This window comes from Mus musculus, chromosome 13 (assembly GCF_000001635.26).
Source record: "Mus musculus strain C57BL/6J chromosome 13, GRCm38.p6 C57BL/6J".
Classification (NCBI taxonomy): domain Eukaryota; kingdom Metazoa; phylum Chordata; class Mammalia; order Rodentia; family Muridae; genus Mus; species Mus musculus.
Window position 1 is genome coordinate 51,153,164 of NC_000079.6, and position 219,262 is coordinate 51,372,425.

Genomic DNA, 219,262 nt, shown 5'->3' on the forward strand with positions numbered 1-219,262 from the left:
CTATCTAGCACATGAGTCACTGTGCTATGTACAGTAGATACTGCTCAGTAAATATTTTCTGGAAAAAGTAATAAAATGTAGTCTGAAGGTTGGGCACTCCTAGCCAATGAATCGGGTATGTATTTAAATAAGCTGTGGCTCTGTGGAAGACTGGGAAGCTAAACTGATGACAAAAGCGTTTAATACTAATGAGGCTTGAGGAGATGTTTTCTTTGTAAGGGCTTTGCTGACAACCCTTTTGGAGTGTTTCGTCATTTTATTACTAATAACCCTTTTCTCCCTCCTTTGAAGAGCAAGGCAGAGCAAGGCATGGAGACTCTATCCGGTATTTTAGAGGAGTGTGGACTTTACCCTGTATTGTCTAGGTCTCTTGAGGCCTTAGGCTTAATCATTAATTACTTCAGTAATCAGTACTTTAATGCCTCCTGGATCTTTTTTTTTTTTTTTTTTTTTTTAAAGGACTTAGGAGTTGATGGTTAGAAAGATAATGCATGCTTATATGCCTGTATTTTGAGGTAAAGATTCATGTTACCCCAGGCTGGCCTCAAATCCGTAATTTTCCTGAATGCCAAGGTTACAGGTGTGAGTCACCGCCACCCCTTGCACGGAAGTGTGTTGAACTTGATCCACAGTTTTCTTGGCCTCTAGGATTCAGGCCTTTTGTTTCTCTGTGACTTTAAGAACTGGTTCCAGAGTTGCTCTCAATTTATTTGCTCATTCGGTGGCTTTGTGTGTATTCTCTGTGTGTACTTGTTAGTGTGGGTAACTCCAGTAGGGCCTGGAAGTAGAAGGCAGGTGGGTTTGTCTTGATTTCTCCCTGTTGTATTTGACAGTCTCCTACTGAAGCTTCAAGTCACCAGTTCATCTAGGCTGACCGGCCAGCCAGTGAGCATCAGGGATCCTAGCCCGCTCGTCTCAACTCCCTCACTTTGGGGTTACAGATTTGTGCAGCCACCGCTGACTTTTTACATATGTCCTGGAAATCCTGACTCGGGTCCTTCTCTTGTAGAAGATACTTTCTAGACCATATTCTTTCCCTATCCTATTTTGGATTTTGGACACCAGATTTCACAGCCCAGGCTGATTTCAAACTCCTGATCCTCCTGAGTGCTACAATTGCAGGCATGCACCATCATGCCTAGTCCAGTGTTATTTTATTTTATTTTTTGGGGGGTTTTTCGAGACAGGGTTTCTCTGTGTAGCCCTGGCTATCCTGGAACTCACTCTGTAGACTAGGCTGGCCTCAAACTCAGAAATCCACCTGCCTCTGCCTCCCAAGTGCTGGGATTAAAGGCGTGCGCCACCACCGCCTGATTCCAGTGTTATTTTTAAAGAGTTATGTCGTGAAGGGAATTTCTTAGGTCCAGCGCATGCCTTCTCTAATGTTTATGCTGTGCCCACACCGGTTTTCAGCTACAATGTTTCAGAGAACCAGTCATTCCTGATCGACAGCTGTCTTTAGATTGGTTAAGACTGGAGCCAATAAGCCACAGCAGGTGGGTCTGCTCTGGGCCGCATGCTTCATTAGGTGAGATCACAGTTCCTGCCCACCAGCACGGAGGATCTTCTACCTGCATGGCCCCACATGGCATTTGCTGGCCCAGTGGTTGAATAGGCTCATCCTGATTCTTGCAGTGTCGTGGCTCCTTTGACTTAGTCCATCATAAGTTGACTTCAGAGTTTGGTTTCTGCGCCAGAACTGTGGAAGCTGACTGAAGAGAAAGGATTCAAGGCCAATTTATATACGCGTCATTTTACTCAGTCAAAATACCTTAATGGAGCGAAATAAATAGGTATGTGGCTAATCTTGCTATTTCTCTGTTTAGTTGTGTTTTTGCAAATAATGTGAACTGATAAAAGTATGACATCATCTAACCTCAGAGACAGAAGAAATGGCTTCTAAGATTGTTTCTGTTACATGTTTTGGGAGGATTTGGTTGGTTTGTCTTATAAGACAGTCTGTTGTGTTCCAGGCTGGCTTTGAACTCACTACCTTGGTCCTTCTGTCTCCACCTCCTAAATGCAAAGATTATAAGTGTGTACCAACATGCCAGATTTATGTTAAGACTCAAACTTAGGACGTCATGCTTGCTGGGCAAGCACTGTCCTCACTGAACCACAGTCTCTGTGACATGTTTAGAAGTTGTCAGCGGAGTTCCCTGATGTTATGCTGAGCGACTTGGAAGCCATGATGGGCAGCTGCTGGACTTCACAGATAAATAAATGAACAGGGCTTTGTAAGGACTAGCCTTTGGCAGGGATTTGGCACACTGGGCTCTGCTCTTTAAAACATTTCTGAGCCTCTTACAGGATTTTCTTGATCATCTCTGAACACTTAGTTCTTTTATATGTAAATAATAGGACTGTCTGTTTGTGAGAGAATAAACTTATTTTTGCTAAATTTCAGAAACAGAGTAAAGCTATCCAGAGGTCAGTGCGTCATGGTGCCTGCTCTGAGTGCTGCTACGTGAACAGACTTGCTAGGCGGCTCTGCCGGGACTGTCACTGCTAGAGTGGATGGTGATGTGTGACATTTGTGACATCCAGGGTTCTTTCCCGTGTTGCACGGAGGAGCCAGTACCAACAGGCATCCCAGTCCTTGTGAGAGAGCAGCTCTGGAGTGTGGCTCTTAGAAAGGGAAAGTAAAACACAAATGGCTTGCAGTTGCTGCCTTAGTAGACGCTGCGGTAGTACTTCAAAAGCTTAAAAGGGTTGGCAGTCTGTACAACAGAGTGCTGGCTGGCTAGCAGCCACAGTGTTCCTCCAGATCCTCAGAACCCTGGTCAGGCCGATTGCTGGCTAGGCGGTCCCAGTGGCGACTCCTCTGGTGCCCCACGTGCACTGTCCTTCACTCTCGTCATGCATGAAACATGGGCGCTTCCAGTCCATCCCATGACTATCAGAAAAACCCCCAAATTCTCATTTCTGTCTATAGGATGTGGAAGTTTCTTTTTTAAAGTGTATGGGGGAGGGCCTCAGTGGCTCTCTGATACTGTGGAGGAGGACTGCACAACCCCTTTGTGTGTCCTTCATGAAGGACATGGGTAGAAAGAAGCCACAGTCTTTGCCAAAATACCACAAGAATGGCGTCAGCCTCGTTGCTGATGTTGCTCCCCTCCGAAACCTTCGGATCCTCAGGACTACTGATGTCCAGGCTTTGGTTAGGATATTCCCCATTGAACTCTGCCTACAGCCTTCAGCCATTTTTCTAGTGCAAAGTGCCAGACAGAGTCTTCCACATTTCACCCAGAAGCCAGCATGGTGAGGGCTTTCCCACAAGTACTCTGACTTGGTACCAGTTTCTGTCTTAGTTACTTTTCTCTTGCTATGATAAAGCACCATGACCAAGGCAAATTCTAGAAGGAAGGGGTGGGTTTGGGGTTAGGGTTCCAGGGTGTCAAGAGTTCATCACATGGCAGGGTCACTGTGTGGTGCCTGGAGCAGCAAGCAATGAGGAATAGAGTGTGGTCTTAAACTTCCAAGCCCATCCTCCAGCAAGGCCACACCTCCTAAACCTACCCACATACCCACTCTAATATAGTGCCACTAACCAGAGAGCATGTATTCAAATGTTAGAGTCCATGGGGGAATCTCACTTGGCCCACCTCACGTCTGGCTTTGGGTTTTGATACATTAACTTGCTGAATGGGATTTACTGTTGCAACAGGCTTCTGGGACCTACCTTTTGGCATCTCCCAGCACAGCGGTTATATTGCTGTACCCAGTGTTCGTTCTTTCGTTCGTTCACTCATTCATTCACTCATTCATTCATTCACTCATAGGTTCTAGAAGTCCAAGCTCAGGTCCATGCTTGTGTGGGGAGCACTTTCACCCACCACAACAGCTTGCTGGCCCACAATTCCTCATCCCTTAAACCGCTCTGGCTTTATAGTATCCAAGTGGGGCCGAAGAGTAAGGTGCTGGGTTTTTTTGTTTTTTTTTTTTCTGGGTGCCATATTCAGGGTGACTGGACAAACTATCTTTTTTTTTTTTTTTTTTTTTTTTTTTTTTTTTTTGGATACAGGTTCTCACTGTGTATCCCAATCTGATTTGAGACTCTTCCCCCTGCCTCAGCCTCTCTGTACTAGGATTGCAGGTACACTACTTAATCCTTGTCCCTCCTCCTCCCCCCTACCTGTGAGGAAATGCTAGCTTGATGGTGTCGATGGGGATACTGTGAGATTTCATCCAACTCGTTGTGGAAAGGTTAATATATCTTGAGGAAGGAAGCTGTTAACGTGGGGCTTCAGTGAGCCAGGGCTGTGTTGATGTTTTCTTTACACTGTAAAAAGAAGAGTAGCTTTGATTTCATCTATATGGTGGCTTAGTTCTGAACTGAGTTAAATTTTCTTTTCACAGTTAATATTAGGGGCCTTCAATAAACACATGATTTGTTCATCTGAGACAATTATTTCCCCCCAAGAAAAGAGATTCCTTTGTAACAAGAGTTTTTAAGTTGAAAATGATGTCTGTACAACTTCCTCTTTTTTTTTTTTTTTTTTTTTGTTTTGTTTTGTTTTGTTTGTTTTTCGAGACGGGGTTTCTCTGTGTAGCCCTGGCTGTCCTGGAACTCACTTTGTAGACCAGGCTGGCCTTGAACTCAGAAATCCGCCTGCCTCTGCCTCCCAAGCGCTGGGATTAAAGGAGTGTGGCACCATGCCCCGCTTTTTTTTTTGGTTTTTGTTGTTGTTGTTTTTTTCTGTACAACTTTGTTAACACTAAGAATTCTTAGTTAAGAATCACTTAAGCAGGGCTGGAGAGATGGCTCAGAGGCTAAGAGCACTGATTACTCTTCAGAGGTCCTGAGTTCAATTCCCAGTAACCACATGGTGCCTCACAACCATCTGTAATGGGATCTGATACCCTCTTCTGGTCTGTCTGAAGACAGCTACAGTATACTCATACATAAAATAAAAAAAAAATCACTTAAGCATAATTTTGTGCTTTTTTTTTTTAAGGGGTGTGTGTGAGTGAGTGTGCAAGAGAGTGTACTTGTGTGCTCATAAGTGCTCAAGGAAGCCAGTGGGAATCCCTTGAAGCTAGAGTTATGGGAATTGTGAACTGCCTGATGTGAGTGCTCAAAACAGAACTGCAGTCCTCTAAGAGCAGCAGGCATTCTTAAAGCTGAGCTATCGAGAACCCCTTTGATGGTCTTTAATGGCAATACTGTAAGGGTTCATGATTCGCCAAAGAATGATACCTTGGGCTCAAGTAGTATACAAAAGCAAAGAATGTTTTATTCTGGAGAAGTCCAGCATGCTGGGGTCTACCATCTTCCAAGATAGGGGCACCCGAGTGAGCTCACAGGCCCGATTTAAAGCACATTAGGGGAATTCCAGGGAGGGGATAGGTGACCTCTATCTTAATCTGCTGGCTCTGTCTCTAGGGACATTCCAGAACCATTGCTGAGGCGTGGAGTGCTGGAAACTATTGCTGGGGCCGTCTGGAAACCGCTGTTGACCCATTGGCCTTGCCTCAGAACAGGTGGCTGGGCAGCTTGAGGCCTGGACTTGCCCAGTCCTTGGAAACAGATTTTAGGCCTAGTCTCCAGAACCGCCAATTTGAAGCCTGTCATGGAGTCAGCCTGTCTCAATACTGAGGAAGAATCCTGTGTTATAAAACAGTCTTGTTTGGATTCTGAGGATAACTTGTGTTCTTGTGTGCAACCACTTTCTCTGCTGAGCCTTTTTTCAGGCATCTGGGCTATAGTTGTGACCAGCTCACTCGCTCTAAACAGCCTGAGCCACATGAGTGAGTCCCCATGCTGGGTCATAGGATCCCAGGGCCCAGTGTTCCCTAGGAAAACACTACCAGCTACATCCCAGTCCCACTTAATGTCTTATGTTAAACTCCTTGGTTTTTTTTTTGGGGGGGGGGTGCTCTTATTACAGACTGTAATAAGTAATCATGAAAAGATTCCTGTATGGGGCTGGCGAGGTGGCTCAGCAAGTAAGAGCACTGACTGTTCTTCCGAAGGTCCTGAGTTCAAATCCCAGCAACCACATGGTGGCTCACAACCATCTGTAATGAGATCTGATGCCCTCTTCTGGCACATCTGAAGACAGCTACAGTGTACTTATGTATAATAATAATAAATTTTTTTTAAAGATGCCTTTAACTATGAGCCTGAAGAGAAGGCTTAGAGTGGTTAAGAGCTCTGGCTCTTCTAGAGGACTCAGGTTCGATTCCCAGCGTTCACATGGTAACTCAAACCCCTCTGCAGTTCAGTCTGGGAGAGAGCTGTCGTCTGTAGGTACTGTACACTCATGGTACATGCAGACAAACACCCATACACACAATTTAAAAGTGGAAGAAAAGGGATTCCTGTAATAAGAATTTGGACTTGACTCATGACGGTTTTACTGATGAGTTGTGGATACAGAAAAGGAGGGTGTGCTGCCTTATAGGAGACCAGTAAGCCGGGCTTCTTGGTCCTGAAGCCTCCAGACTGATAGGCAGAATAAAGGACTAAAAGTTAATTACCTCAAATGTTTCATTAATAAGGAAACAGAGTACACTTACTGAGTCTTATGAAGCCAGTGTTACCCCAGTTATACCATATCCAGACAAAATATTGTATGAAAACTGCAGGTCACTATCCCCAGGAATAGTGGCAGTAATGTCATGAACATTGATCTACAGGAAGGCACGGTACACAGTTAAGTGAGGCGAATCTAACATTAGAAAATCGGGTAGTGCATACTAGATAACATAAGGGAACAGAAGGCTTAGCTCATCTGGAAAGGGAGAAAGCACTTTTGGTGAGATCTAGCATCTGGGATAAACCCTGGAAAAGGTTAGAAAGGAGTTCTCTCCAGCTGACCAGAGTCTTAAAAAGCTGGCTGGTGGCTGAGGCTCTTGCCGTGTAATCCTGACAGCAGGTTGGTCCATGTGGAAGGAGAGAACAGACTCCTGCAAGTTGGCCTCTGACCTCCACAAGAAGGCAGTAGACGAGTGTCCTGTCATCAAACTGGTGGAACCAAGCTGTTTATTTTTCTTCTTCATAGCACAGAAGGTTCAGAGCAGCCAACCCAAAAGGGTCAGTTGTCATGCCATGGACTCTCATGTCCTTCACGCTTCATGCCTGTTAACAGCCATCCAAAAAGTGACCCAACCTTTACAATTCAGCTTTTTGAAAGTTTGTTCTTTGAAAGGCTGATAAAAGAAAAACAATCACAAAAGCTGCAAAATACCTTAAATCCAGCAAATATTTTCATCACAGTAGGAACACAAGGTCTTATGTAAGCCCAAAAGAGCAGAAAGACACTTGGGGCTGACACAGGTTTTAACTAAAAACTAAAGGAGAGCCAACAGGGTGATTTGACAAGGCACAGCCAGGCTAGGTTGGTTGGGGAGGCTGAAACAGGAAGATCTAGGAGTCAAGGCCAGCCTAAGCTACATAGTAAGACTTGTCTCAGTAGCCCAAGCGTGAGTGATCTAGGTTCAGTGCCCAGCTCCTGCAGTGGGGAACAAGAGAGTGACTGAAGAAGTGGCTCTAGATAAGGGTGCGTAGTACGTACTGTTGCTGAGTAACAGTGTTCTGTTCCCAGCCCCCTGCATCCGGTGTCTACAGTACTTGTAGTCCAGTTCCAAGGAGGCCTCTAAGAGCCCTCTGGCCTCCTCTGGCACCTACAGTCATGTAGGTACATAATTCTAAAAAGGAATACAGAAACCATTTAAGGAGGGTCCCATTGTGGATAAAATATTTAGTAGTTATGAGAAGGTTATCAACAAACAGTTTTATGCTTTTGAGCAAAATAGGCAACTTTCTAGAAAAAGTGGGAATGAAAACTCACAGTATAAAATATAATTTTAAAATCCCTCACACAGGCCTGTAGCTGTTAGAGGAAAAAAAAAAAAACACACACAAAAAAGCAAAACAAAAACCATCCATAGAGATGGAAGTAAACAAAGGGCCAGGAGAGGTGTGAACTAGGGACTGTTCTCATAAACAGTGTTTGGATGCTCAGCAAGGTGCAGACTAATAACAAGAACAAATGCCACAAATCCCAGTTTACACTTAATTAGTAGTTTTAGTAGTGAGACTCGGGAACATACCTTGAAAAAAGCAAGGCAGAGCTTTCAGTTGGGGGGTGGGGGTGGGGACCACAAGAAGTCACACAGAAGACCAGCCTTCTAAAATGTTTGATGACCCTGAAGTTTCAGATCTGAAAGAATTTTAGATACTTTAGGTTTTGAAATGATAAATATCAAAATACATGGAAAAAAACCCTTGTTTTTCTCTTTGTATTCTTTTAAGCCTTGACTGTAAAATTACTTAGGAAAAAAAAAGGATAACTCTAGCAGTGAGCAGCACTTTAATAAATATCAAAATACATGGAAAAAAACCCTTGTTTTTCTCTTTGTATTCTTTTAAGCCTTGACTGTAAAATTACTTAGGAAAAAAAAAAAAGGATAACTTTAGCAGTGAGCAGCACTTTAAAAAGAAAGACGATGTAGCCCAGGATAGCCTTAGATGTAATGCATAACCAAGGATGATCTTAAACTTTTGGTCCTCTTGCTTTCACTGTCAAGTACTCAGTAAGAACTCCATCAACAGATGTACATCATTCTGCAGCCCTTTGTTTATGAAGTTTGTGTGTATACATCAGGAGTCTAAGAAGGCCAGTGGTATTTCCTCTATTTCAGTATTGTGGCTGTTGATGACTTTCGGTTCCTAATTCTGTCCTGATCCCTGGTCTCCGGCATGGTTGGGAGGCACAGCAGGGAAGGGGTTGGTACCTTAGAAGGAGTTTCCAGGAGCACAGAGAATGCCCTTCAGGTTATAAGGCCTAAGCCTGGGAGGCAGGTATTGAGACATTTTTAGCCTCAAAACAACCTGGGGCTGGGGTGTGGCTCTGTGGTCAAGGCTTGCTTGGCATTCACTGGGGCTCTGCTTTTGAGCCCCCTCAACACCGCAAAGACAAAAGCAAGAATTCTCCAGCTCATGAAGGGACCCAGCTTCCCTTCCACAGTACTCCCATCGGAGTGTTTGATGTTATTTTTACTTTTTCCCCACTAGGGAAAACCTTTTTCTCCTTAGAGAGTCAATTACTGGCAAGCTGGTGTGTTTGGCAGAGCAGAACTATTTCATGTGTTTGTGTTAGTGGGGTTGGGGGTGGGGAGAGGGAAAAGAGGGCAGTGGGGCGAGGAAATAGCTTCCTGCAGTGGTTTCTGGGGTAGAGGGAGATGACAATGTCGGGTATGGTATCAGGATGCTGGTCTTGCTTTTTGTACTGTGCTTTTTGTACGCTGCTCCATAGCTGTTGGCTGAGTCTCAGTACTCCCACGAGACTGCCATCTACGCTTAGAAACTGGTTTTAGGCCTGCAAACTTCAAGTGTGATGGGGCTGGAGTGAAGTCCCCAGGCAGAGCTTAGTGGTTGACTGGCTGGTGGCTATGGTAGTTCCCTCCCCCCCTCAGTACATGATCTCCTTATAACTGTGGCTGTGGCACGGAGCACATCCTTCCAGTGTAAGCAGTTGTTGCTTTTCTTGTTGATGTGTAGCAAGGTTATCTGACAAGCAAATGAAGGAGGACTTTAGTTGGCTTACAGTTTGAGGACACACCCCTGCTCTGAATTACAGTCTAGAGGCAGAGAGGGATGCTGCTGCCCGAGTTCTCAGTGGGTCTTCCTACCTCAGTTAACTCAGGTCCTGCCCCACTTTGCTTTCGAGTCAGGGTTGCCATTTAACCACTTCCAGAGCAGTATCTGTCATCCTGGGTTGGAAGATGAAGACAGTGACTCTAGGAGAGCCTGGAAGATAAACATCGGTACAGCTGTCTGGGACCAGAAGAAAAGGGATTGTTCAGGGAGGATGGGTCCCCTGGGCTAAGCAGGACCCCTAGAGCCTGAGAAGATTGTTATTAACACACAGTAAGCCACCACCAGTCCCCTGCACTGGGAAGATGTTGAGCTCTTGGATCTGTATAAAAGTGTATCCAAACTGTTTTGTTTGAAGGATGCTGAGGGATCACAGACAACAAATAACAGCACTTGTTTTTCTTGAATGAGCCCAGTGTATTTCATCCCTGAGATAATGTCCTAAGACTAGATATGCATACTTCACATACCAGTTGTGTATTCAAGATAAGATGTTGCCTCAAATGGTGGCTAGTCTAGCTGGTAACTCAACAGCACACGTGTGTTTCATGGAGAAAGCCACCAAACAGTCACTGACTAACTACACAGTCATACTGCAGAGCACAGAGTATTCGTGTGTCCGTGGCCTGCCGTTTGTGGTATCACAGCCATGAAAACGGCTCCATGGAAACATTGCCATGGAAATGTGGTGGCGCAGTGCATCTGTCTGTGCTGTGGTTTGTCCGAGAAACGTGCAGTAATTAGTAGCAGCAGTTCAGTGCCGCTGACTTGGTTTAGGTCCTATCAGCTCTTTCTCCAGCACGGCTTCTGTTATCGAGGTGAACCTAAGCAGGGGAAAGGAGCCAAATATGTTGGTAGTGTCTTCTGCCCTTGAAAACCCACCTCTGTGGGATAATAAAACATCAACAAAGACTTATAAAAACCCAGTTTTCCCTCACAGCTCTAGGCTCCTGGAATAATGGCTCTGAGACTCAAGATAAATACAAACGCCTTGGCCATAAGCTTTGTCTGGTTCCCCAATCAGATCATAACTTAATATCCTGTTTATTCTAATCTATTTTCTACCACGTGGTTGGTTACCTCTGCTCAGCTCCCATCTTCTGTCCTCCCTGTTCCCCGGCCTCCTTCTCCTTGCTTGGTTCTCTGCCAGAATCCAGTCTCCCTCCTGGATGGCCCACCTTCTAGTCCCTGCTTAAGCTTATAGGCCAATCAGCTTTATATGACAGGTGAAGCTTCCAAACACACATAAGAGATTCCTTCTACAAAGACTGGGTAGAACACATTTGAAGACTGTCTGTCTGAGTTGATCATTAGAGGACAAATCACCACTTACTTGGATTTTGAGGCTTAGCAGTGCTACGTTCAGGCAGATATTTTGGAAAAACCTTTGTGGCTTTTTCCTGTACTGATACAGCAGAAGCAGCTCCAGCATCCCATCCTCGCACAGCACTCAGAGTCAGCGAGTGGGGGCCCTATTGTCACACCCGATGGCCTGAGTTAATCCTGGGACCCACACGGTAGGCGAGAACTGACTCCTGCCAGTTGTCCTTTGACATTCACCTCCCCCCAAATAAATAAAAATCGAGAGGACTGCACCAGGCAAGGGATTCTTTTTAATGTTTTTATTAGCATGCATTAATTACACATAATAATGGGCTTATTATGGCATTTCCATACCTGTATATTATTTCAATCCTATTCTTCTTTCTCATGAAGCTTTCTTGTTTACCCTCCACTCCATTTCTTCCCAACTAGCCCCCAGAGCATTGTTACTCTCTCTCTCTCTTTTTTTTTTTATTGGATATTTTCTTTATTTACATTTCAAGTGTTGTTCCCTTTCCCGGTTCATCCCATCCCTTCCCATCCCCCCTCCACTTCTATGAGGGTGTTCCTCCACCCACCCACCCACTCCTACCTCCCCACCCTCAATTCCCCTACACTAGGGCATCTATCGAGCCTTCATAGGACCAATTGATGCTGGATAAGGCCGTTCTCTGCTGCATATACAGCTGGAGCCATGTGTCTAGAAGTGCAGCCCCTTCATCTATCATATGTCTGTCTGTCTGTCTGTCTGCCTGACTGCCTGACTGCCTGACTGCCTGCCTGACTGTGTTTCTAATGTTGGGAACCCAACTTGTGTCCTCTAGAAGAGCAGTCCCCTCATTCATTCATTATTTATTTGTTTATTTATTCGTTATTCTTGTGGTTTAGGAATGGAGCCCAGGGCATTGTGCATGTTAGGCAAGCACTCTACCACTGAGCAGTGCTTCAGCAGCCTGTTTCTCATTTTCAGTTAAGGCCAAAGTCTCCCTGTCTGACTTTGTAATTTCTGTTTTCAAAGACAGGAGTTATACCTATATTATCATTTGTTTTAAACAAGGTCTTGCTATGTAGCCTCAATCTTTTAGCAATCTTCCTGTCTTCCCCTCTTCAGGATTGCAACTAAGTACCACCATGCCCAGCCACACATGTGTGTGCATGAACACACACACATGTGCGTGCACGCGCTTTTAATGAAACTCCTCGTGATTTTAAAACAGAGTCCATGTGTCCCAGGCTGGTCTTGAACTCACAATGTAGCCAAAAATGATCTTGAAGTTCTGATCCTCTCCTCTACCTCCCATGTGCTAGGAATGCAGGATTGTACCAGCACACCTAGTTTGCATGGTGCTGGAAGTTGAACCCAGGGCCTCATGCATACTAGGCAAGCACTCCACCGGTCTACTAACTGAGCCACACACCCCAGGCCACGAAGAACATAGTCTGTGTTGCAGCTAGAAGGATGCCAAGGTGTCGTGGCCTTTGATAAATGCTAAAGAGGAACAGAACTGGAATCTGAAGGTGGCATTGACAGACTCTTCAGGACCCAGCATCAGTGAGGGAGAAGAGCTAAGTCTGACTATTAGGACAAATAGGACTTCTGACCATAGCTGCTAGGTGGAAAGTGACTGGGACACCAATGGTGTGTGTGTGTGCGTGTGCGTGTGTGTGTGTATGCAGTGTACCAGGATTCTTCTCTGAGACAAGCTTCTGGGTGAATCTGTGAAAGAGTACAGTAATGGCTGTAAATGAAAATGACATTTTTCATTTTATGTGCATTCTGTACTTTGGCCATATCTACCCTCTCTCTCTTATGCAACCTCTTGAATTCATCATGAGCCTACATTCTAATGGCATTCTTCATTTTAAGTCACCCTTCTGTCCCCTCCCCAGCAATGACCTGATTAAGTTTCTGTCCTCTTAATATCTCACTATAGGCACTAACTTCTCAGCATAGTATGTGGTATTCATGTCTGTATTCCAGTCATGAAGACCTAATATTGTCAACTCCTGGGCACACACACCATATCCATACAGGAAAATAATGCAAACATGAATATTTAAAGCCAGGAAATTCAGCGTGGTGTGTGTACTCTCATGTCTAATTTGTTTGCTAATCAGATAAAAATCCCATAATTATATTTGTGTATTCGTAAATAGGCCGCTAGAAATCATTGGGTCACTGTTATGTGCACACACATATTCTAGGGGGATGGTTCTTGCTGAGCCCACTTAATGGCATTCTTGCTGAAAGCAGGTCAAGGAAATCAGATAGCAATGGGGGATGAGTGACTTAGCAGGATTCTTCTCGGAGTCTGATTTAGGCAGGCCCAGTATGGACTCAAGGAGGCCTACTTGAAAAGAAGATTAGGAAGGACTTGTAAAGCTCGGAGCAATATTTTTCACAGTCCTGGGGATGGTCCCCAGACCCCTGCACGTGCTGAGCAGTCACTCTAGCTGTGAGCATCCATTGCCCTGAGTCTCAATGTGATTGTTTTATAAACACAATGGATAGGTTAAATCACTCCTTAAACTCAAGTCTGTTTTCACTGCTTCTGTTTTACCTCATTTCCCAAACGAAGATAGTTGCTCCTGACAAGAATGCGGGGAAGAGCAAGCTCCCAAACAAGCCCCGTGGCTTCCTATCAGAAATCTGAGAAGTTTATGCTCACACCCAGTGACCTTCGGGCTGCATCCCTGTTCCTGCAACAACTTGGGCTTTAGGTGTCTCCCTGGTAACTTGTGTCTGTGCCCTCCGTTGCTGGCTCCAGCTTCACCAGCTGCTTGTGGAACTGAACCTCCCATGGCCTTCGTGGCAGGATGGGAGGAGAGGATGCTAGAGAGGGAAACTGCTCACGCCATCGTTAAAGCCCATTTCCTGCGATCCTGCAGGGCAGGCTGAGACTAGCCAAAGTCTGGTGGGAACCGATTTGTCCTTACTCTTGCTCCCACCTTAGGTGAGAGGGCAGGATTCGGGGCAGATGGCTGTAGTGTGTAGCGGGAGGGGGGGGGGCGGGGCCTCAGGGAGGTTTTTGGGGACCAGCTGCTTTGGGGTGGTCGGCAATGACCTTAAGAAGTGGGACTCCATCGTCCAGCTCTCTGGGCACACTTGAAGGAGCTCCTTATAACTTCCCCCACACAAGTTCACACCAGCCCCAGGCCAAGGCACATGTCCTGCGGGGTGGGATGGGGTGAGTCTGTCCCTTTAGGACCCCAGCACTCCAAAGGACTCCTTTGTTTGGAGTACCTGGCTTTCCACAGCACCTGAGGATGTGAGGAGCAAGTTCCTGAGCTGAGCCATACGCTCTCTCCCTTGCAAGGGGCGCTTCTGCTTTGGTTTGTGTCTAGTCCCCTCTCTCCTGCCCACCCTCTCATTCTGGAGTTTTAGCTTAAGTCTGGCCTCTGCACGCAAAATAGAAACTGCTGACGGACTCCTCTCAGCTCCTCCCAGTTGTCTATGCCTTTCCTCTTCCCAAAAGGGTCACGAACCATCACGGAACAGCACCTCCATTCGATCATCTTCCCTGGCCAAGCCCACTTGACCCACACATCAGACAGACTGAGCCAGCAGGAGGAGGCCTCCAGCTATTTCTGGCTTATTCAGTGCTGAGATGTGAAGGCTCTGTTACCTAGGAGTCTCTCACCTCACGCACCTGGACCCCTCTGGCCACTGAACATTAAGCACATTCCCCCTCCCCCAGGCTCTTTCATACAATGTTCAAAATATACGTTTCCCCCCCCCCCTTCTTCCTTCATTATTTAAAAAATGATCTTAAGTAGCCCAGGCTGGCCCCAGACTCATACAAAGTGGAGGATGACTTTAAATTGATTCTCCTGCCTCCCCCTCCCAAGTGCTGGGACCGCAAGGTACACCTGGTTTATAAGGAGCTGGGATGAAGCCCAGGGCCTTGTGCATGTTAGACCAGCACTCTATCAACTGAGCAATCTTCGCAGGCCCGCTTCATTTTCCTTCTCTGGATCAGAAGGCCATCTGGAGATTAGTCCAGATAGAAAGACGGGGAAACAGCTAAGCAGGCGTGGGGAAGGACAAGCCCCATACTCTGACCACCTGTGTCTGGCTGAGCCAAGAGTTTTGACACAGCACACTGGAGGCTCACCCACACAGAGACTACACACAAACAGAACGCTCGCTCCCTCACTGAAAATATCACAGGATTAAGCCATCCAGTGAGCCATGCTCAAGATCAAAACAGGTCTGGATCTTTCTGTGACCTTGAAAAGCAAAATTGTCACTTCTGTCTCCGACCAGCAGAAAAGAGCGATGACACAGCGTTCTTCTCAAAGCAGTTTATTCAGGAATCTTTCAACATGCAAGCAGGACTCTCCTCTAGCCCCCAATCGCAATCCCTTATATAACCCCTCAACCACACCCCATCAGCCCAGTCCGCGTAATCTCAGTTCATTGGCCTTCGTCAAATGGCCTGATCTTGCGTCATGGTGAACCTGAGCAGCTCTCACGATGGACGTGGCTTATTTTCAGGTGTATGAGGAAGTCAGGTGCAAGGCATAAGACTTGGCTGCAGTCCTGGGTGCCATGTTGGGACTACCGTCACACCCGCTCCCCACACAAAATTACTTTGATTTTTAAAAAGTTTTTTTTTTTTTTTTGATTAACCGAATCTTCTGCTCAGATACAATCCTGTCTGTGAATCAGCTTATAATTTTACCTACAGGGGAAAAAAACCCAAAAGCAAACAAACAAAAAACTTGTGGACTCAGCCTGTGTTAAGAGGCCTTTCTATTCGTGTAGAGGATTAGAGATCCAAGAGCCCAAAGCACGTGGCTCACAACTGCTTCTAACTCCAGCGTCAGGGGAGCCGATGCTCGCTTCTGGCTTCTACGGGCACCCGTACAACCGAAAGACACATCAATAGTTCTAAAATAAACCTTTTAACAAAAACCTCACATCTTACAACAAGGAAATAAGACCAAGGACACTTTTTTTCTTTTTAGTTTCCCTCAGCTTTGGTAAATGGAGAACATATTAAAATTGGAACACCGAATGCTAAATCACATTGACAACAGTTAGCTCCTGTTCTGATGCCGCACTTGACTTGGCTCAAGTGTGTCCGTCCTTCTTCATCAATAAACTTGAAGCTTTGCTTGAAGCTCTGACTCTTTGAAGTGCTGTGGTTTGCATAGAGAGGCAGGAGGCAGGAGGATAACCTTTGGGAGTAAGATTGCTCCTTCCACTGAGATCAGGGGACAAACTCAGGTGGTCAGGCTTAGAACTTAACCACAAATATCTAAAGCCACAGAGCCAGCTTGCTGGCCCCTGAAGTTCTACATCGAAAGTCACGATCCCTCCAAGTCTCTACAGAGTCCACTGAAGCTCTGAGAGGGGACCAGTCAAGTTGGGCACCCAGGCAATGTAGAGTCCCATCACCCCTGCAGATGATAGGCTGCCTCTGCGGGAGGGCAGCTGAAGGCTTCCAAAATCAGGCTGGACAGACATTCCATGGTGTCTGTTGAATAAGCTGACACTTGGCAGGTGCATAGGGGAAAACCACTCTTTAGCAGTTGATATGGGGATAGAAAAGTGACTACCGGTGAATGTGACAGGGTCGAGGGATTTAGTCCACCCCCACAGGGGAAAGGCAGGCGTAGCTCACTTACTGGAGATGAACAGGTCCTTGGAGGAATACACATGAGATAGAGGAGGCTCAGGCAGTTTGTCTGGGAATTGTGAAAGTCTCTGTCGATGGCAGTTCAGTTCTCTCGGCAAACCTGCCTTGAGGGCACAACGGGGAAGCACAGAGAAACCTCTCCTCGGTTTGCTGTTTTCAGAGTGCTTAGAACTCCAAACAACCAGCGCACCAAAGTGGCATGATCTGGGATCCTATATGCTGGTTTCCGTCACCGCCTCTAAGTTTCAATAATTTCCTACAACCTTTTTGCAATATGTTTTATTTATTCTTACTTTATGTGTATGAATGCGTTGCCCGCATTGTACCATATGTGTGCCTGGTGCCCTTAGAAGCCAGAAGAGGGTGTGTGATCCCTTAGAACTGGAGTTTCAGAAGTTTTGTAAGCCACCTTGAGGGTGCTGACAAAAGAACACGCGTCCTCGGCAAGAGCCACCAGCCAGCGCTCTTAATGACTCAGCCATCTTTCCAGATCCTACTCTTTAATTTTTAAAATACTGCTCTTGAGGGTTAGTTATCTAGATCCCTAAGGTTTTGGGTGTGCCGGTACACGCTGACCCACAAGAGTGCCTCCTCCAGCTTGGCAGGGAGCTGAAACTTTCTTACTGTAAAAACTTCTGGACCGTCACAGCGCCTGCGTATCTTTAGCACTCTGGCTCTCCTCCGTCAACGTTGAGATCTGCCCTCAATTTTCTTCCAGAACTCCAGGATATGGGCGGTGGAGGTATACATCCGGAACACAAGAGCCCAGGCTCCCCATAGCCTGCCTATTTCGATTAGAGGTAGAAGAACCCTTTAGCTTCCTCAACCCTTTTCAGAGGCCCTAAGCAGACACAACAGCTTCGGGGGTGGGGGGTGGGGGTGGGGGCTCCAGGCTCAATGAGGGAATGCTTTTCTGGATTGGGAGGGCGGATTGGAGATGGCCAGCTGGAGCCAGGAAAGCTGTAAGGCTTATCTAGGGCTGGAAGATTCTCCAAGGGAGGGTGAGGGGCGTGGCGTGGATGGAGGAGTAGGGGCAGTGGGCGGGGCAGAACCCTGGTGAGTCTAGGCTCTTTTGGGTGAGGTGGGGAGGGGCTGGTGGGCGGAACAGAACTCCGGTCCGCAGAACAGAGCAGGAGTGGATTAGGTGGTGTGGAACTGGGCCCGTGGGGTGGGATGGGGGCGTGGACCCGAACAAGCCTCGGATGTCCGGACTAGTTGTGGGTGAGCGAGACAGGATGCCGGTGGGCGGGGCGCAGGTGGAGCGGGGCAGGGCTCTGGTGGATGTTAAGGACTCTGGTGGGTAGAGAGGGTTTGCAAGGCAGGATAAAATAGAGGGTGGGAGAGGTTGATGGCGTGGCTCTGCTTTTTGGTGCGGGGCACCCAGCTGTCATCGCTGCTGTCGCAGCTTCTGGAGTGGCCACTGTGCTCTCTCCTCCCTTCGGCTCAAGGTGAGCTGTTCCAGCAGAAGGCGGGGCTGAGAGGCGCCTAGTGCTGCGGGAGGCTCAGTGTCATCTTCCAGCTAACAGGTGGCCGTGCAGCCCAGGGCTCGTCTCTCCACTGTGTCCTCTTCACGCCGAGCTCGTGGCGATGGTGGACGTGCTGGGCGGGCGGCGCCTGGTGACCCGGGAGGGCACGGTGGTGGAGGCCGAGGTGGCGCTGCAGAACAAGGTGGTAGCTTTGTACTTTGCGGCGGGCCGGTGCTCGCCCAGCCGCGACTTCACGCCGCTGCTCTGCGACTTCTACACGGAGCTGGTGAGCGAGGCGCGGCGGCCCGCTCCCTTCGAGGTGGTTTTCGTGTCGGCAGACGGCAGTGCGGAGGAGATGTTGGACTTCATGCGCGAGCTGCACGGCTCCTGGCTGGCATTGCCCTTCCACGACCCCTACCGGCAGTGAGTGGGGACCCAGGGGTCATGGGGCTGGCGCTCTGGCTCCCCCAGGACTGCACCTGTACCGTGCTATTGTTTCAGAGCCCTTAACTTTCTATCTGGCCTTTTTTGCTGTTCAGATCTCAATGTGGGCCAATTCCCCCGAATCTTGGTTTCAGCATCCACGGGGCTCCGGTCTGCCAGCGTTTTCTGCCTTTTACGATTGGAGTGTCAGGAATTCACATGTCTCAGGAGCCCCAGGACTGGTACTGATGCTGGCTGGCATCCCTTAGCTAGGCTCCTTGATCAGTGGGCAGAAGGAAGGGTGGGAAGCCACCCTCCTGACGCTGTGGATCCCCGCCTTATCCACAGAGCTGAGTTGGGGGGAGCGGATGTACCCCGGGAGAAGTGGGGAGGGCCTCATAGCGCTCATAGCGGGAAGAGCTAGGTCAAATATTAGCTAGCCATCTCTGCGACTTATTTTTACCTACAGCAATGGAGTTCCCTAACTACAGATGTTAGAGCAGGCAGGGCTTGAGAGTTTCAGGAGAAGAAGCAATAAAGGGTGAGAGGTGGGTATGGAAGAGTCCAGATGGAGATCTCATAACACACGTCCCCCAGACCTGCCCGCTTCTAGGACAGATGTCAGTTCCTGGGTATCCTTTAACTCTGGGTCCTGGCTTTGTTATCCAAGTTGCGATGCTACCGGTGAATCCTTTCTGGAAAACGAAGCAAAGCCAACTTTGAGATGTCCCATGGATTCATAATAACTAGAAGCCCCCTTATTCTCTCTCTGTGTGTATGTGTCCGTGTGTGCACGTTCACAAGTGTGCACTTGTGCATGCATGTCAGTAGACAACCTCTGCTATTATTTCGCAGATGTCACCACCTTGCTTTTTTGAGACAGGGCCTTGCACTCTCCTGTAATTCACTTAGCTGGCTAGGCTAGCGGGCCAGTGAGCCCTAGGACATCAGTCTCTGCCTTCTCAGCTCTGGGATTATGAGTGTTTTATATGTGGTTTTTCGGGACCGAATTTATGCCCTCATGCTCGCAAAGCTCTTTACTGTCGGAACCACCTCCCTGGGGGTTTCCTAAACTCATTCTCTTTGGTGATTCCCTGGGAGGTGGAGAACCCTGGGGAAGCTGCTTAGCCTTGGGGCAGGCTTGAGGCCTTACTCATGCTGGTACCATGAAAATCCCATTGATAGTAAGTCTAAGTGACAGCTGATCGCCTTTGCGTAAGGACTCCCTTGAGAACTGCTTCAAGGGCTGTGCTTTAAAATGTGACTTGACTCAGTGGCACACTCAATTACATGTAGCTTTAAGGGACACACTTGTTTTGCAGTTGAGATGGTGCTGGTGGCACTAATTAGGCGGAGAACTCTGCCCCTCTGGAGACTAGGGCGCTGGGTTGCTGGCGAGGATGGTAGGAAAGACGTTTTATGACTAAGTAAAAAGATGCTCGGAGAATGAGCTTGACCTAGTCTGTGAAAGGGCTCGGTATATATTACTTTTCTTATTGCTGTGACAAAATATTTGACAAAAGCAACGTAAGGGAGAATGGGGCGCTGGCTCAGCGAGTAAGCGTGCAAGTGTGAAGACCTAAGTTCAAATCCCCAGCACATAAGTTAAACAAAAACAAACACAGGGCTGCATGTAACCCTAGTAATGAAGGGATGGAGTCAGCCAGAAGGGGTGGAGTCAGCCAGATCCTGGGAGCTCACTGGTCAGCCAGCCAGGCCAGCTGAAACAGCCAGCTTTAGCTTAGGTGAGAGAACTGTCTTAAGAGAATAACTACGACATCTGTCGCATCCTTCTGGCCTTCGTCTTATCCCCTTCTCTGTGACTGAGTTTATCTGCCTAGAAAGAGACCTTCCTGCCTCAGCCTCCTGAGTACTAACTTTATAGACATGCATTACCATACACAGTGGAACCAGGTCTCTAAGCAACTGCAGATGTTCATGCTACAGGTTGCCACTCCCACGAGAACCTTTGAAGAGCTTAGAGTGACATCACTGCAATGCTGGTCCTCATAGGCTGGGATGTGGGCAGTGTCCATGGTGCCTAGCAGGCACCTTCCCATCCTCCTACTGGCCTAGCCTCTGATCTGCCTTTTGGGACCTTGCTAGGTGTTAGGGTACCCCTCCCTGATATGTTTGGAGTTGTAGAAAAGTAGACCAACGGGTCGGAGAGATGGCTCAGCGGTTAAGAGCACTGACTGTTTTTCTGAAAGTCCTGGGTTCAAATTCCAGCAACCACATGGTGGCTCACAACCATCCGTAATGAGATCTGATGCCCTCTTCTGGGATGTCTGAAGACAGCTACAGTGTACTCACATATAATACATAAATAAATCTGAAAGAAAGAAAGAAAGAAAGAAAGAAAGAAAGAAAGAAAGGAAGAAAGAAAGGAAGAAAGAAAGAGAGAAAGAAAGAGAGAAAGAAAGAAAGAGAGAAAGAGTGAGAGAAAGGAAGGAAGGAAGGAAGGAAGGAAGGAAGGAAGGAAGGAAGGAAGGAAGGAAGGAAGGAAAGTAGATCAGCCTGGACTTCATTTCTTGGGTAGACAGTGGCTTAGGGCTCTCTGATTCAGATTTCTAGTTCTTCTTGATCTCCTCAGGCTCCTGGCACCAAGGCAGCTCTTTTCTGGCCCTGCCTTGTTCGAAGTCCTTTCTAGAGGACATCTTACAGTCTCCCTATGTTGCTCAAGCTGGTCTCAAATGCACTAGCTAAAGTAATCCCTCTGCCTCAGCCCCTTGAGAGGCTGGAACTACAGGCTACTTGAGTTTTGGATAATTGTATTTTTAGCTCCATAAGCGTTTTTGATCATATCTTCAGCTTGAGATTTATATAGCATGGTTGTCCCTTGGTATCTGAAAGGAGTTGGATCCTGGATTCCCTGTGGCTGCTGAAACCAAAGGACATTCACATCCCTATATAAAGGGGCAGCTCCTGCACAGAGCCTACAAATAGCCCCCTTCCTTTCAGACCTGCAGCACCCCTAACCCTCTGCCCCTCTGTCCTCAGTGAACTGAAGAAGAGGTACGAAATCACCGCCATCCCCAAGCTGGTGGTCATCAAGCAGAACGGAGCTGTCATCACCAACAAAGGGCGGAAGCAGATCCGAGAGCGCGGGCTAGCTTGCTTTCAGAACTGGGTGGAAGCAGCCGATGTTTTCCAAAACTTCTCGGGGTGACCAGGGCAGTTGCTGGAAGTTCAGGGCAACTATCTTCAAAAAGGGCTTAGCTGGTTCCCTTCTCTGCTGAGGAATGTCATTGTAGAGTCACCATGCTGTGACAGAGAGCATAAACTGCTCAGGAAAGAACTACGTCTGCCCCCTGTGGGTCCTAGAGCTCCGTTGAATGTTTATTTCTTACACCTTTCTCCACCGGTGCCTAGGATCCAGGACACATCAGCCACGAGTTAACAGAACTCTATGCAAGATGCTCTTTCCTACAGGAAATTTCTTTGATAAATTGACCTATGGAGGTGATACATTTTCTGATGACATTTTTGTGATGCTTTGGTAAACGTATTTATTACTCAGGTTTGTAGACTGTGTAATTTAATAAACCAACACTCACACTTTGAGCAGCTCTGATGTCCTTCTTTCTCCTTTCAAACCAAGTACTAACAGAAGGTCAAGTCCGTAAATACTGTGCTTAAGCCGGTCTTTTATCTGAGGGGGTTTGCTGTCTGTGTGCCTCATCTTGGAAGATTTTTCTAACCTTTGTCTTTTCTCACACTTTTCTTTCTCTCTCCCCCCTTCATTTCCTCCTCCCCATTTTTCTTCCTTTTTCTTCTTCAAATACTATTTATTTTCTTTCCCTCCCATTTCCTTCTTCCCTCCCTCCCTCCCTCCCCCTTCCCTCTGTTCTTTTGGAATTGGGACTTGAGTCCACATCCTTACCCCTGTTAGGCAAGCACTCTATCTGTTCCCGTGTATGTGTGTGTTTTATAAGTGGACACAGTTGTGTGTGGGAGACATGCACATGCACATGTGGGCATGTGCACAGAGGCCAGAGGTTGATGTCCAGTGTCTTCCTTGATGATTCTTTGCCTTTTTACATTTTTATGATTTTTCTCTTTAATTATGTGTATTGTGTGTCTATGTGTGTGCAGGTGCCTGTGGAGGCTAAAAGAGGGTATCGGGTCCTCTGCAGCTGGAGTTAGAGGCAACTGTGAGCTGACAGATGAGTGCTCGGAGCTGAACGCTGGTCTTCGGAAAGAGCACTGAGCCACTTCTCTAGCCTCCTCAGCGTTTTATGTTTGGATAACAATGAGGATTAAATCCATGGCCCTGTGGATGCCAGACAAGCACACTACTAATGAGCTATACCCCAAGTCCTGTTTTTTTTTTTGTTTGTTTGTTTTTATTTTTTGAGAGGCCCCTCACTTAGAGCTTACTGACCTGCTAGTAAGCTCCAGATATCCCCTTGACTCTACCTCCCAATGTGACGCTACAGATGACATGTCACATCTGGCTTTTACATGGTCCAGGGATCTGAACTCAAGTCTTCACCCCTGTGTGGCAGCCACGATACTGATGGAGCCATCACCCCTAGCCCTTTACCAGCTAACCTCTTTTATTTTCAATGGTAGTACAATAACCTAGACAGAATTTAATTAGCGTTTCAAGGCTAGAAAGTCATGCTGTGCATACAGGCATGTCACTCAGTGACAGTCTATATTTTCATCAGTGGCCTCATAAGATTATAATGAAACTAAGCAATTCCTGTTGCCTGGTTAATTCTATGATATTCTAAAATTACACAGTACTTTCCAATGTGTGTCTGTGGTTAATACTGGCAGCTGGGCAGGATCTAGAAACACACAAAAGACAAACCTCTGGGCATGTCAGTGTGACAGTTCCTAGGTTAGGTTAACTGAGGTGTGAAGACTCACCCTGAATGTGGGTGTCACTGTTCCATGGGATGGGGTCTGCCTGAGTCACTGCTCTGCTGTTCTATTGCTGCAAAGAGACACCAAGGCCAAAGCAACCCTTATGAAAGAAACCATTTAATTAGGGCCTGACTTCAGAGGTTTAGTCCATTATCATCAAGGCAGGTAGCATGCTGGCACTCAGGCAGATGCTGGAGCAGTAGGTGAGAGATCTGTAGGCAGAGAGAGGGACTCTGGGCTATCAATAAGCTTTTGAAACCTAACAACCCATGCTCAGTGAAACTTTTCCTCCATCAATGCCATACCTCCAAATCCTTTTAATCCTTTCAAATGGTGTCACTTCCTGGTGACTAAGTATTCACATATATAAGCTTATGGAGGTTGAGATGAATAGTCTTATATGTCAACTTGACATGAGATAAAGTCATTTGAGAAGAAAGAACTTTGATTTAGAAAATACCTCCATAAGGTCAGGCTGTAGGCAAACCTGTAGGACATTTTCTTAATTAGTGGTTGATGGGGAGGGCCCAGCCACTGTGGGTGGTGCTATTCCTTAGACTAGTGGTCCTGTATTCTATAAGAAATCAGGCTGAGCATGCTGCATGGAGCAAGCGAGTAAGCAGCACCCCTCCATGGCCTCTGCTCCTGCCTTCAGGTTCCTGCCCTGCTTGAGTTCCTATTCTGACTTCCTTCAGTGATGGACTACAATGTGCAAGTGTGAGACAAAAACACCCTTTCCTTCCAAACTGACTTTTTGGTCATCATGTTTTATCACAGCAATAGTGACCCAAACTAAGATAGGGGCCATTCCTATTAAGACCACCACAGGATCTCAGAATGAATAAAGAGGGGGAAAAAAAAAAGAACTGGAGAGTCAGTTCACTGGATAAGGAGTTCTCTGTGCAAGTGTAAGGACCTGAATTCAGAACCCCAGGACTCACATAAGGCTGAGTGTGGCAATGAGCAGCTATAATGTAGTGAGACAGATGGCAGAGACAGGGGAGTCCCTAGAAGCTTGCAGGCCAATTAACCTAGGGTATGTAGTAGCTAAACAAGTCCTTTGTCCAGGTAGAAAGTGAAGACCAACACCCAAGCTTGTCCTCTGACTTCTTCATGCACCCACGTGAACGTGTACCGGTACAAACGGCCGTACACATGAAGCTTAAGACAGAGAAAGAGAGAGTGGGCTGAGCACAGCATTCTCTTTGCCAACAGTAAGAGAAGGCTGCCTACAGTTCAAGCATCCAGCCCCTCCCATTGGGCGCTGGCCTGCCTCGGGACTGTGAGTCTCATGCATCTGTACTGCCATTCTTGCACAATCTGATACACGCATAGAAACTTCATGACCCACCATAAGCCCGGCTTTCACTTTTGGATCTTGTCAGCCTGCTGGGTCCTTCAGCTGGAAATTAGGAGCGAGGCACAGAAATACTGTCATTAGGCTATGCTAGCTAGTTATCTCTTGGTTTTGGAAGAAAATGGTGTTCCTGTGTGATGTCTTTTGAGGCAAATACAGTGATCAGAGCAGCTCCACCTAACAGTCTTTAGTTGATCCAGAGGTGCAAGGACTGTCATGCAGTGCTCCCAACATTTTTGAACACGTGTTCTTGAAAGGTAAGCATTCCTCGTATGTGGATTTTCTAGATGTTCATCTATATGTGAGCCATACCGTGGATTTCTTCTAAAGGGTGGAGAGGGCTCAGTGAATGAGATGTTTCCCATGCAAGCATGAGGGGCTGAGTTCAATCCCATGTGAAAAGCAGGGTGTGGTGGCACAAGTTTATAATCCCAACACTGGGGAAGTAGAGACAAATGGATTCCCGGAGCTCACCGACTCTGTGGTAGCCTACCTGGTGAGTTCCAGGCCAATGAGAGACACTCTTAAGAATAAAAAGATTGAATTGGCTTTAGCTCAGTGGGTCCTTCAGTTTTGTATAAACTCAAAAAAAGTAAGGTAATTCCCCAGGACAGCTCCTGGGGAGTGTCTGAGGTTAACACGCAGGCACACAGGCAGGCAGGCAGGCAGGCAGGCACACAGGCAGGCAGGCAGAAAGTCTCTCTCTCTCTCTCTCTCTCTCTCTCTCACACACACACACACACACACACACACATAGAGGAATGTGCACACAGAGAAGGTTCCAAGGCAGAGAAGGTGACCTCCCCCCACTGGAATGGTTTGAGCTGCAGGAGTGATGATGGATCATTTACAATACTGATGGGCTTGGGCTAGCTTTTAGCGTAGAGCCCTAGCCTAGCATGGTCGGGGGGTCCATTTCAAGCATTTCTAAGAAGAAGAATCCTAGTTCACTGAGACACATTCTTTAATATTACATGTCTCTGACAACTAGTTTCCCGAATGTCTGCTTCCTTGCAGAGAACTATTGTATCTGTATCATGACTTCTGTTACAAAAGCAATAAGCGCTCCCTATGAAGAGGGAACAATTTCTAGAACAATTTCATCTCATGACAGCAATGCCTGTCTTCTCTCCGAACAGAACATCAATTTCCACCTTTATCACCCTGCTCCACACAGAGTGTCCCCGCCCAGCAGCATCATGTACGCACGTACGGCAGGGGGTGCACATGTGCGGCAGGAGTCAAGCTGAGATGATCACAGACGCTCCTCTAGGCAGATCTCCTGGTGGTGAATCATGCACCCTCGAGCCTGCGCATTAAGGACCCATCAAGTGTCATGTCTATGTTTTTGGAAGTCAAGCCATGGGACCATAAGTGTCTCACATTTAATAACAAGCCAGGCTGCTCTGGTCACTGCAGACCTGGGGTGGGTTGGGCTTCTTCCCCTCTGCCCGAGATTTCTTCCTTCAGATTACATGCATACCCCAACAAGGACCTGGAATCTATGTTGTCAGGACATTCTTCATAGGTTAAAGAGTGTCTTATCACTCAGCAGTCACTAGTATTATTTGTTTGTCTTAACAAATCTCAATCATTCAATTTTACCAATGACGACTCAGGAGCCAGATGCTGTGATAAAAGCCTGCTAGCTAAGAGGCAGAGAAAGCACCCAGCTGGCCTTGGTCCCTAGCCAACGTCTTGCAAGGAATGCTTCTCTGTCAATCCATCTCACAAAACCTCCTTTAAACTGAACGTCCCTTCCTTCTACTTCCTGTGTGTCTCTCTATCCATCCTCCTGACTTCCTCTTACTCTGTGTGTGTGTGTTTTTTTTAATACTCCTATGCTCACTTTCTATCAACTGGTTGCTTGTTCCACCTTTTGACCTGTGATTGACTTTATTTAATCCTGTTTACAATATTCAAGCAGAAAGCTTTTGGGTAGCCGGGCGGTGGTGGCGCACGCCTTTAATCCCAGCACTTGGGAGGCTGAGGCAGGTGGATTTCTGAGTTCGAGACCAGCCTGGACTACAGAGTGAGTTCCAGGACAGCCAGGGCTACACAGAGAAACCCTGTCTTGAAAAAAACAAAAAACAAACAACAACAACAACAACAACAAAACACAAAAAAACAAAAACAAAGAAAGAAAGCTTTTGGATTAAAGGTGTGTGCTAAGACTGGGCCACACCAAAACAGGTTTTTCCCGTAACTAACACAGTCTCAGGGTTAACAGAATGATCACATATCCCGCAACACTTTATCGCCTATATGACATAAGGGAAGGAGAGGCCTTGTGCCTCTGGCAAGTTTCAGGGACTTTCTGAGTCTTCCGTTGTTCACTTCCTGAATCTTAACAAGCCTCCATTTACAATTTCCCGGGTCATCACCAGCCTTGCCTCAGAACTTCTGAGTCTGTAGAATTGATTGCATCTGAACAAACCTCCCCACTGAATGGAGGTTTTTAACTTGTAGGAAATTGCTACACAACAATCACACACTGTGTTGCATACACACTCCACATAACACACCATATGCCTGCCCCATCACCACATATACACACAACACAAACACACATCTCTGGTGGGAGGAAGAAGATGGAAGAGACAGGCTTGCCAGGCAGGAGCAAGGTGGCTCTTCTGGGCTGCACACACTTGGGCTGACTTTCAAAGCACAGAGGCATGCCAAGCAAGTACACACCGCTCACTCAACACCCTGCCTGCACCCTTTCCTACAATCCCAGTGCTGAGACGGTGGAGACAGGAGAAACCCTAGAGCTCGCTGGCTAGCCAGCCAGGCTAAACTGGTAAGCTCCAGGTTCAATGAGAGACCTTGTCTCAAACACTAAGAGGGATAGTGGTTAGGGAGACACATAAGGTCCTGTACACACCCACCCACCCACATGAATGCATACACATAGATCCTTTATCATGCTAAGTATAAATTCTAGGGATTAAGGCTTCATGACTTGTAGTCATTTGCAGTGAATGTACTGGCTGAATGAAATTGTACTGTCTGGTTTTATATTTCAACTTGACACAAGCTGGAGTTATCACAGAGAAAGGAGCCTCCCTTGAGGAAATGCCTCCATGAGATCCAGCTGTAAGGCATTTTCTCAATTAGTGATCAAGGGGGGAGGGCCCCTTGTGGGTGGTGCCATCTCTGGGCTGGTGCTCCTGGGTTCTATAAGAGAGCAAGCTGAGCAAGGCAGGGGAAGCAAGCCAGTAAGTAACATCCCTCCATGGCCTCTGCGTCAGCTCCTGCTTCCTGACCTGCTTGAGTTCCTGTCCTGACTTCCTTTGGTGAACAGCAGTGTGGAAGTATAAGCTGAATAAACCCTTTCCTCCCCAACTTGTTTCTTGGTCATGATGTTGTGCAGGAATAGAAAGCCTGATTAAGACAGACATGCCTTGTTTCTTCTTCACAAGTGTTCCATTTCCATATTAATTTTTGATTCAATTTTAAGTGCTGTTCTCGCAATCATTTTTATTTATGTGTATGTGTGTTCCTGCATGAGCTTATATGTACCATATGTGTGCAGTGCCTGCTGGGGTCTGAAGAAGATGTCAGATCTGGAGTTAGTGTTATAAGCAATTATAGGGTGAGCTACAAACCTGGGTCCTCTGCACGAACAGCAAGTGCTCTTAATTACTGAGCCATCTTTCCATTCCCGTCAACCTTTATATCTACCTGCATCTAATCTTTCTCTTTGATTCATTAGAGCGAAACCTCTTCCAGATCAGAAATTGCATCTGGTCCATATAACTCATGCATGATAGAAACTCTAATTCTTTCTGAATTCCTTTTCAAGTCTGTACAATCTTCCAGTCTATGAACACTGCAACCCATATTACTAAAGTGTCAGTAGCTCTGATGCCTGCCTTTATTAGTGCATCAAATGTCTGTGTATATATGCATTTAGGACTTTCTTGGGAAATAGATTCAAGGTACCAGAATTACAACAGGACCTAGGGTTATAGCTCAGTCTGTAAAGTGTGTTCTACAAGCATCAGGACCTGAGTTAGATCTCTCAGAACCAATTAAAAATACAAAAAGAGTTGGGCGTGGTGATCCATGCTTTTAATCTCAGCACTGGGAATGTCAAGGGGGCAGACCCCAATGCTTATTGGCCAGCCAACTTAGCATAAGTGAGAAACCCTATCTTAAAATAGTAAGGTGGGGGGCTGGAGAAATGGCTCAGCAGTTAAGAGCACTGACTTCCAGAGGTCCCCAGTTCAATTCCCAGCAACCACATGGTGGCTCACAACCATCTGTAACGGGATCTGACGCCCTTTTCTGGTGTGTCTGATGACAGCTACAGTGTACTCATATACATAACATAAACAAGTAAATCTTTTTTAAAAATAGCAAGGTGGATGGTACTTGAAAAAAAAAAGACAGCTGAAGTTGTTCTCCTGTTTCCAAATCATAATCCACTCGCATGTTCTCCAGCACACATATGAACACACACACACACACACACACACACACACACACACACACGAGTATAAATAGGGACCTGTGTTTATCTTTCTGGATGTCGGATCAGCTGTGTCTACCGACTTATGGGGTAATCCTTCTCCCACTCCACTAATACAGTCTGACACTCACACAGTGAGACACTAATCTCCCACCAAAATAGTGAGGACACTGTAACTTTCCATCAGTACAGGAGTCCCTAGACTTCTCTTCAGGGTGTGGCTGGACGGTGTCTGCTAGACGGTTCCATGAGTCTATAGCTAGTGGGCCGGCAGGCAGGCAGGCAGCTGGGCATCTTGGTCCCTCTGCATCTTGTTTTCTGGCAGGCTTGACTGGGTTATTCTTATGGTGGCTTCAGAATCCCAAGCAAACGGAGCCCTGTTCTTGCCTCTTCTGGGCCACTTTGGCTCTCATTGCATAGGTGACCTGGCCAGTGTGTGTTGGAAGCAGAGCTTGCGTAGACAGGTGATTTATCTGCCCTTTTCTCAGCTTGATTTTGGGCTGATCACTTTTATTATGGATGGAGAACCAGGGGAGAGAAAGGAAAGCATGCTAAAGGGAGAAAGACTTATTTGTTGTGTGTGTACAGGCACATATTGTATATGTGTATTGTGTCTGTGTGCACATAGTTGTGTGCCCATGTTGTGTGTGAGTGTGCACTTGTGATGCTGGAAGTAGATGTCAGATGTCTTTCTTAATTGCTCTCCACTTTATCTATAGAGGCAGGATCATCCCATTTAATCCAGAGCTCACAATTAGGGTAATCTGGCTAGCCATCTTACACAGGGTTCCTGTGTCTTTCCCTCCCTAGTGCTGGGAATCACAGCTGGCTGCCATGTCTACCAAACTTTTTTTATGTGGGTTATGAGAACCTGAACTCTGATCATCATCCTTGTACAAATGTTTTATCCACTGAGCCATATGTCTAGACCTGATTTTTTAATAACTTTTTGAGACAGGGTCTTATGTATCCCAGGCTAATGCCAGCCTTGCTGAACATCCAAGGGTGACTTGGACCCTCTGCTTCTTCTGCCTCTACTTACCAATACTGGGGTTACAGGCATGTGCCTCTGTGATCTGTTTATATAGGGCTGAGATCAAAACTGGCACTTTGTGTGTGCCAGGCAAGCACCCTTCCTCCCTACTGGACTGTGTGTCTCCAGCCCAACATGCAACGCTTCGGTGCCTCTGTCTCACTCTGGAGCTTCAAAGTATGAATTTAGGGACACCCAAATACTGTCTCCCTGCAGTCCTGCTGTTGTCTGTAGCAGTTATAAATACCCCAGATAGTGCCTGGCTCACAGTGTCCCTCAGGAGATGGTAACCGCTTTTGGTATTAACAGTGGCAATGTTCCTTTGGCTCTGGGGACCTTCAGGCTGTGTTAGCCTTCTAGGAAGAGTGTGTGGCTGCCAGGATGCCTTGTGAATGCTGGGCTCTCCCTCCTTGGCCTTTAAAGAAGCTGAGCCTGCACAGTTGTTCTGTGGCCATGAAGATGCCGGGCATGCTCTGTGCTCAGGCATTCAGAACTCCCACCAGGCTCCATGGCAGAGGTGACACTAGCTTTTGTGCCCTAGGGTGCTTTCCTTTCCCAAGTGTCCTGCCTGTCAATCAGAGCCCATCCTACAAGGGAGCCAGTGTTCTTCAGCGTGGTTGTCCTACTTTTCTGTGTATACTTTTTGGTTCACCTCGTTTCTTTAGCACCTACTAGGAGATAGTGAGATAAGTGAATGGAAAGGTTAGGATTGCTATCAATGGTGAAGCTGGATCATTTCGATTGAATTCCTTGTATTTGAAGAGGGTACCATCAGTAACCGCCTGAATGCCTGGCATATCATTTTCTTGGAGCAACTACCAAAGTTCCAGAGAAGATCCTCTTCTTTCCCCTTGTTGGGTTTGGGGTGGAAGCCGAGAAAACTCACATCAGATATGGAAGCTTAAAATGAAAGCTTTATTTTCTGAGTGCTCATCAAGTCAGCAGGCTCAGCATCTAAACTGTGCCCTCCAAGGGAGATTGACCTTTTTGGGGGGGGGGAGGTGTTTCAAGACAGGGTTTCTCTGTATAGCCCTGGCTGTCCTGGAACTCACTTTGTACACCAGGCTGGCCTTGAACTCAGAAATCTGCCTGCCTCGGCCTCCCAAGTGCTGAGATTAAAGGCATGCACCACCAAGCCCAGCTCTTTTTTTTTTTTTTTTAAATGTATATGAGTACACTGTAGTTGTCTTCAGACACACCAGAAGAGGGCATCAGATCCCATTTAAGGTGGTTGTAAGCCAGTACGTGATTGTTGGGAATTGAACTTAGGACCTCTGGAAGAGCAGCCAGTGTTCTTAACCACTGAGCCCCTGTACAATATTTTAAGGATGGGAACATAAAGTGAGGGCACCTGGCTTCAAGGTCCTTAGTTCATTCTCCTAGACATTGGGTTTGGAGCTCACAGTGATAAGGGGACAAAGGAGCGGGTCAGCTGCATGTAGTTATTTAGGGCATAGCAGGTGATTGGTTACATATTTTTTTATCACTTATGGATCTTGGTTTAGATAACAGAAATTTCTATATTCTTCATGGATTAACAGAGAAGAAAACTTTTGGAGAAGTGGAATAGGAGTTCATTCCTTTGCCTGGGAACCTGAACTTGTGTGACCCTGCCAGCAAGATGGAGAAGCTGTCCTTGAGATGACTGGACTCAAACAACTGTCTCCTTACAAGTTGTCCCTGACATGTCTAGACTCAGACAACTGTTTACACAACAGAAGCTGCTCTGCTATAGAAAAGGCCCCAGCTCCCTTAGGGCCTGGGACCTTGAATTTAGTTTCTCCCTCTGATTAAGTGGAGTCTGAAAAACGAAATGGTAGTATTTAGAATACGTTTCTTTTGCTTCCCAATGCTCTGTAGTGTGGATTGTATTGGTGAATTTCTATGTGCTGTTTTAGCTCACCGAGAAACTGGCTCTGAAAGCAGGGTTGGTCCCTGACCCTATTTCAGATCCAAGCATGTTTGTCTCAAAGTAACCTCTAAGGTCCCTTGTCTAGGGATGGCCTTCCTCCCCCCACCCCCAACTCCATGACAGGGAGGAAAGAATGGCAAAAGAGCCCAACAGTGAAAACACTGTGCTCTCGTGACTCATTGTTATGTTTATCCTGTGATGGAGAAGGGCCTGAAGTGGGAAGGGGAAGCTGGAAGCTCAGGCATGGAGAGGACTCTCCCTGGGAGCTGACCGCCTCGACCTCCCAGTTGAGTCCTGTTGGATGTCATAAGCACCAACAGGCACGCCATGATGCGTGCATCCCCAGATAAATACAAGCAAACCCGATGGTGTCTTGCACTTGAACTCATACTTTCTAGAATGTTCCTAAATAAGTCCCGGTTGCTGAAGCTCTCGAGGAATTTCTGGCGTAATGCCGTGACAGTGTGAGCAAGTTGATCCAATCCTCTAACATCCAGCAAGCAACACAACCCAAGTTTGGGGCAAAGAGAGCACCGTCAACCCTCTCCTCAGACCCAGTCATCTGAGTACCAGCTCTGTTTCCAGAGCCTCCAGGAATCCGAGACTCTGCCTCTGGCTGGCCTGCACCACAAGATGGGGCATCTATGAGCTGGCCCGATGGAAAACCTCTCCGTCGGTTTTCTCCCATTTCATTTGGTTTTCTGTTTGAGAAAGGTCCCATGTAGCCCAGGCTGGCCTTGAACTCAATAGATAGCTGAGGATGACCTTGCACCTCAGTTTCTCCTCCTTTACCTCCCGAGTCCTGGGGTTACAGGTATGCACCACTATGCTCTTTTTATGTGGTGATGAGACTCTCACCCAGAGCAAGCTCAGGACTAATGGAGCTACATCCCTGTTTCATTTCTTAAGGGGTTCAGAGGTGGATCCTGCTGAAGGAAGTTGTCTTAGGGTTTTACTGCTGTGAACAGATACCATGACCAAGGCAACTCTTACAAGGACAACCTTTAATTGGGGCTGACTTATAGTTCAGAGGTTCAGTCCATTATCATCAAGGCAGGATGCATGACAACATCCAGGCAGGCATGGTGCAGGAGGAGCTTAGACTTCTACATCTTGTTGAAGGCAAACAGGAGAAGACCTACTTCTAGGCAGCTAGGATGAGGATCTTAAAGTCCATGCCCACAGTGACACACTTCCTCCAACAAGGCCACACCTCTAATATTGCCACTACAAACCATCACAGAAGCGAGCCACTCCCAGTGAAAACTCCAATTTTATTCACTCTGTTAAGTGAACTCATTACGTCCCATTTCCAGATGTTGAGACAAAAGTCACCACACACAGGCTCTTAAGCATCAAACCTGTTAATAAAGAGAGCAAAAGTACATTCCTGCTGATAACCTTTCCCTCAAGTTATTGAGCCACACACACCACACAGACACACAGACACACACACACGCACACACAAAATATGTATATATGTTTTTAGTCTGGTCAATTTTAGCGTGTGATGGTTTTTGTTTATAAGTTTTTAAATAATAACTTAAAAAAAGTTGTGTGTGTGTGTGTGTGTATAGGTATTTGTCTATGAGAATGTATGCCACATGTGTTTATATGTCCCTAGAGGCAAGAAGGTGTTGATTTCCTGGAGCTAGAGATCTGGGCCATTGTGAGCCAGCAGATGTAGGTGCTGGGATCTGAACTCTAGTCCTCTTGAAGAGCAGCAAGTACTGTAAATAATGAGCCTCTGTCTAGCCCCAGAGATGGTCACTTTTTTTTAAAAGATTTATTTATTTATTTTATGTATATGAATACACTGTAGCTGTCTTCAGACACACCAGAAGAGGGCATCAGATCCTATTACAGATGGTTGTGAGCCGCCATGTGGTTGCTGGGAATTGAACTCAGGACCTCTGGAAGAGCAGTCAGTGCTCTTTACCACTGAGCCATCTATCCAGCCCCCGAGATGGTCACTTTTAATCTTCCCTATCTTAGCCAAGGTTTCTATTGTTGCAATGAAACACCATGACCAAAAAGCAAGTCGGGAGGAAAGGTTTTATTCAGTTTACACTTCCATGTTGCTATTCATAACTGAAGGAAGTCAGGACAGGAACTCAAGCAGACTGGAATGTGGAGGCAGAGATTGTTGCAGAGGCCGTGGAGGGATGCTGCATACTGACTTGCTCCCCATGGCTTGCTCAGCTTGCTTTCTTATAGAACCCAGGACTACCAGCCCAGGGATGGCACCACCCACAATGGGCTGGCTAAGCCCCTCCCCATTGATTACTAATTGAGAAAATGTCTCTCAGCTGGATCTTATGAAGGGATTTCCTCCATGGAGGCTCTTTCCTCTCTGAAGACTCTAACTTGTGTCAAATTGACACAGAAAACCAGCCAGCACATCCCTTTTGGCTGTTTTGTTTGTGAGTGATTTGCATGCTTCCAGTCAGTGGGCTTATATTATTATTGTTTGATCAGTGTCAGACATTGTGAGCTAGATCTCCACAATGACAGATTTTTTTTTAATCTCACGCATCTATACTTTTGATCACACATTCAAATACAGTTACATCAACACGCTATACAAGATTAGGGAAGTGATATGAACATTGTTTTTTGAGGCCCCGTGGAGTAAATGCATATATAATGTGGACATTTCTGCCTTGCTATTCCCCTTGTTTTTTTTTTTTTTTTTTTAAAGATTTATTTATTTATTATATGTAAGTACACTGTAGCTGTCTTCAAACACTCCAGAAGAGGGAGTCAGATCTTGTTACGGATGGTTGTGAGCCACCATGTGGTTGCTGGGATTTGAACTCTGGACCTTCGGAAGAGCAGTCGGGTGCTCTTACCCACTGAGCCATCTCACCAGCCCACCCCTTGTTTTCCACTTGTATAATTTTCTAGCTACATTTTGTTATATTGTCTCAAAATGTTTGATTTCAATTATTTGCTTTTTTTAGTTTCTCTCTTTCCCCAGATACCTTCACTTCTGGAAACTTCTATAAACCCATCAAATCCAGACTGTTTGATCTCTATGCCCGTGGCATCTTTTTTACTTGCTGCGGCTTCCCCTCAACTCTCCCAGGTTAGAGTCAATATTTCTTTGCTTTCGTGTTTTCTCAGTTTTGCCCAGGATCTCCTTCAGTAGTTATTTAGGGAAGGTGCAGGAAGGATCAGTTATGTGAAGTACTGAAGTACGAGGAGAGGCATGGAAACGTCTTTAATGCTTTGTACGCTGGACAAATGTGTTGTCGAGCCTAGAACCCCAAGTTGAAAGGAATTTTTCCTCAGAATTATCTAGGGATTCGACTCTTCACAGGGATTCAAGGCAATCAACACCTTCACTGATCCCAAGGTGCAAAGTTTAAGAGTCTAACATGGTTCTTTGCACATTCCCACCCCACAGGCCACTCATCAGCTCACCTGACAAGGATCCAGGACCTGGTGTGCGAGAACAGTCACTCTGTGTTTATGACAAGTTTGTCTGGAGGGCTGCTGGGCCCCATTCTATACAAATAGTATTTGCCTGTATCATGGTGCCTAGTGGCTGAGGAGATGCTGAGGCAATAAACTGTGTGCCACCCAAGCATAAGGACCTCAGTTGGGTCCCCAGAACCAAAAAAAAAAAAAAAAAAGCTGGGCATGGGGCGGACACACACATACACAGTGCCAGAGAAAGAGAGAGACAGAGACAAAGACAGAGAGTCCTGACTGGCTGACAGGCCTGGAACTCACTGTGTAGACTAGGCTAGCTTCAAACTCAGAGATCCTCTTCCCTGAGACTGGTTTCTAAGCGTCTGTTCGCCTCTGGTCCCTTACTGCACCACACTGATCCCAGAGCAGGTGGGGTGGGGCTGGGGTCAAAGCAGCTGAGCAACCGTGTTCCCCACTGAATGCCCTTCCCGTCCCTTCTCGCCTAAACTCTTCCAGGCCAGAGTGCCACAGGCTATGGTGTCTAAAGCCCTTGTAAGAGACTGGTTCTCTAAGGTGACAACCCCTACCCACACCTGGTGGTTATCCTCCACCCACCTAGGAAAGACCAAAGAGCATATGGAGAGAGTAAGAAAGGGGACCCCTCCCATTGAGAGCTCCAAAACCTTGGGATTGAAAACATTTTCTCTGGGAAGTAAACTGGGTCCTCAGAGGAAGCCTCTGGCCAAGGGTTGCTGATCAGTGACAACCCTGACTTAGGAAGGAGAAGTCTGGAGCTGAGCCAGCTCCTGGGACACCTGGCTGCAGGAGCTAACAAGGCCAGAATGGAGCTGGTTTCTGAAATTACCAAGGCCTTACCAAATATAGAGAAACTAACAGAGTAGCCAATCAGAATTGTACTAACATCACTGCTCTGCCTCTACCAATCATATTAGAGGTTACCTAACCCTTCTGGGAGATTCCCCTAGCCCTGCATAAAAGGACCTGTGAGTTCCTCGAGTCTTCACCATTTTGATGAACGATTGACCCCCAGATGCTGGCAATTTCTGCAGAGTAAACGCTCTTTGCCTTTGCATACTATTTGAGTCTGGACTCTTCCTTAACCACTCTTGGACCCTAATACCACCAACCCTCCTGGGTTGTTCATTTCCACCTGCATACCATGTCACATGTGTACCAATGGACACATGTACGCATGCACGTGTGCACACGCACGCACGCATGCGAGCGTGTGCACGCACACACACACAAGTAAATAAGGTGATAATAAATTAAAAGAATAAATAAAACAAAACAAAACCTTGCCTTTGCCAAGTGGCCATTAGTGAGAGGCTCTTCTGCTTTTCACTATAGCAGAATTCTAGCTTTAAAGAAATCGCTTAAAGGAGCCAGAGTAGAAGTTCTAAGAGTGAATGTTTGTCACTTGTCATAGTGGCAAAGTCAGAGCACGTCCCTAGGTGTTCAAACTCAAGGTGTCTGGTCTTCACTCGAGGAAGGAAGTCTTTACCCTGCTATGGGGGTCTCTGAGAAAGAAGACAGTGTGCCAACAAGAGGAGACTGGGGGCTCCTCAGGGAGTAAACTGAGCAAACAGATTAAGAGGGATGTTGTTAAATGCACTGTATCTGGCACAGTCCCTGAAAGACTGACAGAGGCAGGACTGGAAGCTCCGAGCTTCCCTAGCTCAGCTGAGGACACCAAGGACACTGGGAGACCAGCCCTGTCACTTGCTGCCCCAAGCCAATGCCAATTCATCTCAACACCTGCTCACTCCCTGATTTTGGACAGAGTTTGGCTTCCTGAGAGTCACTGTAACAGGCTTCTGAGGGCCACTGTGACAGGCTGCTGCTGCTGCTGCTTCTTCTCCTCCTCCTCCTCCTCCACCTTCTCCTCCTCCTCCTCCTCCTCCTCCTCCTTCTCCTTCTCCTATGCCTGCACGCCAGAAGAGGGCGCCAGATCTCATTGTAGATGGTTGTGAGCCACCCTGTGATTGCTGGGAATTGAACTCAGGACCTCTGGGAAGAACATTCAGTGCTCTCAACCATTGAGCCATCTATCCAGTTCCCTGTGACAGGTTTCTGAGGGTCACTGTGACAGGCGTCTGAGGGCATTCTGAGCAGCGAGTGGGGAGAACGGGGGCCCAGGGCAGCACAGCCCTGTGCAACTTCTTTCCAACCAGCCCTACGATTTCACAAGAAGGGAATATGCTCACAGTACATAAGGCTCAGGTGTTCTGGGACTAAAACCCTGGAATTCTAGATCAAAGTCGTCTGTCTGTCCAGGCGTCTTTCCAGGGCCAGCAGAAGACTGCAACTGTGTCCCCAGTGCCTGTATCTGTTGTTTTGGTAGTTTAGTTCTAGATGAGAGGAATGAGTGGGGCTGGGGAGCATTTCACGGTCAGGGTCTAGGGCAAGAGGGAAGAAATCGCTTATGCCTTTGTTCTTGTGATTCTACGAAAAGGAAAAACAGTTGTGTAGGAACAGGCTCCAAGTAAATGTCCCCTAGAGCAGCAGGCACATAGATGTCCCCACTTCTTCCTCTCCTGTCCTTCAGCTAGACAAGGCCAGTGTGCTAGGACATTCTCACCTCCTTGACAGATGCAAGACAAAGAACCAGGCCTTGTGTCAGATTTTACATGAGTCTCTAGACAGCTTGAGGGAGCAGGGTCTTGGGGTTGACACTCCTGGGAGCCAAATGTTTTCCCTTGCCACTAGAAAGGGAATTTGAACCTCGTTCTCCTCCCTCCTTCCCTCCTCCCCTTTCTCTTTCCCTCCTCTCCCCCCATTTTCCCTTCCCTCCTCAGCTTCTATTCCTGCTTCCTGTTTTGCGCCCCCCCCTTTTCTTTGACAACCTATTGTGGCCCAGGATGACCTCAAACTCAACTCGATATACAGCTGAGAGTGACCTTGAACTTCTGACCCTCCGGCCTTCAGTCCCCAAGTGCTGTTCTTACAGATGTGTGCCAGCACCTCTGTTTATAACATGCTAGGGATGGAACTCAGGGTTTTGTGCAAGCTAGCTGAACACTTTACCAACTGAACCACACCCTTCAGCCCCCCTCTTGCTCTCTTATTTAAAATGCACCCGCATACTGTCAAACAAATAACCAGTCTTCTATCTCTTGGGTTGGTAGATAGGGCTCTAGTATCTCATGAGTTTGTTCCCTAAGAGGAGACTGCATTCACATGTCATAAAGTTTTGAGGGTTTTTAAGAGAACACTCTACCAGCAGGGGGCCCATCACTCCAAGCTAAAAAGAATTCCCCAGGAGGAAAAAAAAATGCAAAATGCTGGAAATACAATAAAGCCAAGAGGTCCCACAGCTGCCCAGTCTCCACAGGCACATGGCATGTGCTGAAAAGTTCTTTCAGCTTACAGGTCTCCCTGGACTCTTTTAATGACTACGTAGTACTCCACCTTGAGAGCCTCAGTTTACTCTCAGATGGTTGAGCATCGGTTGCTGTGCTTTTGAACATCAGATGCAAAATTCTTGTAATATCCTTGTTGCTAATCCCTGCTGATAGACATTTTACCTTTATCTTGTAATTTCCCTTGTGTCTATTCCCAGAAGTGGAATTAGTAGGCCAGAAGATTTTTAAAATACTTATTTTTTTCATGAATTTATTTATTTATTCACTTTATATCCCGATTGCAGCCCCCTCCCTCCTCTCTTTCTGGTCCCACCCTTACAAATCCCTTCTCCCATTACTCTCTCCCCTTCCCAGAGAAGGGAAGGCCCCCACTGGTACCACCCCACCTGGACACATCAAGTCAAAGCAGGACTAAGTGCATCCTCTCCCACTGAGGATGGACCAGACAGTCCAGCCAAGAGGAAGGGAATCTAATGGCAGGCAACAGAGCCAGAGACAGCCCCCACTCCAGCTGTTAGAGGATCCACATAAAGACCAAGCTGCATACCTGCTATGGATGTGTAGGGGGCCTATGTCCAGCCCCTGCATGCCCTTTGGTTGGTGCTTCAGCCTCTGTGAGCCCCCGTGGGTCCAGGTCAGTAGACTATGTAGGTCTTCTTGTGGTGTCTTTGACCACTCCTGCTCCCTTAATCCTTACCCCACCTCTTCCACAAGACTCCCTGAGCTCTGCCTGATGTTTGGCTATGGGTCTCTGCATCTGTTTCCATCTGCTGCTGGATGAAGCCTCCCAGGAGACAATTATGCTAGGTTCCTGTTTGTAGGTATAGCAGAGTATCGTTAATAATGTCAATAAATGACCCTCAACTGAAGAGTGGATAAAAAAAATGTGGTACATATATACAATGGAATGTTAGTCAGCTACTAAAAACAAAGACATCATGAAATTTGCAGGCAAATGGATGGAACTTGAAAATATCATCCTGAGTGAAGTTGCCCCGATCCAGAAAGACACATGGTATATACTCACTTATAAGTGGACATTAGCCATAAAGTACAGGACAACCACACTACAATCCACAGACCCAAAGAAACTAAGTAACAAGGAGGGCCCAAGGGAGGATGCTCGAATCTCACTCAGAAGGGGAAATAAAACAGAGATCGGAGGTGGATGGAGGGAGGGAACTGGGTGAGAAAGGGGGTGAGGAGAGGAACAGGGAATATTTTTATGTTTAAGGATTAATATTTTGTGTGTGTGGCATCTGTACATGAGTGCACACCTGTGTCGAGATCAAAGGTTCATGATGAGTGTTTATCTTAAACACTTCTCCATTTTATTTGTTTTTGTTTGTTTATTTTGAAACAGGGTCTGTCTACACAGCCCTGTCCATCATGGAACTCACAGAGATCCAAGTGCTTGGATTAAAGGTGTATGTCACCATGCCTGGCATTTACTTATTTAGTGTGCATGTGTTTGTGTGAGTGTGTCTGAGTGTGTGTGTTGTGTGTATGCATGTGTCTACCCAAGCCATAGCACTCATGCAGAAGACATAAGACAATGACAAGGAGTTAGTTCTCTCCTCCTGTGTGTTTCCTGTGATAAAACTCAGGTTGACACCACCCCCAGGCCCCCACCCTCCCCCGTAGCAAGCACCAACACCCCTTGAGCCATCACACCAGGCCACTTCTCTTTTTTTTTTTTTTTTTTTTTTTTTGAGGCAGGGTCTCGCGTTGGACCCAGAGTTCAGCATTTTGGCCAGACTGGCTTGCCAGCTCCAGGGATCTGCATGTCTCTTCCCGTGGGGTTACAGGTGCTTGCCGTCCCAGCCTGATTGTCTATGGTTGCCCGGGGTCTGAACTCAGGTGCTCACGCTTGCAAAACAAGTGCTTTGACCACCGAGACATCTCCCCAGCCCTGGAAGATTTTCAAAATATTTATTTTTATTACTTATATATGCGCGTAAGTCTTGCGAGTATGTGTGTAACCGCAGAGACAGGAAGAGGGAGTCGAATCCTTCCCACAAGCTGGAGTTACAGGCAGTTGAGAGTCACGTGATGCCGGTGCCCAGAACTGAACGTAGGTTCTCTGAAAGAGCAGCGGGTACTCTTAAGGACTGAGCTATTTCTGTAGTCTCAATGTGTAAAGATTTTAAGAATTAATCTTTCCTTCCTCTTTCCCTTCCTTCTTTTCTCCTTCCTCATCCTCTACACCCGTCGCCTTCTGTGGTGCTAGGGGCCAAGCTCAGGGCCTCATGCCCCATTCATGTGGGGCACGTGCTCTACTGCGGACACACACACAAACTCCCAGATATTTTTCAAACTTAAAACATGAATGGTTACATTCTAACTATCAAACACGTTGCTCTCATTTGTAATTCCGCTGGTGGCAGAATGTGTGTGCAGGAGTGACTTTCCTGGGGTGTTCTTTCTCTCACAAAGTCTTGGCACGTACGATGCTTTACAACTTAGAGGGTTTAGACCATTCTAAGTTCAGCATGAGAAGCCTCGTCTAACCAGCCCAAGGCCCTGGGTTCCATCTCAGAAACTGGAGGGAGATAAAAGCCACCCCAGAGAGGATCACGTCTCTAACTCTGTCCTTATTTAACGCAGGGGAAAGTAATTGCTTACATGTTCCATTTGCTCTGTTTTCATGGTATCAGTTTTATATTTAAGTCTCCAATATCATCAGTGTTTACTTTGATGTACATCATAAAAGGCTCCAACGTGATTTGTTTTCCAAAAGGGATTGATGTTTTCCCAGCTGCGTGTATTGGCTAGTTTCCATTGGTTTATGAGTCTTAAAAATGTGTTATATTCAGGGCTGGAAAGATGGCTCGGGGGCTAATACGAATTCCTGTTCTTCTAGAAGAACTGAGTTCAGTTCCCAGCGCCCGTGTCAGGCAGCTCACAAACACCTATGATTCCAGCTCCAGGGGATCAGATGCCCTCTTCTACCCTCTGTGGCAACCCTTCATATGTACCATGCATCCATATGCATATAAATAGAAGTAAATAAACCACATACCTAGCATACATTCATATACATGTAAATAGAAGTAAATACGGTTAAATGAAAGCGGTTTATGTTCTTATCTATAGACTGTTGTAGTGGCAGAATCAGAAGACGTCATGAAGACTGTCCTCCTTGGGTCTGTAAACATGATGCATTTTCCTTGTGTGACTGTGTTACCTGGCACAGTTGACCGTGGGTCAGGGAGACGATTTGGTGGACTACCCTTGTCACATGGGACCGTCTTTGGCTATACTGGCCCTGAGAGAAAGCAAGGCATGGAAGGGGACAGATGAGATCAGTCAATCTGGACATGAATCCACTTAGTGCTGCATGCTAGAGTGTTCACTGGTCTCTTTTTAAGGACTTTATTTATTCTTATTTCACATGTGTGAGAACTTTGCTCGTGTGCATGTCAGCATGCCACAATGTATTCAGTGCCTGCGGACACCAGGAGAGGGTGTCTGTCTCCTGCAGCTGGAATCACAGGCCGATGAATTTGTGAGCGTGAGGACCATATGTTCAGAAGACAACATTACAAGACAACCTCCTCATCCTCCAGCTTTTGTCCTCTCTGCCTCCTCTCCATGATGTCTCTTGAGCTTTGGGTTGCAGCTTTATATAGATGTCCCCTTCAGGGCTGAGCCCTAAGCTACATTTTACCCATAGCAACATTTAGTCTAGGGTTAGTTATTCCCCACCACACAAGCATGATTTCTGCAGGGAGCCTGCCTTCGAATCTAAGATGTGTGAGGTTCCTCACTCACTGGCTGGTGAAGACACATGGTAATCTTGGCCCTGGGCAAGTGATGAGTAATTTTCTAAACCAGTTGGCCTAGGCTAGAGTCCTCCTGAAGAAGGGGTAGCTATTCAGCTGAGCTGTCAGAGACAGCTCTCCACAGAGTTTGGGAATTCTCTTTGAAGCTCTTTGTCTGTCTGTCTGTCTGTCTGTCTGTCTGTCTGTCTGTCTGTTTATGGGCCTAGCTGCCTTATCTCCAGCACTACTGTATTCTCAACTTGAGGAACCCACTGGTTTCTACATGGTTCTGCCAAGCTTTAGGCCCTGGTGGGTTTGCATAACTGACTGCTCACTATAATCCTTCACTATCTGTGTTCAGGGCAGTGAGTCCGTGTATATGTATATATGAGTATGTGTGTGTGTGTGTGTGTGTGTGTGTAGAATCTTGGGTGCTATTCCTCACCATCACTATACACCTTTTTCTGTTTGTTAGGTTTTTTGTTTGTTTGTTTGTTTGGTTGGTTTTAAAGATTTATTTATACACTGTAGCTGTCTTCAGTCACACCAGAAGAGGGCATCAGATCTCATTACAGACGGTTGTGAGCCACCATGTGGTTGCTGGGATTTGAACTCAGAGCCTCTGGGAAGAGCATTCAGTGCTCTTAACCTCTGAGCCATCTATCCAGTTCCTGTTTGTTAGGGTGGCTAGTCAGTGAGTCCCAGGGATCTGTCTGTCAGCTTCCTCAGGTCTTGGATTTTAAGTGAGCGCCATTCCACCCCTATTTTAAATGTGTCTTCTAGGGCTCAAACTCAGTTCCTTATGCCTGTGAGGCAAGAGTTTTCCTAACTGAGCACCCCTAACCACCTCTTCTGAGAAGTCATGGCTTGTAAGGTAGACAGCATCGCCAGGAGGAAATCGGTCTGCTCTGAGGACCTGCGCTCGTGATCTCCACACCACACAGCCAATGACAACATGCATTTCCAAAAAGAAAAATGGTTTATGCACATTTCTATAAATGCATGGTCGAACACACTGGTGGTTCTCAACCTGTGGGTCGAGACCTCTTTGGGGTCAAATGACATTTTCACAGGGGTTGCCTAAGACCATCAGAAAACACAGATATTTCCATTACAACTCATAATAGTAGCAGAATGACAGTTAAGAAGTAGCAATGGAAATAATTTTATGGTTGGGGTCACCACAGCATGAGGAACTGAATTAAAGGGTCAAAGTTTGAGAAGTGCTGGTCTAAAGTTTCTACCTAACTGGGCACATGGTGGGAGTATACAGGTAGATGGAGGATCTTCTGCTACACCTGGGAAGAAATAATCTGGATCGATAGACATAAACCCGTGAGCTCCGTGAACTTGACAGAATGGGTTGGCTTGTGTCGGGTACGGTGCCATGTTCTGTATTCTCAGAACTTGTGAGGCAGAGGCAGGTAGATACAGAGTTCAAGGCCAGCCTGGGCTTCACAGTGAGCTCAAAGCCAGCCTGGATTACATAGTAAGACCCTGTTTTAATTACCTTTCTTGCTGCTGTAATAAAACACCCTGTCAAAGCAACTTAAGGGAGGAAAAGCTTCTCTTGATTCATCGTTTGAGGGTTTGTTCATCATGATGTGGAAAGCAAAGGTGGAGGTGGCTGGCACCATTGCATCTACATCCAGGAAGGTGACAAATTAATGCTGGTGCCCAGCTAGCTCCCTCCTTCACAGGGGATTCAGAGCCCAAGCCCAGAGAATGATGCTTTTAGGGTGTGTCCTCCTACCTCGATCCCTACTTAATCAAGAGCATCTCTCGCAGGTGTGCCTGCAGGCTCCCCTCCTAGGTGACTCCAAATGCTGTCAAGTGGACAATGAACACAGACACAGTCTTCAAAAAGAGTTGTATTATCCAGGTTTGGCTAGACATGCTGTTCTCTTACCTAGCCAGACCTCACTTGCTTGGTGGGGACGTTCCCCTGGGCTAGCAAAGGACCCAAGCTGGTCATCCAGGAATAGCCCTGAAATGTGAACACTGAATTCTGTGCTTTGGTGTGCCTACACTGCCAGCCCCACTCCCGCACAAATTCAATCCCCATACATGGACACGGAGCCAGTTCCACTGGCTTCACCCCAAGGTCACCATGTTCCTAAAGTCTAGCTTGGCTCAAATATCTTTACCTACTATGGTCTTTTTTTCCCCTGTGTGGTAAACCTACCATTTTCAGTAGCTGGTAGATATGCAGGATTTATTTTTCCCAGTAGAAAATCCACAACAGGGTGAGTGTGGCTGAAGCTGCCTTTTTTTTTTCTTCTTCTTCTGTTGGCTCACTGTCAGTGCCCTCGAATAAATGACCATAATTAATAATGGGATTTAAAGGCATTCATCTTGTTCAACAACCAGTGGAGCAAACAGATACAATTACAGACAGAGAGACAATATAAACAGGGCTGCCTCTTGTCCAGTCTAATTCTACATATTTACAGCTGTGGGGTGTAAGGAAAATGAGCCCATCCAGTAGCAACCGGATGAGATTCCAACTGGGAGATTTATAACTGCTACTGGCCACAAATCACAGCTGATGTTCTGGGCCGAGTTTAGCCCAGCGTGTGTTTCTTACTCAGATCATGCTAAATATAGACTTGGAGCAGCCACAGGGAGGAACATCCAGGAAGACAAGGATCTGCCATCTGGATTCGCTATGTCTTTTTCCAACACAAGTGAATTCTTCCCAGAGTGTGGTTTCCTTCAAATCAAGCAAGAGATCCTGCGGATTCCTGGAGGGGAGCTCAGGCTGATGGGAAAATAGAACCCCACTTACATTTGACTTTCTAGCACTCTCGGACAAAATTCTGCTCTGTTGTACCAAAAAGTGACATCTGGCAAAATATAATAACCCTTCACAAGGTGATTACTCATGATTCCTCTTATGAAGAGACTCATTAGTGAAAGTTAGAAATGGTGGTGAGTGTTTATAGTACTGGCAATGGGGAGGCTGAGGCAGGAGGGTTGAAAGTTTGAAGCCAACTAGCCTCTACAACAAAATGTAAACAAAATTACCAATAAGGATGGGTCTTGTGCACTTTCTCTTCATGCTCAGCAGCACTGCAAAGAAAGACCTCAGAGCTGTAGAGTTTACCAAAACGTCAGAGAGGTTCTGTATAATGGTCCGAGTTTTTTTTTTTTTAAGTGCCTTATGGGGCTGGAGAAATGGCTCAGTGGTTAAGAGCACTGACTGCTCTTCCAAAGGTCCTGAGTTCAAATCCCAGCAACTACGTGGTGGCTCACAACCATCTGTAATGAGATCCAATGTCCTCTTCTAGTGTGTCTGAAAACAGCTACAGTGTACTCGTATATAACCATATATAGCAAACAAACAAACAAAGAAATAAATAAAATGTCCCTCATGGGCTCAGATACTTGAACACTTGGTCCTCAGTTGGTGATGCTCTTTGTGGAGATTGTGGAACCTTACTGGAGGAACCTTACTGGAGGGAGTATGTCACTGGGAGGGATCGGATTTTGAGGATGAAATCAAGCCCACCCAGCTCCTAAAGCCATTCTTTGCCCACCACTATGGACTGTATTCCTGCAGAACCATAAGCCAAAATAAATCCTCACTTCCGTAAGTTGCTTTTTGTCTGTATATTTCACCATAGCATCAGGAAAGAAAGTAATACATCCTGGATTGAGTTCTGTGATTCCCATAGCCCTCCAGCCCATTGGTTATCTTCGGGAAGCGATTTTAAGTTTTTAAAAACTTGGCAGCAAAGCTCTAGTCACAACAGGGAAGGAAGTTTCAAGCTTCCTTAACAGGAACGGAGGCTCGGGCTTAAGGTTTTGAGTTCTATAGTTAATTAGGAGCAGAGGAAGGCATGGACTTCTGGAACCCGAGATCCTCTCTTCTCTGGCATAGTGGCATTGGTTGAGTATAGATTTAAACCTCTCCTTTAGCCTCCTGTTCTCACACTGAGCTAATCCTTTGCACCTTTCCCACTTGGGAATGGAAAGACCATTTGGCTGCAAAGGGGTGAAGGGGGTAAAATTAGCTGAAGGAGCCAAAGGAGAATCCATATATGACCTGAAAGAGCAGTCTGGGAAATCTAGGGGAGAAGTGGGCAGAGCTGTGTTTGAGGGACAACCCACAGGGTTTGCTGACCGTCGGATGCTGAATGGTGACGGGGAGAGGCCAGTCGTGACACCCAGGACTGTCAGGTTGTGTACTATTGGGCATGCAGTTAAAACAGTCAAGGAATCTCTGTAGAGATTATGAACTATCAGAACCAAGCCAAAAGTAGTGGCCTAGACATTTTATTCATAGGTAAGAAATCTCAGAGTCATTATTTTGGGGAGCTTATTCATGAGTGGGAAAGCCTGCAGTTACAAGTCCCCACAGGGTCGAAGGTTTAGGGTAGAAAATGAGTCTGATATTAACCACACTGAACCTGAGAAATTCGTCATATTCAGTTTGTATTGTTGAATGGGAAGAAAGACGCATGGCTCTGGAGTGGAAGGAGAGGAAGGCTCTGGAATGGAAACATAACACAGTTGCTGGCCACACAGAGAAGAGATGGCTGGATATTGTTGTTTTCCCTTCTGTGATTAAAAACACCCTGACCAAAAGCAACTTGTGTGTGTGTGTGTGGGGTGGCTGTTATTTGGCTTACACTTCCAGGTCACAGTCCATTCTTGAGGGAAGTCAGGGCAAGGATTTAAACAGGCTTCTGGAACAGAAACCACGGAGGGATAAATCAACCAGTTAGCACGAAACATTTCTGAGATATCAGCCTTCTGCTTGTTGTCTGACTTCTGGATTGCTCAATGGCTTGTGCTTAGCTACCTTTCTTACATATGGCTCAGAGCCTCTTGCCCAGGAATGGCATCACCTGCAGTGGGCTGGACCTTCCTACCTAAATCAACACTCAGGACACTCTCCCACAGACCTGTTCCCAGGCCAATCTGATCTGGATGGTTCCTCAAATGAGGCTCTCCTCTCAGATGATTCCAAGCAGTGCTAACTTAAAGCTAACTAGACTAACTAAGAACATGAAGAGAAGGCTCCTTCTCCAAAGGGACCCAGGGAGACACATGAAAAAAGACATTAAAGGAAGGCTTTGGCAGTCTGAGGAGAACCAGACACACATGGTCAGTGGGCCCACGTCTCAAGCTGAATGAAGCCAGTCCAAAGCCGATTAGACTCTCAACTGGAGGTGAAATGACAGCCTTCAGTGTGGAGAACTGAGTTCCAGAGGCAACACCCTGATGATGAGTTTCTGATTTCCGTTGGCTGACACAGTGCCACGCTTGAGTTTTGTGAATTGAACTATCCTTGGACTCCTGACAACAACGTAACCGTGTACCTGGATCCAGTTTGCTAGTAGAGCTGGTTCACCGTATACTGGGACTCAGACTCTTAGTCCAACTATCTGCCGATCAACAATATTTGAAAAAACTAAGCTTGCGTGAAACATGCAGCCCTTTCTGCTTGTCCCTACTTCCTGAAGGATATCGTCTGACACTTATTTGCAAAGCAAACACCTCTTGTTTCATATTAGTGTTACGAATCAGGAGGATCGAAAGCCTATGTGAAGATGTATATGAACTATATACACGGGTATCATCGTCTTTGTCCTGAGCGCCTGTGGGTCTTGGTTCTTACTGGGAATCTGACATCCCATGGAAATGCAACGAGTGGGTTGATTCTGGGACACTTTTGCACTTGTGTTCCTAGGGAACCTGGCTTGTGATTCTTCTCTCTACGATGCTGTCTTGGTGTGGTTTTAAGGTAATGCTGACCCCATGGAGTTAGGAAGTTCTCTCCCCTTCCCCTAAGATTCTGGTTGAAACTTCTAGTCATTCTTCTTAAAATTAAAAAAAAAAAGCGTGTGCATGTGAGAGTGTGCATGTGTGTGCACAAGTGCATACTTATCATAGTGTGTGTGTGGAGGTGGGATGACATTTTGGGAGTCAGTTCCCTCCTTCCACCTTCATCTGAGGTAGGGCTTCTCTTCTCTCGTTTCTAGTGCTGTGCTGTGTACTCCAAACTAGCCGACCTGCAAGCCTCTGGCTAGTTTCCTGTCGATGGATTCTCCCATCTCACCATTGGAATGCTGGGATTGCAGATGTGTGCCACGAACATGGGTCCTGTGTGCTAAGATCAAGTTATCAGTTATCTTTACCTGCTGAACCATCTTCATGGATGTGGCAGTAGTTGATTAATTTGCTCTAATCTCCCCGGTGGCTGCGGTGCTCCCAAACTTCCATGTTGCTAATGCCTCCCCTCTGATACTCCTTCTTTCCCACCCTAGACCCAATTCGGAGCAGTGGCCCTGGGGCCGCTCTTCCCCTGCTCTTACATGATTGGGGTGCTCTCTCTTCTGCCACTCTCAAGACATTTTGACACAGATATAAGCCAATCTGATCTGCACAACCCCTCAGTTAGGATGTCGCCTTTCCAAATACCTTTGATGGCGCCTGGGACTGCAGCTAAGTCTTATGACTTGCACCTGAAAATAAGCCACGACCATCGTGAGAGCTGCACAGGTGCACCATGATGCTGGTGGTTTAAACAAGTCCATATTTGGTGGAGACATGCCCCTGCCGCCCTGATTGGCTGAAGCTGTGTGCCTGGTGAGGTGACGTGGCCTGCTGTGAGTGGATAGGGACTGAGAATGTATAAGAGTGAGAGGCCCGGGGTTTGGGGAAGAGAGAAAGAGAGATAAAGTTGAAGCGAGAGAGATGAAGACGGAAGTTTGCTGAATAAACTGCTGTTAGAAGGACTGGTGGTCGTGTCGTTCTTGCTGGTCAAGAGTGGACGTGACAATTGGGAGCTCGCGGGGGTTATATCACAGAGACGCGGGCCGACGCGAGCAGTGGCCTCACTTGCCCTTCGCCTTATGGTGGCTCTCCGTCTTCTTGGGCAGCAGCACGGCCTGGATGTTGGGCAGGACGCCGCCCTGCGCGATCGTCACTTTGCCCAGCAGCTTGTTGAGCTCCTCGTCGTTGCGGATGGCCAGCTGCAGGTGGCGCGGGATGATGCGAGTCTTCTTGTTGTCGCGGGCCGCGTTGCCCGCCAGCTCCAGGATCTCGGCCGTTAGGTACTCCAGCACCGCCGCCATGTATACCGGCGCGCCGGCGCCCACACGCTCCGCGTAGTTGCCCTTGCGCAGCAGCCGGTGCACACGCCCCACCGGGAACTGTAGCCCGGCCCGGGAAGACCGCGACTTGGCCTTGGCGCGGGCCTTGCCTCCTTGCTTGTGTCAAGATGACTAACCAAGACAACTATATAGTCCAGGCTGCTCTGGAACCTGTAATCCTCCTTCCTCAGCCTCTTTAGTACTGGAATTTCAGGTCTCTGACATTGGTCATGCCCTTTTTTTTTTTTTTTTTTTTTTTTTTTTAGTGCTGAGGATAGACTCCAAAGTCCCACATACACTAGGTAACTACAGAAGGTTCCAGAAAGCTTTTCTCACTGAGCAAACCCCCAGTGACCATTACTTCTGCTCAGTCACCAGATTAAATAATGACAGTTTCTTTCTTCCTTCCTTCCTTCCTTCCTTCCTTCCTTCCTTCCTTCCTTCCTTCCTCTCTCTCTCTCTCTCTCTCTCTCTCTCTCTCTCTTTCTTTCTCAAGACAGGGTTTCTCTATGTAGTCCTGGCTGTCTTGGAGCTCAGTTTGTAGACCAGGCTGGCCTCGAACTCAGAAATCCACCTGCCTCTGCCTCCCGAGTGCTGGGATTAAAGGCGTGCGCCACCACGCCTGGCTATAATGACAGTTTCTAACAAAGGTGGCCCATTAAAATTCCTCTGAGGCAACTGGGCAGGGTGGGGTAAATCGCTGTCAGGTTCATTGTTCATGAGAGCCCAGATTTTCTTTTGCACATGGGCCGCACAGCTTGATTGTTGTCCGAGATTTCCTGGCTTTTATGGAGAGAAGCACTTTAGGAGTCCTTAGGCCACCTCCTTTTCCTGTCACCTTTTGTCAGGGAGGCACTGAGTTTCCTGAGGGTCCTTGTTTCCTGTGTTTTTATGCAGGCCCTGAACAAACTTCTGGTCACCTGATGGATTTTTGTTTTGTTTTTCTACCTGAAATGAATACGTTAGCCAATGGCAATTGAAAAGCTTTGCTGTACACAGGGTAGGCACTCGGAATCCAGAGCATGTGTCGATTTAAAGGAGAAATTGATCATAGTCATAAAATATGGCAAGAAAACCATTGACAAGAGAAGACTTTTTTTTATTCTGAATATTTAATTAAAAAATTCCATACCTATGATATGTGCTACAGAATTCCAGATGATAATTCATATAGAAAACCCAACCTAACAACGGAAAGGCAAGGATTCTGCAGGAAAGCACACGGGGAGAAAACGGGCATCGATCCTCATGTATCTCAGAGGCGGGGACCCGTCTACAAGGACATACTGTTTGCCTGACTGTGCATAACGAGAGTGGCCCAGCCTCCTCGTGTCTCATACACTTGAAAGCATCTTAGGGACAGTTGCTCAAGGAAGCCGTGGAGGCACCCAGGTGGGAGCATCAGTTCACTCGGTCCTGTTTTCAGCCACATCAATATATCAGCTGACTATAACTGAACATATTTGGCAAAAAGAACACAGCTCCCCATAGGGAGCGTGCTTCTGGAAGCTTGCAGGAAAAAGCTATCTATCTCCCTGCCCAGCCAAGTGGCTGGGCACACACAAATCATTGCAGGCTGTTCAGGGGTCATGAGCAGGTCCAAGACCCCCGCCCCAAGCCTCCCATGTTGCAGGCCAAGGCCAGGATAAGCCACTAGCACATCTCTGAGATGCACTTTGTGCTAAAGGCCTTGAATGCAATGGGAGACGGTAACACTTCAGGGCAAGGCAGGAGAAAGGGCCAACCAGGACTGGGGTGTCAGGGGAGGTACAGAGATGAGGAGACAGAGTAAAGGAAGCATGGGGTCCTGGCTTAAGTGGTCAGGACTGACAGGACTTCCCTCAGTGTCAATGCCCTGGGACCTCACTTCCCTTTGGTCCTCTTCTTCCAAACACTGGACCCCAGAGAGCCTCCTCACTGAGTGGCCACTCCAGGAGCACTGTCTCCATCCTGGGAACCTGACTACAATGGGGGTGGGGGTGGGCACAAGACCACATGTACCACCAACCTCAGGAGAAGCGCAACCCCTGAAGTGGCTACATACCACAGTCAGCATGGCAAAACTAAAACACATGGGATGGCTGCAAGTAATCACCCATGTTCTCTGTGAACATGATCATCAGACATTAGCAAATCCTGTGGCAGGACATGCCCCGAAGCATCAGCAGACATATTAAATATAAAGTCAATATGAATATTCCCCTCCCCACCTTTGGAAAAAGAACAAAAACAGAAACGGAAGCAGAAACCAACTCAAACACACGCAGATGCTCTGCAGTGTGAACCTTGTGCTGGTAGGCTCTGGGTGGCAGCCCTACTGCCGCAGCTCCACATAGTTAGCTGGGAAGAGTCCGTATCTGCCCTTGCACACCCCACGCCACCAGCCATCCTCAATCATTTCTATGTTGATGATGATGTCATCAGGGTCAAAGGGAGAGCTCACCATTGCCCGCAACCTGGTAGTCATACAGGGCGATGGCTGTGATGCCCAGGTCACTCTCATACCCATCGTAGGTGTCATCCTCTGCTTGGTAGTGGCCAGGAGCCTCTGTGGTCTCGTACACGGGCTCCGATGTATAGGTCAGGCCTTGCTGGCTGCCAGCCTCAGGAACACCTGCGGCCTCGATGCTGTACTCGGGCTCAGGTTCGCTACCTCGGTAGCTCGGCTCGGCCTTGAACAGAGCTGCATCCTCATAGATGGGGCTGGAGGGTGGTCTGTCTTCAATTGGTTGAGGACTAGGGGGATGCAGGGGGCGTCTGCTTCTTGGCTCTGGCCTGCTCTTCCAGCCTCCTGTGCGCCTCCTCCTGCTTCTGTCTTTCATTGGCCATCCTCTGAGCTCTCTCGGCTTCTGCCTTCCGCCTGTCCTCCTGCTCTCTCTCCTTTGCCAGGTTTTCCAAGTTAGCACGGATATTACTGGTTTTGCTGGTTATGGCCTCAATGGGGACAGTCTTCTGATAGGCAGACGGCACCTGGACCACTTCTTCAAAGGTGGATGCATTCTTGTCCATCCGATCCTTCTGCACCCCATACTTCCCGCCGAATCCTTTGGCATAGTCTTTTTGGGATTAATGCAGCTGCAGCTTCTCCTGATGGTCCCAGCCAAGGGCACACTTGTCCTGTCTGTCTGTCTGTCTGCACACCAAACTTTCCTCCAAAGCTACTGGCTTTTACCTGTCTCTGCTTTCCTGACTGGGATATCATGCTCATACCTACAACCTAGCTTCTTGGTTTTTTTTTACCCGTGGTTTCTAGGGATCCAAAGTCAGATCCCTGTGTTCATGCAGCAGACATGTCACAGACTGAGCGTGCCAAGTCCCACACCATATTTATTGTTAACGGCTGTCGTCTTTGCTGACTAAACGCGAGGAAGCGTTTTAGCGAAGACCCTTCCCTTCCCTTCCCAGTCCTTTATTAGCTTGTACAGTAGATGCTTATGGCTAATTAGATGCTTTTCTGTATATAGTGTACATCATAAATATTCAATATTTCAAAGAACCTGGGGATTTCTGTCTGTCTCCTCAGCGCTGGGATTGCAGGCAGGCTACTCACCTGCTCAGCAAACATTTGTATGAGTATTAGGGATTTGAACTCTGGTCCTCAGGATTGTGTGGCAAGCTTTAAATTCCCTGAGCCGGTAATAAGAACACATGCTCCACTATGTTCATAGCAGCCTTATTTATAATAGCCAGAAGCTGGAAAGAACCCAGATGTCCCTCAACAGAGGAATGGATACAGAAAATGTGGTACATTTACACAATGGAGTATACTCAGCTATTAAAAACAATGAAATTTTGAAATTCTTGGACAAATGGATGTATCAGGAGGATATCATCCTGAGTGAGGTAACCCAGTCACAAAAGAACACACTTGATATGCACTCACTGATAAGTGGATATTAGCCCAGAAACTTAGAATACTCAAGATACAATTTGCAAAACACAAGAAAATCAAGAAGAGGGAAGACCAACATGTGGATACTTCATTCCTCCTTAGAATAGGGAACAAAATGCCCATGAAAGGAGTTACAGAGACAAAGTTTGGAGCTGAGACGAAAGGATGGACTATCCAGAGACTACTCCACCCGGGGATCCATCCCATAATCAGCCACCAAACCCAGACACTATTGCACATGCCAGAAAGATTATGCTGAAGGGACCCTGGTATAGTTGTCTCATGTGAGGCTGTACCAGTGCCTGGCAAATACAGAAGTGGATGCTCATAGTCATCTCTAAGATGGAACACAGGGCCCCCGATGGAGAAGCTGGAGAGAGCACCCAAGGAGTTGAAGGGGTCTGCAACCCTATAGGTGGAACAACAATATGAACTAACCAGTACCCCCAGAGCTGGTGTCTCTAGCTGCATATGTAGCAGAAGATGGCCTGGTCGGCCATCATTGGGAAGAGATGTTCCTTGGTATTGCAGACTTTGTATGCCCCAGTACAGGGGAATGCCAGGGCCAGGAAGTGGGAGTGGGTGGGTAGGGGAGCAGGGTGGGGGGAGGGTATAGGGAACTATTTGGGATAGCATTTGAAATATAAATAAAGAAAATATCTAATAAAAAAATTCCCTGAGCCATCTTACAGACACTTTTTGACAATTTCTTGACTGGGTTTTGTTGTCCAGCTTTAAGATTTCTTTTGGTGTTTCTGGTTCCCAATTGGGTTTCAAATGATCCACTGCCTTCAATAAGCCGTAGGGCTAAAGGGTAGACAGAAGTCTAGGTGCCAAGTCCCTGTTAAATACCTCCTTGGCAAATATGGTCTCCCATTCTTCAGCTTTCTTCTCATTTTCTCCATAATCTACCTTGATGCACAAAATTAAAATCTTAACCAACTCTAACTTGGGTATTTTTTCTTTTCTTGCTGATGCTTTTGGGATATTGCTGAATCTACTGGCAGGTCCCTCAACCAAATCAAGAACCCTCAAAATTCACACTTAGGTTTCATTATGAACAACGCATTATTAAAGTTGTCAGCTAGAGTTTTCGGACGTATGAGGCAATAGGTTTGAGTGCCTTGCGGTAACAAACTATGAATTCTCTCGCAGTGAATTAACACGACAGAAGCCAGATGCCATTTACCACACAGCGCAGCAAGCCCTGAGTGCTCTTCCCACATCTCACAGCTGCAGAGAAGAAGAAAAACCTGGGAGGTGTATTGAGAAATCAGCTCTCAAAATGTCTATTTTTTACTTGCTTTCCATTGGCCAGCAGCACTCAGTCACCGGGTCTTCAGCTAACTACAAGGAAAGCTGGGAAATGTAGTTTTCTTTGTGAAGGAACGTCAATAGGCGTCTGCACTGGCTCACCTGCTTGCTTTCTAGTCAGTCGCTAGCTTCGCGTGTTGAGCAGTACACAAAATAAACGAAACTATATATTTTAACTGAAGACATTAGAAAGTATCGTTCAGAAATTTTAGGGCTCATTCTTTTGCCTCCTTTATACTATGATAGATAGTTTATGCTGTAAATACAAACGGTTTTAGTATTTTAAAATTTCTGTGAGTTGCTTGTCTAGGGGTAGTAGCCTGGAGTTCCTGGACAGCTATTTGCTAATTGAGACTCTGGCGATGCCTGACCCAAGGCAGTGTCTGTGAAGTGTCTGCGACGCCCTTGAGATGGCAGCCTGCTACCGAATAAAGAATGTGAACAGAGCAGCCTTGTTCTGTGGGGCTCCCAGGATGTGTGGTCAGGGATTGGAGGATGGGTCGGGGCAAAGCAAAGGATGGAGACAGAGTGAAGATAGGCGAAGAACAGAGAAGCAAGGCAGGAGGGAAGCAAAACAAAGGAGAGGACGGGGAGAAAAGAGGAGACTCCCAAGACAGCGAGAGGGGCTTCTCCCGTATGCCTTGATCCACACACAGAAGGGAGAGCAGCGCCGAGCTGGGTCATTATTGGACATGTTGCCAGAGAGCTGGGACCAGACCTTGAGAATCTGTGTGCTCACATGTGTTCACACATGTTCTCCCGTGTGTTCACATGTCTGCACGTGCCTGCAAAGGCCTGTGACCAACCTCAGCACTGCTCCTCAGGAGCCACCACCTCGTTCTCTGAGATTACTGACCAGGGGCTCGCTGTCGTGGCTAGGCCCGCTGGCCCTCAAGCCTCTTGGATCCACTCCAAACACATGGCAACACACCCAGCTATTTTACACAGGGGGACGGGGATTGAACGCAGGCTGTCACGCTAACATGGCAAATGCTTTTCTCCTACAGATTTCCGAACTGTTCGGTGCTTCTGATTCGGTTCATCTGAAGAGAAGCACAGAGCCATAAGAAGCCTGAAAGTTTTCATCCCCAGCCGCTCCTACCTAGTGTGGCCAGCGTAGGGACCAAGATGCCAGGTTGGTAGTTAATTAGAAGTGGCCTAGCCTGGGGGGGGGGGAGGGGTAGCTTCTTGGATTTAACACAAAGCTCTGTCCTTCTAGTGATGTGACAGTTGTAAATTGGTCCCTTCTCTGTACCAATCCTCCTCTGGGGAAGGCAGGCAGGAGGCTTATATAAAAAGCATATTCAATTTTTTACAAATGAGAAACGTTCTGGAGGCTGGAGTGATGTCTCAGTCCGTAAAGGACTTGTCCTGCACGCCCGAGGACCTGCGTCTGATATCCAGAACTCATACCGAGTGTGGTAGTTTGTGCTTGTAATTTTAGGGGTGAGAGTGGCTTAGGCCACTCACTCGGTGAGTTCCAGTTCACTGAGACATTGTGACTCAGAGTGGATGCCACCTGAAGATAGTACTTAAGGTTGACTCTGGCCTCTATGTGCACTGGCGGGCACATACATGTGCACCCTCACGCACCCATGCACATAAACACACACAACTCACTGTTGGGGGTCTGGTGCTGTTGTGTATACAAATGCTAAGTTCTGAACCCCAAGACCTGATTGTCCCCAGATGAGTGAATTCTTACGTACATTGGCCTTTGTTGTGTAAAACTTGCTCCCCAATTTTAAGCTACTGGTTAAATAAAAATGCCTACAGTCAATTAATGGGGAGAATAGAGGTAGGCAGGGTTTTGAATCCGGGCTGGGGTTGCAGGTATGGACATCAAGGTGGGGAAAGAGAAGGAGAGAGAGAAGAAGAATGGAGACTGAGAAAGAGGAGGAGGCCACCATGGGGCCAGGTGGATCATGAGTGCATGGCCAAGAGAAGTGGATCCTAAAGTCAGGCTGATGGAGCAACCCGGGCAAGACTTAAACATCAAGTAACATGGGACCTATGAGTTGGATATAAGAATAGTTCAGAACCTGCCCAACCTTGGCTTACAGCTTATCAAATAAAATATCAAGGTTTGTGTGTGTGTGCCATTTATATGGGCTAGCTGCTTGAATATATAATTCAACTACAGCACACAAAAGAAATTCTGGGTGCTTAGAATATGCTACAGTTTTAAAAAAGCACAGTGGGAGAATAAGGCTTTCAGTTCATTCTTGGAGAACATCAGTCATTCTTCACTGTTTTGTAGTGCTACGGTTTGAGCCCAAGGGCTCATACATGCTAGGCAAGGTCTATACCAATGAGCTATATCCTAGCCCAAGAGAGCATGAATAGAAGTCCAATGCAATGTCTCAATCAAAAGCTTTAGTCTGTAACCTTGCAGAGGACCTAAGCTCCTTTATCTCCTTAGCTCCCATCACCCTATCTGCCCCTAAGCAGGGAGTCACCCTGACAGCTGATAAAGAGCTGACTTATCCATAGCTGTGGGCACTCTCTCCCAGGCTGCCCAAATTACAGATGAACTGTACACCCCTGCTGGCTCTTGGCTGACCTCAGAGCAGCGATGGTGCATAAATAAGACGTATGGGGAGGAAGTGACCCATTGGAGACCCCATTGTCCCAGTTTTAGAGTCCCTAGATGCCATGGCAGTAAAAAAAGACTTGGCTCACCAGCGCCCCCTACATTTCTGAAATCTCCATGGAATTCTAGTGCATAAGCACTATCTGTCTACCTGTGTCTCTGTCTGTCTGTCTGTCTGTCTGTCTGTCTGTCTGTCTCTTTCTCTCTCTGTGTGTGCGCATGTGAGTGTGTAAGTATATGTACCTGTGTGTGCGCATGTGGGGACCAGAAGTTAATGTTGAGTCTTCCTCTGTTGCTCTCCGATTTATGAAACAAGGTCTTTCATGGATCTCACTGATTGGCTAGATTGATTTAGCCAGTGTGCCCCTGAGATCCTCCTGTGTATAACTTTCCAATGTTGGGACTACAGGTGTGTTTTATCATGCCAAGCTTTCAAAAGATTTATTTTATTCATTATTTATTCCCCCTACAGTGTGTGTGTGTGTAGTGCGCATGCACAGTGTGGAGGCCAGAAGGGATGTCAGGTGGGTTCCTTGATCACTTTTCACCTATTCCTTTGAGGTAGGCTCTCTCTGCACCTGGGACTCAAGTGTTCTTGGGTAGGCTGTAAGCTAGTTAGTCCCGGTGATTCTCTTGTTTCTGCTTCTTTTTGAAGCTGAGGTTACAAGTGTAAGCAGGATGGCTGAGTTGTTACTTGGCTCCTTGTTCTAAATTCTGGCCCTTATAATTGCACAATAATTGCTTTTAATTGCTGAGCCATTTCTCCAGTCCCTCTAGTTCTATATTACAGGACAGGGAGGGACCTTGGAATCACATGTTCCCCACATAATCCAAGGGATGGGAATTGGGAGAAGGCAGAACCAGAAGAGAAGCCAGTTTCTTTGGAAATCATTCATTAGTCAATCGGCTTGCCCAATCATGGCTCTGGATCTAGACCAGACAAGCGAACCATCCTTCAAAAATCACATCTACAAGGAAAAAGTGGGCCCCATGCAAGCAATGGTTCTTACATTAAAACAAAACATGTCAGCGATTATCTAAACTTTTTCCAAGCTGGTATCATTAATATCAAACAGAACATATTTAATCTTTTTAAGATATGATGAGAAAGACAGGGAAGCTTTCCCCTCGTTGGCTAACTTTTGTGGTATTAGAAGGTGCTATGTAGGCTGATGGGGGAGAAAAAAACATTTCCCCAGTTGTGAACCCTGGGAGCTACAATAATGACCAGCATGGTAAGGTATACCCATGGGGTGACATTGTCATGGATGTTATGTGAGTAGCCAACTGCTTTCTGCTTGACTGTTAAGACCCACTCCACAGAAGGAATCACATGTCTGGTACTGCAGGTCTGACCATGAGCCCACAGTTGCGGGCTCTCAAGCCCTACGGGTGAACCTATTCCTGTTACTTTGCTAAATGAACACAGTATCAAAGTGCCCTCTGGATTTGTATCTTTCTATTCATAATTTAATGTCGCTCTCAACAGAGAAGTTTCTTTGTGCAATGGATGGTGATTAATTTAGAAACGCACAGCTGGTCAAAGTAGAGAGACTAAGTATCCATGGAATGCCTAGCTACAGATGGGAGAGTGATATCACGTCACCTCCCACAAGGCCCAGGGAACGGCACAGAAAAGTGGGCAGAAAGATCTCAAGAGGCAGAGGTTAGGGAAAACAGGGGCAAAGCAGTGTCTTCTGGAAATGACAGGAGCCTACAGTCACGAATGAACGCACAGCAGTTGTGGTTTAACAAGATCAAACCAGTCAGTATTTCAGTATGGAGCGGGAGGGCTCATGCATGGAGGGGGAGGAATCATGCATGGAGGGGGAGGGCTCATGCATGGAGGGGGAGGAATCATGCATGGAGGGGGAGGGCTCATGCATGGAGGGGGAGGAATCATGCATGGAGGGGGAGGGCTCATGCATGGAGGGGGAGGGCTCATGCATGGAGGGGTGGGCTCATGCATGGAGGGGAGGGCTCATGCATGGAGTGGGAGGAATCATGCATGGAGTGGGAGGGCTCATGCATGGATGGGGAGGGATCATAAATAGAGGGGGAGGGCTCATGCATGGAAGGGAAGGGCTCATACGTGGATTGGGGATCATGAGTCTTCAGTTCTAACTGAGGAGTATTGACAGCTGATACCTTCTAGGGGAGGGAGAATCCATTTTCTTCAGGAGTCTGGCTCCTGCTACATTGACCACACTCCATTCAATGGTCCCATGTTTGTGAGTATACATGGGCAGCACATATGGGACTCAGTGTGCTATTGAAAAACAAAAACAAAAACAAAGCCAGACACAAGAGGACTTGAAGTTGGGAGAGGAGAGGAGAGGAGAGGAGAGGAGAGGAGAGGAGAGGAGAGGAGAGGAGAGGAGAGGAGAGGAGAGGAGAAAAGAGAGAGAGAGAGAGAGAGAGAGAGAGAGAGAGAGAGAGAGAGAGAGAATGTGTGTGTGTGTGTGTATCTGGGAGGACTTAGGAGGAGGGGGAGGAGTAAATATGATCAAAACACATGCTTGCACATATGAAATTCTAAATTTTATATTAAAATATGGTAGAGATTGATCGTTAAGTGGACGAAGTGTCTGCTGCACAGGCACATGGACCGGATTGTGAATCCCTAGCATTCCTATAAAGAGTCAGTACCATGGTGTGGGCCTATAAGCCCACACCACCTCTGGGAGTGCTCGGAGACAGAAGTCGGAGGATCGGGGCTTGCTGGCCAGCCTATCTTGCTGACTTGGTAAGCTTCAGGTTCAATGAGAAATCCTGCCTCAAAAATAATGTGGAGAGCAATTGATGAAGCCACCCTGATGTCAGCCTCTGGCCTCCGCATGCTTGTGGACACATGTATATGTGCACATGTATATGTGCACTGACCATCCCGCCATCACACACACACACACACACACACACACACACACACGAGAGAGAGAGAGAGAGAGAGAGAACTAAAGAGTTTGTCTCAAGCTTTTGAAATAATTTTGAAAGAAAGTCAAAATCAGAAGGTGCAAGAAAAGATCTTAATTGAAAAAGTCTGACAGAGCAAGGCCATGGTGGCCCTGAACAAATATTTCACCACCAGGGCTGGTAAAGGTAGAGGGGGTGTATGAGCAGTAAGGAGCAGTGGAAAAAAACACAGACTGGAAAAGACAGTTTTCATTTCCTTTAAAAAAAAAGTGTAGGGGGGGTGGGGGTGGGGGCTGGAGAGATGGCTCAGTGGTTAAGAGCATTAACTGCTCTTCCAAAGGTCCTGAGTTCAAATCCCAGCAACCACATGGTGGCTCACAACCACCCGTAATGAGATCTGACGCCCCCTTCTGGTGCATCTGAAGATAGCTACAGTGTACTTATGTATAATAATAAATACATCTTAAAAAACAAAAAGTGGGCTGGGCAGCGGTGGCTGCCTTTAATCCCAGCACTTGGGAGGCAGAGGCAGGTGGATTTCTGAGTTTGAGATCAGCCTTGTCTACAGAGTGAGTTCCAGGACAGCCAGGGCTACACAGAGAAACCCTATCTTGAAAAAACAAAAGCAAACAAAACAAAACAAAACAAAAAGTGTGTGTGTGTGTGTGTGTATTAATGCCTGTAAGTGTGGGTTACCTGTGTCAGTGTGTGTGTGTATTCATGCCTGTGAGTGTGAGTTACCTGTGTCAGTGTGTGTGTGTGTGTATTCATGCCTGTGAGTGTGGGTTACCTGTGTCAGTGTGTGTGTGTGAGTGTGTTACCTGTGTCAGTGTGTGTGTGAGTGTGTTACCTGTGTCAGTGTGTTTTGTTTGAGACAGGGAGGATTTGCTCATTCTCCGTGTTAGGTGGGCTGTGAGCTGCTGGGCATCCTCCTTGTCTCCTTTCCCATCTTTCTGTAGGCACGCTGACATCACAGACTTGAGCTACTGTGACCAGCTTTACATGGGTTCTGGGGATTTGAACTCAGGTCCTCATACTTGCATGGCAAGTGCTTTATCCTCGGAGCCATCTCCCCATCTCCCCATTTCTCTTTGCAACTATGTCACCTCTTCTTGTTCATGGCCTGGCCAATACAATGTGAACAGAAAAAAAAATTAGTTTCCATCTGGGGTTTGTTTTCAGAGGGTATTGATTTTTAACTTCCCAGAGACGATTTTCTATGCAGCAATATTTTACTCAGCGGGAAGAGTGCCAGTTTTTAAATGTTTATAGATCTGTTTCTCTGAAGGGAAAAAAAAAATCACAAGCTAGAAAGAAAAAAAGAAAGAAAAAACACACAATGCCTTACAGAGTTCCAAATGGCAATTGGGGGTTTGAATGGAAAAGATTGTTTTCTTACCAGAAAGCCACTAGAAGTCAATTTCTGAAATTATATCTGGCAATTTCTGGCTCTGTTTTGGAGACAGGACATTTTCTGAACATTCAAAACAAGTAAGAATTTGCCAAGGTCCTCTAAGCCCTTTGTAAGAGACAAGAGAGAAGGAATATTGTACAGAGGTTTCCTGGTATACACGTAAATGTACATGTTTTATAATCAGTGTGTGATGGCTTTTTTCCTATGACTTTCTGTATGTGTGTGTCTCATGGGCATGCATGTGCACGTGTGTGGAGCCCAGAGGTGGGTGATGCCTTCTTCAATTGCTCTCCACCTTATTTTTTGAGAAAGTCTTTCACTGAACTTGGAATGCTCCAATTCCGCTAGAGTAGTTGGCCAGTGGACCCCAGGGTGCCTCCTGCTTCTGCCTCCTCTGCCGCAGGCTTGCTAACACATGCCATCAGGCCCAACATTTTATGTAGCTTCTGGGAATTTAAACGCAGGTCTTCCTGCTTGTACAGCAAGCAAGCACTTTGTCGAGAGAGGCATCTCTTCAGCCCTGGAATGTTGCTTCTTCAAAAACATTATTTCAAGGGACTGGAGAGATGATTCGGTGGTTAAAAGCACTTGTTGCTCTTGCAGAGGACCAGGGTTCAAATTTTCAGCACCCATAACTCCAGTTCCAGGGGATCTGATGCCCTCTTCTGGCCTTTGCCAGCATCACATACATACATACATACATACATACATACATACATACGTACATGCAGGCAAAACACTCATATACATGAAATACATAGAAAAAAGAGAAGAGGCTGGTGTGATGGCTCAGAGATTAAAAGCACTAACTGCTCTTCCGGAGGTCATAAGTTCAAATCCCAGCAATCACATGGTAGCTCACTACCATCTGTAATGAGAAACAAATAAAAAACCTATGGGCTGGAGCGAGTGGGGCCGGCCAGGGGCTGGGAGCAAGATGGAGAAGGGAAGGAGGCGGTGGGGGGGGGCGTAGAGAAGTAAAAAAATAAATAAATCTAACACTCTCCCCCCCATACTTCCTTCTCACTTCCTGAAGGCATTGCATGTATAACTGTGTAGCCACAGTATTTATGTATTTGCATACAAGTGACTTCTTTTCACTGTTTTAAAATGGAATTATAAGATACATGACATGTCTGTCTGGCTTTACAGAACTCCCCCTCATTCATAAATATGACTTTCATACTCTTCCCCCCCCCCTCACCCACCCATTCTGATGTGTGTCTAAGAGGCTGTGGTGTGGTGATTTAAACCTCATATCGTCTTCCATTTGACAGTGGGCATTCATTTGAATCGCCATGTTTCATCGCTAGGGTGTAAGCTCTGGTGCATCCATTTTGATATGGTAGATGGAGGCAGATATAAAAATTTGGGTTTGCCGGGTGGTGGTGGTGCACGCCTTTAATCCCAGCACTTGGGAGGCAGAGGCAGGTGGATTTCTGAGTTCGAGGCCAGCCTGGTCTACAAAGTGAGTGCCAGGACAGCCAGGGCTACACAGAGAAACCCTGTCTCAAAAAAACAAAAAACAAAAAAAAATTAGGGTTTGGTTATACTCTCTTTTGGGTCACCTTTACTTTTCCACTAGGGTTGGCGGGGGTGGGGTGGGGTGAGTTTACAGAGCCCTCTTAGCTTCCAAGGACTGTGGGGCTAAGAGCAAGGAAAGAAATCAACCTTACCTGAGCCCTTCCACTCTCATCTGTCCGGCTTAGAGCACGAAAATGGTTTATAGAAGCGCTGGAGACACGCCAGTGTCTGTGCATATGTCTATGGGAGTGTCAGTGAATTCAATAGCAAGGTGGATATAAGCTTAGAGAAAAGTTGGTACTTTTGAAAAGATGTGCGTGTGTGCATGTATGTGCGCACGCCTGTGTGCTTGCCTTGACAAAAGCAGTTTAAATGAGAGAGGGTCTGTATTTTCCACCAGAGAAGGCATGGCAGTCGGAGCCTGAGGCTCTGGGTCAGTTGCCACCCTCAACCAGGAATCAGAGAGTAATGAATGCTTGTGCTTAGTGGCCCACATCCTTTGGTGCAGGTCAGAACACCAGCCCAGGGGATGGTGAAGTCCAGCTTTAGGGTGGTCTTTCCTACCTCGGTTAACTTCTTCTAGGACCCCGCCCCCCCCCCCCCCCCCACTCACACACATATGCCCAGAGGCTGCTCTCCTAGCTGATTCTTGACCCTGTGAAGATGGTAATCAAATTAGGTGGCATCTCTGGCCACCTTTGAAAACAGTCAGTGTTTGGAAACGTGACCCTGCTCCAGTGTGGTGGGTGACAGCAGCCTAACTACTTTCTAGTCATTGTCATGAACAGGCAGGTCACAGCCATGAGAATTTAACTGTTCAGGTTAGCTTTTGTCAACTTGACCCAAATATAGACACCTGAGAAGTGACCGTGGGCGGTACCACCCCTGAGCAGGGGGTTCTGGATGCTATACAAAAGCAAGCCGGTAAGCAGCGTTCCTCCGCGGCGTCTCCTTCAGTTCCAGCATCCAGGTTTCTGCCTTGACCTCCTGCCCTGACTTGCTTCTGTGGTAGACTGACCTGGAAGTGTAAACGGAAATGAAGCCTTTCCTTTCCAAGTCGCTCTTGGTCACGGTGTTTATGACGGCCACAGAAACCAGACAAGGGCAAAAACCAATATGGAGTCTCTTCATGAGTAACCTAGGGAAGACTTTCCAGGCTTGGAGGTAATAAGTTATTTTAGCGCGTGCTCCAAGGACTTAGTGACTGCCTCACACTTGGGTCTTGCCGACATCACAGCTCACAAGAGGAAGAACTGCTTGTGACTGATCCCCAGAGCGGTGAAGGCTTACTCTTCTCTTGTTTCCAGTGAGTAGACAGAGCAGAGTGTCATACCGGTGAGATCAATGTTCCACAGTGTGCTCCCAGACCAGACAGTGTGGCATTTCATACCAGAAAGGGGGATCTTTCTGTGGGCAGAGGATAGTGGTGTGGGCCTTGGTGGCTTTCATGTCAGGCACTGACATGTGACAGTGTTAAAGGTGAAAATGAATGCTGGAGTTAAAACAGAGGGCAAGAACACTGAGGAAAGCCAAGTCCTGCTGTGGGAAGACTTGCAAGGGTGGAGACAGCCAAGCTGACCAGGTAGGAGGCAAGACAGGGCTCTGGGAAAACCAATAAAGCCAGTCTCAGCAGGAACAGCCAACTCCCATGAACTCCACTCAACAAAACAAAACAAAACAAACCCCAAAAACCCCCACAAACAAGACTCCATTGCTTACTCAATGATGTGTATGTTAGATTGGAAACATAGCTTCATGGGTAAGAGCACTTGCTGGGCAGGCATGAAGGCCTAAGTTCAAGTCCCCAGCACACATGTGAAAAGCTTTGCTTGCACCTGTAATCCAGAGCAGAAGAAACAGCAAACTTCCATCTTGGTGCAATGTCTTTTTCTGACTTATGTTTGGGTGCATAAACACACACATTCAGATAAATACATTTTCACTTAAAAAAAAAAAAGAAAACCCAGTAGAAATAAGTGGGAAGGAACCACCCCTCAGAATTAGAGCCTCACACCAGTTCTAGAGAACACAGGGATATCTTCCTCTTATAGGCTTCCAAGGGGAACAGTGGTGGTTCCAAGGCCATGTGACCAAGCCCATGTGCTAGGAGTCAGGCAAGAGGGTACCAAGTAAGAAAGTAGAGTCATTATTCAAAGTTGCCTTGGGTCTGGCCATCAAGGGGGCTGGGCTTGCCCTCAGAGGCAAGGTAGAGGGAGGGAGACTCTGGCCACAGTAGCATGTTAGTTCTTTGCCAGGTTGTCCCTAAAGAGAGAGGAGGGGCCTATGAGGAGACACAGTTAGATCTCTTCAAGGCTGCAGCACCTGCTTTTCTCAAAGTCTTCAACCTAGCAGAGGCTAGCTATGGTTGTGTACATATTGCTCTCTTTAGTGCATCTAACTGTAACAGACTGCGCTATTGGTTAAGAGTGCCTCCTAAGCAAGCCTCCACCTTTCTAGAAAGGTAGTCACTTCAGATCACCACAGAGGCTCAAGTGAACTAGAGGCAGCTCACTGCTGTTGCATTCTGGGGGATACTTAGTTTCCTTTCTTGCCAGTTGAAATACAGCTTGATTATCTGCTTGTTTGATGAATGCCCGGGTGTGGATCCTTCTCCTTTGGAAGCGGGAGAACGGAGATTTCTACCTTGGTGGGGGTCAGAGGGAGACTCCCAGTATCAGCCTTGAACCTCCATATTCACAAACACGCATGTGTCTTCCTCCCAAGCAAACATGCACGTACAACACACATCCATACCTATGCACAAAACAATACAGAGACAGCTCCTCTTCCCTCCATGAGGACTCTTTCAACAGCGGACCCTAAAGGGATGATCTCACACACACACACACACACACACGCACACACACACACACACACACACACACACGCACACGCACACGCACACACATACACCAGCACAGAACAGCCTAGGGAAACATGACTGAGAAACCAATGGGCAGAGGTCCCCATCCATTTCTCTTTTTCTTTGCTCTGGACTCCTCCAGATGTCTCGGCTATGTTCTCTCTTTTACCCACAATAAAACCCTTAATGGAGTGGTTACTTCAGCAGCTGTTTCTTCACCATGTCCCCTCCCAAATATCCTATGGTCCTCACCCTTGAGTGACAAGCACTTCACCCATCTGACCCTCTCCTCCGTGTCTTGTTCTTCTGTTTGCTGTTCATGGCTTTGAGATTCTGGGGAAATATTTCTGAACTATAGATTCCCAGAGGCACATCACTTGGAGATTACATCTAAAAGGTTGGTGCGGTTTATGTTCCAACTTCTTCCCTACCTCGGTCAGCACAGACTCCTGAAAGCCTTCTACTTTCCCGTTACTCTTTCTGAAGAAAGCAATCTGAGCTCTTCCCATGCTCTCTGATCATAATCATAATCTGATGCGTTTCTTCTGTGTGCTGTCCCTGGCTTTTAGGATGATTGTTGAAATCTATTTTCTGAGAACATTCCTCACTAAATTGAGGTTGTTTTCAGGTACCTGGGAGGGTTTCTGCTCACTGTGTGGCCATTTTCTGAAAATTTCCCAAGCTTACCTACCCTATGTGCCAGGCGAAAGCACAGCATCTTCCCTGTACCACTGTAATCGGCTCTTATTGTAAATCTGGAGTGAACTCAAATCGGAAACTGGGGTCTGGGGAGCTTAACCCATGGTTAACGCAGCAATCGAATGAGCAGCTGGGCTTGCTGATGCAAACTTGAAAGAGGAAGGATGCAGTGCAGGGGGAACAGCTAGTAGCATCAAACTTCTGGCATAGGTTTTTCATCCTCTGAAAGGTTTTGCCTCAGGTCATTCTCAAGAAAGATGTGAGCTGAACTTTCCAGTGCATATTATGTTGTATCTCTGTGTGATATATGGTGTGCATGTGTGTGTGCATGTGTGTGTGTGTGTGCGTGCACACATGTGTGCGTGCTGCTGCATGGGTGTACATGCATGTGGATATGTGAATGAGATGTATGTGGTGTATTGTAGAAATATGGAAATAGCATGTATGTGTATGTGTGGCATGTAGTGCTGTGTGTATCTATACAATATGTGGGGTGTGTGTGCCTGTGATGTATAAATATTGGTATGCAGGGTATCTGTGAGGATGGTGTGTATGTGTAATATATATATGGTATGTAGTATGTGTTGTGCTATACATACAATATATGTACCTGTGGTGGGGTGTGATGTGTGAGCATAATGTATATAATATATGGTATACGGTATGTATGGCATGCAGTGTTTGTAGCGTGTGTACTTGTGGTGGGGTGAGTAATTGGTGTCTGTGGCCGTGAGTAGAGCTGTGATACATGAATGGTGTATATAGTCTTTGTGTGCTGTGTGTACATTGTGTGTCGGATACTACACTTGTTGATGGGATGCTCTGAGAGGCAGGCTTGTGCACACCAGGGAAAGCGAGTGCAGGGCCAGCCCCCCCTCCCACACACTTGGGAGAAGGATACTGGTAACTCTTAGCCTATGCCTGACTGGGAAGCGCCAAGCAAACAGCGGAGCTGTTGGGGTGTTCTGCTGGGGTCAAGGCTCCAGCTCCATGGATCATGAAGAGGAGGCTCCCAGAGGCCAGGCTTGAATCTGCCTCTAGGCAAGAGGGGTTCACTCATTCTTGGAGAATACAGAGCTGCTTCCTGTATCCCATGTTAGCACTTGCAGATTCATTTTCAGCACACAGGGCCTATCTCAGACAGAACATACCAGTTTATCAAAGGTATTAGTGAATAAAGCATGCATATAAATCATATTTTTAGTTCATTGAGCAAATTCATAAATGAGTACCAGACCTCTAGAAAAGGAAACTTTGGGGTAAGTCTTGCATCTGGTTCTTATTAACCACATTGGAGACAAACGAGGCACTCAAACCTTCCTGTTGCTTAATTTAAAAAGCAATTTGGCTCTCACGGGCCTCTGCTGAAGTTCGGTCTCAAGCAATCACACAGGCACAAAACCAGGAGGAACAGCAATGAGCAAGGCAGGCTCTTGATTTCCTTTTCATGCTCAAAAGCAATAAAATCTGCTTCTTGGCTTATTTGGAAAATTGGCAATAGTTACTCAAAACCCCCTCCCACAAGTGAGTTCCAGCGTTTAATTGCACATTCTCCCAGGGTTCTTCCTGGACGGCTGCAAGGTCGCTGTGTTGTTTTATGTGTGCTTGCCTCTCTTCCTATTAGCTTGAAAATAGTCTCACACTAGAAGGAAGGTGGTGTGCATGCCCTTGGAAAATCCCTTCAGAGTCTTCTGTGCACATTTGTGTGTGTGAGTGCTCGTGGACACGTGTCACAGTCTTTGTGTGTAGCTCAGAGGGTCAGTTTTCACAGTTCACCTTGGTCTCTACAGTGCTTGTGGCTAGATACTCCAGGCTGGCTGCTTCTGGGAGTGAGTCCTTGACTCCACCTCCCACCTCACTGTAAAGGCCAAGAGATGACAGATGCATGCTGACCAAGCACTTTTCCAGCTGAGCTATGTCCTCAGCTCTTGTTAAGGGTTCCCGTAAAAAAATGATCAGGGGCTGCCAGTAGAGTCTCCTAGATGATCCGGGTCGGCGTGGTTGAAGGGCTTTAAAATCTGAGCAGAGGTTTCCCAGGGAAAGAAGAAACTCCATTCACAGATGATAGCCCCAGACTATTCCCCCCAGAGTCCTCATCTACCCTTCCTACAGCCTGCCTGGTGGATTCTGGGATTTCCTAGGCAGCCCCAGAGATCATACAGGTCTGATGCCCGTTATGCATATTAGATCTCTCTTCACCATGACCCAAACACCAGATGATGCCACACAAAGGAGGAGAGATTTGTTTTTATGTCCAATTTCAGGGGGTTTAGTCTATTGTGGCAGGGAAGTTCTTTTTTGGGGAAGGGTGGTGTGTCAGGAGAGGCATAGCTGGGAAAACGTGGCAGGGGGGAGGCATGGCAAGGGAGGTGTGGAAGAGCAGATCTGTGTGGATGCTGGCCAGGAAGCAGAGGGTCTCATTCATCTTTCAGTTCCTTTTCTCCTCTTCCCATTGTGTCCCAGGGCTCCCACCCAGAGCGCCTACATTCAGAGTGGGTCTTCCCCTGCAAAGAGATGAATTCTCCCTGGCTTCCCTTTATAGATCACTCAGAGATCTGCCTCAGTTTCTTTGGTTCAGACTCAGTCAAGTTGACAACAAAGACTGACCACTATCTTCCAGAGTTCTGCCTCTCTGACAGAGCCCTGACAGACACACCCCTCAGCCATCAACCTCCTGGGGGCCTTCCTCCCTCCTCATCCTTCCACATCCTTCTCCTTGCCATTCCCAGTCACGCCTGCATTCCTTATATCATATTCTCTTGTGTCCTGAAGCCACATGTGGGGGAGAGTGTAGAGGAAATTGAGCCGCTAACAAGAAACATAGACCAGGAGGTATTTAAAACTTCCCACACGTGTTCTGTTCCGTTCAACAGTCCATTTTAAAAAAAATGTTAAACTACCAAAACTTTGAAAGATTTAAAGAAAACAATCACATGAGCTCTATCCCACCATTAAATTTTTATGATTCTTGCTTCATCCACCCACACATCCACTGCTCACCATTGACCCCTCTTCTGTTTCTTTCTATTTAAAGCACATTGTAGACACTGATGCCCGGCTTTCTCAAGAACTGCACCGTCTCATTTGTTAATTACAATTTCATATTTACTTTTAGCTTTTGTTGGAGGAAAATTTCCCATGCAGAAGTGTCCCAATCGAAAGTATCCCGTTCAATAAGTTTGGACAAATGTTATGCATTCACTGGGCCAGATTACTCCACCCACAGGACACTTTTGCCATCCAGTCCCCTTGTGTCCCTTTCCAGTCTGTTTTGTTCCAGCAGAAGCAGCTGATCCTGTGCTTCTCTCTTTGTTTGAAAAATTCATTAAAATGCAATCATAGGTCACGTGATCCTTTGTCTGGCTTCTTTCACTCATCGAAGAGTTTTCAAGAATCTGCCATGGTGAAGCTGCAGCCCTACACAACCAAAACTGTTGGCTGTGAACAGTGGAGAAAAGGAGGCTCATGACTGCTCAAGATGTTGAGAGCAAGTGATGGTTGAGTGTCCGGTCCTAACAAGATGTTTACACCGTCCTTTCTAGGGCTCATGGAACATTGCAGAGGAGGGGATAGGAAGTATGAAAGAGCCAAGAGATGGTGTAAAGGGCTGTGAATGGCATCCTCTAGACTTGAAACAATCATTATAATCACAAACTTATAACCATGGCATCTGCACAAGACTGGTCCTGTAAGTCACGATAAAGGGGAGAACTCATGGGGCATTACCCCTTACTGCTGAACTATTGGCCATTGATAGCTTATGGGAGAGGGACAGTCATTGTCTTCAGTTGTGTATCTACTGCTGAACCCACCAGGGTCCAATGGATGGGTCTACACCCATGATCATACGTTATGCTTTGGTTAGACTTAGTGGGTCACACAACATGAATAGACGTGAACACGAGAAAGAGATTTATAGGGAAAGAGGGTATTTAGATGGAGATACTAGAGAGATCTGAGATTGTGGGAGAGTATGCATTACATGCATGTATAAAATTGTAAGAACAAGTTTAATTAATACTAATAATTTAGCCGAGCAGTGGTGGCACACACCTTTAATCCCAGCACTTACACAGAGGCAGGCGGATTTCTGAGTTCGAGGCCAGCCTGGTCTACAGAGTGAGTTCCAGGACAGCCAGGGCTATACAGAGAAACCCTGTCTCGAAAAACCGAAAACTAATCATTTAAAATTTCAAAAACAACTGTGGTAGTCTGAATATGCTTGGCCCAGGGAGTGTCACTATTTGGAGATATGTCCTTTTTGGAGGAAGTGTGTCACTGTGGGCATGGCCTTTAAGACCCTCATCCTAGCTGCCTGGAAGCCACTCTTCTCCTATCAGCCTTCAGATGAAGATGTAAAACTGTCAGCTCCTCCTGTACCATGCCTACCTGGATGCTGCCATGATTCTGCCTTCATGATAATGAATTGACCTCTGAACCTGTAAGCCAGCCCCAATTAAATGTTGTCCCTATAAGAGTTGTCTTGGTCATGGTGTCTGTTCACAGCAGTCAAACCCTAAGACAACAGCTCTCTTATATTTATCAGTTATTTGTTCCATTTTTTTTTTTTTGAAACAGAGACATAGTTCACTGAGTGGATATGCTACATTGTGAGCCTTTCCTTACTGCTGGATACTTTTCAGATATTGCTATATTAATATTTTATGAGCATGCTCTTATCTCTCGAGTGAATAACCAAGGTTAAAATGTCAGTGTTTCACATAGGTTTGAGTTCTTTGCTTTGTTTTGTGAGGTGTTTTTAAAGTGAGTCTTATGTAGCCTCAAACCTTCTTTGTAGTTGAGGATGGTGGCCTTCTGTCTCCCTTTCTTGAATTATGGGATTACAGGCATGCATCCCCATCCTTGGTTTTTATGTGGTACAGGACATCTTCATGAACTTTGATGAGGGTCACGAGGTCAGTGATGGGCGTTAGGCAAAGTGTAAATCAAGCTTGACAATCACTCTACTCACTGACGTCAGATCTGCCTTCAGGTGCTTCCATTTCGAATTCCACTCAGCAGTTTCTGAGGGCTCTGATTGCTGCAATCCTTAAGATACTTGGGCTCAATTAGGAGCCATTCTCGGGAGTGTTCGATGATATCTCACTGTGGTTTAAACTTGCACTTTCTAGATGTCTGATGATGAGGCACTCTATCCCTTGGCAACGCCACCCTTTGATGATCTTTATAGGTTTCTAACTTGTCCTCTACTCCCAGGTCTGTTGGGGGCCGGGAGGGGGGTGGGATCAAGGAGACACAATCATTATCTTCTAAGACTTCAAGTGGCATTCATGAAGTCAAGTTGGAAGCCTTGACTCCAGTAGTCGATGTGTGGCCAGGAAGTCCTTATTGAAATGACAAGTTTCCAGAAGAAATTAAACACTGCAAGGGAGGTGGAGACTGTATCTAGGATCTGGGTAGGAAGCAAGTGAGTAAGAGAGCCAAGGAAGAGCATGAAGTCAAAGAGGAATCTGAGGTCAAAGATGATCATAGGCTCAACGGGGGTCCTCAATGGGACAATGAGGACCACAAGGTCACGTGTGGATCAGGTGGTCAATGAGCATCAAGGAATCCATGAGGATTATGGGGTTGGTGAAGACTAGACATCCAAGAATTATAAGGACAATGAGGACTGCCGAGACCATTGGCCCTGTTTGTAGACATCTTGTCGACCCTCATGTATTCGCAGTGGGCTGAGTTAACTGGGAAAATTTCCAGCCAAGGGATTAGATATGTTTAAAGAATTGTTATATAATTATTATATTATAATTGTTATATAATGCTCACCCTGAACATTTTCCTACTGTCCTTACTGCCAACAATCCCCTCATATCATATATATTTAATATATCCTATGGCTTCATCTTGTGAGATGACTCCCAGGTGGGTGCTTGCTATGCGTGTGGGGATGAGATTATGATTGTCCTGGTTTTGCATGATGTAACGAGTAGCCATTAATGGATCCGTCATCCTTCCCTTACAGAAAGCTATCTTGCTATGCAAGCCAAATGAGATGGCAATCTATGACCCAGGCACTCAGAAATACAGACAGGTTTGATGGTAAACACTTATCAAAGCAGGGCTTTAGGGTATATTAGAACAAGCAGTTGGAGCGCCAATGGCCTTCCTTCCACCTACTAGAATCACTCACCTGCAGATGAACAACTGCATAGGAGCTGTTGGCTGATGCTCTAAGAGAGGACTACTGTATGAAGCTGGTTGGGTCTTTACATAAATACAGAAGCAAGGGGTGCCTTCAAATTATCAATTCTTTTTGTTCAGGAAGAATTTCTTACATAACTCATTCAATTCTCCGGTTAAAACAGGTTTTGTCAAACATTCATCTTGGACAGCTGGTTCCACAGGAGATCCACAGTTTCTGTGTGAGATCCAGGCTCTCAGACTTTGTGCAGCTACCTCCTCCCTTGGAAGCAGATGGCAGGAGCCAGCCATCATATCAAGGCATACCCTGTTTGTGCTAGCCCCATGTGTGGTTCACTCTGTAGTATTTAGGCTATATTGCAGTGAATGAGATGGTCTGGTAGAGAATATGTGATCATCTGACAGAGTGAATGAACAATGCTGAGGACCTCACCAGGGTTAGAAACAGAAAAATATGGAGGTGCAGGATCATAGGGAGCTGCTAATTACAAATCTGAGGTCTTCAAGTGGATTATGATGATTATTTATAGTGTCCCTAAATTCTTATAGCAGGGCATCTCTGCTTTACAGGTGAGGGGGTAAAGAAGAGAGGGCAGGCACTGGGCTCTGCTCCCAACTTGAAATTGTTTTCATCTGACTTGGTCTTTAGGCAGGAGCTGTGTACTAACTTGTGTCCACCAGTTTGAATGTTTTGCTATAATAGGACAAAAATACAGCAAGCTAAAATTGTCACAGAACACCCTCCACACACCACAATTTGAGGCAAAGTTTTGGGGGAGGGTGCATCACCCTGGACTGAGGCTTGTCTCCAGCCTGAGAATCAGCTCACAGCATCTCAACTCAGCCCTCATCTGACCACCACCCCAAAGCCATCAGCTTGATCTTGACAAGTAACTGTATGCGGTTAACGAAGAGAAAGATTAACTCACTCACTGCCACAGAGTAAGACACTTCAGCTCCTGCAGGAACAGCTCCCCAGATACAAGAGGACCAGGACTCTGTAGTGAAGACATAAGGGGAATGGAACCAGCGGGTGGAAAATGGCTAAGATGAAGCACTTTGGGGCAGTGGGTTCTGGTTAAATTGGTCTAATGAATTCTTACATAAGACTGAAATCTGATGTCATTTTGCTGTGGTAGAAGATGAAGAACCTGGTCAGACCAATGTTGAGGGTGGGGGACTTGATAAAGATAGACAACGGAGAGACAAAAACAAGTTCAAATGTGAGATCTAGTCAGAGAAGTGTTCGGGGGAGACTGGAAGCAAGAGAAGGGGGAAGAGGGACAAGGAAGAAAAGATGGGGAGAAGAAGGAAGAGGAGGGGGCTGGGAGGAAATGTGGGGAGAGGAGGAGGAGAGAGAAAGGAAAAGGAGAAAGATGAAGAGGGGAGGGAACAGGGCAGGAGCATGGGGGGTGGGGAGTATGAGGCTAGCAGAGGAGGAAGGGTAGTCCCTGCAGAGACACTATGTCTCATAAGGAGAATGAGTTCTGTGATCTTTTTCTCCTTCTTTTAAGCAGTGGTTCTCAACCTTCCCAATGCTGCGACTCTCTAACACAGTTGTTCATTTTGCAGTGACCCCTAACCACAAAACTACGTCATTGACACTCCGTAACTATAATGTTGATACTTTTGTGAATCATAATGTAAATATCTGATAGTCAGAATATTTTATATAGGAAATCCCCAAAGGGGTCGCGACCCACAGGTTGAGAACCACTGCGTTAAGGCTTCCTTTGAGCATTTATCAGTCAGAAATGCAGTCTTCTGAGCATAAGGCAGGAGCTCTGGCTCACAGTTTACAGCCACAGGCAGGCAGGCACGAGCCCTTCGAGCACACTCCTCCCTTGGCTTTTCCTGGATCTGGACACACTGTGGATCCCCATCAACGCAAATGCTGGGATGGCAAGGTTTCATCAACAATAAGAAATGTGTGCATGTGTGTGTGTGTGTGTTTGTGCATGCGCACATGTGTATGCAAATGTACGTGGAGGTCAGAGGTCAACATTGGGTATCTTCCTCTATTGCTTCTCTCATTTTTTAACGTGGGGGGTTCACTGGTTCAGGTAGACTAGTTGACTAATGGACCCTAGGAATCCTCCTGTCTCTGCCTCCCTGTGTCTGGGACTTCAGGCTCATAACCTTGGTTTTTTTACGTAGGTGCCAGAGATCTGAACTCTGGATCTTATAAAGCCAAATACAGGCATCTAGCCCAGGGAATAAAATTTGTTATTCATTAATCAATCCATCGATTTATTTTCCTGTGTTGCATGTCTTTCCATGTATGGTTGTACATGCGTGTGTTCCTCACAGCTCCCCGCTTTCCTTCTGCGTGTCTGTTCTGGCTCCTTCTGTGGTGTCCACTGGAGGAGGTGACACCGCTGTTCCAATCATGACTGGATATTCTACAGTGAAAAACCTTTGCTCCTCATGATTGATTTAAGACAGCAGTTTACATATTTACTTGTTAGGCTGACAGCTATGTCATTCGAGCGCAGACCCTGCTTTCACTGGATTTTATTTTGTATATGCATGTGTTGTGTGTGCTTCTGTGTGTGGAGGCCAGAGGCTGACACCGCATGTCTCTCTGACTACGGGTACCTGTCACTACCATGTCCTGGAGATCATGTGCTGGAGATCTGACCTCCGCTCGTCATGCTCATGTGGCGAGTGTCTTACTGACCCGGCCCTTTGCCAGCTTTTGTTAAGCGTTTCCCAGCAGAGCAAGACAGCTTCTTGTTAGGAATGCTGACTCTGCCCCTTTTGGGCCCATCCAGCCTTATTTGCTGGGGGATTTGGGGGAACATTCCAAATCCGGGCTCCATTCATGTTGAGCACCAGGAGGGCCTTTCACCTCTCCAAGTGCCTCTGACTCACTCAGCTTTGGGAAAGACAACAGGGCTTTGTCAGAGCTGCGTTTCATCCACCTCTTCAGTGTCTGGCTGCTAACACTGCAGAAGGGCAGCCACATTCCACGAGAGGCCTTTCAGAATGCTCCCCGTGAATGGACAAAGACCCGTCTAAGTAGGTCGGCAGCTGCCCTGCTGAGTTTTCCGAGCGAGGCATCAGAATCCATTCACTTGGTCTTCCCAGGACCTCCACTGTGCCCACCTCTGTCGGCCACTCGGCTCGTTCAACTGGACAAAGGCTACGAGTGACCCCTGCAGCTCAGGCTCGCGCTTTGGTGGCCATTGCGTGGGAGGCTTTGCCGGCGTGGCCTCTGACACCTTCCCTCCCCTTGGCATTTAGAACAGAGCTCCCTGGTCAGCCATCGCCATAGCGAGCGGGCCTTGCGCCAGATCAGCCTCAGAGTGCAAGAGTCTCTGGATCACACTGGCAGCTTGTGAGCATCTGGTAGGGCTTCCACAGAGGGTTGGAGGCATGGAGAACAGGCGGGCCACTGCAGGGCTGGTATTCACACTACAGGGTAGGGACGGTTCATTTGCCCATCACCAGGAGATGCAGGGGGGAGGAGCTGAATACTCAGCACCACGTGAAAATGTTACTGGAGCTGCTCCGTTTGAACTTGCATTGGGCTCAGTCGCTAGCCGGTCCCCAAGATGCCAGTAACCCCTCTCCAGAGATGAGTAAAGAAGAGAGAGGCAACTTACTCGGTGTGGCCACAACATGCAGAGGAACAAATAAGGTGGATCCCCAAGTCCATCCCCACAATCTTGTTTTGGAATCTAGGGTTCAATAGAAGACAAGAGGTCTGCATAGCTAAGCAGTCCTGGTCAAAGTGTGGTTCCACCCCATCACTAACCTGTTATTTGTTGGTCCCAGCCTCTCCTGCAAGGTTGTCTAACAAGCTGTCCAAGTGGTGAGAGATCTCTTTAGGAAGACATGCTTGCTTTCTGGCTGGTACCAGGCTTTCCCTTCAAGCCTGAAATTCTCAGGGAGAGTCTAACTTCTGAGGACCGTTGGTTCCGTAGTCTGATAGCCAAAGCAAAAGGGTCTCTCTAGGAGGTCTTCATTCCTGTCAGGAGAGTTGAGAGAAGGAGGAGGTCAGCTGAAGGAACCATGGCTCAGACACAGGTGGGTGCTGGTGCTGTTGGTGGTGGGTGACTTTGACCTCCTACTCAAGCAGTGTGTCTAAGGCCAGTTGCTTCTGAGAAAGAAAGGACTTAAAATGATTAGTAAGAGGCAGAAGAGTTGGCTCAGTAAAGTGCTTTTCCAGCAAGCATGAGAAACTGAGCCTGAATTCCCAGTACCCACACATAAAAGGTGTGGCTGCATGTGCTCGGGTGGCTGAGATAGAAACCCTGACCAGCTAATCTTGCCAAATTGATTAGCTCGTTTCAGTGAGAGAGCCCATCTCAACAATGTAAGGTAGGCAGGCGTAGAGGAAGACCTCCACGGTCAAACTCTGGCCACTAAATGCACATGAGCACACATGCGTGTAGTGTATACTTGGCTGCACACTTACACATATCTAATACACAAGCATGCACGTGCAAATTACTTGTTCTACCAACATGTAAGTACATGAAGAACAGAAACAAAAAGGAAGGGACATGACTGCTCCTAGGTACAGGGGAGGAGGAGGTTTATTGCAGATATGAGGGAGAGCATAGTCAGAGGCATTCTGGGAGAGACCAGAATGGACATGACCCTCAGCTGAGCCATGTGAGAAGACAGTGGGGGGAGGGGGAGAGAGGAGAGATCCAGGAGATCAGGAGACTGAGAATCTAGGAGGGTAAGGATAGACCAAAGGGGTGGGTATCCAAAATGGCTGGAAGGGCAGCTGAGGGAAGGGCAGCCCAACTCCTAGGCTAGGGAGTTCAGGGTAGGGGCAGGGTATGCCAGCCGTACCCTGTAACAGGTAGAGACTGAGGGATTCTGGGAGAATTCCTCCTGGGTCCACTTTGATATGTTAAATAGGCACCCCAGGTATCTATTTGTCTCAGGTTTAAGACCTAGTAATAAAGGTGGTGGAATAAATATGCAAATGTCCAAAAATAAAAAGCCAATATGAGAAGATTCATGAGATTTGGGATCTAAGCCTGTGGGGGAAACTCATTATAGTTCAAAGTTCAGTGTGTTTGTGGTTCACATTAGAAGATGTGAAGTCTGCAGTCATCCTGTTTCTATAATTCAGTCAATAGGACTACACAGCACATGCTCATGTGTAGTGCTTGTGTGTGTCATATGTATGTAATGCATGTGTTATGTGCAATGTATGGTGGGGATACATGCATACACACCTATGCATCTTTGGGACTCTTTCCTCTTATGTACATCCTCCTGGGTAGTTCAGTCAGAAACCCCACAGTTCCTTGTTGTGTATGGTCCTCCTTTCCAGGATTGGACAACGCATTCAGAGTGAAGGATTCTGGGAGGAACTCTTCTAGTACATTGGCTACAGGTCAGACTGGTGGCAAGGCAGTAGGGGCTTTTCTTTCTTGGGCATTTTTCATTTTAGATTAAACAAATATTTAGATTTGGATCTGATTCAGTTTTGCAAGAGGAAGAAAGCTTCCTGGGCCACATCCTGCCTCGCTTCTGTGTTGTTTCCCCCAGTGGGATCCAGCCAACATGGGAACAGGAGCACTGACGGAAAACAAAACAAAACAAAGCAACAACAAAAAACTACCAAACTAACACAAACCAGAACAGCTCAAGCAGAACAAAGGCAGAAAAGGTGGACTGCGAGAGGAAGGGTGGAGGAATAGAAACCTGAGAAAGTGGGATTCGGGGGCTTTGGGGAGCGCAAAACTGAAAGGATGAGATCACTATGAAAAGCCAGATATGAAGAGACATTTTAAATTAGGTACAAGTTTTGGAATTATTGGTGTGTGTGCTCGCGTGTGCGTGCTCTCCCACATGCGTGTCCATCTGTCCATCTAGTTTTCTCTTTTTGGAAATCTCAGTAGGTTGTAGTAAAATGTTAAACTTCTTTAACTTGCAGCAGATTGAGTTAATTTTTAAAATCTTCCTTCCCTCTGGGAGGTAGCTACAGGGTAGCTAACTTTAATTTGAACTGTCAGCATTAATTGATCTTTTAGAAGGAGGAACTGGGTGCTGAACAGCTGTGCAAACTTTTGTTTTTTTTTTTTTTTTTTTAATCAATATTATTCATTTAGCTGGGAGACAAGAGCTCGGTAAGTAGCCCAGGTTGGCCTTGTCTCTTCCTGCCAGAGTGCTGGGATTACAGGTAACATCCTGCAAGCCTGGGTCAAGCCTTTCTTTTAAATGCTAGTTGGAGCAGACAACCCTTGAGTCCCGTCTGCCCCTCAGCAATGTAATCTAGGCATCTGGTCTGGTTACCCTGGAACCAAAACATCCTTTGGCCTGGCCCACATTTCTGGACCCTCCTTTCCCTCACTGAGATGCCGAGGGCTGGTAAACACCATTCCTCTTAGACTAGAGCCTCTACCCCCTGCCTGCATGCACCCTGAAGGCTAACTATGTGCCTTTTCACACTCTTCTAAATACTCCTCCAAGTTGGAAACTTAGCCCTTGGATCTATTTTAATGAAATTGAAGGTGGAGCTTGGAAGAAGGCTGTAATGAGTTTAAATTAGGTCATGGGGATGGAGTTCTGTGATGAAGTTGGTGTCTTTATAAGAGAAATCCAGCTAGCATGCTTACTCTGTCTGTCTTATACTGGGCAATGCCCTTCAACATATTATGAAATAGCAAGATGGCCTTCATTAACACCAGGACTGTGTCCTTGGATTTTCTGGGCTCTAAATGACCTGATCTCTGGTGTTTTGTTTTGACAATAGACATACTAGGATACCGCTTCTTCCTGATGTGTCTGTATAAGGACTAATAACAAGTACTGGTGATGTTGGTCCCTGAAGTGAGGATGCTATGCAGAGACCTGTGAGCAGGAGACGCCCTAGAGCAGGTACTATTATTTCCCTTCTCAAGTAGAAGAGTAAAGCAAGCTGTGGTGAGATAGCTCATCTGGTAACTCACCTGGGTTAAGGAGGAGGAGCTAGGCACCATGGCTCCCCAGCCCACTATCCTTAATGTCTTTCTTTTCTTTTTCATTTCAAGATTCATTTATCTTATTCATATGGGTACACTGTAGCTGTCTTCAGACACACCAGAAGAGGACAACCATCACAGATGGTTGTGAGCTGCTGTGTGGTTGCTGGGAACTGAACTCAAGACCTCTGGAAGAGCAGTCAGTGCTCTTAACCACTGAGCCATCTCTCCAACCCCTCAATGACATGGTTGATTCCATTGTTTCACCTCCTAGGTCTCCTTTCTCCTGAAACTCTTCAGTGTTTTTATTTGTGGCAAAAAGACACCATAAATGTCTATTCACCTTTTGTTTTATTTATATATATTTGGATGCATGTGCACGTGGGTCTTCTTGCTTATATGTGTGTGTGTGTGTGTGTGTGTGTGTGTGTGTGTGTGTGTGTGTGTGTGTGAAGGCATGCGGAGGGCGGAGGTTGGTATGCGTCATTCTCTGTGATGCCTCTCTTCATTTTGTTTATTGAAGCAGGGTCTCCTTAATTGAACCCAGAGCTTGCAGATTCTGCTAGTCTAGCTAATTTTGGGGATCCTCTCTATTTCTCTCTGTGTCTCTGTCTCTCTGTCTGTGTCTTTGTCTGTCTGTCTGTCTGTCTGTCTGTCTGTCTCTCCCTCTAGAGTGCTGGAATTATAGGTAGGCTACCTGTCAGGCTCTTCTTGTGTGGAGTCTGAGGGGTCTGAAATCTGGTCCTCAGGTCTGTACGGCAAACCATTTGTCTGGTACACTTTAATTTTTAACTTTTAAAATTTTACCTTTTTGTTGCTGTTGCTATTAAGATGCTCACACTTTTCTCACAGTCGACACAGCTGAGGTCAGTTTCAAGCTTTGCTGACTCAGTCATCTAAAGCCCAATGCCCAGGTGAGTGACACCCAGATCCCTGAGCCAGTGAGACAGATGTCTGTACTTCAGCCAATAAGTAGACACCGTGATACAACTCGGAAACAACTGGGTCATAACTGACATAATTGAGCATGTTATGAGATGTCTCTAAACATACTTCTGCCATTGTGTACTCTGAGTTTATGTGATGCCCTGTTCTTGCATTGATGATCATAAAATAATAATGATGATTATAAAATAACATATCAGTTTTGGAAAAGTTGAAGAAGACTATATCCTGCAGTATCAAATATCCTGCTATGATTTGTTCTTAGGAATTACACTTACGTATTTATTGTACATGCATGTCGTCGCACTCTCAGGCAGCCGTTAGTGGAAAACTTATGGGAGTTGGCTCTCACCTCCCACCGTGCGGGTCTCAGGGATCAAACTTAAGTCTTCAGGCTTGAAGGTAGGTGCTCTTACCCACTGAGCCTGCTCACCAGCTCCAATATTTAATTCTTTATGTAAAAATGAAAAAGCATCTCATCAGGATACAAGTTTGCTTTCCTCTTTAATAACTGATGACATTATAATTCCACCAAAAAGTTGTTTTAGCCTTCCTTATGACCTATTACCAGTTAGGAAGAGATTTCTCATTATACCTGAAGACCATCCATCTACGTGTGAGGACCAATGAGACCAAGGATCACCAGTTAGGTATTCGATTCCATGTGGGTAGCCTCTGGTTGTATAAATTGATGTAGCAGATTTCACGTTTTTGTTTGATAAGTTACTATTTTCTACTACATTGAAGTTTTAATATAAACCTCTTTCTTTTCTAATTTTAACTCGATCTTTCTTCTTTTTTTAAAAAAAATCTCTATACCACATGAAACCTTTTATGCCACAAATTGAACTAAATAAAATATTGGCTTATCTGGAACTTACTTTTGAGGCCTGCTTTTGACTCAACGTTCTTCCCTGTCCAAAGCCGGAACAGTTTTTTGACAGAACTTAAAGTCAGGGCAGAGTTCTGAGAAGGACTTGGTCATATTGTGGTCATCTGCATTCTGTCCACTTCTGATGTTGTCCTGAGCAAGTACCACAGCTGTGACAAGTGCCACAAGCAGAGAGCTTCCTGCGCTCTCCTTCCTGTCAGAGTAGACTGTCTGCTCTTCCTACTGCTCAGAGACATGACAAAGGACAGGGAGCTGATTACATTATTGTCATCGCATGCACATCTCATGCTCAGCTCAGGGAAGATGTATCGAATAAGTACTTCTTGCCAAGGGCTCTGCTGTGCATTGTGGGATATTTGAGGCCTACCTGGCTTCTCCCTTCTGGTTGTTAATTGCACCCCAGGACAGGACAATCAGGGTCTGAGAGGAGTTCAGTGGATAAAAGCACTTTCTGCTCTTGCAGAGGCCCTGGATTCATCCACAGTCAGCAGCAATGGGGGTAAAGAACAGATAAAACACCCAAACGTGATTTTTCAGACGGCTTACTCAAAGGCTTTTCAGAATTTATATTTCTATTTTAGAGGCAAGAGTGGTCCTTCGGTTCTCCCCCTGCCTCTCCTCCACCTCCATAAGACTTCTGAACCATACAGACAGGAGCAGACAGGAGCATGTTGTCCTCTGTGAGGTTCCACCCAGCAGCTGACTCAGACATAGACACCCACAGCCAAACAGTGGATGGAGCTTGGGGACTCTTATGGAAGAATAGGAGGAAGGATTGTGGCTCCCAAAGGGGATAGGAACTCCACAGGAAGACCAACAGAGCCAACTAACCTGGACCCGTGGGGCTCTCAGAGACTGAACTACCAACCAAAGAGCATACACTGGCTGGACCTAGGCTTTCCCACACATGTAGCAGATACACAGCCTGGTCTTCATCTGGGTCCTGAACAACTGGAACAGGGGCTATCCCAAAAGCTGTTGCCTGTACGTGGGATGTATTCTACTAGCTGGGCTGTCTTGTCTGGCCTCAGTGGGAGAGGAAGCTCCTAGCCTTGAAGAGTCTTGAAGTGCCAGGGTTGGGGGGGTACCCATGGGGACCCCCACCTGCTCAGAGAAGAAGGGGTGAGGGATGGGGGAAGGATTGTGGGAGAGGGTGACCAGGAGCAGAGCAGTGAGAGGGATGTAAAGTGAATAAGTAAAATAAATAAATGAATGAATAAAAATGTTAAAAAAGAATGATACTTCTCTGGCATACAGGATTCAATTAGTGTATTTATTTCTTCCTTTTAAAAGACTTATTCACGCTTTAGTTATTTTAGTATGTGTGCATAGTTGAGTGCACATGTGAACACAGCTGCATAAAGAGGCCAGAAGAGCTCCCTTGGAGCTGGAGTTACAAGTAGTGGTGAGTCCTGTGGTACCGGTGCTGGGCATCAGACTCAGTCCCTTGCAAGAGCACTAAGCACCCTCCAGCTCCTACTACCCCATTTCAAACAGAACTGTAGTCAACAAAAATTCAAACACTGCTTTAGGAGAGAAGGCATCTATGGATCTCCTTATTCTGCGATCGGTTAGACTTTTAAAGGTGTCTGAGAACCTGGCATTCTGCCACCTGCTGAGAAAGCCAGCAGTTGTGTGCTTGACTCTCTGTTCCTGTTGGATGCGTTCAAGGAAGGCGTCCTGGGAAAAAAATCTCCATTTAGGAAATGGGCTCCATTTGATTGAAATCATGTTTGACCATGACTTCACATTACAGCTTAAAAACTCATATTTTATTTAATAAAAATCCAGTCATTTCCATAATCTTTTCGTAATTTTATAAATGTACGAGAAAAAAATCATCTCTTAGGACTTTAAAAACTTTACTTTGGAAACAGGATCTTACCGTGCAGCTCAGGCTGACCTTGAACTCGAGGTCCTTCTGTTTCCACTTTCTGAGTGCTAGGACCACAGCTAGGCTTCCCTTGCTTGGTTTATGATGTATTTTGTTTCATTTTTTAAAAGAATACATTTGGAGGCAGCAATCAGGATGTCTTATTTCTGTTTATGCCCCCCGTGTACATGATTGGTATTCACAAAGAATGTTGCGTGCTTGATGAGTTGAACTGATACATAATTTAATAGAGGAATATGAATGAGAAGTCTTCATAGAGGAGGCCCTCCAAAATTAAATTTGCTTCTGTACATGCGGGTCATGACGAGAAGAGTGTTACCCATACAATAGATGAAACTATGCCCCTGCTGCGTATACCAAGAGTAACTATAATCTCGGTACTCAGGAGGGAGGCTGAGGCCAGAGGATCATGAGTCTGAGCTCAGCCTGGGGTACACAGTGAGACTCTGTCTCAAAGTACACAAAACTCCCAAACTAAATTAAAATGGAAGTACATTTTCTCATCTGTTGAGAGTCTAAATGCTCAGCTGTGGCCCCTGGAATGCGAGCGGCTCAGGATAGCTGCGAATGCAAGCCAACGCAAACTCACACATTTAATTGGACACTATGAGATCCAGGATGCTTTTTTTATGAACCTTCATTGTCTACTGCTTGGATGTGAACCTTGAGGATGACTGTGTTGTGTCTCCTTCTCAAGAGGTTGGGTGTGTCTGATTAGGAGAATCTCCCGGGGCTGGGCGTGGTGGCGCATGCCTTTAATCCCAGCACTCGGGAGGCAGAGGCAGGCGGATTTCTGAGTTCGAGGCCAGCCTGGTCTACAGAGTGAGTTCCAGGACAACCAGGGCTATACAGAGAAACCCTGTCTCGAAAAACAAAAAAACAAAACAAAAACCCAAACAAAAAAAAAAACAAACAAATAAACAAAACAAAACAAAAAAGGAGAATCTCCCGTGTTCAAGTACTTTTCCACAATAGGATCACACGTTTTGATTTAGAAAGCATTTTAGATGTGTGATCGGAGCCTTTCCTCAAAGCATTCCATAGCTAGTAAACAGGGAACAAATGGTTACACGATAGTAGTAGAAGAAAGCCATGGGCTCAGCTGGGATCTTGCATTTGAGGAAACACTTGCTCCTTCTTAGCCGTTTTTTTCTCATACCCACATTTCCCCCCAGTTAAGACAGAGAGTCTATGTCTATTCACGCATCTATCCATTCTCGCTGAATTACTCAGGACGTTCCATGGCTTTCCTGGGCCTCTATACAAGTTAATTATCAGTGGATACGAGGCACATCTGAACGTGTTTGAGAGGGCCCATGCTAATGATTGACAGCTCATGTGAAATTCCCCTGATAGGGAACTGAAGTCCCCTTTGAGAATAATGTGTAGCTCATCTCCAGAGCCTGCATTTGAGGAAGGGAAGGCCGCACACACCCCATGCTTTTCTCTGCCTTGTCTCCATCTGGTTGTCTCCTGTAACGTGGCACTGGTCAGCGTGCCATCTGGTACTCTGCTCCTCTGGTATGTATGTCAAATGTCTTGGCATGTCCTGAATTAGCTGTGGCTTCTGACCTATGTAATTAAAGGCCTTTAGCACTGGTCCCTACCTGACCAGAGGCATGCCACAAAGAGACACTCTCTGAAAATTACAACCTTCGGCTCTGCTGGGCTCCTTCGCTGGTGGCGAGGAGTCCCTGCAGAAGGTGGCCATGGGTGGCCCCTGTGAAATCAGGGCTTGCAAATTCTATAGCCAAGGGGATCTCCGTGATGTACAGGCTACATGTATGGGGTTCCTTCCCCTGCCGCTCCTCCTCAGCTCAGACTGGAGAATGCAGTGTGATTCCCAGAGCTCAGGAAAGCACCAGGGCTCCACTCACTATTGTATTACAGAGAACTAAGTCCAGGAACGGCAGAGGGAAGAGATGCATAGGGCAGGGTGTGGGAGGGACTTTCTGGAAGCTTCTTCCTACCCTGGAGCTGTCCAGGGTCCGAATCACCACGTGTCTCATTATTATACGAGAGACACTGTCACTCGGAAGATCCCAAGGCTCTAGGAGCTATGAGTCAGGAACCAGGGACAAAAGCTAGATCTTTATTTTCTGTTGTGTCACAGAAATGAGAGAGTATCTTATGACGCCTGCCCCGGATGAGAACTGAGCAATACAGTTTCCTCTTTATACAGGGAGAACCAGGCATACAGATGACCCCTTGTTTTGTCCCAGGGCAAAGTTTTCCATCACGGGAAGGGCAAGATAGAAAAGTTCCCCTCTTCCCAGGCTCTTGAGTTTTGAGTCCAGAACTCCATTCTTCATAGGTGGTGAATACAGTGATCAAATCGGCAAGAGCAAAGATGGAGGGCAGAGCACCAAGTAAGATTTCATAGTTGTGATTTTTTACTTCCTTGGGATGGGAAAGGCTATGTAAAACCTCTCAGGGATGCCCAGACTAAATCTGGCTGCAAGCTTTGTCTCGCGTACCCTTATCTATTTTTCTCCAACCAATAAACATTCATTAGGCACCAACTGTCTACTATGCCTTCATGACATCAGGTTCTAAATAAGCACCCAACAGGGCATATTTCATGTGGCTTGCTCAGTGTGGAAGGAATGTAGAAGGTTCACTATGCACATGTGAGGATACACAGTGCTGCTTCTCAATGCTAGGTGACTTGGGGTGCTCATTTTCCTGGTCTTTTGCATGATACTTAAGAAGAAAGGCTGAACCATTTGGATTGATCAGGGAGGATGTATTCTTGGTTTTCTGGCACTTACTCCAGCATCATGAAAGAAGCAAATGGGAAAATGAATTCTATGTACAAAAACAATAAAAAAACACCACCATTGGTCCACTGTTCAGCCCTTGACCCAAGTCTACTCTTTGAAATTTTTAGTTATACAAATCAATAACTATCTTTGCTAATTTGCTTAAATTGGTTCATCTGTTCTCTGCCTACCCCCATGTATGTGTGTGTGTGTCTGTATGTCTCTGTGTGTCTATACATATGTGTATATATGTGTGTGTCTGTATGTGTCTATGTTTATGTGTGTGTATATGTCTCTGTGTGTCTATATGTCTGTGTGTATATGTGTCTTTCTGTGTGTCTATATGTTTATGTGTGTGTGTGTGTGTATATGTCTCTGTGTGTCTCTATGTCTGCATGTGTTTGTATGTCTCTGTGTGTGTTTGTGTATGTCTATACATCTCTGTGTGTGTCTCTATGTCTGTGTGTGTGTGTATGCACGGGAGGGCTGTTCCTCAGAAATTATTCTTGTTTTTTGAGAAAGACTCTGGGGCTCTTCAGGATCTAGGCTCATTGATTGGGCTAGGCTGGCTGTCCAGGAAGTCACAGGGACCCCCATGTCTGTATGCCCCCAGCAAGGGGATTGCAAGCCTGTGCTACCATGCCTAGATGCTGGAGCGCTGGGTTTCCATGTTCCCCTGCTTACAAGGCAGTCACTGATTGAACTCCAGTCTCAGTTTGTCTGTCCTTAGTGACATCATGCCAACTGACTCATTAGAATGGTGACAGATGGAAAGACCAATCTAGGAATGGAGAGCAATCTACAAACAAGCCAATGGAGGAAAGATCATGGGACTCCCATGTATGTCTGGAGGGGGGAGCTGGAGGGAAGGAAGCTGTAAGACTGTGACCCATGCTGCCTGCCATCTTGCCCACGGCAGGAGGATTTTACCCAGGAGAGATGGACACAATGTTGTTGCCGCTGAGGCAAGAGGGTGGGTCTGGGACTTTAGAGAAGGACAGACTGCAGAGATGATTATCAGACTGTTTTGGCAAATCAAAGGTTTTTAAACAATTGGTCTCAGACTCCCTGCCCATTAAAAAATTATTGAGGACTCCAATAAGAGCTTTGAGAAATTAGACAATAAAACAAATTTTAAGACGTTATGTAATTCCCTTAAAATAACATTAGAGGATCCACTAGTATAAAGGGGGGGGGGGCTTTTTTTGGACATTTTTGGAAAACTCTTTAAAGTCTAACTCTTCCAAAGCCAGATGGTAACCTCTGCTTTCAGTTGTGAGAGGTTTTGGTTACAGTATATGAAGACATCCGGACCTACCCAGATAGGCAGCTGGGTCAGGAAGGTGTTACCTGAGTCACCGGGGTCCTTAACAATGGGATTCAGCCCTCCATCCTCACTAAGCTAATTAAACAGACAAGTAACAGCACAGGTAGAGAACAGAAGTTTATTCAGTGTCTCTGCGATGGGATGGGGAACAAGTACAGAGGTGTAGAGGCCTCCGAGTTCATCTTCCGAGTCCTGACAGGAGGTTTAGGTTTGGATGGAGGGAAGAGCTGTGCATATGAGCAGTCCTGGTCAAGTGTGGCTCCGGTCTCTCTCCTACAGGCTTTCTGACAAGTCCTACCAAATCCCCTCATGGGAGATCAACTCCCCTGCAGTTGGCAGGATGGAGAGGGAGGAGCTGCAAGGTTGACATCCAAGCCCAAGCCAGCAGCCATCTTGTCCAGGGCTAAGGGTCAGGCAGTGGGACTTTTTTCAGGAGCGTTTCAGCCTTTTCCATCTCTCATCCCAAGATTCCCAGGGGGAAATTCCAATTACTTAGGAACCATTGTTTCACTAGTTTGATAGTCAAAGATAGCACAAATGTCTCCCTTCATCTTCACTCCTGACAAAATGGAGGCAGAGGAACAGGTTCAGAGGCTTTTCAGGTAATTAGTAGTTTTTGATCCTGCCCCACATCTGACAGGCAGGAGTTTCTTCAAGGTTGATTCAAAGAGGAATCTGCAAGCGTGTGTATGGACTTACATTCTGTTTTACTCAGAGCCATCGTCTCTTCCACGCTCTATGACATGACTTTGAACTTTCAGATACCTTGAACGCATCCTGGAGATCTCTTGGGTCTTTGGACTGCCCCATTAGCTGTTATAAATCAAAGAGGTTTGGCAGGAACCCCAAAGAGGCCAATGAAAGTGGCCTATTTTAGTCGTTTGGATGCTGTACTCTCTGAAAAAATGATGGGAGGAATGGAATTGTGTCTCTGTTTTGTGTCTCAGGCGTGGGATGGATCCGACCATCACTAATGGGTTTTAGATGGGAGCCTTCAAAGGTTTGTGGGAAGGTTTTTAAGACAGGAAGGAAGGAAGAAAGAAAGAAAAAAGGAGAGGGAGAGGGAGAGGGAGAGGGAGAGGGAGAGGGAGAGGGAGAGGGAGAGGGAGAGGGAGAGGGAGAGGGAAGAAACAAAAGGCACGCCTTAAGAAAAAAATCTCATTACAGAAAAATCACCCTCAAAGAGAGAGAAAGGAAAATACAAACCCAACACAGCTAAGCATGTTTTCTTGTCTTTGTTGAGAGGCCTGTCGAGGTGGTAGGCATAAGAAACACAGAGCTGGGGACATGATCCCAAGGTGTGCGCACACGCGTGCGCCAGCCAGCGTGCGAGCGAGCCAGCCGAGCGAGTGAATGGCAGGGCGTCTCAAGAGCCGGGCAGAGGGCGGGAACCGCCTGGGAAGCACCCTTGCCACTTCTGGGAACTGAGGTTGAATCATGTGTGTGACCCGGAACCGAAACTTGGGGCAGCGGAGGCCTGGATGGAGTGCTGTGCTTTGAACTTGATCTGCTAATAACTCCCCCAGTCCAGCAGGACTGGCTGACCAGCAGGCCTGGGATCCACCTGACTCAGCCTTCAGAGGGCTGAGATGACAACACATTCCACTGTGCCCAGCTTTTTGACATGCACACTGGATATCCGAATCCAGGTCCTCAGGCTCTCACTGCAGATGCTCTGCTAACTGAACCATCTCCCCAAACTGGTTCATCTCCATTTTCTTATGACAAAACAACCTGGCCTCAGGGTGAGGTTTTGTTAAAACATTCTGGCTTTCTGCTTCGGGCAGCACAAGTTCCCCTCTCTCCAAGTAAAAATCTGGGACCTAACCACAGCCCCCCCCCCCCAACACACACACACACATAGAAATCTTCCAAGTATGTAAGTGCAAGGGCGGAGTTGCGCATGATGGAGATGGGGGTGGGCAGGTCCCAGCCCCACCCAGTTTTCCCCACCTCAGGTTGCTAGTTTATGGAATTGTGTGGGAATTTCACTGTGAAGACAACCAAGAAAGTCTCTTCTGTGTGCCCACATTCATGATTCATGTGTTTTTCTATGTTCTATATCATGCTCCCATAAAGATAGCAATATCTTACACACGAAGGCAGTAAGGACAGGGGTTTATCTGAACAAATTAGAGTCTGGGCTTTTAGTACTACACTGAAGATCACATCCCCAGACAAACCATCAGAAAGTTATGTGCTGTCTGTGTACAGGTTGTTTCCAAGGATGAAATCACAGGTTTAGAGAGATGTTCGGAGGTTAGGAGCACTCTCCCTCTTACAGAGGACCTGGGTTTGGATCCCCGCACCAATGCTAGATGGCTCACAGCTGCCTAGAACTCCAGGGGATCCAATGCCCTCTTTGAGCCTCTGAGGACACACACACAGACACACACACAGACACACACACACACACACACTGTAAAAATACTGTTTTTTCAGAAAGACAAAAGTTACAACAAATTTCTCAGTAGTCTTACTGTTGTTTACCTGTGTTTTCTGACGCAGGGCAGCCTCATCCTGCAGAACAGAGCAAGGGCTCCCACGGGGTGTGCAGACGGGAACCGGAAACAGTGTGAAGGACCAAGTCTGATTGGTCAGCACCAAACTCCATTATTACTATTGTTATTTTATGTTTTGTCAAGGGCTAAAGCAGATGCCTCCCTTTGGACTCTGCCTCAGGCCACCCGGAATCTTCTTTTTCCTGCCTGGGGTCTGTCAGCTTCCTTATAATTTCCATGTGGCAAGGTGTAACACTCAGTACAAGTGCCCTCAAACTGGGTTGGTCTAGCCTGGGCTGCTGCATGGCTCAAACCAAACACAGACCCTTCTGGGCTCTTGTTTAACAGCTGCCTGTCAGTTTCTGGAGGGGAAAAAAAATTCTTTTCAAAAACCACATTGGGTTTCTGTCAGCTCTGTGACGATTCCAACGAGTGAAGATGAACTTTGGAGATGCTCTGTGGACTCTTGGAAGCGTTGAGAGGATTGATTAGAGAGCGCTCCTTCCCATCTCCAGATTCCCTGGCAGAGAGAAGAGGTAGTAGAGCTTCGTGGGAGAGAAAAAGCCAGTACCGGCCTAGGGAGATGGCTCAGCCAGGAACAGGCTTGTCGTGCAAGCCTGAGGACCTGAGTTCAGTCTCCATAACCCACACTAAAAGTAAATGAGAGAGAGAGAGAGAGAGAGAGAGAGAGAGAGAGAGAGAGGCAGACCCCTGGGACTTATTGGTTGGCTAGTCTAGCCTTCTTGATAAGCAGCTCCAGGCCAATGAGAAACCCTGCCTCAAAAACAGATGGGTGGCTACTAAATAACAACACCCAAGGCTTCCTCTGACTTTCATACATCTGTGTGAGTTCTCTCTCTCTCTCTCTCTCTCTCTCTCTCTATCTCTCTCTCTCTCTCTCTCTCAGAGTCAGTCATTAAAAAGACACCACAACAGTGGTTCTTAACATAATGGGTCACAGCCTTTTTGGGGGTTGAATGATCCTTTCACAGGGGTCTCCTAAGACCATCTGGGAAATACGGATTCACAACAGTAGCAAAATCACAGTTATGAAGTAGCAACAAAGTAATTTTATGGTTGGGGAGGGGATCGCCATGACAGGAGGAATTGTATTAAAGGGCTGTAGCACAGGAAGGTTTGAGATTCACTGCTCTACACTAAATTGCTATAGAGTAGAGAGCTCAGGGGAGGGATGCGTTCACACTTTGTTGGGAGATGCTGCATTCAAGACCCAGCACACAGCGCACAGCTGTCCTACAAGGTGTGAGTGCTCAGATCGCCTGTGACTCCTCAGTTTTTAATCGTTTTACTTGGTGATGGTGGTATTGGGCTTTGAAGCTACACATTTTTGTATTCCACCAAGCTAGGAAAAAAACATTAGGGTTTAGCCGAACACTCCTGACTTGGAGTCTATCCCAAGGATACAGTGAAGGTTCTTGACGGGTCTGAAACGTCTTAAGGGTCAACTGGGAGTGGACCTACATGCTAGCTCACTTATATAACTGTTGAGGCCTCTGATATTAGATGATAATTATCTGGATACATCAGCTCATTGGTACAGCAGGCACCCCACCTTCCATGTTGGTCACTAGGTACAGTCTTCATTGAGAAGTAGAGGATCACATGAGTGCCAAGGTGCCTGGACCCTTGTGGAGACTGCCTACCATAGCTCCTAAGTATGTGAGGCTGAGAACTCTCCTCAGCAGCTTCTTCGAGCTCTTCAAAGGAAGTCCAAATTCCGCAGCAAGACTGCCCACAATGCCGACTCTCTACTTAGGTTTTGAGAAGCCTCCTTCTTAGACTCCTGTTTATTTTTAGGAAAAACAAATTGGTCTCATCAGTGTTCATCTTCTCTCTGTGTCCCAGATGACACTCTTAAAAAGTCATAACTTAGGGCTGGAGAGACGGTGCAGTGGTTAAAAGCACTTGCTGCCTTTCCAGAGGACCCAGGTTCAGAACTCAGCTGTGATGGTTTGAATAAAAACGGCCCCTATAGGTCCCTGTTAGGGAGTGGCACTATAAGGAAATATGGCCTTGTTAGAGGAAGCACTAAGGGGCGGGCTTTGAGGTTTCATAAGCTTCTGCCAGGCCTAGTGGCTCACAGTCCCTTCCTGCTGCCTGCCTATTCAGATGTAGAGCTCTCAGCTCCTTCTCCAACACCACCTCTGCCTGTGTGCCTCCATGCTTCCCACCATGATGCTAATGGACTAAACCTCTGAACTGTAAGCTAGCCCCAGTGAAATGATTTTTATGAGAGTTTCTGTGGTCATGGTGTCTCTTCACAGCAATGGAAACCCTAAAGATACCAGCATACACATGGTGACTCATAAATGTCCAGTTCCAGGGAATCGGACTCTACAGCCATCAGGAACACACATAGTGCAAAAACATACAAGTAGGAAAAACATTCATTTACATTCATGCATGCGTATATAAATAATTTCAAAGGTGATAAAATTATGCACAAAGTATATATTGAAATGTTGAAATGTTACCAGCCTAATATGCAAAACAGGGAGAATTCCCAAGTATCTTGCAGTTGCTACATTGTAACAGAATAGATGTTAATGAAGGGGGGGGGCAGGTAGCACTGTCACCAGGATTATCATTATTACTCTTGTTCCCTGAGAGAAGTCTACGCACTACTCACTCTCTGACAGCCAAGGAAGCAGACAGATCCAAAGGACCAGGCCCAAAGCCCCTCTTAACACCAGCGCTGCCATGGCTTGCCTATGTAGACATGTGCAAAAGTCCTGTTTGGGACCTACACTCATCCTGGAATTCAAGAAATGACTTGATACATCACAGTCGTGTCTCTGACTTACGTCTCAGTCTAACATTTTGTCAGCAAGGCAAGAACAGCTTTCTATGACATTTGTAAACATTTGTTGAGGTTTCATGGATTTGACAGCATGAAGAAGTTTTGTTGTTGTTATCAACATTGTTTGCTTTTCATAAATGACCCTCAGACCCAGGACAATTTCTAAAATATTTAAAAAAAAATTCTTTGGCCAGGAGATTACAGTTCCCGTAGAATTTTCCAGAAAGTTCTCACACTGATTTCATGATAAAGAGATAAACAAGTCACCGGGACAGGGACTGTGTTACAAGGTTCCATCCGTCGTGGGTGGTCAGACCAGCGTGGTTTTTAACTTTCTTGTCTGGTTTCTTCCGTTCATCCTCCAGCAATTGTGGTTTTATTTAGGGATCAAATGAGAGGGATTTCCCATCCATAGCAGAGACATGGAGATGGAGCCAATTAGGGTATGGCTTCCCTGCAATCTAAGAGATGTCTGCTCCTGGGCAACACTCACACAGAGAGGCTGCTCTCTTCTGGGGGTCCCCAAGATGGTATGCCACACTTGGGTGGGAAGTTGGGTAGATGGATGTCCCTGCTGTGAGCTCCAAGTGTCTATGATCGGTAACTGATTTCCTTCCCAGCCTTACTGTGGAGGAGACTGGCTTGAAATGGAGCTCATGGTGATGTCGGCAGACATCCGAGTAGAGAACTTCGAGGTTCCTGTGCAAGTATTAGCTTGTGCTGGACTTATAAGGGAAGAGAGTGAAAGATCTGTGTCTCTGATAACCGTGCCCAGTCGTCGAAGAAACCACTTTTGAATATGTGGTCAGGAACACTGGGACTTCCCAGCATCTCCAGCTGTATGACCGACCTCTCACCAAGATAACTTAACCACTGCTACACAAGGGGAGCACACTTCCCCCTCACCCCGTGCTATTTCCAGGTCCCCCAAATTCCAGACACTCTTTTCCCTCGTTTCTTCTTCTCTTCCTCCTTGTTTTTTTTTTGTCTCCAAAAGTCCCAGGAGTGAACTTGAACTTCTGAACTTCTGATCCTCCTGCCTCTGCCTCTGCCTCCACCTCCTGAGTGCTGGAATTACAGATGTGTTCACCACGCCCAGCTTGTGCAGGACTGAGGACTGCATTCAGGCATCCACTCATCCTTCTTGTTTCTTAGTCACTGAGTGGATCTGTATCTGAGGCTGGTCTGGAGCTTGCTCTATAGCCCACACTGACCTCAAACTTACAATCCTTCTGCCACCACTTCCTGAGCGCTGGGATTGCAGATGTGTGCCACCATCCTGGCCCGAATGTCTTTTCTTAAAGCCTGTTCATTTTGATGGACAGGTAACTGTTGCATGTGTTTGGGGTCTGGTGGGACACTTTGATTCACACATCCATGGTGCAATGCTCTAACATGAGCATCTTAACAGCAAAATGACTTCTGCGAACTACCCAGCATTCTGCAGTTCTCTGCTTTAGAAGGGGACAGTAGTCTTATCTGTTCTGGGCAGCATGAGTTCAAAGTGACCCTGCCAGAACAGAACTCCTCCATTTGCCAGCCGAGAGTCTCACTTCTTGTCTTGTCTGACTGAAGAGGAGGGAGTTTGTTTTCCAGCTGAACACACTTTTAAAAGGACTTTGAAGAAGTAAATCATATCAGGCATCAGGCAGTCACTGCTGCCTGGGGCACCACAAGGGCTATCCAGACTTGTGTCTGGTGACTGCCCCACAGGCATAGAGCCTTATCTCTTGTCACCCCAGCTTGTCTTCTAGAGCCCTGCCTTTGTCTTATGCTACCTCCACCATGTAAATGCCATATTCCAGTTCTGATCACTACTTTGGGAAGAACTGGTGAGAGCAGGTGGACCCCGATGCACAGCTCATCAGCTTCACTGTGGTCCTGCCTTGGAAGTGGGTAGTGATGGCTCAGGAAGTCACACTGGACCCAGTTCGGATGTAAGGGACACTTGTGCCCCTCCCAAAAATCATACACCAACATCCCACCAGGTCAAGGAGACAAAGCCTTTAAGGAGATGCCATGATTTGCATATAAAATGTCCCACCATTTAAATACTTGGTGGCACAGTTCAGGGAGAAAATGGATTCTTAGGAGGTGGAACCTGCTAGAGGAAGTCTGCTAGGGGGCGGAATTTTATTGGCTGGCCTCACTGGCGGCTCTCCCTCCCTGCTTCCTGCTCTTGCTGTCACCAAGATGAACTCTCTGCCCTCCGTACTGTAAGGCAAAATAAACCCTTCCTCCCTGACGTCAGCTATCAGGTTATTTTATCACAACCACAGAGAAGACACTATTACAAAAGCCAAAGGTAAAATGAAGCTATCGGGTGTCCTCAGGAGAAGAGAGAACATGGACAAGCAAAGATGGATGAACACAGGAAGACCAGGGCAGGAAGGCATCAGCCAGGCAGAAAGGCTCCACAGTCAGTTCTCAGGCTTCCTATCTCCAGAACCATTTGAGAACAATCTCTGCTTTTTAAAAATATTTATTTATTTATTTATTTATTATAAATACACTGTTGCAGTCTTCAGACACACCAGAAGAGGGCATCAGATCCCATTATGGATGGTTGTGAGCCACCATGTGGTTGCTGGGAATTGAACTCAGGAAGAGCAGTCAGTGCTCTTGACCGCTGAGCCATCTCTCCAGCCCCCAATCTCTGCTTTTTAACATGCCCAGAGTGGAATGTCACTGAGACCAAAGGAACTCCCAGGTCAGGTTCCAGGGATGCAACTGTGGGCCCTTAGGTGGTAGTGGACATTTAGCTAAGTTCCTTTATTTTCTTTTCAAAAGTATTTTGTATGTGTACTAAAGGCACAAGCAAGAAAAAAAATCTGACTCTCTTTAACTTACGGTCTGGTGGGAGGACAGATAAACCCATAAATAATTATGATTATCTCAAATAAAATCTGCATACAACAACAAAAACACGCTATGGCCTCTTGTGGGGTGAGAGTCTTCTGATTTTTTGATCTCTGAGCAGAACCATGAGCAGTTGGAAGGAGACCAACACAGAAGCCTCTGGGAGCGCCATTTCAGCGAAGTGGACCTTTGGGCAGCTGTCCTGGAGTGGAAACTCCCTGTCTGAGACAAAGGCATGTGACATCAGGACAGTGGTGACCAGGAGAGTGTGTGGTGAGGGTGGCATGAGAACCCTGCAGGAGACCCTTTCAGTCGGCGTGAAGAGATTGAAGTTCCGGAATTCTAGTGACAAGGGCTCACACTGGAGGGAGGACTTTGGCAGGGAACTGATGTGATCGAATCTGCCCTTGGAGGGCATCTCCTCTAGTCTCCCTCGGAGCTTGACTGGGAGGCAAGATGATATGAGGAGAGCTGCTTGCAACCATGAGGCTTCCACAGAGATGGGGAAAACCCTGGGCTCACTCAGGGAGCATAATAGAGAGAAAGAGGTTGTGTCTGGGGTCTGTCCTGGAATTAGAGTCCTCAAGCCGGCCAAAACGTAAGGACCTAAGATCAAATCCCCACCACCCATGTAAGAAGCCAGGAAGGTCACATACAACAACATACACAACAACATACAACCTGTAACCCTCAGAGTTGTGTGGGGTGGAGGCAGGAGGATGTCTTGGACTTATTGGTTACCAACCTAGCTCCAGGATCAGTGAGAGACCCTGTCTCAAAGGAATAGGCAGAGAGCAATGGAGCGGGACACCCAGCATCTTCTAGTGGTGCCTTCAGTGAGGTGGGCTTGGTGCTAAAAGATCAGCTCCTGTGATGTACAGGGGAGGAGCTGCAAAAGATGTCAAGGCTTAGGAGGGCACAAGATGTCAGTGATCCATGCTAGGATCTAAGAAGATATGCCACCCGCATGAACTGCCAGTCAGGACAGATGAACACACAATGAGAAATCCCATAATTGCCAGATATGGCCCAGACAGGCCAGATATGAAGTAGCACATATCAGAACCCAAGAGTCTTAAAGGGTGTGTGTGTGTGTGTGTGTGTGTGTGTGTGTGTGTGCACCCATGTGGACATAGGTACCATCAGGGGCCAGGAGAGGGCACTGGATTCCCTGGAGCTGGAGTTACAAGTGACTGTGAGCCATGTAATGTGGGTAGTAGAATCTAACTTAGGTCCTCTACAAGGGCAGCAAGCACACGCTTATCCACCAAGTCATTGCTCCAGCACCATGCTAATAAATCTCTTATTACTAAAAGACTCATATAAAAAAAAAAAACCCAGTCTCTTTCCTCGGAATTCTGTGCCTCCAGTCTGTCATCCCAGCCCCACCGCAGGGACAGCCTCTTGTTTTTGTGACTCTGGGGTTGCCACCCACAATTCGTTTCCAAGGGCTGCTGTTGGCTTTGTCTTTATTTCTCTGTGTTGCTAACTTACTGTCCATTGCCAATTAGGGCCATTTTCTTGTTTTAGATTTCACTTTCCTCTTGCTTTTCTTCCTCCTTCAAGACAGTAATTCTATTAGCTTTTGTTATTTTATCGACCGCTGTAGTTGATGCACTTAAATTTCCATTTCCTGTTCTAAGAACTTTATTCAGCGTCTCTGACTCTGCTCAATATGAAACAAAAATATATCCTTGTCTGCCCTCTGCCTACCACTCCCTTCACCCTCCCCTCTCCTCCCTTCGTCCTCCCCCCTCCTCTCTTCACCCTCCCACCTCCTCCCTGGCACACTTGAGGACATTTTGTTTGTAAAAGTTGGTTACATTTATGTTCTGTTTTGCTCAGACTTCTGTGCTCAGCTTGATGCTAAGAACTGAACACAAAACAGCTTTGACATGATCCTATTTATTCTTACTCATGATTTAGGCCAACGGCTGGGCCTAGGTCACATGTGTATCTGTGTGATGCTAAAAGGAAAAATGACCTCCGAATCAAGTTCATTCTCTTTTATTATTTCTCCAAATTGGCTGCACATTTGGGTCACAACTACATGCAGAAAATTTGTTTTTCCGGAAAAGTATTTGTTTGCTTATTTATTTAGGCAGGTCTGTTACCTTTCTTATTCTTTCCCCCCTAAAATAGAGTTAGAGAGTAGGCTCTGAGGATAAAAGTGCTTGCTATTCTTGCAAAGGACTTGGGCTTAGTTCCTGACGTTCACACAATTGTAACAGTTAGTAACTTCAGTTCCAGGGGATCCAATGGCCTAATTTTATTTTGTTCTTGTGTACCAGGCTCACAGAGAGTGCACACATATATGCTCAGGCAAGTGCTCTTACACATAAAATAAAAACGAAATTAAAAAAAAAAAAAAAAAAAGGCCGGGCGGTGATGGCACATGCCTTTAATCCCAGCACTTGGGAGGCAGAGGCAAGTGGATTTCTGAGTTCGAGGCTAGCCTGGTCTACAAAGTGAGTTGCAGGACAGCCAGAGCTATACAGAGAAACCCTGTCTCAAACAAAAAAAAAAAAAAAAAAAAAAAAAAAGAAGTTCTTTGGCTTTTATTTATTGAGGCTTTCCTCAAGTCTTTATTGATACCTATTCTTTTCTAGGTGGCATTCTTGATTTTGAGAATAACGATGGGAATGAAGCAGGCCTCAATCTCTGTACTTCTTGAAACATCCATTCCTTCTGCCAGAGGTGAAGGTAGCAGGCAAACACAGAGGTAAGCACACGTGGAGGAGGAGGTGGTAGTGGTGCTGTTCGGAAGGTGGACTGGGCCACTAAGGAAGTGGTGTGCAAATGGGAGTCGCAGGTTTGAACACAGAGATTTGTGCAGCCTTTCTTGGAATGACATATTAGTTAGTTACTTGTGTTGCTACTGCAACAAAGTATCTGGCAAACGTAACTGATGGATGGAAGAGCTTATTATGGCTTATGGATTCAGAATGTGCAAACCAGCCTGGTGGGAAGCCATGGTTGTAGGGGCTTGACACTGTGGGTCACATTGTATCCACATCTTACACGCGTTCTCACGACCGGCCAGGAAAGACACAACAAACCAGAATCTTCTGCGGCAAAACTTTATTGCTTACATCTTCAGGAGCAAGAGTGCAAAACTCAAAACCCCTTGCTTACATCTTTAGGAGCCAGAGCGCCAGAGCGCAGAGCAAGCCCCAAGCCCCAAGCCCCAAGCCCCAAGCCCCAAGCGAAAGCGAAAGCGAAACCCCCTCCCTCTTAAGGAGAGTTATCCTTCGCCTAGGACGCCTAGGACGTATCACTCCCTGATTGGCTGCAGCCCATGGCCGAGTTGTAGTCACGGGGAAGGCAGAGTACATGGGGTGGAGAACTACCTTTGGCACATGCGCAGATTATTTGTTTACCACTTAGAACACAGCTGTCAGCGCCATCTTGTAACGGCGAATGTGGGGGCGGCTTCCCACATCCACAGTCAAGAAGCCCACAGTCAAGAAGCAGAGAGGAAGGGGAGGGGGAGGGACAAACAGAAATGGAGACAGAGACACAGAGAGATACAGAGAGGCACAGAGAGACAGAAACAGGAGAGAGAGAAAGACAGAAACAGAGACATAGAGATGAATGAATGATGTTGCTCAATGACTTTCTTTCAGTTCCAGACACATGAGTGGGTCTTCTCAATCAACCTAACTCAGAAAATCCCTCACAGAGATGCCCAAGAATTAGTTTCCATCATGATGCCAGTCCTATCATTTGGCAAGGGAAATCAGCCACCACAGCACCTTGGGCTTTATTCAGGTTCATGCTACTCAGTGCTCTTGACTTCTGTAGGAAAGGGAACCCAGGGAAGTCGGTACATTTGAGCCTGGAAGCCTGGAAGCCTGGTTGGGGTGCAAGTCTCTCTTCTTGTGCTGTTCCCCAACTCTCCTGTCTAACGGCTGAGGTGAAGTCAGGGGCCTTAGTTCTTCTGGTCACACCATCCACGTTTGTCTCAGGCTTTTCTTTCAGTCTGGTGTTGGCGTCTTCATCCATAGAGTGGGGGATACAGAGTGGTTTCTGTGCTTAGTGTCACATCCCAGTGAAGCTTTTACTAAAATAGGCTCCACCACGGCCAAACTGGTAGTTTTCTGAGTGAGGGCAGGATGAGGCTAGCAATTTTAGTGTGGCATCAAATTCCTACAAAACTCTGTTCATGTTTCCTTCTATGCTCAGAAGCTGAGCCCCCATGCCACGGAGGATTCAGAATGCCAGTCTCAGGGGTATCCCAGAGGGCAGGGACTGTGTGCTCCAGCCTGCTTTTTCAGACAGTAATGACTTCTTTAGGGAAGAGAAAATGGGATGAGATCATCACAAGTGACTGCCAGGTTTTGCTTTGCACATTCTTCAGCCTCCACATTTCACCTAATGAACATGACTTATTAAACACACATACTAGACTGGATTAAAGGAAAATACTTGATTTGGACTCTAGATTTGGACAAATAAGAGACACATGCTTTATTTATTTGTTTATTTATTTAAGATCTATTTATTTATTTATTTTATGTATATGAGTACACTGTAGCTGTACAGATGGTTGTGAGCCATCATGTGGTTGCTGGGAATTGAATTCAGGACCTCTGCTTGCTCTGGCCCCGCTCGATACACTGTAGCTGTCTTTAGACACACCAGAAAAGGGTGCCAGATCTCATTACAGATGGTTGTGAGCCACCATGTGCTTGCTGGGATTTGAACTCAGGACCTTTGGAAGAGCAGTCAGTGCTCTTACCCACTGAACCATCTCACCAGCCCAAGATGCATGCCTTAAAGGTCTATCAGATGGAGTTTGACTTTAGCATCATGCTGAGAGCAATCTGCCTTTACCCACTTCCCAAGAAAACTATAGAGAGCATGAAATGAAAGGGAGGTAGCTCTTCTTCCGTCTCCCTCCCTCCTCTCTCCCATCCTTCCTCCTCCTCCTGCTCTTCCCCCTTTCCAGTATCTCCCTCCACCACCCCTCCCCACTTCATGAGACAGGTCTCCTGTACTCCAGCCTGGGGCTCAAACTCACTTTGTAGCTAAGGCTGACCTTGAACTCCTAATCCTCTTGCCTCCTGCCTCCTCTACCTCCAGAGTGCTGGAATTATAAGTGCGTGCCCCCATGTGTGGCTTACAAAAAACAGAATTCTTATGGCTAAGGAGAAAGGCCACTGGTGCATTTGAATTTAGTTTAAAGCTTTAATGACATTTCTATATTTATTTTAATTTTGTTTCGTTTTGTTTTTTTACGAGACAGGGTTTCTCTGTGTAGCCCTGGCTGTCCTGGAACTCACTCTGTAGACCAGGCTGGCCTCGAACTCAGAAATCCACCTGCCTCTGCCTCCCAAGTTCTGGGACTAAAGGCATGTGCCACCACCGCCCTTATTTTAATTTTTTTAAATTTTTATTAAAACGTGCTCACTGTACATATTGGTCACGTTTATTGTTACATTTCCACAGGCGCCCGATGAGTTGCCCACAGGAGCGAGGGTCGATGTGACTGTTCCATACGAGCCTGCATCGTGCTCTCATCCAATCCAATCTCGCTTTGTCCACCCCGCCGCCATCTCTAGGGAGCACCGTGCTGAATTTGGGTCTATTGGTTTCTCTTTCTGCATATGTTTGAGAGCACGTTGAGAGCAGTTGTCTTTCTGTGTTAGGATTGTTTGATTCCACATGCTCTCCAGTCTACTTAGCTGCAAATGATAGATCCTCTCTCCTCCTCTTCCTCCTCCTCCCCTTCCTTCTCTTCCTCCTGCTCCTCCTCTTCCTCCCACCTCCCTCATCTTGTTACTTCTTCTCTTCCTTCTTCTCCTCCTCCCTTCCTTTGCTCCTCCAGCTTCTCCTCCTCCTCCTCCCCTTCCTCTTCCTGCTTTCTCTTCTTCTCCTTCTCTCTCATCTCCCTCCTCCTTTTACATGGTTTTTGCCTTCTGAGATCTCCAACTGTCCGAAACTACAAGATCTTTCATCTTCATACAGACTACAGACATGCACACAGGCAAAATACCAATGCACATAAAATGGAAATAAACAAATTATAAAAAAAAGAAATAAGTATGAGCCACTAGCGTGCTTGCCCAGATTGAGGCTTGGGCTGGCTAGTTTCATGTCAACTGAACACAAGCTAAAGTCATCTTAGAGGAGACTTCCATTAACAAAACACCTCCATACGATCAGGCTGGAGGCAAGCCTTAGGGCATTTTCTTAATTAGTGATTGATGAGGGAGGGCTCATCCCTCTGCAGGTGGTGCCATTCCCGGGCTGGTGGTCCTGGGTTCAATAAGAAAGCAGGCCGGGCAAGCCATGAGGTGCAAACCAGTAAGTTACACCCCTCCATGGCCTCTGAATCAGCTCCTGCCTCCAGGTTCCTGCCCTGCTTGAGCTCCTGTCCTGACTCAATGATGAAGAACAGTGCTGTGGAAGTGTAAGCTGAATAAACCCTTTGGTGTTTCATCCCAGCAATAGAACCTCTGACTAGGACAGGACACAAACCGATCCCACTGAGCGCAGATACTGCGCCTTCTTTGTTTATCCATCTGTTTAGGACAAAGACATGTAAGAAGAAATGCTTGTCATCGTCAGCCACCGGAGGCATGCAAATCAAAGCTACAGTGAGATACCATCTCACCCTAGTGAGAACAGCCATTAGCAAAAAAAAAAAAAAAAAAAAAAAAAAAAAAAAAAAAAGCAAACTAGAACCAAAATCAAACCTCTAGGATTGCTGACAAGAATTGAGAAAGGCTGCCTCTCCATGTTCCTGGGAGGGGCACTGTATAAACTGACTATCACATCTCTAGGTATAAGGAAACTTACTTATTCACTGAGAAAGCACAGGAAGAGTAACGGTCTCTAGGAGTCCCTTCAAGAGCACAGAGGCCAGGGTGGCACTTCTGTTGCTTGTCAGCCTCCAGCTGCAGAGCTATGCTACATGTACCACGTCCAGGTCCTTACTCTGTCCCCTGAAGGGCTGTCTGCATTCTCAGAGGTCAGACACAAGGCAAAAGGTACTCTCTAGCTTCAGTTTCCAAACTCCTGTGTGTTTTAGGAAAAGGGCAGGGCAGGGCAGTACACGTGGCCCTTGTTGCTGAGGACCAGATGACACAGCCATCCCTTACAGAGATGGATGATAAGCTAGGTTGCAGGGATGTGTTCCAAGATCTGAAGGACATACGCTGTTTTAGCTACTTGATTTCGGTATCTCCCAACTAATTTTAAAAGAAAGCATTTAATTGGCAGCTTACAGTTTCAGAGGGTTAGTCCCTGATCATCATGGCGGGGATGGGGGTGGGGGTGGGGGTGTATTACAACAGGCAGTCAGGCAAGGTGCTGGGGCAGTAGCTGAGAGCTCATATGCTCCAAAAATTGCAGGCAAAGAGAGAGCAAGACTGGGTCTGATGTGGATTTTGAAATGTCAAAGGCCACCTTGAGTGACAGGGCTCCTCTAACAAGGCCACACCTCCTAATCCTTCCCAAACAGTTCCATAAACTAGGGACCAAGCATTCAAATATATGAGCCCATAGAAGCCATTCTTGTTCAAACTACCACATACCCACCTGAGATGTTGTCCACTGGCCTGGCCGGGGCATTTTGATTCAATGCCACAAGCCTGAACTAGATTGTGACAGTCTGTGTGGGTGGCATGGACATCTATCCAGTGTGCTGTGCCCTCATTTGCAAGGCTTCTCTCTTGTTGTCATGTGTGACCAGGTCTACTTTAGTGGAACATGGCCTTCAGCCAGTGTTCTCACAGTAGCTGTCCTAAGAGGGAACCCCACGGGAACCAAAACAGAAATGAAGCTTTGCTGGAGCTTGTGGCTGAGGGTTAGAGCTGGGCCTGTCACAACCCACATCACGAGTTTCTGGAACCATAGAAGAAAGCGGAGGTGGCCAGAGGAACAAGGGACTGTTAAGCTCTGAGGTGCTTCAGGCCAGGATTTGCCTGCTGTTTGGGAGTCTTTGTGACGTCTTTGTGATTTGACCGTTTTCTTGAAAGCTTGTTGTAAAGCCATCAGCCATGTTTTCTACATGTCCTCCTGTTCCATGGAGAAATCTCACTTGGTAAATGCTGTTCAGAGTGACAGGTGAGAATGCATATGCAAGACCATCAGGAAAGAATGGCAGTCCAGAGGACCCAAGTTCACTTCCCAGCCCCTATATGGTGGCTCACAACTCCTTGTACCTCCAGTTCCAGAGGGCCTAACACCCTCTTCTGGTCTCCATGAATGCTGCACTCAAGTATAAACAGGCAGACATAATTAAAACTAAAATAAACTCTTTTAAAGCTTGCCACTCAGGATCCAGTGGTTCCTGGCTATGCTCCCCCACCCCCGATGGAATCCACCCTACTCACCTTCACCCCAGCATATGGAGGAGTGGTTGGGATCTTTTCCCTGCAGCAGTGGGATGGAGTACTAGAAGTGTCTGTACTGGTAGTCTATCTGTGGAGTGAGAAGACAGAGCTCTGCAGAGCAGGACACCAGACGGGCTGGATCATACCTGGGTCGGTAGAGTGGATACTCTTCAAATGCAGCGTGGAGGCCATAGGACTCAGTAAACATTGTGTGTGTGTGTGTGTGTGGGTTTTATAGGCATGTGTGTATGTGTGTGTGTGTTTTACAGGTATGTGTGTATGTGTGTGGGTTTTATAGGCATGTGTGTATGTGTGTGTGTGTTTTACAGGTATGTGTGTATGTGTGTGTATGTATGTGTGTGTTTTATAGTGTGTTTTATAGGTGTGTGTGTATGTGTGTGTTTTATAGATGTGGTGTGTGTTATAGGTGTACATGTGTTTTATAGGTATATATATGTGTGTGTGTATTTTATAGGTGTGGTGGTGTAAGTGTGTATTTTATAGGTGTGTGTATGTTCTTGTGTGTGCACATGTGCAGCTGTGGAAGCCAGAGGTTGACATCAGGTGTTTCCTTTCACTCTTCTCCATGTTATTTTTTGAAGCAAAGTGGACCTGAAACTCCCCAGTTCTGCTAGGCTAGCTGGTCAGAGGATCGCAGAGGTCATCCTGTCTCTGCCTCTTAGTACTAGCTATGTGCCTATGTACCCAGGCTTTTCTGGAGGTGCTGAAAATTCAAACTCAGGTCCCCATGTTGATGTAGCAAACACTTTACCAACTGTGCCATCCCCCTAGCCCCTCAACAAACATTGTGTGCCAAGTTCTGTCTGAAATTGTCAAGGTACCAAGAAGACTTTCATGGGACCATGCTATTTTTGAGATCCAGGGATAAGCAGGGATCTTGTCCCGAGTCTCCCTAGACCCTGGGATGTTCTGATGGGTGCCCAAGATCTTCCTTAGAGAACACTTGATTGCCAAAGAGGGATCAGCAGACAGGAGCATGCAAAGAACACCCACGTGGGAAAGCAACTCAGCTGAGCTTCCTTACTTTAAAGATGGGAAGAGCCCTTTCCACATTCACAGAATTGGTGACACTTCAGAGTCAGAAAAGTGAGGCTGGGGTCTTATCTCCCTCCCCGTAAAACACCGCTGCAGTAGAAGGCAGCTTTGTGCGGCCATTTGCCCATCTGGGAAAGAGAATGGTTGTGGTGGAGATCTGCAATTACGACTCAGCATGAGGCCCAGTGACTAGAATAATGGAAGCTGTCAGTAAACGACAACTCTTAAGATCGTTATTAGAAAACTCTGCTCTGGGTAGAACCAGTGTGTCACCCAAGTGAGGGGCAGCAGGGCATAGCACAAGTCACTTCTCTTCTCTGCCCCCTCCCCCACCTCTCCAGTGTTCCCTTTCTTGTATTGTGCTAGGCTGACTGATAATGAAAGTTTTTACATGGATGGATTTCTTTCATAATCATAACAAATCCAATAGAAGCTGCCAGATGTTTCTGCTCGGCCAAAGAATGAAGTTAATGGATGCGTATCAGCGCTCAAAGCTAAGATTTAAAGACTGATTGCTAAGGACAAGCATCCGTTAAAGAAAAAAAAATGTATAGGTTGGCATTTCAGCATTCCCAGGCAGCACAAACTAGTGTTTGATCACATCTGGTCCCCATCAAGCCTGAAGTGTTACATAAATACACGCACAGTTTATAGGGTGAGGCGGCCATATGGAGACAGGCTAAGCTTTGTTCTGTTTAAGCTCTTGCAGATGAGGCCCAGGAGGCTGCCTGACAGCCATGGGCTTCTCAAGGGATGAAGCTCTTTGCTCTACTCAGCGCATCTGGAGCAGAGATTCCATTGCCTACCTCTCCATACCAGCAGTCCTTACTCATATCCACACTGGGCGGAGGTCAGTTTATAAGTTAGGGACCTGTGAGTTCCACCCACCTCTCTACATCCATCCATTTCCTAGCCAAGCATCCATCTGCTGAGGTTTGAATGAGTCATGTCCCCCGTAGACTTGGGGATTTGAACACTTGGTCCCCAGCTGATGGTGCTGTTTGGAGAGGTGGTGAACCTTGCTGGAGGAAGCACATTACAGGAGAAGGCTTTGAGGTGACACAGCCTCCTCCTAGTTCCCATTTGCTAGGTCTGCTTTGTACTCGTGTTTGAAGATGTAAACTTGCGGCTTCTGGCTCCTCCTGCCTTTCTTGCTGCCCGTGCTGTCGTGCTACACGGCCTCAATGGATTTTTACCCTTCTGGAACCTCAGGCCAAGATAAACTCCTTCCATAACTTGCTTTTTGGTCATTATTGTCTTCTCACTACAGCAGAGTAGTCAGCAGTGCGTCAGCCACCCTTCTGTCTGTCTGTCCTTTATATCTCCGTTTGTCTCGCGCTAATATCGATTAATTTATATCCCCATCTCTTTATCCAGCCCTTTATAAACCCCTCCTTTAATCTTTTGTACGTACACACATCCTCCCATTCACCCAACAATGTCGCTGAGTACCCATCTCCTTTTGTCCATTTGCTCAGTGAGTATATCTCCTAATGTGTGCAAAGCCCTGCTCCAGGCACATAGAATCTGGTAGCAATCAAGTCGCCTAGTGTCCCTTGTGCATTTCTGGAGGGAGAGATGAACATTAAGCACAGCGATTCAATGGGAGGGTGCTAAGTGTTCCAAGGGTATGCTATAGGAGAATCCTCCTGACCAAAGGTCCAGAAAAGGCTCTCAGAGTGCTCAAGGTGGGCAGGGGGCCCTTCAGGCCCTGGCCCTGCTGTAGATGCTGCTCCTGGTGGCTTCATGGTTGGTGATTCCTGATGACACAGTTTCCAAAGCCAGGCGATCCCTCCTCCAAGCCAAAGCATTCCGAGTTTCTCAGTAGCAGGTCTAACATAAGGAACGAAGCCGAGAAAGATGTATCCCTTTAACCATAGTGAAGGATGAGAAGGAGAACCGGCTTTTAAAATTCTTCCTGCCCAAGGCATGGTGACATGAGATGTCACAGGCGGGTCCCACCCTGTGTCCAGAGCTGACCACACCATTGTATGTGGTTTGCTTTGCAGAAGGAACAAGCCACTGTGAGCCATCTCTCTTCTTAAGCCCAGCACACTTATTTGCAATGGGCATCTCATCTCTCCATGCCCTTGTGTGGTCAACCTGACCCAGATAAGAAACAAGAAGCAGAAAACACCTTATTCTGGCCCCTGGGGGAAAGAGTCATTTTACAAAAAGCCCCCTCCATCTAGGGCCATCTATTTTCTGAGGAGCCTAACTGTTGGCAGGCAGGCTGGGGGACTGTAAGGCTGGGTCTTAGCAGTGATTACACATTAGAAGTAATTACACTGGTCTTGTTTTTGTTGTCCATAGCCATGCCTAGATCTCAGGCACGGGGACTCTGGTTTTGCCCTAGGGTATAATTTGTTTGTAGGGACATCATTTTTATGCCACTCCCAAGCTGGCTACCTGTGCTGTGGCCATTCATTTCCTGTGGTATAGGGTAGCAGTTATACAACCCAGAGGGCTTTGTTCTCTGTGACCTATACTTTGGGAAGCAGGAGAGGCCCTCTGTTTCTGAAAGCAACTCGCAAGATAATTACACCAGGCTCCTCCAAGGATCGTCTGCTTGGGGAGAGCTGCTGCCAGCCTAGGCGATGTAGCTCAGTCTTCAGGGCAGGGTGCTTGCCTGGCGCGCATAAAACTTCAGCACTGCATAACCCCAATGTAGAGGCACACCATCTGAGTTATCCCGGCACTCAGGAGGCAGAGGCAGGGGAACCAGGCATTTCCGGTTATCCTTAGCTACATAGACAGGTAATGAGTCTGACTAGGCACCCTGCTTTTTTTTTTTTTTTTTGTTGTTGTTATAAAATAAGCTCATGTGTACTTCTGAGGGCTAGTCAGTCACGAACAGGAGAGTTACGAAGGACAAAGGCCCTTCCACTCCACAGTGGAGCTTTGTCGTGGGAAAATAAGCACCAGGTTCCACAATCTGGGACTGAGGCAACCACTAATAGGTTTCTGGAGCAATTCCCCCGTACACGTGTGCTTTCCTCTATAAAAACATGAACGTATTGTTAGATTACTTAAAGCAGCTGTGGAGAGACGGAAGGTGGGAAGAAAGAGAGTCTTGGGCGAACCATATTTATCCACAATAAGAGAGCATTATTGTCAGTCATGTGTGCAGATCGCCAAAATCCTTACCGAAGAAAGTCATGTGGCCCCCTGTGGGGGCAGACATGGCTTATGCAGTCCACAAGGGAAGCTGGGAAGTGTAGTTTTTCAGTGGGAAACTATCACCCTTAACTCTGAGCGGACATAATTCATGCAGGGCAGGAGTGTTTATAGCTGTTTTCTGCTGAGGAGGGTCTGTGTCAGTGGGGTTAGTTGAGGAGGGGGTCCTCTGGTCCTCTAGTGGGGAGGAGAGGGTCTTAACTTGATCGGCCGGAAGTGGATGAGGCAGTTGCCATCCTGCATTCCTGAAGAGTCGTGGGAAATCACTATTAAAGGGCTGTAAGCACAGGTTTCAGTTACAGAGTAGAACTGAGAGATTTTCTGGGCAGGCTGGGGGATAGAAAGGGGCAGAGGTGAGAGACACTGGAATGGGCGTGAGAGAGACATCGAATTGATTCAGGGTGACAGTGATTCGTCCCATTGCCAGAATTGCTGGCTCAAAAAAAAAAAAAAAAGCCAGCAGAAGTCAGGGAGCAACAGAGCATCAAAGGAGGGGAACGGGGAGGAAACAGGACTAATGGAAAGAACTGGCCCCAGGTGAAAGGGTTGAAGGTCCCTTTTAGCCAGAGATTCTCCACAGTAAAATGTCTTACTGTAGATGTGTCGGGAACACGTGGAGCTGTTCTGGGGGAGAGCTACGGCAGAATGTAGGATGTAGGAGGAGGAGGGTCAGTAAGTAAGACATATAAAAGACAGGGTGAAAGCAGAAAGTATGGCGATAATAAGAGGGAAGAAGTGATCCAGGGGAGGAGCGGGGAAAGTAGGGAACCGGAAGCCTGCACACAGGAGAAGGCTTGGGGTTGATTTTTTTCTGGTCCCTATCTTTGTCGCGTTGGGCTTGTTGGCCTGGAAGTATGCAGAGGAGGGCACCAGTCTCATTCCAGGAGCCAGACCTATTTCTTTTTAGGTTGGGGATGCTGCAGCAGTCAAGGAATCGAGCTGGTCCTGAAAGATGTTAAGGAGATCCAAGCTGGTGAGAGAGGATGACTGATGCACAGAAAGTTCCAGTCCACCGGTGTCAGTTGCACATCCCAAAATAACGTGCACAGTGGCAAGAAGAAGGATGAGTCAGATGGCCCTTGGCCTCTTAGTCCCCTTTCCAGAGGTTACCCGAACTTCTTTTTGAAAAACAAAAAAACAAAACAGATTGGCTGCTTAGAGGAGCAACTTGTAAAGCAAGATAACCAAATTAAATGAGCGATAAGAAATAGTCTTCAGAATTTCTTGGAAAACATCCACAAACATCACTGTCTAAGCCTGTGTACTCTTTGCAGGCTTCAAGGAGGGAGTGCAGGCGAGGGCTCCTCTCTATCTAGGTAGAGAGGAGATTCTATTATCAAACACCACGGGGGAGTGCAGGTTGGAGAGAAGCCCCCTCTTCTAAGCCACCTCCCCCTGAAGAATCTGAAGGCTTGGCCTATGAGGAATTAGGCTCATCACTGACTCTACAGACTACAAACAAGCAGACACTCGAAATGCTGTCAAAAGATGCTGCTCGGATAACTCTGAATAATTTTCCAAAGCTGTGAGTTTGATGACAGAGTATCTAGCACCTTCCTTTAACGAGGGAACATGGTGGCTTGGGTATGCACTCTGAAATTAGCTTTTGCTAAGAGCAAGAATTGAATGCCAGGGTAAAGCGCATGGCCCATGAACTAGCCCATCGGTCCCATCTCAGTGAGGTAATGGGCTTAGGTACAAGGCTCTTCTGTTCCCAACGTCCTTATATGTCAATTCAGGACTCATTGAAGGCAGAGTAATTATTATTCCCATCTCTGTTGTTTGAGACATTTAGGATGTGAGACAGGACTCTGAGATCCCCCATCGGACAAGGACATCCATTCTCTGTCATGTGAGGCATGAAGAGTCATTGATTTTTTAGATGAAGACAGTATATATATTTTCTTCTTCTATTGTTTTTGGTCCCATGGGACCAGAGAAGTTCGGACCTACAAAGCCAGAGGTAGTGAGGCCTAATCAGCTGGAGGCAGAAGAGGCACATTTATTGCAGGTCTTATTTCCACGTATCCTTGTCCTAGAATGAGGCTAGCATTCAACTTACTCTGGTGGGATGGTGCTCCATCCAAGGGACCCTGTGCTGCATCTATGGAGATGACCTGAACCTGGGGGTTCCTGCCATGCAATAGTAGTATTGTAAATGTAGCCCATTTTACTCAAGCATCCAATTCTTCATAACTGTCTTTCCTATCCCCGGCGTTGAGTATTTTTTTTTTTTACATTAGGAAACTTTAAATTGACTTAAGCTTGTTCACTTACTTTAGGCTTCACTGGTGACAACATAGACAGTACACTGCACTATGGGAGATAAGAGAAGGCCATACTTTGGGAGGAAAATTGGCCTCTCTCTCTGAGTTTGTCTCTGTAGATAAATTACATACTTCTGATCATGTTACCTAGTTCAATCATTTATAAGATCATTAACTTGTATATCTTAATTACATTCTAACAATTTGCAATAAGTTAGTAACTAATTTATAAGATTGGGGTTTTATTTTATTATTTACTTAAAGCAGTCGTGTTTGGTTTTACCCTAGGTCTTTGGGCTATCTAGACTCTGGTTTTTCCTTACCCAAGCAGTGCTAGATATTGGTTTCTTCTTGTGGGGTGGGCCTTAAGTCACATCAGACATTGCTTGGCTACTCTCACAAGTCCTGTGTCACCATTGCCCTGGCCTGTGTTGCAGGCAGGACAGCTTGTAAGTCAAAGGTTTTGTGGCTGGGTCAGTGTCCACCTTGCTTTTTTTGGTGGCCTGCAGAGTACCTTCCCGCAACAAAGAGACTAGAACATAGGGGTGAGTGTTCCATGTAGGCACCGGCTCCACTTCATGGTCAATGAGCTGTGTGGATGCTGTTCTCGGCAATGGGGCCCCACTGTCAGTTTGCAGAGGGCAACTGTCTATCTTAGCAACAGCCTGGGTTGTTTGGGGATTTCCATGGGGCCCTCTTGACCAGTAACTCAATTGATGTGACCCAGTCCTGCCCCTGGAAGCCTTGCCTGGCAACAAGAGACTCCATTACGAGGAGTCCCCATCAGAATCTCCTTCATTGACTCCGGGAAGTTTCCACTGCACTAGGCTTCCATACCAGGTCCCTAAATGCCCAGCAATTCCAGCCATCTCCACACTCTCTTCCTCCATTCCACATACCCCAGGCCCCCCTGATTTCTCCTGTTCCCATCTTCTCCCACCCCTAGTCCACTTGTAAAATCTGTTCTATGACCACTTCCCATGCATTTCCCTCTAGACCCCTCCTCTTTACCTAACCTCTCTGGGTCTATGGATTGTAGCTTGGTTACCATTTACTTAATGGCTAATATACACTTATATATGTGTACATGTCATATTAGTCTCTCTGGTTTGGGTTACCTCACTCAGGGTAATTTTTTTTCTAGTTGCATTCACTTGCCTGAAAATTTCATGATGTTTTTAAACTGATGAATAATACTCTATTGTGTAAAAGTACCACTTTTTTTTAAATCCATTCTTCTGTTGAGGGACGTCTAGGTTGTTTCCAGTTTCTGTTTTTCATGAATAAAGCTGAATTGAACATGGCTGAGAAGGTGTCCTTGTGGTAGGCTGGAGTGGCCTTTGGATACATGCCCAAGAGTGGGACAGCTGAGAGGCTAGTGTGTTGATTTCCACAGTGGCTGTACGAGTTTGCACTCCCACAAGCAATGGAAGAGTGCTCTTCCTCCACATCCTTGCCATGATGTCATGAGTTGTCCATCGTGTTATTGATCTTAGCCCTTCTGATGGGTGTCAGACTGGAATTTCAGAGTAGTTTTGATTTGCTTTTCCCTGATGATTAAAGATATAGAACATTTCTTTAAGTGTTCCTCAGCCGTTTAAGATTCTCCTATTGAAACTTTGTTATTAGACGCGTTCTCACGACCGGCCAGGAAGAACACCACAGACCAGAATCTTCTGCGGCAAAGCTTTATTCTTACATCTTCAGGAGCAGAGTGCAAGAAGCAAGAGAGCAAGAAGCAAGAGAGCAAGAAGCAAGAGAGAGAGAAAAGCAAGAGAGAGAGAAAAGCAAGAGAGAGAGAGAACGAAACCCCGTCCCTCTTAAGGAGCATTCTCCTTCGCCTCGGACGTGTCACTCCCTGATTGGCTGCAGCCCATCGGCCGAGTTGACGTCACGGGGAAGGCAGAGCACAAGTAGTCATAAGATACCCTTGGCACATGCGCAGATTATTTGTTTACCACTTAGAACACAGCTGTCAGCGCCATCTTGTAACGGCGAATGTGGGCGCGGCTCCCAACATCTCCCCCTATCCTTTTAATAAGAGCAAATAGGCCACCCATATTAATGAGAGTGGAGATAGAGGTCAAATCCCCAGTGTGTAGGTAAAGGAGCCATGTACAGGATTAGCTCTTAGGCTCACAGGCTTTTACCCAGAGCTACCCTGACCTGCTCCCGTGTCGTTTTGCCTGGGGGAAGGGAACTAGGACACTGAACCTTCATGAAAGATGACATGTCTCCCTAGAATAGGCTCATATATGCCGCAGAGCCTTTCCATTGCAGTGCTTAGCCGTGCAACTCTCTCGGGCTGCTGAAGCACACTCACTCTATCCCGTGCAATGAGTCTAGCCTCGTGAGATGTAAGAGCTGAGTGGCCAGCGACCTATTGCCTAAGCATAGATAACCATATATCAGGGGGAGCACCATGTTCTAGAGCTGCAAGCGCCTGGGCAATAACCACCTTGTCTCTCCTAGTTTAGGCCTTAAGCTTACAGACCAATCAAAGAAGCAACACTAATCCACAGCAAAGTGTATCTCCAAATAATATTAATCCCACCCATTTTTTAAAGAAGGAAAATGCTGAGGAGATCCAATTGGGTAATCCTTTGGTCAGCGACAGGTCCAAGCGCGTGGAGTTGACCTGAAGTCTCAATTCCCGAAGGATCTGTTCAAATTTAGCCATCCAATTCTGTAACATATACTGAAAAAGACTTTTTGACAAATTAGCTGTCCTAGTAAATTTAACATACTGAATGGAAATAACACACAATCCCGGAAACTTTTGTTCACATCCCAGCTGAGTTATTTGTCATAATACATCTAGTTGTATCTGGACAAGATCTATGAGTTGATTAACCAGCATGAGACCTCTCTGTATCTTGACATTAGCTGAGGCCTGTTCATCTATGACTGTAGTCACTGAGGCTGACAAAGTGTTAATGGTGTCAGTCGTCTGGACCTGTCCAGACAGAGCCAAGGCTGTCTGAATTAAGGCTAAACCCAGTTCCCAGTTAGTGGTAAAAAAGCAGGAGAATACTTGAGCATTATACATCACCGTCATTGGGAGTGGAAATGTCGACATTATCCCCCAACGCTGCTCTCTCTTTATTATTGACGCCCTGGACATCACCAAGACGAGGGACATTAGTATTCCCTTGGTCAGTCTGGATTTTTCGGGTGAGTCTTTCTGGTACCCAAAATGGGTTGTCTTCATTCTGTGGGAAAACACAGATAGCTCCCCTGGATCTTATCAAAATAGGATCCGGGCCATACCATTTATTATCAAGGACATTTTTCCATTTAACCATCTCATTGGGCCTATCTGGCTCTGTACAATGACGTTCAGCCGCAGTATGGCCATGAACATCAATATTTAAAAAATTGAGTGTAAAGAGTGCCATAGACACCGACACTCTTGGTGCTCGGGGTACAGTCTCCTCAAAAGTTCCCCTCTTCTGTTTTATAAGATAGGCTTTGAGGGTGCGATGCGCACGCTCAACAATACCCTGTCCTTGAGGGTTGTATGGAAGTCCAGTCAGGTGGGTCACGTCCATCTGACGGCAGAACTGTTGGAATTTTTGAGACGTATAAGCTGGTCCATTATCAGTCTTAAGGAGTCTGGGTTTCCCCCAAGCACTCCATGCCTCAAGGCAATGTTGAATCACATGTGAGGCTTTTTCTCCGGTTAACGGAGAAGCAAACATGATGCCAGAACATGTGTCAATGGACACATGGAGATATTGAAGTTTTCCAAAGGAAGAAACATGTGTAACATCCATTTGCCAGACCTGTAGAGGTCGAATACCGCGTGGGTTAATTCCCACATGAGGAACTGGCAAGAACTCACAGCAGCTTTGACATTGAGTAACAATGTCACGGGCTTCTTTTCTTGTCAAGGAGAAACGACTGCGTAATGTTTCAGCCGTCACATGAAAATTGTTATGAAAATTTCTTGCAGCCTCTACCGGGGATGATAGGGCAGCAGCCATCACTTTAGTGGCCTTATCTGCCAAATCATTTCCCAGAGCCATGGGGCCAGGTAGGCCTGAATGGGCTCTAACATGAGTAATATAAACAGGAAACCTTCTAGATAACAAAACTAATTGTATCTGCTGAAAAATATTGGCAACTCTACTGGAAGGCTTAATCACTCCAGCCACTTCTAAAAGATTTACTGCATTAACCACATAACAGGAATCTGACACAATATTAAGGGGTTCTAAAAAGGTTTTTAAAACTTCTAAGACCACTAAACATTCTACCACTTGAGGTGAATTTTCATTATATTGTTTGGATACCACTTTACCATTAGCCACATAGGCACCTATGCCAGTTTTTGATCCATCAGTATATACCACAATCCCATTTTTAAGTGGGTTTCTTACTGTTATTTGTGGAAACACAACAGATTGATTTTGGGCAAACTGTAAGATTGGATGTTTTGGATAATGGTTATCTATTTTTCCTGAAAAGGAGGTAACTAAAACTGCCCAATCATTAGATGTGGCTGCCAAGGTTTGAACCTGTGCAGCGGTATAAGGTACAATCAAAAGATATGGACTTTGCCCAAAGTGGGTGATTGCTGCTTTTAGACCTTTAAGGGCAAGCTGTGCAATTGCATCAGGATACCAATCTATTATTTTAGCTGGGGATACGTTTGGATGGATCCACAACAATGGCCCATTCTGCCACAAAACTGCAGTTGGCAATTGTGCTGTCTTAAAGACACACAAACTGAAAGGTTGCGAATCCTCAATACGTTGTAATTGTGCATTCTGTAAGGCTTTTTCCACCTTTTGTAAGGCCTGGTTAGCAGCTAGAGTAAGAGTCCTAGGGGAGGAGATATGAGGATCTCCTTCTAAAATACCAAACAAAGGCCTTAACTCAGCGGAAGGAATCTTTAAAGAAGGTCTGAGCCAATTAATATCTCCCAACAGCTTTTGAAAATCATTTAAGGTATGGAGGTGATCTCTTCTTATCTCTACCTTTTGGGGCACAATCTTATCTGGGGACACCACAGAGCCCAAGAATTGTCCTGTATCAGAAATTTGGACCTTTTCTGTGGCTATCTGTAAACCCCACTGACTTAAAGTTTTAAGTAGAAAAGGATATGCCTTTTGTAGCATGGTAAGGTCTTTATGGCACAGGAGGATGTCATCCATGTAAAGGAGCAAAATTAAAGAGGGGAATTGTTCCCTCATTGGCAAAAGAGCTTTTTGCACATAAAGCTGGCACATTGTAGGACTATTGGACATCCCCTGTGGTAAGACCTTCCATTGATACCTCTTATCAGGTTTAGCAGAATAAGCTCTCTGACCCGTTAACAAGTCAAAAGTCCAATCTCTCTGCTCTGGAGTTAAAGCAGCAGCGTTTGCTCGGTCCTGCGCCTGTGCAGCCTCTCGCCACAGAGATCTCCATTTCACATATTTGCCCATACTAGGGAGAGCGGCTTTTGCAATCATTTGCCAGTCGGCAGGAGTTAGTGCCATGCTGGCAAGCCTGTCTAACTGCACCAAGGTAAAATTAGCATTGATTCCGTATTTACGAACCGACTCGGCAATTTCTTTAATTTGTAAGTATTCTACCGGAGCGTGGACACGCCCACCCTCGGCTCCTTCAAAGACTGGAAATGCCTGTTCTATTTTCCTTTGTTCCTCTCGGGGAATGAATGAGTCTGCGCACTGCCTCTCTGCGCACTGCCTCTCTGCGCATTGCTGACGCACTACGCAGGGCGGGGACTCCGCATAGGGCGGGAGTGCACCTGGTAGCCGATTGCCCTGAGGCCAATCAGCAAACTGGCCTTCGCCAGCCGCTTTTGGCTTTTTTCTTAAATGACTAGTTAGCACTTTACTTGGCGGCTGGTATCCTTTTCTTTCATAATGAGCCGCTTTTTTCTCCCAGTCTGTTTCTTCAGAGCACAGGCTCCTTCTCCTAGAGACCTCCGCTAATTGATCTTTTTTCTTTTCTTTTTTCTTTTCCTTCTTTCTAATCTCTCCCCAGGTATTCCTACCTGACCTTAACTTTTCCTCGGGTTCAAGACCCTTGGAAAGGCCTGTATACTTATTTTGTGTACCATATTTCCTTTTTGTTCCTACTCTCTCTCCCCGCTTTACTTCTGATAGCTTGTCCTGAATTTCCTCTAGAATTTTCAGCCCTATCTTAATCACTTGATAACATGTGAAAAGGAACAAAAGGGCTCCTAACACCAGAAAAAATTCAAGGCCAAACATATTCCACTTTACTTCTGATAGACTGTCTTGAATTTCGTTAGAAAGTTCAAGGCCAGGCTTACCTCGTAAAGCTGTACTCACTGGTACTCTCGTTCCCCAGCTGAAAAGTTCTGAATTCATACAGTTGAATCCTTCTTAACAGTCTGCTTTACGGGAACCTTTATTACCGCGACCCGCAGTTCTGGTTCTGGAATGAGGGATCTTCCTTGCGCCAGTCCCGAGTTTTTTTCTCGTCCCGGGTTTCGGCACCAATTGTTATTAGACGCGTTCTCACGACCGGCCAGGAAGAACACCACAGACCAGAATCTTCTGCGGCAAAGCTTTATTCTTACATCTTCAGGAGCAGAGTGCAAGAAGCAAGAGAGCAAGAAGCAAGAGAGCAAGAAGCAAGAGAGAGAGAAAAGCAAGAGAGAGAGAAAAGCAAGAGAGAGAGAGAACGAAACCCCGTCCCTCTTAAGGAGCATTCTCCTTCGCCTCGGACGTGTCACTCCCTGATTGGCTGCAGCCCATCGGCCGAGTTGACGTCACGGGGAAGGCAGAGCACAAGTAGTCATAAGATACCCTTGGCACATGCGCAGATTATTTGTTTACCACTTAGAACACAGCTGTCAGCGCCATCTTGTAACGGCGAATGTGGGCGCGGCTCCCAACAAAACTTCTCTGTTAGATCTGTACTCCTATTTTAAAAAATGATTTATTTATTTTATGTGTGTGAGTATACTGTCATTGTCTTCAGATACTCCAGAAGAAGGCATCAGATCCTGTTACAGATGGTTGTGAGCCACTATGTGGTTGCTGGGAATTGAACTCAGAACCTCTGGAAGAACTGTCAGTGTTCTTAACTGCTGAGCTATCTCTCCAGCTCCCTGTACCCCATTTTTAATCGGATCATTTGCTTTGTTGATATCTAGTTTCTTAAGCTCCTTATTTATTTTGGATATTAGTCCTCTATCAAATGTGGAGTTGGTAGAAATCTATTCCCATTCTATAGGCTGCCATTTTGTCCTTTAGACAGGTTTTGTTGTTGTTTGTTTTGGGGGGGTTGTTTTGTTTTTGTTTTTTTGCCTTACAGAAGCTTTTCAGTTTCATGAGCCCCTAATTATTCATTGTTGATCTCAGTGCCTATGCTATTTGTGTTCTGTTCAGAAAGTCTTTTTAAGTTAGCCAATGAGTTTAAGGCCATCCCCCACTTTCTCTCCTATCACATTCAGTGTATATGATTTTATGTTGAAGTCTTTGATACACTTGGAGTTGAGTTTTGTGCAGCATGATAGATATGGACCCATTTGCAGTTTTCTACATGCAGGCAGCCAGTTAGACCATTACCATTTCTTGAAGATGCTGTCTTTCTCCCAATGTGTAATTTTGGCTTCTTTATAAAAAATAAGGTGTCAACATGTGTTTGGGTTTTTGTCTGGGTCTTCAATAGTTAATCCCCCACAATGAGCCTAGAGGCCTGTCTCCTAGGTGATTTCAAACCAGTCTTGTCAAGTTGACAATTGACACTAATCATCACAAGGCAGATCCAGGGGAGTATTAGGATCCTTATCATAGAGAGGCCCCTTCTTCTCTTGCTTTCCGACTGCTGTGAAGTGAGCACTCTCCTTTGTCACAAGGTGAGCAGAACCAGGAGGTCATTTCTCTGCCATGGGTTGGACAGACTCCTAGGCTATGAACTCCCACAATAGTGTGCTATCCCAGCACAGACCCAAAGCAAAAGGATCAAGTGGCAGTGGACTGGGACTTCTGAAACCATGAGCCAAGTGACCTCCTGATAAGGTGATAATCTCAAGCCTTCCGTCATAGCAGCAGACAGTGTACACGTGACTTGGGTCCTCATCATAAGAAAGGCTTGGAACAATTGATGCCTCCCCAGAAATCCAGAGCCATCAGCAGGAAGAGAGGCAAGCTGGACTCTGGGCAAGGAGCACAGAAATGTGCCGGCTTTGGTGTCTAACTACTCTCTCATGCACCAAAGTTCTACTGAAAATCTCATCTTTCAGGAACAGAGCTCTGTCTTGGATTCCAGGGTGTCGGTATCAGTTCTGCTGCAAGGTGTCTGGCAGCTGGGACTTGCTGCTCTTGCAGAGGACCTGGGTTCAATGTCAGCACCTCCTTGGCAACTTGGATTGGAGTCTACAACTCCAATCCCAAAATATCTGATGCCCCCTTCTGGCTTCTGGTAGGCACTGTACGTATGCGGTACACAGACATATTCAGACAAAGCACCCATACATATAAATATTTTTTAAAAGAATGTCTAAAAAAAAAAGATGTTCAGTATCTTAAAATAGTATTTGTTGCAAAGTAGAGAAGAAATGTATTGGGGGGGAAAAGGTCATTTCTGTATCAAATATGTTTCCTATGGGTCCAACTTTCCACATAAAAGACGAAATGGGAATGAAAAGGTTCAAGCAAAAATTTAATATTAAAAATTGTAAGCTTATCTTTTAGAAATATGTAAGAGCTAAATGTGGAACTGGCTTCCTTTGAATTGAGAATAAAAAAACTCCTTATAAGTTTATTATTTTCATATTCAATCTGTGTTCCCGTGACCCAGCATCCTGTCCTGCATTTATTTTTCTAAAGCAAGACATCATCGCATCTGGGAATGAAAGCAGAGTCACTGACCCAGGCGGGGAGTGGCGGGCTGAGGCTGGGTTCACTACTCCTGTTATGAGAACCCAAATAAGACAAATGCAGAGGGGGCTGGGAGGAGGGGCATGGGCAGAGGAGCCTGCTCCCCAGGTGATAGCTGCTGTTTGTCACCCTGTTCAGTTCAGAGTGCCTGCTCTCAGATTTAGACTTGGTGTGTGTGTGTGTGTGTGTGTGTGTGTGTGTGTGTTGGTGAGTGAGTGCCTGCACATGCATGCATGTGGACTCAAGACTGGAGACTGGAGTTTCCAGGTGCTTTCTTGATCACACTCTGTGATATTTTTTGAGAGGGATTTCTCACTGAACCTGCACTTCACCAGTTGACTAAACTGGCTGACCAATGAGCCCCTGGGATCTTCCTGTCTCTGCCTTCCAGGAGCTGGGGTTACAAGGGCATTGCCATGCCCAGCTTCTCACATGGGTGCTAGGGATTTGAACTCAGGACCCTGCACTTGCACAACACTTTGTCTGTTGAGCTCCCCACAGCCCAGTGTTGGGTTTTGCAGGGAAGAGTATGCCAGAGATTGAAATCTATTGCTAAAAGCAGAGACCTGGGATTAACTGAGGACAGGGATTGTTCTTTCTGTAGGAGACATTTTGCTTCCAGAAAAAGTGAGCTCACAACTCAGGCAAGCATTCCATCAAAATCTCAAACTACACCTGAAATGAAAAAAACGTCTCCAACCTAGCAGCCCACCTGCCAGCAATACTCTCATGTACGCTGGCTCCACATGACCCTTAACTAGGACCCCAGTAAGAGGGAGTCTTGGCATGAGTTCCTCTTGCGCGCGCTCAACTGGCCAGGAAGAACGACGCGACCACCAGTCCTTCTAACAGCAGTTTATTCAGTCCTCATCTCTCTTCTTTCTCTTCATCAGTACCGTTCCCCAGCTGAATAGTTCTGAATCCACGCCAGATCCTTCTCAACAGTCTGTTTTACAGGAACCTTTATTAACCCCTTCTTCCCCGTTATGCAGTTCTGAATCCTCCCTGTAGCAGGGGGTCTTCACTCATGCCTGAAGATGTTTCTTGTCCCGGGTTTCAGCACCAACTCTCGAGCGCGCCCCCAACTCGCCAGCAAGAACGACGCTGCTACAGGATCCTTCTGCACACATTTATTCAGTCCTGTTTCTTCTTTCTCCATATAACTCTCGAGCGCGCCCCCAACTCGCCAGCAAGAACGACGCTGCTACAGGATCCTTCTGCACACATTTATTCAGTCCTGTTTCTTCTTTCTCCATATATCTCCCTTGTTTATATCTCCCCTGTTTATATCTCCCCTGTTTATATCTCCCCCGAACCCTGGGCCTCTCACTCTTTTATACTCTCTCTCAGTTCCCATCCACGCACAGCAGGCCACGCCACCTCACCAGGCACGCAGCTTCAGCTAATCAGGGCAGCAGGGGCAAATCTCCATCAAATTGGATTCACCTGTATCCTGGTACACCTGCGCAGCACTCAAGATGTTTGTGTCTTATATGAGGAAGTCAGGTGCAAGTCATATGACTTAGCTGCAGTCTCTGGCGCCTTTGGGACTGCCGCCACACCCGCTCCTAACAAGTTCCCAGCACCCATACCTCTGGGCTTAAACAGCTTGTGAAAGATCAGAGGCTCAAAGTCCCCAGGATCCTGAAACATAAACACGAACAATAAGAATGAGTTAAAAAGAAAAAAAAAATAGGAGAAAGAGAGAAAGAGAGAGAGAAAGGAAGAAAGAAAAGAAAAAGATGGTTTCTATCATTTCCCAGCTGTCTGAGTTAATGGGCTGCCTCTCTGAGAACTGAGGAGATTAGCCTGAAGAGGAGACCCAGATGGCCAGGCGTGAGCCCCAGGGGACCCAGCCCTGGGCTCTTTGCACAGCTGTTTCCGGTTCCCTATTCCTCTTTAGCAAATCCTGTCCTGAGCAGGGTGTTTTGGAAGCATGGTGGGGGCAGCTGAGACCTTTGAAGTTGAGAGTGTGAGACTGGATGGAGACTCCAGTGAGTGAGAAGAGCTGTACTGGCGGAGCGTTTGGAACCTTCTGGAACTCGAGGACTGATACTGCTTGGGACAACAAGGCTTCTTTGGTACACAGGAGCGTGTGAGCTCCTGTGGGAAGACTGAGATGCTGTGCTCAGCCCACCTGGGTCATTTGCCAGTGGTGTTTTTACTTCAAGAGTTGGTGGCCTCCGTGGGGAACCAGTGTTAACAGACATTTGCATTCTTGGTTTCCATAATTACAGGTCAAGCTTTCTCCGAAGGCTTTGTTGAAATGTTCCCACACTGAGATGGAGATTGAAACACGAAGAAGTGGCCTTAGAGGTGCCTGGGAACCAGGATTTGTCACAAAGGGGGGGGGGCTGGATGTGTATCCATCCAAGCCTCTGGAACCTTGGCGACAAAGCGACAGGCTCCAGATGAGTAGTACATGTCTGACGTGACTGTCTTCCAGACTGGAAAAGATCAGTGCTCCACAGCCTGATCTATGTGAAGTCATGTTGCCTGCTGTGGAGAGCAATAGGGTTTGAGACAGGGTACATCTGAGTATCCAGGCTGGGCAGGCCAGGAGGCAGCTCAGCGTGTGTGTATATCTGACTCATCGTTCTGCATATCTGATCCATGTGTGCACGCTCATGTGAGAGCTCTTCTGTGTGTTCACACTGATGTGAGAGATCCTTCTGTGTGTGCACACACTGGTGTGTGTGTGTGTCCTTCTGTATGTACACACACTTGTACACACACTGGTATGTGGGGTCCTGTGTGCACACACTGGTATGGGGGATCCTTCTGTGTGTGTACATTGGTGTAGGATATCCTTCTATTTGTGAACACTGGTTGTAAACACTGGTGTGTAGGATCCTTCTGTGTGTGCACACTGGTGTGAGGGATCTTTCTGTGTGTGCACACAGATATTCCTGAAGATGTGTGGAAGATATTCCCTGATAGACTATGAAAAGGTTATGTACACACACACACACACACACACACACACACATACACACACACACACAACGTCACAGTGTTTAGTGTAATAGAAAGCTATCAGCCAGTATTGGTTCCCTCTGACTCACGCTCTCTGACCTTGGGTACCAGATACAAGTTGGCTTAAACATATAGAAAGCCTACTACAACTTCCTGATATCTATTGTATCGTATTTCTGGAAGCCTGGAGAGAGGGCTTGCTGTGGAAGAATGAGAACCTGACTTTAGCAGCCAGAACCCATATAAAAAGGCTGGACGTAGTGGTGTATGTTTGCAGTCTTGATGCTGGCAGAGACAGGAGGGTCCCTGGAGTGTTTGCTGGCTACCCAGACTGGGCAAAGCACTTCCATGTGCATGCATACACACATACACAAAATAAATAAGTCATGGAGGAAGTTGTCACCATATCTAGGAAACACTGGGAGCCATAGGGAATTATCCTGCCTTTTGTAATTATGGAGTTCAAGACCTGAGTCCTCTTCCTACAAGCCAGCCTGAAGTCTGAGCTAGGAGATAGGTGGAGAGTTATCCTGTCTCACCGCCTGCCTTCTAAGCAAAAGGAAAGCTCTGACCCATGGGATCCTGGTCAGCTCCATGGAAGGCTGGTGAACTAACACATTAAACACTGTGTCTCATGGTCTTTGGTATCAGTGGGGGTAGGAGCTGCCCTAAGGAATCTGGTGCCAGAATGTGGGCAGTCCTTAGTTGACCAACAAAGTGGATGGCTGGGGCTCGTGTGGCCAGCTTGTTGACTGCCTGAGAACCAGGCCACTGTGAGCCCCTGTCTCAGGGGAAAAGCAGACATTGAGGAACAACATTCAACATTGTTCTTTGACTTCTACACGCTCAAATGCACACATGTGGGCACACATACAGCATAAATAAAGATATTAAAATAAAAACCGCAACAGGCCGCCGTTGTTGAGAAAGATGAGGCCAAGGGGCACAATGCCTGTGTGTGTCGGCAACAGAGCTGAGACAAGTAGAGACACAGGTCTCACCTGCGGTGCTGACCCCTGGGTAGGACCAACAGAGGAGCTGACCTTGATATCTTGCCTGGGCAGGATAAGAAAACACAGGAGACAACAACACAAGATGACTGGAGACCAGGTTCCCTGCAACTGACAGAACTCTACCATCACCCAAATATCAGCCCAGCATGATGGTGCTGACCCTTCCATGAAGGTAGCTTTCAGCTCAGCAAATCTCCTGGAGCTGGGCGATGCAGGTCTCTGCTGTCTGCACTTCCCACTGTTGTGCAGACCTGCTGTGAGGTCTGATGTCGACATCTCACTGAGTGAACACCCGTCATTTGGATAAATGGGGAAATCTGGGTCAGTGTCCCCACACGTGAACTTAAGCTTAGGGTCCTTTTAGCAGAACACTAAAAGAAGCCTAAATCAGTAATTTATCATCACTTTGCAACAGATGAAATTCCATTGTCATAAAACTCAAGGGATATCACACACACACACAAACACACACACACACACACACACACACACACACACACACACACATTTTTAAAGACAAATAGGTTTATGGGAAGTTTCAGGAACACGCTGCCTTCATCAAGCCTTGATGTACCAATCTCTTTTTCACCACCTTAATTAAATGTCCGACACGATCAGTTTCCAAAGAGCAACGCTTCGGAGGCTCCGGACCAAGCTCTGACGGCCCCACTGTTTAGTCCTGCGAGAACCTGACACCTCCTGCCTGTTCTCTCGCTCTCATTTTATTACTTTGAGACATTCCATGAATGGAGCCGTACAGTCTGTGATTTTTTTTTTTTTTGGACGTTGGCCCTCTTCCCTCACATACACTCTTGAGAGCCATCCATAGTTCATTTCTCTCTGCAAAGCCATGCTCTGTGGTATGATGTACCTTGCTTTTTTTTTTTTTTTTTTTTTTTTTACCATCTGTCTAGTGAGCTGCTTCTATGCTTCTAGACCTCAGCTATTACAGATGAAACCTTTCTGAACATTCTGACGGAGGCATTAGGGGGGAGATGAACATCTACCTCCCTGGGGTGCAGGCCCAGGAATGCTTGCTGCTGTGTGTAAGTGGGCATGTGAACACTAACAAAACCGCTGTGCTGTTCTCTAACCAAACCGCTGTGCAACTGTTCTCCTGGGGCTCAACCAATTCACGTGCATGGCATTAGATAGGAATTACACATCTGTACATGGCCGCTGCTTGAAATGAAGTTGCTCCTCATGGTCAAGAGAACAGGATCTCTGGCCACCATAGAGATTCAACATCCCAGTGTCAGGGACTACCCCCTAAGGAGGTGGGCCTACCATAAGCCACGCTAAAGAGATAGGTGAGTCCATCAGAGTATTGAATCCCAGCAATCAAAAGCTCCCTTTGGCTCACCTAATTAGCATATCCAATTGAAGTTAAACACCTTGTTCTAACTCAGAGTTCTCCCTTTACCTTTATAAACTGCAATTTACCTATGGATCGGGTCTGTCTCCTCTCTATCCAGAGGCAGTTCTTTGTCTACTCTAGGACAAATATCCATTTGTCCCCTTCTTGGTCTCTTCTCCCCACCCCCCACCCCCAACTCTCTCTCATCTTTGATTCTTATTTCCTGCTCTCTGTCCCTCTGGAGCAAATAAGTCTTCTTTGTGCTGAGAATTTGGCTTTGGGGGTCCTGAGCCAACACACATCACTTACAGTCGGAAGCTGGGCCTCGTCCCCTGGTGGACAGGAAACCTCTAGGAGGCATGTTAGCGAGATGAGAATGTTGAGTGAAAGCTTGCCCTGTGTAATGTTCCCCGATCCCAGCTTCTCAATAGCTGAGGGACAGTCTGGAACCTAAGGTGTTCATCCTAGGAGCAGGGAGGTCAACTGTTAGTCAACTAAAAACCACTCACACTTCAGAACCAGGAGCCCTCTCATCTGCCACCTGCCTTCAGTGACTCAGGGCCAACACCCCCTCAGTCCTCCACTGTCATCACTAAAGACCAAGGAGACACATCACCGCTTTTGCCACATTTTCTGTTTGGTTTTGGACCCAGGAACAAGGGACTAAGGTACAGACCTGACCTTCAAGTTCTCCCAGCATTGCTTAGTCCCTATCTGGCAGACCCTGTCTCGAACCCTGAACTTTGCAGTTCTGGGGCTGAGCTGTCCTTCCCCTAGAGGCTCTTCCTTATGTAGTCCAGACATTTTGTGCGCTTCTCTCTCTCTCTCTCTCTCTCTCTCTCTCTCCCTCTCTCTCTCTCTCTCTCTCCCTCCCTCTTTCTCCCCCTCTCTCTCTCTCTCCTCCTCCTCCTCCTCCTTCTTCTTCTCTCTTCTCTTCACTCTCTTCCTCTCTTTTCTCTTTTCTTCTTCCTCTCTCCTTTCTTCTCTCTCTCCCTCCCGCCCCCTCTCTCTCCTTTTTCTGCACACGTGCCCTTTCTCTCTTTCTCTTCCCCCTCCTGCCCTCCCCATGGTGACTTCCCTGGGCTCAGTCATTGTGAACTCACCTGACAGCATCTTCCCAACAAACCTGCCTTTACCATATTCTAATCTGCCTTGAGTTGGTTCATTTCTCCCTACATGCATGCTCCACATCCCCTCTCCCCACCATCCCCACCTGGTCTGACTCTCTCTGTCTCTGTCCCATTTTGTGCCCCCCCCCAATAAATCACTTGTGTTGAGGTCTGTTGTGGGGTGTGAATTTTGCGTATCTGATCGCCAAAATACTCTTTTACGACAAAAAAAAAAAAAAAAAAAAAACCTCTGAAGGCCTATTGGGCAAAGTGCTTGCTGTGCAGGCATGGGGAACTCAGTTTGCATCCCTAGAGCACTAGCAATGCCAGATGTGGCAGTAAATGTCTGTAGTCCCAGCTTTCACCCAGTAAAATGAGAGGCGGAGACAGAATCCCCAGAGGCTGAGGAGCAACTAGCAACGAACTAAGTGGACAGTGAGCACAGACATCGAGTTTACCCTCTGACCTGCACTGCACGCCTGGCCTGTAGTGATTAGGGAGGCTGGGGTCAGCCCTCCAGGACTGTGGAGCCCACTGGCTGCTGGTATGAAGTGGGTTGTGGGGAGAGGCTGGTGGGCAAGTGTTCATACATCAGGGGTGCTGTTCCATGGGAAAACAAAGAGGAAAAGGTGAGTTTCATTTAGATGGGGCTGCTGGACGCCTCCTCAGAGGGGGCCAGGGTGTGGGGGATGGAAGATGGGGGTTGGAGGGCAGCCAGGAATCTGACACCCTGACATTTCCCTTGCGTTGCAAATACAGAGCAGATGGAGAGGCTATATTATTGCCTTTCTGAGCTGGATTATAAATGGTGCTAATCAGCAGTGGTAGCCAAAGAATTTCCTGAAAACTCCAGGCAGCCTCTTTGGGGTGGGGTTTGGGGGGGAGATGTTCAGCATTCCACTGCAGAGCCACAGCAAAGCTGTTCGAGAGACACTGACATCGAGGGCAGATGTGAGACCAAGGGTAGAGTTGATGAACCTTGGGAAAGCATCAGTTGAAAGTAAAGGAAGGGAGCGACATGATGGGAGAACCACCATGAAAAACCAGGTCCCAAGAGGCTGGAAGAAAATCCAGTCATGCAGACTCCAGCACAGCACAAAGACCGAAGGAGAAAAGTGAAACGGCACAGCATGAGGTCAATCCATCAAAGACAAAATGATTCCACATGCAACAGACCGTGTAGACATGACGCTTGAGGCAATGATAACCGAGGGCTGAGGAGACTGCTCAGTCTATAGTACCAGCACGCAGGCGGGCACAGTGTTTGCTTTTGGACCCAGGGACTAGGGATTGAGGTGTATGTTTTACATATCAAAGCAGACCTGGCCTCCATGTTCTCCCAGCATCCTTCAGTCCCTACCTGCCACACCTGGCCCTCAATCTTGAACTTTCCAGCCCAGGGGCTGAGCTGCCCTTCCCCCAAAGGCTCTTTCCTATATAATCCCAGAGGTCTGCTGCTCTCTTTTTCTTCTCTTTTCTTTCTGCATGAGTGTTCGTGCCCTTTGTCTCTTTCTCTTCTACCCCCGCCCCCCACCTCCTAGCCCCAATAGTGACTCCCCTGACCTCAGTCCTTGGGGCCAGTGAACTTGCCAGAGAGCATCTTCCCAATAAACCTGCCTTTAATATATTCTACTCTGCCTTGAATTGGCTCATTTTGCTGACAGAGAAATAACCTATCAATGAGGACCTGAATTCTGACCCCCGGGCCCATTCCCTAAGAACCCAGGTACAACAGCGTGTGACCAGGGAGATGGAGACAGGATGGTTCTTAGAGCACATTGGTCAGCCAGTCGAGCTGAATTGAAGAACTTCAGTGCCATAGTCAGGGTTTGTATTCCTGCACAAACATCATGACCAAGAAGCAAGTTGAGGGGGAAAGGGTTTATTCAGCTTACACTTCCACATTGCTGTTCACCACCAAAGGAAGTCAGGCCTGGAACTCAAGCAAGTCAGGAAGCAGGAGCTGATGCAGAGGCCATGGAGGGATGTTACTTACTGGCTTGCTTCCCCTGGCTTGCTTTCTTATAGAGCCCAAGACTACCAGACCAGGGATGGCACCACCCACAATGGTGGTGCCTCCTACCCTTAATCACTAATTGAGAAAATGCCTTACAGCTGGATCTCATGGAGGCATTTCCTCAAGAGAGGCTCCTTTCTCTGTGATAACTCCAGCTTGTGTCAAGCTGACACACAAAACTAGCTAGTACATTCAGATTTGAGGAATGAGGAGACAGATTCCTGGATAGACAGACACATAGAGAGAGGGACCGTGACTAAGTAAAGATGGTGAACTTCCAAGATGGTTGGCTTCTTTCTGACTCTTCTTACTTGAGACAAAGGCCTGGACAACTTTTTCTCCTGCCAGTAGGAGCCGCCTCTGCCTGTGGAGCAGTCCAATGAGTTCAGAGCATTATCAGGACATGTTTATTCCAAAGCCCAGCAGACTCCCTGTATTTGTTCAAACTGATCAATCTCAAATTAGGGGAGAAGTCCTTCAAGAAGAGATGGGGGCATGCGTTGGGTTCCAAGTACTTCTGCTGCTCTGCATAGGGTCGTTCTCTGTGTGTCTTGCTGGGGCCAACAAGATGGCTCATGGGTTAGGAGCTTGCTGCCAAGCCTGACGACCTGAGTTCAATGCCCAGAATGGACATGGTGAAAGGTGAAAACTGACTCCTGCAAGTTGTCCTCTGACCTGCGCACACAAACCCTGGCATGTGTGCGCATGCCCTCTGAAGGCGTTTCACTGTGAAAGAGCAATCAGGGCCAAAGAATACCACAAAAATCACATCACACAATAAGCCTCACACAAGAGATTTATTGGGCAAGGGGTGGGGGTGGGCACAAAATGGCTGCCTTTGAGCAGAGATGCAGACAGGGACAGGCCAGGATGAAATGGCCGGCTTTAAAGGGGGTATAGAAGATGCACACAGGGAAGATACAACAGCAGTCGTGATGTGACCCGTTGGCCATTAGTGATGACAGGGTGTCACACTGAGTCATTGAAGGTAGGGATGGGGGAGCTCCAAGAAACCTGGTCCTGGAGTGTGGGCAAAGGACTTTTGGTGGTTCTTAGTGTTAGCTTACAGGTGATTCCACTAGTGTCTACTCAGGGACCTAACAATAGTTCACAGCTGACACCATCACTAGCCAACCCCCAGGTGTGCTAGGTGTGGGCTATAAAAGGGCTTCCTGCAGCAACCTCAGCTCTCTCTCTCCCTCCCTCTCCCTCCCCCTCTCTCTCCTGCTCTCCCTCTTTCCCTCCCCCTCTCCCTTTCTGTTCTTGATGCCCCCTTTCTCTCCTCCTTGTCATGGGCACACCCCCCCCCCCACTGCATTATATTTCATAACACTTAGTATGCCCAACACCCAAATAAATGAGTAATTATTTTCCAGAAAATAAAGGTAGAGAGCTTTCAAGACAAGATACACTACATCAACCTCTAGCCTCTACAAACATGCCTGCCTGCACCCACATGCACACACATATATACCCACAATTACAGGTGCATATATCACAGACACGCTCATGGGCTGAATTGAAGAATTAAGAAATAGGCATGTGTCACAATTTCTGCTGGGAACTTCAACACAAAGTGACAGAACCCCTGAAGGGCAAATTAGCATGAGGGGGAGCTCAGAACCCACCTCACAAACTTCATATAAAGTAACTAAAAATGAGGGGCGTGAAAGCCTGGCAGTTGTAGGCATTTGTCTTATACTTGGCTGTCTCAGATCCTAAGAACCCACAAGGTAGAAAGAGAATGGACTCGGGTAAGTTGTTCTCTGTCGCACGGGGGCAGTGGTACACTTGTCCCCCATAAGTAAATACAATAGAAATATTATTAAAGCCACAACTCATAATGATTGGTTTGTTTTTTTTTTTTTTTTTTGAGGCATTGTTTTCTCACCACATAGCTCAAGGTAGGTTGGAACTCACTATGTAGCCTAGGCTATCTTCAAAGTTAGAGTTCTCCTACTTCAGCTGTAATCTTTGCTGTTAGGATTACAAATTTGCACCACCAAACCCAGGATTGTTTTGTTCTAGGATCCTGAATACTTAACCCATAAAGAACAAAGTCGGAGCCTCTTGATTTTAAATCATGTGCATTTTTTTAAATGCACAATATCATGCTTCTTGATTTTAAAACTTAATGCAAAGTTATAGTAATTGGAACTGTGTGGTATTCAATAAAGAAAAAATATTGATCATGGATCAAACTAGGAAGCTTCAATATAAACATAATGCATGTGGTCAGATGGCCTTTGACAATGGTATCTGATAAAATAAAATGTGGTGAGGGGAACCTTCAGTGGCTGCATGCCAAAGTGTGCCCTTGAGGAATTATACCATGCAACAGATCCAGTGTAAGTGGTTTGTTGGGGGAGGGAAGACTGCAAGGCCATCTTGGAGTGGGGAACATAACGGAGAGATAGAGACAGGCAGACAGGGAGACAGAGAGACACAAGAAGGGGGGGCAGAGGGAAAGGAATGGGAAGGCAAGACAGACAGAGAGAGAGAGAGAGAGAGAGAGAGAAAGAGAGAGAGAGAGAGAGAGAGAGGTTGGGAGATTGATTGATCTGGGTAGCTGGGGGCCCTTTCACGTGCAGCACCTAGCATGCTGGTAATGGCAGGTAATTCCACAAGCTGTTGCTAGGTCCCTGAGAGCAGGCCAGTGGGAGCACCTGTGTACTAATGTTATCAAAACCACACAGAAGGGAAAATAGTTTTTCTAACAACTGACTTTATGTGTACCATGTGGGTGCAGGTGCCCACAGAGGCCAGAAGAGGGCATTTGATCCCCTGCAGATGGATTTAACAGGTGGTTGTCAGCTGCCTGATGTGGGTGCTAGGAAGTGACCTTGGGTGCTCTGTAAGAGCAGGGTGAGCTCTTCTAACTGCTGAGCTATGCTCCAACTCTAATACCTAAAGGTTTTATATTCCTAGAAGGAGGCACAGGGGAAACATTTTATGGCATGCATTGAATTTGTACGAGTTCCTTGCACAAAATATCAAAAACATAGACAAAAAAGGAGGTAAACTGTACTACATAACATTTTCTTCATATAAGGCAGGCACATCAAATGGCACACACATTCAATTGAGGGAAAAGACAGCCCACAGGAGAAGAGGCAGTATTTGCTAGTCATATGGATGAGACACATAAATGTCAAAGGGATATAATGAGTTCCTCTAATAGCAACAACACCAGGTACAGCTCACTTAAAATGGGGCAAATAGAGGCAATGGAGGTACCTCAGTCACAAGGACCTGAGTTCAGATACTTACCATCCATGCAAAAAGCTAGGCATGATCTAGTCTTAAAGCAACAGTAGGAAAGAAAGAAGTAGACTCTATGGATGACTAAGCAATTAAGGGGAATGACTAAGCTATTAGGAAGGATGACTAAGCCATTAGGAGGGATGACTAAGCAATTAGGAGGGATGACTGAGCAGTTAGGAGGGATGACTAAGCAATTAGGAGGGAATGACTGAGCAGTTAGGAGGGATGACTAAGCAATTAGGAGGGATGACTGAGCAGTTAGGAGGGATGACTAAGCAATTAAGAGCCCTGGCTGCTCTTGCACAGGTTCCAAGTTTGATTCCCAGCACCTACAACCACACATTCCTCTAGTTCTAGGGGATCTAATGCCCTCTCCTGGCCTTTGAGGGCAACAGAACATATAGGGTGCACGAACTCATGCAGGCACATGCACATTTGCCTAAATGAAAGAATAAATCAGCAAAAACATGAAAAAAGATAACAAACCAAAATAAGAACAAGTCAATGAGGTCATGAATAGAAAGCAAGATCTAATTCTTCATCAAACAAAGCACATGGCTAGCAAACGGATGGAAAGAAAGTCGGCTGTGGGTATTGAAAAAATATAAACTAAACCATAATAAGTATAAATTAAGCTATTGAAGGGATGTAATCCAGACACTGTGAAACATAACTACATGCTTTCTGAATCGGTAAAGCCGTGAACAGCAATGATATTTAGCACCACTGGGGCAGCAGGGATTGGCTGCCAGCTCTGGTACAGCTCTCCACTGCTGTACAGGGGAAGTGGGGTGGTTCCTTAGAAAAGGAAATAGTTAAATGGCTAAAAGGAGGTGGCATAGTCAAGCTCTGGAATGCTACTTGGAAATGGAAAATAGCAAATGATTGACCCCTATAACAACCTGGGAGAATCTCTAAAGGATTGCGCTGAGTCAAAGAACCAGGCTCAGAAGCTGGGGTTCAAGCCCTGGGACCTATGCATGCCGGACAGGTGTTCTACCACAAAGTCTTTATCTTTTCTTTTCTTTTTTCTTTTTTGGAAAGTCCTAAACTTTCCAAACTCTTGTCCTCATTTGCAAGCACTTGAACTGCTGAGCCTTCTTCCCGACCGGTGATGTCATTACCGCAGTGTGACAGAGTGGATGTACTTTGCATCTGAGAGAATAGTGGACCATAGGAGGAGCAGAGGGTAGACTGTAGTGGGCAGGATTTAAGATCCTGTAAACATTTGCTGATGTTAAATCAGTTGCATCCTGTGGTCAAATAAACTTACCAGATGAAGTGGGGGGTCACTGACCAGTTGACATGAAGATGCCAGATAGCCTGGATTACCCTTGTGAGCCCACCGTAATCTCGGCTCACTGGAAGCAGAGAGAGGCTGCGAAAGGGGGAAGTCAGAGACATCTGTAGACTGAGAGGGACCTGGTTCAATAGTGGCTTGAAGTCAGAAGAGGCAATGTGGAAGAGTGGGAAGGAGTTGAGCCAATCTGTAAAACACTTGATGCACACATGTGAGGATCTGAGGTCAGAGCTCCAGCACCCCAGAGTGCCAGGGGCGAATCCAGCATCCAGTTCCCCAAGGAAGGTCGTGAAAGGGGTATGGAGTCAGGGATTGGGCCCAAAAGCTGCTGGCTTCTGGCAATTTAACTCTTGCTGATAGAAGCAGGAGATAAAAAAAAAAAAAAGCTTAGTTACTTGGACTCTTTTCTCTTCAGCTCAAGGGCCCCTCACTGGCCAGGCAAGAAGCTTGGAATTTCTCAATCTCTCTCTCTCTCTCTCTCTCTCTCTCTCTCTCTCTCTCTCTCAGCCCAGCCACCTATTTTATCAATTTCACACGTGCACATGCATACTTAGATAGAGATATGTATATCTACATATGCATGTAAGTATATACATATAGACAAACAGACAGACATACATATACACATTGGTGGATGGAGCAGAGCCCCAAAAGCCACACTTTATTTCTTCTCTCAGACTATACATTCTTATGCAATAATATCTTTTTTTTTTTTTTTTTTTTTTTTGGTTTTTTTGGTTTTCGAGTCGGGGTTTCTCTGTATAGCCCTGGCTGTCCTGGAACTCACTTTGTAGACCAGGCTGTCCTCGAACTCAGAAATCCGCCTGTCTCTGCCTCCCTAGTGCTGGGATTAAAGGCATGCGCCACCACCCCGGCGCAAAATATCTTTATAAATCACCTCATAGATAAATGCCCATAGGAAGTTTAAAGCAGTGTTTCATTTTATAAGCTCATTATAAGTTCAAAGCAACAGTTTCACAGGACCTGGCTTTATCATAGTGCACACCTGTGGCCTCATCCTTGGACCTGACCTAGAATGAACATTTTCCTTGATCACAGACTTGTCCCAAGCCTGTCTCTCTTCTTATTACAATTTATGAAAGTTCACCATATTCCATATTATGCAGCCTTTGCTTACTATTCTGAGTCAGGGACACATTGTATGTTTGATTCTAACTACGTTCACCTTTCTGGAAAAAAACAACTAAAACCATCCCCTTAACCTTTCTGCCTAAAATTATTTGAATCAAACTGGGAATTCCATAAAGTCATTAATTCATCTAAACAGCATTAACTTATGAAAGTTCATCTTCATGTTGATCTGCAAGAAACTTGCCCATAGGGTGGGCCGATGCCCAGGCATCATCAGGCTATGTGATAGTGACAGGAAAGGCATGTCAGCAGTGAGAAGCAATCCTGGGACAGAGTCTCTGGGACTGTGCCTCTCCAGAGTACTTCTGCTCCTGCAGAACCCATAACACAATGACTTCCGGTCTCTGTTTGCTCTGTTTATGACCAAAGCACAACGAATACCCCGAGGCATTCGTTCTTATCACCATCCAAGAAAAAGATATCTACAGGCTGCAGGCACTCAGACAAGAGTGACCATAGATGGGAACAGGGAAGGAAGGCCTCCTACTGTTTTGTGGGATAGAAATAACATAATTTTTTATTTGCTTGGGTTTTTTTTTTTGAAATCTAGACACTCTCCATCTAAATTTTCCTTCTGTATCTATAATCTTTTAAAAATTTATTTTTGCTTTTAAGTATGAGTAGGTATGTGTCTCTCTGTGTGAACAGGAGCCCAAAGAGGACAGGCAGGTTGTTAGAATCCCTGTAGCTGGATTACAAGCGTTGTGAGGCACACATTTGGCTACTGGCAACAGAACTGGGGTCCTCTGGAAGAGCAACAGGCACTTTTAGTTGCAGAGCCGTCTCTTCAGCCTTTACCATCTTTTTTGTAAAACTATTACATAAGAATATAGCTATTACAACTTACAGAATTTAAATTTTTAGTAAGCTGTTAGACTACCATATCAAAAACCAGGAGGAATATTATAAAAACATTCATTGTGTCTTTGTCACGCATATTGATTGCTTAACTGTGCATGATCTTAGCCAAAAAAAGAAGAAAAAACCCAAGAGGTAATTATTTAATTAATTCTATCATAAGTACTGCCACTGCTTATCTTAACAGCTCTATCGCTGTTTTGTTTAAATAATATAAACAATAGCACTTATGCAGCAGGGAAATAAGAAATTCATATAATACATAATTCCAAATAACACATCTACTACACAGACAAACACATAAAACCCATGTACAATATAAAATACATATATATCACGTGAGAACTATTTTAAAAGATGTGTTGCAATTTTAATTTTATGTTTCTGTGTGTGTGTGTGTGTGTGTGTGTGTGTGTGCGCCACATATGTGAGGGTAGCTGGGAAGGCCATTGAGAGCATTGGGTCTCCTGGATCTGGAGTCACAAGCAATTATGAGCTGCCTAACAAAGGTGTTAGAGGTCAAACCTGGTCCTCTTGAAGATCAGCAAGATCAGACAAGTGCTCTTAACCACTGAGCTGTGTTTCCAGTTCTATAACAATTATTGCACATTATGTTTCTTAATGCCATAAAAATATCTTCAGCTCTCAGCTTAATCCAGCCTAGAGCCTTCTGTGAAGAGAAGCCTCAAGTAAGAAACTGCCTAGATTGGATTGGTCTAGCAGCACGTCTGTAGGAGATCGTCCTGATTGTTAATTGATGTGGGAGGGCTCAGCCCACTGTGGGCAGCACCATTCCCTGGACAGGTGTTCCTGGGTTATCTAGGAGAAGTAGCTAAGTATAAGTCAGTGAGCCAGTCAGCAAGCAGTGTTCCCTCATGGTTTCTACTTCAAGCTCCTGGTTGAGAGTTCTTGCCCAGATTTCCCTCAATGTTGGACTGTGACCTAGAAGTGTAAGCCAAATAAATCCTTTCTTCCCCTAAACTGTCTCTGGTGGCAACAGAAAGCAATCTCAAACTTGTTCTAAAACAATAGTCATCTTAGCAAGAATTCAGATGTCTGAAAGCACAGGGCTGCCTGATTCAGAGAATTGAAGTCCAGGGGGATTGAGCCAGGGAGAAGAAGCAGTTGAGAGGCTGTCTTCTAGATAAATAATCAGGAGTATGAACTTGAACCTGCACATTTGCACACATCTCAGAGAGGACAAAGGAGAATACTGCATAGACTTGTTGGGGGATCTAGTGAGCTACTTTAAATTTGCTTCCTCTCAAGGTCAAAGGGTTAGATGAAGAGTGTATTAGTCTGGCTTCATTGCTGTCACAAAACACCTGATGCAGACAATTTATGAAGAAGAGGTTTCTTCAGTTTGTAGTGTTAGAACCTGGAAGGTCTTATTGGCTCAATCTCTGGCTGGGAACTCAACAGTGGAAGACAGGCAGCTGAGGGAGTCAGAGATCATGCTTTGAAAGAGAAATCAGAAAAAGACTTTGGCGAGAACTCAGGAGACAAGAACTTCCTTCCACAGGCAAGTCTCAACAGCTCAAGGACTTACCATTAGACTCCATTTCTATAAGTATCACCACCTCTCACGTTGTCAGGATGATGGCCAAGTTCCCAACATACACCCCTGGGAAACAAACCACATCTGAACCATAGCAGTCAGAATGCAGGTGGGGTCCTTTCCCTGTGGGGATATCAAGTCTCTCTAAGAGCAGAACGTGTGTTAGGCTGTGGTGTGTGTCCAAGACAGCTTTGTATCTTTGAAAAGAAAGAAATGAGATATGAGGAAGTCAGAACATCTTGGAAGAATGAAAGGACATGGCGAGGCTGATGAATAGAAGGTTAAAGAAATACTGCTCTTCTGTTTGTGCAACTGGGGCAGACTAGGAACCTTGGCTCCTATGGGAAGACAGGAAGAAATTGAGCCTTGCTAAAGAAGACAGGATTGGAATTCTTTTTTTTCTTTTTTTTTTTTGAAGTATAAATAGATCTTGAGGATCGCTAAAGGGAACATCTGCTTTCTCTAGTGACAGAATTCTATATTGCAGAGAGTAGCCATGCAAGGAGGAGATATAAAAAAATAAATAAGAAGAAAATTCGGAATGGAGACAAGAAGAATGGGTACCGTTGCCTAGCAACTCATGAGCAAGAAATAGCAGTAGCCGCTGATGGAAGACAAGCGATGTAGCCCTTCACACTCAGCCATGAAGAGAGAACAGCCCTGCTAATAACCACTGATGAAGGAGAGGGATAGCCTGCAGAGAAGCCCAGAGAGCTAGCGATGGAGGCAGATCACTCATAGCCTCTGTCGAACTGTACAGTTGTGGTTAGCAAGGGCGGGGCCTATGCCTTGTACATGCAGAACCTGAGTTCTATCCTTGAGCTGTAGCCCCAGCCTGGGAGAGAGCCAGAGTTAGTAGCAGTGTTGACAGCTTCCTTCCTTCCTTCCTTCCTTCCTTCCTTCCTTCCTTCCTTCCCTCCTTCCTTCCTTCTTTCCTTCCTTCCTTCCTCTCCTTCCTTCCTTCCTCTCCTTTCTTTCTTTCTTTCTTTCTTTCTTTCTTTCTTTCTTTCTTTCTTTCTTTCTTTCTTTTTCTTTCTTTCTTGCTGTTGTTTGCTTGATTAAAATTTTTTTTACATTTATTTATTTATATTATGGTGTGTGTGTGTGTGTGTGTGTGTGTGTGTGTGTGTGTTGGTGTACACATGGAAGTCAGAAGACAACCTTCTGAGATAGTTCTCCCCTTATACCCTGTGAGCTTTGGGTATGAAACTCAGGTGTCAGGCCTGGTGGTAAGGGCTGAACCACCTCTCTACACCAGTTTGTTTGTTTTAGGCAGGTTCTTACGGAGCTCAGGCTGGCCTCAAACTCTTGATGTAGTCCAGCATGACCTTGAATTTCTGTTCCTCCTGTCTCCATCACTTGAACGCTGGGGTTGAAGGATGGACCGCCATGCCTGGTTTATGTGGTACTGGGGATGGAACCCAGGGCTTTGGAAATCCCTCTGCACAGAATCCAGGAAGAAGCAGCCAAGCTGGGGAGAGGGAGCCGGGCTACCCTTTGCAAGTCTCCCATCATGCAAGCCACACGGTTGCCATGGAATCCTGGGCAGGCAGATGGCTGCATCCTCCTGCTCTGTAGTCAAGGAAGTCCCCGTGAGACTGGGTGTCACCTGCAGTACAGTCCATCCTGCTGAGTCTTGTCTTGTGTGGGCTGAAAGAGGCCAAGATCTGCGAGGTCCTGGCTTTGGAAGCAGGACTGTGTGTGTCTTACTTTATTTATTAAGTGGTGTGTGGTTCATGCATGTGCTGATGGTGGTGGTGAGGGGGATGAGTGGAGCATTAGGTGTCCTGCCTGTTCACTCTCACCTATTCCAGAGAGGATCTCCCTGAGCCCCAATGATCTCCTGTCTGTGACACCCTCAACCCAAGCACTGGGTTATAGGAACACTCATAGCCACACCCAGCTTTTTTGTGGTTGCTGGGGATTCAAATTCAGACCTTCTTTGAGGCTTTTTAATTCTCTGTGCCATCCCTTCAGTCTCCCGTGTGTGCTACTTTACCAAAGTTCTCTACTGTGGAATGCGTAGATGGCCACCCACTCGACAGTGGCTCATCTGACAATTTCCTGACACCGCAGAAACATAGGCATACAACCTCTGTTAGCTTTCATGGTAGTTGTCAATGAATTACAGGACTTCTCTACTACTCTACTGTAAAGCAAGCTTTCTTCCAGATGATTTTGGCCAACTGTGTTCTAACCAAAGTAGGCAAGGCTTGGTTGTATGAATCATTTCAAAGTTGATTTGTTAGATTTATTTGTGGTGCTGGAGATGGAACTCAGGGCCTTAGAGTGTATGGTACAGTTGAAGTACACCAGCCTGACATACGTACATGCGTGCGAGGCCCGACACACTACTCTGTGCGTTCGTGCGTGCATGTGTGCATGCGTGTGTGTGCGTGTGTGTGTGTGTGTGTGTTTATATATACAGCACAGCTGTGGAGTAGCTGGAAATGTTAACCTTGACCACTCACACACAGTTTCTTCAGGGGATCACGTGCAGATTGCACAGGTGAGCTACATGCCCGTTCTACCCTGCTCTATATCGGATTCAGTTTGTTTGCCATTCAGTGCCAGCCATCCTCAAGGGTAGACACCCTCAGGGTTCAACGAAAGAGAAAATGCAGTTTTCTGAGGTGGCAGAGTAGAAGGACCAAAGGGTGCCTGCCAGGTTAGGTGAGAGCAAAGGTGAGCCCGAGGTTTAAACTCAGAAGCATCTGTTCGGAAAACATCGAGGGGACAGCTGAGAAGATATGAACATCTGAACGGAAGGAAACATCTATCTGTCTATCTATCTATCTATCTATCTATCTATCTATCTATCTATCTATCTATCTATCATCTACCTATCTGTCTATCTATCTATCTGTCTATCTTTGTCGGCCAGAGTCTTACTGTATAGCCCTGGCTGGCTTGGAACTTGTTATGTAAACCAGAAAAGCACCTTGCTTTTATAAAGCTGTTTGTTTTCCCTGTTAGAAAACAAACCCAAGACTTCATGTTTTCCAGACAAGCGCTCTATCAGTGAGCTACATCCTATCCCTACGACACATTCTTAGGGTCTGCTTTTGCTTCTATTTGAAAGCATGTTTGTGTACCTGTGTGCATTGAGTGGAGGTCAGAGGTTGGCGTCCTGCCCCAGCCAGTCTCTATGTGCTTATAGAGGTAGATCTGAACCCAGAGCTCTGATAGTCATGCTTAAGCAAATGAGTCTGATCCTATTGCAGGAGAGAGAGAGAGAGAGAGAGAGAGAGAGAGAGAGAGAGAGAGAGAGAGAGAGCATTCCATGGCTTTGCAGCTCTTCCCGGTCTGCAGAACTTAAACCACCAAGTTTCTCTTCTCACCAGACTGCTCCCAGCACAATGGTCATTCACCTTCTGAGGTGGCATCACCAAAGCCATGTCCTCACTCCCTGGCTCTCTTTCTCCCACAGTTTAAAGACTGTCCTAACTAACATTTCCAGCAAAGCATGGACTCCTTGTTTGTCTTTTTTTTTTCTGAGCCCTCCCTCCTTCACCAGCTGAGGAGTGGGAGCTCTCTGAGACTCCTGTAACAGAATCCAGGTCATTATGCAGAAAATATTGAGCATAACCCCCAAGAGGCAAAGCCTTAGGCCGGAAGGTAGGATTAAGAGCAGCCAAGAACTAGAGAGCAGGCAAGTTCAACGGGAAGGACAGCCATTTCCTGTTCTTACAATTCCCTGAGTGGGTCTGGTTAGAAGAGGTGGTGAGAGGCTGGGGAGGAAGAGTCCCAGGCTTCAGGCTGGTCAGGGCAAGTCCCAGAATGGTCAGGGGGACCTACTTGGCCTCATCCTCACAGCACTTGAGGGCTTCTTCACTTCCGGGCCTCCTCGCTGCAGGCCTATTCACTTCAGGTCCTTCTCACTACAGGGCCTCCTCACTACAGGGCCTCCTCACTGCAGGGCCTCCTCACTACAGGGCCTCCTCACTGCAGGCCTCTTCACTTCAAGTCCTCCTCACTGCAGGCCTCCTCACTGCAGGACCTCCTCACTGCAGGCCTCCTCACTACAGGGCCTCCTCACTGCAGGCCTCTTCACTGCAGGCCTCCTCACTACAGGGCCTCCTCACTGCAGGACTCCTCACTGCAGGCCTCTTCACTTCAAGTCCTCCTCACTGCAGGCCTCCTCACTGCAGGCCTCTTCACTACAGGGCCTCCTCACTGCAGGACTCCTCACTGCAGGACCTCCTCACTGCAGGCCTCTTCACTACAGGGCCTCCTCACTGCAGGACTCCTCACTGCAGGCCTCTTCACTTCAGGGCTTCCTCACTACAGGACCTCCTCACTGCAGGCCTCCTCACTACAGGGCCTCCTCACTGCAGAGCCTCCTCACTGCAGAGCCTCCTCACTGCAGAGCCTCCTCACTGCAGAGCCTCCTCACTGCAGAGCCTCCTCACTGCAGAGCCTCCTCACTGCAGGGCCCTGCTCTGTTGCTTTGCCTTTGAGGAAAGGGGATGGATGGGCAGAGGATGGAGTGGTATGTGAGGTGTTGTATGTAAATGTGAGGGTGTGGATGTGTGTAGTTAATAAGATGCAGAAGGAGGGTGAGTGGAATGGCTCAGTGAGAGCCTGCTGAGAGCTTGGTGACCTGGGTGCAACTCCAGGTCAGAATCGACAGAGAAAGGAGAGGACTGGCTTCATAAAGTTGACATTTGGCCTCTACATACTCATACTACACATGCCCACACACCATCACCATCATCATCACCACCATCATCACCACCATCATCCCCACCATCATTACTACATAAAACAGTATGTTTTAAAGTGAAATTAAGCCTTGCGCCAGCATTCCCCCCTTGACTGTAGATATGATGTCACCCACCACTACAACTTCTACCCTTGAGCTGTGGACCAGAATAAACCAGAGCCAGTGGCTTTGGTCAGTGTATTTATTACATGGGGGGGGGGGTTGGGAAGAGGGGGGATAACAAATGCACCATCCACAAACATTCAGTGTGCGTGGGTTTTAAAAATGCAAGGACAAGGACGGGCATGGTAGTGCACGCCTTTAATCCCAGCACTCGGGAGTCAGAGGCAGGTGGATCTCTGAGTTCAAGGCCAGCCTGTCCTACAAAGTGAGTTCCAGGACAGCCAAGGCTATACAGAGAAACCCTGTCTCAAAAAAACAAAAACAAAAAAAAGAAAAAGAAAAAAGAGAAGAGAAGAGAAGAGAAGAGGAGAGGAGAGGAAAGGAAAGGAAAGGAAAGGAAAGGAAAGGAAAGGAAAGAAAAGAAAAGAAAAGAAAAGAAAAGAAAAGAAAAGAAAAAAGAAATGTAAGGACAGATCTTAAAATCAGCACAGCTATGATCTGCTCACCGTGCAGGTCTCCAAGCCATGTCTCTTTCTTTGCCCCTAATGACCAGAGTCAACCTTGGGTGTCTCCATCAAACACTTGCCACAGTTTTTTGAGACAGGGTCTCTCACTGAACCTGGAGCTTGCCCATGCAGCTGGAGTGGCTATGGAGCCCAAGGGTTCCGCGGTCTCCAGTCTCTGTCCCCACCCCCACCCCCATGCTAATGTTACAGGCACACACTGCTACTATAGTACTTCCTTTTGCTTTGTCTTAAGAGCATGGGTGCCAGGGATCTGAACACGCCTGTAGGGCAAATGCTTTGCCTACTGGTTCAGCTATTAATGGGCATCTGGGTTGTAGCACATTGTGGCGTCTATGAACAATGTTGCCGTGAGCATGGACATGCAGGTACCTCCATGTTACGTGGACTTAGATTCCTTTGAGTATAGCAGGGTGTGTTCTAGCCAGAGCACATGGAAGTTCTATTTTTAAGTTTCTAAGGAGCCTCTACACTGGTTTCTGTGGTCACTGGGCTGTTACATCTCCACCCCGTTGTAAGGGTTCTTTCATGCACTCAGTGTGAAATGCAATCAGTTATTGTTTCCTGGATCACTGACGGGGTGAAGAAGAGATCGCAACACAGGTTTGGTTTGCTTTTCTCTCATGGCTAAAGACGATGAACTTTTTTTGCCTCTCTGTGTTTGGATGCTTGTGTTTCATCTTCTTGAGTGCTGTCCGTTCATTTCTTTATCTATTCCACACACTAATCCCTCAGGCTTCTGTAGGATAGGCCTTGTCTACATTGATGGCTTCACATTGCTTTAATGTGCAACTTCTGTGCAAGGAGGAACTGTGCCCCCTCCACACCTCACAGAGCTGGGCCATGGCGTGGAGGGAGGGTCGGCTCTGTCTGACCTGTTGTTGCTCCAGCCTCACCTTCCTCCTGGTAGAGCTGCCCTGTTAGTTGATAATCTGACATCACGTCTTCAGATGGACTCCTCCTCCTCCTCCTCCTCCTCCTCCTCCTCCTCCTCCTCCTCCTCCTCCTTCTCCCCCCTCAAGGAATCAGGGTTGGATGGCTTAGTCCTCCAGGGAGCACAACTTCCTTCCATCACAGCCTCTGCCCATGTAAACACTCAGTCATGCCAGCAAACCCGTGGTGAAATCGAAGATGCAATCGCTCTGTAGCTGTGGAGGAAGGACAGAACCCAGGGGCTGGCTTGGCTCAAGGGAACAGTTACTAAGCAGATCACAGAGAGACCTGTTCTTGGCTTTGTCCCAGGAAAAAAGAAAGGAGGACAGGCAGAAACTCTGGGAGAATGGACAGAGGGACAGCTGACAGGCAAGCAAGGTGTGGGTGTGAGTGTATGAGAGACAAAGAGACAGAGAGAGTCAGAGACAGAGACAGTGAAAGGCAGAGAGACAGGGACAAAGAGACAGCTGTCGGGCAAGCAAGGTGTATGTGTGTGATGTGTGTGTTTGTGTGTGATGTGTGTGTTTATGTGTGAATGTATGTGTGTGAGAGAGAGAGAAAGAGAGAGAGGCAGAGAGACAGAGATAGAGATCAGAGAGACACACAGAGACACAGAGACAGCTGACAAGCAAGTAAGGGGTGTGTGTATGTGTGTGTGTGCACAAGAGAGAGAGACACACACATACAAACACACAGGGGAGAGAGAGAGAGAGAGAGAGAGAGAGAGAGAGAGAGAGAGAGAGAGAGAGAAAAGCCTGTGAGTCTGAGTTTACATGTGGGAACACGGCAAATAAAGTCTAAAGCTAACATTGCCAACATTGCAGCTGCCCGCCTGTGAGCAATGGCACAGTGGAAGTCACCCTCCTCCCAGCAGTGAGACCCCTTCACCTAACTCCCGAAATGTCTTCACTATGAGCCACGCTCTTTCAATGTGCTTTGTGGGAAGAGGGGCACACCCTAGGGGGCCTGTTCAACTGCATGCCTGAGCTCTGTCTGACTGTGGAGGGTCTGCTTTGTTGGAATCACTGCTAACCAGCTGAGGACCACGGAGGAGACCCTGTATGAAAGGAGAAACCCAGAGAGGGAGCTGCTGTGGCCAGGGAAGAGGGGAGCAGCCCAGAGCTGGCCACCATGTGAACTCTGTTTCCTTTGCTGGGTGGTGTTCCAGGCACACCCTCTTTGCTCCCTCCCAACCTACTGCAGGATCCATCACCTGCTGTTGCAGGAGGGTGGCTTGGCCTCGTCTGAGGTAGAGACATGTGTGACATCAGGATTCCCAGAGCTTGGGAAGGGAGAAGAGACCATCTGTGTGGTCTCAAGGTCTCCATGAGCAATGACATTTCTAGGACTTTCCATTCTCAACAAAAGCTGGGGGACTCATTCAGGCCTGGCTGTACTTTTCCACTTCCATGTCTTCCCAGCTAGACTCAGACAGACGAGGAGGAAGCTCAGCTGGCTGCCTTGTGGGGACAACAGATAGCAATATGAGGATGAAAATTCTGAGCCGGGCTCAAGGGCTGGAGCACAGCTTCTTAGGGGTAGCTGATATCCTGAGGGAGGAAGCTGGCACAGGGTCACAGGGGGCTGGCTGGTGGGGTGTTAGGTAGACTGTGTGGTGACAAGGTTGAAGGCTGGTTCCTGTGGGAGAGTGTGACGGGCTTGCTTAGTGTCCCTTCTGGCTCTAGAGACTGATCCCCATCAGGCAGAAGTAAGCGGTACGGTCATGGGCACACTGTGAGAACACTGTCCACTTACAAAGCTTGGGAGCAAAGAGATCCACACTGAAGTTAGGCTGCATGTGTCTCTCGCGATGCTGCCGTCTCAAGTGTGATGGTCGACTGGACTGGACTTGGAGTCACCTAGGAGACAGGTGACTAGCCAGACTCACTAGGCTCCTTTCTGCCAAAGGACAGCACAGGTGGACAGGTCTGTGAAGGTGTTTACAGAAAGGTTTAACTAAGGGAAACCCACGCCCGAGGTGGGCAGCACCGTGCCAAGGACTGGTTCCACGCTGAATCAAGAGGAAATGGAGGAAGCTGACTGAGCACCCATCTCTCTCTGCTTCCTAGATTTCACTTTGTTTTACATTTTTAATTATATATATTGTATATGTAATATGTAATGTATAATATAACATATAATATTCAACATATAATATATTATATAACATATAATATATTATATAACATATTATATAACATATAATATATTATATAACATAATATACATAATATAACATAATATACATAATATATTATATATATTATTACACACACACACACATATTTGTGTATGTGTCAGTATGGCATGTGCACATTCACACAGGTGCCTATGGAGTCAGAAGAGGGTATTGGATCTCCTGGAACTTGAGTTAGAGGCAGTTGTGTGCTGGGAACCAACCCAGGTCCTCTGCAAGTACAGTATGCTCTCTTACCTGCTGAATCATCTCTCCAAACTCTTCTCTCTGATCCCTGACTACAGCTAAGCATGACCAGCTGCTCATGCGTCCACTGCTGTGTCTTCCACGCTGTGATGGTCTATACCCCCAAACTGTGAGCAAAAATAAGTACTTCATTCCTGAATATAAGTTGTTGGGTATTTGGTCACAGTAATGAGAAAAGCATCTACTAAATTAAGGCTGTCCTACTTGTAAACCCTATAGCAGGGAAGTCAACTAAAAAGAGTGGCTTCAAGAAGCCGCTGGTCATCATGGAAGTGCCTGTCACTGGGGAAATCAGACACCCTCCTGATGATCTGAGTGTTTGTGGCTGTGTTTCTGGGGTCTGTCTGAGCTGCCATCGTCGGGGTATACAGACAGGTGCCTGGATACCATTACAACTTACTCTGTTCAGGTCACGGCCTCTGTGACTCCACACAAAAGGGACCAAGGAGGCAGTAGAGACTTCTGTTCTAGGAGGCATCCCAGGTGGTGTGATTGATAGTCCAACCAATTCAGAACAGGTCTGAAAGGGACATACATGGGTTGTGTGACAAAACTTTTCCTGGGGAAACATAACATACATGTATACTCACTCCAGATAAGAAAGTCACAACAGATCAAAGTGCAATTATTTAAACCACTGATCTTTTATATGCTTTCTCTGCACACATAGTGAAATCTAAGGATGGACTAAGGTCAGAAGGGATAAGAGATGCTGAGATGGCAGCAGGCTTTCCACCCAGGGTGGGGAGACTCTGTTGAAGATGCTCAAAGGAACAGGATGCAGATCAGGACAGCTCTTTGCTCCAACCACCCTGAAGGTGGCCCTGGATCACAGGATCAGGAAGAGATGGATCCTCAAAGGAATTGTGGGATTGGCTTCTGTCCCAGATGGGAAGAGGAAATGATGGCCTTCTGAGAACATCTCCTTCTCTGTGGCCTTGAGAGTGACTCATCACGCAAAGCAGAGACTGACGAACAACTTGATAAGGAGTTTGGCAGCTTGTATGCCCCACCCATGGGTCTTTTGGACTCCAGGGACAACGGCCCCACATGACCTTAAAAGCTAGTGCACAGATGTATAGAAAGGGATGGTTTTCATGTTAACACCATGGAAAGACAAGCCAAGAGCTACTGTCATGTGAGAGAAATATAAGGTGCTAGTCACATACCACCAGATACCTCTGTCCCCTGCCCCCTGAGGATAAAGGGAGAGAGTTTTGCCTGCCGAATACAACCTGTGGTGCCCAGTGTTGATTGACAGCTATGCTCAGAATGCTGTGTGAGATATGGCATAGCTATTCTGTTCAGTGTCAGAATAGAACTCTTTGGCATGGCAGCTGTAAATAGTTTACACACTTCTAGGAATAGCATAGTTGAAACTGAAGAGAAAAACATGATCTGGATATATTTCATGAAAATAGTTACTGAGGATGGGGGTGGTGAGAGATGACTCAGAGGTTAAGAGCCCCGATGTTCTTCCAGAAGATCTGGGTTCAATTCCCGGCACCCAGTTGTCAGTTCACAGTTGTCTGTAGCTCCAGTCTCAGGGGTTCTGACACCCTCTTCTGGCCCCTGTGGGCACCAAATACAAATGTATCTGTATGTAAAGTGTACATGGTACACAGACATGCAGATCAAACATCTATTCACATAATGTCTTAGTCAGGGTTTGTATTCTTGCAAAAAAACATCATGACCAAGAAGTAAGTTGGGGAGGAAAGGGTTTATTCAGCTTACATTTCCACATTACTGTTCATTACCAAAGGAAGTCAGGACAGGAACGCAAGCAGGTCAGGAAGCAGGAGCTGATGCAGAGGGCATGGAGGGATGTTCCTTACTGGCTTGCTTCCCCTGCCTTGCTCAGCTTGCTTTCTTATAGAACTCAGGACTACCAGCCCAGGGATGGCACCACCCATAAGGGGCCCTCTCACCTTTGGGTACTAATTGGGAAAATGCCTAACAGATGGATCTCATGGAGGCATTTCCTCAAGGGAGGCTCCTTTCTCTGTGATAACTCCAGCTTGTGTCAAGTTGACACACAAAATCAGTCAGTACACATAATAATGAGTTCTTTTTTTGAAAAGAAAGAAAATAGCTACTGGAGAGATATCTTGAAATTTGAGAGATTGAGGTTGTTACAGGATGAATTCAACAACTCCTGGTACCCAATGTCTGAGTGTGGCATAGCCAGGATTGTGACAGCACCGAGAGTTCATCACTTCACATCCACCTGTGAAGAGCCAAAATATTACAGTCAAGATGAGTTATGAATGGGAAGCGATGGTGAAGCAAAGTCCCTTAGAGATGGAGCAACTGGATAACAAAGGCACAGAGTGGCTGGTTCTCTCTTCACCCCATCTTTCTAAAGAGGCGAATGGAAGAAAAGGCATAGCACATGCTCACACATCACACTCAGAATAAAATGTAATAAAAGGTTTAAAAGAAAAAAAAAAAAAAAAAAAAAAAAAAAAAAAAAACATGGGCTGGGTGCATCCCAGAACTTGGGAATCAGAGGCAGGTGGATTTCTGTGAGTTTGAGGCCAGCCTCTGAAGTGAGTCCAGGATAGCCAGGGCTCTGTTACACAGAGAAACCCTGTCTCAAAAAAACCAACCAATCAACTAACCAGCAACAAAAGGAAACATGGAAGTCTTCAGTAGAAGGATGCCATCTAGGTTCAGCAGAGCCAATGAGGGCGGAAGTGTTAATTTTGGAAGCTTGGCATTTTGAGATAGTTCCTAGTTTTTCTCCCCAGACTCAGGTAGAGCTCAGACCCAATGGCAGTTACCTTAAAGTGATGGAATGTGCAAATCCTAGGTGTAGGCTGTGGTCGGTTGAATAACAATGTCATCCCCCAGAGTCTCAGGAATTGGCACACTCGGTCACCAGTAGGTGGCGCTGTTGGGGGGGGGTTTAGGGGGTGTGGCATTGGAGGAGGTATATCACTGGGTGTGGAGTTTGGTATTAAAAGTGTCTTATCACTTCCAGGCTGCTTTCTTAGCTTTTTGCTCACGATTGAGATATATAGTCTCTGCTTCTGGTCCTGTTGCTATGTCTGTTGCTTGCTGCTGTGTTTTCTGGACATAGGCCCCTAGGACCATAGTCCTAAATAAACTCTTTCTTCCATAAATTGCCTTGGTCCTAGTATTTTATTATAGCAACAGAAGAGTAACTAATATACAGGGTGAACCTCGGAACCACAGGGGAGGTGACAGCGGTAGTAACCAGTGGAGACACTGTTTATCAAACATTCATTTTCAAAACCATGAGGGATTGTGCATGTCACCAGCTAGTACGAGCATGTCGGGACTTACTGTGGCTTTCCTAATAACTATAGTCATGCATCAGGGACATAGTCCGAGTGATGTGTCAGTAGGAAGCCCTGTCACTGTGCCAACATCAGAGAGTTCTTTCAAAACCCAAGACGGTGCAGCCTAACACACATCCTAAACTATTCACGTATTCTGTGTCCCCTAAGGCCATAGGAACAAAATCAGCCCAGATGAAATCAAGCTCAAGAGAGTGATGTCATTGAAAGCTGCAGTATACCCAGGAGGCATGGTGTGGGAGCCAGTGGGATCAGTCTAATGTGAACTTTTATCAATAGAAAGCAGACACTGTAAATTAATAATAAAATGCAGCTCAGTGAAAATACAAACCAGGAGCAGAGCTGTTTGCTCTCTAGTGTTAAGGTTCTTACAAACTCTCATGGGCTCTGCTAGTCCTCCCGGTGGGCACCAAGGGACAAGGAGGACCTGGCTCTCCTATGTACGGTTCCCAGTGATGACACCTTCCCTGTACCCATGCAGAGTGCTCACGTGGTCTGTTATGGGCTTCAGAGACATGTAGACCGCACTTGACAGGAAGCCTATGAAAGGGCAACTGGTCTACCATGGGTGTCACTAGTAAGCATGCCACATTTCAGATTTCTGGTTCTCTTTACTTATTATTAACAAGAAGGAACTTTTTGGTGGCCAAGGTCTTGAAAGCATAAATTACAAAATCTACCAGCTCATTGGCTCCAACTCCCATTTCAACCAAAATCTGTAAACGCATGACCAGTAAACAACTCAGTGGGTAATGGCACATGGTGATCAGGTGACACGTGACATGTGAGTCGGGTGTTTATGTGATGGAAAGAGAGGACGTCTCTTGCAGGTTGTCCTCTGTCTGTCCACACAAGTGGCCTGACACAGGCACCCACACATGAAATTAAAAAACAAAAAAACAAAAACAAAAAACAAAAACAAAAACAAGCAATCAATTTAATTTTCATAAGAGAATGTTAAAGTCAGGAAAGGGGGAATACACCTGCAAATCTCAGTCATGGGGAAGCTGAAGCAGGAGGATTATTAATTAGTTCAGGGACACCTGGGACAGACCACAAGACCCTATCTTAAAAACATGAATAAACAGAGAAATAAAACAGAGAAGCAAAAGGCTCTAACACATAATAAGCACTATAGGTAGTATTGGGAAAAATGTGCCCAGTATGTGGCACACGCATTTAATCCCAGCTCTCGGGAGGCAGGAAGGTGGGACTCTGAGTTCAAGGCCAGCCTGGTCTAAGAGCAAGTTCTAACACAGCCAGGGTTACACAGAGAAACCCTGTCTTGAAAAACAAATGAATTGTAAATAAGTAATGCGAGAGTATTGATCAGCTATGATGTTAGAGTGCTTTTTGAAATAACAAGAATAAACCTGCTGAGGGTTTTCTTTTTCTTATCCCTGCCCCTCCCCTCCCCCTTCTTCTCTCCTCCCCTCCTCTTTCCTCCTCTCTTTTTTCTTCTCTTCCTCCTCTCCCCACAGCTCCCCTCCCCTTCTCTCCTTCCCCCTATCTTCCCTCCCATCCCTTTTCTCTTTCTCCAGACCCCCCACCCTCTGCTGCCCCTAGCCTTTTCAATGATATAGTTATAAGGGCTGGGGAGATGGCCCCGTTAGTAAAATCCTTGCTGTGAATGCATGTGGACCTTCATTTGGATCCAGCATCTGTGAAAACAGCTGGGCATGGCAGGCAGTGCTCACCTATGACCCTGGAGCTGTGGGGGGTGGAGGCAGGAGGATCATTTGGCTTTGTTGACCACCAGTCTAGCTCCAGGTTCAGTGAGAGGCCCTATCTCAAAATAAATAAACCAAAATAAGGGGGAAAGCAATTGAGGAAGAGATACAATGTGGGCTCCTCCCACAAGTGCACACGCAAGAGCATGAGCACGTACACATATACCACACACACACAAATCAAATGAAAAGGGATGATGTGTTGACTTTGATGAGGCCTCTACTATCTATATCCTGAAATACTTATTTATTTTTCACACACACACACACACACACACACACACACACACACACACACACACACACTGGTGAGCCTCTGGACTTTGGAAGACAACTCACAAGAGTCAAGTCTCTCCTTTCACCAACCGGAGGTCTGGGGCTTGGTGACAAGCAGTTTTACCCATGAGTCATCTCGATAGTCCTGGTGTTGATTCTTGATTTAAAGAGTTGGACAGTACTTAGCTAGGTGTGGTGGCACACATGGGAGGCAGAGGCAGGCTGATCTCTGAGTTCGAAGCTAGCCTGGTCTACAGAGTGAGTTCTGGGACAGTCAGGACTACACAGAGAAACTGTCCCGAGGAAGGAAAGAAAGGAAGGAAGGAAGGAGGGAGGGAGGGAGGGAGGGAGGGAAAAGAAATAAGGAAGGAAGGAAGGAAGGAAAGAGGGAGGGAGGGAGGGAGGGAGGGTGAGAGAGGGGGAAAGGAAATAAGGAAGGAAGGAAGGAAAGAGGGAGGGAGGCAGGGAGGGAGGGAGGGAGGGTGAGAGGGGGGAAAGGAAATAAGGAAGGAAGGAAGGAGGGAGAGAGGGAGGGAGGGAGGGTGAGAGAGAGGGTGAAAGGAAATAAAGAAGGAAGGAAGGAAGGAAGGAGGGAGGGAGGGAGGGAGGGAAAAGAAATAAGGAAGGAAGGAAGGAAGGAAGGAAGGAGGGAGGGAGGGAGGGAGGGAGGGTGAGAGAGGGGGAAAGGAAATAAGGAAGGAAGGAAGGAAAGAGGGAGGGAGGCAGGGAGGGAGGGAGGGAGGGTGAGAGGGGGGAAAGGAAATAAGGAAGGAAGGAAGGAGGGAGAGAGGGAGGGAGGGAGGGTGAGAGAGAGGGTGAAAGGAAATAAAGAAGGAAGGAAGGAAGGAAGGAGGGAGGGAGGGAGGGTGAGAGAGGGGGAAAAGGAAATAAGGAAGGAAGGAAGGAAGGAAGAAAAGCAAATTCAGGGGTGGTTGCTGCTTGCTCACAATGGTTGCAAAAGGACGAGAGACTTAGTTCGCATCCTGGGTAGCAAGCGAGCCAGAGAAGGGTAAAATCTGAGCAGGGGGCATGGGATCCTTTGACATTGCCCTGGCAGTTTTCCCTGTAGATTTTATTTATTTAAAATAGGTCCTTAAAAAGCAATTGGAAGAATTCCGGGATGAATAGCGTCTAGTGGTGTGAATTAAGTCTTCCTAGTCGTATTAGCCAAACATTTAATTCATGGTTAGTGTAAATCTGCTCTCTGGGTTAGTTAGAGTGGGAAACTGGACAGATGGCAGGGAAGTTATTTGGTTTTCAATCAGGGTCACAGCCTGCCCTTGCTTCCTCCCTGTGGAGTTCCCAGGGAAAGTGGGAGACCCAAACCTTCTTCCGTTGCTTTATTTCTTTCAAACATTTAAACAAGTTTCCTTTATTTTTCAAATCCTTACAGAAAAGGCCCCAATACTGTAAAAAGGAAGAAAAAGAAATACAAAGAAAACCTAACAGTCGTGTGGTCATTCCTTTCCCCACCCCTCCCCCTCTTCCTCCTTCTCTTCCTCCCCCTCCTTCTTCTCTTCTTCCTCCTTTTCCTTCTTCCTCCCCTTCTTCCTCCTCTTTCTCCTCCTCCTCCTCTTTCTCCTCCTCCTCTTTCTCCTCCTCCTCCTCTTTCTCCTCCTCCTCCTCTTTCTCCTCCTCCTCTCCTTCTGCTTTCTCCCTCTGTAGTACTGAGAACTGAACCCAGAGCTTTACATGTATTCTACCTCTGAGCTACATCCCCAGCTCTTTATAAATTTCTTTTCATATGGTTTAATCTCCAAGAGAGGGTTTCTCTGAGTCACTTAGGCTGCCCTTAAACACACTGTGAGGCCCAAGTGGGCCTCAAACTTGCAACTCTGCTGCCATAAAAAGGGACAACATTAATAGTATTTAGGTACACCTTTCTCCTCAGATCGTCCTCAGTTCCAATTACTACCAAATTCTAGCCCAGCAGCTTGGAGGGCAGAGCAGGAAGATGGGAGGCCCTCCTGGATTGATAAAAGGAATTGGAATCTTAGGATTCTGGCAAGGTGGCCGTCCATGTCACGAAGGGTAACTGGTAACTATTGTCTAGGGGTAATCAGGAGGCACACTGTGTGCGAGGGAACTGGCAGCTTGAGGTGAATTAGAAAGGCACCGAGTGTGCGCTTGCTACTTGAAAAAGCTCTTACAAGAATGAGATAAGCCAGGTGTCAACGACCTGCAGGCTTGGTCCTGGAACCCTGACTAGAGGAGGCAAGAGAAGAAAGAAAGGACAGACATGCAGACACACAGACAGAGAAGCTCGGGTCAGGGGCCATGCTTCCAAGACACTGCTTCTTTCAGTATCAGCTCTGAATGAAACTGAATGTCCTCTGTCTGATGAAGACGTCTACGTTTCCTTTTTAAAACATTTTTCTTGTTATCAAATGGGTTTGTTGTGTGGGTAAAAGCATGAGCCTGTGCACACTACAGAGTCCATTGTTCCTGACTGTTTTCTTCCTTCCATCTCTTAAGAAAGGATGAATCGCTGGTCAGGGAGAACCGCAGCTGAGGGTGAACACATCCCTCTCTACCCTTTGCTTCCTGCTCATGGAGATAGAAAGAGTCGCAGCCACACACCTCTGCTAGCGTGAACCCTACCTAGCCTTTCTAGCTGGGATGAATGGCTCCCTCTCAAACAATAAGCCATAAAAGATCCTCCTCCCAGTAAAGTTTCTTCTATCAAATATTTTGTCACAGCAATAAAGAAGGTAACTGATATTTCACTACTGAGGTCATGGGTCACGGAAAGCAAAGGAACTGGTTGCATCCAGTGGGAACCCTTAGCATCTTTGAACCACTGTCTGTGTCTTCTCTCCTTCCCTTTCCCAGGAGGCTTTGCTCTGCAGGTCCACCATTGTCTGCGGGGGTCCATCGGGAAGAGGGACACATGACTGCACCTTTTAGCATGTATTGATTTCCCAATGAGTCCTGATACATTTTTCTGAGTGATCTGAACTTTGACCTGAATAGAGAGAGACTTGTTGGTATTTCATGCCATGTCCTTAGGGGTATGAGAATATTCCATGCATGGGAAGAGGAGGGGGACACCCTGCCCAGTAAGTAAAGCAGGGGTGACAGAGATCACCAGTGCTCTCCTGGCCAGGTGAGTTATTACATTCTCGGACTCTTGAAGGTGGGTTGGTTATGTAACTGCCCTCTGGCCATTGGAATATGGACAGCCCTTCCTTTCCGAGGCCTGGCTCCTAGACTGCCTTACAACATTTTCACATTTTCTTTCTCTCCCCCGTCCCTGAGGCTGAAGACACCTCCTACCCCAAGATATACAAGTCCCCTGAGGGCAGAGGCCCAGCTCAGAGAGAGGCCCCATAGAGAGGTGATTCTCACAGATAAGCAAGAAGTAAAAAAAAATCAGCCAGCATCATGTTATGCCACTATGATTTGGGGTCATTTATTACTGTGTAGGGAATAATCAGCTTATACAATAACAAGCAAGGCACGTGAAAGATACAGTCAAGAGGGAAAAACAAAATGACCTATAAAAATGATACAAAGCAGATCAAATAAATCAGCCCTTAAGTACCTCTTGCCCCTCTATCAGATTGGCAAAAGCCGTCTGTTAATACCAAAGAAAATTAGAAACCTTTCAGCAGTGTGTAGAGGTCAGAGGTCAGAATAGGAGCCAGAAATCAATAAAAATATTTCAAGCAGAGAGAGAGAGATTCCTTACAGATATAGTGTGCTGGCCAGAGCAGGGACACATCACTGTGTCTCAGTGATGTTCTCTGAGCATGGAGAGCTCCCTTGGGTGTGGTGGGGGTGGGGTGAGGATGACCACTCTGCCATACCTTAAGTCTGAAACCCAGTAGCTCCTGTCTGCACCTTGGCCCAGAGGTTAAGTGAGCTGGGTAGCTATGATCCATTGAAGACAAACTTGTGAAGTGGGTGGAGCTGCCCCAAGCTGCAGAGAGATGGTCCTCTTGTAGTTCTATGACTACCCAGGGAACAGCTGGATGGTGGTCTTACACGGGAAGACTCAGGAGCCCATGACCAGGAACCCCAGTTTCTTGTGAGCACTAGACAGTGAGGGCCACTCAGTATCATTTGCAACACTGAAAAATCTGCGGCTGCCCGACAGTCTCCCAGGACAGAAATGGGTAAATAAGATGTGGGTTGTGTAATGATGGGGAAGTGTTCTGAGAAATACATCATTGGGTGATTTAGTCATTGTAAAAACACCACAGAGTGTTCTTTGTGTGCAGATACGTGTGCATATATCTGTATTTGAATGTAGAACCCAGAAGTCCACCTTGGGTGTTATTCCTCAAGTGGATATATCTTCTTTTATGAGAGGGTATCTCATGGAACCCAGAGCTTGCTGATTTGGTTAGGTTACTGGGCCAGCAACCCCAAGGATCCTGCTATCGCCACCCTCCCCAGCACAGGGATCACTCGCTTCAACCACCACATCTGGTTTTTTTTTTTATGCAGATACTCGGGATTGAACTCAGAACCTGATGTTTGCATGGTAAACATGTTGTTGACTGAAAACCTCTCCCAATTTTAATCACAGACTATTCCTGCACAGACCCAGTCAGCTATGGGTGTCACTAAGTCCTATAAACATGAGAGGCCAGCCTTCCACGGGCTGCCTCTGACTGCCTAAAGCACCGTCCTATGCGACACCATTTCCAAAGTGGTTAAAATGATGAACAAGAGCTACATTTGTCCACGTTGTTCAAGACAGAGCCTCTTGTTTGCTGCTGTATACTGACCAGGCTAGCTGACCTGTGTGCTTTAAGGATTCTCCTGCCTCTGCCTCCCATCTCACAGTAGGGCACTGGGATTTCAGATGTATACTGCTGTGCCTGGCTCTACTTGGGTGTGGGGGATTTGAACTCAGAATCTCACAAATGCTTTACCCACCCACCCATTTCTGGCTTATATGAACTTTTCTTTTGGGACACAGTTGAGGGACACTGCAGACAAGAGTCACCGGTGGGGCAGAGTGGATGATCATGAATTCGGTTCATTCCTGGGGAAGGCTTTTAAGAACACGAACCCTCATGCGTTTCTGCTTTCCCCAGGGTCAAGTATGGGATCATGGTCTTTACATAACAGAATTGTAGAAAACCTTTCTCTTTGTACCTTGCTAGTGGTCCTTTTTAATAGCTCACTGCCTGGATGTTTTAATAGATGTACTAGCTGTTGCTTAGAGTTCTACTTCTAGCTTCTCCTGTGTGTGTGTGTGTGTGTGTGTGTGTGTGTGTGTGTGTGTGTGTGAGAGAGAGAGAGAGAGAGAGAGAGAGAGATTCCCTATGTGCATTTGCAGGTCCACATGTACATGTGTGTGCATGTGTGTATCTGTAGACATGCGTATAAAGCCTGGGGGACAACTTTAGGTTCTGTGCTCCTCAGGTATCATCTACCTTTCCTTTCCCTTGAAATAGGGTCTCTCACTGGCCTGCAGCTCAACAAGTAGGCTAGGCTAACCGGCCAGTGAACCCCAGGGATCTATCTCCCCGTCTCTGTCTCTCCAGCGCTGGCATTACAAACAAGTGCCACCATGACATGGTCTTCCCCCCACGGCTCCTGAGGATTGAACTCAGGTCTTTGTGCTTGCATGATGTGATGGTTCTTCCTGTGGTCAACTCGATTACATTTGGGATGAACTAAAACCCCCAGAACGGAGGGGCACACTTGTGAGATATTTTTGCCTAGTTTAGAATGGGAAGATCTACCTCTAAGCTGGATCTTTGAAGTAGGAAGGCACACCTTTTATCTGAGTCATTTGGGGTTCTGAAAACTCACCTCTAGGATTATAGAAGGACACGGAAGAAGGAAGCTTTTATTCTTTGTCTGCTTGCTCTCACTTCTATAGCAAGTCTGTTCCCTCACTGGCATTAGAGCCTACTCCTTCAGGATCCCTGTGCATGCTGAAGACCAGCTGAGACATCCAGCCTCATGGATTGAAGAACTACTGGATGCTTAGACCTTCCATTCATAGTCTGCCATGCCATGGTTGGATTAGCTGGACCATAGCCTGTGAGTCATTCCTATCAATTCTGAGAGAGAGAGAGAGAGAAAGAGAGAGAGAGAGAGAGAGAGAGAGAGAGAGAGAGAGATTCATTTGTTATTCCAGAGAACTCTGACTAATACAGTTAGTGAGCCTTCTATCAACTTAGTCATCTCCCAGACCCTAGTTTTTCTTTTCAACTAGTCATTGAGTGGGAAAGGCACCATTTCTCCTTGCTTCCACTCATTTTGGGAAAGCCTTCCTCCTGGAGACAGGCTGAATACCCCCTCAGGGAAACACTCTGAGAGCTTCTGGGAACCAGAGGCAAAAAGCCAAGAGTCGGGCACCATGTTCCGGAACTGAAGGAGGCAGCCTGGGAGACAGAGTGCGTGAGGCAATGCCCAGACTACAGTGACTCTGCAGGACGAGGTCCTCTTCCCACCACCTGTGCACTCCCAGGCTGTGTGACAAAAGGAAACTGCAGCAGTTTGACGTTGATGCTTTGAGTCCTCAGAGAGAGAGCATATGGTCTGCCAGGCCACTGCCAGGATTTGAGGATAACCATGAACTAAGTGGAAAGCCCACAGGAGAGAATTTCTTCTGTGCCATGAGTAAGGAGCTGATAAGGTCTCTTGCAAGCCCCACCATGAACCCATGCTGTCTTCCCAAGAGGCCAGCTATTCTTTTTGAGAAGGAACGAAATGCTCTAAGCTTGTAGCAGCTGGAGACAAGCCACTAAATGAGCAACACAGGAGTTCCTGACCTTGCATCTAGATGTCTCTGCCTGCTGCTGAGGCTGCAGTGGCCATACCATTGTCCATAAAAACAATTCTTCTTGCCAACCTAACTTCAGGCCCCTGGGAAGGGGAGCTAGATAGGAGAGACAGGTCTTTGTGTTCTGACCAGGCCTGAAGGCACCACATTATCTTCCAATAAACAGTCCCACACAGTGGCTTTCCCACTGGACTTGAGGCAGGTTGCACTAATGATGCTTTGGCTATCTTTAACTTTCAGATTCACTGACTCTGGAGGGATGGCTTCTCCCAGGGCCGGCCAATGCCTGCAGGCATTATACAAACCAAAAGAGCATACTTTTTGAATACGAACCGATCAATTCTGAATCCACACCCGCCTCACTGACCAGACTCTAGCTACCTGCCTTCATACCCTGGGAACAGGCTTTGGGCAGCATGGGGCGGGGAGCTTGTGTTCATTATTTTTCTGTCGCTGTGATAAAAATACAATGACCAGAGCAACTTATAGAAGGGAATAGTTTATTTTGGCTTATGGTTCCAGAGAGACAGGAGTCCGGCATAGTGGGAAAACAATGAGTCCCCCAATCCCCCCCCCCACCCACTTGCAGCAGACATGACATGACAGTAGGAGCAGGAATCTGAGAGGTCACACAGGAAGTAGCACCAGGTTTTAAACTATCTAAGCCCATTTCTAGCGATACACTTCCAGCAACACCACACCTCCTAAACCTCCCCATATTCAACCATTACCTGGGGACCAAGAGTTCAAATACTGGGGATGTTTCTCACTCAGACTACACAGAGTCTGTCCCTGTACCCCAGAGTTTGTTGATGTTAGGATGGCTGCCAGGCAATCCCTAGAGTGCTTGATCTGCCTTAACCATTCCCTACAGCAGAAAGCTCAGTCAAGACTCCTCCTGCGTAGGTTTTCCTCAGACCGCCGGCTTGCTACTCCAAACCTTTCCTCCTCTTGGAATCTGAGCAACAAAACTTTTCTCTGGCAGCCTCCTTTTGATCTGTCACTATAGCATCTTTGAGTTTCTGTTCATGCACTGAATTTTGCAGCACAGGGCTTGGTGACTTCAGTCCTCGCCAGGCCTTGGAGTTTCAGGCATAGGTCCTAGGCAGGACTCAACAGGCTTCATCTTTCGCCTTTCAGATGCCAGTCCGTTGCTTTAAGCCTCTTATTTCCCCAGAGTGGGAAGCTGTTGTTTTTGCTGTCCCGTCCTTGCCCGCACAGTCCCAGCGATAAATACCAGCTGTGGGTTTGGATAGGGGTTATTTATGATTTTTGGAAAAATAGGAAAAAAAATGAATGCAAGTCTCACATCAGCATGCCCGTCCCAGAGAGCCATTATGGAGATGCTGGCCACTGACAGGTCACTTATAAAGTGACTCCATCGTGTTGTGGACAGATCATTTCAGAGATGGAAGACAGACAGACATCAGAGCAGGGATGAAGAGTGACCTCAGCTGTGGAGAGCCAGGCCTAACTGTCACTCAGTGCTCCTGGCCTGGGAGGGAGGGGCACTCAGTGCTCCTGGCCTGGGAGGGAGGGGCACTCAGTGCTCCTGGCCTGGGAGGGAGGGGTTTTGCTTCATTTTTTCCACCTCAGAGAGACAAGCTTTAAATGGATGAAGCTGAAGTGGGAGCCAGCCTGGCTTGTGGTCCTCATCATTGTAGATAACTAAAGTCAACAACAGCCACGAACTTGCATGAACTGCTCGGAACAGAGCCCAGATGAAGTTCCCCTTCATCCATCACAGTTGTTCGTCTTTGTTAATGATCCAGCCAGCGTAAGACGTTTTTTTTTTCCCCAAGCTCCAAAGGACACCAAGTTCAAGCACAACAGACTTCCTCAGTTCTCTGAGTGAGCGTGTGGTTCAGGGGCAGATCAAAAGGCGGCAAATTAAGTCAGGATAAGTTGCCCTGACTTCTTTGCTTGCTTCTATGAACTGGAAGAATAAATGAAGAATGGATTTTATGGGTTGTGAAGATTAATCCTGTGGTCTTTTAATTAGCTAGAGTATGCTGTTGAAAACACGGGCGTGAAGTGGGGCTTTTCCACTCCTGGCCTCCCTGGAAGTTCAGTAGGAAGGGCCATCAGCCAGTTCTGTGGGACATGGGGTCACACTATCCTCTCTACAACCTCTCAGGAAAAAAAAAAATCCAAAGAACAAATAATGCTGGGTCGGAGAGACAGCTTGGTCAGTAAAAGGACACAAGGACCCAAGGTTGGTCCCCAGAACTTACTTAGAACAAATCAATAAAAGTTGGGTATGGTAGCCTGCCCTTGTAATGCCAGGACTGAGGACATAATTGACAGGTCTCTGCAGTTGGCTGGTCAGCCAGCCTTTGTCTGCTTGGTGAATCCCAGGCCACTGAGAGACCAGGCTTTCCACCCCACCAAAGGGTATGGCATCTGAAAAGTGACACCTGAGGATGTTCTCTAACCTCCACACATATGCACGCGCGCGTGCACACACACACACACACACACACACACACACACGCGTGCACACACACACGCATACACACATACGTGCACACACATATGTACACACATATACATGCAAATACATACATATAACACATACACATATACTCACAAATGCACGCACACACATACATGTACACACACACACATACACACTGAGAGAAGTCTGAGCAAGGTCTGTCTATTACCTTGTTCCAATGTTTATTGCAATATTTCAGAGCAGAGACTTGATGCAGTATCAAAGGTTTACATCCACTCTTTTGGAATGCTCACAAAAGCACGTTCGGGTTGTCTCCTGAATGAAGGAATAGGAAAAGGGCAAGGGGAAAACACACACACACACACACACACACACACACACACACACATCAGCCTAATAAATCAATGCAAGATAGAGCAGCTGCAGCAATGCTGAGTTATTTTGAATAATCCTCTGGCTCCCAGGACTCTCTTCTGCTCATCTAGCTTGAGATCCATCTGCATCCCACTAGAGATGGTGTTTGTATTTTCAGACTGTCCCTTGACTTAGAGCCATCAGGCCAGAGCCTCAGCCTGCTCTTAGGAACCTTATGAACCCTTGGTGGGAGTATTAAAGTTATTTAAGTCCCCATGTCTCACTCTGAAGGCTCAGTTTGTGTTTTGTTTGTCCTCAGTCTATCTGAGTCAGAGGTGAGATGTGGTGCCCTCTCCCCCAGGACTTGTGTGGGTGGCTGGCTGGTCAATCTTGAGTTGGGCAGGCCGTCCTGGGAACCTTCTCCCACCCGCTGAGCTCAGAAGCTAAAGCAGGGACAGCTGGCTTCAGAGGGCCTCCAGCTGGCCCTTCTCATAGAGTGCAGCTCATCTGGCCTTTGATGCCACTGAGCTGTGCCAGGTACAGGGAACACACTCAGCCTGCACAGGGTGTGTCTGATTCCCTCGCCACCATTACAGCAGTGTCCTGCTTGGGCTCCTGCCACCCAGGAGAACAGCCAGGGCCAGCTCTCTATGCCTCTTTTGGAGCAGCCTTGCCTTGAGGTCACAGGGGCAACAGCACCCCCTCCCTACACACACACACACACACACACACACACACACACACACACACACTGAATGAATGACTGACTGACTGAGAAAGAACATCCCAAAGACTCTGCCTCACTTCTGGTCTTACACCTCTCTACAAGGCTGGCTTATGTGCCAACCAGTTCTCTCCAAATGACAGGACCATTTTAAACCAATTCCTGTAAGGCACCCTACTGTACCTTAATTTTTTTTAAAACATCTTTTCATCTCCGGAATTATTTTTGACTGAAAGACATACACAGCAATAGGACCTATAATTTTCTTTAGTTAACAAGATAACAAACTCCATGAAAACACTAGGCGATGGTCACGTAGGGCTTTTCCTACCTGAAGCCCCCTGGTTCCCCCACACACACAGAGCATTGTCTCCTCACTAGCTCTGAGGACAGAGCTTCTAGGTCCACCAAATGACTCAGTCATCCTATTTAAACAGTCCCCCATTCTGATGACACTCTCTGGGGTCCCCATGAGCACATTCCCCTACAATATGGGTCAGGTTTTTATATTTGGATGGAAATGGGCAGTGTCCTGTTTGCAGCAGGGAGTTTGCAGATAGGCAGCCCCTACCCCTTTCCAAGTTGATTCATTTTCCAAGCTACAAGGAAATCCCACTGCATGCTCCCCGCCCCTACGGTTTGTTCTCTGTAAATGCGGTTTTAATTAGGAGCAATGAATTCTGCAGACTCATGTCTCAGGCCTTTCCCCCAGGCATCCACTGTCTTCCCGCCCCCATGCTGGCCACAGAATGCACCAGGTCCCAAGGCAAGCTGCCTGTCAGGCCTCCTCAGGCAGCAGCTGCAACTGATTAGAGCTCTGCTGTGGGCCCTGTTTTATTTATGACCCACCTCTCCCTTCTCAAAAATCCATCAGGGCACACTCATGGAAGTAAAATTAGAGGCCCGGTCAGGGCTGGAGTTGGGAAATGCACTTTACCCTTCTTTTCAGGACATTAGTGGCTATGGCAGCGTGCTGCAGAGGGGACAGGCTGGGGGAGTGGCCCTGCTGTAGTCCCTGTGATCCTCTTGTGTGCTAAGCAGGGTTGCTTTTAGACTTCCATTGTCTGCTCCGTGCCTCCTTGAAAGTCACACTCTTCCCCCAACCTCCTTATGACGCTGGCTGTACCTTAATTGTCAGAAGATATCTCAGCTCTGCTTTCTGCCTTCCAACTGGGCTTATCTGCGCTTGGGGATATCTGTTGTTAATAAGCCAGTTAAAAGCCTTTGCTCATAGCCATATTCTGACATTTTTTTTTTCTAATGGATGAGACTTTTTCTCAGTCATACTGAAACACACCACCCCCACCCCAGCACACTCCTCAGAACTTTAGCAATCCTGGCCTGTCACCCCAGAGAAGGGGGTGTCTAAATCCTTTCATTTCTCAGTGGTCTGGCCCAGAGCTATCCCCCACCCCCAGTCTCTCTGATTCTTAGATAATGTGTCGCCTTGATTCCCAGTATGATGGCATATAAGATGAAACCTCATTTTTTTTTTTATTCCTCTCAGGAGAACCACATTTGTCTTTGAGAGTTTTTGGCTAGCAATTAAAACAGAAAGAGCTGCCTGGTCAAGGGCTTTGTGGGAAAGACTGTCTTAGCTAGAGTGCTCTTTCCCATGGTGACTGGGAACGCGGTTTCTAATCAGGACTCCCTCTCAGACACGAGTGGTCCTCACTCACATTCAAGAGGCTTGTGTGTGCACACATTCAAACAGAAAGACAGGAAGATTTGCTGCAGCTTAGAGAAATCGTGAGGGAGGAAACTTAGGAGGAACTGAGAATGTTTGGGTGAGCCACGAGGAGACAGAAGAGAGAAGCGGAGAAATGAGGTGGCCTTGTTCTCCAGCATTGCTGCGTCATCTCCAAAGAACACGGGGCAGTTGCTACCTGCTCTGAGGAACGTGGGTAACTGGAATTATGATCACTCAAATGCGACCTTTCTGAAGTCCTCAGTTCGCTCAGGGAAGAAGGGGGCTGTGCACTCCACACAGCCAATCCTCACGGGGCAGGTGTCCCAGCTGGAAGAGAAAGAGGCTCAGGCCTCCACCTCAGGAGGGCAACAGCTAAACCTGACACATCACCTACAGCACCAAGGCAGGGAAATGCCAGCAGGGTCTCTCTCTCTCCTCTCTCTCTCTCTCTCTCTCTCTCTCTCTCTCTCTCTCTCCCTCCCTCCCTCTCCCTCCCTCCCTCTCTCTCTCTCTCTCTCTCTCTCTCTCTCTCTCCTTCCTCTGTTTTTTATATCCCAGTTTTTCTGTGCATGCTGTTCCCTAGACACACTACAGGAAGTTAACCACCAACATCGAGGCATGATGGTTAGTGTTAACCTGACAGCATCTAGAATCACCTGGGCATGGCTCATGGGATTATCTCCATCACTGACTGAGGTAGGGACATCCAGCCACTGAGGGTGGCGTCATTCCCTAGTCAGGGGCATCCTGGACTGTGTAAATGGAGAAAGGCAGCTGAGCAGCAGCATGCGTGCATCTTAAATGTCCCCACTGGTGGACTGTATCTTGGAACTGTGAGCCAGGACAAACCCTTCCCCTTAAGTTGTATCTGACAGTGTTTTGTCATAGCAACAGCTAAAGAGACTAAGGTGGGGGCTGGGGAGGAAGAGCAGTGTGGAAACCAGTTCTGCCCAAGGCTTGTGTGGCAGTGGGCCTGGGTGGGGCCTTCCCAGAGGCTGACAAAGGGCTTGACTGACCTCCTGTCTGCTCTGCCTTCCCAGCCCTTATCTCCTTGACTAACTTCTATGCACTTACTGACGACTGACCTCCCTGGAGGCTCCTGAGGGTCAGTGCTTGGGTCAGGTTAGGGCAGATACGAAGATTCATCTTCACAGAGCATGGTCTAGAATCTCCCTCTGTGGCAGTGTCTGGGTGGGGAGCCGTGGCCACTGGCTGGGAGCCATTTTTATATACAACCTCTGTGTAGGAAGAAGCAAGGGCGAATGGAACCACATCCAGGTCAAGGTTGCCCTTGTTGGGGAGAGGTGGCTGGGACATGTGAAGTGGGTCTTAAGATTAAGGTTTAGAAGCTAATGGTGCAGATGACTATGGTCTTCTGACCCTGTCTCCTGAGTCCATGTGGTCCTGGGGTAGACAAAATGCCTTCTTACATTCTGAGCAGGCAATTCCCTGGGACAACTCTCACGTTCCAGGTTGCCCAGCTGTGCCTGGTGGACAGTGCCTGGTGGACAGTTCTAGTCTCCTGCTGTTGTTGTGATAAAACCCTCTTCCCAAAAGCAACTTAAAAGATGAAAGAACTTCTTTGGCATCACAGCCCATTGCTAAGAGAAGTCAGAGCAGGAACTCAAGGAAACAGATGTGTCATACCCACAGTGAAACATGGAGAGAAATGAATGAGTGTGTCCAGGCAGCCTGCTTGTGAGATGGCTTGATTCTGTCTGTTCTCTGACTCATTTAGCTCTTGACCCCTGCCGTAGGGAATGGTGCCGCCCACCATGGACTGGGTCCTTCTGTACTGATTAACAATCAAAACAATTCCCAACAAATGTGCTTACATCTGATGCTCTGTTCCCAGGCTATTGCAGGCTGTGTCAAATTGAGAGTTAAAGCTAACTGGGACACATTAGGTGTGCTAGGCATGCCAAAGCTACAAAAGGGTACAAGATCTACTAGATGTGTCTGGGGTGCTGGGCAAAAGCACACCATGGGTAATAGGCATTCCAGGGATACCAGAATCTCCAGGAGTGCCAGAAGCACAAGGGTCCTGGACACTCTTTACCCGGGCCTGGTCTATTTGCTTTAATTTTTGTCCCTTTGAAATAGGGATTGTGTTCTCTTCTCACACCCAGAATACTTTTTTTTTAAAGAAAAGATATTTTTATTGTAAATATTAGATAGCAAATGCTGTAAGATAGCCGCAATTCTCCATTCACAAGTAACTATTTATTTATTTATTATTTATGTTTTTGAGACAAGTTTTCTTTGTGTACTCCTGGCTCTCCTGGAACTTGTTCTACACACCAGTTGGCCTCACACTTAGGGATTTGCCTGCTTCTGCATTTTCAGTGCTGGGACTGAAGATGTGTCCCACCATGCTGAAGAAGTAACTATTTAAAATATTTTAACATGTGCTATGCATGCTATTCAATGTTTTCTTTGTTTTATGCTCTTGCTATCATCTATCTATATATCTATGCTCTGTCTATTGGTCAATCGATCATCTATCTATCTACCTATCATCTATCTAACATCCATCTAATCTTCATGTCTATATCTCTGAAAAGCACAGGAACACCCTCCACTCCGCTGTCATCCAGTGTCCCCTGCAGCATCACCTCTATGGCTTTGGGGAGGAATATTAGCACAGGTGCACCAAGAAGTTTGCAATCGGTCTCTTCTTTTTTTTAACTTCCCACGTCTCCTCCCTCATCCCTCTCTCCTAGATAGGTGTGTTTAGCATTACTGGAGCCTTTGTTGTATTAAGCAGCAGGCTGTGGTAACCCAGTGTATTTGCTTACATTTTGGTAGGTGAGTCATGTGTTCATATAGGTGGCTCAGGTCCATCACTGTCTAACTGTTGGGATTTCCTCAGACTAGAAAGACAGATGCTTCTAAGAAAGGGGGAGAACCTGGCTCTTCGTTGTCTGCCCCTCAACTGCGATTGAGGACAATCTGCACGCTGGCTTTGCTCACTTGTTTTGGCGGGAAAGAGGGCAGTCAGCGCCACCTTACCCGACCCTCAGATCTCTGTCTAGGGAGCCCTGTTTGGAGGCTCATCCCCTCTGAGATGTATTCACAGACTCACTCGCGGCAGCTTTCACAACTATCACTTTAAAAGAAACTTCTCATCTATTTGTAATTATTTTGTAAGGGTAAGGTCTTTAATATTTTCAATTGATTTGCAGTTTTCATAATTACCCTTAAAAACATGCAGTGGTCCATTCTTGCAGGTCACATTCTGATCTGCATTCCGGGGTCTCTTTCTGGAGTTCTTGGTCCATCCATCTTGTTTGTCCATCTCTTTTTAAGTCATTATCATGGTTTTAATTACCATAGTTCTCAAATATAATTCCACTTCTTCTACACTACATGAGCCCTTCCTTCATGAATTTAACAAAGTTAGTTGACTGCTTTCCAATGTATATTTTTCCTAGGTGAGATTTGTCTTAAATTTTTCATGGCTTGTATTCATTGCAAATGGCACCCTGTGGCTTAAGAACACATTTACAGAAGTATTCATTGGGATTTGAGCGTATCTTCTGATACCCTACCTGCCATTCGCTGTCCCTCACTTTAGTCCACTCTGTTCCCCTGGACAGTTCCATTTCTACTTACATGCCATATATACATATATGGTTTTATGTATGTGCATAAGCTCCAGGGACTACATATGACCTTTGTCTTTCTGAGACTGGTTTATTGCTCTCCTGTGAGGATCTCCAGCTGCATCCATTTGCCTGCAAATATCGTGATTTTGCTCTTTCTTGTGGCAATATATATATATATATACATATATATATATATATATATATATATATATATATATGGTGTATATTCACTATATACATGTTTAGTATTTAAGTGTGTGTGTGTAGCATGTGTGTGCCTGTATGGGTGTCTGTATGTGTGTGTGTGTGTGTGTGTGTGTTTGTCTATGTGGGCATTATAAGCACTTATCTGAGCAACTCAAAACATCTGGGTCCATGGTAAGAGCAGTAAGTGCTCTGGCTGCTGGGCCATACCTTCACCCCCTTCCCACATTTTCTCCTGGCCGTTCCTCTGTTGCTGGACACCAGGTAAAACATAAGGTAAAGGGAAAGCATTATAGACAGCAGGTTTCAGCAAACCCAGCTGCTTCCCAGGGATGGCCCCCAGGCACATCTGGTCTCTCTGGCTGTGCTGTCATGGGGTCTGCAAACTGGTGTGAATGGCAGGAGGCAGGGGCTGGAGGGCTGGAGGGCTGGAGGGTGGGAGGGTGGGTGTAGAGCTGCTCTTTAGGGTCTGGAGCAGAAAGGAAAAGCAGGTCGTGCCTTAGTTGCCTAGAGCAGCCCTAGTCTGTGTGCCTGCTCAGGGTATGATCAAAGCAAGGCTCATGGGGAATTCTTGGGCACACAGGCCTGGCTGCAGCCCGGTGAACATCCAGCTACTCTGAAAGCCGGATACAGGAACTGGGAGGCCAGGCCTCTTGTCCACTGCTTCCTACAGCTGTCTGGTCCTTCTCCCTTCTCAGGATGTGATGGTGATGAACACTCCATGAGAGGTGAGAATAAAACTAGCAAAACCAGCACAGTCTGTATCAGAGACGAATTAGCACCAAGAACACAGAGCAGATGACTTGGAAGGCCTTTTGCATGGGCTCACAACCCACGCAGGCTTAGGGCTGTACTCACAGAGGTCTGCACATGGCCCCGTGCTGCTCTAATCCTGACGGTCTCTGCAATGTTAACTACTCTTTCATTTAGCGCTGGAACCACCAATTAGCTAGCCATCTCTAATAAGAAGGGTAGGCAAATGTATGCTCTTTAATTCCAGGCAGCTGGCTTGGAGCCTTCTCCAGTCCATCCCCTTCTTTCTGTGCATAACCTGGACCAAGGGGTTTGGAATCTACACTCAAGCACTTAACTTAAATCTGGGTTTTGTTGTTGTTGTTGTTTGTTTAGTAAGTTAACTCTTCATTAATGTTAATCATTAACATTAATGAAACTCTAAGACATGTGGAAGCATCGATCTATCAACTCTACAGTAATACCTCACCTCATACCTAAAATTTACTTTTTCTGAGGTGCAATAACCTATGGAATTATGGAAAGCTTTAGAATAAACAGTTCATGTGTTTAATTACATGTGTTTCTCTGTAGTGAGATGACATTCCAGTTTGTCCCATCTGATATGAACACTATCTCTTTGCTTTGGTTAGCACATCTGTGATGTCTACACTGCCCATCATATCTTTGATGTATATACTGCCCTTTGTGTCTGTGATGTATACACTGCTCACCATATCTTTGGTGTATATATTACCCTTCATGTCTGTCGTATATATACTACCCTTTATGTCTGTGATGTATGTACCTTGTTTTCTGTAACTGTGATGTATACACTGCCCTCTGTATATGTGATGTATATGCTACCCTTTGTGCCTGTGCTGTATACCTTGTCTTCTGTATGTGATGTATACACTGTCTTCCTTATCTGTGGTGTATATACTACCCTCCATGTCTGTGATGTATACAGATGTTCTTATTAGGAACCATGATGTCATCTGAGTCATCGGATTACAACTGTGCTTTTGTCTAAGTAAACCTTATTTTTATTTTTATTTTTATTTACTTATGCAAGGCACAAGATAGTCATTCAGATATGTAAAGTAACAGAAGAGAAAATGAAATATAATACATTGAGGAGAGAGAGAGAGAGAGAGAGAGAGAGAGAGAGAGAGAGAACATATTTGGAGTACTGCTGACCACCACACCCACAGCTTCCACATTCTCTATTCTTGGATGAGAAACATTTCTTAAAGAGACTTCATCTGTATTGAATATATACAGAATATTTTCTTGTCATCATTCTCCAAACAATACAGCAAGCAATGCTTTGCATAGAATTTATATTGCTTCATTTCATGAATAACATACGATGGTTTAAGGGACATGGAAAGATGTGAACAGGTTCAGCGGTGTTCCAGGTTTAATAAGGAACTTGACTCCCATGGATTTTGGCACTCATACAAGGATCCAGAACCAACTCCTCAGACACTGAGGATGGCTGCATTGTTCTAATTGTTCTGGGCTATTGGTAATGCTTTTAATCTCCTTCTGTGTTCAATTCACAAATTAGACTTAGTACAGGTTTGTATGTACAGGATGTAACATGGTATCTAGAGGGCTGGGTACTGTCTGAACTTTGTTGGCATCCACTGGGGACCTGGTATGGATCCCTAGAATGTGGAGAGACTGGTGTGCGACTCATTAAAACTTTTCAGGAACACTTGATGTGGGATTTAACCTTTGTCCCCTCACTTTAACTCAATTCAAAAGATGTGTGAAACCACAAAGTTCCATGCCTATTCTGGAAGGAGCTGGTGAGAACACAGCATCTCCCCATCCTTCCCAAACCCCTTTCTTCCCATCCCCCCATCCTTTCCATCTCCCCCCATCCTTCCCATCTCCCCCCATCCTTCCCATCTCCCCCCATCCTTCCCATCTCCCCATCCTTTCCATCTCCCCCATCCTTCCCATCTCCCCACATCTTTCCCATCCCCCATCTTTCCCATCCCCATCTTTCCCATCCCCCATCCTTCCCATCTCCCCATCCTTCCATCCCCCCATCCTTCCCATCTCCCCCCAGCCTTCACATCTCCTCATCCTTCCCATCCTTCCCATCTTCCCTCATCCTTCCCTCCTGCTTCCCTTTCCTCATCTCCTTCTGCTCATTCTGTTTTTCTGCCTTCTCTCCATCTTTGGTTCATTTTAAAGAAACATTGTCTTCCTTATTTTTAAAAAATATTAAAAGTGTGTGTGTGTGTGTGTGTGTGTGTGTGTGTGTACAGTGCCTGAAGAGGTCAGAACAGAGTGTTGGGTCCCCTGGATCTGGAGTTTCAGTATATTGTGGAACATTTCACATCTTTTGGTTTTCCCCAGTTCCCTTATGCACTTAATAAACTTAATTTTGCACCCAACATGCCTTATATTGCCAGATTGACAAAAATGAGTAAGACTCAGACATGGCCTCTGGGGGAACCTTAATAGAGGTGAGTCAGTCCAGCCTCAAGAGAACACACAGCTCAGGGCTTAGGGCTTAGGGCTCAGAAAGGACACTTTAGCCAGTGCTGGAGCCTCCAAAATTGTAAGACCATAAAGTTCTGCAGTTGGTAAACCATCCAGAATGACATAGAGTCATGGGCCACATGAAGCCATTCAGGTCAGTGAGACAGAGTCAACAACAGGAGTTCTTTTGTGACATCACACCTGCACTGTCACACATTCGTGGTGCAGTGGCGCTGCACTGCCAGTCACAGAACTGTGGGACGTGCCATTGTGATCCTTGGCGATAAAAGATGATAGTTGTGGGTTTTACACACCTTGTCATAATTTAGAATGCAGCACTACTGACTTACAGAATTTAAGGATGGGAGAGTCCCACTGTGATGAGCCATTACAAAAACTAAAGGGTCTCAGGACCTGGAGAGTTGGTAGATGTTGGAAGAGTTTGCAGCAAGCAGGAGGAAACCTGTTCTTGTCATAGCCAGGGCAGCAGTGCAGTGAGGACTCAGAAAGAGAAGGCAGAGGCACCAGAGAAGCCTCCCTCTTGCTGGGATAGCTATGTGGTTGTACATCGGATACTGGCAGAAATGTCAACACTGAAGGTCATTCCGGGGAAGCCTCAGAAATGAGGAACACACTGACCACAGGGAAGGAAAGCCTTCCTCTCCAAAACTGACCCAGAGTGACCTGCGTTTTTGTTCCAGAACTGTGTGGAACATAGAACTTGGGAGCTATGAAATCGGATGTTTGGTTTTTAGAAATGAATATTTAGAAATTTTCAAGCAGCTTGAACTTTGAGAGAATGTTCAACCTATTCACACTGTGAATACTGAGACCGCCTTCAAGCAGCCAGGATGTGGCTGAGAGGATGTGGGGCAGAGTGAGTGTTGATCTGATGACTCGTGGAACATGGGCACCTTAGTCCAAGTGAGGACAAGGCATCTGCAGGCATTTCCAAGGCTACCAGAGCTGCCATCCTCATCAGAGATGTACCTGGGGACCAAAGAGACTCAATGACTCAGTGCCTGGTTCCCTTTCCTCTCCCCTCTCCCCCCCCCCCACGCAGTGATCCTCACCCCACCTGCAGGTACAGACAGCCCCACACACCCCAGAACAGTATGCAGGAGACACAGCAGCCTCCTCCAAGACTCCAAAGATGCCCCCAGAAAATTATAGCAAAAAAGTATCTCAGAAGTTTGATGGCCTGCAAACCTAGCCTGAATAGCCATTTTGGATTCAAGAGAGACCTTGTCTCAAGAGAATAAGTGCATAATGCATGGACAGCCACACGCACAGGTACAGATAGGCATTGTGCTGGCTGGTTCTGTGTGTCAACTTGACACAAGCTGGGGTTATCACAGAGAAAGGGTCCTCCCTTAAGGAAATGCCTCCATGAGATCCAGCTGTAAGGCATTTTTTCAATTAGTGATCAAGGGGGGAGGGACCAGTCAGTCCATTGTAGGCTGGTAGTCCTGGGTTCTATAAGAAAGCAAGCTGAGCAAGCCAGGGGAAGCAAGCCAGTAAGCAACACCCCTTCATGGCCTCTGTATCAGCTCCTGCCTCCAGGTCCCTGCCCTGTGTGAGTTCCTGTCCTGACTTCCTAATGGGACCAAGTAAGTAGCACCCTTTACAATGAACAGCAATGTGGAATGTAAGCTGAATAAACCTTTTCCTCCCCAAACTTGGTCATGATGTTTTGTGCAGGAATACAAACCCTGACTAAGACAGGAACGGATCACAATATAGACACAGACACACACATAGACACACAGGATAGATACGTACATACATACATACATAGATGGATAGATAGATACATAAATAGATGCATAGATAGATAGATACATAAATAGATACATAGATGCATAGATAGATGGATAGATACATAGATACATAGATAGATGCATAGATAGATAGCTACATAGATAGATAGCTACATAGATAAATAGCTACATAGATGGATAGATACATAGATAAATAGATACATAGATGGATAGATACATAGATGGGAGGAAAGAAGGAGAGAAAGAGGAGAGAGAGAGAGAGAGAGAGAGAGAGAGAGAGAGAAACTGTTTGAGCATTTACTTGCCTAGCACATCAGAGGCCCGGGGTTCAGTCCCCCCACCACATAGAAGAACAAACTAAAACAGACCTCAGGAACACAAGTTTCATCAGTGGTGGGAAGCTGTGAGACCTGGTCTCAGGTTCCACGCGCACTCACCCCAGGCCTGGCCTGGGAAACAGATGGGGCTTTAGTACCAGGTAGTGAACTGCCTATGAGGGGTCTGATAAGCCTCCTGTTCTCCCCCAGGCTTCCTGTCAGACAAACAGCAAGAGAAACAAGGATTACGAAAGTGCTGGTTAGGCTACATACTGTGGTTGCTTTGGGAAGTTTGTTTACTAGAAAAATATACGCTGGCAAAATAAAGGTTTGGAGTCTACAATCTGAGAGGGAATGGCTGCTTCTCTTGCTGCCAAGGCTGCCCAGAGAGTGGAACCGTGGGACTCAGGGTGGGCTGAGACATGTGGGGTCATCTGAAACTCAGCTGTCAACCATCCAAGACCTTCAGTGTGTGTATGTGTGTGTGTTTCTCTCTCTCTCTCTCTCTCTGTGTGGTTGGGGAAAGGGGTTTTATTTATTTTATTTTTCATGTTTATTTATTTGGGTGTATGTGCTGTAGGCACAAACACAAAGGCACAGTCTGTAGAGAACCGAGGACAACCCAAAAGAGTTGGGTCTCTCCATCTACCGGGTAGGTCCCAGGGGATTAAACCCAGGTGGCCGGGTTTGTGGCAGGCCCCCTGTCCCCACTGAGCCATCTTGCTGACAACTAAGGAAAGTTTTAAAACCCTCTCTGAGACTAGAGGCACAACTCCTTGGCCCCATTAGTTTTCCGGTGGTTTGTGGGTCATCGGTGACAGGCTGTGACCCTGCTTAGCCCCTTCAGCAGCCTTGATTGGATATTTGCATATTCTTTCCACAATTGTAAATGTGTGTGTTGGTGGAACATGACCATACCCATGTGTTTATGTCTAATACAGGCAAATTATCCATCTGCATGCATAATCCTGTGTGCTTGCCTGTGGTACTCCGTGCTGCTGCAATATAATTACAGCCATCTCTATAGTATCTAGACTAAAAAAATATCCATTTCTTGTAAAGAAGTATTCAGGTTCTGGGAGATAGATGTTAGTAAAGTGTTAGCCTTGCAGGCACAAGCATCTGAGGTCAAGCCCAAGAAAGAGCTCACAGTTACCAAAACCCAGGCACGGCGTTTTTATGGTTTTGTTTTTATTTTATTTTTTGGGGGGGGGGGAGTTTGTGAGTTTATCTCTACTTTTTAAAACTTTTTTCTATTGAAAAAATTCATACAATATATTTTGAGCATATGTCTCCTTCCCCAGTTCCTCCCATATCCTCCCTAGTCACCCAAATTTATATTTCCTCTTTCTCTATAAAACAAATAAAAAACAATAACAAAATGCAACACACACACACTCACACATTCTTTCTCTCACACACCCCAAAAATACCAAAGAACAACAATCAAACTGAACAAGAAGACCAAACAAACAAACAAAAAACCCTGAAAAAAAGTAATGTGAGACCCCCCTTCCCCCCCCCCAAAGTCTACAAAACCACCCCCGAGTTATTTTGTGTTGGCAAACTCCTCCTGGGCACGTGGCCTGCCACGAGGTGTGGTTACTACGGTGAAACTTCATTGGAGAAAATTGGTTTCCCCTTTGTCAGAAGATGTGGTTGCAGATTGCTTCTTGGGGAGGGGAGGGAGTCCTTGTTCGATTACCCTTGCCAGTGCTGGGGTCCTGTGGAACTTATGTGGGGTGTGGATGTGTATCTGTAATCCCAGTGCTAGGAGGCAGAGGCAGGGGGATCTATGGGGTTCGCTGCCCAGCCAGCATCCTAGCCTACTAGTTCGGTTCTAGGCCACTGAGGAACCCTGTTTCAATCAATCAATTTATCAATCAATCAATCAATCAATGTGGATGATACCTAAGATAATGACATCTGAGGTTGTCTTCTTATTTCTCAAGCTTCTAACCTTACAGACAAGCACACACACACACACACACACACACACACACACACATACACACACACACACAAGTTGATAGGTAGGTAATAAGCATTCATAACTTATAAAATACATCAACTCATAAATTAGCATGTGAATGCTCTGGAACAAACTACAGTAAGAAAAAAAGAGCACACAGCAAACACACAGAACTACCTGTATTTATCCTTTCAGAACAAGGTAACCCTAACCCTGAGCTCCCTAGAGCAGCAGACAGATCACTGGAAGATGTGGCAATGCTCCAGTCCTGGAAGAATGAAAGACACACTTTCCACAAGAATATTTGCTATTGCAAAGTGGGCTCACTCAGCTGTCATTTCCTGAGCTCACAGCAGCTCCAGGCTCTGTGGAGAGCTGGTGCACAGGCCAGCTGGGTGTGGTCTGGGCTTTCCAGCAGGGAAGATGGGCAGGCAAGAGGACTTGGGGAGCTTTAGAGTGGGTGCTCTTGCTGGTTACCTGCTGCTCAAATGATAATAAAGGGGACAGAAGCACCTCCAGGGAGCAGAGGCTTTGAGTGAGACTAGCCTCAGTGGATGAGAAAGGACTTGGGAGCCACGTGCAGGAGGCACAGACTTGTGGGAGACACTGTCGTGGAAACAGCACAGAACACAGGCGAGCCCTCCCCAACAGTACAAGTGTCCCCTTCTCAGAAGTGGCCTCATTAATGGGAGCTCAAGGGGGATCCTTGCAGGCTGAGGGATCGACCTTCTCAGTCAAGGACCAGGAAACAGAAGTAACCAGGGACAGGATGGGACAAACATGGAACCTGTGTAGTCGTGACCTTTATGTGGATAGAAAACCCTCCAGCTCAGATTGGCTTAATTTAAAAGGAAGAGAGCTGGAGAGATAGCTCAGTGGCTATGGGCATTGACTGCCCTTCCAAAGGTCCTGAGTTCAATTCCTGGCAATCACATGGAGGCTCGCAACCATCTGTAATTGAATCAGATACCCTCTTCTGGTGTGTCCAAAGAGAGCAACAGTGTATTCAAGTACATAAAATAAATCCTAAAAAAAAAAGTATTTAAAAGGAAGAAAACATCAAAATGAGAGTGTTGAATTACTGGTCATTTAAAAAACTGCTCAGCAAAGCCTTTTCTTCTACATCCATCAATGCTTTTGGGTGTTAAAATACCGATCCTGGTCCAGATGGATGCAGATGGCACCTGGCTGTCCACACAGTCACGCTGCCCTGTTACATCTGTGACAGGAGTCCCCACAAAATGGTCTGGTGTAGCCGTTGATCTCTAATAGAAAGCGTGCATCCCGGCCTCTTTTGGGGCATATTCGGGTGCTAGAGCCAAGATAAAGCCGACCTGGGTGCTGTTGACTTCCACTGAGACCCACAGCCTGTGGATGAGCTGAGGCATCAGGGATACAGGCAGGGCTCCACATTGAGGTTGCTTAGGAGCCACGTGGTCCATGGATAGCCACTCCCACTGGGGCGTGTCCTTTATGGGGGTGCTGAGGATCTGAAAATGCCCCCATGCTTGCATGCGAGCACTCTACCGACTATGCCATCTCTCCAGCCCTGTAGCATTTTATCCCTATCTCTTACAGCACAGGAAATCCGAGCTCAGAGCACAGTTTGCAGGCTTGCTGAGCCCGTGAGCCATGGGGGTAAAGTTCAGCCCCGAATCTCTGGGCTCTCGAGCTAACATCTTGGAGACATGAATGTGTCTGGCCTTGGCTCTTTCTGAATGAAGTGGGGGTTGGCTGTGGCTGCCTTTCAGCATCCTTATCAGGCACTGAAGAGCCTTGTGTGTGTGCTGCCAGACTGTGGGGTGTGTGGGAGTTTCACGCATGGCAGCCTCCCTGGGATCCAAGACTGGGCCTGACGCATAGACTCTGGACTATGTAAGTGCTCCCCTGAGAGGGCCTCAGAGGCAAGCCCCAGTTCAAACCCCATCCCTTCGGGTGGGTAGTCTGTAATGAGTTCTAGGATGAGAAATTGTTTCTTTCAAATGCTTTTTATTAGCATACATTAATCACACATAAGAACGGGGCTCCGTGATGACATTTTATATGTGTATATAAAGTAATTCCATCACAGTCACCCTGTGTTACCCCCTCTTGGCCCCCTCTCACTCCCACTGGGATCTCCTTCCCTTACCAAGTACTTCTGCGTTCATATCTTTTTGTTGGGGTGGAGGTTTGACTCAAGGAGTTAAGTTAGAATTGCTGACAGGAGTATGGGTCAGGGCGTATTTACAGAGGCATGGACACCTCCCCAGTGTCTATAATACTAAAGAAAATGTCTCTGTTGTTTCCAGTGAGCATTGATTCTCTACAGATCCTCAGGAAGGGGCCAGGTCTGGTGAGCACTTTCCAGAAGGAAGAATTTATGCATGGATTCGACCATGCTGTTTATGACTCGCTCTTGCTGACGTCACCCTTTGTCCCCGGTGCTCTGTGTGGAACCTGCTCGTACTTGCCTCACACTTGATGCTTGGCCACCGGTGTGTGCTCTGAGAGCAGTGGCCATGCGCACACAAAGGGAATGGGCTTGCCTTTTAAACCCAGGAAGTCAACCAAATAATTCACACAAGGAACATCAGAATACCAACTGCATAGTGTAGGTACGGGCTTGCAATGTGTTCTTTGCTCATTTAACAAAACACACACAAACACACACACACATACACACATCTTGTGCTTCCTAATTGCTCAGAAAAAGAAATTAGCACCCTGAGGAGATAAGTTGGTTACATCTTCCAGATGAAATGGATCACAGAAAGGAAAAAAAAAATCTTGGGACTTGAGAGCTAGCCCAGGGGTTAAGAGCGCTTGCTGCTCTTGCAGAGAACCCTTCCCTTCCCTTCCCTCCCCTTCCCTCCCTTCCCCTCCCCTCCCCTCCTCTTCCCTTCCCTTCCCTTTTCCTTTCCTCCCTTTTCCTTTCCTCCCTTCCTCCCCCTCCCCTCCTCCTCCCCGTGTCCATCCCTTCTATTTTATACATGTTTTCCTTCCCTTTCTTTTCTTCTCTTCTCCCCTCTCCTGGCCTTCTTTCTTTTTTATCCCCCTCCCCCAGCCCCCTACTCCTGCTTTCTTATTCTGCTAACAAGAGAAAAATATCCCCTCTCAATTCTTAGGGGAAATCCAAAGGCAGTTATTCCCATCAAATTTTGAGGAAGTTGTCCTGATGCCTTCCCCAGATGCTATCAGATTCTCAGAAAGCAACTGACCTGAAGAAGACATTAAACTGCCTCATCTGGATTGGGGTTGAGGAGGAGTGGGGGAGGAGCTACAGCTCACAGGCAGCAAAACAGACTCAGCCCTTTTCTACACACAAGATTAGAAGCACACATGTGAGAGAAGGGGCTTCTCCACCCCCAACCCCCACCCACACCCCCATCCCTTCATCCCTTCATCTTCCCCCACCCCCTCACTCCCCCACCCACAAGGAACCTGGGCGCTGGAGGACCACACGTGCGTACTCCTGTTTGGACAGGTCAAGGTGAAGTTCCCAGGAGTCTTTCTTGGATGGATCGCTTCCTCTTCTGTGGGAGAAAACCTAGCTTTTCTTTTCTCTGCCACTTAGAGCTTTGTCACAGATGCTTTTTCTTGAAGAATGGCAAGCTTAAATTTCCCTGCTATTCTGGTTGATTTATTCTACACAATGCCCCTCATGCTGTTCACAGTACTCAGAAAGGAGATGTGGAGATTAGAGACCTGCACAGGTACACTAAGCAGTGGGTGGAGCCTGGGTAAGAACTCTAACACTGGAAGCTGGCACCCTCCATCCATAGCTATGCAAACCACTTGTATCACTCTCTGCTTAATTGATACCAACTCTAATTTATCACCCAGGGACAAAACACCACAGATGTCAGAGCTGATCTTGCCACTTCCTCATTAGGCATTCTGTCTCCGTGATGAAAATTGGACCATGAAGTTTGAGTGTTCTCCCAAAGTTCACGACTTCCTGAGCCTGAACCACCCAAACCACCCCTCACTCACCATAGAAGATGGCTCTCAAAGTGCGAGCATAAATATAACTTAACACCTTGTTCCCAGCCTAGCATCAACCCAAGGAGGCCCCTCTGTACCTAGATACTCATGTACCTAGGCACTTGGATCTTCAGGTACCCAGGCATTCAGGCCATGCATGTGGACACCTGTACATTCAACCTCCATTTACACACCTATGTTGACCTACATTTTGGACCTTGGGTGCTCACTGGACAAATAGCCAGGCCTCCAGAAGACATCTAGAGGAATGCTTGGCACACATGGGTAATATGTTTGGGCAGGGAATTCTAGGTTTCAGAGTAGCCCAAGCATGATCTAGAAGAAGGGGTTCAGACACCATGCCAGGATACACTCTCAGGCCTGCAGCTCTCTCTCTGTATAACTAGGCCACCAAAACAGGACCAGTGTAGATCTACCAAAGACAAAGCCCTTCCTTTTCAGTTAAAGGCCTCACTGCCAGGTTCACATCTCCTGGCCCAGCATCATCTGCTACCTGATGCCCAGTACCGGAAAGCCAACTGCTGTCCCCAGCAACCACTTGTGCTTCATACCCCCCTGGGTCCCTTACCATGCTCTGATCTCCATTATGCCTTTTACCTCATGGGTGTATAGCTGTTGTTAATCAGCAAGCCTTCCAGAGCAGGCAGAAGACCTTAGTACAAGAAAACACCCCCAAGTGAGCTAGGACTTGATCAAGGAATCACCCAAGAGGGTGATTTTACTTCGTTCAGATTCTAGAAGGAAAGGGTGAGAGTTCAGTTCTTGTCACTGATGCCTGAGAAAAGAAGACCGTGTGGGCTTAGAACATCACCTTTGGGGCAGGCTATGGATGGAGCTCAGTGATGTGTGTATGCATGTGCATATATAGGTATGCACATGCGCACACACATGTGTGTGGAGGCCAGAGGTCAGCCTTGGGAATCGTCTCCTATCTTTCTTCACTTTAGTTTTTGAGACACGGCCTTCATTGAACCTGGAGGTCCCTGATTTAGTTAGGCTGGATGGCCGGTGAGCTTCAGGGATCCTTCAGTCTCTACACTCCCAATACTGGGATGATAGACGTGTTCCACTCACTGCACCAGGCTTTTACATGCGTGCTGGCGATCCAGCTTTCCTGGGAAAGCACTTTGCCTATCTCCTCAGATCTCTCAATGCTGTCAGTTCATCCAGCATTGTCCTTTTTTTTTTTTGGACTCTGATCACACAAGGTATAGATGACGGGTACACTCCTTCCCTCGGGACTTACCCTGGGTAGGCATGGGCAACAGCATACCTGACTCCACATGTGCACCACGAGACAATGCTACACACTGACATATGGTCCATGGAGCAAACCAGCATCCGATAGAGCTCATTGTGATTGCTCTAACCGGGAGCCTGGGAGCAGGGGATGCTCTCCTGGATCTCAGATGTCAAGTACGAGCACACACTAGAGAGACTTGCAAGTTGTGTCAGAAGACAGGGCTCCTTAAAAAGTGGTTGGATGGGCCAGGAGTATTACTCTGGGCAACAGCTACTTTCACACTATACTATAGTTCCGAAAAATTCTGAAAAAGAGGTGGGCATGGATTTTTTAAAAAAAAAATTAAAACGAAAAGATTATGGAATATTTTAATAACCAAGAATGAGAGATGGGGGAAAAGACTAAAATCTTGCTATTTGCAGCCACATGGATGGGGTCTGGAAAACATTATATCCATTGAAATAAGCTCAACACAGAAAGGGACCAAAACGGCATGATCTCACTCATGTGGAATCTAAAAATGCTGACCTCAGAGAAGCAGAGAACAGCATTTGCCAGGAGATGTGGAGGGAAGCGGGCAGGACATGGGAAGGCAGGTTCACGGTTCAAGGTCACAGTTAGAAGCAGCAGTGATTCTAGTGTCTTAGCACACGGTAGGGACGTTCCAGCTATGAGACTATTATTATATGTTTAAAAGTATCGGGAAGAGAAGATTTCAAGTGTACACACACACACACACACACACACACACACACACGAGTGCATGTTTAAAGAGACAGAAAACCCAAGTCCCTGCATGGATCAAAACATCATACAGAACCTCATAAAGGCGTATGATTTTTATGTGTCAAATAAAAATGTAAAATAAAAGACTATAAAAGACTTGTGGAAGTGGGTCTTTTATTCTTTTTCCTCTGGGATCTCCTGTGTGACTAGGGAGCAAGGCTGAGCTAGTAAGTTTCTGTTCCTTTTTACTCTTTTAATCATGTGTATGTGTGCTTGTGTTGTGCTTGTGTGTGTGGGGTTCATGTGTATGCGTGCTCATGTATGTGAACAGAAGGCAGAGGACAAGCTCTGCTGTTGGTCATGTGCACTGTTGGCCATGTCTGTCTGCTGTTGGTCATGTCTGCTGTTGGTCATGTCTACTGTTGGTCACATCTGTCTGCTGTTGGTCATGTCTGCTGTTAGTCATATCTGTCTGCTGTTGTTCATGTCTGTCTGTTGTTGGTCATGTGTGCTGTTGGTCATGTCTGCTGTTGGTCATGTCTGCTATTGGTCATGTCTGCTGTTGGTCATGTCCTTTCATTTTGTCTCAGCCAGTCTTTCACTCTGCTTGTTGCAGGCCATCTGGTTCTGTCTCCCATCTCACAGAGAGAGAGCTCTGGAATTACAGATGTGCACTACAAAGATGTCTGTATGTAAGTGGGTTCTGGTTATCCAAACTCAAGTCCTTGTGCGACAAGGTCTTTACCCACCAAGCCATCTCCACAGCCCCAGCTTCGGTCCCTAATAAGTTAATAATATAATAAGACTGTTAATAGCCTGGATGAGAATAACAAAGGAGCGGTACCCCTGAGATCGCAAGGAAGAGCAATCAACCAGGAGCACGTCATTCCAGAATCCACCACAGATACTAAGCAAGCATGATGGTGAATCAAGATATTTCAGGCATGCAGGGACTCAGCCTTTCTGTGGAAGTTCCTAAGGATGTAGTCATCGAAAATAGAGGGCCAAGGCAAGCACACTCTCCCAGGAGAGCTGGGTGGGGAACTTCCAGAATGGAGCAGTCATCCAAGACCAACCTGGAGGAGGGAAGGAAGGATTCCAGCAAGGGTGGGCTCAATGGAGTCTGGAGGCCGAGTGAGGCTTCTGACTGCACTGTTAGGTTAAAAAGATAGGAAAGCAACCCCAGAGAACCAGACCCCTCCAAAGCGGGGAGGGGTACTAAGCCCTGACTGTACCAGCTGTATAAGGAGGTACTGTGCCCACACTTCAAGGTGGAGGAAAGAGAAGGGAGAGAGGCTCAGATAGCTAACTTCTCAGCTGCCACACTTTACGTAAGATCAGGACTTGGATGGGTCAGAGCCAATGCAAGCTCGTGATTTAGAGACGGGATGACGGGTACTCAAAGGAGCATGTAAGAAGTTGGGGAGTGGGGCTGAGGAGATGGTTCATCTGCCTCCTGAGAGCATGAGGAGCTGAATCAGAACCCACAAGATCCATGAAAAGAGCCATGCATGGCTGCATTGCCTGCAACCCAGGGGTTCTCAACCTGTGGGTCGCACCCGCAACCCCTTTGGGAGTTAAATGACTTGTTCGAAGGGTTGTTTAAGACCATCAGAAAACAGATATTCGCATGATGGCTCATAACAGTAGCAACATTACAGTTTTGAGGTGGCAATGAAGTAACTTTATGGTTGGGGGGTGGGGTCACTAACTGTAAAGGAACTAGACTAAAGGGTCACAGCGTTAGGAAGGTTGAGAGCCACTGCTATAACCCAAATACTATGAGGTAAAGACAAGTGGATCCTGAGAGCTCACTGGCCTGCCATGCAAAAACTCAAGCTTCCAGTTCCGTGACAAGCCCTGTCTTAGGGTGACAAGGCCATGCACAGGTGTGCTTCTATGGCTTCTGTATGCTCACACACTGTTGCACTCACTGCATGCTTCTTTACACACACATGTACATGTATGTTGAACAGTGGAAGACATGACAGATTTCTCTGGGTTTTTCTTCTCACTGAATGAAAATATGGAGGTTCCCTTGTTTAAAACATTTTAAAATCCTTAAGCTTTAACGTACAATCTTTCTGCAGTACTTTACTTCAGAAACTAAGGCGCTGTCTGCCCTCTCCAAATCAACCCTTCCTCAGGCCCACACGGTCATTCAGACACTCAGGCAATTTGTCTAAGTACCACATGAAACATTGCGTTAGTTTCCAAATCATCACGTCTCTAGCTTGTCTCCCTTCTCACCGGCTCTTCAAGTTAATCCTAATTAATGTTGGTTTTTCCCTTCCTTTGTGGGTGTTTGGCCCTAATCCCCAGGCCCAGGGAAATTGCCCGGGTTGTCTGATCTCACTTGAAGCTTTCAGAATGTGAATGGCAGCTTCTCCCTGTAGGTTTGGAGTTCTCAACATTTATGGTGGGAAATGGGGGATTGGGAGGGACAGAATTACCAGGGTCCGAAGGAAATAGCTTCCCTTGGAAAATTCCACACACCAAGGATGTTTCCAGTGCCTAACTGTTCTCCACACTCCACTTTGTCTGCCCCAAACTCTTCAACACCGAGCAACATCCCTGTGACATGCTCTTGAGGGACAGAGAGCCATTTACCAGCTCTGATCTGTTGACCCCTCCCATCAGAGCCCACGGCAGAACTGACCCACGTCTTCACAGAGGTCATGTGCCCCATTTATGAATCCCTGCGTTGACCCGCCTTTCCTGAGGGTTCTCATCACCTTACAGTACTGAATTCCCGAATTCTCAGTGTAATCTCGTATTTGAAACCTATGAGTATTATCTTTGGAAATAATGAAGACCACTGCTGGGCCATTTAAAACTCAAGAACCAGGGCCCAGAAAGATGTCTGGGCAGGTAAACATGGTTGGAATGAAAACCTGGGAAGTTGAAATTCAGTCCCTGGAAAGATGAAAGGAGGGAACGGAGTCCCCACGGTCATCCTCTGACTGGCGCATGTGCACTGTGGCATGTGAGCTCCCCAATAATAAATAGCATTTTTAAATGTGAAGAATGGAAATGACTGAAGTGTCTCACATTCTCTGCCATGTGCCAAGACGGGGTTAGGCTGGGAAGCATGGTAAGAAAAAAAACTGTTGCCGCCAACCTGCAGCCTGGTTTTACCCACAGAGTTAGGCATTGTGAAAATCAAGTCTTCATTTACGAGAAGGTGCCCACTCTGGTGTTGCTCATCATTTCCCCCATTTCCGTGGTGTGTGTGTGTGTGTGTGTGTGTGTGTGTGTTTGTGTGTACATACTTCAATGAGAGGTTATCTATTATTTCTATAAGTATAGATGGTGGTCAGTCATGTGTAGGAGAAAATAACCCCCTTACACATGGAAGGAAGAGGTGATATTCTAGCCAACACTGAATTCCTCTGCAGAAGTAATCAGAGAGAGAGCCAGGATGGTTCATTGGGTAAGAGCATTTGTTCCCCCGACGTCCAAGGACCTGAGTTCAAATCTGCAAGCTAAGAATAGCCACAGTTGTGCCTGGGACCCTCGTACTCTTCTGGGGGGAAGAAGAAACAGTAAGATGGCTAGGGCTTCTTAGCTGCCGACCGGGTTCCAAGCTCAGTGAACGAGTCTGTGAGTCTGTGAGGGAATGAGGCAGAGCGAGAGTAGGAAGCCCAGTGTCTTCCTTCAGCCTCTGTGGATCCATGTGCACACCCCCTCCCATATATACACATTCATGGAGGAATCATCAATGAGAAAGCCCAGTTATTGCCTGTCCGCTGATGGAAAGGGTTACCTGGGGTAGCAGCTGAGACTTATCCTAGCCAGGAATTTCCCTTACAGAAAACAAGATCAGGATGCATTTTAGATGCCAGACTGCTGCTTGGACAGACACAACTACCTGGAATCGCCCGTGCAATAGCACTTCCCAGAAAACCCACAGGGACTCACTTGAACCTCTTCTGAAGGCCATGGGTCCTGCCCTTCGGAATTCAGCTTTCTTTACAGTGACAGGGAAAAACAATCTTATTTTTAATTTTCCTAAATAAGTGGAGGCATGTCTCATCTTCCTCCACAGTCTGAGACTCTGGACCCCTCACCTTTTCATATTTCCTCGGATGACTTTGCTAGTGAACTTTGGAAGGAACGAGCCTAAGGATCTCTCCCACAAACCGTGGAGATTTCCCATGGAAAGCCAGTCCCCACTCAAGTGTATTTGGCTCCTGTATCTGTAAAGTATTTTTGCTTGTCTCTGAGGGAGCAAATGCACATCCAGGGCCCTGGGACCCACAGCTGCTGCAAGGAAGCCACAGCACATTTCACAAAGGCATCCTTCCTGCCCATGGTCCCCTGAGGAAGCAATTCTGAGACGCTGTTTCTTTTTCCCAGAAAGAAGAGCCCAGCCGTGCCTCAGCTAGGAAAGGCTGTCAGTTTTCTGCCTGTATGCCCCAGGACTCAGGACCACCATCCATCTCCCCAGGAACTACCAGCCTTCTAAGCACACAATGGGTTCCTTCCAACCACGCAGCATCTCTCTTCAGAGGAACTCAGGCAACTCGCATCCAATTTTGTTCCAAAATTCTGCAAAAAAAAAAAAAGTTTCACGTGTGGAGAAAATGTATGTAGATCTGTAACAGATCTTAAAAAAAACAAAAACAAAACAAAAAAAACAAAACCAAGCAAACCATGTTTTCAATTACCATGTATAATGTGTGGAATAATCACCACAATGTTGTCTTTGTGTAGAATAAATTTCTAAGAAATGGAGTTGAATTGCTGCTGGCTTACCAATTACAGTTCCGTGGAAAAGGTTATCCACACTCTCTCCAACAAACTCCTGATGGTTCCATAGGATTGGATGCAGTAGTTGTTTTGATTTGTGTTTTAATTAGTGGCACTGAGTCCTGTTTACCTATTGCCTCACTATTGTCTCCTCTGTGGAGTACTCATTCAAGGCCTCTGAAGGCCAGGCTTGGTCTTGGTCATCCATCTTTTTTCTTGATGTCTTGTGAGAATCCCTTTGTACTAAGGGCTTCCCTCTTTGACAAGTTTAACACCTCTAAGTTTTACTTTACAGCAGCCTGGCGTGTATCTATGGCCTTTTAAACTGCAGTAGACTTTTCTGTGAGGTCTAATGTGTCAGATTTGCTCCCATTGACACCTGGAGTTTATACCCTATTCGAAAAGGACTTTCATAATTTGGCAAGACCTATACAATTTACCTGTTGGGTTGGTAGCACCATTTTGGTTTAATGATTATATGCAATGCTATCATTTATGTGAAACTTATTTTGGAATAACAGCTAACAGGCATTTTGGATTTTTTTTTCAAATAACAAATTGTCTTCCAGCTCACAAGCATCCATTATTTTGAAACTGATAACTTTTTACATGGTGGGTGGACTCCAGCAGGAGCAGAGCTAGCCACACTTTCTACCAGCCTCCTCCTCATAGCACCGTTTCCTATGACGCCAACGTTGTACTGCTTTTAACAGGGACAGTCAGACTCACAGTCCCTATTTTTCATCCTTAATGTGTGTGTGTGTGTGTGTGTGTGTGTGTGCGCGCGCGCGCGCGCACGCGTGCATGCGCATGCCCCCACACAGGCACACGAGCATGCACTCACACACATGGGTGCATGCACCGGTGCCTGTGAATGTATGCAAAGGCCAGAGGTTGACGGCAGGTGTCTTCCTTAGTCAGCTTCCATCTTATGTTTTAGACAGTCTCCCATTGAATATGGAACTCACGGTTCAGCTAAGCTGACTGGCTGCTGAGCACCAGCCTCTGACTCACAGCAAGGATGCGCCACTATGCCTGGAGTTTTAATGGGTTCCAGGGCATTGAACTCAGATCCTCAGACTTGCAGAGCAAGCACTTTATCAGCTGAGCACCCCTGGCTGAGTTTCTAGGTTGTATTTACCACTAATTTCAGAATTGTGTTTAGATCTTTTCCAAGCACAGAGAGCTCATGTTTTCTGCTTGCTCAAGTTCCTTTCATAACCAGTTGTGCATTTTCTTGCTAATACCTAACCCTTGCTGAATCTGAACACTTAGGGACAGAGTGCCATCATGGGCCTCTTGGCAGAGGATGACATTCACGCTATTCATCTCTTTCTCTCGTGCCAGTGCGATTCCTTCTCACACCTGCTCACTCTGGCTTAGCATTCAGAACAACATCCAGAAATACAGGTGTGGGCATGCATTTCTCTAGACTGAAAAGTTTTCTCGGCTTTGCAGATGTTGCTGTCCCCTGTTGTTGCTTCCTGCAGCTGTGATCAACCCCACTGTGATTTTCGACATCATGGTCAAGCCCTTGGGCTGCACCTCCTTCAAGCTGTTTGCAGACAAAGTTCCAAAGGCAGCAGCAGAAAACTTCCATGCTCTGAGTTTGGGAGAGAAAGGGTTTGGCTAGAAGGGCTACTCCTAGCTGGAGAGACTACCCTTGTAGAGGTCATGAGTTCAATTCCCAGCCATCTGGAATGGGATCCAATGCCCTTGTCTGGTGTGTCTGAAGACAGCTATAGTGTACTCACATACACTGACTGCTCTTCCTGAGGTACTGAGTTCAATTCCCAGGAACTGCATGATGGCTCACAAACATTCATAATGAGATCTGATGCCCTTTTCTGATATGTCTGAAGACAACTAGAGTATACTCATATATAGAAAATAAATAAACAAATCTTTAAATAAATCTTAAAAACTGGGGTGTGGGGAGGGGCTACTCCTTTCACAGAATTGTTCCAGGGTGGTGACGTCACACGCCATAATAGCACTGGAGTCTTCTATGTGGAGAAATTTGAGGATGAGAAGGTCATCCTGAAGCATACAGGTTCTGGCATCCCATCCATGGCCAATGCTGGACCAAACACAAGCAGTTCCCAGGTCTTTTGTTGATGTTGGTGTTGGTGTTTTTTTTTTTAATCTTCATTGCCAAGATTGAGTGGCAGGATGACAAACATGTGGCCTCTAGGAAGGTAAAAGAAGGCATGAGCATCGTGCAAACTGTGGAATGGCAAGACCAGCAAGAAGATCACCATTTCTGACTGTGAAAAAACTCTAATTCTTTTGACTTGCAATCATACCCACCAGAACTTTAGTAGCTCAGAAGAGCACCCACAACCATACCCCAAGAGAGCCTGCCACCCCATCTGCTCACAATACTCTGTAATTTCTGCTCTCAATGAAATTCTTGGAGTTCCATATTTTCCTCATTCCCCTCCAAGCCAAGCTGGATTGCAGAGTCAAGTTTATGACAATGAATAGAAACTAAATAAGAAAAATAAAGTTTTCTTAATTATATTCTTATTTATTGTGTGTGTTGGGTAGGTCTAGGTGTGTGCACATGGTGCATCTTGTGTGTGGAGAACAACTTGAAGGAATCAGGTTTCTCCTTCCACTGTGTGTGTCCTCGGTATTGAGCTCAGGTCATAGGCTTAGTGACAACTGTCTTTACTAGCAGGGCCAATTTGTCATCCTTTTGCCTGACTGGAAGGGGGATGCTGTTGAGGTTTGGAATTTTGCTATGCTAAATACTGGTGGTTCCCAGAGACCTCACATAGACCCAGGTGATGCTATGTGACCTTGCCCCAAATTACCCCTGACTGGTGAATAAAGATGCTGACAGCCAATAGCTAGGCAGAAAAGACACTGGCAGGGTTTAGGACTCCCAGGCTTGGGGTCAGAGGAGGACCACAAGGTGGAGAGAAGAAGGTGGAGAGAAGAGAAAGACACCATGGGTTAGTAGTCAAGAAAATATGGCCCCGAGGACTGGACAGTTGGAGTTAAGAGCAGCCCAAATGAAACATAGTAATAACTTAGGGTTATCGATAGGAAATAGATTTTAATAGCATAGAGGGTAGATATATGCCAAGCATTAGTGCTCATAAAGGCTTATTATAAATATAAAGGTCATGCATGTCTTTTATCTGGGATCTGAATAATCAAACACAGGATAGAAGCCCCTGGCTGAGATTAAATATTTTCTACAATAGGATGCTTTGGTTTTCATGACCAAAGGCCACTAGGTTTTGACTTAGAAACTGTCTTATTTGGATTTAAATAACAATTATTTCTTTGAGTTGATATTTGGCTTAGGGTAAACCTCTTAGTTAAATGGGATCATAGACACTGCCACAATGGAAAAGTGACTTTAAGTCAGAGAAACTCACTAAGGTTGCAGACCTTATATAACCAAGGAATCAATGACCACGAAGACACCAGTCCTAAATATGTATGCATGAAATGAGATAATGATAAAGTACACAAAGAAAAAGAAACTCACCAAAGACTGGGAAGACTTGGAAAGAACTAAAAGGTAAAACAGAAAAGCTAAGGTATTAGAGACGTTAGTGGTTTTAACAATTAATATAAAAGCTGGATAGCAAGTCATCAAAGATGTGTGCGGACAAGCACCACCAGACCCCACCACTCTCAGCAGGATCTTGATGCGACATAAAACTGTCCTCCCAACCATGGAGAACTCTCTTTCTCCTCTAACACCCACAGAATGTGCTCTAAAGTAGATTCTATCCCAAGCAGCAAAATAGATTGTGATATGTTCTAAGATAGTAAACTGCTCCAGGGTGGGTTACCTGCCCACAGTGGGACTAAACCAAGTATCAAGCAATGGAGAGATTACAGGAGAAGCTTAACTCACCGGGACCTAGGCTAGACTTTATCAAAGTGGAAAAATTATCAGAAAGAAAATCAGTGAGACACAACTAAACAGGCACATAGTCAGGAGATTTCCAGGGCTAAGTGCAGTCATTAGGAAAAAGGACAAAGCTCATTCCTCACACACATAGAAAAGAGTTACCAAATAGATTCAGACCAAGCAGAAGGAAGCTAGTAGTGAATAGAAAGGATTAGAGGCACGGGAGAGTGGGGGCCAGCAGCAAGTCCAAGAGCTGAGACCTCTTTCGAGGTCAGCTGACATTTTTTTTTTAAGGTTTATTTTATGTATCCATGTTGGGGAATATGCATGTGAGTGCAGGTACCCATGGAAGCCAGAAGAGGGCATCAGATCCCTTGGATCTGGAGTTGCAAGCTGTCGTGAGCAGCCAGACTGGGTGCTGGGAGTTGATGTTCAGTCCTCTGCAAGAGCAGCAAGTGCTCTTAACTGCTGAGCCAGCTCTCTAGCCCAATTTGACAAAATTTCTCATAAGACTTATGGGGGAGGCTGTGAGACAATGTTTTTTAAAAAAATCCAAGTAGAGTTCAATGCTACCACTAACCACACATATAAAAATAATGAACTCAATGACTTACAAAAACAAAATAAAACCACTTTCTCTCTCTCTCTCTCTCTCTCTCTCTCTCTCTCTCTCTCTTTCTTTCTTTCTTTCTTTCTTTCTACTTCCAGTTTTTGATGGTTTCCTGGATAATTCTACTAGAGTTTCAAAAGAGAGTTAGTTAATATCACTTATATACAAGTTCATTGAGTAAACAGATATGGCAGGGACAGCGGCCAGTGCATTTCATATAATGTCTTACCCTCATACTAATACTGTACAGGGGCAATGGAAAACAGAAAGCTACCCAGAAACATCCCTCAACGAATACAGCTACAGATGTGCTTAAAGAAACAGTTGCAAACAGAATTCTGAAAATATAGGATGAATTAAGCAATATGACAGAGTATGATTTATTTCAGGGATATAGTACCGACTGAATGGTCAATAACTGTTTGGACCGCAGTGCTAATAGACCGAAGAATGAAAACCACATGGTACATTAGTAATATAGAAGAGGTATTCCATCAAATCCTACATCTACTAGCAATAAAACTGGCATAAAGATGGGATAAAGGTGACCTTCGTTGGACTGAAAAGGAACATCAACAGCTGGTCTTGGGGCACATGACTGTCCCACATTCCAGCACTGAGGAGGCTGGGACAGGAAGATTGTGAGTTTGAGGCCAGGACAGGATGCATAATGAGGTCTTGATGCAAACAAACCAACCAACCAACCAACCAACCAAACAAACAAACAAACCCTCTAGGAAAGTCTACGAGGTCCTTATAGCCCCTAATACACCTAACAGTAAAGGATTGGATGCTGTTTCCTAAGCTAGGAAACAAGTTGAGAGAATTCACTCTCAGTGTCCAGCACACATCTGTACAGTGTGTGTGTGTGTGTGTGTGTGTGTGTGTGTGTGTGTGTGTGTGTGTGTGTTGAGGGGAGAGGGCAAATAGATTTGAAAGAAGTAAAAGTTCCCCCATCTTTAAATGACAGCTGTCTGTGCAGGAGAACCCAAAGACCTTAAAAGACAACCTCAAACTACAATTAATAAGTCCAAAAATATGAGACCAGCACTCCAAGTTATGTTTCTAAATACTAATAAGAAGCATATGATGCAAAAAAAAAAAAAAAAAAAAAACTACAGGGCTGGCAAGATAGCTTAGTGGGTAAGGGGTTGGCTGTCAAGATGGACTACTGAGTTCAGTCCTTCCTCAGTGACCCCATGGTGGGAAGAGAGAACCTACTCTTGCAAGTTGACCTCTGCATGCCTGTGTACTCACATCCAAATAAATACATAATGTAAAGAAAAGCAGAAGAGTTTATGGAAGAGTTAGCCAAACATTAGTCAAGATAATCTAAAATGTTTATGGAAAAGCGAATGTTCTAGAATTTTGAAAAAGAAAGATAAAGTGGAAGAATTCATTTGCCAAATTCTGAGACTTGTTAATAGCTACAGTAATCAAGCATGTGTGGGTTTGGTATTGGGATACAGCAAATGGAAAAGAAAACTTAAAAATAGGTGGGAAGGAATGTGGGAGTGTGCACGGATGCCAAGGGATGTTCCCTTAGATGATGGAAATGATCTGTATCTTGGGTCTACTGACCACAAAGTCCTGGCTAACTACTGTGTTTTGGGACTACAAGATATCCTTAGGAGATACTGGGTAAAAGGTACCTCTGTATGGCTCTCTCTGTATTGTTTCTGTAATGACATTTATAAATGTTCTAGTTTCATGTCTGTTGCTGTGCTTAAAATACCCTGACTTATGGGGAAAAGGTGTTTATTTTAGCTCAGAATTCCAGATTAGAGTTCAACATGGTAAGAAAGTCAAAGCAGAAACTTTAAACTTTGGACGAGTTGGTCACATCAAATCCACAGTCAAGAGCAGAGAGAAATGAATGCATTCATTCATTCTTGCTTGCTTGCTTGCTTGCTTGCTTGTGCTCAGCTTGATTTCTCTACTCTTACAGAGCTCAGGAATCTCTGCTTAGGGAATAGTGCTACCCACAGTGGGCTGGGTCTTCCTACATCAATTAACTTAAGATAACCCCCACCAAGACACACCCACAGACCAACTCAAAGAAGACAGTCCCTCACCGAGATTTTTTCTTTCCGGGTGACTCCAGGTTATGTCAGGCTGACAATTAAAGTCATCCATAAAAATAAGTGCCCAAAGTAAATACTCTAATGAGTAATGAGTAATTACTATGAAAATACATCTGACAAAATACAACGTCCATTCAGGATAAAAGGTCTCACTAGGCTAAGCAGAAAAATGTTTTCTGGACTCAATGAAGAATGGTTGGGGAATTATAACCAGCCTGGTAAGTAACAGCTGTCTTCTGGAAGCCAATGCCATCCATGTCCCTTATCTCTTTGTCCCAGCACAGACCTGAGCAGATCCATGGTCCAGAGGTGAGGGCAGGAAGAGCCTTAAGTAATTTTGATGAGGAGACTCTGCCCCAGCCTTCCTTGCCCTTCACAGTCAGGTATCAGATCTCAAAGAAGTGCTCACTCAATACTGATTGCTTTCATAGCTACTCCTCCTCATAGTGAAGACACGTGATGCCTCTGCTGTCCCAGCTCTCATTAGAAATTCTTAGAACTAGGGGAAAGGTTATTTTTGATCATTGAGGAATGTCAAATATGAAAAAAATAAGTATGTATGATCAATTTAAAATCAAATTAAAAATGGGCCATTTTTCTTTTGCCTCATCTGAAGCTATTCTTTAAATAACAAATCCTATATTTATTGTTGTTTTTGTGATGCACACACACACACATGCAATGGTATGTGTGTGGAAGTGAGTGGACAACTTTTAGGAGTTGGTTCTGCCTACATGGGTTCTAGGAGTCAAACTCTACCCATCACCAGGTGGCATCTCCCAGACTCCCCCTGGTTTTTTTTTCTGGCTGTAACTTTTATATCAGTCTGTGTCTTAGCTGTTGTGAATGGTGTCCCAATAAACACAGGGCATGCCAGTATTTCTTTCATGTGCTGGTTTAAGTTTTCCTAAGGACCCTCTGTGTTGTACAGGTCTTGTTAGTCGTCTCTCCTTAGAGCAGCTGAAACCTGCGTGGTGTTGCATGTCCTTGAGAGCACAATGGTGGGCCTGGGCTGGAAGGACTCCTATGTGGGTGGCGAAGCCCAGAGCAAGAGAGACATTCTGACCCTAAAGTAACTCATTAAGCAACAGCGTTGTCACCAAGTGGGATGACAAGGAGTTGATACAGCACTGCACTTTCTACAAGTTGTGTGTGACCCTATGTTACTCACAGAGGCTTCCCTGGACCCCAAGGCCAACTGTCAAAGACGACGCAGCTCATGCTTGAGACCTTCAAAACCCCAGTCAGGTGCATAGCCATCCAGGCCATGCTGTCCCTGAGACCTTCAAAACCCCAGTCACATATATAGCCATCCAGGCCGTGCTGTCCCTGAGACCTTCAAAACCCCAGTCACATATATAGCCATCCAGGCCGTGCTGTCCCTGAGACCTTCAAAACCCCAGTCACATATATGGCCATCCAGGCTGTGCTGTCCCTGGATGTCTCTGGTTGCACCAGCAGCATTGTGATAGACTCTGGGGGCAGGGTCACCCACACTGTGCCCATCTACGAGGGAGGGCTCTGCTCTCCTCCATGCCATCCTGCCTCTGGACTTGGCTGGGCAGGACCTGACAGGCTACCTGATGAACATCCTGACTGAGTGTAGAACCAAATCCAGGGCTCGCCTGTGCACTGATGGAAGACCAGTTTGATAAAAGTGCAGTAAGGGCACTGAAAACTAAGACCTTTTCCCTGCAGAGTGAGAAACTTTCCTGCGCTTCCTACTCAAGCCTTGTGCAAAAAATTTATCCTCATCAAAACCTACAGCAATGGTTGCTTGCAAGACATGTCTCTAATCCAGAGAGAAACACTCATTGTTCTCTTGGAATACAAGCATGACGTTCCATTTCTGCTTTGCTTTCTGTGGCTACCCTCTGGCCCACCTCCCCACCAGGCTGCATCTGAATGCCAGGGCCCCTTCACTCAGGCCCCAGCTGCTCCCAGCCTCTGACTTTGATCCAGAAGCAGTCATGCTTACGAAAATGGGAATTTTTTTTTGTTTTGAATTTGCAGGGAGAGACAAAGAGCTACTTCTCTTTGGATCAGACCCCCTCCCTGCTGACATTTGCATCTGCTTAGAGATACCGGGGCCAGAAATTTCACAACGAAGTAGAAAGGCCAGGGAAATTCCTCCAAGGGCTGTGAACTGGGCATAAATCCTGCTCTGATGGGAAAAACTGAATTACTCTCAGTATCGATTCCTGCCAGCTCCCTCTAGCCACTAGCCATTCCTTATGTGAAGCTGTTTTCAATCAGGTCCTCTGTCCATATGCCAGACTAGAGGAAAGATGTTAGGGGTATGGAAACCGTTGCTGCACGTCTTCTTTCTGTCTCTCATCCATCACCCTTTCAAATGTCAGCTCCAATTTCTGCTTGCCAACCTTGAGCTAATATGATGTGACGTTCTCAGGCCTGGAATGCAGCCTCTGAGAGCTGGTTTTGCTCCATATCCTCTGTATCATCCCTGATTCCCCCTCCCCCATTTTCCCACAACACTCTCACTAAGCTGAGAGGTGGGACGGAGAGGGAGGGGGGCAAGAAAAAGGAGGAAGCACAGACGGGGCAAAAGAGATGAGGACAGATAGTTACACACCCACCCACACAAACAGCAGAGAGAGAGAGGGAGAGAGAGGAGGACAGAGAGACATGGAGAGACAGAGAGCAACAGAGATAAACAGAAAGAGACAGAGAGAAACAGACACAGGGAATATATAGCACAGAGAACCTCCATCTCAAATGGTAAATGAGAGAGGTGGGAAGAGAAGGGAATGGGACCGAGCGGAGAACAGAGGTCATCTCTCCTCCAGGGTCACTCTCCTTCTTCATCCTCTTTCATTTTCTTTGGAGCAAACCTTTGTGACTGGAATAGTCGGCTCTCTTGCTGGGCTCGGGCCAACTGTGGCGTTGTTGGTCTTGGGACTCCAAGTCTAGCAGGTCTTCTTTAAGATCAGATGCCCCCCACCCCACCATACCCTGGTCTAATTCTGAGTTCTGCTTCTCAGGATCTAGAGTACCCTTCACAGCCTATGGCTTCCACACTAGTTCAATGGGAGCCAAGACTCCATGGTCCTTGTTCTTCCTGGGTTTTTCTGTGTCCCAAAATTGCCTAGAGTGTATCACCATCAGGAGTATATATAAAGACTTTCTTGATATGGCATTCATGATATACAGTTTGAGAGAGTGTGTATGTATGTGAGAAAGTGTGTGTGAGAGAGAGAGACAGAGACAGAGGCAGAGACAGAGAGACAGAGACAGAGAGAGAGACAGACACAGAGAGAGAGAGAGTATGTGTGCACTTGTGCGTGTGTGTGTGTGTGTGTGTGTGTGTGTGTGTGTGTGTATAGGTCAGAGGGCAACCACAGGTGTTGGTCTTCACCTTCTGCCTTGTTTGAGGCAGGGTCCCCTGGTCATTGTCACACTGTATACATCAAGCTGGCTGGCCCTCAAGCTTCCAGGAATTCTCTCGTCCCCACCTCCCTGTCCCTTGGAGGCTCTGCGGGATTTCGGATGGTCACACTACTTTGTCCAACTTTCTTGTGAGTTTTGAGGATTCAAACTCAGGTTCCCCCACTAATCGCTGAGCCATCTCCTCAGACTGATTTCATTTTTTTAAAAAAACATTCTTTCAATCCATATTTACCATGGAGTTTCCAACCATGTCTGCAGGGATGTGATCCCAGGACTCCCGAGAGTTCCAAAGCCTGCACTGTGTACTGCCACCTGCTCTGTGCATAGAACCACACGGATCCTCTCACATCTCTGAGATCACCTGCAGGGGTCATTTGTAATATCTCATGCACATAATCTCTATGTCCTTAGTTATTTTACTCCAGTGTTTCTGGAACAATGGTGAGAAGTCTACCTGTGCAGTACAGATGCAAATTTTCTTAGACTACATCTGGGACTGGTTGTGTCAATGAATGTGAATACTCAGGTACAGAGAGACAATCTTAAGCTATGCTGTGCCGAGGGTGGACAGAGAACAACAGAACGAAGAATATGCAATACACCCAAACCTGTCCTTCTATGTCTTCTTGTTACGGAGCAGACAATAGAAAGACCTCCTGAGTACATTTTCTGTTTGCCTTGATGCCTGCATACGGTCCTGCTAGGATATGGACATCTCCCCCTCAGCCTTGGACTACTCTTCATATCAACTGTGTCGGTGCCCTGTGATCCTGGCCTAGCTGTGGTGATGAGCAAGCTAGAGTCTCCCAAGTTTTCCAGGCTGCCATAAGAGGAGGATTCAGTGTGCGAGAGAATCAGTCTCTTCCTTGGGCAGGAGAAACTGGGAAAGGGGCAGGAGGAAAGAAGAGATGGAGAGGGAGGGAGGGAGAAAGGGGGAGCTAACATCTTCCTGGGTACTTAGGCGACAGTGACTGTATCAGTTAGCGATTGTTGTGACAAAGCATCTGTCAGAGCTTAAGGAAGAAAGGGTCCACTTTGACTCACAGTCTGAGGGTACATTCCATCACAGTGGGGGATGCATGGCACAGGAGCGAGAGGTGGCTTGAGGCAGCTTGAGCAGGATCTTCCTACAACAGCTGATAATCAAGACAATCCACAGAGGAACCCACAGGCTGCTCTCGTCTGGATAATCCCTCATGGATAAGATTCTTCTCGGGAGACTCCGGGTTGTGTCAGCTGGCAGTTCAAACTAGTTGGTACACAGACACACACAGAGACACAGACACAGACACACACACACACACACACACACACACACACGGTTTAAGTTCTGATGCTTTGATATATGTATAAAGATGTGATTAAATCAAACCAAGCAACACAACCACCACCTCACCTCCCTGGCATTTCTGTGGTGAAACACTTGAAGTTCTTGTGACATGCATGATACGCTTGTTGCTTTGTAGACGTCAAAATCTGTTCTTCTTACTAACACTGCACTCTTGTCTCAGCTGGACCCCATTTCCTCCCTGCTTGACCCCCCTGACCCCTGGATACTTTTATGGCAGTAACACTAGATAGAGATCATGTGACATTTGTCATCTCTGTCTGTCACATTTCAAGGAGCATGAAGTTTTCCAACTCCACGCATGCTGTCATAAATAAATAATACACTCCATTCTTCTAAAGGCTGGGTAGGAGTCCATTTCATCTATGCAGACCACACTACCCTTATCCACTCATAAACAGATACAACCTTAAGTTGGCCTCATAAGCTGGAGCCCATATGTCTCTTCCAATTCTGACTTCAGTTTCTCTGGAAGTGGGATTTTCCCTAGAAGTAGGATTACTGGTTCACATAGCCGCTGTTTTAGTTTTTGAGCACTCTTTATACAGTTTTCCATGATGGCTGAGGCTGGCTATCCCTGACCCTGTTCCTTAATTCCTATCCATGTCCCTCCTTGTCCTCCATGCGCAGGGCACTTCTTCTCTGGGAGGACTCTAGAGTTGAGTTCCCCATTCCTATGGTAGGAAGTTTTACAACCAGGAGAGGACATTTCACAGCCGATCTTGCTGGTGACCCTGTGGGGTCTTTGAGAAGCCATCACTTAGGCATTCTGCTTAGAAATACCTTTCGGAATTCCCAAAGAAACAGGACTAAGTCCCCAAAGGTTCAAATGCATCAGTGTTTGCTCATGTTGTCAAAGTGATGTTCCCAACCCCTGGCATTTACAGAATAAGTGAGACTTGTACCCAAATGGCATCTTGGGGACTTCTGGAGTCATGCAATTGGGGAAGGCTGTTTTCGGGGCATTCTGCGGTTTGCAAGTGGCCTGGGAAGCAGAGCTTCCAGATGCTGAGTGCCCTCTGCACACATCTCAGTGAAACAGCTGACTTTCTGAGTTCTTGCTTCAAACATGTAACTGCTCAATTCTCCGCAGCAAAACATGAGCTCCCCACGGTATCTGACCTTACCGACAGACACAAGCAACTTCTGTCATTATACCAACAAAAACATCTCACTGGCAAGATTTCTGGGGACCCACTGAGCGGTAGAGCAGACGTGACATAGTCACAGAGTGAGACGTGCTCTCCGTGTGCTCACTGTTCTCTGGAGACCTTGGCAATTTCCTAGATTGCACAGAGTGAGCTCCGAGTGAGCCCTGTGTGCTGCCCCAGAATGATCCAAAGCTGTTGAGATGTGCAAGCCAACTTCAGAGACATCCTCCCCAGAGTCTCTCAAGGGCAGACTGAGCACCCAACAAGGTGGGTGCTGAGGAGGCCCTACATCAATCGTACCCTGGGTCTCAGACTCAGTGAGTTTCTTGTGAGGACCATACAGCTGTGCAGTGATTCTCTGGCCTTGCAGCTGACCCGGGAGCAATAGATACACATAAGCAAATTTTCTGGGAGGGAATGCATACATCACACATTATTAAGAAGGTCCTAGGTCAAGCATAAGAACTTTATGGGAAGCCCTTGTGAAGCTAGTCAGACTGCTCAGAAACAGCTAGTGTGTGTGTGTGTGTGTGTGTGTGTGTGTGTGTGTGTGTGTGTGTTTAGTCTGGCTGACCATTGAGTTCCAAGTATTCTCCTGTCTCCGGCATCCTCATGCTGAGATTTCAAGTGCAAGCCACCATACCCCACTTTATATGTGAGTGCTGGAGAAATCCATCTCAGATTCTCATTCCTGCACAGTAAGCATTTCGCCAGCCGAGCCATCTCCTCAACCACAGAAACATTTGGCCTAAACGACGATCCAGATGCTCAGATTTGGTGGATGGGCATTCATTCTATGATCCGCTTCAGCATTCTCACGGACACCACAGATCACAGTCAGGGAGGTCTGCGAGATGTCATACTGCTGGCTGACCACACACATGGGTCGTGAAGCTAAGAAACCAGGGCTTTCGGGGATATATCCCAGAACTGTGGGCATCCAAGGCTTCTTTATACACACGCATTGCCCAATTGACCACACAGAGGGTGGCAAGCCTGCTTAGGGAACTGTCCAAGAAAACTCAGGCCATGTGGAAGTTCTGGTTCCATACTGTAAGATTCTGGTCCGTCTGTTCAGTGTGCTTCCATCTGGAAAATGAAAAAAAGGGAAGTCTCCCAAGACACTCGCCGTCGTCATGAGGGTCAGTGAGAGAGCAAGGGAAGTTTCCTCCACACAGAAGCACTTAAGGTCTGGGCTGACTTGAAAGTCTTGGGGCAGAAGGTGAGCAGGCAACTCCAGAGGCTCTGGTGCACATTTGAGGTGTGGCCAGTGAAGTGTGCACTGGTGTCTGTGCAAAGGATGGTGCTTGCAGGAGTCTTTCTACCACGTCAGCTCTGGGATTTCAACTCAGGTTATCAGGCTTGGTGTCAGGATCCTTACCCACTGAGCCATCTCATAGTCCTCAATCTACTGGTTCAAAGGTCAGACCCATCTAGAAATACCCAGAATAATGTCTGGGCAACTCATAGCCCTGTCCATTTGTAAAGCCATCAGTTTTTGTGTTAGAGAAGGCAAACGGTTACAGAGCAAGAAGACTGGAGGCTGCTTGTTTGTGTTCAAGCCCCAGAGCTGTTCTTGTGGATGGTGGAGGCAGCCATTCCCTTCAGTGGCCACTGAGGGAGTACAGTTGTCTTAGTTAGGGCTTCTCTTGCTGTGAGGAAACACCATGGCCAAAAAAGTGAGTTGGGTAGGAAGGGGTTTATTTGGCTTAAACTTCCACATTGCTGTTCATCACTGAAGTCAGGACAGGGTAGGATCCTGGAGGCAGGAGCTGATGCAGAGGCTGTAGAGGGGGGTGCTGCTTACTGGCTTGCTCAGCCTGCTTTCTTACAGAACTCAGGACCACCAGCCCAGGGATGGCACCACCCACAATTTTTACAGCCAGATCTTATAGAAGCATTTTCTCAATTCAGGTCCCCTCCTTCCTGATAACACTAGTTTTCGAGTCAAGCTGACACAAGACTAGCCAGCACAATGATCATAGGCACTGAGTGTGGACATGGACATTAAGTGTGGGCACAGACACTGTGTGGGTGGCAGGAGTGTGAGGCCGCTGGCTGCATTGCAATCTCAGTCAGGAAGCAGATGGGTGAATGCTGGTGTTCATCTCCTTTTCTCCTTTTTATATATATCCAAGGACTGAATCCCATCCCTAGGAGCCCAGCCAACCCCCAACCAGCCTAACCTAGAAACTCCCTCGCAGACATGTGCAGAGGTTTGTCTCCCAGGTGATTCCAGACCCTGTCGATCTGACAATCAATATTAGATATCACACCTTCTAGAACTTCTCACTAAGCCCCATCTCCTGAAGGAGCCATGCTGGGGACTGGTCTCAAACCTGAGTGGAGAGTATTCCTGATTCAAACTGGAACAAAGTCTTTGTAGGGGTGAATTGTTTGTCTGCTCTGCGCTCCCAGCAGGTGATTGTTGGATTCCAGTGCAGTTAGCTCCAAGTGGTGAGTGCACTTCTTGCCACCTGCCAGAGTTCTCTGAATTCATGAATGAAAAGACATATGCACAGTGTTATTTTCAATATTCTTTACTAGCTCCATGGCTGGGCATTTCCAAGCCTCCCCGTGGCTATCACACACTCCCCTCTGGTATTTCTGATTTAATACTTGCTAAGTCTAAATTTTATCTCTGCTACTCCAGACCCAACTGGGGGAGTGGCCCCTAGAGCCACTTTCCCGGATTCTTACATGTCTGCGGGCTTTTAAATCGGATCTTCAGCATCTTCCTCTTTCCTTCTGTCAGTTGTCCAGGAAATCTACAAGTCCGTCTCTCTGCCCAGCCATTGGCCCTTGGTAACTTTATTTCCCAATCAGAGTCAACTGGGGGCAGGCTTCCTTTAGCCTACCTGCAGAACATTGCAAACAGGTCTTTTGGGTAACACATTATCATGAGAACTCAAGGCGCTACAGTACTTGAACCTCCCAGCCTTCAGAATGAGACTACCCTTTCTGGTTCTTAGGCATTTGAACTTAGGTGGGGACTGAAAATCAGCTTCTCTTGCTGTCTGGCCCACAGACTCAGGTCTTAGACCTTATCAAGTCTCTGCCATCATGTGATCCAAGCCTTTACACCCTTGTGGGTCTGTGTCAGTAGACAGCTAGGCTAAGACACAAGGCCATCTGGGTTCGCTTTGAGTCAGTTCATGAGAGAATGTGGAGAGGGAGGAGCCCCAGGTGCTGTGGATATGTCTTGTAGAGCAACAAGCAAATCCCAGGGCACGAACAGAGCCTGAAACCTGAGTCAGGAAGGCTGCGGTACTTGACTATCAGTGCCCATGGGCAGAGGCTTCTGGATGACAACCCCCTACGTAAGCAATCTGGTCAAAGCCCACTGGAAAGGCTTTGTGAACCTGGTGTTCTGACTCCTTGGTAAGGATTGACCAGAGCTTCATAGCAACAGGAATGTCCTGAAATGTCCTGAAATGTAAATACATTACCTAGTTTCCCAGGAGTAAAGAGAACTTGGTAAGGCAGATTTGTTCTCAACCTGTTCTTTTTTTTTTTTTTATAGCGCCTGTAAATTGAGTTTAATAGTTATTTAATAACTCTATTAGTTATTAATATGACCCGGACAGGCCCCTAATAATCGAGTTAGAGTCCTTTGAAATTTTTAATCAGCTCTTGCACAACTACTGGGGCATTACTTCTAATCTCTTTTTCTATACACTAGATTGTCTACTTTCTAGATGCTCTCCCCAAGAACTTGCTGTTTGAGTCTTTTCCGGGTTACTTCTGCTCCAGCAGTCTGTCTTGGGGACCTCCCAGCCCAGTACCTGAAACTCTGCCTACCTCTATTCTTCCCAGTAATTGACTATGGCCACTTTTATTTAGCCAATAGCTTTGAACTGGAGAGCAATTTACATAGCATTACTCGGTGTACATGAAGATCTGCTTGTCTACAGGAGGGTCTGTTAGTCAGGGGGCAAACAGATCTTGGGAGCCAGTATTTAGCGTTTGCATACACAACACCAGGTCAACCCCCAACAGTGCTCTGTGGGGTGTGTGTGTGTTTGTGTGTGTGTGTGTTATGTTCCCTATCTGGGGCCAGTAAATGTTTCTTCATGTCTCTCCAGGAAAAGTCACACAGCATCATATGAGTTCTTTGTCTTTTTTCAAGGGCTTCTGTTTTCTTTTTAGTCTTTCTTTCACATTCTTGAGTTTTCATAGTAAGCTCACAATGCTTCTCTAATCTGAACAATTCATGGCATTAATAAGCAGGGACAGATGACTAATTGGAGACTCTGTGTTGTGTCACTAGTCAACAGAATGCACGGAACAGAAGCAGAGGTGTGACTGGGGTGGTGTCACCTCTGGTAACAAGTGTGGTGGCCCAATGACAGCCACGGACCTGAACTCATTCGTGGCTTGTTGCAATAAATGCCCTTCGTGTACTATATACTGTTTTAAAGTAAGGATTGATTCCGTTTTCCGCTAGCACATGTAGGGTTATAAAGATGTCGGAGCTAGGGCTGCAGTTGGCTAAGAGCACTTGCTGCTTTTTCTTCAGATAGAGTCTTACCCTATAATTTAGGCTGGCTTTGAACTCACTGAGATCTGCCTCTGCCTCCCCAGTTCAGGAATTACAGGTGCATGTCACCTTTATGCCAGGAACTTGTTGATTTTGCAGAGGACTGGAATTCAATTCCCAGCATCCACTAGGGTAGATTCATAATTGCCTCCAGGGGAGTATGCAACTCCTTCTGCTGGTTTCAGACACCATGCCCATGTGCATAAACCCACACACAGATACACACACGTAATTTTAAAAATGTTGAGGACTAGATGACAATCAGTAATCCTAATCTAAATAAACAAGCAAAAACAATTGTATGAGAATCTGCACTGTAGTTCTGATTGCATTGATGACATTGGAAACAGTCTACCTTTGTGCCCTTCTGTCAAGCTGCATTCACTGGGAACAACTGTTGAGCCAATAAGAGGAACACATTACTGATATTTACAAGGTAGATGAATCTCAGAGTCATTATTCTGAGCCACAGGAGTTAGAAATCAACCAGCAACAGATTAACAGGAAACCAAAACAACCAACCAACCAACCAACCAAAACAACAGATGTATAAAAGTTTATCAGAGGTGAGTACCCAATAACTCGATGAAATGTAGAAACTTATACCCTATTCCTCATGGAGGAGAGGGAGTGGTGTGTGTGTATGAAAGAGAGGGCATGTGAGCCCCCCCCCTCTCTGTGTGTGTGTGTGTGTGTGTTGACTGTGCTGAAGTTGGATGACTTCCCCAATCTCTTCCCATCTTGTTTCCTGAGGCATGGTCTCTCAGCTGAACCTGGAGTTAACCAACCCATCATGTTAAAGATCCAAGCCCATGTCCCCACTCCTGGGTGGCAAATGTGTCATCTGCGCACACACACACTCACATACTGGGCCAGGGGTGGGGGAAGTGCACCAGCAAGGCGAGAGAGGGGAGGTTCACAGTTCCCACTCAGTGGAAGCATCCATCCCTAGAAGCTGCTCCCGTGTGTGAGGTCAGCCTGAGAGATATTTTCACTGACATCCTAGTTTGTTTTGATTTTCAGTTGTTCTGCAGAAGTCAACCCTATTCTTCATGAAAAGGCTGAGTATCACTGTTTGTCACAGATGACAATTTTACCCTGGGAAGCTGAAACTGCCTTCCAAAATGTTCACTAAAGAACAGAGAATGTATCCAAATACAGACTCAGGAAAAGTACCTTCCCTGCATCTTTGGCTTTGTCAGAGCCAGAACAGTGGGTTGGTACTAAACACTGCTCTGAATCTGGTTTCAATTATCCCTGCAGGAGTACTTTGCAAGCTCCTAGATGCCTGTGCCTCCATAGCAGCCCTCCGCAGGATTCCTCTACCACCTCTCCAATGCAATAAGAGGCACATCCCAGTAAATAGAAGCCTGAACCCCCTTCCAGAGTTCAGCAGATGCCAGGTACGTGTACAGAAATAATCACCTTTAGAAGGAGCAGAAAGCTTTTTGAAGACATGTTAACACGTTTGTCTGTCTGTCTATCTATCTATTTATCCATCCATGTGTCTGCCTGCTTGTTTGTTTTGTGGCCCTGGGCATTGAGTCCAGGACCTTGCACATGTCAGGCAATCTTCTTCTACAGCGTTTCAAAGAACTTCATTCCCACACTTGACTTCAGACTCGTAGATGCCACTCAATATTATTTCACTTCACAGTGTCCTCACACACACACAATGTCTTCAGGAGAGGTCTTTGGCTGAGTTACATCCACAGCATCCTTTTTCCTTGCAAATGTCCAGAAGCCTTGTTAGCTGTTGTTTGCAGAACTTTGTGGATGGTATATTATACCGAGCCATCACTGGTAACAGAACACTAAAAATTCTTGTTTCTCTGGGTCTGGTGGTGACACGGGTTCCATCACTGGAGAGGCAGAGGCAGGAAGAGCTTGATTTCTAGGCCAGCCCGAGCCACTGAGTCAGACTCTTGTCTGAAACAAATGGGTAGCATAGTAATAACCAAATGCACTTGAGATGATAATTAAAATAAATAAAAATGACTTTCCCACTTGATCTTAGCCAAAAGGCCGAGAAGCGGTATGGCTTTCAAAATATATCAATTTTTATAAATATATACTTGCAAGTCGGTTGATGACACACTTTATGGCCTGTCTATGATTAAGGTCACCAGAGGTGGCTACGTTTTTGATAGTGGATGTTTCTAGATTGCCGGTCTTCAGCCTACCAGACCTCTCCTTCCTCATCTGCCCTCAAAACTGAACTTTCACATAGTTCAAAGGTCAGTAAGGATCACTGCAAGTCCAGTGACAGTTACTGATTTAAGACTTTGAAAAAAAAATACCATGAGTCTGAAAGACAGCAAAGGTTTCAAACTAGCGAAAAGGAATTAGAACTCGGAGATTTGCTTCTTTTAACACGGAACAGGACATTAGCTTCATTTAGCATCTTTGAGGAATTTTTAAAGAATCAAAGATTCTTTGTCCCTGTATCTGAAATGAGTGTGTTTGGTGGTTTAAAAAAAGGGGGGGGGGGAGGCTACACTGGAAAGAATTATTTTAGTTTCTCCTAAATCTTTCTTTAAACAAATATACCTTTCATAACATTGAATCAACAAATTCAAAAGTGTTGAAAATGAAGCACGGGGCTGTGGAGAGGGCTTGGCCAGTGAAGGTGCTTGCCACCAACCCTGACAGCCTGAGTTTGATGTCACAGCTCCAGGTTACAGAGCATCCTCATAGGGAAGTCAAGGGGCTAGGTTTTCCCATATCAATCAAAGTAAGCAAGACAAACCCCACCCACACACACACAAACATGCCCCCTGGCTAACCCGATCCAGGAGATACCTCACTGGGACTCTCTACACCTGGTCCCTGACAGATGAAACGGCTCATCACAACTGTCATGAACCTGCTTGTACTGTATGTGCAGAGGTCTCTGTTCTTATGGAAACAGTGATTTGAAATGAAGCATCAGAGACTCTCAGCGGCCTCCCACCAGCTCCCAGCAAGTACCAGAATAATCTCGCTTTGCATTCAATGATGCCAGAACAGTTGACTTCAGAAACTGACTTGCTGAGTTGACTTCCCCCAAAAATTGTGAAATGATTTTTGACTTGAGATCCGGACAAACTTACAGCAGTCTCTGGAGAGGTCTTAAACATACATTTGCCGTTTTGTGAAAGTGCTTGCCCTTCAACAGAGCTGAATTCTCAACACTGATGATTCTGAAATCAAAATACTGATCAACTCTAAAAAATGACAAAGATTTTTTTAAAGCATTTACACCCTGCTAGATCAGACCTTCAGCCCCGAATTAATGCTCTCTGTAAAGAGAGACAAGCATACCTATCCCATAACTATGCAGATTTGTTTTTCGTTCAGCAAAATGTTAAAATTATATGCCTACCAAAGAATTGATTTAAAATTAAAGCCTTTATGGTTGGTTTTCCTTAAGTCTTTGCTTTGTGTTCCTATTTCACACAGTCAACACTCGGCTGGATAGTTTCTTGAGCGAAGAGCAGTGACAGAGAAGAAAGTTTTAAAAGCTGCAATGTTTGAATCTATGCACACAGGACTGAGCCACCAGCAGGGTCTTCCCCCCCACCCCCTTAATTTGATAATTACATTCATACAGAGTTGCAAAGCGCTTACAATTGCCAACACAACCTTTTAAAGTAAGGTGGGCTTCAGGCCTGGCTCCCCACTCCCCTGATTCTACCTTTTAGGAGACTCAGACACTCTGTCTTGCTGAATGACTCAGGCAAGAAGATTAAGGGTTTGAAGTCAGGCTAGGCCATAGAGCAAAACCCTGTCTCAACAAACAAGCAAACTAACTACCGTGGAACACTAAGATAATTACTACCGATTTCTAGATTCACAAGAAGCCTAGCATAATCAAGACAGTATTATTTTGGTAACAGAATAGACCAGCAGTTCTCAATCTGTGGGCCACAACCCCTTTGGGATAGAATGACCCTTTCACAGGGGCTGTATATCAGATATCCTATACATCATATATTTACATTATGATTCATAACAGTAGCAAAATTACAGTTATGAAATAGCAATAAAATGATTTTCTAGTTGGGGATAAACACAGCATGAGGAACTGTATTAAAGGGTTGCAGCATTAGGAAGGTTGAGAACCACTGGTGTAAACCAAAGGGGTGTGTGTACTATGTGTTTGTGTGTGTGTGTGTGTGTGTGTGTGTGTGTGTGTGTGTGTGTACACTTGTTTGTGAGCATGTGTATGTGTTTGCTCTAAGGCCTGTATTACTTTTGACAACTTAACTGGATGTTCACTAAGTTCCAAACAATCAAATTAGGAAAAAATTTACAGTGTTTAAATAAGTTTATGAGTTTGTGTTGAACTAAATTCATAACTATCTTTAGCCATGTGTGGCTCCCAGACCAGGGGCTGCACTCACCTAGTAGAGAGACTAGTAATATGTGTGCTCACTCTGTCTTGTGCTCACTCTGTCTTGCTGAGTGACCGTTGACTGTATTTCAACCACACCTTGATGGAGAAATTCCAACTTTTTAGGTAAATGGTCCTACAGGAACTGTGTAGGCACACGAACACAGTGACCCATGCTCGGGTTCCTTCAAGTGATGTAGATTGGTTTACAGTAAAAAGTCTGAACTTTAGAGAAGGGGGTGGCAGATGTGAACAACATTCCACCACCATACCAGGCTAGACCACTGTGCTCTTCATGGGAACTTCAAATTACCTTTAGGTCAACACAATAAAGGAGAAGCAGAAAAATGACAAGCCATTTAAAAGGCTAAATTTACTCCAGAAAGCCCTGTGTCTGGACTTTGACATGGACATGGAAATGGGGTGCCAGGAAGCCCCGTGTCACATGCCAGCAAGCAGACATGGAAATGGGGTGCTTCTAGCACGTGAAAACATAAAGAGCTTTGTGGGACAGTGCAGGTGGTCCTGGGGAAGACCTGATCCATTGAGGCTGGGCTGTGACTTGCCAGCACACCTCCAGAGCCCAAAAGCTCACTTTCTGAGCAGGCCCACGGAGTAACCCTCATCTAACCTGGAATGAAGCGGTGAGAAGCTCACTCTTACCTACCTGCACCTTCACGGGAAGATCACTGTGTAGACTGGCCTCAGACTCCATCTACCCAGCATTGGGCCAAATTCATCAGCCAGTTCATAAGGTAGGTAGGTGCAGTTGCTTGCTTTGATGCGGAGGAAACTGGTCTACCCAGAGAGTGTCTTGTGCCTCCAGGTCCTGTCTACCTGGCTGTAAATAGGACAGCAACATATCAGGCCTTGGCATTGTCCCCTTCTGAGGCTGGATATCTCAGATGGAGGAGAGGAGCCGAGTTCTATCCCCTTATAAAGAGCAGGACGCAACAGCTTGGAATCCCAGCTCTAGGGAGGCAGACTCTAGAGTCTTAAGCCAGTGAAAGACCCCATATCAACAAACAAACAAACAAACAAAAAACAGAAAATAAACTAAATGCAGTTGAAGAATTACAATCAAAGCTGTCCTCTGGCCTCCATGTTCATAAGAACACACAAGTATGACTGTACACCTCTCTCTCTCTCTCTCTCTCTCTCTCTCTCTCTCTCTCTCTCTGTGTGTGTGTGTGTGTGTGTGTGTGCGTGTGTGTGTGTGTGTGTGTGTGTGTGTCCCTTTCTAATAAAAGGTGAATTGGCTACTGCAGGCATTGTGTCCAGCCTCCTACACCATGGGGTTTCCAAGCAGAGTGACAGTCTTGGACTGTCAATCACAGAACTACATTCCTGAGTAGCTTATCTCTCATAATGTACCCTGGACACTAGGAACCAGTCCATAGTCAGAAAGTTTAAAGGGCTATAACCATCTGGTCTGTGTCCTTAGAAAAGATCCGAAGCCATCCTAAGAGGAGGGCTGTGTGACTGCAGACTGTGGAGCCATCTGAAACCCAGACTGTGGCACATTAGCCTTCAGGAAGGGGGAAGCGAGTCATTCAGATACAGGCATCCTTTATTCCTACATGGGAACTACAAAGTTGTTTAAAATAAAGAGTCTCCGAGGCCCTTATGGGAACAAACAAGCTCCGTAGTCCATAAATCATGAAGCCAGCTTTTTATTCCCCCTAGAGGAGGTGGGAAGAGAGAGGAAGAGCAAGGGAGGGAAGGAGTGAGGAGGGCCTGCCGGAGGATGGGGTGGACCAGCAGAAATGTATGCCTGACTCATTTTATGAGGAGTAATGATCCCTTGGGCTTATGGGTGGCTTTCTTCTGAAGATCTAAAGGCCCTCTGTAGATCAGCAGAAGGTTTCTGTTCCCTACAACCAGAAAAACAAGATGGCATTGTGAAAGAACATCAAACAGAGTGATCCTGCCAGAGAGAAAGCCGAGAGCCCTTTCAGAGCAGGGCGTGGCACTTCCTCCATGACAGGGCCACGGAGAGATACTGAGGATAACAGGTCTCACGTGCAGCTCGAGGTCCCTCGGTGGTATAGATCCCACAGTGTCCTTGAGTGATGCTGACCCAACCTGGTCCCTCAAGGTGCAGATTTTACAGGTACTTCACTGTCCTAACAGTGCTTATGTGCTGTGACAGTTCACCCTCCACATCATCCTCCGCTTCCCTGGCCACCAAGTCTTTCTTCTGTCTGTCTTTTGCCTCTTCAGGGACTTTCAGAATAGCTTCTTTCATTTAGCCAACAGTCTTCCACATCTTCTGGCTTCCTACCTCCAGTCTCTTGGTAGCTGTGTAATATTCCACTGTGTAACTGAAGCACCTCTAGCCCATTTTCATACTGAAGAAATCTCAGTTGCCTCCAAGTTTAAGCAGATATGAATAAATCTGTTCTGTATGCAGGGGTGTGTGTGTGTGTGTGAATACAGCTTTCAGCCTCTTTGGGTCAAGGAATGCAGTTGCTGTGTGATGGACAGTGTTTAGTTTTGTAACAAACTACCAAGTGGCAAGTCCATTTCGCATTCCCAGCAGCTCTGATGACCAAGAGCTCCTACGGCTTTGCTTGGCTTTGATCACACAGGTGTTGACCGAAGCTTGAAGACTCTACAATCGGAACATTCCATTCTCTGAGCTTCACCCAACATAGTCACTAGACAGAAGGGGCTTTCAGGGCTCAGACCCAGCAATGCTCTCTGGAGATGCTCAGCAAAGCCTCTGGAGCTCTAATTCATGAATGGGGTGATTCGCAGCCTCTGGGGACTTCGAGGTGTGTAGGGGTCTGTCTTGCCACTGCTTTTCTGTTCACGCACTGGATGCTGGAAGAATTCCACATGTGCCAGGGCACCTGCTCCCATCTCTGCACTTAAACCTTGGCTTTTGGTTGGTGCTGAAGATGCTAATCGTGGTGGTAAGAGAAACCAGAGGTGCCTCAAACAAGGTGGAGAGAAGGACCAGGCTTTCCAAGGTACCTCACTGCAGACTCGGGAAGAAGTTCTGAGCTATGCTCGGCTTCACGTCAGAAATGTTTACCCTACAGCTGGAGGTATGGAAACATACAGGTTGAAGTTTTTTGAGAACACTTTGGGTCACTCCATAGGGTGTGTTTCCTTTAAGCAAAAGCAAAGGCAGCGGCCAGGGGGAAGATGGCGCAGCTTAAAGCATGCTTGTTGTGCACGTGTGAGGACCTGAGAGTGGATCCCGAGCACCAGTGTAAAAGCCAACGCTGAGTGGATGGAGCAATTGGGGTGGATCTCACTGATGATCCGATGCTAAGTGGATGGGGCCAGGGGGGCGGGTTGCTCTAGGAAAATAGTGTGCTCAAGCTCAGTGAAAGAAGGAAAGGAAGAAAGAGAAGGAGGAAGGGAGGGCGGGGGAAGAGGGAGAGAGAGGGTGGATACTGGGCACTGAACCCAGAATTTTGCACGAGCTAGGCAAATATTCTGTCATAAAACTACATCTCTGGTCCTTTGTCTTATTTTGATTTCCATTTTTTATTTTGAAATAGGTTCTTGCTAAGTTGTTGAGGCTGGCCTTGAACTTTCTACTCAGTTTACGCCAAGACCCCCAGCGTAGGAGATGAGGAGGGAAGGGTCTGCTCGTCCTCCCAGTGTCAAGGCTCCTTGACACTGGGTAAGGAGGACACTGGACTCAGCAAGGAGCCATCTCATCCTAAAGTCACTAGGAAGACAGTCCCTGCAAAGTTCTGTAAGTATATTCTCTTCTTAAGTCCACAGTGATGGACTAATGAGAGATAGACAGACAGACAGACAGAGATCTATCCACATACCTGTCGAAAAGTTGCAAAGTGTAGGTAAGGACAAATAATGATTATCTTCTACGCAAGTGTTGCTGTGCATTTCACAGTGTGTTCATGACTAAGTGTAGCACAAGCCCCGCCCCTTTTACATATGCATAACTTATTTTAATATTTAAAAACCTCAAGCTAGCCTTCAGTAGTCAGATGAAACGTTGGCTTTACTGGTCGTTTGAAACTCAATGCTGGGTTTTAAACACACCGGGAGGCACTTTAACAAAGCAAGGCTCGATCAGATGGAAATCTCCAACATGCCTTGTTGAAGCTGACAGGAAGGGAGGCAGAGGATGGAGGCTGGCATCAGAGCACCGGATGTGTTTCTATGTTTTGTCCCCTCCGTGTACACACACGAAGGCTGCCTGGGCCAGGAGCCACAGAGTCAGACTTCAAGCCCAAGCCTGCCTGCCTGGGCCCACGCCAGAGCCAGTGGGCATGCAGGGAGGCTGCCTCTTCCTACCCCTGAGCAGAGAAGTTCAGTTGACAGAGCTAGCTGGAGGTCTGTCTCTGCAGGAAGGTCGGCTGCTGGCTTCCAAATGGAGAGCCACGGAACACTGTCCTTACAAGAACCCTGTGATGAAGGGCAGTAGCTTCCAGCCCTGCCAAGACTTTTAAAAGTTACATGTAGTTTTGTATGAGCACTTGGCTCTGTGGGTCTGAGAGATGGCCATGGCTTGGACAGCCTAGGGAGCCAGTCATGGGTGTGACCACGTCTAAGAAAACAGACCCAGGGTGCTGTGATGGTACAGTCAGTAAAATGCGTTTACTGTTGACCTCTGACCTCCCCCACATCCCTGGCAGAAGACCACATGAGCCAATCTGCTGTTGTTGGTATCTGAAGGAGCTGATGTGTAGTGCCGCATAAAGACCAGGGCCATCAAAGAAACTCCTTACCACGGAAACAAACCTGAGCCAGCCAGGTTTACAAAGCAGCCACTTAAGTGGTTAAGCACTTGCCACACAAGTGCGAGGACCGCAGTTAGGGATCCTCAAGGCCCACGTGAACATCAGGTGGGCATGACGGGCTGCTTGCCATCCTGGCTAGCAGGAGATGGACACAGGGAAGCCCTGGAATAAGCTGACTAGCCAGCATAGCCAAAAGAGTGAACTCTTTGGGTTGAGAAAGAGGCCCTGCCTTTATATGTAAGATGGAGAGCTATGAAGGAAGGCGCCTGAATTAACCTACACACACACACACACACACACACACACACACGCACACCACACACAAACGCACATTCAAGAAAAGCAAACAGACTTAGAGAGCAGGTGAACTTATTGTTTGTGGCGGTTGACTTTTGTCTGCAAAGGCTGAAGAGTCCAAGTCAGTGGTCTTCAATCTTGCAGAATATTAAAATCACTGGAAATATAGTTTAAGAACCACCCCCACCCGATCTTTCCAGACAGGGTCTTGTGTATCTCGGTACAACCTCCAAGCCAGAGAAGACCTTGAACTTCTGATAGCCTTTGTTAGCATTCCTCCTAGGCTCTGCCCCACAGTTACCTGGCAACAGCCAGATATGCCAGGCTTATTATAAAAGGGGCTGCTCGCCCCCCTCCTTTCTCTCTTACTCTCTTATGCTCTTACACTCTGCCCATTCTCCTTCTCTAACCCTCCCCTCACCCCTCTCTCCGAATGTTTCTGGCCAGCCTCCCCTCTCCTCTCATGTACCTCAGCATAGACCCATAGAACCATTCCCCTCCCACCTCACCAGACCTCGCTCTATCAAACATATCCTTGGCTCTTTTTCCTCTCTATAAAACACAGCACTCTTCACCTGTGGGATGCTGAGACTGTATGTGTCTGTGACCATGCCTGGTGTGCACAGGCCTAGGGACCAAATGTAGGACTTTTGTGTGTGCTAGGTAAGCGCTCTACAAACCGGACCACATTCACCGCTCTCAGATTTTGAAAACGCAGGTAAAGTTCTGAGGTTCTGAAGAGTCCCTGGGTTGGAGAAGCCCTGCGCTCAGTGGACTGTGAGGGTGCCAGCTCACAGGTGGCCAGGGCCTCTGGTTGTCCTCATCTGTTTAGAATGAGCCCCTGCTAAGGTTTAAACAGGGACTGAGTGTCTCTCAGAAGTTCGTGAACAAGAAGCTAGGCACACGATGGGGCTGGAGAGGTGGCTCAGGGGTTAAGAACTCTTGTTGCTCCATCATGGGAACCAAAGCCTTGATCTCAGCGCCCACAACCAGCTCAAAACTTCCTGCAACACACATCAGGGAATCTCACACCTTCTTCTGGCTTCTTCTGGTCACATGGTTATTCGTGTATGTGCTCGAATGTGCACGCACGCGTGTGCACACACACACACAAAGATGTTATATATACATATACACACACACACACATATATATAAAAAAAGAGGCCATGGATTTGAAAGAGAGCAATGAGGGAAATCCCTGGGAGGGCTGGGAGGGAGGGAAGAGAAGGGGGAAATGACGTAATTATAATCTTAAAACACACACACACAGACACAAAACCATTCAATCACTCCTCCTCAGGCCTGGCCAGGGACTTTGTTGTTGTGTTTGAGACAGGGTCTTGCTATGTAGCTCCAACTGACCTCATTCTCATAACGTGTGTCCAGCTAGGCTCAAACTCACAGCAATCCTCCTGCCTCAGCCTCCTGAGTGCTGGGATTACACACTTGGGCGGCGGTCCCATTCTTCACTGGGGAGGAACTGAAGCCCAGCGAGGTGGCTGCTGCCTGTGGTTATGGAGCTTGTTCAGGGCGGAGCTGGAGAGCATCCCACCCATCTCCCTATCACATTCTTCCTTCCCCTTGACCTTTGCTGGGCTTCAAGGCAGATAAAGGGGAAATGATCTTTTCCTGGGACGCTGAGCAAGGCTACACACTGTTACAGTATATTTTTAAAAAATCACTATTGGAGTTAGTGGAAATTATTCTTGATTCTTATTGCAAGAACTCTTCTGAGGTTTGTTTTCCTATAAACTACAAAGATGTCAGGGCCGGGGGCTATGGGATTCTCTGGTTAGCAGCTGGATCAGCCTTATGCCAGCCCTGGCTATCATGAACTTTCCACTGGATAGCGAGAGACAACTAGAAAGATCTCAGCTGGTTGCCTGCGCTCCTGAAGGTATGGTCTCAGCCAGCATGCTTTGAATTCGTTTCTAGCACAGTGGTTACCATTTCAAGTTTTGACTAACTTTAGATGACCCTGCAGCTGTGTTCACCTTGGCCGGGTGGGCTGCATCTCCCGTGCTGGTCTAGTGATGGGAACGATGTGGCATCGTCCATCAAGAAAAGACTATGATTGACCCAAATATATGTGTACGGTCAATTGTTCTGAAACCAAAGGCCATGGCTCACCCAAACACATGACCATGATTGGCCCAAATAGCCTGTACAAGTAGCTGCTCAGATTCACCCCATCCTGTGAGAGAGACTCACCCAAGTCGTACCCCTGCCTGCCCACCAGGTTACTTCCAGACTGATAAAGGGGTTTGCTTAGTTACTTGCGGCAGTACATCAGTGGAGAGGGAGGCGGAACGGCAGAGACTATGAGAGCTAACAGGCAAGAGGCCAAGCACTGAAAACAAGCAATGGGCTCCCCCATGACTGAAGAAGCTGAACAGCCTGAGAGCAGCCAGGGCAAGAGTGAGTCTCAGGGAAGATTGGGAGACTAAGAGATTACAGACAACAGACACTGTGGCCTCCAGTCGCCAGATGGGTTCCAAAGAGCTGTTGAGTCTTGTGACTCTGTACTGAAAGCTGTAACACGGCCACCGCTGCAGGCTAACATGAAGATAAGAACATTAATAGGACAAATACTCTCGATGCCCGAATCCAGCATGGGACTATAAGCACCACACACAGATAGCGTGGTGTGTAGTCAGATAAGAAAGTGCCCCAACTGTCTCTTTGTAGGTGAATTCATACACGAGGAGCCATCTGTCTGCACAAGGGAATCATACGCAGCCTTGATAGGGAAGGAACCTTGAGAACACTACGTATATTAGAATAAGTCAGTCTCAGGTAGACGAGAACTTCATGACTTCCCTTGCCTCTGGCCTCTGGTGTAGTCCAGTCTGTAGAGATAGAAAGTAGAGAGCTGGTTGTGGAGTGCTGGGGTCAGGGAGGATGGGAAGTTGTAGTTTCACAGGTGCAGAGGTTCAGACACAAAAATTCTGGGGATAGATGGCCCTGGTATCACACAACACTGGGCATACATGCAATGCCAATTTACTGAACAGTTTAAAAACGTTACCTAGTATTTTTATGTGGATGCATCTTTTACCTGTGTGTATGTGTGTGCACCACTTATATGCCTGGTGCCCACGGAGGCCAGAACAGGGCATCAGATATCCTAGAAATTGAACCCAGGTCCTCAGAAGAGCTGCCGGTGCTCCTGACTGCTGAGCCATCTCTCCATCTCCTGCACTGAACATTTTCAAATGTGTGAGATGGTTCATTTTATCCTGTGGTTGGGATGCCATGATTTAAATCACTAAGAAGATAGAAGTTGTGGATTTTTCCACCCCTGTCTAGATGTCACACATTCGGTGGTTTGAGGGTTAGAGACATGCCAGCTATAGACTGTGGCTCTCTTTTGCTTCATAGGGGCTCCAAACTAGGTATTGGTTCTGCCTAAGATCCTCCCTAGTTACTCACCATGTCAATGATGGTAGGGAAGATTATGGCAGACAGTAGTTACATTATAATGTTGATGATCATCATCATGATGGTGATGGAAATGTTGGTGATAATGGTGGTGACAGTGTTGGTGATGATAGTGTTATGATGGTGGTAGAAGTATAATAAGGATGGTGGTAGTGGCAATGGTGGTGGTGGTGATGTGATATGATGATGGCAGTGGCTGTGGCACTAAATGCTTATGTCCAAAATGACATTAACATTATCATTCTATCAACGAGAAGACTGGTGCTTGGAAACCTCACAGACTACTCACAGTCAGATTGGCAATTTGTGTTTATGTTTGGTGTCCATATACTTGTGGATGTGTGTGTGTGTGTGTGTGTGTGTGTGTGTGTGTGGTGGGGTTAGGAGGAGGTTCGTGAAGCTTGAAGTTACCCTTAAGTATTATTCTCTTGGAGCTGTGCCCCTTTCTCTAGAAACAGGATCATTCACTGACCTGGAGCTTGCAAGGCTGTCTAGGCTGGCTAGTTGGTGATCCTCAGAGGTCCACAAGTCTCTGCCTCCCCAGTGCTGATAATATGCATGTGACCACCAAGACTGACTTTCAAAAGTGGGATCTGACTGGGAAACTCAGTTCCTCGTGCCTGCAAGACAATTGCTAACTGAGCGATTTCCCCAGACAAGACTGAAAAAAACAAAACTTTAGATGTTTACACCCTGCATCGGCCTTCATTTTGAATCTATCAGCCTTTTGGGCAATGGCCTTTTACATTATTTTTGTGCCCACACCTTATTATTTCTTACCCATTACATCTTGTTCTGTTTGCTCTCGTGATACTAGAAAGCCTGTACAGCCCCAGGCATCCAAAGCTGACGGACTGTCTGCGGGTCTGTTAGGGTCTCAAGGCCATGGCTAGAATAAAAAGGTGATGTGCTCTGGAAAGCCCAAACACGTTCATGAGTGCTGCGCCCCACCAGCCTTAAGTGTCACGGAAGGTTTGCTTTTGTGAGCCACTGGCAGGGAGACTGGCTGAGGGGGTCATATCACCCTGAAGCCTCAAGCAAAGGAAACAAGGAGAGCCAGTACTGTGTGACAAACTTTTCCTGGGAGATGCAACCCATGTCTATTCACCCCAGTAGAGACCCTGTAGGGTTAAAAATCCTGAGCTCACATCCAGGCTTTGTAATCCCACCAGTCCCTGAGATCAGTAACCCACCAATCTCTGAGCTTGCTTTAAGCTCAGGACTTGAAATCCCACCAATGGAAACCCCACCCTGGAAAACTCCGCCTCCAAGAAACCAATCCACCGGCTTCTGTCTTTCCCAAGAGATCTTGTGTGAGGTTTGGCTCCCAACTGTCAGGGCCTTTTCCCCTCAGAGCTGTAACATTTACAGATCCCAAGACAGAGCAAGGTAGAGATAAGACTAAAATGGGAATGGATAGAGCACACACTAAGACCAAGTTCTCAGGACAAAGGAGATTTAATCACCTCAGAGGAAAAAGCGGCAAGGTAGCTGAGGAAGAGGGACAAAGGGCTGCCTTGGGATAAAGTGGAGACAGACATGGCCAGCAGCCTTTGGATGAGCTGATTAATATTGATTGGCCATGCTAATTAGGTGAGCCAAAAGACGGCTTTTGATTGCTGGACTTCAATTCTTTCATAGTGGGAACTCACCTTGGCGGTGAGCATCTGGAGGAGGAAATGACCATATAAGGGAATAGACCCTGGAGACTAGCTTTAGGGGTGGAACCTATGGTGTAGCAAGGGAAGGGGGAAAGACAAGACACGCGGTGCCATGTTTTCTATTCTTGAGCCTACTAGAGTCCTTGCTCCTCAGGGTTTTAGCGTGGCCTGGTTTCTGCATCTGGGTGTTTCCAATCATCAGGGGCCGAGGCCAAGCTGCCCAGTGCCATGTCCCCGGATTCTCCATTCCCTTCTCTGCTTTGTTTGCCTGGCCCAGCATGTTATATCTGTGTTTCCTGAGCCAATGCTGGCGGGCACTGTTCTTCCTCTTCATAGTAGTCACCATCGCCTTCGAGGTTGTCCTGTTCGTCCTTCCGTTCCCTCTCCCCCCCCCCACTCCCTTCCCCTCCTCCTCCACAGCCACTCCCTCCTCTGGCTCCTTCTCCAACAACTTCATTTCCTCTGTACCATCCTCTGTCTTCTCCTCTTCCTCTCTTCGTCCTCTATCTTCCCATCCCTTCTCATTCTCTCCGTCTTCTCCTTTCTCTTCTGATTGACACAGAAGAGTTATGTGGAACTATGCAATAATGTGTGTGTGTGTGTGTGTGTGTGTGTGTGTGTGTTTATGATGCAATGACCAATGGGTATTTAGCATTTCGTCACCCTGCTCACACTTTGTGCTCAGAACACTCAGATTTTTGTGACAGTTAATTTTGACTGTCACTTTGACTGAATGAAGAAGCACTTGGTGGAGGGAGGGAGGTGAGTGAAGCTCACCTCTGGGTATGTCTGTCCTGATATTTCTATAGATTAGTCCCTTGATGGATTTGTACTGTGATGCCCATCACTGGGGGGTTCAGAAAGTAGGGAGTGGGGCTTAGGTTGAGGACAGAGATCACTGGAGTGCCCCCTTCATTTTCTCATTCTCTCACTGTTCAGCCTCTGAGGTGAAGACGGGCTTCTGCCACACACTCCCTAAAAGCCGGAGCCAAAGCAATACCTTCTTTCTGTATATAGTTTGTGTCAGCATTTGGTCATGATGATGAAAACGTAAGGTGCTGGCTCACTGCTTATTTAGAAAGGCCCCTGACTGAGCTTCAGGGCAGCGACACTTCATCCTCATCTTGTCACAGTTGGTCCTCCACTACCACCAGGCCTTCTCTGCCTTCCTTTCCTCTCTGCCACTCCAGCCTCTCTCTGTCAACCATTATTCTACTGTCCACTGCTGAGATCAACATTTCCGATTCCACGTGTCAGGAGATCAGTGGGTCACAGACTCCAGTACCCTCCACCCTGTGTTTACTACAGAACTATTCACGGTAGCCAAGGCACACAGCCCACCTAAGGGTCTGTGTGTTCAAGAGTATCAGGACATGGGCCCCTTTAGAAGTGAGTAGGACTGGGTTTGGAGGTACATTCCTAGCATCTTGGCCTTTGGGAGGCTGAGGCAGGACGACCCCCAACTTCAAGGGCAGCCTGGTTGAAGCAACAAACGGAAAAACCAGCCTGACCCAAGTGTGTCTGTCTCAGGTGTGTCTCCTGGGCCAGCAGCTGTATGCAAGGTGAGATCCTGGAGTCTAGGCACACACAGGCTATAGGTTAGGGATGCTGGCAGCCAGCACTCAGGGGAGAGGAGACATGGAATGAAAGTGCTCAGCGGTGCCCCTGAAGCCCACATAATCACCTCGAATCTTCATAAACATGAAAACAACCCACATGAAAACGCTTGCAAATTAACTACAGGAGCGTTTAAGAGTGGGTGGCAGAGGTTTTTATTGTAATACATAATGGGGAGGCTTTGAGGGCAACCCCATCTCCTCTCCCCAGCTCCTGGCATTTTGAGCATCCTCTGCCTTTCACCAAGGATTGCTTCTGCATTAAAAAAAAAATGTTCTGAGTTCTCAACCTGAAGCTTTGGGGAGACAATGATGTCATTTTAAAAGAAAAACTAGCTTATTGTGAAAGTTAAAAATGTTGAAGTAGAGGGGTTAAAAAAGAAGGACAGACAGAAGGAGAAAGGGCTCCCTTATGAACTTCTCAGCAGAAAGGTTGGACATATGGCTAAATGACAACAGTTACCTAGCACATATGATGCCCAGCTTCCATACCCAGCCTTGGAGGTGTGCAGAGAAGTAGAAGCTTCTAGAATATAATCAGGTTTAAAAATAAACCACTCAGAGGTGGAGCGGACAGCTCAGACCTGTCATCCCCTTGTTGGGTATAGAATGAGTCTGAGACCAGCCTAGGTAACTGTGTTCATTCATTCATTCATTCATTCATTCATTCAGAGCCCAATTCTCTGGGAAGAAGTTATCAGTGAAGGGAGAGGGGGACTGAGATGGCCCCTAGGCCTTCTTCCAAGCACAGATCACCCCAAAAGTGTGGGGTACCAGTGACTTCTCACCAGGGAGGCACAGCCAAAGCTGTCCTGCTCACAATCAGACTGCAATGGAGGCACCACACTCCTTTCTTTTGCATAGCAGTGACCATGGTACAGAGACAGCGAGCTTGCATTAGCTCACAGTCCCTGAGGGGTTCATCTGTCATGGCAGAGAAGCTTCCTCAATAATGGTGAACACATATAATAGAGGCCCAGGAAGTAGGGCCCAGGCCACCAACTTCAAAGACATAGGCCCACGGGGGACATTTCACACTCAAACTAGAACATATACTCAAGGCTTCGTCTTGCTATTTACAGAGACATCACTGCTGTCCAAATCCAAGCGGCAGAGGAACATCCGACGTGTCCAGAAGCAAATGGCTCCAGTCCTACAGCCACAGGAACCACACCCTTCAAGCACAGTATGGGCTTGGAAGAAGACATCAAGCTTCATGTGAGAACCCAGGCTGAAGGAACCCTGGGACATAAGCTTGTGAGAACAGAGCAGAAGTCTTGGTTGGGACTTCTCGGACTCATGGGTACTGGGAGATGATGAATCGGTGGTTTAAAAAAATAAAATAAAAACAACTGTATTAAATTTAATATGCACATAATTTGTCTATTAAAATTATATGGTCCAGTGTTTTTTATTACATTCATGGGGTTGTGCAATCATGAGCACTGTCTGATGTTCGAACACTTTCGCTTCTCTTGAGAGAGTTTTGGCGCTTATGTTTCGAGTGATACCTTCTCATTTCCTTCTCGCCCAGCATAGTAGCCGTAACTCTCAGTGCACACCAGTCTATTCTGGGTGTTTCATGTGGAAATCATACGCTGCGAGTTGGCAGTGGCTCACTTCTCTCCTTTCCTACGCTGTTTTCAGGGTCATCCATTTGGTAGCCTGGATCCTCTTATTCCACTTCTCCTGCCTCAGTGTATGGGCGTACCACACTTTATTTGTTGATAAATCGGGAGACATTTGAGCTGTTTCCTCTTTAGGATGACTATGAATTGCGCTGTGTGGGAGCTGGGCCAGGCTATCTTGTAAAGTTCCTCCATTTTGATGGACCTGTCACAATTCTAGAAAGACAGTAACTT

At 46.5% G+C, this 219,262-nt stretch overlaps 1 protein-coding gene, 1 long non-coding RNA gene and 3 pseudogenes across 7 annotated transcripts, besides 1 other annotated feature; 3 read left to right on the forward strand and 2 right to left on the reverse strand.

Annotated features, from left to right (window-relative positions):
- Positions 1–15,542: 15,542 nt before the first annotated feature.
- Nxnl2 (nucleoredoxin-like 2) lies at positions 15,543–22,028 on the forward strand. Of its 5 annotated transcripts, none has more exons than XM_006516961.4 (3): positions 15,543–17,372; positions 18,021–18,461; positions 21,462–22,028. In XM_006516961.4, the coding sequence occupies exons 2-3, from the start codon at positions 18,160–18,162 to the stop codon at positions 21,628–21,630; spliced, it is 471 nt and encodes a 156-aa protein (XP_006517024.1). In that variant the 5' UTR covers positions 15,543–17,372; positions 18,021–18,159; the 3' UTR covers positions 21,631–22,028. The 5 variants fall into 5 exon arrangements, with proteins under 5 accessions (XP_006517024.1, XP_006517025.1, XP_006517023.1 ...); XM_006516962.4 differs by having other exon boundaries at positions 18,092–18,461; XM_006516960.2 differs by lacking the exon at positions 15,543–17,372 and adding an exon at positions 17,645–17,793.
- Positions 22,029–46,920: 24,892 nt separating this feature from the next.
- On the reverse strand, positions 46,921–49,903 carry H2af-ps2 (H2A histone family, pseudogene 2; annotated as a pseudogene). The gene has a single exon (NR_132443.1). The product of NR_132443.1 is annotated as a H2A histone family, pseudogene 2 (transcript).
- Positions 49,904–52,075: 2,172 nt separating this feature from the next.
- Positions 52,076–53,107, reverse strand: Gm29787 (annotated as a pseudogene).
- A 2,370-nt stretch (positions 53,108–55,477) lies between these two features.
- Gm46414 lies at positions 55,478–218,779 on the forward strand. The gene is made up of 5 exons (XR_001780947.2): positions 55,478–56,123; positions 98,699–98,811; positions 202,545–202,684; positions 209,172–209,371; positions 218,483–218,779. It is a non-coding gene; the product is annotated as a predicted gene, 46414 (long non-coding RNA).
- Positions 67,102–69,534: an enhancer, noted in NCBI's record as "VISTA enhancer mm1300". NCBI's record gives its function as "enhancer in: limb[3/4]" and the evidence as "EXISTENCE:transgenic organism evidence [ECO:0001131][PMID:17130149]".
- Positions 185,778–186,767, forward strand: Gm6056 (predicted gene 6056; annotated as a pseudogene).
- Positions 218,780–219,262: the final 483 nt, after the last annotated feature.

Coding starts and splice junctions, on each gene's coding strand:
- Nxnl2 (XM_006516959.3), top strand. Junction 18,462..21,461: donor TTCCACGACCCCTACCGGCA/GTGAGTGGGGAC, acceptor CTCTGTCCTCAG/TGAACTGAAGAAGAGGTACG.